The following is a 244,510-nucleotide window of genomic DNA, read 5'->3' on the forward strand; positions in this document are numbered from 1 at the left end:
TACAAACGCTGTGTTACACACCCACTTCGTCATATAATGACGAAACTCCCGGTGTATTGCCTTTGCCTCTTTTTTATCTTTTCCTTTTTTTTTTTTTTTGATGCTGGAGATTATATTCTGAGAAACAACAACAATTTTTCCCCGCACTCAGGAATCAGGAAAGGTGCTTTCTCTTTCTCTTTGTTTCTAAAGTTTAATTGTCATTGTAATCGCAGATATAGCTGAGATATGGATGAGCTTCGTGGAGTTATAAAACGATGCAATGGAACAAGTAATGAGCGCAGCCGCAGAAATATATTTTGGGTAAGTTTAGTTGCGAGTTGTGGGTAAACCAACTCGTACAAGTGCTCCCCCTGCCGGTAACATCAATACACTACAGACTCTACAGCCAGCCATAGATCATCTGTGAAACAGGCGCACATTTTACCCTTGCATCAGAGTTTTGCAGATTTGCATCTCCGAAAGAACATTGATTTTTATCAGAATCTATGCTGTGGAAGCAGGCTATTTTCCTTATACAGAAGGCAAACAATCACACTGGACAAAACTGTACGTTTAAGTGAGATCAGTTCTGATTGCTGAAATAGTTCTGTCCTACATGGGCAGAAGTGCTTGACTCTATCTCAATCACATTCAGTTTCTGTCACCCCATTAAATCGAAACGGAAGCATCTCTCTCTTTACTCATTCTCTCTGTCGTTTGCACTGGGCCAATGACACGTACAGTACTTTGACTCTCATTAGCTGCTTTGCCCTAGTTTGCTCTCTCTGAAGTTCTCTTCCTCAGCTCATTTACCCCTTCCATCTTTTCTCCATTTCAGTTTTCTTCATTTTTTATCTCTTTTCTTTAGACCCTTTCTCATTCTTTTGCTCAGAGGTGATTAGGAGCTGAGCTGGTAATGGGACTTGGAGGCGATGATAAGTCTGTTAACTTTAATTAAAGACATTTACAGGGATGTAAAGACATTTAGCCGGAAGCTGAAGACCATTTCTGATTACATCTTTAAATCCTTTTTCTTATGTTCTCACTCTCTTTTTCTTTCTTTTTACAAGCATATTCCCACACTCTATTCTGCTCATTTTATGACCAACCAACATTTTATACGGTTTACACCTCAAAAATTAGCATATTTGGTGTTATTTGTACTTATAATATGTTCCTTGTTATAGCCAGAAGGAGGACTATGTGACTGCAGATAAAAGCATGGCCTTATCTCATTATGATTGTTTAGCTGCATAAATTAATGTGTGTTCTGTTTTATCAGCCTCCGTATTTGTAATACTGCTTCCGTTTTTATATGTGTGATGACGTTTGTTGTGTTTATCAGCTTCTGTCACATGTTGTTCTCAGCTCTAAGTGTCGGGCCATTTTCCTGTCTTATGCTTGTGGTCAAATGCAAGAAAAGAAGACATACTCTTGCACTTTAGCTAGCTTACTAATATGTTGTTTCCTAGCAGCACCATGGGGAACTATTTTCATGCTTTCATACTTGTTTTTTCTGGTTCATGTTTTATCATCTCTCCGCTCTTGGCAGGTATGAAAATTTATCTAAACAAATTTAAAAGCTTGTTATAGCATAACGATAAAGAATATATGTACGTATAATATATACTTCTTTTTTTTTTTTGTTTTTTTTTTACATATATTTAATCAGTTATACTGAAAATGCAACTTTTCAAGTTTATATCAGGCAACCTAAAATGAAGAAAGAAATATTCCAGTCATGGCTGTAAAAGAGAACACATCATCTACACAAGGTCAAAATATATGATAAAAGCTTGTTATATAATATACTGTTGTTATATTATATAACAACAGTAAGACCTGAGAACATGTGAATATATATATATATAGAGAGAGAGAGAGAGAGAGAGAGAGAGAGAAAGTTAAACCTGAAAAGTTAAATTCCCAAGTATTACTAATTTAATACAATACTGGAAAAATCAAACATACATTAGGGATTAGAATCACTTGACGGGGATATATCTGTTATCTAAATGAACCACAGAGACATTAAATTGCATTGGGCTTATATTCATGGGCTGATTAGCATAGATAACTGCAGCATATACTGCACTACAGGGGTTTTCACACTGGGGTTTGGGGACCCGCAGGGGTCTGCAAGGGGATTTAAGGGGCTCCACAGAAAATTTAAGGGGAAAATTTATGTAAAAAGATTTACAGTCATTTTCAAATAATTAATTATTTAAAAAAAATATTTTTGCTTCAGTCCAGCATGAAAGTTTCTCAAGTTAATGTACTGAATTAATGAGATTACAGTTTTTTCCAATTGCTAACATACTTCTGTCCAATCTGTAGTCACATTTTCAAAACTCCAAACACAATAAGCACAACATCCGTCTGTTGTGACCATACCATTAACAAAATTCATGTCGTTTTCACGCAATATGCAGTGAATTAACACATTTCTAAAATGATTACATTTTCTTTTCATACCAAAATCATGGATCTTTCTGATTTACAAATGCTTAAACACAGCATGTCAGAAATGAAGACCTAATGTTCCAAACTTTAAATATAGTATAAAACCTCTAATTCTGAATGAACAGCAGCTCAAAAGTACTGATATATATATATATATATATACTGAATACTGAAAATAAATACTGAAACAAGCATTTTTAATTAGCAGATCACTGAAATATTGAGAAATAGCAGATTCCAATCTCAGTTGGAGGCATAGTCAGGTGTTGAAGTTTTTTTTTCATTACTTGGACATGCACAGTAAAAAAGGGACTCTTTGAATTGGTTTTGTTCAGTGTGGATGCAGAACAACTCAGAGGAGCAGAGTGAAAAAAAAATGTCTGGGTGAGGGAGAGGAATAGTTGAAAGAGGAGAGGAGTAGTTGGATCAGGACAAGGGAGAAGAAGAGTTAATGGAGAGGAGGAAGAATGTGTGCTGGATTGTGCCTCTCTGTGTTTTCACATGTACACATGTGGAACCTATAAAAGCTATTTCTGCCATGAATAGTAAATTAAAAAATGTAATTGTGACTTTCTTTCTCACAATTCTGACTTTTTTTCCCTCTCAATTTCTAGTTTATATCTCACAATTCTGAGAAAAAAGTCAGAATTGTGTGATGTAAACTCGCAATTGCAAGAAAAAAGTCAGAATTGTGAGATGTAAACTGTGAGATAAAGAGTCACAATTACCTTTTATACTTTTTTATTCTGTGGCAGAAAAAAAGCTTCCATAGTAACCAAAGGCCATGTATGTTGGATTTGTTGTTGATCAATGGCAGCAATTTCATGTTTTCATTTGAGTAAAAGCTTCATGTAAAGCTTTCACTACAACGATTCCACTACCGCTGTTCCATATATGCAGAATATGCGGTCTGCGTAGGGCACTAACTACCAAGGGGACACCATCCCACCCTCTATAGGGCACCATTAACACCCCATCCCACCCCTAGAAAGAGATTTCAACCAAGGGGGCAACTGAAGTTCTGCATAGGGGACCCATTTGACCAACGGCTGCTCTCAGCAATTTTGTTACTATTCACTTTTTATAGTATGTTGCGAAGAATGCACACATTCAACACTCAACCAAAAATGTAGAATGGCTTACATGTAAGCATTCTACTTTTACTGCAGTAAAAGAAAACTGAATTATAAAAACAATAGATTTCATATTTTCTGCAGGTAGAACTGAAACATAATGCAGTTTTCGTAATGCCATCAACTAATATTTTGACAGTCATTGCGCTATGATTAATTATGTTCTTGTTGGATAGAAAACTAGTGCTAGTGTTTTGACAGATATATTCAATTTTGAGTCAGGTATGCTGTGTTTTGTATATGTAGAAAAGGTATTTAGCATTTTGAAATGGAGAGTTTGTATTTATGTAACAAAATAAGTTTTAAAACTTTAAGTATTGGTAAACGCTTAGCAATTGTAAAAAAAAAAACGTAAATACTGATTTTTTTTCTATATTATGTTTTAAATGTTTGCTTTTCAGTAACTGTGTGTGTGTGTTTAAAAAATATGGTCTATAGGTAACGTATTAAATGATGTGGTCATGGTACGTGAGGACACATCTGTCACCCTATCCTGCTTTGATTCACCACCCACATCTTCTGTACTGGTCACCTGGAAAATGATGTCAGCAAAGGAGGATCGCTGGTCATATTTGTTATCAGCCAGCTGCATCGATGGACAAACAGATGGACGCAGTAGCAGAGTGTTTGGAGGCAGAACTTTTGAGATCTCTGCAGATGCTTCTCTCATCTTCAGGGCTGCAGCAGCTGTTCAAGGACAATACTCCTGTGTGATAGAACAGAATGACAAGAAACTACAGGAGAGGATCGTTCTACTCGCTCTGATTAAATGTAGACTACACAACCCCACCATGCACACCACATTCTTCATGTCTCAATGTGTCTGATATCTCCAGGCATTCTCTCGCTCTCTTTTGCAGTAACTGTCACTCCCACGCCCCCTGTCACAGTGGACAGTACTCTGAGACTGGCAGCTCAGGTGTCTCCCGCCTCCGTGGCTGCCTGGGGAACGTGGGTGTCTTCCTCGGGTGAACAGCTATACACTGAAATCTCCCATGACAAGGGCAGTCTGCTCAGCAAGCTGCCTCGCATCACCAGTAAAGACAAAGGAGTCTATACCTGCAGAATCCGTGTCCATGGTAACAATGCCACGTCTGTCTCGGAGCACAGGGTGAATGTGACAGTGAACGGTGAGATTTGGAGATATTTTGTGAAAGCACGCTAGTCAGATAATTTGCTTAGTCAATGTTATCTTTTAAACACGATTGAAGGGATATAATGTTCCATTTGTTTTCTAGAATGCAGAAAGTTAAATAAACCAAACCAAACCACTCTTTTATAAAAGAGAAATAAAATAACAGATATTTTATCTAGAAGTAGAAGACATATACACTTCGTATTACAGAGCCCCTAAAATGAGATGAAAGGAAAAATTATATTTCAACTTTTGAGTTCTCTTGCAATAGTATTGCGTTTCCCCGCCAAAAAAATATTGTGTTTGCTTGCAGAACTTTTACGTTCCCCTGAGAAACTTTGGGTATGCTCTCAAAAATTCCTTCCATCTCATATTTTTTTCCACCATCATGCCCTCTTATGGCTCCATATAAGGTTCAACAGTTTCCATTTTCTCCTTGAGAAATAGATTTTTAACGATAACTTATAAACGTTTAAAGACAGACCTCCTGTGAGTTCAGTGGTATATGCTTTTTCTAAAGCCATCAGTCCACATTATTTCAACTTTAAAAATAATTGTGTTTAACAGCAGAATACGTGGTAAAAGACTACATTACTCATGATGCTGTACAGAAAATTCCACCAATCAGAGAGTTCCGGGAAGCAAATCATCCCAAAATTCCCCTGTTTTTATTACTCCGCTTATGTTGAGTGACCCATTAGAATCATTCACTCAGCTGATTTGTTTAATGCACTAATTAAGTTAGAAACGAAACAAGTGACAGGCTGCTTCCGAATATTCATACTTAAGTAGGCAAAAGCATTATGTGAAAAGACTAGGCCTATGTCCAAATACACAGTATTCATAAAACAGTAGCCTACAAGTATTGGGATGACTTACTACTTCTGGTGAGATTCTGATGTGCATCGAATGTACATCACATGAGGCCACAGGATATGATTTGTGAATGACAGTTAAGTGACTCAACTGACGATAGGGAGCATGACAATGACGAATGTAGTAAGTCTGAATTGCATTCATACCACACACCTTTATACTATATCGAATGTACTTTTTTAATGGTCACGAAGTAATTACTTATTCAGCAGAGAGTATGTGATTTCAGACATAGCCACAGTCTTTATGAGTGAGTCACTGAATTATTCACTTAACCGATTCATTCAAAAAAAAAGATTAATTCAAGAATACACAGTTACTGTGTGTTTCTTGCAGAAGCAATGGTTTATTGTGCCTTGACCTTGTTTGGAACTATTTTCTTGACGAAACAAAAGTAGACAGTACTGTAACTGCCAATATTGTGTCTGAAATGTAAATTTTGTTTATTATTTAATGCAAACAATGTTACACATATGAGACTACACTGGAAATATCTCAACCTCATTATAAACAACATCTAACTTTCTCTCTCTCTCTCTCTCTCTCTCTCTCTCTCTCTCTCTCTCTCTCTCTCTCCCACTCTTTCTTTTTCTCTTTCAGAGAGTGCTGTGTTTTCTTTCAAAGACTTGACACATGGTAATAGGCTCTTTTGTTACTGGAATACTATTGTGAATAAAATGGGACCTTCCTTATGTGCCATTTACTCAGCAGCCTACACTAGTCAAACCTAAACATTCTCCTTCAGGCTCTTTTAAATAACTGAATAGTGACTTGCTTTCGGTTAACCTCAACATGCTTTAATTATTCATTGAATGTACAACAATTTAATAAACTATTTTTGTTTGTTCTTCTCAAATGTTGTGTCAGCACACAGTTAATCAGGGTTATAAAATCTGAGAGCAGAATGTTTCTGAAGAGCTTTTGCTGAGCTTAATAACATAATCCCCATTTTCATGCCTGTCTCGTTTCTGATATCTTCCCATATGACTTTGCTCTGGGACCCGTAATGTTCTATTCGCTTGACTGTGTCAAGAACAAAGAGGCTAAAGTGACTCGCAGCACAGTGGATGGGATCAGTCTAAATTGACAATATTGTTCTTGTATCGCAGTCCATTTTTCACTCTATTGGCTTCTTCAGTTTCTTTTTAATGCTCTTTTGCCTTGCACTTTGTATTTCGGACTTTCTCTTGTGTTGAATGAATCTCTTGTCTTCCCCTATGCCACTTTAACTTTCTTTGTAATCTTTCCTATTGTGTGTCCTCTACAGGGGTCTCAAGGTCTTTGGCAGCCCTCTCTCGTTCACCGGTCACTCTAACCTGTCCCCAAATACTGGGAGACTATGTGCTGCTCTACTGGGAGTATCCTGATTCAAAAAGAATGGAGCTCATATTCCAGTTTGACCGCTGGAGGAGGAGTTCCATCAGCCAGACCAAACTCAAACAACTCCATTTGATAGACCCCGCCTCCCTGGCTGCTGCTGGGAATTTCTCCTTCCTGTTACGCCCAGCTCTGAAGGATGGAGGACTCTATTTGTGCGAGGTCTTCCTGGATGACAAGGCTTTCAGCCAAGGCAACAGACTGAGTGTTTTACATGGTAATATTGTTTGTGTTAATCTATGATGGACTTTGGTGTGTGAATTAATAGCACTTTATCTCACATCTGATATTTTATGTAATAAAAAATCAGGCACCAGTATAGCTCTGAGTGTGAGATATTTAATGCTATTGTGTGATATTGTAAAGGAATCATTTATTTAAAAAAAAAAAAACATAAACGCGGGTCCAAAGGCGCTTGCCCAGTCATAAACCTTCATTCCAGTAATATTCTTTTGAGCTGTTTTGTATTGTGTCTCATCATCTCTCTTCCTGCAGTTTTTCTTCAAATCTCCCTCTTGCTCGTTCTGTCGTTTGGTTACATGTTTGTTGTTGGTGTCGGCCGACTAACTTCCAAACAGTGTTTTTAAAAATGTACTTACTCCACCTTTAATATAATATTAACGTCAGCATAAAACAGAAATTGCAATTATCTTTTCTTCCTAATTGTGATGTCTATCCAAGTGAAACAACTTCCTGAACGACAAAAATGTAAGGCGGGACTTGATTTTGTCCATTGGGAATTGGTTGGATAATTGTAGTTCTAACAGAATGGTGGTTGTAGTAAGCGCACGATGAATAGGGATATCCAAAAGAACAGTCTTTAATCACAAATCTCAGGAAACACAGAAAATATATTGATAACCAAGCAAACTGAAATGACATGGAACAATGAACTGAGGAAACTATAAGGGCTTAAATACACAGGGTAAATAAATGAACAACAGGTGAACATAATCAGTAACTAAGGGAACTAAGTAGCAAACAGAACTCAGGCAAAGCAGAACAGGAAACAGAATGAAAACAAAACAGAAATAGACTAGAACATAATCCTGACAGTCATTTGCTGATTATGATTAGGCATAGGCGTAATTTGTGGGTGGGACGTGTGGGACATGTCCCCGCCACTTTTTGCCAGGGTCGATATTGTCCCCACCACTTTTTGAAACATCTCGCAGCACGGATGTATCTAATACAAAAGAAACATCTCTAGTTGATTAGCAATTCATTCGTTTGTGTTAAATAATAGGCGATCTGGCGCTGGGATGTGTTGTTTTTCAAATCATGTTGAGTGCTCGTTGCTGCTGTTATCAGTGGTGCACCAGTGTTCTCTTGGCACTTCAATCTATCGCTTAATGCTGTTGCGGAGACTCTCTATTCGTTCCGGTCACAAAACAAAATGCACATAAACGTGTCCCTGCTCTTGATATGCAATCACTGATAAACATCTTTGGTTTTAATGAGAAAGAAATAAAATAAATTGTACGAGGGCGGATTAGAACCCAGAATCTCTGGCATGCTGAACAAAAGTTTTACCACTAGTCCATCAGGACAATATAACATCTAGTGCGGATCCACGTACTTATTGACTAATGTAAATACTCTCAAGACTAACAATATATTGTATTATAGTAAATGTAAGGATGAAAATATCATATTAAACATGAGGTCTATGTCAATAAATTTTGTGCATTTATTATTGTAATAATACATTTACAAACACACACCCCCAACCACATACATCCCTCCTGTCCCACCCACTTTTTAAAACAAAGTTACACCACTGTGATTAGGTGAGCACAAGAATTAAAAAAAAAATACTAATGTGCACAAATAAATCATTTATAATAAGCACTGCATGGTGACTTTAATTTTAATTATTTAAATTAAATATAGTTTTAAAAATGCATTTCTATCATTATTTATTCACCCCCAAAGATCCAAAAACAACATAAAATTATTGTAAAAATGCTCCATATGACTATATATACCTATAGTCATCTGAAGTCAATGATTCTTTGAGTGATGAAGAGACCAGAATGTAAGTTGTTATTTGTGTTTTGTTTTTATTTGAGTCAGTGAGTTATTCAGAACTGTGAACGAATCATTCAGACAGGATTCTTATGGATCAACTGATTCATTGAAAATACTGAAAAAAAGGGTGTGCAAAAATAATAATAGAATGTTTTCTATAGAAAATAGAAATGATAGAAAAAAGCAGAAAAAGTTTTCCTTTAAAACATTACAAATAAGTTTTCACATTTTGTGTCCATGATTAAACAGTCGTTATCAGTGAGTGCACATCAGAACACTCATTCACTGATTCTTAATGATGCATGTTCTTGCACCACTGGTCTTGGATTCATTTTATAATTGCACAAGCTGTTTTATCAATCACAGTAGTTCAGCATGCAAGAGTCAATCAGTCAGTGTCTTGGCTTTCATCTTTCGCTCCCGTTCTTAATCCGTACTCCCTCCGTTGTTACTTTAATCTCTTTTCCCCCTTATGTCCTCCCTGCTCTCCTTTTTCTCACTCAATTCTTTTACTTTTGTCTTGTCTTTCTATATATAACCCTCTCTCTAACTTAATGTTTTTTAGTAGGCCTCATTACAGATCTCATTATGTGTAATTACACCTGCCTGTTGCCGCTGACAACTCTGTGGGTTGCGGCATTACCGTTAACCACTGAGCTCAATTAGCTCAGGATTGATGCTGCTTTGTGTTTGAGGAGACACTGTACATCAGTCACAGTCAACCACAACTGACCGGCTACACCCGGCTGTTTAATGAATATATATCTTTTTAACCCTACACTGACCATCTTCTTCGTTCATTTCTCCTCTGTTTCACTCTCAGGAAATGCCAAGTCATCCCGCAGTGCTCTGGATCTGAGTTGTACGTACTCAGAACGATCTCAAGTCAAAGTTGTAAGATGGTCATATGTTCAGGATCCCAGTCGCCTTCTGCAATCAGCTGCTGTTTTGGGCCGGATCACAACCTCTGTAGCGCTTCCTGTGACCAATGAGACGGCTGGACTTTATGCCTGCACTCTGTGTCTGCAAAATGGAAACTATATACAATATATGCACACCGTCACAATGGCCAATATAGGTGAGAGAAAGATGTGTATGTGTTTCTCTCTCTCTTTGTCTGGCACTTTGCTTTTAAAGGTGTCAACTCTCTCATTTAAAAACCTGAAAATTAACAGAATGCAGGTGAATATTTATTCCAAGGAGTTATTTTTGTTGCGTGTGATAGGCCTTCTGTGTTTCATTGAATTTTCATAATGAATGAATGACAGGAACATTAGTTAGTGGAATCATGTAGGTCACCGGAGAGGTCACATTCCATAATGCAGCACAATCAAGTCCCTTGACCAATCAATTTTATGAAACCCAACTCCATCATAATGGATTATTTCAAACATGGCTAGTGAGTCTCTGGAGCAGCAGGGTGCAGAAAATAGACCTTGCCACAGTGATGTTGATTTAAAGGGATAATTTACTCAAAAATGAAAATTTTGTCATCATTTACTCATCAGCATATTGTTCCAAACCTGAACCTAACTTATGAAAAATACGGAATACGGAAGGCGTAGGACGTAGTGTAAGCGTTTTGAACTACGAGAGGTGTTACGCTTTCTTCGTAAGTTGAATACAGTAGGCGGTCTGGCGGAAGCTAGGTATTTTACTTTATAACTTGTTAAAATTGATATTTTTCTTACACAAATGCATCGCTTCATTTCAGAAGGCCTTTATTAACCCTCCGGAGCTGTGTGGAGTACGTTTATGATGGATTGTTGCACTTTCTTGAGCTTCATAAGCATTGGTCCTGTTCACTGCCATTATAAAGCTTGGATGCGTCAGGCTATTTATTAATATAACTACGATTGTTTTCATCAGAAAGAAGAAAGTCACACACACCTAGGATGGCTTGAGGGTGAGTAATTCTTGGGGTAATTTTCATTTTAAAGTGAACTAATCCTTTAAGTGGAACTGTGTTTTTAGAATGCTGTGTCATGCACTTGATGCTGTAAAAGAAGTGAGACACAAGCTCAGCAGTCAAACACATCCATCCAATGCATATTTGGCAGTGGAATAAAAAAACGCATAACACAGGGTAGTGGAATGGGGGAAAAAAAGTGCTCTTTTTTTTTAAAGGCCCCTAAAAGTGGTCAATAAAGGTCTTCTGAAGTCATATGATAGCTTTGTCTGAAGAACAATGTCAGACTTGTGAATGAATTGTTCTTTTGAGTCAACCATTTTGAATGATTTATTCATGAATCGGACATCCCTGCTTCTGCCATGAGGCGTGTTCTGTTTGTAATATCAAGTTTCGACTCAAGTTTCTTCTGTGTGTGAATGCATTGTAGGGAGTTCTGAATGAACATATTTTACCAAATAAAGTCAATTTCAACATATTTCCTGTCCTCCGGGTGAATAGAGAGCAGTAAACACTGCATAGAGGCCTTATCAATGGGAGCACAACTATGAACTATGAATTTGTCAAAGAGAGATTAGAAGATGTCAAGATTTTCAGTAAATAACGACTTATGCCAGGTCAGACTACACGATATCAGCCTAATTTTGGCACAGTCTGCTTGACGTATGGGTGTCGTGGTGATTCGTAAGGGACAATGGGCATTGGGACGCAAGAATCGATCAAGAATTCAAAGAATTTTATCTCGTATAGTGTATCATAGTGGACGACAACCGACGCCACGTCTGCGACACTTCACAATGTCACGACAGAAAGACTAGCATGTTTAATTTTTTTTCCCAGTCCTTCATGATGGGTTCCGTCGCATCTGTGACATTGGCCAGTAAGAGTACAGAAGCTCTTCCATACACAGCTTTTCAAATGAAAAAGAGACTATGGTATTGGTGCTGCTATAGGTGAAATTATGCAATGGAGGAAAGGTTTGTGGAGTTTATGATGTTTCCTTGAGTGAAAAAAGATAAATGCTGGCGAACTATAACGGAGGTGCTTCAGCAACCCAGTGAGTACTGGAATTAGCATTAAGTTAGTACACCCATTGGCTGCATCCGAAAACTGAAAAATGCTGCCTTTGGAGGACGCATTCCAAGGTGGGAAGGCATCAAGGCACGTCCGAATCCAGTGTTAGCTTCACTTCCTGTCTCATGAGATACCTTTATCTGATCGATTTTTGAAGGCAGAATAGATGTATCCTTCGCTGCCTTTGATATCCCACAATCCTGTGATTCCATTCTGTGACATTTGAGCTAAAAAATAAAGATGGCGTCTGAAAGTTGCGGTTAGTGGTTAGTTTGTGTGTAAATGTACATTTTTGACCATTGTTTTCCACTTTTGATGTCATTTCTAGTGAGAAATTACTACTGTAGTAATTAAATATTCGCTTAGATATCACCAAAGCTCTTCAAAGCTCACCAAAGCTCTCAACAGATCATTAAATCTTTACACTGCCTCAGAAGTCTGTACGAAATCAGTTTCGTGAGGTGCTTTGGGCGCAAACACTCCCTGAAGAGTCATTGCCTGATAGGGCAGCGAGGCAACAAGTCAGCTGCCTAAGTTTTCGGATGCAGCCATTGTTTGTTAACGCTCTGTTTCTGGAAGCCAGACGTTAGTTCCGCCTTCTCGATGACATCACACACATCGTTAAATACGGCGAGCAATGATTGGTCGGGAAGCAACATGTAGCCTCACATGTTTCTTGTCCACAACACGACAATTTAGCAGTCAAAATCGCATAATCTGACACAGTGACTATCGTGACAGACAAAAATATATGATATTGATCAAAGTGAATGATGACAGAATTAAAACATTTTCAGCTGGTTAAACTTAGAAATGTAAGTTCACCTGCTGCCTTAAAAATGCGAGTTAACTCAACTTGAAGATAAGCTTTGTTTCAACTCAAAAATAGTCAAGACAACGCATTACTTTAAGTTAAAATTTAAACTTAAAGTAATGCATTGTCTTGACTATTTGTGAGTTGAAACAGAGATTATCTTCAAATTGAGTTAACTTATGTTCAGTTGAGTTAACTCACATTTTTAAGGCAGCAGGTGAACTTTAATTTCTAAGTTTATCCAGCTGTAAATGTTTTACAGTGTATAGGTGAACTATTACTTTAAACATGGTTCAGATAAAAAAAAAAAAACCTAAAGATTCACAAATATTCAATACATTATTAATTTCCAAGTTTTAATTTCCAAGAGTTTCAGCTATGATTAGATAGCATTTCAACCACAGCAGTGTCATCAGATGTAGCATGCAGATAACAGTGAGACTCAGACTGGTACTGTAGATAAGAACGGCACCTGTTTGTTCGCTGTTTGCATGAATGATGTCACCTGACCATATGCAAAAACATTAAGTCAAAACCTTATTTTGTTCATTTCTCTTCCTCATCCTCCATATCTCTGCATCTTTCCAATACACGCACTCAGGGATATTTAAATACTCATTACATCATGTCTGCAGTTGGTATCATTGGTTTCTTCTGTCCTCTTGCTGTGTTTGCACTGCACTGTGGCTTCTTCATATCTAGGACAATATATATATATATATATATATATATATGGAAGTAATTAAACAATTTCTAACCATTCCTTTCTGCTCACATTGACATTCTCCTTCTCCTGAGCAGATCCAACAGTTTCTCCAAGCCCTGCACTGCCACCTGCAGGTGAGTGTTGCTGTACACACACACACACACACACACACACACACACACACACACACACACACACACACACACACACTTCTGCACACTGATGGGTAACCTAACTTAGCTTTTCTTTTTCTGTCTTTCTCACACTCCCCCCAGCAGGAGATGTTTCAGGACCCTCTTATCCTTCCACCTTCTCATTGCTCCTATTTCTGATACCCATGATTGCCGTAGCTGTTGGGGTGTTGCTATGGAGACAGGGTTATTGCGTCACCCGCCGAAGTAAGGCCCCGCATTTGTCTTTTCCCCCCTGAGTCTGTCCATCAAAGATCTGAAGGCTGTCAGTTCACCCTGGCAGAGGATGATGGACAGAGCAAACCACAGTGGATTTGGTGTGATGTGATGTGAAACCCCTGTGTGTCTGTGTTCATTCCTGTAGGTGTCGAGCAATCGCTGTCTCACCACTCCAAAGAGGTGGAGAACATCTATGAAAATCCTGACGATCTAAGACAGGTGATTGAAATGCGCAGTACCTCCTTCTCTGCCTCTACTTTGCTGTTTCTCCTTCTCCCCCTGCTGTATTATTAAATCTATTTTTACTACCCCTTCTTTCTTTCATTCTCTCTCTCTCCTTGTCTTTATCTCTCAATGTATATCTATCTGTGCTCTATTATTAAATCTATTTCTTCCTTTCTTCTTCCTCTTCCTCTCTTCTCCCAGCAGACACCTCCCCAAGGCGCAGTCTACATGGTGAGTTATTATAGTCCTTCTCAAGCAGAGCAATGAGTAATTGTGTGTGTGTGTTCCAAAAAACAGGTCCCAACATTTTACAATCTGTTTGACAGTGTGTGTGTGTGTGTGTGTGTGTGTGTGTGTGTGTGTGTGTGTGTGTTCCCTCCCAGTTCTGTCACGCCTGCATTAGTGATATTAGAAGATGAATCGAATCGAACCTCTGCCAAACTATAAATCTGAGATGTCTCTGCCTTTCTCATCCTTGTCCCTGTTTGTCTTTCTCTCTCTCTAGGATCTTAAGCCAACGCGTGAAATGGATGTATATGAAGAATTAGACAGGTGAGACATGATTGTCTCCGGGTCGTACGGGGGACACAGTGCAGACGTGTCATTGTTCATATGCTCTCTGTGCATTAATCATCCTGCTAATGTTTTCCTTGCTTGTGTGTGTGTGTGTTTTCTCATTTCAGACACAACCAGTGCTGTGGTTGAGTTTATTATACTTATACAGTGGATGTTGAGATAAAACAACTTTATTTGAAATAAAATTTTATATATATACATGTGTGAAATGGTGTAGCCTATATGTGTGACTTTTGTATTCACTTATGACAGTAAATTGTTCTTGTTGTTACTATAAAAATGACACTTCTTCAAAAAGTATCTGAAGTTTTTAGAATCTTTTTATTATATCAGCTTTTCTTTCTTATTGTTACCCCTTTTTGATAGTTTTATTGTAATGTAAATAATAGTGCACTGGAATGGTACAGGTAATCTTCTGCCAGGACATTTTCTATTAAGTTTATGGATATTTCTTATAACCCTAAAACACAACACAATATAATACATAATTCAAAATTCCTGGAAAACACCTGTGAGTAATCAATACGGAAAATTCATTTATATTAACACAGTACATTGGACTCTATTTTTATTGACTTTTTCTTTTTTTGTATTTTTTTTTTAGGTATTAAAATTATAGTTACCACTTGATGCATGTAATATGCATACATAAAGGCGCATTGTGTCTTGTAAAGTTACATAAAACTCATATATCAATTGATAATCGTCCCTGACTCAGTAATGAGATACCTATCCAAATTACAATTATGAAAATTTAATATGTAAAAATATATTTATTAAAAAAATAATTAATAAAAAAATTATAAAATAATAATTATTTTGTTATTAATAAAATGTATTTATTTTTTGTTGTATATTAAAATATTTTTGTTTAGAATAAAACTATTAGTAGATCATGAAAAAAATTCACGGGTTATTTATGATCACGTTTCATTTATTGACTGCAACATTTTATGATTTCTCTATTTATTCATGATACGTTTATTTTCTTTGATTAGTTTTGTCTGCTATAATTCTCTATAAAACTAATCTCTTTTTCAAGAAAAATGTTTTGAACACCACTGTATGTATTGAAATGTATCGAACTCTGACGTGGAAAATACGCGTTTTTGCATTCGCTATGTAGTACCTGTGATGATCCTCACAGGCCGCCGTAGTTCCTGACCGAGGTGAGAATGGCCGGCTGGATGTGGCTCCGGTGCCTTTTCGGGCCCAATCTGCAGCGGATCCACCGCTCCCCGGACCAGACACGAGCTGACGGCAGGACGCCCCGCAGGGTACGACTCTTCCTTCCCTTTCAAACAAAGCCTTAGCATTAAAACACTGCCAATATCAGTCTCGCATGAATGTGCGGAAGTGCATTATCGTTATTGGCCGAGTCCTAAATCCTAGTGAGCTGGCTATCTAGACAGCATTTTGGGCATCATATGCGAGTTGATTTGATACAAACGTTTGTATTATGCGCCAGTGATGTCCTAAACAGCTAGAACCCTAAATAGACAGCTCACTCGGTTTTGAGACACATCCATTGACAGAGCTGTTTGCTAACTGAACTGAGCTTAGCTCTAATGGTCGACTGTCAGGTCAGTCAACCGTCTGTCAAGAGGCGCACAACCATAACAAAACTATTACCGCACCCATGGGTTGATTGATTGCGTTTTATTGTGTTTCTGTTTAGTTTATCAGACATTTGCCATTGTCGTGACATCGTACTTAGACAGTTGCATTAATAATTGATTAATATTGTGCTCACCATCTCTTTTTCTTAACCACTCCTTGACAGAGTTTAAGTTAGTACTGTATGAAAACAATAAAGTCTACCTATTCAACATGACCCTGACTTTTAAAAATACGTTAGTAACTTCGTGTTGTTACTACTGTACAGGTCATTAATAGGCTCTCCTTCAAAAAAAAAAAAAAAAAATTAAGAAGCTTTCTCAATCTTTCTATTATTTTTCACAACTATGGTGGCTAAAACTAGTATAGATTGACTGATATCGTTTTTTGCAACTGATAATGTTTATTTAATGTTATTATGTCCATAATTGTTGATATACACGTGTATTTTTAATTATTATTATTATTTTTTATTACATTTTAACTATACACATGTACATATACATATCCATGTAACAGAGAAAACAACAACAAAAATAAAAACAACAGCAAAAAAGCTTCTCAGTATTTACATTGATATTCAATACCACCTCTTTACTTAGTCTTCTATTAACACCTTTCCAACTCCACCACGTTTTAAGAAGTCTAAAAGGTGGGGAACTCCATCAAAAACTGTTTATTTGTCCTTTAAAATATAAGTTATCTTTTCCATTGACATATTAGTTTCCATTTCTTTAAGCCAACATCCTATACTTGGTGAATTATTATTATTATTATTATATTAACTTACTGTTTTATTTCTGTTTTGTGGCACAATAAATAATAGCCTACATCATTAGACTACAACAATAAAACCAATATTCATAATGAATATTTTATAATAATAATAATAATTGTTGTTGTTTTGAAATATAAATGGTTTAAGTTTGTATAAGAATGACTGTAAGCTTAAAATACTTTCTCACTTCAGAATGAATAGCTTTTACATGAAAAAAGAATTAAAGCAAAGAATAAGCTATTTATAGGAAACATTATTTCCTCATGAAGGGTAGAAAATGAAAATATCAGTATATTATGAGTCAATCTCTTAATACCAAGTGACCACAGGTTTGTTGTTGTAAAATATCTGTGTTGTTTTATGTGCAGAACATTATGGTCTGTCACCACAGCAAACTTTTGTAAAGATACTCATAACTGACATGTCTTGATCTTCTGCAGGGGTGGAATTATCAGCCCAGGGGTTTGGAGAGGCACACAGACAGCATCCTCAGTTGGGTATGTGATCACAGTGATGTTTCACGTTTTAACTGCAGTTTGTGTAGTGACCAAGCAATGACACTGAATATTAAGCTTCTTTGCAATTTATCCCTGTCAAAAGCAAAAAAGAAAAAAGAAAGAAAAAAAGTTTTGTATCATGTGTTGTCCTTCAGGCCTCAGTGCTGTGGTCTCTGTCGTACTACAGTTCTCCACTGCTCCTCTGCTATCTCTACAGGAAAGGTAAAACACAAATACAGCATCATAGAACAGCAAACATATGGTTACACTTTATTTTGATGGTCCCCGTTAGATATTCTGTTTACTATGCATAACGTTACACCTATATGTCAACTAACTCTCATTAGAGTATTGGGTGAGTATTAGTAGACTTTTAGGGGTAGGATTAGGATTAGTAGTATAAGTTGATATGTACTTGCAATATTACTTATAGTAAGCAGTCAGTCTACTAATACTCTAATGAGAGCTAGTTGACATGTAGGTGCAAAGTTACTTGTAGTCAACAGAATGTCTAAAGGGGACCATCAAAATAAAGTGTTACCAACTTATTTATTTGTGTGCTAAAATTAAATATACAGTGCCTTGCAAAAGTATTCATACCCACTGAACTTTTCCACATTTTGTCACGTCACAACCACAAACAAAAATGTATTTTATTGGGATTTTATGTGCTAGACCAACACAAAGTGGCACATAATTGTGAAGTGGAAGGACAATGGTAAATGGTGTCCAAAATTTTTTACAAATAAATGTCTGAAAAGTGTGGCATGCATTTGTATTCAGTCAATACTTTGTAGAACCACCTTTCGCTGCAATTACAGCTGCAAGTCTTTTGGGGTATGTCTCTACCAGCTTTGCACATCTAGAGAGTGAAATTTTTGCCCATTCTTCTTTGCAAAATAGCTCAAGCTCAGTCAGATTGGATGGAGGGTGTCTGTCTCGCCACGGATTCTCAATTGAATTTAGGTCTGGACTTTGACTGGGCCGTTCTAACATGAATATGTTTGATCTAAACCATTCCATTGTAGCTCTGGCTGTATGTTTAGGGTCGTTGTCCTGCTGGAAGGGGAACCTCCGCCCCAGTCTCAAGTCTTTCGCAGACTCTAACAGGTTTTTATCTAAGATTGCCCTGTATTTGGCTCCATCCATCTTCCCATCAACTCTGACCAAGCTTCCCTGTCGCTGCTGAAGAAAAGCATCCCCACAACATGATGCTGCCACCACCATGTTTCACAGTGGGGATGGTGTGTTCAGGGTGATGTGCATTGTTAGGTTTCCGCCACACATAGTGTTTTGAATTCAGGCCAAAAGATTCAATTTTGGTCTCATCTGACCAGAACACCTTCTTCCACATGTTTGCTGTGTCCCCCACATGGCTTGTCGCAAACTGCAAACGGGACTTCTTGTGGCTTTATTTCAACAATGGCTTTCTTCTTGCCACTCTTCCATAAAGGCCAGATTTGTGGAGTGCACGACTAATAGTTGTCCTGTGGACAGATTCTCCCACCTGAGCTATGGATCTCTGCAGCTCCTCCAGAGTTAACATGGGCCTCTTGGCTGCTTCTCTGATTAATGCTTTCCTTGCCCGGCATGTCAGTTAAGGTGGACGGCCATGTCTTGGAAGGTTTGCAGCTATACTCTTTACATTTTCGGATGATGGATTGTACAGTGCTCCGTGAGATGTTCAAGGCTTGGGATATTGATTTATAACCTAAACTGTGTGTTCTTTGGTCTTCATGATGCTGTTTGTTCACTAATGTTCTCTAACAAACCTCTGAGGGCTTCACAGAACAGCTGTATTTATCCTGAGATTAAATTACACACAGGTGGACTCTATTTACTAATTAGGTGACTTCTGAAGGCAATTGATTCCACTGGATTTTAGTTAGGGGTATCAGAGTAAAGGGGGCTGAATACAAATGCACGCCACACTTTTCAGATATTTATTTGTAAAAAAATTTGGACACCATTTATCACTTTCCTTCCACTTCACAATTATGTGCCATTTTGTGTTGGTCTAGCACATAATATCCCTATAAAATACATTTTTGTTTGTGGTTATAACGTGTCAAAATGTGGAAAAGTTCAGTGGGTATGAATACTTTTGCAAGGCACTGTAATATAATATTATTAAATATAAATGTAATATTATCCAATATACCCAGTTATAAAAAGTTTTTATTCACTCACCAATATTTTTGTCTTCTCAAAGCTTTTCTCGGTTCTTGTTTCCCTTTTGTTAATATAAAAATAAATTCTACATGCAGATCTTACATGAGCAGGTGCTGATTGGTTCAGTCTTAATGTTATGTTCAGTCAGTGTAATCATATCAAATGAGTCACGGCTAATGCTCTGACAGCAGTGCTGAATGTATTTTTAGCCTGGTTCGTTCATAAGAGGTTTCAGTGATGTTCTTCTGCTAAGCAGACGTGAGGAGTACTGATGTTCAGGTTGTGAATGAGCTATGCTGTAGTTTATAAAATGAACGAGCTCTTTTATGAATCAGTAGCTGTATTTTACATCACGACTAAGCCAAGGTATGATCTTGTTTAGTTTGAATATTCAGATAGCTGAATCAAAGATGTTATGCTGCATTTATAGTATTAACTACTGAATAAGTTGTACAAAATTTATTTTAATGTAGAATCCAGTATGATTGATGTTGTTATTGTGGTTGTACTATAGTTCAATATCATTTTGATATTCTGCCTTTAAAAGAGTGTATTGTGGTTAGAGAACGTGTTGTTGTTTTGTTGTGTTTGGTAGTCTTTTGTAAAAGAGAGTCTGTGTCTTACAAAGATGTAGTTAATGGCATTTTGTAATAATTGTGTAATTAAATAACAAGGAAGTGCTACTAATTGTATATGATATATTTGAGATACATTGGTGGTACATTGTAATTTTATAAATGACAGATTATATCTGCAGATTAGAGTAATGTGTTATTGACCACAAATAAAAAAAATCAACAATTTCTGCTGTCTCCTGTGAGCTGTAGTTCAGCGTTTTATAAATTAATACTTTCATTCAGCAAAGGCTCATTAAATTGATCAAAAGTGACAGTGATGACATTTATAATGTTACATAAGATTTCTATTTCAAATAAATGCTCTTTTAAATTTTTTATTCAGCAAAGAAACCTGTATTTGACAGCACAACATTTAAACATAGAATCCTCTGTCCCATGAAACACATTTTGCTGGACTGTAATACTTCTACCACTTTGAGGAACTTGTTTTATTCTGTTGATACCAAGTAAATCCAAATTTAGTCTTAAAGGGTTAGTTCACCCAAAAATGTTTGTCATTAATTACTCACCCTCATGTCGTCCCAAACCCGTAAGACCTTTGTTCATCTTCGGAACACAAATTAAGATATTTTTGATGAAATTCGAGAGGTTTCTGAACCACACATAGGCAGCAATGTCATTGCACCTTTTAACGTCCAGAAAGACATTGTTAAAATAGTCCATGTGACTACAGTGCTTCAATCTTAATGTTATGAAGCGTCGAGAATACTTCTTGTGCGCAAAAATAACAACTTTATTTAACAATTTGAACTGTTGTCATACGCAGTTGACGCAGTGAACGCAGTGCAGCGCTTCCATGTTTACGTCAGAACGCCGGCTCATTATTGGCTGACGCTGAGCAGCATGACGCATGCGCGCCGTTCTGACGTAAGTACGAGGAAGCACTGCACTGCATTCACTACATCAACTGCGTATGATAACAGTTCAAATTGTTAAAGTCGTTATTTTTGTTTTGTTATTAATACATTAAGGTTGAACCACTGTAGTCACGTTGACTATTTTAACAATGTCTTTAATACCTTTCTGGACCTCAAAAGGTGCAATGACGTTGTGTATGTGTGGATCAGATTCATCAAAAATATCTTAATTTGTGTTCTGAAGATGAATGAAGGTCTTACGGGTTTGGGATGGCATGAATGTGAGTACTTAATGACAGAAATGTTTTTTTTTTTTTTTTGGGTAACCCTTTAAGGTTTTTAGAAAAAAATGAATCCTAAACATATATATATATTTTTTTTTTCATTAAACACTGCTGAATTCAACAGAACAACATTTAAAACATCACATCTGACCATCCTTGCTGTGCCATGAATAGTATTGTTTTCTAAATTGTGTCAGAATGAACAATTGTAATACCAAGCATTAATATTGTGGTGAGGTATTGTGGGCTGAGATCATTAATAATGATATCTCTTCTAGGGTACATCTGCAGCAGTAAACTGGTTCCTTTCAGTCAATATGTTGGCACAGCGCTGGTCTGTCTGCTGGGAGTGGCCTGTCTGAGAGGTAATATTTTATCTTGTGTATTAGTAATGTTTGTCTGTTTATTTACTTCATGTATGTTCACACTGTTGTAAAACAACATTTAATACATGGATAAGTTTAACATGATTTGTGTTTGTGTTTTTACCGCTGTGCTGTTGTTAGGGTGGGGGCGCTGGAGAAACCCAGAGTACCTTCAGTTCATCTCCATACTGGAGGAGACCAGGAAGAACCACACGCCTAGCAACAAGGTGACACAGTAGCAATGCCATAGGAACATTCCCATGGAGCTTTGCTTTAATGAGCCCATTAAATTGATGTTGATTATGTCCCCTACAGAAAAAACTGGCGTGCTTTGACTTTGACTTCAAACACTGGCCTGTAGATTTCAGCTGGAAAGAAGTTAGTAGTCCGTAAGTAAAGCCTGTCTCTCTCTTTCTTTCATGAAAAAAGAGGAATATCATCCACAACCGCAGCTCAGTGTTTACAGCAGTTCATCTTAGCATAGAGAAATGTATATTTATAACTTACTTATAATTACAGACTCAAACTCATGTCTTCAAGCAATGCCTCATCCCTTAAAAATGATCACGCAGCACTTGTTATTCAGCAGACCTTAAAAATGGCACAATACCTCTTATGGATCTAAAACCTAAAATAAATTCCTATTTTAATAACAAATGGCAAACAGAGTGGGATCTATACACAGTGCAAACTTCATGAAATCGGTCCCAATGTTGGGAGAAGAGAGTTTTTAAAGCTTTTATGTATAATGCATTATAAAAACATTTTTAATGCATTAATTATGACTTTTGATGCACCTTAAAATGCGTTGTATGCTCTCATGAATAATTGTAACCACAGTTATAATACATTTCATTACAATTACATTAATACATTTTTAATGCATAAAAACACATGACAAATAACCAATTTCAGACGTAACAAGGAATCTGCAAATATTATAATGCAGTTTAACTTTGGTTACAGTTTTTTATGAAAATATATAATACATTATAGCATACATTATGAATACCTTTATAATGCATTATACATAAAGGCTTTAAGTAAAGTGTTCCTGAGGGTTTTATCATTTTTTTTTAATCCATGGGACCAGATTGTTTATACCCATTGCCAAATAGGCCGTTCCAGTATGACACACAAGGAGAAGATCCACCAATATGATCTTTTTGTAAAAATCCTTTATCCCAAAAGTAAGTTTTATTAGATTGTGCTGGGTTTAACCCTGCGAGAAACCTTTTTTATTGCGTTAACACTTTGGAATACATTTTTAACAAGTTATACCAAATATAGAGTTTTTAAGCAAAAACAGATTTTAAAAACCTGATATCATTTACCATATTTTTTTCTTGCCATGAAAATAAGCCAGCATGGCATTAAAAAACAAACAAACAACCCAATTTTAGAGGATTTTGCTTTAATTGGGTGTCATTGGCTAACTGTGAGATCAGTGAATGCTTCTAATGTTTCTGCACTTCCTCTGTCTGCAGGAAGTTGTCTAAAGGTGGTGTGTCCCTGCTACGGCCAGAGCCGAAACACAGAGGAGCAGCGGACGGTGTGCTGAGTTCAGTTCGCACACTGCCATGCCACATCTTAAGGTAACAAGCGTGTGATAACACATTTACACACTTGCAGGGATACAGTACCTCGTTATTAGGGTTGTTCAAATACAAAGATTTAGCTGAGAGGTCTGGTAATTGCTGACCTCTATTACATATTCATCAGCAGTCATGCCACATGTTAGAGTCTCATTTATGTTTGTTTTGTGTAGTTATCTGATAGCTCACTCTTTCGGTCGGAGGATGCTGTACCCGGGGTCAGTGGGTCTACTGCAGAAGGCCATGAGGCCCATGTTACAGCAGGGACAGGCCAGACTCGTAGAAGAGGTAACGCCAAAAGACAATTACAAAACCACTGCTACAACACAGTTCATTTAAAAGCCATCTCAGGAAAACGTCTCACATTTTAAATTTTGTAACTCCTAGGGTCATGAAAAACCTAAAATAGTTTCTAAATTTGCGTATTGCTATTTTTTTTATAAAAAATGCTATAAAAAAAGAAGAAAAAAGTTAACATTGAAAAAAGTTAACAACAAAAGTTGATTTGTTGATTAAATTTGTGGGAACCCTATATAAAGGTCATAACCCCATCTCTGCTTTGTTGTGTTCAGTATGATGGTCAGCGGAACAAACTGGTGGCTTGTGATGGGAATGAGATTGACACCATGTTTGTGGATCGGAGGAGAGATGGAGGACCAGCTGGAAAAACTCTGGTAAGAATCTGAATAGTGCAACTAAAGTAAATGTGCTACTACGAGAGAGTAGAAGAAATCATAATAGAGAAGCTTCCGAGAAAAAAGTAGTATAATTAAATACGTTACATAATTACCTCCAGCCACTTTCCAATGCTGATATAATGAATATCACAGGTGATCTGCTGTGAGGGAAACGCAGGATTCTACGAGGTCGGCTGCATGAATACGCCACTGGAAGGTAAATGTGTTCACCTCAGTGTGTCTGTTTTGTATTTTCAACATTCATGCACTAGATGGATGTGAAACTGTTTTCTCTGTTGTGCTTCCAGGTGGATACTCAGTGTTGGGCTGGAATCACCCAGGGTTTGGCGGCAGTACAGTAAGTGAACATCACGCCATCTGTTCCTCACACTGACCTTGTCATAACAGCACACAGCTAATGTTGCGTACACTGAAAACACAAGATAGTATTTGTATGTTTTTATCTAAAATACAAAATGGATGAAAACTTCAGTGTACTTTTTTTTCTCTTCTGCTTTTTCAGGGAGTTCCATTTCCTCAAAACGAAGCCAACGCGATGGACGTCGTCATTCAGTTTGCCGTGCACAAACTGGGCTTCCAGTTGAGTGACATCATTGTGTACGCCTGGTCAATAGGGGGCTTCACAGGTAAACAATCGCAGATCAGACAAAATTATTCATTTGTTTTACTGTAATTCTTAATGTCTTGCTCTATTTTAGCCAGTTGGGCTGTGATGTCATACCCAGAGATCCGAGCACTGGTTCTAGATGCCTCATTTGATGATCTTTTACCCCTTGCGCTGAAGGTCATGCCAGAGAGCTGGAGTGAGTGTTGTACTCTCTTCATTTCTACTTAACTTTTGAAAGAGTTGACCCAAACAATTCACTGATGAATGTGTTTGTTTCCATTTCCGTAGGACCCTTGGTCACCCATACAGTGAGGCAGTACATGAACCTGAACAATGCTGAACAGCTTTGCAAGTTAGTCATCTTTGTTTTTTTATTATTAAAGTCAGCATGACACGGAAGTTGTGATGTATATTAGAGTGAAACAGCTTCTTGAATGAGAAAAAATGTAGGACGGGACTTGATTTTGTTCACCGGGAGTTGATTGGGTTGTTGGATGGTTGCGCCATTAAACACCTTTTTAAAGTTTACAGCTTGAGCTCCATCGAAATAATTTGGCTCTCATTTCAGGTACCAGGGTCCAGTGTTATTGATCAGAAGAACTAAAGATGAAATCATCACTACCACGTGAGTTATCCAGGACACAAATAAACACATTCATGCCTGTGGAGACAAACGTGAATTGCTCCTGATCTTGATGTGGCTGTATTGTGTTTTAATACAGGGGTCCAGAAGACATCATGTCCAACAGAGGGAATGACCTGTTACTCAAACTACTCCAGTACAGGTCAGACACCATTCACACAAACAGCTTAATCTGATTCTGCTCCTTCAGTTGCTTTCATCTCTGTCTCTCTGTCCCTCAGGTATCCTAAGGTCATGACAGATGATGCTATCAGAGCCGTCAGGCAGTGGCTCGCAGCAGGGACACAGATTGAAGGAGGTGTGTTTTTATAGTTAGAAATTCATTTTCATTCATATTATTATTATTTTTTTTATTATTGGCATAATGGCATAGGTTAATATTGGAAGATAATAATATTACATATTTTATTTATTTTTTATTAATGGTAATATAGATTTTTTCTTTTGGTCTATAAGAAGTTGATAATACTGATTTTATTTAAATTGTTTATTAATTTTTTTTTTTTTTTTTCTAAGATCAAATTTATTTCTCCTTTTCTGTGCTCTGTGAAATAAATGCCTGAACTATAGCATGTAAAACCCTGGTTTATGGTTTTATAGCTTACAACAGGTTTTCAAGCTGGTTTCCAAGGAGTGGAACACTTTAGAGAAAAAGTGTAGAAATTAATCATTTGAGTTAAAATGTACAAAATGATTACATTATGTTTCATTTTTCTTTGTAAAGACTGGTCAGAAATTATGGTAATAATCACAATTATTTTATTCAGTTGACAGTTCATTTGTTTTTCGTCATGTTTACATTTAACGGTAACAGTTAAAGGGTTAGTTCACCCAAAAATGAAATTTCTGTCATTAATTACTCACCATCATGTCATTCCACACCCGTAAGACACAAATTAAGATATTTTTGAACACATGAACTGTTTTAAATATGTCTTTAGTACCTTTCTAAGCGTTTGAAAGTGTAACTTGCTGTCTATGGAGGCCTCACTGGATATTTTATGAAAAATATCTTCATTTGTGTTCTGAAGATGAACAGAGGTTTTACGGGTGTGGAACGACATGATGGTGAGTAATTAATGACAGAATTTTCATTTTTGGGTGAACTAACCCTTTAATGGTGGATAGAAAACAGATAGTGTCTATTTAAAGGGATAGTTCACCCGAAAATGAAAATTCTGTCATCATTTACTCACCCTCAAGTTGTCCCAAACCTGTATGAATTTCTTTCTTCTGCTGAACACAAAAGAAGATATTTTGAAGAATGTCGGAAACCAAACAGTTGATGGATCCCATTGACTTCCATAGTAATTTTTTTCCCCATACTATGTAAATCAATAGTGTCTATAAACTGTTTGGTTCATAATATTCTTCAAAATATCTTCTTTTGTGTTCAAAAGAAAGAAATTCATACAGGTTTGGAACAATTTGAGGGTGAGTAAATGATGACAGAGTTTTAATTTTTGTGTGAACTATATCCCTTTAATAGAAACCAAATATTTTCCAGATAATATTTTCCATGTACTTATATGTATATATTTTTTATATTGTACAGTATAAATTTGGTCTTTATATATCAAGGGAAGGGAGTTCCTTGCAAGTGAATAATTGTTTGGGGGTCAGTGGCATCAGAAGGTTTGAAAACTCCCGGATTAGAATGCTGATCTTAACACCGGGTATGAAACCTAATATGTAAAGAATTGTCGGTATGAGACTGAATTTCTAGATGGGTTTATTCCATAATATCTGGGGGAGGTTTTCCACGTTTCCTCTGTTTGTTTTGGCTTTAAGCAGAATGTCACTTTTTCCCTGTTCCTCAGAGTCTGTGTACACCGGCTATGAGGTGGATGATGATTGGTGCTTGTCTGTGCTGCAGTCCTATCAGACAGACAGAGAGACACTGTTCCCCTGGAGCGTTGGTACGTGCTTCATACACAGTAGCCATGCTCACTTCCACAGCTTTAAATGGGTTGGTGTGGTACAAATGGGGACGTTCAGCAGTGATTTCTTTTACTATGGCTACAGTTTCTGCTTAAAACAATACAGACATTTGACTGTCGGCAATCTGATCCTCTATTTTAGGTGAAGACATGACGCTCGAGGGCAGAAGACAGCTTGCTCTATTCTTGGTATGTTACAAAAATATCAGAGTTTACACCTTGTTATACTGTAGTGTAGTATATTGTAGTTACCCACATTCTTGCATATCAGAGTGCAATAAGCTCTTATATGCTTTGTATCATACTTCATTATCACAGTTCAAACCATAATTCCCATCTTTATATATAGTATTTAAGCTATTAAGGGCTTTTGAGTAAGTATTTGTTATCATTAACCGGTCATTTCTCTCTCTCTCTCTCTCTCTCTCTCAGGCACGGAAGTATATGCGAAATTTTGATACTACACACTGCACTCCACTCCCCATTTCTGAGTTCAGGCCTCCCTGGAGACTCTAGAGAGCCAATGAGAAAGACAGGAAGAGAGCACTGGAGGTCAGAGGTCAAAGGGAATCACATACCGGTACATTTGAGTCAGTTCTGTGGGACGGCAGGAAGGCGTTTAGAATTAGTCCTTCATCTAAATGTGACAGGGTTACTCGTGGTTTTTTTTTTTTCTTTGTTTTTTTTCGCATGATTTGATAGAGGCGTTTTAAATTATTGGTTGTGCCATGCCTCCATCGCAGTGGAAATGAAATGTGCCGACGCTCAGGTTTGTCGTCACCGTCTGGACGTTTGTTTCTTTTGAGAGACTCTCATTGATGGGACTCAAAGATCTCTTGCCTCTTTCTCAGTCTGTTTTTATTTTTATCCTCTATTTTGTGGAGCACTGTAATTATGAACAAATCGTATCGTTAAATAATGTTCTGAATGTTATATTGTATATGAATATTAAATAAAAACAGGGGATACTCTTTTTTTTGTGGTTGGCATTCTCCAAGTCATTAACATTAACAATAACAAGTCATTATTTGTGTTTCACATAAAATAAAAGTTTGTTATTGTACTTGAAATGGTATTGTTGTATGTTTCTTGAAAATGTAAACAAGCATGAGATAATACATAGTTTGAGATTTTATATTCAAATATAAATTATACATTTTTATTGCATATATATATATATATATATATAATATACACACACACACATTAGTGTGTTTTGAATTTATATGAAAAATATATTAACACTTTCACACACAGAGGTCACTACAGTGGACAGCAAATAATAAGCTATTTTCTTGCTTATGCATCGGTTTTGATGGCATAGTTGTACATCAACCACTTCAGTGGACTCGAGCGTCATCTTATACACTGCCACAAAGTCACTAAGGAGTCATATTGTTAAATTTTCCAAATACTCATTTTAGATTGGGAGAAACTGGACATCATGAATTACTAGCTATATTTCAGCTACAATTCATACTACTATTGTTCTTAAAAATACTTCATCTGCAGTAACATTTTTGGCTGTAAATAAATTTATTTGATTGTAATGTGCAGTTACATCAAAAAAGTAATCCGATTACATAATGCATGTTACTTGTAATGCGTTAATTGGCTCATTACATTAAAAAAGTAATCTGATCATGTAATGTGTTACTGCTCATTTCAGATGAGATTTGAAAACTCCTGATCATTAGTTTTTCCAGTCTGAAAATCTCAATAGATCAATGTAGATTTCAGTCTGAGGTTTTCTCAGAGACAGGGGAGCTAAATTTGTCCATTTTGAACATAATCAGAATTATCAGCTAATAAGGGTAAATAAACACTCTGGTAGACATGAGCATTGTCTACAGTCTGAGTTGGTTTTCCACAGAGTTGTACCTTTACCGCTTGTAGAGATCTTTGATGGAATCACGTCCTCCTCATGTTCTGATGTCAAAGACATGCAAAGTTCAACTTGTTTGAAGTTCTTTGTTTGATGGTCAAACAGGAACAAACGCAATTGCGCAATTTTTTTTATTTTTATATCATTTTATTCATTGGTTTGTTAAATGTACACAGTATTGTTTAATACAGTACCTCTTGGGTTAGTTCACCCAAAAAATGAAATTTCTGTAATTAATTACTCACCCTCGTGTCATTCCACACCCATAAGACCTTCGTTCATCTTCAGAACACAAATTAAGATATTTTTGATGAAATACGAGGTTTTTTTAAATCCCCCATAGAAAGCAACATAATTACCACATTCAAGGTCCGGAAAAGTAGTATAAACATAGTTAAAATAGTTAACGTGACTACAGTGGTTAAACTTAAAGGGTTAGTTCACCCAAAAAAGAAAATTCTGTCATTAATTACTCACCCTCATGTCGTTCCACACCCGTAAGACCTTCGTTCATTTTCATAAAAAATATCTTAATTTGTGTTCTGAAATCTGATGGCTCAGTGAGGCCTGCATTGCCAGCAAGATCATTTCCTTTTTCAATGCCCAGAAAGCTACTAAAGACATATTTCAAACAGTTTGTGACAACAGTGGTTCAACCTTAATGTTATGAAGTGACGAGAATACTTTTTGTGCACCAAAAAAACAAAATAACGACTTTATTCAACAATATCTAGTGATGGGCGATTTCAAAACACTGCTTCATGAAGCTTCGAAGCTTTACAAATCTTTTGTTTCGAATCAGTGGTTTGGAGCATGTATCAAACTGCCAAAGTCACCTGATTTCAGTAAACGAGACTTCGTCACGTCATAAGTATTTCGAAATTTCTATGGTTCACCACTGGGGGGGTGTGACTTTGGCAGTTTGATCTGTTTTAAATACATCTTTAGTAGCTTTCTGGGCATTGAAAGTGTTAATTGTCTTGCTGGCAATGCAGGCCTCACTGAGCCATAGGATTTTATGAAAATTATCTTAATCTGTGTTCTGAAGATGAACGAAGGTCTTATGATGTGGAATGACATGAGGGTGAGTAATTAATGACAGAAATTTCATTTTTGCGTGAACTAACCCTTTAAGTTAAAAACAACGTACACTTACCACTCAAGTGGACATCTAAAAGTCTTTTTGTAATATGTTTAAAAAAAATTCAAATCTTGTTTTCCATGCCCTAAGAGCAGTAAAATCACATAAGAAAAAAAAAAAAACCTTGACTGTGGTTGTCGTAATTCATGCATGAAAGGGTTACATTACTCAAATGAGACAATTTTTGATATTTGACCTCAGGTTGATTTTTATTCAAGCTTCCCCACATTATTGTTCAGTAGACAGGACTGAGTGACAAACACAAAGGAAAGGATCTCAATGTTCATAAATGATAAAAAAAAAAAAACATGATAAAGGTGAGCTGTTACATCATCTTTCTGAAGTTCTCGATGGCTTCCTTCACTTTCTGCAGTTCTGCTTCATTCTGCCTCAGCTGGAAAGGGAAAAAAAACAAACAGATTTTTCTTTAAGACAAGAACCTGTAGAGAACTGTAATTTAAGACCATTTTCTCAGACAAATTGCTTCCCCTCCATCCTACTTACTTTCTCAGCATCTGCCTCCTGCACTTTAACAGGAACTTTCTCCTTGTAGTCATTCTTGGCCATCTTTTCCTTCAACTTTTCCATCTGTTTCTCCAGCTCCCCTTTCTTTGCTGTCAGTTTAGTGACCTCCTTTTCCAAGTCAATCAAACCCTGTGTCGGAGAAAAGGATTTCGAAACTGGCGTGTTTACAGACACAGAAAGCTCATTACACTCATTAAAATGTGATGCTGTAGGAGGGGGAAATGAATTCCTGATGCAAAGCCAAACCAGATTATTGGGTTTTAAGCATGTGCTGATGTTATTTTTGGAGAATCATATTTAAATTAACTTTATCTCCTCATTTCCGGCTGATTAATTTAATTATTGTATTTGGCAGCTGTGGTGGGGATTATGACAACTAGAACAAATTGCCTTCAGGTGTAAGTGCAAGTGAAAACACATTCTCGTCATGGAACAACATTTTTACCTTCAGCATGAGGTGAACAGTGCATTTATCTGAGGCGATGGCCACCGCACAGCCTTGTGGGATAGTGTTGTCTCCTCCAACCACTGGGTGAATGGTCTGAGAGTAAGACAGTGTCTGGATCTGCAGATTGTACATCTGGACCAGAGCCGAAGTATCAGAGTCTACGCACTGCAGGTAACCTGAGACAGAGAGATCAAACATAAGAGTTCCATTTGTGTATGCTAATAAAATTAAATCATACAAAGACTGTGAGATTCTCGACTGATGGTACCATTCATGGTCAGTAGGTTGTGTGTAAACCTCAGCCTGTGTGTGAGATTAGGGATGCACCAACATTTCCCTCTTGTGATTCTATAATGAAGCTCATGAACTGCACAATTGTTCTGCAACACGTTCAGAAACTCAAATACACTTCAGTCTCAGAAATGGCTTTACGCAGTAGAATTTTCGCATTCGGGTCCATTTTGACCCAGAAGAGATACATAATTTTTTTCCCTTTAAAATCTATAGTTTTTCACACAAAGATAAAACTTTGTAATTTTGTTAAGACTGTCAAAATTATTACATTATTTTTTTTATCAAACAATTTAAGAGAGAAAACCATTTAAACTAAAGAGAGAAAAATTGTTGAATAAAGTTATTTTTGTTTTGTTTTTGCACACAAAAAGTATTCTCGTCACGTCAAAACATTAAGGTTGAACCACTGTAGTCACATGAACTATTTTAACCATGTCTTTACTACCTTTCTGGGCCCTCAAAAGTGCAATGACATGTGTGGTTCAGAAACCTCTCGGATTTCATCAAAAATATCTTAATTTGTGTTACGAAGATGAATGAAGGTCTTACGGGTGTGGAGCGACATGAGGGTGAGTAATTAATGACAGAAATTTAATTCTTGGGTGAACTAACCCTTTAATATAGGTGCCAATATTGATCGAGGCCTTGGATTGGTGCATCCCTAGCTGAATCTAGTCAGTGTGAAATGAGTGTGCAGTGTACTGTGTGTGATGTCTCACAGTCGGCGCGGGTCTTGGTCAAGTTGTAATCGGCCCTGAGTGATCGGATGGTTCTGACCACAGACATGACAAACTCCATCTGACGGTCGACCTCCTCGCTGTGCCAGCAGAACTACAACCAAACAAAACACCATTTATACTGGAAACCACCATAGGATGCATTTGTTTCAGATGGTTTCCTCTCTCCACTCTTCATGCAATTTAAACTTTGTCATTGAATTTCCAAAGGTTATATTTATTCCAGTCACCTTCACATTAACTACATCCCCCCAATAAATGATGAAAAATGATCCATGATAAAACTCTCTAAAGAACTCATTATAGTGGGACATCAAAGACTATATCATGATTAATAAAGCATTTGTTATCTAAAACTTGATCTTTTTTATTCTTACTGGTTCTCTCTGGGAGTTTGACCAGAAAATACTTCTTATTAGATTCAGGTCTAATAATACTGGCTCATTGGCTGAAGTAAACCACACGGATTTCTTGCCAAAAGCATGATGACTGCATCCTGTGTCTTGACACATTCTTTATCAGAATAAATTTATATATTTTTACCAGACCAGATATGTGACTACTAGGGCACACTGCCTTGACCCCTGACATTTGACTAGAGCTGCACGATTTGTGGAAAAAAAATCAATTTCAAGTAAAAACCGCTGCACTCATTTGTAGAGCTGCACAATTTGAAACAAATTTTGTAATTGTATATAAATATGGCTATAAAATAAAATAATAATAATTATTAAATAAAAATATTAAAATTACTAAATTAAAGCAAAATAATAAATATTACTATTGTAATATTTTACTTAAAATTACGTATTTAAAGCTGCAGTCTGTTAGTTTTACCTCTTTGTCGCCATCTCTGTTTGAAACCTGCAATTGCAGTTATTTGTGGAATTATCATCTTTAAGTGGATTGTGCATCGGCTCAGCTCATCAGCGCGGATGAATCTAATGTTTGCTGTCAGTGACCACACCGGTGTGGATACTGTACTTCGGAATCACAGATTGTAGTCTTGGAAGTATGACCAAAATAAGAATTTTCACCGGAAAATGTCATCTGAACAAGTAACATGTCTGCCACTTTTGTTCTGACCAACTGAGAAAAAAAGCAATAAATCGCACTGCCAATGGTTATTAAATCTAACGATCGCTTAGCTCGGATCACGTCAAACCATGAAAACAATTATTGTTATACTTTTTCTCAAATTGTTAATATTAACAACATCAGCATTGTGTGACTATGTGTATTTAGTGTGTATTAGCATTACCTGTAGATTTCAATTTCTGTAGCCACTCCGCCATCAAAATGATAAGTTTAATTATTGCAGCTGCTGTGAGAAAAGGCTATAAATGATCCGACGCCTGCAACAACCTCTCATACCATATAGTCTACTATCTGTGACTCCTTCTTTATGTAAACAGAAGTGACGTAAAGACGCAAAGATGAACGGCTGCATGCTCGAATTTCCCGCGGAAACCCACCAGTACCATTTGAATTAGAACACATTATTACAAGCTTACCGTTGTGAATCGGGCTAAGGTAAGGAGATCGTTTTGAACACTGGCTAGTTATGTACTTGCTCAAAAATTGATTTTGGATGTTTCAACCAAAAAAAGTTACAGACTGCAGCTTTAATAAAGGCTTCTCATTACAAGTATAGGAAGATGGTTGGCACATGTTGCTTTCCCAAATTCTGTTAAGCGCACCAACTGCAAATCAAGCTGTTCTGAGATCCTATAAACATCAGCAGATAATGAGCTGCTCACATGTAAGAACACAGTGTCGTTCTTCACTCTGAAACATGCACTGCATATATTTATTTAATTTGAAGCTTTTCTTGTTTGATAATCGCACTAAGCCTTATCACAATTTCGGCTTCATCGTGCAGCCCTACATTTGACCCCTGCTCACCTCTGAAGTGTCTGGATAAGGTGTGACACAGATGCTGGCGGGGCTGTCCTGAGGCAGTCTCCTTGGCAACCGCTGGAAGAGCTCTTCAGAAACAAAAGGCATGATAGGGGACAGGAGGCGGAGTCCCACCTCCAGACAGGTGTAGAGAGTCTGTCTGCAGATGTCTGCCTGTTTTTGCCCTTCTGAATCTGTCCTGCTCAACACTGGCTTCACACTTTCCTACATGAGCAGAAAAAACAAGTCTCAAAGTTAAACTCCCCACAAAATTATAAAGCTTATTTATAAATGTGTGCGGAGACAAAATTTGATATACAAATGAAGGGGACAAAAAGCAAGTGTGTGTATGTATTCATTACCAGATAAACATCACAGAGCTCGTACAGCCAGAAATTGTAGATGGCAGTGGTGATTGTCGGAAAATCGTAGGCCTGGAATCCGTTATCACACAGCGCTACTGCTGCGCTCAGACGGGACAGAATCCAGCGATCAGACACACTTTCGCTGCCACACAGCTGAGAGACACACAATCATGTGTTTAGATTAACGGAGAGGGAAATTAACCCACAATACACCACAAAGTGTATGTTCGCATGTAGTGCACAATGTCCTGACACATCGTCCATCTATCCATCACCTCCGCCTGTCCATCTCTCTCTCTCACCTGAGCTTTTTCGCAGGGAACAAATCCCTCTCCCAGAGTCCTCATGGCAAACTTCACTGCGTTCCACAGCTTGTTACAGAAATGCCTGTATCCCAGAATCCTGTTCACGTCCAGATTAATGTCTCGGCCTGGGAGAAAGAAAAAATAAAATAAAATAAATAAAACACCAAGTAATACTTTATTAGAACATGTATTATTATTATTATTATTATCATCCACACAAATATTCAGAATACTGGTTTGTCAATGTAGGTTTTACATTTGGTCCCCCTCAATCTTATATATTTGGTTACATCCATGTAGCTTATCATACTTTCAACTAATCAGTCCAAAACAAAGTTTGTTTGGTGTTTTTTTGTTTTTCGGGAGTTAGAAACAGCTTGCCAAAGTGAACATTCTGGAAAAGTTCGCTCTGGATGGTAAACACCTTCGAACTACCATTGGTCAGTGGCAATTACATAATAGGTAGTTGTGGCTCTAAAGGCTCCGCCTTCTGTGAGATGAAAATCCGTCAAGGTCAGACGCATGAACACACCGGAGAGCTGCTTTTTAAAAGTAGAAATTGAAGTTATATTTCTAATCGAAAGTGACACTGGTGCTTGTTATCAAGCAATATATTGTATGAAGTGGTATATAAATAAACGTGACATAACTTGACTGGAGTGCTTAATTGCAGAGCCGGTGAAAACATCCACATCGCTATGATCACATGCTTTCTTAACTGCTGTTTTCTCACCGCTGTCATTTTTGTTGTGTGTGTATTTTGTTATTGAGAGGAAAGTGTGCAGCACATATTTACATATTATCTAAAAGTTACTCCCAGTGGCATCAGGAAGTTCAGTAACAGTATTTTCCTGCAAAGGTATTTCAAATTTAATTTTACCCCTAAGCAAATAATGAAAAAGAACTACGGCTGTGAGTATATCGGGGGCTTTATGATAATATTTCTACTTTATGTGTACTACAATAACTGACAAGACAATGTAGATATGCATTCAATTATTTATTCTTTTTTTTTTTTACCTTGACTGGTATAAGCACATAGAGCAAATCTGAGCGCGTCAGTCCCGCATTCTGGAATTCCACTGGGATAGTCAGATTTCTATAGAGCAGACACATACACAAACAGAAATTAACAGAAAGGCATAGCAGCAGCTAAAAAAAAAAAAAAAGGTACAATAGCAAGAGATTACAAGAGCTTATAGAAAACGGGTTATACCTGTCCCTGTTTGGCCTTCTCAATCTCCAGAAGGTCTAGATTACTGTCTGTTAGTTGAGTGTGAAGACCCTACACACACACACACACACAATCTTCAAATTCATCAAATTCATTTTGTGCAATGACACCTTATGTAGCCACGTGGTGTTAATGCAAGTCAGTAGTTTAGCTACCTCCAGTGAAATGCCAGTGATGACGTCCAGAGGGTCGATGACGTTACCGAGAGACTTGCTCATTTTCCTGCCATGGGCATCTCGTACCACTGCATGCAGGTACACCTGAAAGAACAAACCAGATTTACACCACATTATATGAAACACTAGCTTACACTAAGTTACACTAGTTTTGAATGAACGGACACACCTCAATACATCTGAGAGGAAGATTAACAGTCTATTAGACACACACTTTTAAATTTTGCAGCTCCAGAAGCTAAAAATAAAACATACAATATAGAAAATACATATTTAAAAAAAACAACAACAAAAACACGCCCACCTCTTTGAAAGGTAGTTTTCCAGTAAGTTTGAGACCCATCATGACCATACGAGCCACCCAGAAGAACAGGATATCGTGGCCCGTCTCTAACAGCGTTCCTGGGTAGAAGACTCTCAGGTCCTCTGACTAACACACAAATATTGCACAATTACATAATCACTGCAGTCTCTGTATATATTATTGACAATATGACATAATAGCACAAATACTAAATGTATAAGACCAGTTTTTTTTTTTTTTTGCAGAGACCCATGGACATGAACTTAGACTTTCTCTGTAGCACTTCATAATGACTTTCTTTGAAAACATTAACTGACATAATTGCATTATATAATGTGTATATTATCATAAAGAAATGTAATTAGAATATTTCATGTTTTATAAATGCAAATTTATAAAACATGATGAGCAAATTTAGACTAAGTTTAGACAAAATATTGCCACTACAGACTTGTCTTGCTGCCTACTGCGTGTGTATTCTGTATTAATATCTGACCTCATTGGGCCAACCAAAGATGGAGAAGGGGAAGATCCCTGAGGAGAACCAAGTGTCCAACACATCCTCATCTGAAACACAAACAGACAGAAAGAAAGATGCTTTAATGATGCCAGAGGGTAAAAACATACATAAACAAAACAGGAAGATAAAATGACTCAGTAGTAATGTGTGTGTTAGACTCGCACCCTGGCGTAGAGAGATTTTGTCTGCAGTGACATTGAAGCGCTTGGCAGCTTTTTCTCTGGCTTCCTCCTCTGATCTACCGCTGACCCAATAATGTCCGTCCATATCCTAAATGCATACAACAACATCTTAATTCCCATCATCTCTGTGAATCCAGAACACATACAGCAGGCTGCATTTTGCTGTGTCTCTGCTCACCTCGCCTGGTTTGACTGACGGATCATTCACAGTCACAAAATACGCTGGTATCCTGTGGCCCCACCACAACTGCCGTGAGATGCACCAGTCCCTGATACCCAAAAAGTGTTACTACACACACACAGTGACTCCAGCAGACAACATCTGAGCTGAAATAGAAGGGTCACCTGATGTTGTCCATCCAGTTGAACCAGGTTTTGAGGTGGTGGTCAGGGATGATCTTGAGCTCTCCATTTCTGACGACATCTGCAGCCTGCTTTCCCATCTCTCTGCAGTCCACGTACCACTGAGGCTTCAGCAGAGGCTCCACTATGTCCTTAGAACGGCTGAGAAACACACATATGCTCATCAATTGCTTTGTGCATGTTAACATAACAGCTGTAATGGAATTAAAGTCACCATTAAATCATAATTGTTTTTTTCCCTGTGTATTTTCAACTGTAGATCTTTCATTGGTAAGTTCTTTGTTATTCCACTTGGTGATCACATCTGGTGATAGACAACATGTTTGGTTGTCAATTTCTATGACACTGACTGTGAAAGTTAGCATATACTTCAAATATGCTGTTGATTTATTATAAACCATTGCAAATAAAGATCTGCAAGCTTTATGACACTTTCATGGAATGTAAAGGGCATTTAGCCAATTATTTCTAATTTTAGCACTGGTTTTTCCCTGCTGTCCACAACCTTATCAGACCAGACCAGCGATCTACCAGTTGAAAACAACTGAAAGTACTTGTAGTGAACAGCACATTCCAGGGCCCAGTTTATGGCCGGGCCCCTCTCTGTCCGTAACAGCGGACAAAGGTTTGCTACATTTTGATTGGATCTTGGTGGACTAACACAAACAAACTGTCCAACGCCATCAGATAAAGATGTAAGGACAACATCCAGACCTCAGACCTCTTGTACCAAGCCTGGGAAGGACAGGACTTCTCATTGGTCCACATGCAGTTTCTGCCCTTCACCCATCTAGAGACTACTTCCTAAGGTTGGCCAGAGACTGCCATAAAAATTCCTTGGGACCTCAGCAGCAATGGGTGAAGCAAAGAGAGATCACAAAGATCCATCCAAAGCCATTCAAAACTATGTTTGAAAACCTTAGAACTGATGCAAACTACACATCCATTTTATACTTATTCACAGGAATAAGTATTCTCAGTGACAGCTATTTGCAGTGCAACATCTGACATAGATTCAGCTGTTAATGTACAATTGAATGAAAGCATGACGGTTCAATCTTCTTCCATCATGTTTAGTCTCTATTTGTTTAGAATATTGCCAAAGGTATTCTGGTGGTGGTTTGGAAAGTGAGAAATGCATTGGTAAACTTTAAAGACACTGTAAAGACTTCCAACTTTGTGCTTTATGCAAATGAGTTCCACAGGGGAAAGAAGGGTGGGCCACACTATGTGTGTCCCCTCTGATGCCAGCAGCCAATCACAGCACTCGAATGGAGAAGCGCCAAATTGCAATCTCCTCCTCATCGGAAAGGGATAAAGGTACCCTTTCAACAGACATTCCTTGTTCTGAGTCTGCCCTTCAAAGGGGAAAGACATAACAGATATACCGTTCTGGGTCTCAACTCTGTAAGGAGTGAGACATTAACAGATACACCGTTCTGAGTCTGTCCTGCACGGGGATAGGCATTGACAGATACATTCTCGTTCTGAGCCTTCTGGTTCGTCCAGAGAGACAACAACAGATCCCATGATCTGAGTCTACAGCTGGCGAGGCAGCAACAGAGACGACCACGTTCTGAGCCTCCAGCCTGTGAGGAAAGAGACATTAACAAACACTACGTTCAGAGTTTCCGTCCAGCGAGACAGTAACGACATCTGCAACAAGGTTAAGCTCAGGAGAGCAAACCTTCACTCCAAGGTACCTTCGTCTGCGTGTTCCAGATTGTTAAGGACCTTCTGCACCTACACCAGGGCCTCATCTGCGTGTTCCAGATTTTAGGACCCTTTGGTGCTTCCGGAGATCAGCATCCCGCAGAGCTTCGTGTTCAAGACTGTTGAAACAGATTCTGACTCCTCTCCCCACTGCATTGTCACCCAGCACAACCAGTGGAAGACGTCACCGTCATCGGACTCAACCACGTGGAACGTAAATATCACTTAACCAAACCTCTTTCCAGAGACCTTGGCATTGTTGTATATTATCAGTATATAATTTCCTAATTCCCATTAGATGTAATATAGCTGATGTTAGTTAATAACAAATAATCTTTCGTTTATTTGTTTAGTGCATAATAAGGTTCTCCACCTTATTATTTTTCAGAGAAACAGTTTATCTTTCCATAAGATAACGTAACTCTTCCATAGCCACACCAACTTAATCACTTGTATTTTATGTATCTTATGCACTTTATTCCTTTATCATTCATGGTATTCATTTAGTAGTTGTGTTAGTTATTCTTGTTTATCTTTTGTTAATAACATTTATTTTATTACACTTGTGTCTTCCTTGTGCTGATAATACAGAAAAGGCTCTACAAGTTAGCAATCTCACCAATCTTTCAGATAAATCAGCTGACCACTTTACATTCATTCCAAATGAATGAAAGCCCCTGTTGGGAGTGTTCTCATACTGCCAAGGTAAAGACCTTGACTGGTGCCCTGAACTAGGAAAAGGGGGGAAGTGGTCATCTGATGTACTCATAACCACACCTTAAGAGACGTGTGATCCAAAAATTACAACGTCAGTGGTGACGTGAGTACCAATCCCTATTTTGCTTCGCATCCTTGGATGGGCGAAAGTAAAAATCACTACATACTTAAGTGGAAGTCAGTGTCTAACCTGCAGACGGGCACCACCATGGGATTGTCTTTGACCTCCTTAAACTGCCCTCTATCTTTCAGAGCCTGGAGCACAGTTTTCCTCGCCTCAAAGCGTTTCATCCCCTAAAACACCAAAGAACAATTTGTCACTCTTCCATCATATTTGTGAAGAGATGAAAATAATACCTGGTGTGAACAGGGTCAAAGATATCACAATAGGTGTGTGCCTACCAGGAATGGGGGAGGAACATTGATTAGGAGGCCATTTTCATCCAGGATGTTGATGAAGGGCAGTTTGTGTCTCTCTCCCACCTCATAATCATTATGGTCATGAGCAGGAGTGATCTTCACAGCACCTGTACAACAACAATGCACTGTAAACTGAACGCGGCCCCAGAAGACAGCAAACTTACAGAAAATAGACGTTTTTGTCCTTGTAACATTTATTACCTGTTCCAAAGTTCATATCAACAAAGTCATCAAACACGATGGGCATCTTTCTGTCACAGAACGGGTGAACGACCATCTTTCCTTTGAGATGCTGTACAGTAAAAAGTTAATTTAACTCAAACACATTCTCAAGAGCATTTCTCAAACGCAAGAGTTATAAAAAGGAAAGTTTGGCATCACCTGATATCTGGGGTCATTAGGGTGGACGGCTACAGCTGTGTCTCCAAGCATGGTCTCAATACGGGTGGTGGCCACTACCACCTCCTCATCTACAGGTGAATATTTCATTTTATAAACCTCAGTATGTCTTGTCAGTTCTTCTAACCTCATTTCTGCAGACACAACGCTCACCTGATCCTTCGATCTTGTAAGAGAAAGACACCAACACTCCAAACTCGACCTTCTCCTTATAACCAGGCACAGGAAGAAGGGTTCGCCCTGTCAGCTCCTTTTTATCGACCTAGAACAAAAAATACATCAGGTGATCTCAGAAAACAAAGACTCTGAGACTGTTAGTAAAGATGTAACTTCAGTCATCAGTTACTTTCTGACATAAACGTAGTTAAACTATCAAAAAAATTGACCCCATATATGATATGAATGTACCTCTATGTCAGAGATGGCGGAGTTGAGGGTGCAGGACCAGTTGACGAGTCTCTTGCTCCTGTAGATCACACCTTCCTCATGCATACGTATGAATGCCTCCTGGACTGCATATGACAGTTTCTGCAAGCAGACAGTATTTCGCATGAATACAAACAGATTATCCATTATTAAATACCGACACTTAGTAATGAGAAGCTTGTTAACAAGAATGTAACAATGGCTGTCATTTAACACCTGGGTGGTTTTATACTACGTCAATACTATGTTTGGGTTTTTGTGCATTGTACTCACAGTATCCATGGTAAAACAAGCTCTGTCCCAGTCCAGAGAAGAGCCCAGCTTCTTCAGCTGGTGATAGATGCGATCTCCCTTTCTGTTCAAAGCCAAAAGGAAGAAAAATTTGTTCATATAATTCGAGTTTAATTATTTAATGATCTTGGAATTATCTGTCCTCATTCCAGAATTCTCATTAACTTCACACACTCACTCGTTCTTCCATTTCCAGACCTCCTGGATGAATTTCTCTCTCCCGAGATCATGTCTGCTCATCTGCCGCTCTCTCATCAGTTTCTTCTCCACCACCACCTGTGTGGCGATACCAGCGTGATCACAGCCGGGATTCCACAGTGTGGTCTCTCCTCTCATCCTGTGCCTGCATTATCACATCAAAGCAAACCAATGATTAAACATATTATTCCTGACATTTCTGTCATAGGCTCCATATCGTATTACAGTTATTACAGTTACAAAGCTATCTGAAGTGATCCTAACATTAACAATCAGCCACAAAGTATCTTGTCTCGACTTTTATATGCTTGTCTAATTTTTATTACAGCTAATAAAGCATAGAATTAACATTTTGGCTTATGACAATTATGACAGGTTACCATCTTGTCAGGCAGTCCTGAATTGCATTGGTCAAAGCGTGACCAAGGTGGAGGGATCCGGTCACATTAGGTGGAGGAATACACATCATGAACACGCCACGTGGGTTTGGCTCACTTACATTCTTTCTCTGGTTAATAAACAGTAGAAATATCATTTCATGAATAAAGAATCGTTCAAAAGTTTGGGGTCGTTAAAAATTTATGTTTTTGAAAGAAGTCTCTTATGCTCACCAAGTCTGCATTTATCTGATCAAAAATACAGTAAATATAATATTAATATATAATATATACTAATATATTTTTAAAAAGGTGGCAAAGCTGAATTTTCAGCATCATTACTCCAGTCTTCAGTGTCACATGATCCTTCAGAAATCATTCTAATATGCTGATTTGCTGCTCAGGAACATTTATTATTATTATCAATGTTGAAAACAGCTGTGCTGCTTCATATTTTTGTGGAAACACGATACATTTTTTCAGGATTCTTCGATGAACAGAAAGTTCAAAAGAACCGCATTTATTTGAAATAGAGATCTTTTGACTGTACATGTCTTTACTGTCATTTTTGATAAATTGAATGCATCCTTGCTGAATAAAAGTATTAATTTCTTTAAAAAACTAAATGTATGTATAGTAATGTACAAACAGTGTTTATTGTATTAGAGTATAAGAATATATTATTATTATTATTTTCATGCCATACCCCATATTCAGGCTTGAAAAATCCTTGTTTTTCCCACCAGGAATACCAGGCCGCTTCCACATACTGAGGACTGTAAGAATCAGGCAGAGGACTCAAGACATCTAAAAAAAAAAAAAAAACACATGAGGAGAGACACATAAATGACTAAAAGGGTGCATGACAAATCTGAATAATACAAGTACTGCTAATGGAAGCAAAATCACACCTTTTTTCTCTCCAGAAGGCGTGGGTATGTTGTAGGTAATCACACCCAGTTCCTTCTTCTCAGGTTTGGCCTTTTTCTGTTGGAGGGAACGGAAGAATAAACAATATGGCAAGATCAGCTGTCTGTCTATCTCTGTTGGTGACAGTGTCAATAAGAGAATAACATGATGAGATCATCATTCTACCTCAGTCTGAGGCTGCATCTTCTTCTTCTCCTCCATCTCTTTCTTTTGTTGAAACTTCTCCATCTTTTCTCGCTTCTTGGCCTCCTTCTTCAGCTGAGCCTCTGTCTTAGGAGGACCTGAGAATAACAAGGACAAGAGGACAAACTAATTATTCAAGGCCAACATAGACTTCTAAAATGCTTTCAGACTCTGACAAGACTAAAGTCTATCTGATAGAACACATGAAAAAACCTTCCAAAAACACACATCCTTACCATTACCAGGTGTGCTGTCTGGTGTAGCAGCATCAGAAGCAGCAGTCGATGTGGCATTGGTGGCAGCGCTGGGATTGGTGGTCACAGGCACCATTTTCTCACACAGTGAGATTTTACCCAACACCTTCAGGAATTGTGGCTGGTTCACACAGGTATTAAACCATCTGGTCACATTCACCAGTGACTTCCTGTCTGCAGGCTCCAATGCCTTAAAAAAAAAAAAAAAAAATTTTTTTTGAAGCTGTTCAAGCAGTTCAACCAAAACTGAAAATTTGTTCATCATTTACTCTCACTTATATCATTCCAAACCTGTATCAGTGTTGTTAACTAAAACAAAAAAACTATTTAAAAATCGTTATTGAAATAAAGTAATATATAAATATTACATTAAAAAATTAAACTTAAAAAAACTTTTAAATCAAATTTTAGTTCAAATTGCCTTAATTGGCAACTAACTGAAATAAATAAGTTTAAACCGAAGTACTAAAACTTAAATAAAAATAAATTAATGCCATATCGAAATATATAAAAACAAATAACTAATAAAAATGACACAACCACATGACAAAATTACTAAAACTTAAACTAAATTAAAATAAAAACAGAAAACATAAAAATAAAAAAAGACTATTCATTTATAAATACTATAACAGTACATAAATAATATAATAACACCAATCTGTACAACTTTCTTTCTTCTGCGAAGCACGAAAGAAGTTATTTTGAAAATTTTCTGTGTTTTTTGCCCATACAATGAAAGTCAATGGCATGCAACATTGTTTTTAGACCCCATTGACTTTCATTGTATGGATAAAAACAGCTGAAACATTCTTTAAAATATCTTCTTTTATGTTCCACAGAAGAAAGTACGTCATACAGGTGTGGAACAACATGAAGGTGAATAAACTATAACAGAATTCCAATAGTTTTGCGCGAACTATCCTTTTTAATAATACAAGTCAACATGATAAAAGAGTTCAAATGGTTTAAGATGTGCACTCACATATTTGAATGGCAGCAGTACTGCCAAAGCAATGACCATATCCGCCAGAGTCAGGCCCTCTCCTACCAGGAATGTTCGCGGTGCTAGAGTCTCATCTAGAGTTTTTAGAATACGCAGCAGCTCTGCTCTGGAACTCTGCTGAAGCTAAAATTAAAGATCAGTTAATATTACATCAAAAATGTATAATCAAAGATAGTGCAGCTTCTCAACCAGGAACAGTTTAGAAAAATAAAAAGGTCTAAAAATAAGGAGTCAGAATGTGTCAATCAACACAGATAATCAGACCATCAAGGCACACACAAAGACATACCTTCTTATCAACACCCATGACACCCAGCAGGGGGAATGTAACAGCGCAAGCCACTGGCCTCAGCTCGTTCTCAGCAAAGCACAGCCATTGCCACACCTTACTTTCCTGCTTCTTATCGCTGCCTGTCCGTTTGCCCGCTGCTGCCAGGTACCAGCTCACAGCACTGGAACCGGTGATCACCGAGCCGCCCACACCCCCTAAGACCAGTGCAGGACGAGTTCTGGCCACCTCAGCCGGAGGGTCCTCATGGAGTATTCGTAAAGGAGATTGAAAGAATTCTGCAGCGATCAAGGGCAACAAACTCCTGAAGTCATCAGGGTGGGAAGAGATGTAAAGAGTGTCCATCTGACAAGGAGATATGAGTCATAAATTAATAATTCATTTTTCAGAAAATGAGTGAATAATGTGTAATGTGTGTCTCTTTAAGTTGAATTTAAAATGTATTTTAAATTATATTAAATTACTTTGAATATTAAATTATTTTAAATTACATTTATATTATAAATGTATTTAATTTCTACAGTTCTGCATAGGTCTTAATGACTATTATTATATCATTAAATTGTAAATGATAGAGGTCACTATAAACCTCATATCGTTTGACCACAGCCCTTCAATACATAAATGAAAGCAAAAGTATCAGATTCAGTTGTCAATATTGTCAATTAACAAAACTTTTAAGATATTAATATTTATAGTTATTGCATATCACACTTTTCCGCTTTTCTTGAATATATTTAATTTCTGTGTTCTGAGCCTCGTCACAAGTACTTTTGAGTAAACTGTCAAATGACAGCTGACAAATAAACTGGATTTGACAACATTACTGACCGATCATATTCAGAGTATGATCTCATTAAGATTTCCTTTATTACTTTTATTCATTTTTAAGACCACAATAAACTCTTTTACTCAGTAACCTTTTTGTATTAATATTATAATGTAATGCTTTAATAATAACTTGAGTTATTTGAAGTCTAAAGATAGACCGGCTAATTGGCTAACGCATGATCTGTTCATTTCAGCAGAGCTATGACTACTAAAGTCAAGAAATCATAAGCACACTTTTAGTTTTATTGATCAGCACAAATACGATAGTATCTGTATTTGTTAAAGTCTCACTGAAGAGCATTAATAACTCACCTGTAGGCAGCAGTGGGTAAACGTCAGCCTAAATCCAGCATGCACAGAATCCAGAGCTTCACAGGCGCTGCCGTAAAGTCATTATAACCGTCGTAAAGCGCATCCGTCTGACGCAATAAATGTGTAAAACAGACTAGTGCCCGATAGAGGCGCCAATAAACTGTAATAACATGAAACACTGAGCGTTATGATGCAAGACACTACTGAAAATGAAAACTGATAGGCAGTTTACGAATTAAATTATGGAAAAATCTTGAAAACGTAAGTGTAATGTTGCCTGTTAAGGACATTATTTGTTATTTTGAAAATAAAAATAAATGTATTGACAACATTTTAATTTTGATGTTCAAATTTTATATTCACAAATGTAGGATGGAAGGAAGTTTAAAAAAAAAAAAATCTCATAAGGCTTTATGTAACGATCTTGTCGCTTTAATTTAAATCAGGGGTTTTCAAACTACGTTTCAGACTACGTTAGCGGTCCGTGGAAAAGTTCAGAGAAAAACAGTGTAAAAATGTAAAAAAAAAAAAGATTAAAATATATAACAATAAAAAAGTAAATAAACAATAAAATGACATAAATAAAATGTTAAAATGAATGAGTAAATAAGTAAACGAGTAAATGGATAAATAAATAATACATTTAACGGTATAGTATTATGATTAGAGAAAGAGTAATAAAACTTCACAGAAACTAGCCTAAATATTTTCCAAATAATATTCTAGACATATTTACTATAATATTAATTTCACAGTAATACAGGAATTTATATAGATACCTTTAAATTTTAAGATGGAGGTCCCTCACACATATTTTTAATTGAAAAATTATGGCTATAGTCAAATGTTATAAATCAGTATTTGGCACTATGTTTTTGTACATTAAGATTATGTACTTTTTTTTCTTTTTTTTTACATCTCTTCATAAAGGTTCCACTTTATGATTTTGATTATGTACAGCCAGGTGCTGTTCTAATATTGGTACAATTGATGATGGTACATTAAAAATATGTTCCTTAACTATTTTCCTTTCTCTGCTGTTTAAAGTCTTATTGAGATTCCAGTATAGACACATGTACATAGATTTCCTTGAAGAAGGTATTTTACTATATATTAGGCTATAAATGACACAGAGAATAACTCACAGAGAAGAGGTTTTATTGCAGAATATAAACCATGACACAGCAAGGCCTTTGTATGTCAGATGAAATGACATACATCTCCCAACAATTACATCATCTGTTTGCCACTTAATAAACATTGCTCAGCACCTTGAAATGGGCTCAGAAAACCCTGCAGTGCACCATTCATTTCCTACTTTTAAGGCAGACTGTAAAATAGAGGTTTCATGATTCATATCCACATGCCATATGGTCAATATTCATTGTCCAGTCTACAAGACACTATATAGTGTGACAGTTGGGTTCTAGCAGTAAAAATCCCATTCAATTTCACCAGGGAATTGATTTTTAACTATAGCTAAGACACACTGTGAGCTACGAGGTTGTTAATTGATGGTATTTTGTAAAAGCCGCCAGTCAGCATTGTTCCATTATTTCACATTTTTTAAAGAATCATGTTTGACAGTGGAATTTCTGTTAAAACTACATTACCCATGATTCTGCACAGAAATCTCCACCAATCAGAGAATCGAAACAAGCAAATAAAAAAAATTAAAAAAACACACCAACTCTTTAGGAACAATAGTCAGTTTCCCTAAACTCTTACCCATTGTTTTGTCAATTTCAATTATGTTAAATTATGTCGCAATGCTTCTTGGGATTGTAGTTCTCTCATTAAAGCTGCTAAGTTGTCTTTTTGACTGATTATCAAATATTTTTGCTTTAAATCAAATTTTGTAATGTTGTGATTTACCTCATAGCTGGTTGGTTTAGTTTGCTTTTTACAAACCCCTATTGAAAAAATGAATGGGAAAAATACTTCCAGAACCAACTGAAAAAGTGGGTGGGATCTGTTGCACTTTATTTGTAGTGTAATATGCAAATAAGGTATCTAACACAGGCATATACACTCATCTAAATCTATTCACTGACGACTTCAGATTTCAGCAATTCAGGCATTTGTGATTCGGATGATTCCCCTGAGCTCTCTCCGAAAGCTTCCTGGACATTGGTTATTGTATTCTCCACCACTCCGCCTACAATGGATGCAACAATGTTTAGCAGGTGGCCCACCCCTCTTCCACTTCTCCAGGTAAGTTTTCCAATCCCACTACCTACTGTTGACACCTGGTAGCCCATTTCTGAAGATACGGCACACAGGTAATCTAACATCTGATCCCAGACTGACCCGAGAACCATCCTGATGATCCTAAAACCATTCCCCATTGTTCCCGTCACAATCCCTAAGGCATCCGATGCCAGAGTGCCCGTTCCTGTGAATCCCTCCTGGAATGCCAGGACCAGGCTGCTGGCTAATGGACTGAGGCAGGAGTAAATGGTGCACACGCTTGTTTCTCCTGTCTGGTACAAGGTTCCCAACACGCATGAAACCCCAGAACACACTCCTGAGCACAAGTTGTTTACCAAAGTGTAGCTGTCACCAGGCACTGAGGCCAGAACTGCCAGATCTTCCTGTAGAACGTAGGTGAGCTGGAAGGGAAAGTTAGTGACCTTGTTTACGATCGGAGAAAAAGGGGCATAAAGCAGAGAGATGGTCGAAGACAAAATGTAGATTAGCGCAGACCCTGAGCTCTCTGTCTCATTGGTGCTCTCCTCAACGTCCATGTCTGAGCTCAAGGAAGATGTGTAGCTTGAGGTTTCGCCATTAACATGCTCTGTCACTTCCTCATTTTCTGATTCTGATGTTCCTGCTTCCTGAGTGTTCTGTACGCCAACGTGTTCTTCACTTTGTGCATTAGAGTTGGGTGTTTTGATGTCATTCAGTTGCTTGTTCAAGAGCGACGTAAGTTCTTCTCCCTGACGTCCCATTTCACCACAACCTTCTGAAAACAGGCTTGTACCTCCTATCAGCTCCTCTAATGCCGTAATGCTGAGCACCCTTACATCCCCCTCCTTCACTAGCCCAACACTGAAACTAGCATCTCCATCTGAAGCAGCACAACACACTGCTGACCACAATAATTTTCCCCCACACTCATTAAACCCGCCCACACCAATCTGCACATAAATTTCCCCACTCGTCTCTGAACACATCGGTACGATGGAGCTCCATATCAGCTCTGCTGTCAGAACATCCCATTTCAGGAGAGGGGAGTTGGATGGTGATGGGGTCATATTGGTGGTTCCTCTGTAAAGAGCTGGGATGGCCACATGGGAATCTCCATTGATTTCTTCTTTGGAATCCTGCTGATGTGTTGAGAGAGAAGGGTACAATGTAATTTCTTGTTTAATTGCAAAAGTATACAGTGTATTTCTCCACACTATAAATAGACAAAAATGCACAATCATGATTTACATCATTTACAGTACTCGCCTTAATGTCATTCCAAACCTGCATTTTCTTCTGCAGAACATAACAGAAGATATTTTGAAGAATACTGGATCCCACTGACCTTGACATTTTTTCAAAATATCTTCTCTTTTTGTGTTTCAAGTAAAAAATGACACAATTTTCCCACCAAGAATTTGAAAATTGGGAGATTGTGGTTGACAAAGAAGAATGAGATGTTTGTTTTGAGGCGTGACTGAATGAAACCTGTTCTGAGTCAGTTTCATGAATAGCCCCATTAATTAAATGCAGACTGTTTTAAAGGATTACGCAACATATTGTAGTTTTACCTTCATTTTACTGTACATTGTATCACTCTATTGCAAAGGTCCATAAGAGTGACCATGATAAAGAAAAGAAAAATCTTAGAAATGTATATATTGATGCTGGTTTTATGAAAATCTTTTATAACATTATATATATATATATATATATATATATATATATATAAATATATACACATATAATATATATATATTCTCATTATTAATCCTTATTTTCCAAAAGGTTTTCAAGTAATTCATAGTTTTCATTAGGACTTAGGGGAGATGCACAACATTTTACAACTGGAATTATCCCTGCCTTGTCATAAAAAGGTCCAACTGGCCTTGGCATGCAAAGTCAGCAGGAAATCTTCTATGACATCACTTCCTGTTTGTTTTCTGCATGGTGGTCATATCACATTGCTGATTTTGCAATGTTTTTCAAATAAAGCAATTTTGTTATATATATAAAAAAATACAGTTTTATATTATAAATTATAAATGTTTTATGTATATACGTATATTTAAGTATAAAAATATTAAAAACACAATTCCTTCACAAAGTGACTTTAATACTACTCATCTATGATGAGTGTTTTTAATTTGTATATTAAAAAGAAAATCAAAAGTAACAAAAACTACTTTTAATACACAAAATAAAAACATGCTCATCATAGAAGTGCATTTTTAAAGTGTTGAATAAATTTACAGAAAGGACAAAAATAAGAATCATGTTTCTTATTTTCATATTGACCATATAAGTAGCCAAAGTTGCCTGCACACTGAATAAATGCAATCAGATCAAAAAAGGTCTATCAAAAATGTATCTTTAATTTTACTTATGCATGTGAAAAATGTGCAGTGTCTTAAAAACAGAGCAGAGAGCAGACATTTCAGTCCATGCTTTCTTCAGTGCTCATACTGACCATCCTAAAATCATCCCTAAAATGGATTTTTTTTTTCTCTTTCCACTTGACTTGACAGCCTAGTACATTTGCATGTCAGCAGAAACCGTAATGAACGCTGTTTAGCACGACTCTCTGGTCAAAAACTCAGACATCTATTACCGGTTCTTATACTCACTTAGTACAACAGCTGTGGCTGTAAGATAATAAGAGCCCACACCACTATCACAACGATGCCTTTTTAGCAGATAAACATGCTCAAGTCTATACAAAGCTCCAAGACAGTGACTATGCGAGAGAAAAACACAGTCTCACCATGCTCTGCTCTCCTCTGCCCCATCCATTATTCAGGCTGAGGTGAAGAGCCGTATAGACGGTGGTCTGGCAGTTGGTGTTATAGAGAGATGCAAAAGGCCGTCCGGTCAGATGTCTGTGACACCTCTGCTCCAAACCCAGCTCAGACAGTGATTGTGGAGGTGTGCCTCTGAAAAAACACTCTTGACACTGGAGGAACCCTGGATCAAGATCCGTATGTGTACTTGCCCAGACTACATCACCATTGAAGAGCACTGCAGAGATAAACACAGCGAGCCTGGGCAGAGCAAACAGCATGGCCAAAACCCTTGGTACAGCGAAGCAGAGACTGCAGCTAACAGTGCTGAACTAGCAGCTACACAAAACAAGATCCTGCTAGACTCTCTCTCTTTCTCTTCAGCAATGCAGAATGAGTCTGGGCACAATCTAACCTTCTTCATCCCTCCCCCTTTCACTCTCACTCTCTTTCATCCATCCCTCCCTTTCCAAATCACACTTTCTGACTACACCTCGTCTTAGTATTGTTATAATGCACACAAACCAGTACACACGCCTCTCACACGCCTTAATGACTACCTGTGTGTCAGCATTCCCCAACATCCACACTAGCAAAACATGATATTTTTGCAGCTAAAGTCATTTTTTTGGCCAAAAGAACATTCTGACATTGTCTACATGCCAAACAGGAAAAATGTTCAGTCATAAATTTGGAATTTCATTTGGTACCCACAAATCAGAGGTGCTGGTGTAGTGACTCAAAAACTGTATTCAGCATAAAGAAAGTACAGACAGAAACACAGGGGAATAGATTTTAAATATTTAATAAAAAAAAAAATTAGCAGAGGACATTAAAACAACATTAAACAAAAAATAATTTTGAAAAACTGAAATGTTTTGCTTGCAGTTTCCTTTGGCACCTGTGTGAAGAAAAAAGAGAGAATTTAATTGCATTGATATAATATCTTTTATTAAAGACATAAAAGAATTATGTTAAACTGTTAGAGATACTGTTGTGCCTAGTTCATGTTCAGCTGGTGTGTGTGCATGATTAATAATCCCATAGCAACTTGCCTGAACTAGTGTTGATGTGCTCCTGGGTAAAATAGGTGTGGCTCTCTCAATCTCAGTGTGTTTTTCCTCTCTCTTTGTTCTGCTCACTCTCTTTCCCTCCCTTATTTTCTAAATTCTGTCGCACAACTCTACATTTACTGCATGCTTTCAGGTAATGTATTGCAGCTCAGCAGTCTTTAAAGACTGAGCCTCTCCAGTATCCATGATGAGTCAGGGGTTTTTTAGTAACTCAATCTGTTACACAACCAAACGCCAACATTAACAACATAGATCAAGCATTCTTAATGACGTATCACAAAATCCAGGTAACTCGGTCAATCTCCACCCACATGGGATAAATAGAGTACCCATCAATCTGGAAAGATCTGAATGAACTCTAAAAATATAAGGTGTGCAAAACAGGTTCAGAAAACAGGGCTCAACAACATCAATAATGAATATTCTGGCTGTCAACTTTCATTTAAAAAAAAGATCAATTATCATTTTTAGCAATTAATTTTTATACACTCTAAAAAAGTCGGGTTATTTTTTCTACCCAAGTCCTGGGTTGAACCTTTTGGGTCATTTTTTTGGGGTTATTTTTCCAGTGTTTGGGTAGTTTTTGTGTTACCCAGATCCTGGGTCAGACAGAACAACCCAGGGGTTGAGTTATTTATCGCGAGCTTTTTGCGACCTCTTTAGGAGAGAGCAGTGCAGCTCCGTCAAATTGGTGCTTTTCTTCGGTAAAACACAGGTTTGTGTACATTTTATTTTATGTTAAAATTCGTTATTGTTCTGTATATCGTTTTTTTATGCAAAGCAAAAATAAAAGGGGCGCAATGTAAATCACCTAAACGAGTGGCACATTGGTCTTTTTGCATGATGGGAACGCCTGATACAGAATATAAATATTTAGTTAAATAACAAATAAATATTTGTTAAACAAGCTTAAATGCAGGCAATACGTATTAAAAACGATATAAAATAAGCTATACTATAAAATATGATAAAATAAAGGCATTATCATGCAAACCAGTGGTTGTGTGGAGTATTTCAAAAAAAGGATTCAAGTTAATACATAAACATATATTAAAATAGAAAAGTTATTTTATATTGCAATAATATTTCACAATGTTCCTGTTTTTACTATATTTTTGATAAAATAAATGCAGCCTTGGTGAGACTTTTAAGAACATTAAAAAATATTAATCAACCCCAAACTTTTAAACAGTAGCATATGTTAGCCAACTAGATAACATTATCATGCCATTCTTATTGTTGAGCCTAGTAAAAGCAACTTGGTTTTAGATTAAATTGGTTGCAAGATCTCTTCAACAGGTAATACCAGATTCAGCATGATACTGCCTGACAAAAAAGGTCTTAGTTTTAAGCTGGATTTAATAACATATAATCCAGAATGATGAAAAGTCAGAAAGATTTTTCAGTAATTGTAGCTGCTGCTAAATGCTGACAGAGGCCTGTATTTTTCTATTACCTTCACTCATTGGGTATGTCAATGACCAGCTCTGCCTCGTCACCCTCTCCTCTCTCCTCCTCTCCTTGGTCACTATCTCCCTCGCTGTCTCCCTCTTCCTCGGCTGCATCCTCACTCAGCATCTGCTGTGGGACCCAGCTGAACGGCCCACTCGCAGCCCCAGCTGCACCACCGCCTGCAGGGTAACTAGACGTGAGTGGGCCAACCACCTGAATAAGAGGGAGAAGCAGAGAAATGTTTGTTACTAGACTGCATATCAGAAACAGGTAACTAAAATGCATGGAGAAATATCTTACTGTAACTCCAAGATTATTAAAAGACAATGACAAACAGTGTAACAATAATGGCCACATGAATCTAGGCCATTGTGTTTCCAGCGTCAACCTCTCTGTCCCTCTCTCACCTTCCCTGAACCGTCTTTCCTCTGTTTGGCCAGTTTTGTTTTTCTCTCTTTCTTCACACGCTCAGCAGAGGGAGCCAAATACTCAGGAGGAAAGGGTAACTGCTCATCCACAATCACACACACACAATGCACCAAAGAATAACGGTCATTCCCACACACACACACACACACACACACACACACACACACACACACACCCAGAGTGCCCAGAGAGATGTGTGTGAAGTCCACATAAACCAGGTGAGGTGATAAAAGACAAAAAGAGAGAAAAAAAAAATGAATAAAATGACAAATTAACAGCTGACAAAAACAGAATGTAAAACAGTAGCTGAGTTTCCATCCACCTATTTTTATGTGAAATTTGAGATATTGCATAAAAAGATGCTGGATGGAAAAGCCAAGATGATCATAAATTAGGGCTATCATTTTAGCATTGTTATCGCGATGTGTGCATCTGCAACAGTCACAGTGCAGGATGTGCGAAAGGGATCGTAGTTGATCCGTATGGACCAGGCGCCACGGTTCGAAACGGATTTGATTCTTTGGATTAGTTGCAAAGTTTAACCATCATAAAGCGAAAGTTTATCATTTACACTTGTTTTAGTTCCTGTCAGTTTAAACATTCAAGCGATTTTAAACCATATGAGCGCAAGAAGACAAGAAAGAGAACTCAATTTGGACCTCACGTGCTGTTTTCTGAGCTCGCGCACACAGAGCTGTGCCGACAGCTCGCGAACACAGAATTTCGTTCTCATCCGCGTCTATTTGTGCTTGAACGGATACATACACGCAAAATTATGTCAAAATGCCCATTTCGGCAAGTATCCTCGTAAACACGGTCTCTTATGGCTTACGTGAAAGTAAAAAACAGATGCGTATCATTATATTGGATCCGTGCATTCGGTCTTAAAGTGACAGCAGCCTTATAAATACCTGCTGCTGTCTGTGTCATTAAAGTTCATCCAACAACAAAATACAAAGAGAAAATCACTTTTGTAGCTTTAACAAAGATTAATTATATTTAATTTATGCAGTGAAGACTATGCAGTGTTAATTTACATTTGATTATTCAATTTCTGTACCTGAATACTGTTAGACTTACCTAAAAAAACATAAAGCACTATTTATTTAATTTGTATCTTTGCTCTATTGTATTTATCTATGCTTGTAATTTGTTTATCTTTTATGCAGATTCACTCCCCTAAAAAATTATGCCAAACATTCTAGAATGATTATATAAATATATATATACATATATATATATATATATATATATATATATATATATATATATATATATATCACAGAAAAACAAAATATCACAATGTCAGTTTTTTCCAATATTTTGCAGCCCTAGCATAAATTCTAAAACTTATGTGCTCAATTGAGGCGTATCATTTTTTATCCTATAAGAAGTGATACGCATAAATTATAATGGAAAAGCATTTACCGAATAAATCCCTTGATGTGGGAAAACTCATGTGACTTTGGCGTGAGGATGTGATTAGATAATTGGACTAACCGGCAGACAAATTTAATTGCACACTATCTCAAATGATGTTTTGGTCATTCTGAAATGCCTGAGTCAAAGTCTGTTATCAAAATGGTTAGGTATAATTACCTCCCAGAACTGTCTGCAAGGCATCTGAATACAAGATAACATGACAGCATTTAATCTGTTTTATCTGTGCCCTCTGAGGCGCAAGTAAATTACGATGTACAAAAAAAGAGTCACAGTGGGTTCCCTGATTTCAGCAACTGTCGTTTTTATTACAGATATTTTGCACCAATTTCCCAGGAAGTGACGATTTTGTTCTCTTTGACAAATGGGATGGAAACGGTACTTTATTCGCAATTGTTTTGATATCCCACTTTTGTGCAATAGTTAGAAAATCGCAAACCTTTGATGGAAACATAGCTAATGTGAGTAACTGAAAAGCATGAGTGCAGTATGTATGAGACCTGTGGAGTGATTATGGAGGTGTGATGTACTCACTGTGTTGAGGTACTGTGCTGGAGCAGATGACTGGAGAGGAACCGCACCAGAACGGGACAGGAGTGAGAGATGAGGAGATGAGGCCGACGGGACGGGAGGAACTCCAGGACTTCTCCTCCTGAAAAAAAAAAAAAAAAAAAAAAAGATTAAAAACACAGAGCTACTGTATAAAGATTAAAAAAATATGCAATAGCAGTGACACGCATAACATGTTAGCTTGATAAAAGGAATAGCACAACAACAACAAAAAATCTGAAAAGTTGCCATACTTGTCTCAAATGTAATTTAATAACACCCCAAACATTTAAAACAAATGAGTTATTTCAGGCGAGTATGTGTATTTAATTTACATTTTTTTATTTAGTAGAATTATCTTTTTTCAAAATATATTTATTCAAAGCTATTCAAAAGCAAATTATCTGTCATTGCTTATGAGTTACTATAGATGTGCATATACATTCATGTGTTTTTACAAATCCTTACCAATTGGATGGTTATTTCTTATAAGTAGCATGTAACTGGCACATTTTAAAACCCTTGTTTTGTTTTAAAACCCTTGTAGTGTTTGCACAACAAATGCAATGTGCTCATGCAATTTTGATTATTGCAAAATTCAAAAGGCATACATCCATAAAATGTCAACAATCCATAAAGGGTATCTATTTATAGTTTTGGGGTCGGTAAGATATTTAAAATGTTTCTTATGCTCATCAAGGCTGCATTTTTTTGACCAAAAATACAGTGAAACTGTAATATGGTGAAATATTATTACAATTTAAAATGGTATTTTAAAATGTGAATTAATCCTGTGATGGCAAAGCTGAATTTTCAGCATGATTACTCCAGTCTTCAATGTCACATGATCCTTCAGAAATCATTCTAATATGACAATTTGGTGCTCAAGAAACATTTTTTTATTATTATCAATGTTGAAAACGGTTTGCTACTTAAAGTGTTTTTTTTAGCTGAATCCTTGTTGAATAAAAACATGAATTTCTTAAAAAAAAAAAATCTTGCTGAGCCTAAACTTGAACGGTAGTGTATACATTTTATTTAGGGGCAAAAATGAAAGTGTTACACTTTACCAGTTATTTTTCTAATGTTTTACATTAGTCAAATCCAAACATAAATCCACTTGCTGTAGACTCACTTTTTCCCTGCATCCCTGTCTCTCTCTCTGGCTCCCTCTCCATCGCTGTCTGAGGAAACTGTCGCATCAGAGTCTGAAAACAAAAACACTCTCAGCACACAGAATCCCTGAGGTTTCCTCGAGGTAATCAGATAAGCATTTTAGCATTCTATGATACTTATCTGATAAGCATCAGATAAGACCTACCAGAAGACTCTTCATCCACTCTTTCATACTGCAACAGCCTGTCCAACAGAAAACTGATACAAACAAAAGCGTTCAGTTCTGTGTATGAATCAGTGGGTCAAATAAATGTGAAGCATTTGATAACTTTGATAAGAAGACTACGGGTTTTACCTTTTGTCTCTAGAAACTTTTAATAGTTTCCTCTGAGCTCTTCTCAACTCCTCCTGAAAACACTCTTGCTCCTGAACAGAGAAATAAAGACAAGGGATTAACAAGCATTTTGAAATGACAAATAAAAAACGAACACTGAAGAAAAAGATACTCACATATACTAGAAACTTTAATTTGCGTTTGAGATTTTTGTATTTTCTCTTGTAATCCACCTCTACTTCAGCTTGTCCGTTCATTTTTGATACTTTAATGGAGATATGCCCTCGTTTTCAGATGATTTTGCTACTTTATATTGATTCGAAACCGAAACTGTCCATATGTTAATGTCTTTGTTTGTCCAAAAGGATTTAATAGACTCAAAAAGATTTAAAGAAACTACTACTGCTCTGTTAGCCACGCTAGCGCTACATAACAAACAAGATAAAGAATTAACAAATTATGCATTTGTCGAGTCTAACAAACAAGTATTGACGAAGACAGTGACTATGTAATAATCTAATATGCCAAACAAAATTACAGAACATTTAACAATGACAATAAGGACCAATCTCTCGCAAGTCAGATACAGCGCTTGACTGCGACGTGCTCTTTGTTTACTTCCGCTGTCAACGTACTACGTACAGGAAACGGGTAATGCAGGCAAATCTCATTAAATCTCACTGAAAAAAATGCTATGATTCGCCATATAGTATGAGTATCAATGTCCTTTCTCGACTATACTTTATTAGAGCACACCCCTAACAGTACAATAATAATATAATATAATATAATATAATATAATATAATATAATATAATATAATATAATATAGGACAAATAATAAAATTTACATTAACAAAATAAATGCATTCAAATTAAATTCATGCATCAGCGTGAATGTAACTAATTTTGTTGGTGTCCACTAGAGGGCCTCATTACGCATCCAAAAATGATTCAAAATAAGTTGTAATATAATAATGTAAAATAAAATGGTAAAATGCGATATTAAAAATGGTAAATGCAGTATATCAAGGGGTAACTGTCATTACATTTTTTTTTTCCTTTCCCAATAATATTGATTTTATTGAAGAACACACAATTATTTTATTACTTTTAAAAAAATATATAATTCTGAAATAAATTAATAATGTAAAAAATTAAAATGTAATTACATTTAACTGTTTTAAGCTATTGACACTCCTAGTTTCTGTTAGCCCAGTAAAAATGTATGACAACAAACAGCATCATTGCAGTAGAAGATGAGGAAATCTCTTGGTCTCAAAAGAATCTGAGAGCCACTGTCCAATAACATGATGTTCTAAAAACCCTGTGTAATTTGACCATTTTGAAGTGTCTTATGTTGACTGTGCATTTAAAATGATTGCACTCCTCTTTTACTGAGTCTGCTTCTTCGTCTCAGCAGTCACACTCAGGACAGATCCATGAATAATACATTGCCTTGGTTGAGCAGTGCTCACACACACACACACACACACAGAGAGAGAGAGAGAGAGAGAGAGAGAGAGAGAGAGAGAGATGACGTAAACCACAAAGGATTTTTTTCTTGTCATTCAGCTCTGCCCTCAACTATTTCACAGAAATATTTGAAAAATCTTTGTCAGACAGACTGCTCTTTATGAAACATAATCTTCCTCTGTTTGCACATACAACACAGGCACACACTCACATTTGTCTGCTGTTATATATCATTTGTGCATACACACACACAGACAAAATCTATGTGTCAGACCCCTTATAGCGTGAAACATAAGCCCCCCAATATCCATTCTCTCTGTCTTGCTGCCTGTAATAGTCTGCCTCTGTTCTCTGACGTTGGCTCTTGTTGCAGACAGAAATAGAAAATCTCTTCCCTCACTTCCATAAATTGCTCATGCAGTGCAGCGAGACAGCTGTGGACCCCACAATACCTCCCTCTGCTTTTCTTCTCATTGTTGATATTCTATAATGTGAAGTTAAATTATGTCTCAAGCCATTAAAGATATTATACTGTACTTATTTTTAACTTAAATCGTTCAGTGCAGACTTAAGTTGGTCGTGTGCTGGTAACATCCAGTCTCTGACCAAACAGTCTGTCACCCTCCTTTGATATATTACCCTCGTATTGCCTTTGTCCTTCCCCCTCTCTCTCCCTTCTCTCTTTAAACTCTATACACACCTATCACTCAGCTTGATTTAACCCCTCTCTCTCTCACATATGAGATCCCAGAGTTCTGTCTGCTTTGTTCTGACAAGGAAAACTGGAATGCACACAAATCACATGAAGGACACAAACAACAACTTTAACAACTCCCTCCTTTGCGCCCAAAAGGTAAGAATAAAATGTCACCTTCATATGTCATAGCAAGGTGAAATACACAGAGTAAATTGTTTTTATTTCTGGAATGTTCTAAGTGGGACGACAGCTTAAATGCGTTATTTGGACTTTCTGAGAAGAATAAATCTGTTGTATGGATTACATTTATGGTTATAAACTGTATCAGTTAGTGTATTTACCGAGTGAGCTTGTTACATTTTGTGTTTGTGTTTCAGGAGAAGCTTATTAAGGCGATTAAAAAAATTAAACATGAAATTGATGAATGTTATGAAGCTGAGAAAGACGCCTTTGTGGACGCACTGGAGGTTGAGGTACCGATTAATTACTTTTGTAATACTTGTATTGTGTGTGACTGAATGTGTATTAATAGTCTTTCCTTAAGACTGGCTTACATGGAAAGACAACTCACAAAATATATATGAGGAAAGTCATTATTCAATTTATATTTGTACAGAACTTTTCATAATTCATATCGTTTCAAAGTAGCTTTACAGAAAATGCATGTCAACATTACAAGTGATCTGTTATCAGAGGTGACTCTGTGCAAGTTATGTAATTTCAGGAATTTACATATACAAATCATGCAGGTAACAATCTATTAATTTAAACAATGTAAAAATTTACAATGAAAACAATGAGCTCATTGAAGTATTGAATACATTATCATAAAAATAAACTCTGGCAATATGATCACCCCTTCCAATAATAGAAGCTATATATATAAAGACCTGTTTACAATGTAAAAATGATAAATATGTGTAAAATATTATACATTATTTACTTTCTATTAATATGACACATTTTTAACCCACTATGAACTATTAATGTTAGATGTATAAACCTGAGGGAAAACATAACTCTGGCTGTCATGTGATTAATTTCATGATTTCTGACGAGTCTTTGAAACCACTTTATTTATGTATTCCTTTTTTGTACATTTTTTCTCTTAAATTTTCTGCAGACCCCCAGCATCTTTTCTGGTATTAAATTTGAGCACTAACTTCATTAGTAAGCTAATATCAGCCTGCTCATTTCTCCAGAGTTATTAGTCTTTTAAGTTATTAGTGTCTTTTCCGCTGTGTTTCTCATTATGTCATTAATGTCTCTCCTTTCCTCTCTCTCACAGACCAGATTTGAAGAGATAGAGCATGAAATCCGAGCAGAGTTCCAAAACCTCCATCGATTCTTAGATGAGGAGGAGGAGACGGACCTGGAACGACTGAAGAAGGAAAGGGACAGACGAATAAAGATCTTAAAAGACAGAGAGAAAAAGATTGCCATGCAGGGTAGAGATCTAGAGAGAGCCATCGAGACACTGAATTGCAAACTGCGAGAAGATGACAGTCCCAAACTTCTGAAGGTGGATTTCCATTTTAAATTGTATGAACTGACAGCCTAAGCAGTGAAAGCCTTTATCTTTAAGCTTTAAGTAGTTTGGTCGGTGTGACCTGCGCAGGCAAGGAAATGATTCCTTATCCTCTATGGATTGCCTAATTTAAAGTTTATTTTATTTAACTGTTATTGCATCATCTTCTTTTACCACATCATATATTTACTCTAAAATTACTTTCATAGTTCGTTCATGCAGTGCAATAGACACCCACAGAACATACTAGATGCCATTTGACACAGTTCAGATCAAGTGCCTAAACAATCACATGATTGAAGGAGTGAGGAATCTGAAGTGCTGACTGCTGTATTCAGGCAGTGAAACATGACTTTGAATCTGAAGGTTCATACTCTAAGCACTATATTTTTATCCATTTAGGAAATCAAAGAGCTTCTGAAAAGGTAAGTGTTTTTTCTATGTCTATTCTTTCTCTCTTGGTCTCTAATTCACATATTATCATAATCGTTGTAACTTTTCTCATTATTGCAAACTGATCATCATCTACCTCCTTTCTTGTTTATCTCTCATTATTTTTCTTCTATTAGATGTGAGGTGAATTTCATTCGCCCTGCCCCAATAGACACCGAAATCCTCTCTGGTCAGTTTGTGGGACCCATTCAGTACCGGATCTGGAAACACATGAAAACATCCCTCTACCCAAGTATTGAGACTAAATATTAAATAATATTACATTATTATATTACATATTAAATAACAATCTCAAATATTTTAATTTCCTTTACTTTAGAGCTAAACATCTCACTATAGTGGTGGGGATTTTGATTCATACCAGTAACTTGAATCTTTTTAATCCATTCACTAAAATGATTAGTTCAGTGACCATTTCTGCAGGCTACATCGCCAGTAGGTGGCGACAGATGAGTTTTTGTGTTATGATTGATATTGATATCATTTATTCAGGTGATTCATTAAAACATTGGCTGTGTATGAAATCGCATACTCTCTGAGTAGGTACTTATTTTGAATACATAATTAGTTTGTGATCGCTAAAAATGTGAGTTCTGTAAAATATGAATGCGTGTAGTCTAAACTTAAGCCGCAAATACTACAATCGCCATGTTGTCATGTGACCTACCAGCGTCAGTTGCGTCGCTTTACTGCCATTCACAGATCCTCTCTTGTGGCCTCATGGGATAGTAAAGTGTGCAACGTATGTACACTTCGGAATCTCATCGGAAGTAGTAGGGTACTTTTTTCCTACCCTTTTATAAGAATGGTGAATTCGAACATCCTACTCTTGTCACATACTGTTTTTAGCCAGCTGTATAGTAGGGAAGCATGCGAGGGTTCATTGAAGTCTTGTTCAGACTCAAATCATTGATTTGTTCAGTAGGTTCATCTAGTGAAATCCTCCTTCAGAATGCTCGAAAGCTATTTCATGCATATAAGATTATTTTAATCTCCGTTTATTGTCCCTTGTCGTGCCTCATTCTCAGTTTGTCTTTTTTACTCATTGAATGCATATAGGCCTATGGGAAAAGAATCATGAACATGAAGCCAATCCGTTCACAAAACCTTCTCCCAATCTTACTGCTGTACATGGCTTTTATACATGTTCAGAGGGTGGTGTAGCAACTGTCCAATGAGAATATACTTTCATGATATAGGAATGTGGTACATATAGAAAAACAAGTCTAAATATGGTCAACTTCCAGTCAAGTAACCATTCTTCCCAGAGCAGATTTATGGCCCTCTTTCCTAGCCTTGGCTGCTTTCCAAGTAACACACACATATACATAGCGTACATTAAAAACATATGTGTGATGAAACAATAACAACTCTTCTCCGTTCTACTTTTGCAGCCTTAAAGACCAGGAGAGAGAAAACAGGGAGAAACAGGGAAAGAAAAGTCTTGCTGATAAGATTATCTTACAATGCAATAGTCAGTCTTTGAAAATACAACCCGAATTTTTTAAATTTGAATAAAATGAAAACTAAAGGACTTTCAAATCACATGAGCCAGTATTTTATTCACAACAGAATATAGATAATATAATAAATGTTTAAACGGAGAAATTTTACAATTTTATGCACAAAATGAGCTCATTTCAAATTTGATGCCTGCTACAGTTCTCAAAATAGCTGGGACGAGGGCATGTTTACCATGGTGTAGCATCTTCTCTTCTTTTAAAAAAAAAATTGAAGACGTCTGGGCATCGAGGTTATGAGTTTCTGGAGTTTTGGTGTTGAAATTTGGTCCCATTCTTGCCTTATATAGTTTTCCACCTGCTGAAGAGTTCGTTGTCGTCTTTGACGTATTTTTCTCTATAGGTGAAAGATCTGGACTGCAGGAAGGCCAATTCAGCACCCGGACTCTTCTACGACGAAGCCATGCTGTTGTAATAGCTGCAGCATGTGGTTTTGCATTGTCCTGCTGAAATATACAAGGCATTCCCTAAAATAGACGTTGTCTGGAAGGGAGCATATGTTGCTTTAAAACCTTTATATACCTTTCAGCATTCATAGTGCCTTCCAAAATATGCAAGCTGCCCATACCGTATGCACCTATGTACCCTCATACCATCAGAGATGCTGGCTTTTGAACTGAACGCTGATAACACGCTGGAAGGTCTCCCTCCTCTTTAGCCTGGAGGACACAGCGTCCGTGATTTCCAACAAGAATATCAAATTTGGACTCGTCTGACCATTGAACACTTTTCCACTTTGAAACAGTCCATTTTAAATGAGCCTTGGCCCACAGGACACAACGGCGCTTCTGGACCATGTTCACATAAGGCTTCCTGTTTGCATGATAGAGTTTTAGTTGGCATCTGCAGATGGCACGACGGATTGTGTTTACCGACAGTGGTTTCTGGAAGTATTCCTGGGCCCATTAGTAATGTCATTGACACAATCATGCCGATGAGTGATGCAGTGTCGTCTGAGGGCCCAAAGACCACGGGCATCCAATAAAGGTCTCCGGCCTTGTCCCTTACGCACAGAGATTTCTCCAGTTTCTCTGAATCTTTTGATGATGTTATGCACTGTAGATGATAAGATTTGCAAAGCCTTTGCAATTTGACGTTGAGGAACATTGTTTTCCACAATCTTTTTACGCACTCTTTCACAGATTGGAGAGCCTCTGCCCATATTTACTTCTGAGAGACTCTGTCTCTCTAAGACATCCCTTTTATAGCTAATCATGTTACAGACCTGATATCAATTAACTTAATTAGTTGCTAGATGTTCACCCAGCTAAATCTTTTCAAAATTTCTTGCTTTTTCAGCAATTTATTGCCCCCGTGCCAACTTTTTTGAGACCTGTAGCAGGCATCAAATTTGAAATGAGCTCATTTAGTGGATAAAAGTGTAAAACATTTAAACATTTGTTATGTTATCTATGTTCAATTGTTAATTAAATATTGGCTCATGTGATTTGTAAGTCTTTTAGTTTTCATTTTATTCAAATTTAAAATTCGGGTTGTAGTAAAGCACTCACATGCTTCAAAAAGAAGAGACAAAAAGTATAAGTCCGTTCATGGAAATGGACATGAACGATTCTTTCAAAACATTGAATCACTCATGAACAAAACATCACCACTTTAGGCTAATAGATGTAATGTTTGTTACATTACAAACATTTATTGTACTACATATCACTGATTACTATTACTGAAGTTTGTACTTTACCTCATTTTTATACACAGACATATCCACGTTGACTTTTGACCCTGAAACGGCACATCCCCTCTTGACCTTATCTGCTGAGAGGACATCAGTTACTTTCAATGAGGACAATGTGCTGCCTAAGGAGAACCCAGATGAGAGGAACCCGAAGCGTTTCCACTACTACTACTGCGTGATGGGCTCAGAGGGCTTCACTCATGGCCGTCATTACTGGGAGGTGGAGGTGAAGGGCAAGTCCGCCTGGCGAGTGGGTGTGGCCAGAGCGGATGTGCATCGTGGGGAGATGGACTCTTCCTCCACATTAAATGGACTGTGGACGCTGTCCCTGAGAAATGGCTCGATCATGGCCTGCACCCACCCAAAGCCCACACAGGTGCTCTCATACGCCCTCCCCATCCGCATCGGCATCTTCCTGGACTGTGATAATGAGGAGGTGTCTTTCTACAACGCTGTCACCATGACACCACTCTTCTCCTTCTACATGGGGACTGTTCTAGTGCCGCTCTATCCATTCTACAACCCATGTGACGATGATGATGGAAAGAACTGCGCTCCTCTTTCCATCTTCCATCCATCACTCTGAGGGATTGACATAGGAAATAGATGTTTGGTTTTCCCACCTACTGCTGACACAGTTTGAAATACTGAAGCAGCTTGTATACCTATAAAGCTATAGAGCAGTTTTTGCTGTGTAGTTGTGTTTGGATTAACTGTTTAAGTAACAATAAATAGTGTCTGTATCTGAAATCGCCCCCCCATACACCCTCATTCACTATTCCCTACATTACTCTACTAATATAGTCCACTTAGTGAATGAAAATGAGTGAATTTGGACTCTGAATGCAATAATCTTCTGGCAAGACACAAGAATTAATTTGGCGCGATGCTCACAGTGCATGAATATTCTGTTGCAGCTAGCCACTGAGTGTACCTCGGTTGTACACTTGTTATTGAGGTGCATTATGGGATTGAATGATTGCACTTGTTAATTCTGTCATTATTTACTTGTTCCAAAACGGTATGCAAATATGGTTTGGCATCATGATGTTGATTATGAGACTCTCGAAAACCAATAAACTTTGATTTTATTGACGTCCAGCCTGCATCATAGGCACTTTATTTGGTTTGAGAGCCACAAACATATGGACAACATTTATAGGGCTTTTTTTTTTTTTTTAGCTTGACAAGCTGTTGTCACAATGAACTACTATATCAATGTATTACAACTATACAAGCATCTAATCTCAGAAGCTAACCAGGGTTTGACTTGGTTAGAACTTAGTACTTGAATTGGAGACTTCCTGGGAATATCCAATTATCTTTGGGTGGCTCAGTGGGAAGCACTGTTTTCTCACAGTAATAGAGTCCCGGGTTCAAGTCCCAGCTGAACCAGGAGGCCTTTCTGTGTGGCGTTTGCATGATCTTCTTGTCTTGCTGTGGCTTTCCTCTGTGTAACCTGGGTTTCCCTCAAAGACATACAGTAGGCCTCATAGGAGACAGTAAAATGCACATTTTGCATGGCACCTAACTTTTTCTGAAGCAGTTTATTTTTGCTACAGAAGAAGCGATATTGCAATTTACAGGGCATTGAAGGTACTATAACTTGTGCATTTTGCCTTTACTCACCCAAACATGTCAACAAGACTACTTGGTTGGTAGCAGGTAGTTGCTGAATCGCAGGTGTTTTATATACTAGATAAGGACATGGCTGCAGTAGGTGATGAGGCCAATGATGTCCAGTGCAAGTAGGCTTTGATTTTACTCAACATTATTTTAATAATTTGTGATGTTGAAGAGCATTTTTTTGAAGGATATTGGTTTACTTATGGCCTTTTTGAGCACTTGAACTTAACTGAGACTTGAGTGTTTGTAGACGTTCAAGAGGCTGTTGTGTCTTTGATTTATTGCAGTATTGAGGTGTTTTATTTTAATTTTAGAAAATAAACATGTGATTTCCCTCCTCACAAATCAGCTGTTTCTTGTTTTTCACTGGCATCTCTCTTAGGTGTTGTGGACTAGTGCATCTTTGAGCTTAAATTCAGTACGAATAAAAAACTTAAGTGCCGAGTCTTTTACTCAAGTTGTACTGGAATTGGTGACTTTTAACTTGTAATTGAGTCATTTTCGCTGTAAGGTATATCTAGTTTTTCTCAAGTATGGTTGGAATGGCCAGGGTGTTTCCCTACCTTTGGCCCAGGATGCTGAGTATACTCCAGTATCCCTATGACCCTACATAGGACAATCGGTTTGAAGAAGTTTGGAATTTCATTAGGGTGAATAATGACAGAATTTTTTATTTTTATGTGATGTTGATTTATTTGTATACACTTTATTAATAAAATATGTGTAATTTATCATGCAAACTGCATGCAACTCATTATTTGTGCATGCATTAATGAATGTTCTGGCACAATAAAATGGAAAGCAATGAAAAAATAATAAAAAAGGAATTATATTTCTGTGCCTGCTGACAGACTATAACCTATATATACAGAATAAGACTATAGTAACCTGTTTACCATTACCTGTCTATAAATAAGACACGTCTGTTGCATTCAGCCATGCCCAGGAACTACTTTGGAAACTATGTGCTGTTGGAGGGGCAGAAAAGAAAAAAGAAGAGGGAGGGCCCCACTGCACCCTGCCACCAACAGGCCAAGGGAGAAGGGAAGAGAAAGCTAGAGGGACAGTTGATTGACTTTGAATGTGGTTGACTACAAGGGCAGAAAGCACTATCTGTTTTTTTTTTGGAAATGTCTCGCAGTCACAGGAGCGCCATGTCAGGCCTGACAGCCGCAAGACCTGCCGAATGTGGTGAGTGCGTGTTAAAAATCATGAATGGTGAGAGAACATTGTGCTTAGTATGTTTTTCGTCCTCAAACCAAACTTGGGTCTTCAGCCGACAAAGTTTAAATCGGGTCTGGCTAGCGTGTTTTCCATAATGTAGGCGATCTTTAGCGGCTGTTCGAACACATTCGAGCACATGACCGTTTTCACTACGAAAGCAATCCGGTCAAAAGCGTTTTCGTCTACCTCTGGAAGTGGTCTAAAGTGGACAAAACATTTTACACCCCGTTTACACCTGTATTTAGCATCGTCCACTTGTGATTCGATCGACCAAAACACATCTTAATACCAGGTTGTGCTGTGTGCAGGGCTTTATAACTGCTGTATCACAGATGTGAGGAGGAAAAATAACACAATGACTCTGAGAAACATTTTAAAATCATTTATTATTATTTCTAGGCATGAAATAAAGGAAGTATATCTTCTTTACAAAATGTTTATGTGTTGTATTTGTGCAAAAAGGAAGAACGGGGACTGATAAAATGTAGAGCATCACTCAGGTGGAATAAGGAGAGGAAAAGAGAGGCAGAAACCTCTCATGCACCTGTGGGACACAAACTGCACTTTGAGTTTACTTGGTGAATGCACAACACCACAGGATACTTGGACTTCTCATGCTCTATACATTCTCACCACTTATTTTCCTCACTCTTAAGAGATAATTTCACACCCGTTGAATTCTGGGTATTTACTTAAAAGCATAGCTCATCCAAAAATTAAAATTCTTTAGTTTACTCACCTGCATGTCATTCCAAATCTGTATGACTTTATTCTGTGGGGCACAAAAGAAGATAGTCTGAAGAATACTGTTTTGTCCATATTATTAAATTCAATGGTTCAAAACACCTCTCGACTCCATTGATTAAAATGTATGGACAAAAAATATTTTGAAAGAAAGCCTAGACCAACATGAGGTGAGTAAACAATGAGAGAATTTTCTTTTTCAAGCGAACTATCCCTTTAATGCCCTTTAGAATGTCATCGACCAATCAGGTCTAACCAATGGAATGGAAAGATACAGGGTGAAACGTACAATGCAACAGTTTCAATGACATCCTAGTAAGCGATGTTTTACACAATGGAACTATCCAATTAGAGACCTGCAGAGCCGTGCAATACATGAAGATCAGAGTACTTCTTTTAGACGTCTACACACTACCTCCTAAATATGCATGACCACACTAGCACAGATAGACACTATGGGAGAGTAACTCTATAGCATGCAATGACAGACTGCAATGACGATGCATCGTTACTTTATTGTCTGTATTTTGTAAAGCGCCTTGAACAAGAGTAAAGCACTATATAAACTAAATTACTATTCTGTTGGCGTAGACTTGAGCATCAATTAAATCAAATTGACCTGTAGTACACGGCTATCTTGGTATCAAAACAGATATAGTCAGGTCCCGCTATACAGCATCGAGTCCATTCTGATATAAATCTCACACTGTGCACTTCTTTAAATTGCATCTGAATTTAATACCACTTAGAAGGGAACAGCAATTACCAGCCAGCCAGGGAGAAAAAGGACATTGCTAATTGCATTGAAATGACAGCTATCCAATGGAGATTGTTGCTAACACACTGAAACACACAAACATACTCACATGCACTTGTACAAACACATACAGGCCTCCCGATGTTGCCAATGGTGAATAACATCTATAATCTCTCATCATAAATACCATACATACAACACAAGCATCAACACACAAAATACAAAAACAGACAGTAATCATGTCATGATACAAGACTATTATCAGTGGCAGTGTCCTGAAGGGTATCGAATATCTTAAGTGTCATCTTCTGCTTTAGACACTGTGATGATTCAGTGAGTAACCAGAAGATTGATTTTGCCTGGAAACCTGTGTGATGTGTATTACCGGGATGCACGTAACTGTAACATCATTTGCTGGAGATCAGATGTGATGTTTAACAGCCAATGAGCTTAGCTGATGGGAGCTGTGCTATACTATGTTCATAAAATATGATAAAAAACCCTGTTATGGCTGTCTGTGAATGGTTGTGAGAAAGAATCTGGAAAGTGTAGACCAAACTACAGAACCTCACAATACACAATTGAAAACAAGTTATTATGCATGTGTACACGATTGTGTGTGTATCTGCACATTCTTTATATTGCTTAGATGTTCTTACTTCAATACCGGCTCTCTTTCTCTCTCCAAACAAAGTGAGGAGGTTAACTTTTAATGTGGACTAATATTGGCGCATTAAAAAGAATTAATAGTAGTTTTGAGTTTAATTTTACATGGAGTGGGTCGCCTCATGGGTGCTGCCATGTTAAAAATCGCATAACTAGCCAAATACTACTCATTTTATCTCAGACGCCCACCTATTAACAGACAAGTTTAATCATTGTATAAATTAATCAAGGCTGACTGCAAACAGAGCACTTCTGTTAGTGGTATGGGTAACCTAAAACTTTTGTTTTTTCATTACTCTGCCTCCACACCACCAGGTGTCAGTGTAAGTCCAAGAACACTGTCAGCTATTGCAACAAACAAAAATTACTGAGTGCATCTTTAACATCACAAAACATGGTTTAGATGTGCTCATAATCCATTCTAAATCAGATTCACTTACTATATATTCATTTTTGGTTGTTTTGTCAGGGTATATATCATTTTGAATACTACAGTGCACATAGGGTTATGATATCAAGGGTTTGTGATATTTACATTATGAGATGTGACACTAAGACTATATGGGTTTCAAGTGTCATTTTCTTGCACTGATATTAAAACAGCTGTTGACGGCTGAGAAGGAACAAGGCCATTTTCAGAGATTTGTGGAGAAGGCATTGCCAAATATCTGATTGAGATTTGTAAACCTTTGATTGTATTTCAAACCTTGTGCTTTGCCAAAATAACAACATCACTCTTTTTTTTTTTTTAATGTCGACATACGTTACAATGTTGTTTAGTTAGTGGTTTAGTAGATTAGTCAGGCTTAACTGTGAGGTAGTGATAATGTTACGTTAGAAAATCTACCCACAAACCTCCAGTCTGTCAAATCTGCCCATGCTTCAAGTTCTTAAAACACATATCGAGTTAGCTACCATCCGCTACTCACTGCGATTTAACATCAGCTCCCACAGATAGTGTGGTAGGAGCAGGTTCCTGGACGCATACAACATTAACAGGCAGTGGTGTTCAGGCTCCACCGGAGGCACCTGGAATATATGTAAACTGATACGTGAGATTTTCTTTCAACTATATATGACTATAAATCCCAAATTATTTGTGGAACATTGTAGATTAACCAGAAGCAACACACAGAAGTAACGATCCAAATCTTCCTATAAACCATGTCCACTTGCTCCTCAAGCAACCAAGAATCAGCAGATTTAACCATACCAGATGTTCTTGGGCTAATTCACTGCTTGCGCCACTTCTGCTCTTATTCACCAACCACCCGCAATCACCGTCATTCTTTCAGCACAAACAAGCCTCCTTTTTATGTAAATTAGGATCATTATAGATTCAGAGTCAGCGCTATTATCTTCTGTGGAAAGTGGGCGGTAAACAGAATTTAATTTAATGAGATGTTTGGGTACATTTTCAATACATTTTCGATCATGGGAGTAATTCATCAAACAATGATCATTAATGATCATGAATGGCGTGTTATCAAACACTTTTTAGCCAATTCAAGTGTTTGGATCACAGTGTGGGAGTAATGCTGTAAGGTGCCAGTAAAAGTATGGCATATTGCAGTAGTCTGCTGCATCCTCCACAACCGAGCACTCAGTTCCAGGCAGCAAGATGGGGATCTACGCTCAGTGCATATTTTTCAGGTGTGGAAACCACATGCTAAAATGGCACTATTAGTAGGGTCAATTCATTTTTAGCACAATACTCCAGAACACTTGCTAATGATGGAAACAGCGTCACTATTGAGATCTAACAATTACAACATGACTCACTCAAAGAACTTGTACCTGTTTGCATGTCCTGTTGCCTTCAACCATTGTCACAAGTGATATTTTTAACAGTTCTTGCTTATGGAAGTAACTGAGAGAGACTTCAACAGCAATTTTTTTGTTACTGGATGAATGGGAAATGTGCACTGTCACATCTCTGGACAAGAACATCTATGAGACTAGTGTCTTAGGTTAGACTGATAGAAGAAGATTCACAAAAATGTCCTCCAGGCACAGAGTCACAGATTAGTCTATGAAGGTTTGTGATTATTATTATAATTTTTTTTTTTTGGTCAAATGGTTTTTCTTTGTTTGGCTTTGCACTTCACTTCAGTAGTTTCCTCGTTCATCCCCTTTGTCAAAATGACATGTTGACTTGCATGCGTCGAAGTGACATGATTTTTCCATTTTTCCAGTCCTCAGACAGCAGAAGGTTGGCTTGCCGCTTTCTCAGTATCAATATTGCAATTTAGATTCTCCGACTTGTCAAAATGGAGCAGAAATGATCTTGTAAAGAATTAAAATGATTAATGTCCCATGCTCTTGTGTGCCTTTCTCCAAATTCAACCACGGTAATCTTGGATTACGGAACCGATAATAGAATTTATTTTCTCATTATCTTCATGCAGTGATGTATTATTTCTGTGATGGAAGATTTGTCTTTGTACACTTTCTTGGAATACCCCAGATGGCCTCCCTCATTCTGTGTCAAATCAGTCGAAGGTCTGAAGTGCTTCATCTCTGTATTCGAACCCTTTTATGGGCTGATTAAATATTAGTAAACTGAGTGAATTTACAGTGGATCTTTCCATTGATGCATGTTAATTGTATTAAAAGTGAGACTCAAAAGACTGAGGAACCCACCCCCTTAGGAAGTCACTTAGCTCTTCTTTGTTAAGTCAAGTGTCTAGATTGTCTGTGGTGGTTAATATAGGAGGAGGCAGGAACGAGGCTACGGTTTTAATCTCAGTTGGTGGCAGCTCCATCAGTGCTTGAAGGTGGTGCACTGTCATTGGGAGAAGCCGAGTCTAGACCTCCACTGGAGATGAGCTCAGGAGTTTTGACTGAGCTTTTCCCAGATTCGGGGGTTTTAGGAGGAGTAGTGCCCTTCGCATCCAGGCCAGGAGATAAAGGTGCACTTGGCTCCTTGGATTCAGGAGTACCATTTGTAGTTGGTTTCGAGTCGAGAATCGGTGAGACTGGTGGCTTAGGCTCAGAGATTGGAGAAACCGGTTTAGGATCCGGGGTCTTGAGATCAGGTGTGGGGCTTAAGGTGGGTTTCTGTTCAGGGGTGCCAACTTTAGCTGGTGTGGGTTCAGGAGTAGGTGAAACTGCTGGTTTGGCATCTGGAGTAACGGCTGGTTTCTCATCAGGAGTTGGCAATGAAGCTTTTGGAGATTCAGGGGTTGGACTTGGAATTGGTTTAACATCAGCCTCAGGTGCTGGACTTATTGGTTTCGGATCAGGTGTCACGGGTTGTTTGGGTTCTGGCGATGGGCTTAAGGTTGGTTTTGTTTCAGGTGGTGGTGAGATGGTCACTTTTGGTTCAGGTGTAGCAGCAGGTTTGGATTCAGGTGTTGGTGTTACTGGTGGTTTGGGTTCAGGAGAAGGTGGTGGAGGAGCCGTCGACTTGGTCACAGGTGCTGGTTTTAGATCTGAAGTTGGTGCTGGTTTTAGAGGTGAGGGGGCCGTCTTTGGCTCTGGAACTTGGTTGGGAATGGCTTTGACGTCAGGAGCAGCAGAGGTACTCAATACATCAGAATCTGCTAAGGCTATTGTTGGGGCATCAGTGTCACTGTCAAGTGGGAGCCCAGTGGTATTAAAGCCCACTCCAGAGTCACTGGTCTCCATGTTCCTCTCTTGTAGGCTTGGCTCTTTAGTAGACACCTCCAAACCCTGAGGAACATACTCAGAACTTAGAGCATTTCAACAACATTAAACATAATTCAGCATTTTATACTGAGCAAATGCTTGGGGTTTAGACATAAAGATAGATCTAATGATAAAATGTCTTTCAGCTTCCTGGTGCTCACCTTAATGCTGACCTCTGTGCTCTGTGATTTCTCAGTGATGTCTTCTTTCTGTGACAGGGCCGGGGCTTCCTCATTCTGACGGGTACAGGCTTCTTTCACAACCTGTAGAAATATGAGCAAAGGGCTTATAATATACAATGCAGAAAGACCAACCCTTTTTCTTATTACTTTTTAATGTTGTAGAAGACATGAAATGAGAATGTAAAACATAAAGCATATACATTTTTTCCCCCAAAGATTAGGTGTGTCCTTTTTTGTGACACTTGCAAATGGAATTGCAAAGTTTTCCCCAAACAATCTCTTTAAGCTTTTCATTGGTTGGTCAAAGCCTCATTTGTTTGGAATTGCCACTTGGTTTGATATTTTGCATCTAATGCAATAACATTACTATATCTGTGTGACCTAAGTCCAAATACTTATTTTTTACTTCTATATTTGATTGTTTTTATTTTTTGTCCTTGGTGCTTACATACAGTAGGTGGTAAATACCTTTCTGAAGGTATCACCCTCCACTTTCCCTGCATTCTGGGCTTTCTCCTCAATGGCTCTGGCTTTTGCTGCACGTTTGCGTATCTTCACCAAACATGACACCAAGCACACCAAAAGCAGCAACACCAATAATGCTACCAAAGCGATGATGGCAATGTAGAGTTTAGGAAGCTTGTATGCTGAGAGAGAAAGAGATATACCATTAAGTGCAAAGCATGAAAATTAAATGAACTGTTCTTTTGATTTCCCTTTGTCATCTTGCATCTCCTCACCTTCTATCTCCAGGTGAACATCAGACACCAGGAATCCCTGAAGGTCAGTCACACTGAAAACTCCAGCATCACTGGCCTTCACATCTGTCAGAAGACACATAGAATCCTCCAAAGAGAGGCGACCTTCCAGATCCAGGTTAGGAGGCAGGTTGATCTGTCCGCTCTCCATAATCAAATACTTGTGGTTATCAGACTTAGGGGTGTACAGCAGGCGAGCTAAGGAGCTATTTAAGTGCAGGTTTATTTTCAGAGTGCTACCGTATAAAAGGGTTACAAATATCTGATGTGCTGGAAGAAAGAAAAAAAGAAGAACAGAAAGAAAGAAAGCTGTTACTGAAGCTTAGGTGTTCAGCTATTTCCTAAGATGATGTCAGGAGAGTGAAGAAAGAAGAAAAAGAATCAGTAGGGAGCAGAAAGCATAAATTTTTTAGGGAATAAATGCTGCAGGCAGGGAATGACAGACTCTATTCCATCTGTCTCTCTTCCTGTCTTTGTGTTTTCCCTACTATGCTTTCCGTTTTGTTTTGTTTTATGACGTACCTGAAGAGTTCTCAACACTCTTAAACATAAAGGTTATTTATTGTCATCAATGGTTCCATGAAGAAAGGTTATTTATAGTGGAAAATATTCTTTAGATTATTAAAATGTTATTTACACAAAGAAACACTGTTTTTTAAGGGAAAAATGGTTCTTCTATAGCATCACTGTGAAAATTGCCTTTTGGAAGCTCTATTTATTAGCAGTGTATATTCCATAAAAACAACCTCCAGTCTTATATTTCACACCTTTTTATCTTTGCCTCTCAGGATACTTGATTCTGATTGGTCAGTTGCAGTTTTTGTATAATGACCGCTAAACTGTTTATTTGACCATTGTCCCCCGCAAACAATCTTCTGCACTAGTTTTATATATCTCATATCACTCTGTGGCCTCTTTCTTTTCTCATAATCAACTAGTTTTACCACAAATCAATATTTCCATTTATTTATAGCCATGTAATGTGCGGTAAAATGAACAGCTATTCGGGCATTAGTGCAAAATAAATCCCTTCAGGATGATACAAGGCCTTGTGGTCTTATTCACCTTCTCAGTGTTTATTTTAGGATTATTTATTTTAAGGACTGGCAGACTTTATTATCCTATTTCATTTCTCCCTCAAAATGTTTTCCATAGCTACTCATATATTATTATTTTATCTCAAATGCTGTACTTGCTTCATTTAGAAGGTCAGGATTGTTGTGTCATTAACCCTTGAAAATGTGCTTCCTGCTCTCACCTTTAACATTCAGGCAGATCTTCTTCTTGACTTTCCCACTGGAGTCGGTGAAGGTGTAACTGCCTTCATCAGCCCCTGTAACAGCACGCAGAGTGAACTTTTGAGGAGTGATCTCGATGCGCTCTTGGTAGTTCTCCATGGATGTTCCATCAACTTTCAGCAGTTCCACAGCCGGTAGTGAAGTCTGATTAGCCTCCACTGAGCTGTGACGAAAGCCCACACCCACCGACTCTGAGATATCATTGAGCGAAACGTGAAAATCTGAACCATACTTAACAATGAGCTCACTAGAGCAATCTGGAAAAGTAAGAGAGAAAGAAAAGACAGAAATCCATGAGATTTTGACAAATTATCTGAAGAAGCTGTGCTGGCCACGCATTAGAATTGCATGTTAAAAATGTGTGTTGTAAGAACTATTAGATAAGCTATTATCTGTCAAAATATTAAACTAGCATAAAAAATTACTAAACAGATCAAATGTCTGTTCCGTATAAAGTGCATATTATGTCCTTATATACACTTTATAGGGAACAGACAGTAGTAGACCATTAGATGTTCTCAACTGTATCCAACAAAATCATACATCATTTTGATATTGTCTAATTGAATCAACATTCAATTCATTGTAGTAATACACATTTTAATTATTAAATTTACAAATCCACAGTTGGTGCAATACGCTGTTAAAGGGTTAGTTCACCCAAAAATGAAAATTCTGTCATTAATTACTCACCTTCATATCGATCCACACCCGTAAGAGCTTCGTTCATCTTAGGAACACAATTTAAGATATTTTTGATAAAATCTGATGGCTCAGTGAGGCCTCCATTGACATCAAGATAATTAACACTTTCAGATGCCCAGAAAGCTACTAAAGACGTATTTAAAACGGTTCATGTGACTACAGTGGTTCAACCTTAATGTTATGAAGCAACGAGAATATTTTTTGTGCGCCAAAAAAACAAAATAACGACTTTATTCAACAATATCTAATGATGGGAGATTTCAAAATACTGCTTCATGAAGCTTCGTAGCTTTACGAATCTTTTGTTTCGAATCAGTGGTTCAGAGCGTGTATCAAACTGCCAAAGTCACGCCCCCCAGTGGTGAACCATTGAAATTTCGAAACACTTATGACGTAACGAAGCCTTGTTTACGTGACTTTGGCAGTTTGATACTCGCTCTGAACCACTGATTCGAAACAAAAGATTCGTAAATCTTTGAAGCTTCATGAAGCAGTGTTGTGAAATCGCCCATCACTAGATATTGTTGAATAAATTATTGTTTTTGGCGCACAAGAAGTATTCTTGTCGCTTTATAACATTAAGGTTGAACCACTGTAGTCACATGAACTGTTTTAAATATATCTTTAGTAGCTTTCTGGGCATTGAAAGTGTTCATTATCTTGATGTCAATGCAGGCCTCACTGAGCCATTGGATTTTATCAAAAATATCATAATTTGTGTTCTGAAGATGAACGAAGGTCTTACGGGTGTGGAACGAATAATTTCATTCCACTTTCTCAATTCCTGTTGACTGTATGTGTTGAACCTTCAGTCCTGTTACTCAAGTTATTGTAAGAAACAATTATACAATAAGCAGTAAGTGCAAACTTGCATTTTATTTATTTATTATTTAGCAGTATTTTCAGTACTGTTTTTATTTTTATGATTACATTTTTTGTTTATTTAATGTTCATTAGAAAATGTAGACGTGTTACATAATGAAAATGAATAGAAAATAAAACAGCTCACATTAACAGCTCAGTTTGACCTCCCTGAGCACTTTCTTACTCTGACTAATTGTTTAAAGAAAAAAAGGCCATATTTTGTACAGCATTCATGGAAAATGTCAGCCAGCACCACTAATAATGGGAGAAACAGATAGCTGGGTAGAGAGAAAGAAGGATCTTTAGGTAGCGAAGAACGGAAGGCAACCAGTGTGCCTTGACAGATCTACAATTACTGCAGGAGGTCATTAAACCTCCCTTACTGTTCACCACATGACTTGCTATAATAATGGAAGTCACTCAGAGCTATTCTAGTGTGAATGTGTGCATCCAATTTAGCGTACAAGCTGCTTTTCAAAGTGTGCGAACAATTTTTTGGTATTATGCGATGAAAATGATGCAGTACCTCTAACATAGAGTGTGATGCGTGTAATATCCTCTGCGCTTTGGTCAGATTTGATGGTGTAGACTCCTTCATCACTTTCTCCAACATTCTCCAAGATCAGGTGGGTCAAAGCAATGTTGAGTTTGGCACGAAGATCAACCACTTTCCCAGAACTCATCAGCGACTTCTCACGTCCTGGAACAATCGAAGGCCTGAACAACACTTCAGCATTACCTGCTGGCATGGGGATGTGGAAGTCTTCCCCAAAAAACAATGTCTGGGACAGTTCTTGGGCTACAAGGAACACAAAAGAGAGAGACATTTTATTGTGCTACACTGTTAAAACTGTTTTATTATTATTATTATTATTATTATTAATAAATCATTCAAATAATAAAAAAAGTGACTTGTTGTGTTTGCTTTACCTTTCAGAGTTGCAGAGAATGCTAAAAATTTTAAAAGAAAAGCACCAGTGTTTAGATTAACAAACACACTCATTAGCAGCATAACGTGACATCAACTAGTCAAATCCTACAGAAACTGAGAATGTACTTTCAATTTATGCAATATTCATTTTAATTACATTTTTTTTCTTTTGTATTTGGACGTCAAATAAAAGAATTAAGAAAACAACTATGGAATATTAAATATCTGCCATATAGCATGTCATACTGTCTGACATATTTTTAATTCATTAATATGACAATTCATATGAAAACACATTTTTTTAAGATTATTGGAAAATATTTAAATCATATTTTTTTTGTGGAGAAATGTCATTTAGGTAAAGTGCACATCTGATCATTTCATCATCAAAGCACAAGCGCTAATTTACTACTAGTTTTAGCTCTGAGTTTTGGATTGATATTCCATGTCATTTTATGTCAAATCAACCAAATTTCAGAAACTTCCCTGTCTCAAATTATTGATTTTGTTAATATTTTTCTGAAGAAAGACAAACATAAGTCAAAAGAAAAAAGTTTAAAAGAAAAAAGTATTAGCTGTATGCATAGTGACCCGCATTTGGTTTTTGACCACTAAAAATGTGTACAATTTAACAATTTTCTGATGGAGCCACATTGAAATCCTCATATCTCTGGAAATGTACCATATTGGGCCTTAAATATTAAGATACCAAAAGAAAAGTTTTTTGACTACCAGAATCTAAAAGCATATTATAATATATTTAATACTTCTTGAGTTACAGGCATGCAAACTGCGGGCAAAAACACTAGAACTGCTTTTTGAACTGTCACCATTGGCATATAATGCAACAAAGATTGCTAAAGTCAACATATTTTACTAACTGACTTACCAATCTCTGTGTAAAAATAAAATAATGATGCTGCCATCTTTCTAAAGTCATTTTTACACCCCTGTAAATTGGCTCCAAATCTCAGGTGAAAATGGTCATTTTGACCCCCCTCTACAAAATAGTGGATTACTCAGTAAATATACATCTGTGACATTTAATATTTTGCTTTCTTCTTTATTTATCTATTTCGAAATCAAAAATTTTAGCCAGGGACCTCTGGTTTAGTTGACGGAATGACCCAGTACATAGTAGTATGAAAACTACCCACTTTGTTATGGAAAATATGCTAATATACATCAATTATATAACACATTTAATATTACTGGTCATGTGGGGTCAGATATTCATTATATAACTAAAAGCTGTGTTTGTACAGTATACAGTCCTTGCAAGCTGGCACATTCGGTACTCCATCGCCATTTGTGAGAACATTACAGCACTTAGAGAAGATGCATTGTGGATCAGGACTGTAATTAAAGAACTACAATAGCTATTAGCATGTCAGAGCCACTGTCCTTAACATTTCCACACAAGAAACAACACTTGTGTGGTGATAATAATGATACAGAACATCAACCACTCAAAAGGACTCTTTCTTACCTGAGTGGAACAGCACGCTTAAGATGAGCAGTCTCAGATTCTGCATATTGGCTCTGAAAACATTTACAGATAAAAATACATTTACATTCAAAGAGGATTTAAATTACAAACAATGACGTTGTAATTGTATAAGTTTTATGGTACATTGCTCAATTGCTTTCACATTCCTGCTAGAGAACAGAACAACAGTGATCAAAATGGCAGTGTTGGCAAACGGACACAGGTCGATTGAGTGCTTCGATGTGTACTTGTAAATATAGGGTGTAACTATAAAACAAATCAGTTTATGTTAATGTTAGACAGACATTTATGTTTTTCAGCTTTTATGGGCTCTGACGTAGATCATCAGGCCATGGATCTAAAAGGGCTGTGTTGACAAATGAGCCTCTTTAAAGAATTATTTGGACGTGTCAGTAATTGTGGGTTTATTGGCTTGACTTTTCTAACTGACATTGATCTGGTATCTCAGAGGGGATTTATAATGAATAAAAAGAATAGTCAATTTATTGAGATTCACCAATAAATTACCTTGGTCAAGCACTTTCATGAGAAATGATGCTTTAGATACAGTGCTGTCTGTGAGTTTGTGTCTGTATAAATGCACATGGAACGAGAAACATGACATCATTTGGGTGGATCATTATCTCCATAATCAGGACATTTAATGACTGAAGACATTAAAAATGTGGGAGGAAATTAAATCAGACTGAATCTATCTGTTAGAATGGTTTGTTCTACAAAAATCTTGTTTTCCATGTTGGGATGTTTTGATTTGTTAGCATTTTTACATCCCAAAGAATTTCTATGATTTTTACACGACTTTTCTGCATTTTCTGTGCTGATTTAAGAGGATTTAAATATGGTAATATGTGTTAAACAAAGGAGTAGGCACTTATTGGACGCTAAAAACATAAGTAAAATATTTAATAAACCAGCACACAAGAGGTGATTGATGTTTAAAAGTGAATAACAGGTGTTTCAACTCTGCAGAAAAAAATCCAGAACTTTCTTTTCAGAGCAGATTCCATGCAGGCTTATATTATATATATTCTTAGATGTTTTTTCATTTCTTTGTCTGGTACCTATGCTTGGAATGAACAGATTCATATTCATTAAATATTTTTTAAGTAAAAGATAATTTTAAATAAACATGTTAAAGATAATTAATTAATGTATTTAATTTCCATGACATTTACAGGCCTGGATATCAAAATGTTAACATTCCCTGATATTTTCAGATTTTCCAATGACTGTGGAAATCCATATTTTTTTCACAAACTGTACTTTATTCTTAATATAATACTTAAATTATGTTTATTTTATGACAGGTGGTATCATATAGAAATTATACACGATGATCTGTGTTGTGGAAATATCAGGACAAACACATTCATTACAGTCTGAAATAAGCCAGCACTTCACACATAATGACATCGCAAGAATCCTAAGAAAACCTTTGCCAGGCCAGACATTAGACAGCAAGGCAAGCATCCACAACAGCAGACGTGCATTTAGGCCATTCAGTGATTTCGTAACAGACTTCTGCTCAGACGCTCAAATGTTGCATGTTAACATTTTATTGTCATTCAGCCGCAAAAATAGAAAAACAGCAGCAAATGAGTAAGTATTTTTCTTTTTCCATCTCTGGACAATGAGACACATGTGCTGATGTATAAATGCGTCAGCACTATTTTAGTTTTATATGGACAAAGTGCCATCTGGTCCACTTACATGCTTTCACATCTCTCTCTCTCTCTCTCTCTCACTCTCTCTCTCAGTATGACACCTCTTACATCAACCTCACAGTGCCTCTCCTATAAGACAGCATACATAAAACATGGGCAACATGGAGGCAGAAATGCAGACCGGGTGCTTATGTAGCTACAACATAAGATGCTGTTCTCCTGAGTGCAACGCAAATGATGAATAGATGCTCAAATCAACCTGCTGCAGATAGCCTATATTAACTACAATATTATAAATTGGTAAATTATACCAGAAGCAGGCCGTGCAAACCAGGGAAATAAAAGATGAATAGGAGCTCAGGGAAATCAAGCTAAACCTTTGGAAAGGTGCTGTATCTCTACTTGGAAGCAAATTCTGGTTATTGACGTTAGAAGCAGGTCATCTCCTAAGAGACCAGGACTGGGCATCTGGAAATTACTTCCAGACCATTCCATTCAGACTAATATGACTATACTACTGTATCTAAGGGATCATAATGTATTTTAAAGCCTTGAAGCAGACGATTAATTCAAAAGACTATACTGTAGTTAAAAGGGTCTGATGTATGACATGAAAGGCGATGAGATCATGGCTGTGTCTCACAACCTAGTAAGCTGCCTACCTAGGCACCATTTTGGGGCAGCATTATGGTTAAAAATATGTCGTGTAGATAAGCATCTGAATAGGTTTTGAGACACAGTCCGTATGTGTTAAGAGCAGCGGGGGCGGCGGTAGCTTTGACTTGCCCTGGAGCGCGCGCGCGCTCGCATCTCTCCTCTATTTCGGAGGAAAACCTTCAAATGATCTTTTCCCCTCCCAATCATAAAACTATTTGCCAGTCAAACAAATTTTCTCTCGGTCACACGATGAGAAAGATCGCCCACACATGTTCGGGTTATTACGGTGCACAGACGACGAAATGAACCGTAAATTGAGCCGCAGTAGTCAACCGGCAAAATTAGCATAAAATAAGACTGATATAAAATCTAGATTTTTAATGTTATTATAAAACTGACATTTTTCGAGCTAATCTTGACAAATAGGTCAAATTATCATATTTGCTTTCATCATCTTAATTTTCCTGTAATTTCATCTCAAAGCATATTTTAATGGAAACATTTGATTTGTTAATACAGGACGCTTAACCTGCGCTCGCGAGCTGACGGGGCATTTAATGTGATGCTATGCAGAACCGAGCGTAAATCTCTTCAACAAGCCTAAATGCTCTTCTAAACCTCTAAATAAACATCTGAAGTCTTATTGTATTCGCGTTTCAACAGCAACTTTATCCAATCGGAAAAGTACCAGACGAAGCAGAAACTGCAGAATTTAACCCTTCAATTCCTGCATCCCAAACCCAGTTGCCCGCTTATGACATCTCCGCCGCAAAATTTATATTCTCCCTTACCGTGTTCACCGCTCACCTCCAATATGCTCCTCAAATGACAGACTGTAAAGGTGTGAAATTCCGTTATTCGTCCCTTTCTGCTTCCTTTCCACCTCGAAAATCACTTAAGGACTAAGATGCACCTCAGGAATCCGTCCAGTATCTCGCCGCGTCTCGAGTGCGGTCGGTAAAGCCCGGCGCTTCAACCCCTTATGGGCGTGTCAACGGATCCGAACACACTCAGCCAACCTTTGCAGAACCGACGTGAAGGTCTTTAAGGTGTTCTTCAGATCGATCCATCACTGAGACCAACGCCCTTATGAATAAAAATGTCCACTACATCATTTTGAAGTTTTTTTTATCTGCATTTTGTTACAAACTATCAAGTTTTTAAATACCAAAAGGCAAAAATCCACAATATATCTTTATTTTGGCTCTGAAAGTGTTTATTGAAGTAATACGTTAAAAAATGAGAGGAGCTAATTCCCCCTTCACTAACACACTCATCATTCATTGACAGCCACCTCACACTCTCTCCATCTCTCACATTCACAGGAATCGGTGGGTGTGTGGTTACAAGCCTAGCAGCATCTCATCTAATTAATTTCTGTCTACATGAAACTGGGATGTTATGTGTCACATATTCATCTTATGCAATCTGAACTTAAACGTCCGTGCATAAATCAGATTCTGTCTTCGACTGGCACAAATGTATTACAAGGAAAGTCCTTTCCTATGTCATTGTCACTACTTCCTACGGCCCTTGGCAGCGGCTTTGGGGGCTGCAGGCTGATTGGATGTGTCGAGAGAGGAAGTGAGAGAATAGGCCTGCAGGTCAACTCTCTGCTGCAGAATGCCAGTCAATAGGAACTCTGTGCTGACCACGGGCAATGACATATTCACTGCCTTCTGACAAAGCGCCCTGTCCTGTTCACATGACACCACCACAGTGTGCTCCTGAGTAGAGAAGGAGAAACCGCAATAAAATATGGGAATATGTAATATGTGTATTAAAATAAGAGAATATATGCATTGGTTCTGGGTACCTTGTGAGCTGAGGGCATTTTAGGGAGGAAACGTGCACCACAGCAGGTGATGATTTCTTTCATTTGAGATGGTTCTGGCATCACAGATGGGGTTACGTGAATCTCATAACCCTATGAAAGCAAAATTAGAGCATATATGTGATGGAAATAGTATACTTTGGGATTGATACACAAAGGCGGAAGTGCTTGTGAGGGACTAATACCTTTAAAAGAGGTTGACTTTGAGCAGTTTGCAGTGCCTTCTGTAGGCTGAAACTAAACTTCTTCTCCTGCTCAACGTCTTTCAATATATATTCATCAGCAGAAAGAAAATGGCCAGCTTTTCCACACTGGGGGAGAAAGAGAGGATGTTATCATGCTAAAATTCAAATTTTACAAAGCTGGTATAATATTTCATAATATTACAGTGTTTTTGATGGAATAAATGCAGCCTTTGAAACACTGAGATAGTAGTGTATGTGTGTTGAATGGGTAGGGTTACTAAAGCATTACCAACAGAGATTGTCTATGGCACTGTTGTTGTTGTTCTTTGTATATCGTCACCCAAAATTCAAAACAGAACCATTTTCAATGTGTGTGCTGATAATGCATTTAAAAAGATAAATCAACCAAATATTTGCATTTTATAGAAGAAAAGTCAAATAAGGATTGTGGCTTTTAGGTTTGGCTTGGTTTGAATCAGGAACATTTTTGTAATAATCACTCCCTCACCTTCTTTAGCCAATCAGGAGTCACGATCGGCACCCCTCTGGCAACAGCGCACAAAAACTTCACAGTGCGTCTTGCCTTATCAGTCACCAGGTGAGTCATATCGTTCACCCCTCTTGCCAGACTTCCACCCAAACGGGAGACCGCTCTTTCTCCATCCTCATCCGTCAACCCAGTGAATAACACCTAAAAGAGAAAAGGACAGACTGGTGTCATCCACAAAGTGATAAAACTTGCTAGTAAATGTCTGTATCTTAGGGTGCGTGTGACCTTGTGCGCCTGACTGGACACAGAGCGCCTTGGAGTCTTGGGTGTGGGTGATGGAGCCTCTTCTGTGGATGTGCTAGTGTTGGCTGCTCTCTTGCGACCTCTGCTGTTGGTTTGGGGTACAGCAGTGTCATCTACTCTCTCTGCATCTTGTTCACGCTCATTGGTCATTCCGGCATTTACATTCTCCACACCAGAAAGCCTGCCTCCTCTTCCCCTGCCTTTTCCGGAAGTTTTAGCTTGGGAAACTTCCTGCGGTTCTGGTAGTTTAACACTCTTCCTGCCTCTGCCTCTTCCTCTCGTCCCTTGATTCGACGTTACAACACTATTAGCAGATCTCTCAGAACTTCTAGAACTGGAGCGGGATCGGGAACGGGTTGTTGAATTGGGGTCCTGCTCTGTGTCTTCGACTGCAATAGCTAGTCCTCTCCGGCTAGACTGTCTAGCACTGATTGGTTGCTCATTAGTTGTCTGTCTTCCTCTGCCCCGTCCCCTGCCTCGCCCTCGGCCCCTCTGAATGGATGGCTCCTGTTGAGAGGATACAGATTGATCCGAGTTCATAGATGAGCTTGAACAACGTCGTGTTCGCCTGGCTGGAGGAACAAGTGGAGTTTCCAATTCTGTTTTGTCCTTCTCCAATTGCTCATTCTTTTTGGTCTCTTTTTCTCCTTTTGCTCTCATCTGAAGCTCCTCATTTTCTTGTTTCTCCTTTTCTAACCTTTCTCTCTCTGCCGCCAATCTTTCCTTCTCTTTTTGTTCCTTCTCCATTTGAATTCTTTCCTCTTCTTTTTGTCTTTGTTCTTCTCGTTCTCTACTCTCTCTCTCCAACCTTTCTTTCTCTTCTCTTTCTAAACGATCTTTTTCCCTCTGTATTCTCTCATTTTCTTTTCTCATTTTTTCCTCTTCTTCCCTTTTCAGTCGTTCTTTTTCCTCTAATTCCTTCTGCTCTCTTTCCAGTTTTTGTCTCATTACGGTTTCAGCCCTCTCTCTCTCTTCTTGTTCCTTTCTCTCATGCTCCAGTCTCTTCTTTTCTATCCTCTCTCGCTCCTCCTGTTCTTGGAGCTCTTTCTCCATCCTCTCTTTCTCTGCTTGGGCATTCCTCTCCTCTTCTTCCTTTTCACTACACTTCTGTTTCATACCTGTTCTTCTGGCTCCTCTCCTCGTGGTTTTTTCCTCTTCACTCTCTCCCTCATCCTCAGACAATGCTTTCCCCCTCTTTCTTTTCCCTTCCTGCCCTTTTCTGGTTTTACCTTGGACTTTACCAGGTGCAGGTGTCTCACTTTCCACCTCTGTCTTGTCTTTCCTATGTCTCCTGCTACTTCTGCCACTAGGTTCTTCTTGAGCATTTTCCTCACACATGGGCTGTGCTTCAACAACAATGACATCAGAGTTTGGTCCAACAGACGGTGCAGGTTCACTTTCATCTTTTTTTCTTCCTCTGCGAGGTCTTTTGGATATGATGATATTCAGATCTTCATCCCTTCCAGTTCCATCCTCACAAACAGGCTGTGTTTCTGTGCTAGTGGAAAGGGAAGTGATGGCAGCTTCAGCAGGTTGTGGAATGCTGTCCTCTTTTATCGGTCTTCCTCTGCGGGATCTCCTGGATTTGACTCCACTGCTCAGATCTTCATCTCTTTCAATCACTTCCTCAGGAACTGGTTGGGTTTCTGTGATAGTGTGATGAACAGCAACCTCAGAAGTTTGTGGAACCTCGTCTTTCTTTGGTTTTCCCCTGCGTGATCTTCTGCTTGATGTTTTACTGCTGAGGTAATCCTCCTGTCCTTCATCTTCCTCATGCATAGGCTGTGTTTCAGCTATAATGAAATGGGAGCTGGAGGGTTTTGGGAGTTCTGTGGAGCTGTGTTCATCTATCTGGCTGGTGCTAACTGCATTAGTCAGATCATCACATGGTGCCTCCTCTGAAACACACTGCGTTTCAGCGATAGTGACACGGGATTTCAAGTCTGTTTCAGCAAGCTCTGGAGATCTGAATTCATCTGTTTGTTGCCCTGTACTTGGTACCCCTGTGTTGATCTCACTCTTCATATCTTCATCCAGTGCTTGTTCCTCCTCACACATTAGTTGCGTTTCTGTGATAGTGTGATGGACAACATCCTCAGCAGGTTGTGGGGCTTCCTTTTCTTTTTTTGGTCTACCCCGGCGTGATCTTCTGCTAGGCATCTTGCTGCTAAGCTCTTTCTCCTGTCCCTCATCATCTTCACCAACATGTGTTTCAGGGATGGCAAGATTGGAAGTGGAGGCTTTTTCAGTTTGTTGTATGGGGTCGCCTTTGTCGGTCTGTCTTCTGCTGACCTCGTTCAGATCATCCTCTGGTGCTTGGTCTTCCTCAAACATTGGTTGCGTTTCAGCGATGGTGATAATGGACCTGGTAGGTTTTTCTGTATGAATACTGCTGACCACATTGTCCTGATCTGGTGGTGCTTCATCACCACTCATTGGTTGTGTTTCAGCTATGATGACATGGGAGCTAGAGTTGTTTTCATCAAGATGCGCAGAATCATATTTTTCGGCCTGTTGTCTGGTACTTGGTTTCTGAAAGCTGTCCCTACTCAGATCGGCATCTGTTGCTTCTTCTTCCTCACACATGGGCTGAGTTTCTGCAATGACAAGATAAGAGCTGGAGTTTTTACCTTTGTGTACTTTTCCTCCACCATGGATTCTCCTACCTCGTTTCATGTTCTCCTCCTCACCTTCTTGCGTTTCATTGATGGTGTCTGCCTCCATGAGCTGGGTGGGCTCACTCTGATAAAACTCTTTGTCTTCTCCCTCCCAGATGTGTTGCATTTGGGCTGTGAAGAGAGAGAAGGGCTGTGTCTGCTCTTCTCGTCTTGGGGTGCTGGCGATGATTACAGTGTCTGCTGTGGAAAGGTGAGAGTCATTGGGTGGTTCTTCATCTTCCTCCTCATCATCATCATAATCATAAGTCTTTGCTACAGGAATGAGCTGAGTTTCAGCAGTGGAGAGGTTGGAGTAGGGTTGGGTATGGCTCAGTTGCTCCTCCGGTTCTTCCTCTCTGTCTGTCTCTGTTCCATATGCCTGCGTAGCCTCAAGATCAAGCTGCTTTGGCTTGAACTTAGCACTGGCCCCAACAGCTCCTGGATTTCACATTAAAGACAATGTATGGGTTTAATATAAGTTAACCTCAACTGATCACATTTGTGGTATAATATTAATTACCACAAAAAATATTTTGACTCATTCAACTGAAAAGAAAGCAAAAAAGCAAAAAGCTGGGTTACGTGAGGCACTTACAATGGAAGTGATTAAAGCCAATTTTTGTAGAATGTAAAATTGTTGAAATTGTAATGTAATTTTCATTCACTCTTCTGTTAAAACTTGTACTATGTTGTCTTGTGTTGTCATGATTTTTTAAAATGTTTTTTGACTGATGTCATGGGTGTTAATTAATATTGTGCTACAATTGCTGATGATTGAGTTTAACTCTACTACTAATATTCCTAATGACAGTCTCCAAGACATTAAGAAAATACAAAAAATACAAAAAAATGCACCATTAGTAGCAGTTTTACAGTTAACTTAAAAATTTGTCAATTTTATGCATTTACTGTTTTGTGAATACAATAATAAAAAAAAGAATGAGATTAATAGGCAAAAACTGAATGGGATGGTTACCGTATGCTTGTGTGGACGGCAGGTCCCAGTCTTCAAAGTGACCAAAAGCTTGGGTTGGTTCCTCAAGACAAGTCTTTGCTTGAGAATGATGGTCTTGTTTTTTATGGGTACTCTCTTTTGACTGCTCTGCTTTGCCACCCACAGAAGCCTTGGGACTCTCTGCAACCTTCACAGCTTTGTCTAGTACAGGTTTAAAAGGATCCTCATCGTCTGTTTCACTGTTTGACAGAAAATCTCTGGCCTTCACCTTCTCCTTGTCCTCATTTTCTTCATCTACATCTGTGTCGCTGTCCATGTGGAGCTCTGACCCTGGAGTTGATGTAGGTCTGACATCACTTCCCTCTCCAATGGGATGTGAAACCTCTGTCACCATGGAAACCTTTATGGGATTGTCATCTTCAACATCAGTGTCACTGTCCATGTTGAATTCTGTATGTGGTGGTGCGGATGAAGTGCTTTCAGTAACTGCTAAAACTTCTGCTTTCTTTTCGGAGATATTTTCAGTTATAGGAGCCTCATTCTCCTCCACATCAGTATCACTGTCCATTTGAAGATCGGCTGTAGGTACTGATTTCACCTTTGGAGCTTCTTCAGTATGAGCCTTTGCTTCAGTCTTGCTTTCCTCTTCCTTTTCTTCAACATCAGTATCACTGTCCATATGATGTCCAACTGAGGATACAGATTTATCAAGAGTTACCGCATTTTGAGCCTCTGGTTTAGCCTTAATTGCCACTGGCTCCTCTTCCTCAACATCAGTATCACTGTCCATATGAAATTCAGCTGAAGCTACTGGTCCCACCTTTGGAGCTTGTTCTATCTGCGCCTCTGGTTCAGTTTTGCTTTTTTCTTCCTCTTCTTCAACATCAGTATCACTGTCCATATGAAGACCAACTGAAGATATAGATTTCTCTAGAGTTACTGCTTCCTGAGCCTCTGGTTCAGCCTTACTTGTCTCCGGCTCCTCTCCCTCAACATCAGTATCACTGTCCATATTAAATTCAGCTGAAGGTACTGGTTCCACCTTTGCAGATAATTTAGGCTGGACCTCTGGTTCAGTCTTGCTTTTCTCCATGTCTGCTTCCTCAAAATCAGTGTCACTTTCCAAGTTGAGAGCTAGCAGGCCAGGCTTAGATGAGTTTGAACACGGTTCACCGGAGGTTTCCCTCAGTCTGAACCGGTCCATTGAGGCTGAAGATGGAGTGATGGAGCTCTCATCCTCACTGAGAGAAAAAAAGAAAAGAAAATGGGGTTTATTTTATTAAGTTTTAGTATTTATTGGTTTATTTTAAGCACAAGAAAACTAAGGGTATTTGTAGAGCTGTACACATCAACATTATGTAATCAAGTTAAGTAATTTTTTTAACTAGTTTGGAGAAAGTTTGGAGGGAAAAAAAATTCAAGAAACATTCAATCTACCTCTCTGGAATTACTTTTTTTGCAGGGGTCAGGAATGATGAATTTGTGGAACTACACAGATGAGAGGAGGATGCTGAGTCTGAAACTATAGCAAAAGAGAGAAAAAAAAGCATGAAAATAACGTCTTACCATATCTTTTCAGTAATATTTCTTTGTGTTTCAATGTACTTACCAAAATCTTTCCTCTCATCCGTAGCACTCTCTCCATCTGAGTCTGACTCAGGCACCAGGGTGATCTCAGGCTGTTTGTTAGCTGGCTGTGGTGAACACATTTTGGGTTCTTCATCCTCAGAGCTCCATAAAGGCACAGGGGGAAAGGCACTCCTCTCTTTCTCATTCAACCCATTCCGCACACCTTTCCTCAACTTTGAGTCACTGCTCGATAGTGGCGAACCTTCCTTTTTTTCCTTTTTGGACACTTCTTTCTCTGGAGTTTTGTGTGTATCTCTGTTTGAGATGTTCAGACCAATGTACTGACATGGCACGTCAGCGATCACCACACTCTCTCCCTCGGTCAAAGCATATCGTACCTGAGGCGTCAGCTTGAATCTGCCTTTTCTAGTTCCATTCAAACTGCCCATGTCCCATAAAAGTGCTTCCACAGCAGCACCGTTACCAGAGCAGCTGCTGCTTGAGCGGATCACTGAGATGGAGATGACAGCATGCCGACCGGACACAGATCGAGCCGGAAGCAGAACAGAACAGACAGCAGGATCACGACCCAAAACATTGTCTCCGACGTAGAGAGGGAATTCTGATTGAAAGTGTAAAGAGAGAAAAAGAAAAATTAATGTTAAAATTTCAATAACGTTCAGGAAATATTAGTTATACAATATCACATAAAGTAGTCAGCTTGATTGTCTCACCTGCCTCTGGTATGTGGTCATTTTTAAACACTTTCAGTGTTGCCAACTGTTCTCTTTCTGGTCCTCCTTCTTTCTTCTCCTCTTCCTGATCTTCTTCTTCAGAGAATGGATCCTCAATCTGCTGAGTGGCATCCATCTTCCTCTCTGGCTAAAAGATCAATAGTGATGTTACAACAGAAATATGGTTGTCACGGATACCATTCACAATGTAAATAAAGATGTTTTTAAGCCCGAATGTATGCATTACACACATAAACAACATTGCTAATATCATCATTCTCATTTTTCTGATAAGTGGCGATGTATATGTGTGACAAAAGTTTACTTAACACATTTGGCATGATATTAGGACACTTATCACTTTTCATTTCGTAATCGAATAAGTTTTCCTAAGCGCCACACTTGAAGCAGTGTTAATTGGCTAGAGAAATGTATGCACTACTTCTCAAGAAAATTTAATCAGAAATAATGCTTCCCTTCATAATGCAAAGGTAAACATGCAAGATATGAGCATTGTTTACGTTTGTGCTAGTATATCGTGCATGAGCTACTGCATTTAATAAAAATATGCGCTTACCTTACCATGCAGAACACTTGGAAACCATTTCCTGAAAACTAAGTCCCGCCCTTTAAACGAAGACTACTGATTCGCTAGTCAAGCTGTCAGTCAGAGACTGAGCCTACACTGATTGGGTGAAAATGCGTCACTGCGGCTTGATTGGCCATTTGAGAAATAGCTGTGGCCTTTGGCCAAAGTTTTCCGCGCTCTCTGCAGAGGGGGCGTGTTTGAAATTGTTTTCCTCCGTTAGGATTTTTTTAGAAGCAATAATTTAGATATTTCTTACTTTTTTTCTGTCTGAACCTCGCGAGTATTCAAGGTTAATTTATATAATTAAAATTAAGAATACATATTTTCCATGTAGTCAGGCACTATTGTTCAGTAGGCTACTAGCAGGCAGTATAATAGCCTTTATTCCTGTGTTTTAGGTTGATGTTAGTAAGTTTTATAGAAGACAGAGAGGAAATGCTGTACCTTTTCCAGAAAGTACTAATGATAGTGACAGCAATGTGTCAGAAAACAAAGGTCATAGTAAGAAAGGAATATTTTGAAGATCAAGAAGGATAGAAGCAGTGAGGGTGATGGCAGAGATGAAGAATAGACGTCATAGATTGTTGTGGAAGTCAGGCATTTTGGTACATTATCCTTTGCCAGGAAAATGTGATCCATACTACAACCAGAAGCCAGGAAAGACTGCTTATTGGCCTCACTACTGACAAGCAAAAGCTCCAAAAGTAATGACTAAACAGTCTTGTTGATTTTCACTTGTGCTACTTACTGATTTAGAATTCCAAGAAAGAAACAATGTTTTTAATGCTTTTTGAAACACTAAGACATGGATTCACTTCTTTCCAAGCAGTGAAGCTGCATCTGAATTTGTATCAACGTTACGACATTTTCACATGCGAGTTCCAAATGAAATATAGTGTGATTTCTTAATTGGTCCTATAGAGGGTTCAAATCTATTTCCAAATAATATATTAAAAACAACTGAATAATATTATTAAGATAATTTATCCATTTTTATTTAGGCTATTTTCTATTCTACATACATATAATGTATATAGGCCTCATATGCATATACTCTCATATGTATATTGTGCTGTACTTTACTGTATTATGAATCATGTGTTTAATGATGCAAGCAATTCACTAAGGCATAATTCTAAATGTGACTTTACTGGTTCGACCTAGCTTCTTCCAGGATGTGTACCATACCAAAAACCACAGCAAAGACTTGTTTCTTAACGAAATTGTTTTCATTTTTATTTTGGTTTTCTCCAGAGGCTCAGTTTTTTCCACACAGGGACAATCAAGGAACATCAAAAGACTTAAAATATGTAATTAACAATATGTAGTAACACTTAAATGTATGGGCTCAGAAATGAGACATAACAGAGTCCATGAATTTAAAAATTGCACCAACAATCAATTCAACATGCTAAAACTCCTGTCTTTCCTTCTGCATAATACTTTCCTGTATCGTCCATGTCATAAATCGATTTCTGTCCTCCTGTAGACGTTGGCTGGCGTCCAAGCGAGGTTATGAATAAATAACCCTGTTATTCTGAACCGGTTATTCTGTCTTTCTTTCAGTCCTTTTCTTTTCCTTCATCTTTCACACAACATACTTTTCTCTTCAAAACATTTCTTTAAATACTGCAATCAGACCCATTGAGGTCATGTTGAAGTGCCATTATCTCACAGAGTTGCCCTGTTCTAGTGCAATAGTAACAAAGAAAACACAAAAAAACACCATAATAATATTTTTACTTCAGTTATATGCAGACAAAAAGAAGCAAATGTTAAAATAAAGAATAATGAGATGTTACTGTCCTCCCTGACCCCACCATCTATCCATTTATAACATTGATTCTAACTGGATGTTTGCCATTTTTTCTTCCCTGTTCTGTACAGAGAGCAACTGACCATCAGAATAGTTAAGAAGTACACAAAAAGTGAGCAATTTGTAATTGTAAACACTGTCATCCACCTATTCTGTGTTTAAGAACATTCTTTCTGCCTTCCTCTGGTTATTTTTGGCCCCATTTTTCTAGTGCTAATTTCTACTTGAGACACTAAAAGTGTTTCCATGTACGTTTTGCTACATTTACTCAAACTTGAACACACTACCGCCTCCCCTTTCATTTCCTTCTTAAGCATCGTCTTCTGCCTCTTCCTCAAACTCGCCCTCTTCTTCGGCGGTGGCGTCCTGGTACTGCTGGTACTCGGACACCAGATCATTCATGTTGCTCTCCGCCTCTGTGAACTCCATCTCGTCCATCCCCTCTCCCGTGTACCAATGCAGGAAAGCCTTACGCCTGAACATGGCCGTGAACTGCTCGGAGATGCGCTTGAACAGCTCCTGGATGGCTGTGCTGTTGCCGATGAAGGTGACGGCCATTTTGAGACCTCTAGGTGGAATGTCGCACACTGCGGTTTTGACGTTGTTGGGGATCCATTCCACGAAGTAGCTGCTGTTCTTGTTCTGGACATTCAACATCTGCTCGTCAACTTCCTTCATGGACATGCGGCCACGGAACACAGCAGCGACGGTCAGGTAGCGTCCGTGTCTGGGATCGCAGGCTGCCATCATGTTCTTGGCATCGAACACTTGCTGCGTGAGCTCAGGCACGGTGAGGGCGCGGTACTGCTGGCTGCCTCGGCTGGTCAGAGGGGCGAAACCGGGCATGAAGAAGTGGAGACGGGGGAAGGGCACCATGTTGACTGCTAACTTCCGCAGATCAGCATTTAGCTGGCCGGGGAAGCGCAGGCAGGTGGTGACACCGCTCATAGTGGCAGAGACCAGATGGTTGAGGTCACCATATGTGGGAGTGGTGAGTTTGAGGGTGCGGAAACAGATATCATATAAGGCTTCATTGTCTATGCAATAGGTTTCGTCTGTGTTCTCCACCAGCTGATGGACTGACAGCGTGGCGTTGTAAGGCTCCACTACGGTGTCAGAGACTTTTGGGGAAGGCACCACGCTGAAGGTGTTCATGATGCGGTCAGGGTACTCTTCACGGATTTTGCTGATCAATAGGGTGCCCATGCCGGAGCCGGTTCCTCCGCCCAAGGAGTGAGTGAGCTGGAAGCCCTGTAGGCAGTCACAGCTCTCGGACTCCTTGCGGACCACATCCAGAACGGAATCCACAAGCTCCGCCCCCTCTGTGTAGTGGCCCTTAGCCCAGTTATTACCAGCACCGCTCTGGCCTGTGAGGTGGCATGAAGCACACACATCAGAATGTGCAAGCTGAGACATTTTACATCTGTTTTTATACTTATTTGCTTTTGCTACTTTCATTTGATATTTTTAACATATTTTTTTGCCAGTCACTCACCAAATACAAAGTTGTCTGGTCTGAAGATCTGTCCGAAGGGTCCTGAACGCACAGAGTCCATGGTGCCAGGCTCGAGATCCACTAGAATAGCTCTTGGCACATATTTACCTCCTCCACGAGACAGAGAGAGACACAGGGACATGGGAAAGAAGCAGACCAGCTCAGTACACATAAGAAATTAATTATATAAAATAAGGTATTTTAATACCTGTATTCATGTTTAGGGCTTGGATGGGTAAGATGAGGTAAGATGCCATTTTCTCTTGACCTCTAGATGTCAATTCAGTTCAAATGAGCATTATTGGCATGACATTTGTTACAGTGTATTGCCAAAGTATTTCTAACGTTTCCAGTGATTCTAGAACAGATGACAACAAATTATGTATATAAATCAACATTTTAGAATTTTATGAACAATTTAGAATTTAGTGTGCTGTATGTGTGTGTGTGTGTGTGTGTGTGTGTGTGTGTGTGTGTGTTTTTGAGGGCATCACTGATTGGTTGACTCCTCCCTCTTTTTGTGACAGGCATCCATGTATTGTGAAAAATAGTAACATACAATCTCTTTTTCAAATTTTGGATAGAATTTTAGATGTCACCAGTTCTCATCTCAAGACATTTACTGAATTGCTACGCTTTATAATTAATATTGAATTAATTACAGCAGTATACAGTAATTCTTTTAGATTTGTAGAGTAAAAACATTGTTTTAATATTTAATTGAAAAATTAAAAACAGACCCTCGGAACTGGGGCAGAAGTCAAGTTGTTGATGGTGTTAGTTAATATATAATAATTTATCTAAATATTAAATGTAATAATTAAAATAATTGTATTGTATTCTTTAACTAAATTGTCAAAATGCATAGATTTACATACAATATCCATTGCTTACAAAGTATTTCAAGTCAGCATGAAACGAAAATTATGAAAATGGTATTTTCTTCTTGATTGTGACATATTTCCAATTGAATGAGAAAAGAAAAAAGCTTGACTTTGTCCATTGGGAATTGATTGGATCGTTGTTTGCTAATTGCTGCGTTCGTTTCATGTGAGTGACAGGTTGAAAGAGGGGAGGGATTATTGTCCTGCCTTGCTAGCGAACACATCATCAGAGAAGAGATGTCGTAGTGAGGGGGAGGGGCATTACATTTTTTATGAAAGATTACGAGGGCATTTTTTTTATATAATGATGTGCACAGATAAATCATTTACAATAAACTTTACAATGAAATTTTGATGGGGACACACTGTTAATAAAGGGGGGTATCTTCCCCATCTTGCCCTGTCTAAGTAAAGTACCTGTAGCTTCATTGTAGTAGACACTAATTCTGTCCAGCTGCAGGTCACTGTCTCCATGATAGGTTCCTGTTGGGTCGATTCCATGTTCATCACTAATGACCTCCCAGAACTGCAAACAACACACAGCAATTAAAACATCTCCCTCATTGCTCTTACATGCAGTTTAGTAAATTCTACATCAACTCTATCTTATTAAACACTGAAATATTAAGAAACAGCATCAACTAATCACTAATCTGGAATTGGTTTCAAATGAGTTTTAGCTCAGAAAGAGGCTTTATTGATGTTTAAATCGTTAATTCTATGTTATTGTCCAAGTGACCTTAATCTGAGAGAGAAGCAGGGAAAGAGGGGTCGAGATGGACTTAACAAGGCAGCGAGAGAACACGAATGGAGAAAGAAAAGATTGTTCTTGGGATATATTGAAAATAATTGTTTTGAAAGAATGAGGCCAATAAACTAGAAGGCGCTGACTGACATGGCCCTCCTGTGACCCTGTTCTGACACTCTCGCCTATCAAAAACCTGTTACTCCAGGCATCCTACATTTCTGCTGTGTCATCACATAATATCATCATAAAATACCATGCTGACACATATAACATCATTCGGCATTAATTATACCATCACTAAATATAATTCCACCAATTATTCAATCTACCAAATCAAAGGTTTTGCATGAATATGCAATTTACTCATTAATTATTCATATTTCATTTATATCTGTACTGCAGAGGGGATGGGCAGCAGCTGTTAGAGCCATTAAGTCCATTTGTGGATGCCTCCTCGTCCCGCCCTGACCTCAGATGAGTTCCACAGACACTCACAATCTCATCATTTGAAAGACACGTCAAAGTCTTATAAAGGATGAGGACGATTTAACCCAATTTCTGATGCCACAGAAGACATGCAACATCTCATGGGCAATCTTTAAAAAATGTGCATCTTTAATGGGGTCATCATGGGTGTGAATATGTCCTTATTGGCAGCTTTAATGTCTGTGTTGATGTGGTACAAAATCGGATTTAATGGATTAATTGGATATTTTAAAAGCATAGACGTGGATAATCCTTTTCTGAGAACAATTACAGGAAAAAAAGAAGCTAATTTTAGGTTAAATTAAACAATGATTCATATAAAAAGCACTTGATTTAACTGATTAAGAGGTCATAATTTCACATTATTAACCTTCTTTAATTGTTACTGTTAAAATTATTCATTGCCGTTTTCCATCGCCCCACCCTTCCCATCATCCTCCGGTTGACCATTGATTCACAGCGGTCAATATCTGCACATAAAATTAAGAATTTAGTCAAAAGGCAGAAAATACTTATGTTTTTATAAAAAAATAAAAAAATTAAAAAAATTATGTTAAGGTATGCGTTAGTAATATTAGTGTCATGTGTCATGGCTCGCGAGCTGGTCCTGACAGCTGTTTAAAGGGCTCGTGACACTGATAACGGGTAGTATAATTACAGAGAGCGCTGCTGTTCACATCAGACCCGCCACACCCGGTGCATTGTAAAGAATGAAAGAAAGAAAGAGGACAGACCCCCCTTTCCCTCAGTGAATCCCTTCACCCACATCTCTGATTTACAGACAAAGAGATTTATGGTTAGAGTCTGCAGAATTTGAGCATCATTTATTTAGAGAAATAGCTATACAGACCGTGTTAAAGAAATAGTGGTAATGGATAAAGAGTGGGCTCCGCATATTTTGGGCGTGAATAAAGGGGGTTCACAAGGACAAAGCAGTGTAATGGAAAACATTCTTGAACATAATGTGGGTCTATAAAACTACATAACGTGTTGCTATAGTGTAATGCATTATTAATAACGTTTGGTAAGATGTGAAATGCAAAAAAATAGGTGTGTTCTGCAAAATAGTATGCCTTCTAATATGTTCAGAAACAAAATTAAGATCAAATCTTTCTGTTTTAGATGAGGTAAAAGCCTTGAACTAGAACAACACTGGGGTTCTTTACACATAGCGGCTTTTTGTTGCATTCTGAGAGCCTGTGGAGTATTTTTTGTCGTTGATTTAAAATATAAATGACTCGCTTTATACTTTGAAAAGCTGTTCTTACCTTGGCACCGATTTGGTTTCCGCACTGGCCGGCCTGGATGTGAACAATCTCCCTCATTGTTAGAAATTGTGCGAGAAGTTCTCAAATAAACCTCAAAAAGTAGCGGCGTGGCTCAGTAATAATTTGGAAAAGCCGGACAAAGGCTTTATATTCCTGGACTGTCTCCAGAACGAGGCTGGAATAGTAGTGGGCGGGGCGCTGCTGGATGCGGAGAAACCTGATTGGTGCAAGACACATTTTAGTGACGGGAATTGGAGCGAGGACCGGAAGTACTGGGAGTGCCAACGAGGATTGTGTGTAGAAAAAAAGAGAGAAAAGTCTGCTGGTTGTATCCAGTTGTGCTTTTCTTATTAAGATTTTTTAGTAACATTTTTTTAAACAAATCACCGACCTTATGTTTTTCATACAGTGTCGATACAATAGCCAAAATGTGCGCTTGAACTATTGCTCTTCTAAATATGAAAATGCCCTCATAGCCAGACTTATTGTTATCATGTTGTATAGCATAAATATATAGGCTATGTTGTACATTCCTGTTTAACTTATAATTGTTTAACTTTATTTCATAATGTTTACCCACTAATATTATTTTCATTGTGTATACAAACTGGGGACACAAGGAAAAATACAGTAACAATAAATCATATAAATAGTGTAGCCTAATTCTCACTAAGCTTTCTGCACTGACAAAGAAATATGGAGTTGATCGAAGAACCAGAGACAATAAAAAAGAATATCAGATTAATATATAAGACAAAATAGACCATGAAAAGAATAAAGAAACATACAGAAAAAAGGTTATACTCCCGTATAATAGGCTATAACCCACTTTAGACTTTACACATTTCTTCAATGATGATGATGATAATAATAATAATAATAGTCGAATTATGACATTACGAAGTATAACATTGTAACACCACAATTCTGACTTTTTATTTTATCTCATAATTTTTATGTCATAACTATGACTTTTCATGTCAAAATCTCAATTGTTTATGTCATAGTTATGATTTTTTTATGACTCAAGATCTCAAGTTCGACTTTTTATGTCATGCTTATGATTAAGCATTTTAAGCATTTTTTCTTATGTGGCGGAAATGGGCTTACATATAGGTACAGTTTTGCAAACAATTGGATATATATAAGATTAATCATTATTAGTATTATTTTAGTCATTTTAGGCCATTATTATTTTTAGTCATAAAAAATCATAACTATAACAAACGATTGAGATTTTGACAAAAAGTCATAGTTATGACATAAAAAGTCAAAATTATGATATAAAACAACAAGTCGTGTTACAATGTCATACTTCGTAATGTCATAATTCGAATTTTATGTTATAATGATGACCTTTTATCTCATAATTTTGACTTAATATGTCATGATATTTACTTTTATGTCATAAATTGACTTCATAATTTCGTTTTTTTATCTCATAATTTCGATATTTTGTCATAATTATGACTTTTTATGTTGACTAATAATATTATGTGGCTAATTATGATTTACCAAAGCATGATTTTGAAAGCTTCCATAATGTTCAAAAATCTACTACCAAGTAAATGAAGGTGTCTTTTTCCTCAGTTCACAGCAGAGAGCAGTCTAACCATGATCGTCGTAAAACCTAATGAACTGCCTACCTAGGCCGCATTTTGCGCATCTCGCACGCTCAAAACTGTAGTCACGGTAGGGAGCTGACTTAAGTTTTGAAACACAGCCTGAGTGTTTTGAATGGGCGTGGCCGAGACTGCGTGATTACGACGAGCTTTTGCCGTTGACACAAGAGTCAATCCGGACCACATCTACTTCGTTTTTACCGAAATATCAGCCATCGGTAAGAACATATGGTTTGTCTAAATATTACAAAGTGTCTGGACTTGCGATTCTCAACACCAAAGTAAACTTTAGTCGCGTGAAATGCAGCATAGCCGCTGCTAAGGAGTAGCCAAGCATTTCCTGTTCTGTTGCAAAATACATCAGCGCTTCTAAACGCGTAACGTTACAAGTTGTTGATTATATATTCGCACCTGTTTTGCTAGTGATTGTGCTTTCGGGTCTAGGTTTTATTATGAGAGATATACATTTATTTATCGTCGAGGGTTAGTGTTTATAATAACGACATTAAATTAATTTTGGTTTTAGGAGTTTAGCCTTTTACAGCGAGTTTTGGATTATTGATGTTTAGAAACAGATATAAGTGTATCGATTATATGAATTATATGAGATCTATTTTTACCTTATGGTATAATAAGTTTAAATGTTAATTCTAAAGTATATACTATTTTGGACATAAACTAACCTGTTGCATAGCGTTATTATGCAGATCTCTTCTGATGTAGCCTAATGTGATTTTTTTTTGTTTTAAGTTTATTGGTTGGTCAACAGGTCTGTGATTTTGAATAAAGTTTAAAGAGATGTAGATGGTTTACAGAAAAGGCAATGGGGCGAGTATACTCACATGAGAGACAAACTACTAGAGTCATCAATATATTCCATTGAGCTCGTGATGTGAGATAGTGCTGTCTGTTTACTCAGATGTCATATCTAAAATATTCCCAGCATGTGTTGATCTATTGGCTGCTTTCTTTCCTCAGATCTAATTCAAGATGTTTTACACCTGTGGTCCCAATGAGGCTATGGTGATCTCAGGTATGCTGCATCTGTTGGGCTTTATTACACAGGCATTTCAGTTATGTATATAAATAAGTGAACCTCCTTGAAGGTTAGAATAACGATACAACCCATAGAGTACTGTAGTGATTGTACGGATCAATGAGGTTGTGCAAACTGCATTCTTTTTTAAACAATGACCAATGCAGAACTGGTTTCAGCTATTCATGCGACTTTCATTCACAGGTCAAAAGAGACACAAAGTTCACTGTAATGGTTGTGATATTTTGTGTAGATAAATGTCAGTGGTTACACATTAAGATGATTTTAATGCTCAGGGGGAAAAACCCCAGCAGGCTCATTTACTACAACAAGGTTAATGTAGTTAAACCGCACTGTACAGAGGGGCAGAAAGTAAGTCACCAGCTCCATTATGGCTCTGTCGCCCTTGTTCTCTCTGTAAACAGTTGACAAGCTGCTGGAGACATGAAATGACAGGAAGTGTGCTAATGAGTATCTTTGCTAACATTGGAAATCATGCGAGGGATTGACATTCCTTTTTAAACGGGGAGACGTTTTGTGCCATGATTTGTTAAACTGGTGAATTTCCAGCAATGTAATGTTATGATGACGACATGCGTTTCTCGCTTGTTAAACTGGAAATGTGTTCTGATAGTAAAAGTGAATAATTCATACAGTGGTTGGGTGTTATTGTTTTAGTATTTGCATGTAATTTAAAACAGGAATTGTAATAGGAAATGTCTACAAAATATTTGTTCAAAAGTTTGATATTTCTTAAAAATGTATCTTATGTTAACCAGGATACATTTATTTGATCAACAATACAGTAAAACAGTCATACTGTAAAATATTAATACAATTTAAAATAACTGTTTTCTACTTTAATATATTTTAAAATGCAATTTATTCCTGTGATGGCAAAGCTGAATTCTAATATTTTGATTTAGATATCAAGTAGCATTCCTTACTGTAATCAATGTTGAAAACAGCTTTTGTGCTGCTTAATATTTTTGTGAAAACCTTGATGCATTTTTTCAGGATTTTTTGATGAATAGAAAGTTCAAAAGAACAGCATTTATTTTGAAATAATTAGTTTTGTAACAATGTAGAAGTCTTTACTGTCATTTTTTTTTATCATTTTAATGCATTCTTGCTGAATAAAAGCAATAATTTCTTTAAAAAAAAAAAAAAAAAAAACTTACTGACCCCAAACTTTCATGGCCAGATATATTGATGGCCTGTAGCTTATATAACTATATTGTGTATCTATTGACCTTATTCCTGACTAGCCTACTGCGTTTTGAATTATGGGTTCCACTTCCGGTTTGGGGAACTTCCATTCAAAAAGACTGAAACGAATCGTTTCAAATCATAAGGTTGCGCTACAAATAAAGCTTATCCGTCAGTTTGACTGAATGAGCTGTCAATGTTTCTTTCATGTTTTATTTTCAGACATCATAAGAATAACGTAACGCTTGGTATTTTAAGGTAACATGTTATAACAAGAATATCTATGGCAAGAGTTCTTTTCAGTCGCTGCTTTCTATCCTCGTGATTATTTTCTTTTGTCCCTGTGCATACCGCTGCAATAGTATGAAAAAGGACAACATACTGCACATTTGTGGTCTGTTCTCCCGATATAATTTACGATATATCCCATTAATAATTCACTGGAATGAACGAAGAATCTGTTTTTCTCCTCAAAGCCTCACGTCTCTTTCCAGGTTTGTTTTCACAGGTAAATACAATTTATTATCTGTCAAAATGACGGAAATTACTTTTATTAAGGCAACGTATATTACATAATACAGATATATATCACTATAGTTATATTTAACCCGTCCGTTATTGCTATGGAAAGAATCGCGCTTTTTCATGGCCTGTTGAAAGTACCTTGTTGATGCTTTTACACTTTTAAATGTCCTTTTAATGTTCGTTGGTGAAGGGTGAGTAGAATAATGTCATCTCATTGTACCATTTTAAAAATAAAACATATTATTGCATTAATAGAGCGAGCCTTTCACTGACCGTTTACAGCTTAACGGAAGTTACACCCATAATTCGCGCAAAGCGTCATGGGGCGTAGGAATAAGGTGGATAGGGATACACAATATCAGCAATGGTCAATACTGGTTATTTAATTGTGCATTTACCCCCATTTTTACCTTTAGATGATGCTTATTTATTTTTTAATAAAACTAAAAATGTAATTACACTGTTAAATGTAACTTTTCTGCAAAATCTGAAAATGAGTATTACATTTTCATACTTAACATTATGTTGTGATGCTTAACTTCACTTGGAGCATTTAAAAATGATTCATTTTATATTTTTAATGTTTTGTTTTTAATTTATTTTGACAAAATAGTATTAAATTTGGTAACACTTTATTTTACAGTGCCGTAGTTACACTTTACTACATGTACTTACTATAGTAATAACAGTAAATTATGCATAATTACAAGTAACTAACCCTAACTGTAACTCTATAGTAAGTACATGTAGTTAATTAATAGTACTCAGTACTTTTGAAGTAATTACAATGTAACTACGGCACTATAAAATAAAGTATAACCTTAAATTTTATTATTGACCATTTATCAGCTATCGGCCATAAGATGATAAAATGATTCTCGACTCATCTGTATTGGCCAGACTTTTAATATCAGAGCATCCCTGTTGTTGTGATATATACCGTTTCTGTGATATAAAATTACTCATATCATATGGACATGCCTCCCACACCTAGACAGTGGATTTTCAAAAGTATGTTTTTACTAGTCAAGTATTGACGCTATACCACCAAACAAAAATCTCATCTCTTTCAGGATGTGGTCGCTCTCCTCCTCTGATGATTGCTGGTGGAAGAGTGTTTGTTATTCCCTGCATTCAGCAAATCCAGCGGTATGTATTGAATTACAATAGAAGATGGATTATTAGAACGTGTTAGTGCAAGAACACATGTGCATTGGGACCATTCTGTTTAACCAGGTTCAAGATTCAAGAATAGACTGGCACTCACGGGCCTCATGAATGATGGGAATAAGATCAAGAGGCGGCTTTGTTTGCAGTAAAGACTCCACTTGTTTACATTCCTCTCCACATATACATGGCGAAAATGAATGAATCACTCATTCCTCAGAGAATACCTCCGTCCCATTTTGTAGATCGCTACAGATAACTGCCGTAGTTTGTAGACCACTGTGGATGAATTTGCGGTCCATAATCTGATTACTGTACATCAACATTCACATCTGTGAGGTTAAGCTCAGCCATCAGTCATGCTGGGTAGCCACGCCCACATTGAAATTACTAATCAGTGCAATTTTTTATTATAAAAAACTTCTTTCCTCTATGTTTGGGAAACCTATTGGAGAAATCAATTATTTTGTCTACGCCGATAGCCTCGTGGGCAGCGCGCCACCATATGGCGCAGTTGCGCTTCAGGCGATCCAAGTTCGAGTCCTGGCTTGTGTACCTTTCCCGATCCCGTCCCCCTCTCTCTTTCTTACCTCACTTCCTGTCCACTCTATACTATCCTTCACAATAAAGGCAAAAATCGCCTAAAATAAATCTTAAAAAAAAAAAAATCAATTATTTTATAACTGTTTTCTATTTTAATATATTGTCAAATGTAATTTCTTCCTATCATGTCAAAGCTGGCTTTTCAGCAGCCATTATTCCAGTGTCACATGATCCTTCAGAAATCATTCTAATATGCTGATTTGGTGCTCAAGAAACATTTCTTATTATTAATGTTGAAGACAATCATGCTGTTCAATATTTTTTATGATGAATGTTCTAGATGCTGTTTTACTTGGATATACATCACAATAGGGAAGAAAAACTATCGCAACTTCTGTTTCAAACCAACTTAAAAAAATACTTTACGACTGTTTTTCTTTTCTCCTAGGATCTCTCTCAATACTCTGACTCTGAATGTAAAGAGTGAAAAGGTCTACACCAGGCATGGAGTACCAATCTCAGTGACTGGCATTGCCCAGGTTAGAGGCGCACACACTTTACAGTCATCTGTTACATCAGTTTTACAGTCTGTGAGTGCTGATATTTATGTGTTCTGCAGGTGAAGATCCAGGGTCAGAATAAAGAAATGCTGGCTGCCGCCTGTCAGATGTTCATGGGGAAGTCTGAGACTGAGATTGCTGAGATTGCCCTGGAGACTCTTGAGGGACATCAGAGAGCCATTATCGCCCACCTGACTGTGGAGGTACTGTGAGATGCTTAAAGAGCTATTTGTATTCTGTATCAAACACACACAGAATGGAAGAAACAAGAACATTTATAAGAACATTTCAAAGAGGACTGGAGTGTTTTAGTGCTGAAATAAACAAGTAATCTTTGCTGACTGAGATATGTGGTGTGCTACTAACTGTGCTACTGCTGTTATCTGACTATTTGTTATTTATTGTACAATCTCTCATTCTTTCTCTCTGTAGGAGATCTATCAGGACCGTAAAAAGTTCTCAGAGCAGGTGTTTAAAGTGGCTTCCTCTGACCTGGTCAACATGGGCATCGGTGTTGTCAGCTACACGCTCAAAGATGTGCATGACGATCAGGTGATGTTATGCATCTCACAGCCTAACAAACACTATTGTTCAAAAGTTTGGGGTTTGTAAGATTTTTTTTAATGTTTTTGAAAAAAGTCTCTTATGCCCAAGGTTACATTTGTTGGATCAAAAATACAGTAAAACATACAGTAATATTGCTTTGATGAATAGAAGTTCAAAAAAAGAGCATTATTTGAAATCTTTTGTAACATTATAAATGTCTTTACTGTCACTTTTGATCAATTTAATGAGTCCTTGCTAAATAAAAGTATTCATTTCTTCCAAAAAAATCTTACTGACCCCAAACTTTTTAAAGAGAAGTGTATATTAGTAATAATACATACACCTTATTATGAAACTCACCCCGGACTCTCTCACAGGATTATCTAAGCTCGCTGGGTAAAGCTCGTACTGCTCAGGTGCAAAAAGACGCTCGTATCGGTGAAGCTCAGTTCAAGAGAGATGCCGTCATCAAGGTGAGATTTTTCGTATTCTTGTTGTCATTAAATGGTGTTGGATAAAACTAAATGTATGTGTTTGTGTGTGTAGGAGGCTCACGCCATGCAGGAGAAGGTCTCTGCTCAGTATATGAATGAAATTCAGATGGCTAAAGCACAAAGGGACTATGAGCTGAAGAAAGCATCCTATGACTATGAGGTCAACACCAAGAAGGCAGAGTCTGAAATGGCCTATCAGCTTCAGGTACCAAATGATATTCAACTTGGTTTCCAGCTGGTAAAATGAGGATTTGCCACTTAACATCAGTCAATATTTTTAGGAATTTCAAGAAAAACAGCAATTAAAGCCCTAGTCAGATGATAATTGTTTCTCATGGGGATGTACAGTAATTACAAGTGTTGGTTATTTTATTGCTGTCCAAATCCGAAATATCTCTGTTTTTCTCCTACAATGTGTGAAATTCCCAGCCGAATTAACTACTTTTTTTGACAAACTCTGTGATCATTTACTTGCTGTCTGAATCCACATCTTTAGGTTTACAAGAAGGGATCAAGCCAAAAAGTAATTTTGTAAATCCAGCGTTGGAGAAAGTCACTTTTAAAAGTAATGCATTACAATATTGCGTTACTCCCTAAAAAAGTAACTAATTGCTTTTTATTGATAGTAGTGCGTTACGTTATTTTTTCTAACCTGGGCTGGGCTTGCTTGTTTATTTTTTAATTACAAATATCAAAACAAAACTAAAGTTTTATTTTTGGCAAATGTACTAAAAGCCCTTTCGCACCAAAACTGAAATAAATAAGCCTAAGGAAATTAATAAAGAAATGCAAATTCACAGCTGTACAGTAAGAGGGCGCAGCTCAAACAAACTTTTCAAACATTGCCCACTCTGATTGGAATTAGGTGGCCAAGACAAAGCAGCGTATCGAGGAAGAGAAGATGCAGGTTCAGGTTGTGGAGCGTACGCAGCAGATCACTTTACAGGAGCAGGAGATCACCCGTAGGGAGAAGGAACTGGAGGCCAAGGTCCGGAAACCAGCTGAGGCTGAGAGATACCGTATTGAGAAGATTGCTGAGGCAGAACGGTGAGGAACTGAAGCGGTGATACACAAACATGGGGATCCACTGTTGTTTTGTGTTTTGTCTACTTCATGGGTGGGGAACGTTGATCCTGGAGGGCCATTGTCCTGCTGAGTTTAGCTCCAACCCTGAAAAAAACACTTAACTGCCTGTAACTTTAGTAATCCTGAAGACCTTGATTAGCTTCAGGTATGTTTAATTAGGGTTGGAGCTAAACTCTGCAGGACAATGACCCTCCAGGATCAACGTTCCCCACCCCTGGTCTACTTTAACACATATTTGTGCTTTGCAGCAAAGCAAATCTAAAAAATAAAACTGATAGCTTGGTATCATAATCTTGAAAAAACTTTCATCTCCTCTCATCTAACAGGCTTCAGATGATCATGGAGGCAGAAGCTGAGGCAGAGTCCATCAGAGTGAGTTTGTGAACCTCTCCACACACTTGTTTTTCGCCAGTGACAATGAGCGTTACTGTTTGCAAGCGACACACCCTACACGACATTCACCTTTAAGGCCCCGATGTACTTAAAGCGAAACTGAAAAACTTAACTGGTGTGATGTCATTTCAAACAAAATCAGGCCAAAGAAAAGTTCATTTTGGGAGTTCAAAACAGTTTGCCAACACCTTTGAACTACCATTGGTCCATGGCGATTACATAATAGGTAGGTGTGCTCTGGGGCTCCGCCTACTTTGACATGGAAATCTTCTCCAGTTATTTTCTTCTGTTCAGCCTGTTGAGGTCACGACACGAGTAAAAACAAACACACCGGAGAGCCGCTTTATAGTAGAAATTGAAGTTGTATTTTATTGAAAGCGACACTGACATTATTTTTCATGTGCTGTCAAACGATTAATCTCAGCCAAAATAAAAGTTTGTTTACATAGTGTAGTGTGTATAATTATTATGTATATTTAAATACACACACATGCATGTATATATTTAAGAAATATTTGCATGTATATACTGTATAAATTTTTATATATTTACAAATATAAATGTATATAAATAACATTTTTTTTCTTAAATATATACATGCATGTGTGTGTATTTATATATACATAATAATTATACACAGTACACACATATATTACGTAAACACAAACTTTTGGATGGAATCAATCGCGATTAATTGTTTGACAGCACTAAAATATACGTGACGCAACGACTGTAGTGCCGAATTGCAGAGCTTATGCAAACATCCACATCGCTATAATCGGATGCTTTTCTCATCTGTGCTATTTTTTATATATATATATATGTATATATATATTTGTTATTGAAAGGAAAGTGCGCAGCACATGCTCCCAGCAGCATGAGCAGTGTCAGGATGTTCTCTAACAGTATATCCCTGCAAAGGTATTTCAAACTTATTTTTACCCCTAAGCGAAGAACGAAAAAGAACTTTGCCGTGAGTATATCGGGGCCTTTAGACTCTTAAACACATCCCCATTCTATCATTCTTAATCTTTTTTTGTCTCTGTTTCAGATGAGGGGAGAAGCACAGGCTTTTGCCCTGGAGGCGAAGGGTCGGGCTGAAGCTGAGCAGATGGCCAAAAAGGCAGAAGCTTTTAAAGAGTACAAAGAGGGAGCCATGGTGGACATGCTGCTGGAGAAACTCCCACTGGTTAGTGCATCTGAACTTCTAAATGTCATCAAATGAGTTCAATGATAAGATCACTCAATAATGTTAAAATCCCATTTGTCCTCCACTCCTCTAGATGGCAGAAGAGATCAGCAGGCCACTCTGTGCAGCTCAGAAGATCACCATGGTGTCCAGCGGTGGGTCAGAAGTGGGCGTTGCTAAGCTGACAGGGGAAGTTCTGGATATCATGACTCGCCTGCCATTCACAGTGGAGAAACTGACTGGAGTGAACATCTCACAGGTGACCAGACGCATGTCTAGATAATGGGCTGTTCAGACTGACAGCGATTAAATCACCAGCAGGCATTCCTTTTTGTCTGTAGTATCAAAGTCTGCATTCCCATTGGTAGTTGCCATAATTTTCTGTTGCATCATCAACATTCTCTTTCACTTATGTCACCGCCAATGACCAACTCTCCTTAAAAGTGTAGTTAGGTAATATAGCTAAAAAAAAATAAATACATTTTTGAGTGATGACACAAGCCAATCCTTAAATCAAGAGTTTTAAATTTATTCTTTGATATTTACAAATGCAATTTGATCTGATTCAGTGAAATGTATCAGACTTAAGAACTCTCACAATGTTTTGGCCAAATCAGAGATGGCATTGAATAGGGGTGGGAATCTTTAGGCACCTCACGATCCGATCCGATTCCGATTCCGATTCTGGGAGTCACGATCTGATTCCAAAACGATTCTTGATCTACTTTTTTTTTCTTTTTAAATTAATTAGTTTACCGACTTAAAAACCTTAAAATTCTTACATTAACATATCCTTACATAAGTAATTATAAGTAGGCTAGGCCCACTTTTTAAAATAATTACAAATTGAATAAAAAATATTTAAAACAATTGTATATTAATATTAACTATATTAACTAATATAACTTCAAAACATACAAGCAAGTAGCAAATAATAAAGAGGAGCAACGAAACATATTACAAGCAATAAACAAAGAGTACTTTCAGTATTTAAGATTATCTGAACGTTTTCTTTCTCATCTTTACTGTTTGTCCTGTCCATTTAATCCCTTATGACAAAACTGGCTGTTTACATTAATTTTGCGTCATAAAACCATTTTGAGACTTAAGTACATTAAACCACTTACACAGAGTCGCGCACAGCCTCATGCGCGAGCAATCTTAACAAACAAAGCGTCAGCATTTGAAAATGAAAGCAGCCTTCTGTAAGAGAGTTTCATATTTTAAATATATAAGTCCACTGCATTCCAAACGACATAAATGATGACTTTGTAGTGCATTTGTAAGGAAAATACCGACGCGCGAGACCGCGCACAGCAACATCAAACAAAGCACGCGTCTCTTACAGCGCATCCTGTGCAGTGAGTCCGCGAATGGCGTTGTAATTCGCTTCAACCTTTCTGAACTCTATGAAAGATTATTTTACGGAAGGTTCGAGTTGTGTATGTGTGTAAGGAATTGGAAGCAAGCAGAATCTGGGTGTTTCTAAAGCACACTCAACGTTATCGCGCATCTGAATAAAAACTAAGCTCAGAATCGATTCTGAAATTCTCAGAATCGTTGGAGAGAGAATCGCGATGCATCGATGGATCGTTTTTTTTCCTCTCCCACCCCTAGTAATGAATGCCCATTAAGATCACATTAAATACTTTGGTAGTACATTGCTGTAAAACACACTTTTTTTTTTTGTGGCCAGGTTGGTTTAACCCGCATGGGCTAATGGAGTTCATGAAGAAGGAATCAAGTCTGATCAGCTCTGATTGCAGATCTCAGCGCTTCCTGTCTGTGTGCATGTGTGCATGCCAATGTGTGCTGAACATGGAACATTGAGGTCTTTTTTTTGTGTGCGTGTGTGTGTAATTCACCATTTGTAACTTCAGTTTTTATATTATATTTTGTGAATTCAATGTTTGTATCACAAGTTATTATAATTTTATACATTTATAAGCTGAACTACATCTACTCTAGAGCCTCTGTTAATAGTGCATATTCAGGGAAGCAGTGCTGATCTTTTAATTTCTTAATAGTTTCTGTGTTTCTGTCTATTAGAGCCACACGCCTGTTGATTCTGGTTCAGTTCCTTTCAAAACCAAAGTGCATTCCAGACCAATGCACATAAATTCACCTCAAGTGCATTACTGAAGCCATAGTCCACATGCATGATGCCTTCTGTATCCAGACACTGAAATGTGATGCTTTATTCTGACCATATTTTAAACCTCTTTGTGACTTATGTTCTGAGAATATATCGTCCGATGGTTTGTAAAGACTTTTTCTTTTAAACAGTGGTACTAGAGTTTGCAGACATATTAAAATTATTTAGAATGTAAGTTTTTGCTACTCTTCAGACAGGTCACTTTCCCTTAAACAGGTATGAGTGCTCAGGAAAGTGGTTTTTACAGCAAGTTGAAAGGTGAGAGGGGGTGGGAAATGAGTGAAGAAAAGAAACCTGATGATTTTTGAAGTTCATGAACAAACAGGAAAAAAGAAGAGGAAATAGATTGTTTTTAATGCAGGCCGCAAGCATGTCTTTGTGCCCACAGCAACTCAAATGAAGGCTTATGGTGGTTTCATTTCTCGTATCGTTTTCCAATGGTTGCAAAAACAAAAAAGTTAGTTTTGGTTTTACCATGCTGCTGTATACTTCACACTAAAATCAACTCAACATTACCAAAGGTAAACCTATGCATCTCTAGTTTACGCCTTCAAAGTGCCTCAAAGCGCCTTTTTACTTCCTCAATGAATCAATCTGACAGCAGCCTGCTCTGGTCTCTATCGTTCCAGCAACAGGAACATAACTGACGCGTCATGTGATTCTTCCTGGCCTTAATGACTAATTTCATTCAGAATATAACATTTTTTGCCATTATATTGTTTTCTTTGGGGTAAAGCCTTGTTGTTTATATATTCAACAGACTAACCCAATATTTGCCTTACTGTATGTTCAATGGTGATGTAGATATTTCACTTTAAACTGTAGATCTATATATCCAGGCTGAGATTTATACATAAGTATGTACTGTTTTATATATCAATAAACTATTAGCATGTGCTGTACTTATTAACTTGTGTGGAAGTGTTTTGAATCTAGTGTTTTGAATATGAATGCTGTGAAATCACATCCTACTCAAAATGGACAAATTGCAAATGAAAACGATCACATTTAACTTTCTTCGAAAAGGTTACTTTATTAAAACATCTACAAAAATAGACAACACAGGCAATGACACTGACTAACACAGGCAGGGAGTCTAAAACAGAGACAGACAGACCCTATTAATAACAGATAGCAATATTAATGAAGAAAATTATGTCCCATGAATTATTTACATTTTTCATTATTTAAGAAACATGAATAGCTGAGGACAGAACATGCCCAAAACTATATTTATAAAAATACAACAAAAGGCCTCAGTGTACCAAAAAAGGTTAAAGGTCATTCAGTAAGCATAATCGGGCATGGCAACATAACCATTTGGGAATCACATTCTTCTGTGTATATTACAGTAAATGTTACTTATGTTGCTCTCCACCCCACCTACACACACAGTCTTCCTCTTAAATGAGGATGAGGTGGCGTCACCACATGAGTTTCAAGTTAAATGTACAGTCTGCAGTCACTGAAACCACCGAGATTAAATGCAATTACGTACTGTAGCTTTAAGAGAGTTTCTCTGCAAGTGTCCCACAGGTTTACATGGTAAATTCAGGACAAATGCTTTGGTTATTTTTCTATTTTCTTAGTTTATTTCTATTTCTATTTCTGTTTATAAACGATACATTTCTTATTGGTATAAATTTACATTTCTGTGGCCACTCTGCTTGTTTTTTTCCTTTCTTTCGCTTACTATGTACTTTCCAGGCCCAATCGTTTCAATTTCTGGCAAGTCCAGGCTCATATTGAGTCCTTTCAAATAGTGCATTGGTAGTACATACATCCATACATCCCATCCAAAAGAGTCTTTGAATTCCAAAAGTCTACTTTAACCCAGCACATACTGGTACCAACAAGTTCATGATCTGTGTTCAGCTTAGTTCAAGTCAGTCCATGTATTGGCAGGTCAATTACAAAACTCTTTCTAGTCATTTTCTGTGCCATCAAAAATGACTACCAATAAATCACATTCACACGTAAGCCCCGTTTCACATCAAGAACTATAACGATAACTATATTGGCGTCCACACAAATGGATGACAACATCATGTTGAGTGCGATGCAGTTATGTCGTCTGCTGCTTTAAATGCTTGAGCTCTTTAAACTTGGGTGGATTCTTATTGGCCATCGATTATTTTTTTTTTTTTTTTTTAGTTGGCAAAAAAAATTCTGAAAGTGATTGTTATTGTTATACTTGTGGTGTGAACTACACATTCTCATAGAATTAGAATGAATATTAAAACTTTATAGTTACCCTTACTCCTGGGTGTGGATGGGCCATAAAGAATGATATTGTAGGAATCACTTACAAAATTATTTTTTCCAAGCTGATGAACGATACAAACATTGACAGCCAGTTGGAATCCTCTCAACTTAGGGTTAGTTCACCCAAAAGTGAAAATTCTGTCATTAATTACTCACCCTCATGTCGTTCCACACCCGTAAGACCTTCGTTCATCTTTGGAAAATTAAGATATTTTTTATGCTTTACGAATCTTTTGTTTCGAATCAGTGATTTGGAGCATGTATCAAACAGCCAAAATCACGCCCCCCCAGTGGTGAACTATTGAAATTTCGAAACACTTATGATGCAACGAAGCCATGTTTACTGAAATCACATGACTTTGGCAGTTTGATACACACTCTGAACCACTGATTCGAAACAAAAGATTCGTAAAGCTTCATGAAGCAGTGTTTTGAAATCGCCCATCACTAGATATTGTTGAATAAAGTTGTTATTTTGTTTTTTTGGCGCACAAAAAGTATTCTCGTCACTTCATAACATTAAGGTTGAACCACTGTAGTCACATGAACTGTTTTAAAAATGTCTTTAGTAGCTTTCTGGGCATCTGAAAGTGTTAATTATCTTGCTGGCAATGGAAGCCTCACTGAGCCATTGAATTTTATCAAAAATATCTTAATTTGTGTTCTGAAGATGAACGAAGGTCTTACGGGTGTGGAACGACATTATTTAATTAATGACAGAATTTTCATTTTTGGGTGAACTAACCCTTTAAAGAGCTTGTGCATTTAAAGCAGTAGACGACAAAACTGCTGTGCATGTTTAAAATAAGCAGAATGTTGTGGTCTGTTGGTGTGGACGCTCTTTATAGCCATCGTTCCTGGTGTGAACGGCGCTTTACAGTTAATGAAGGGAGAAGTGACCATAAACCTTGAGATAGCAGAGCAAAGGCCCGTTCACACCAAGAATGATAACTATAAAGATAACTATAATGTATTAGCTTCCACACCGATACACAATATGTATAGTTATTGTTCTTGGTGTGAATGAGCCTAAAGGGACCGTTTATGTGCAGACAAACAGGGGTGGAGTCACAAATATCAATCTTCTAATACAGCGCAATTTGACAATATTATGTCAAAAGCCTGTGTTTCACACATCAGCAATTGTTTTACATTATTATAGTACCTTGTGTCATATTTGAAATAACTGGAAGCTATTCAACGTTTGTTTTTGACATTCATCAAACTCCAAGAGGTCCAATGACTTGTGAATTTGCCCCTGTATGGGATTCCATCGTTACAATGATTCAGCAAAAACTCATTTCATATTATTGAAATGAAAACATCCCACTCAAATGTTAATGTTTAGTGATGATGAATTACCCTCCACCACAAAAAAGACACGAAAAACTGGCTGATACATCCTCTACATGACCACAAATGGTAGCAAAGTTAGACTGTTAAAATGTTACTCACTATTATTACTTAATATTTAAGTAGAAAAAACTATTTCTGTATTTCTTCTATAGTATGTTTTAATATGTATAATCAATCATTTGTCAAATGCTGCCTGTAGATAACTACGACTAAATGGACAGTTTGTAGAGCCGTGTGCTTTTGGTGCTGCCTGTCATCTAGCTACAAAAACCCTCCACCAGTTCATATGATTATGTTTTGAGATATATTCAGTGTTCAGGGAATGAAGAGACAGTTTTGATACAGATTACAGGACCAGGATTTAAGGTTCAGATGCCAAGCAACATTTTATGCCAAAATCAATTTCATATTATTCCCGTTAGCTCATTGTCAGAGCTTAGTCATCAGTACTGAACCTCACAGAACACAAAAGACTTTAGTTTCACAGCAAGACACATTTACACACAGATTTCATTCTCAGGTTTTTAAAGAAAATAAATAAGGCAAAGTAATGCCATTTCTGTGGTGCATTCTGGGAAATGTGAGCTCTGTGAAACCAAATACTGTGAAATAGAGATGTGACAAGTATGAATAGTGGGGGAACACTACGATTTGGGGATAAAATGTTGCTTGAAGAGTTCAGGATTTCAGGATAAGGGATGAGAAGTGGGTCATTTAGGGGCACCGAACCTGCGGCTTTTGTTCGCCCCAACCCACTGATCAAAAAATACACTAATTTACATAAGAGTGCTTAGCCGTGTCTGCTTAAAAAACACACCACCAGTCTGTGGTCCACACACTTTCTTACATTCTTCTTCTCTGTTACTCTCTAAACCATGTTCATGGCGTCTTCGGTGAGGAAGGAGTGAATGTACGCAAAGGAAGGCCGTAGTTTACAGTCTCTGTTCCAGCAGCTTAGCATCAGCTCATACAAACCCTGTGGGCAAACAGCCGGGCGAGACAGGTACACCTGATGATGAGAGAGAGAGAGAGAGAGAGAGAGAGAGAGAGAGAGAGTGAGGCTACATCTATTTTTTTTTCATAAGGGTTAATAAGTGTTCGGAAATACACATATACCTGTCTGCCCTGGTCTCTGAAAAACTCCCCTGCGTTGTCAATGACCTGTTCATCAGTCATGTGACTGTACGGTTGCTCCTGACACACACTCAACATCTCCCATAGCGTCACGCCAAATGCCCACACGTCACTTGCCGTAGTGAACTTCCCCTACACACACACACACACACATGTCAAAAAAATGTATTGAGATGAAGGGCATCAGTATTATGTACTGCATGAGTGACACGTTGCTTATGTGACTTTATTATATATAGTGGGGTCCAAAAACATGGTAAAATGATATTTAAGATTTGGGCTACTAAGAATGTGAGCTCCTTTGTACTGATAAAATAAATGTTAATACACATTTTGTATCAAATGTAATAAGTCTGATAATAAATGATAAAATATATAACTTGATAAAGATGAATTAAGTAATTAAATGTCTCTTCATTATGGTAATGCAAGAAAAAATGAAGCATTTTCACTAGAGGTCGTAGTCTGTTTGGACCCCATTATACACATTTTATTTTTATAATTTTTTTTTATAAGTTTTATAAATGTTATATATATATATATATATATATATATATATATATATATATATATATATATATATATATATACATACATATACACACACGCACACATTTTTTTGTTTACAAAATGTTATAATATAATATTGTATTTCTTTGTTATATGACAATAAATATTCAGTCTGGTAATAAATACTAATTAATAAATGACTAATTTAATAATTTAATTAATAACTAATTTAATAAATAAATATATCTTCATTATGGTAATTCAGAAAAAATGAACCATTTTCACTAGTGGTTGCAAACTTTTTGGACCCCATTTATTACATTATATTTTTATTTATTAATAATTGAAAAAAAAAAGATGTACAAAATGTTATAATATAATATTTCTTTATTATAAGATAATACATATTAAGTCTAAATATATATTAATGAATAAATACAAATTAAGTAAATATAAATATACATTATATACAGTAAAGCAAAAAAAATAAAGCATTTTCACTTGTGGTCGCAGACTTTTTGGACCCCATTATAAAATGTTGCAATTTTATTTATTAAATAATTAAGAAATGCTATATAAAATTGTATACATAAAATTATTATATTACATGTGTTTATGATAAGATATCAAATATTAAAGCTGATAATACATATTAATAATTAAATATAAATTAAGTAATTAAATATATTATCTTAATTAAATAATTAAATTAAATATAGAATTAAATATAGCTGTAAATGTGTTAGTATTAAATATATTATCATTATAGTAACATGAATGAGTCACATTAATAAATAAAAAAGTTTGTCAGTAATATTTCTGAATTTTTATATAACTAAGTTACAGTTGTGTGTGTTCTCACCATGAGGATGCACTCCCATGCCATCCAGCGAATAGGCAGCACAGCTCGTCCCTGTATCCTGTAATAATCTCCAGCATAGAGATTCCTGCTCATGCCAAAATCAGCTATCTTTATTGGACGCTCTCCACCGCTGTCCTCCCCCTCACCCCTCTCTCCACCCACCAGGCAGTTTCGTGTGGCCAGGTCTCGGTGCACAAAGTTCAGAGACGACAAGAACTTCATTCCTGATGCGATCTGACTCGCCATGGAGATCAAAGCTGGGTAGCTGAGACAGAGACGGAGATTTAACCTTTCACACTATGAGATATGATTTATATTACATGAATCATTACTTGATATTATCGTTGTAATGTTCTGTGTGTGTGTACCTGATGGTTGGTGTATTATGTGAAGGTCCAGTCTTGTCCAGCAACACTCTATGAGAGAGGTACTGATTGAGGTCTCCGCTCTCCATGTACTCTGTGACCATACACAATGGATCGCTGCTTACACACACACCCAGCAGGCGGATTATGTTCGGATCCTTCAGGCGAGATAAGATCTTCACCTCCTTCAGAAAATCATTCCTGTTGAAAGAAGAGCATGAAAAGAATAAGGGAGTAACAAGAGAAGGGGAAAGAACAGAACATTTTGAAATGAAGTGCAAAGAATTTGAGTTTATTACATTTTTACAAAATACACAAAAGCAGTTATTGTTTTACAGCTAAAGAACCATATTCCAACCATATCTGATTATTTGGCACAAAAATTGTCCTTATACAATAAGCCCAAACTATCAATGTAATTATCTTCTTTTTTTAATACATAGCCTAGGTCAAATTTTTAATCCCTCAAATGGCAGTTCATTCAGGTATCGGAAAATAACTCAAAAATGTTTTTTTTATTTGTTTTTTAATCTTTGAGCAAAAATTGCAATAGCATTCAAAATATAAAAATTAATAAAATATCATTTACAAAAGTTTTTATCTTATTATACATATATATATATATATATATATATAATATATGCAAGTGACAGTAGGATTTCAGTACAATAAACATTCAGATTTTAGTTTTTCTAAGAAAGTGTTTGTTTGTTTATTTATCCATGTCTTTTTAGATAATTGGTTTCAATCTCAGACGAAATAATTTGCCAGGTCTACTTAGGTAAATGGAAACCCTACTTAAAGAAGTTGTTCCATATTATTAAGCAAGTCACAGTTCTCTTGCAATGTGGGGAGGAAGAAAGATCTTTCTGAAGATGAAAAGCATGAAATGGTGCAATGTTGTGCAAAAGGCATGAAAAAAACTAATATTGTGTGAAAACTGAATGAAGATTATCGAATTATCATAAGATTTGTGAGTGATTTAGAGCACAGCAGAACTCGGTCAGATAAAGGCTTATTAAGGAAAGTTCCTGTCAAAAAAATTAACTGTATTAAAAGGGCAGCTATAAAAAAAAAGAAAAAAAAGTTGAGCAGAAAACAGGTATTTGAAGCTGCTGGTGTCTCTGGAGTCTTAAGAACCTCTCCATGCAGGCTGGCAGTTGTGCGTAAAGATGCATTTCAGCCACCACTAACCAAACCTCACAAAGAGAAACATTTACAGTGGGTTTAGAAATACATGAAGACTCATTTTTAAATAGTTTTATTCACTGACTAATGCCGTACTACAATGGATGGTCTAAATGGATGGATTTCTGGATGGTTGGTGAATGGCCACCACGTTCCAACAAGACTGCGACGTCAGCAGGAAGCTGGCGGGTGATGATTTGGGCTAAAATATTGGGAAGTGAGACGGAAGGTCCCTTTAAGGTTTCTGAGGGTGTCAAAATGACTTCATCAAGATATGTGGAGTTCATAACTGGCCATTTTCAGCTATGGTATAAAAAGAAGGATAGTGCCTTCTGAAATACAATGCACTATGCACTATCCCATGCTGCAAAAAAACACCACAGCAATAAAACTGTTTGAAAATGTATTTCTACACCCACTGTAAATGTTACTCTTTGTGAGGTTTGGTTAGTGGTGGCTGAAATGCAACTTTACCCACAACTGCCAGCCTGCATAGAGAGGTTCTTGAGACTCCAGAGACACCAGAAGCTTCAAATACCTGTTTGCTGCTCAACACTGGCTTTTTTATAGCTGCCCTTTTAATACAATTAACTTGTTTGACAGAAACTTTCCTTAACATCTGACCGAGTTCTGCTGTGCTCTAAATCACTCACAAATGAACTTCTTTAAGTAGGGTTTCCATTTACCTAAGTACCTGGAAACTATATTTGTCTGAGATACCAGTTATCTAAAAAGACATGGATAAATAAACAAACAAACAAACACTTTCTTAGAAAAACTAAAATCTGAATGTTTATTGTACTGAAATTCTACTGATATGTCACTTGCATAATAATTTGAAACACAGTGTGTGTGTGTGTATATATATATATATATATATATATATATATCAAATGTTAATGTAAAAAATGTAACATAAGAAATGTTAATGTAAAAAATGTTTTAAAAAATGGAAAATGGATTACTTTGTTAATGAAGTAACATTAAGAAATTCTAATTATTTATGATAAAAAAAATCATGATCTTGCATAATTATGTAAAATAAAAAAACCTACATTATATTTAATTTATTTAAAATATAATATAGTTTTAAAATATATTTTAAAATGTATTTATGTCTTGTAAATAATGATTAACAACGTGTACAGTTACCTGGCATTTTTAGAGGCATCTGGCCGTAAAATCTTCACAGCTACCAGAAGAGGGCGTCCTTTCCTGACATTAAATGGGAACTCAAGGTTTGCAAGGTCCTGGGGGTTTTCAATCTCACACAAATGAACCTAACAAGGAAACAGACAATAATTTGACTGGTATAAAGGGAACAATATTATTAAAAGTCTGCTTTCGGCCACACAATAAGGTTTATGAATAAAGAATTCCATAAAGCTAAGGAGTGGGAATTTGTAATGTTTATGTAATTCAAAGTTCTACCTCTCCAAATTGTCCTTCTCCCAGCTTTTCTTTGAATATAAGTCGTTCCCGTGGCAACTCAGGCAATGGTGGGCAATCAGTGGGCGTGGCTGAGAGGGCAGGAACTGCATATGTATTGTTACCACTAACGCCTTGCAGACTGATGATATCAGCTTCTGCATAATGAGGGACACTCCCCCCGCCTCCTGATGCTTCTCCATAATGAGCCCCTGATAAACCAGGGGGCGGAGCTCCAGGGTAAGGAGGCGGTCCCTCCTGAATGGGTAGGCCTTTATCAACCATGTCAATAGCACATGCTGAGAGAGAAAAAAAAAAAAAGGTACAAAAGAAAAACTTAGAGAGCTAAACTCAAAGTACAAGTATTACATTATATTAAGTAATTATGAACTGCACACATGCACTTAAACACTCACATACACTGGAGATGAGACATTACATGCATACTGTGATATGTATGGCTTTAGACTGCTGTCAGAAGACCGTAAGAAAACATTAACACACTTCCTACAGTACCTCATCCCTTACAAAACAATATCCTTTCTTCAACTATGGGCACTTTAAATTTCCGAGACAGTTTTAAATGTGACCTTCCTATAACAAAAGATGCATTTAAATCTTTTAGTTTTAATAAAAATCATCCCCTGAGACATAAAAGTCCCAGAAACACCCTTTTATGAATTTTTAATACCCTCTTGTGCTGTTCTGGGGCCATTATATCACTCTAACTGTTACCTTTAGGAGTTCAGGGGACTTTAAAACTGCTCCCTGGGGAGGACACCACCCCTTGCCCCTTTCTCAGGGCAACATGAACCCTCTCTCTCTTACCCTGGGACAGGTTTTGGGGCTTTTCTTGCTGGCTGTGGCAGTTTGTCAGCCTGTTGGGGCCATGTGTCAGGTCAGACAGGAGGAGATGATATGCTGGGTTGTTTAACAGCAGTGCTAGGAGGACACACACACACATCCCACGGACACACGAGTCCACGAAGGGTACGACAGTGTGAGCGGTCACCACATGACAAAAATGACACGAAACGGCACAACCAAACCACAACACAACACAGACGCATCACAACACGAGACGACACAACAACAAAACACAAACAACAAGGCCGTTAAGGGGTGACAGAGCAAACCAGTTACATGTGAGATGCACAAACACAGCAGGCAGTGTTATCATCCATAATGATGCAGGCTGTTAATTATCTTTTCATTGGTCAGTCTGTTCTGAGGCATTCATTTATGTTAATTAATATATAAAAACAATCACACAATGATTCAAAATTGAAGTATTCGTCATGAAAGCAACTATGGCAGGAAAAAAAAACAGGAACATTTGAGAGTGGAGTTTGAGTAAAATAAAATCTCCCTCCTCTCTGTCAGATAGGACAGTGGCTCTTTGTGTCTGGATTGTGGATTGTCCTAAAGTACTTTTTCTGATGTCGTTTTGGCTGTTCATTCTCCGTGGTGAACCGGGTTCCTGTGCACTTACTGACAGAGGTATATGAATGCTTCAGTGTGTTTTGTGTGTGTCACCTGTGCTGTCCCGCTGCTCTCGGGGCCGTAGTACAGTGCTGGGCTCCTGGTATTCTCCTTCTCGGTCCCTGTCGTCAGGGAAAGTGTGTATGCGCTGGTAGCGGCTGGAGTATGTGTGCGTGTTAGTGTTGTTGATCACCACGTTGTCCGATGGAACCGAAAGATGAACCCGCAGCTCATCGCTAGAGAGGCTGCCTTGGGCCTGGATGCATAAAGATACAAAATTAAAGAGCCATGAAATCAATTTTGGAGTTTTGCAGCATTTTGTCCAGTCGTCTGTATGCTAGTCTACTCCTAAATGTTTTAAACAGATAAATGCATATAAAAGGTATAGTTTTCTCTTGAGAAAATGAATCAGTTACAGAAATATTTTGCTTTTCTACAGCAGTCTAAAACACAAAAATGTTTATACTGAGTAATTTATATTTTATACACAATATTGTCAGTTAATTTGTCTATTTTTGCACCACCAGTGAAAATAGTTCCAAACGAAGCCAAAGCAGAATCAATCATTGCGGGTCTCAAAGCAACGCACAGTAGTGGCGATTTTTTTTAACAAATCTGTTATCTGAATGATTCAATGACTCATTTATAAAGTTACTTGATTCATTGATAAATTAGTCAGTGTTTTTGAATGAATCAACTAAGTGAATGATTCAATGACTCACTAATAAAGACAATGGCTGCGTCCAAAATCACATACTCTCTGACATACATACTTCTTGTAATTACTTTGCAGCCTTTAAAAAAGTATGTTCCAGTATAAACGTGTAGTGTGAATATAATCTATACGTGCTACATCAGTCATGTTGTCATTATCATGTGACCTATCAGAGTCAGTCGCATCCTTCCACCTCCATTCACAAATACTTTCTATATGGCCTCATAGGATAGTAAAGTGTCCATCAGATGTACACTTCAGAATCTCTCCAGAAGTAGTAAGTCATCTGGGTGCTTTTTGTGTGCTGTTTTATGAATACTGTGAATTTGGACATACTATTTTCACATACTGTTTTTCACCTATACTATATAGTAAGGAAGTATGTGATTTCAGATATAGCCACTCACTCATTTCATTCCTAAACAAATTAGAGCTTTTGAATTAATCAGTTGAACAAATGAGTTAATGACTCACTCAAAGACACTTGTCACCATGTGCAAACAGACAAGTGGGGCGATACAAACAGTGAAAAGTCCCAGTGCTATTGAATTGTATATCAGCGCTCCTGGAACACTGTGCAACTAATCAGATTCAAGGACTGGAACTAACTGATATATTATAGGAAACACATGAACATGGAAAATAAGAAATACACTGTAGAACAATGGTCTCAAATTCAGCTCCTGGAGGGCCACAGCCCTGCGGAGTTAAACCTAAACCAGCTCCAACTCACTGCTTAGAAGTTTCTAGTAATCCTGAAGACCTTGTTTAGCTGGATCAGGTATATTTAATTAAGGTTGGAGCTAAACTCTGCAGGGCTGTGGCCCTCCACAAATTGAATTTGAGACCCCTGCTGTAGAATATATAATGAAAAAACACCTTGCCAAGTAGCTTCTTCCAGTACTGCCTCCACAGTATGACGGCTATAATAGCCAATAGGAGCAGGATAATTCCAACAAGACAGCCAATCAGAATGGCCGTGTTGCTGCTGTCATCTTTGGCCACAGGTAACCCCGCCCTCAGAGTGATGGCAGAGAACTCTGTTAATAAGAAACACGGCAGATTTATAATTACATGTGTATGTTAATCTGACATTTAAATGATTACAAACACCATAAACAAGGCATTTATAAGCCTACAGAGTGTTTAGAGAGTAAAACCAAAGCTTATCTGTCCATTACAGCCACCTTTTAATCTCAGTGCTGTAAATGTCTTCATGGTCATTGACACACTTTTTGTGATTTGACTTGCTTTCTTATACACTGTGTTTGTGTGAGTGTGTGTGTGTTTGTGTGCTTATGTCGGTAAATTTAGGAGGCAGCTGTTGTTTTGGGAGGCAGTAATAAGCTTTGACGGGAGTAAATGAGCTGTGAGAGTGGGCACAGTCCTAAAGCTGAGGGAACTGAAGTTAATTCAAAGAGGGACAAAAGCAAGGACAGCTGGAGCAATTTCACAATAAAGATCCTTTATATGAAACACTAACTCAAAACAATAATGCATTGTCAACCAAATCATGCAAAAAACTTTCTCTCCAGGCTTCAAGATGGATACTCATGCACACACAAAGCCACCAACCAAACTCTCAAGGCATTTTACAGTATGAGGACAGGGTTTTTAAATGTAAAGGAAATTAGAGGGAAACATTATAAAAGGCCTATGTGCTAGAAAACATGCCATAAAAATCTGTGATGTAATAAGCATGGAGACAATACTCTTTTCTTCCCCTTGTCCTTCTCTCTTTCTCTCTCTCTCTCACCTGTTGGCATGCTGCTGGGCAGCAGTGAAGTAATGGTCATGAGGAGGTCTGGAAAAATGAGGATGACAGGTCAGAAGAGGGAGAACTAGAGAGGTGGGGTGGGTGATTGAGGGGCAGAGAGACATGGGAGTGCTGAAAGATGAGGAGGGCAGACTGTGAAGTCTGGGTGAAATTAGGATTTATAATTTATAATTTATAATTTTCCCAGTTCTCCCAATGAACCTCATGAATAAGCTTCCTGTATCTTGGTCCAGAGTATAACTGTAATAAATGGTACATGGGTGTGTGTGTATAAATGAATAATAAATGTAAATATATGACTAATAATAATAGCCTAAAAGTACCATTTAATACAATTATTACTCCAAAGACTAAAGTGTGTGTATATATATATATATATATATATATATATATATATATACACACACACACAAACACACACACACACACACATACACAAACACGAAAATATTAAAATATCTGAAATAGTATTGCTTATGTATTGTACTTTTACAATATATTTTGAACCAATTATTGGGGTGGGGTACATTGTTAAAAATAAAGGAATTGTTAGGAGAATCATTAAAGAACTAAAAACATTCATTCTGTTCCAATACTAACAATCAGCACTAATGCAAACGTCACACGGCAGTGCGTTGCATACACACTCATAATGCAGTGAGGTTGACATGCGTCCGACTCACCGGTGGTGCTGCTGGTTCCGTTTGCAGGGCTGGGGGTGTGAGGAGAAGTGGCATTGATAGGACGAGTGCTGGAGGAAGGGAGAGGAGGAAGGACAGATCCATCCTCAAACGGCTCTGGAGACAAGACAGAGAAATTATAATGGAGAAAGGATTAGATAAGTAGGCTTTATCTCTGATGAAGCATGAATATTCATCATTTAGGCTCTCTTATCTACAAACCCAACAAGTGTGAGCACAAAGTCTCACTTTCTCTCCAAATTGTTGTTGTTGAGGCTTACTGTAATGTTTATATTCTGCTCATATTTTGGAAGCTACTGACCAACCAATCAGAATTCAAAGTCAAACACTGAAGTGTCACTAAAGTTGTAAGTACTTTGGTATCTAGCACACTTGAGCTAAATTTCATTAACATGCAGGTAGGAATATTTGCTTTGTGGCAAAATATCATAAATTCCATCCATTTTCTGCTGAAAAAACACATCTTAAACCAGCCTAAGTTGTTTTTTGCTGGTCTGAGCTGGATTTTGAGTGGGAATTTGGGGATTTTTTTTAGCCTGCCAACTAGCTAAAACCAGCATAACACCAGCTTGACAAGGCCGGGAGGCAAACTAGACCTGCTTAGACCCCCACATTAGACTGGTTTAAAGGGTTAGTTCACCCAAAAATGAAAATTCTGTCATTTATTACTCACGCTCATGCTGTTCCAGACCCGTAAGACCTTCGTTAATCTTCGGAACGCAAATTGAGATATTTTTGTTTAAATCCGATGGCTCCGTGAGGCCTACATAGGGAGCAATGACATTTCCTCTCTCAAGATCCATAAAGGTACTAAAAACATATTTAAATCAGTTCATGTGAGTACAGTGGTTCAATATTAATATTATAAAGCGACGAGAATATTTTTGGTGCGCCAAAAAAAACAAAATAACGAATTATTTAGTGATGGCCGATTTCAAAACACTGCTTCAGGAAGCTTCGGAGCGTTATGAATCAGCGTGTCGAATCCGCAGTTCGGAGCGCCAAAGTCACGTGATTTCAGCAGTTTGGTGGTTTGACACACAATCCGAATCATGATTCGACACGCTGATTCGACACGCCAAATCTTCCTGAAGCAGTGTTTTGAAATCAGCCATCACTAAATAAGTCGTTATTTTGTTTTTTTTTGCGCACCAAAAATATTCTCGTCGCTTTATAATATTAATATTGAACCACTGTACTCACATGAACTGATTTAAATATGTTTTTAGTACCTTTATGGATCTTGAGAGAGGAAATGTCATTGCTCCCTATGTAGGCCTCACGGAGCCATCGGATTTAAACAAAAATATCTTAATTTGAGTTCCGAAGATGAACGAAGGTCTTACAGGTGTAAAACAGCATGAGGGTGAGTAATTAATGACAGAATTTTCATTTTTAGGTGAACTAACGCTTTAAGATGTTTTTTAGCACGGTTTTTACATGACTCTGAAAAACTGTCTGATTGATCAATTCCATCTCACCATGGTCAAATATTTATATATAATGACCACCAAACTATATAATAGAACGATTAAATACAAAGCTGTGCAAGACACTCTTTCTTCTCAACTAAAAAAAAAAAAATCAATATTTGATATCAATATTTATTTATCCATTTCATAAACAGCCATGTAATAAGTTCCATAGTAATACATAAATTACTATTAATATACATGGACGAAGCGGCTGTTTTTAAACTTTAATGGTAATGAGCCAGTGTTCGTTGCTGTGAGAGGTCAGGTGTGTGTGTTCATACCAGAGTAGAAGCTTATCTCGCTGATAAGGAGCCAACGGTCACTGAAAGAGAAGCGGCAGCGGAGAATCTGGGCCGGTTGTCCTCCAAGTGGCAGTGAGATGGTGCGGGATGAAGGGTCATGTAGGTCAGACAGTGGCACTTGAAGGCTCAGCGCAGGCTCCGCCCACGGGCTCAACAGACTGGCCTTAAACTCACACACCACCTCGCTGAACACCCGCACACTTTGAGTGTGTCTGTTATTACTGTGCACCTGAAACAGAGACATTTAAAAACAACAATCTGCAATAAGACACTGCAAGACTGCCGGGAACAAAAATAAGGAGCAGTGGAAATAGAAGAAGTAAACGGAAGTTATTACTCCACAAATGGGAGAAGAGGAGAAAAAGAAAAGAAACAGGGAGTGAATGAAAGGTGGAGGGCAAGAACATATATAATGTGACAGGTTAGACATTAATGGTGCTGTTAGGTCAACTTCTAACTGCGCACATGTGTGCAAATGCTCACTGATACATGAAACATGTTTCAAAACAAACCAGTACAACAGCGGAGGTTAAAGTGTAGTCGAAGCAATCATGATGACACCTCATACATCTCACACACACACACACACACACACACACACATTTCTACTATATAATTTCATGTTTGATTCAGTGTGTTTCTTCCCATTTCTTTGTAATTATGTGTGAAATTTACTGGCAAATTCTTAATGAAAACTGTTTTAAAGTAAATCCTACACCAATATTTTTTTTCAGTGTGTGGCAAACTTTGCACTGGAGTTCCTGAACTAATGGGGGATGGGGGAGATGATTTGTAGAGGAAAACTGCCGGTGAGGCTGGTGGTATTCTGAAACTGCAAGAATACAGCCGGAAATACTCTAAACAAAAGTCTGGGAGAGTGAGCAGAGAGAGGCGACATAAATCATTTCACAAAGGCACGTGAACAAGTGCTTGTTATTATGGGAAGTGTTTTAATGGAGCCTCTGGTCCTATTTCTCATGTCTCTTTTGGGAATCTGCTGCGAGATTTAAAGGAAGCGAGTATTAGAGGAAGTTTTCAAAACTGTTGGAAGCCGCAGGAAAAACAGGGAAACATGGGATGATGATGCCGTTTATGAAATGTGTTATATCAGAGATAAAGGAATGAAGATTATGTCCCCTCGAGACAGGAAGAAGACAGAAGTGGTACAAACAAGTCAGCATTCCTGGTCAGAAAGACCCTTAAAAAAATGGCAATACACAAATAATCAAATAACAGATATAATTGCGGTGCCGCAAATTGGAAAACGAAACACTCGGGTGCCTCTCAGAATCACATACAACCCCAAATGCAAAGCCACAGGCAAAAAGACAAATAAAAACAAATCAAATGTTCATTAAAGTGTTGAAGGATAATGACTCCTGAGGGTGATTTACTAGGCAGATTTACTGAGACAGAGCTTCATTAGTGCCTACTAACTGACTGAGATGAATTCTGGGATAGCTTTTGCCGTCTGGCATAGTGGGAAGTTCACTCGAGTTGAAGATGAACAGCAGATCATTTACTCACCCTCATGTCTTTCCAAATCTGTATGACTTTCTTTCTTCTGCGGAACACAAAAGAAGACATTTTGAAAAATGTTTGTTTTGTCCAGTGTCAGTGAGTGAGTCCAATGGTATTCTGGACCCCACTGACTTTCATCGTACGAACTAAAACCGTTCTTTTGTGTTCCGCAGAAGAAAGAAAGTCATACAGGTTTGGAAAGTATGAGAAAATTATGACAGAATTTTCATTTTGTGCATGAACTATTCCTGAAATGCATTTAAAACATTTTTTTTAAACACTTAAAAACATGTATGCACAAACATGTGAACGTCTTGAATAAAAATCACCTTGAGACCAGTTATTATTTAAAATGGCTCAGAAAAGTAAAATTACTTCTGAGAAAAAGGTCTAGTCTCATTAGTTTGCCACTTTCTGTGAATTTTTTGTATCTAAAGCAATGATATTAGAACATTTTAAGTGTGACCAAACATATTTTGGGCTATTTGCATACATACTAACCTGCATGGTGTGAAAGACCCGTGTTTTTTCAAAGTGAAACTCAATGTCAACAGTGGGCTGGTCCAGGGAATCTCGATTCCAGCCCACGTAATCATATCCTGGCCACACTCTCAGCTCTTTACTCTCCATGAAATCATTCCCACCTAAAACACCATCACACAACTGGCCCAATCCGCCGAACATCACCCTATGGAGAAGAGAGAGACATTACAGATGTGAAGTCATTAGGCATGTGCACACACATACACACAGATGCACGTACTCACATACATGTTGGAATTTCCCATATGCACACACACATCTGGCTAGTGTCAAACGTTAGCTTAGCTATTGCAAACATTTCTGCTCCATTAAAACACATCTGGGAATGTTTCTACACAATATTCGTCAACCCCACCTGACAGATACACATACATACATGAGAAAGGGGTCTGGACTTTAACATGCATCACAGAAAATAAAGTACGACAGGACCAGGTGAGATTTGAGAAGGTTAACTCAGCAAGTTCTCAATTGCTTGTTTCTGACACACAGCATGAAACTAGGGTTGGGAACAGAGAAAGAAGGGTTATGATCAGACAAGAGTTTTAGGACCCGCGTTAATATTAGAAAAAGTTTCCAGCACTTGAGAGACCTAAGAGGGAAGACCTGAAATCTGGTTTCACAGAACAAAGATATGCTGTTATTGTAATGTTAGCTTTAGTAACAGGACAGTTTTGAGTGTCATTGTTTGTCTGGAGCTGGTATGCTGCTGGTGACTAACAACAAACTCTTGCTTGTATTGTCTACTCTTGTGTACTATATGCTAATTATTTTGTTCTTACTTGTCGTTTGTTAATAATAATAACTATTTTAGAAAACTGTAGAAACAAGACATTCAATTCAAATATTGAAAAGAATATTATGCAAAAAGAACCATTTTTCCAGTGACATTCCTCTGACTTTTTCTCTTTTGTAATGTCTCAGCCATCTCTCTTTCTACAGTCTTTCTTCAAATCTCCCTCTTGCTTACTCTCTTTCCTCCCCCAGGGACACGCCCCCTACTGCTGATTAGCTACAAGTGTGTTGTGGAGCTCAGTCCGATCTACTTTCAACAGCGTTTCTCGGAAATCGCTTACTGCACCATTAAAATGCTATTTGATGGTTTCTACATCATTTCAGTTACCAATTTATGTAGCACATTTTCATGCAGAAATTGAAAACTAGTAGGGAGTATGAAATTAAAAGTTCAGTTCTTAAAAAAATGAAATTTGAAGAAAAAAAGTTGTGTGTATTACCCTGCCTCTTTACTGCCATCATAGACGGAGTCATTAAGGTAGACAGGCGAGCCTGAGAGGGTCATCACATGACCCACGGGAGCGGTGTACGCCTTCAGTCCATCTAACAGAGAAGAAGCACATCACTCAATGGTAAACACCATTCCTCTGTAGAAAGTGCCTGCAGTGAATGTAATGGAAATGAGTGTGTGTGATCAGGATGATGGATTGCTTGTCACGTGTGGGACTCACCTTTCCAGACACAACCATAGAGTTCAACTCTTAAACACACGCTCATTACACGGTCCGCCAGTGGGTAAAAGCGCACCATGCGTGCTATGATGGGTGGACCCAGGTCCTTCAGGACCACATCATATGTGTTCTCGTTCCCTGTCACCACCTGAAACAAAAACAACATGGAAGAACTGTAACATACAAAAGATCTAAATTCTGCTGACAGAAATTTATGATAGTTCACAAAAGGGTTAGAAACCTCCTGTCCCCAGCGGTCCTTCCAGGTCATCCAGTGTCGTCCATCACGAGAGTAACGCAGCCGATAACTACGTGCAAACTCCCTCCCCAGCCCGTCTGCGTGGCGACCCTGAGTGCCCACTAGAGACAGGAAATGAAGCTTATGCAGGTCCACCTGCAGGTACTCTGAGCCGCTGGGAAACACCGGACCAGCCGGACACCATGCCCCGTCCCCCTCTCCATTACTCAACCTAGGACAGGAGACAAACACAAGCATTATGTACATGCTTGACATGTTAGAGTCTTGGTGCTCATGTGAGTGGTGTAGGTTCGAGGCAAACGTGTGGCATGTCCTATTCCTACTCTATATCCTTAATTACTTCCTGGCACTTTAAAAAAAAATAAAAATACATATTGTATGTAGTGATGTACTGAGTATTTACAGAGAGCTAAAAAGCATTTTTTTTTTTTTACATTTAGAGATGTAACATAAATTAAAAATATACAAATACATTTCACATTTTTAAATTGGTAAATCTGATGAACGCGCACACACACACACACGCACACACACACACACACACACACACACACACACACAAACATACTTTGCATAAAGAAAATGTTATCTACTATTAACTTTTTTTTTTTTTGGCATTGTGACATTATGACAGTGATACTCTTTACTGATTTTTTTTCCCCACTCTATTACAATAATTACTTTTAAATTAAATTTGGTGCTTTAAATAATTTAAAATGTATATATAATTTTTTGAATAATGTTACAGTAATGAGAATTTGGCGGGTACAAATACCTGAAAATAAATCACAGGTTTTAATAGCAGATTTTTTCCCTCATTTGTTATTTTTCTCAAACAAATTTCAAAAACAAAAAACAAAACAAAACAAAACAAAACATTATAGCTGAAAGCAACCAGGGCCAAGCACAAAGCAGCAAGCAAGAAGTAAAATCATCAGTAAAATATAGCATTTAATTTCATATACTTTACTGTAGTTAGTGGCAAATTAATAATTTAAGTTATAGCGCCACCAAGAGGCGCAATCCCACCACTTTTTATGTGGTTCTATGGGTTGCCACAGAATTCCAGAGCGAAAGAAAAGCGGAACACTAACAATTACAATAGGTAAAAACAAAACAAAAAACACAAAACACAACAAAACAAAACAAAACAAAACAAAAAAAACAAAAAACAAAACAAAAAACAGAACAGAAAAAAAGAAAAAGAAAAATACTAATAAAAAAAACCACACAATTTGAAATTTCTTGGTAAAAACCCTGCAAGCAAATGAGGTGATATATGAGAGGCGAGGTCTGTGTGTGTAAACACCTTCACCTGGCTTCTCTCTCTCTCACTTCCTAGCATACTTTCTTCACTCACAGACACACGTAATAGCCTGAGCAATCCACTGGCTCAGTATCAGTACAGACTAACCTTCACTCACTCACAGAAGAAAGAACAACACTGAATGTCTCTGCATTCAGCTACTGTTATCACATAGGTGACGGGACACTGATGACAGACAGTTGAGACCACAAACACTCAAACACAAAGAAAAACGCACCTGAAATAAAATGTTCCAGTGAAGTGTGGGTATTGTCACCTCACCGAGACCTCATTGTGACACAGCTGAGATTGAGAAACTGAGACCAGTCTGAGACATTTCAGATTCACCCTTGAATCTTCACCATGACCTCAGAGCCATTAAGACACAGTCTCACAGACCCTTTCCAAAGCAAAATGAAGTCTAGTTCACCTTGAAATGTTCTTCTGGCCAAGTATAAGACACTTAAACGAGAAGAGAAAGTCAAACTACTGTAATAAAAAGATCAATGTTGGTCCAGACCCAATTTCAGAAATTGCAAGTACAACAAAACTGCAAAAAAGGTTTGTTCCTGCAGAACATTCCAGTTAACGGAGTTTGTTTTTCTGTAATATTGTTTATACTTTGGTAATTCAATCTGTGTTGCTGCTTTAAAACTGAAGAGTGTTGGGTTGTTTTTCACTTCATATACGAGTGCAACAGTCGGCCTCCAGAAATAAAAGTACTTATTTATTTATAAACTGTTGAAGCCTGTTAAAAACATTTACATGCTTTATATACCATTTCCACCAGATGTGGAATAATTTTTTTTTTTTAAATTGTGAACTTAATTAATTGAAGGAATAATGAACAGATTAATCAACTATCAAAATACTTGTTAGTTGCAGCCCCTCTTCATTCTGTCTTTCTCTCATTTCTTGGTCTTCAGCATGTTGTCACACAGCTGTTTCTCTGTGAGGTCATGTGTGTGAGAACCCTCTCAAATATATAAAACATCACACACACCCCTAAACGCTGTATCCCTATCATAAATCCCATCTTCAGCACCTCTCAGCACCCTATCATTCCTCTAAACCTCCACCCTCTTTCCCCTTTATTCCCCTTTTCTGTTTAAGGCTATATCCCCCTCTCCCTTGCTCCATTTTTCCTGTAAGCTCCTCTCCCCTCCGTTCAAAATCCCCCTGCTGTCTTAAACAGAATGTGGACTTAATAACAACCACATGATCTGTGTGTTGCCAAAAGACAGAAACCCCTCTCTCGCACACACACTTCTATTTTTTTCAGGATGGGATGGCGATGGTAACCTCAGAGCCTGTTTTTGTGTCTGCTTTTCTGTTTGTGTGTGTGTAAGGTTCAGGTAAACCCTACATTATGGGAATCTTTTTTTTTGGTCCCCACGTAGAAAAAAAGGCTTATAAAATCATATTAAGTGATGTTTTTTGAAAAATGCAGAATATTTTCTGTGATGGGTAGGTTTAGGGTTAGGGGAAAGAATATGCTTGCACAGTATAAAAATAATTTTGTCTATGGAATGTCCCCATAAAACATGGAAACCCAACATGTGTGTGGTGTGTGTGTTGCATCTGCTACTGTGTGTGTGTGTGTGTGTGTGTGGTACTGGCCTGTATTCAGCAGCATGTGAGTCTCGTCCAGACAGACAGTGCTGTAATGTCATTACCTAATGCTCTATATCAGGATACGCTCCATTACTGACATCTCATGTAACCTAATCACGTCCTCTCATGATCCTCACAGAGCCCACCAACACAAACAACCAACCACAAATCACACAAACACAAAACGAGAGTGAGAATATTTTATAATCCATGCAATGAGCAAAAGAAGAAGTGTTAAATGAAAGCATGTGCTCGTGCTCACCTGCCATGTTTGGCCTCGGTTGAGTCGGACCAGGCGCTGGATGCGGTGATGTCAGAGTCAGGTATGGTGCCGTCCTCCATCCCCAGAGCGTAGCGACACTTAGCTGTGTGATACACAGGAAACACTTCAGACAGGCTCTGACAACACCCTCCGAAATGAGCTTCAGAGTCAAACTCATCATGAAGAGTAAGGATTGTGACAGAACGCTTATTCTGTCAAGTGTTATTGCTAACTGAAACTTTTTGGTAATTGAAATAAAGCTGAAAAAAAAAAAAATCTAAATATTAGATGAAAAAAAAAAGAAATGTTTCCTACTAACTGAAATAAAATAAGTTTAAATTGAAGTACTAAAATACTAAAACTGACATAAAAATTCAAGCTAAATATAATTTAAAAAACAACAAAAAAATAGTCAAAATCACATAACAAAATTACTAAAATTAAAACAAAAAACAAAAAACATTTAAAAATATTAATAAATACTATAATAGTATAGTCATTTATTCATTAACCATTTCAGTCGTATCCGACTCTTGGTGATTCTCTTGCCATAAGCGAGAGACTGTCCATGAATTTTCTTGGCGATGATTTTTCCGGGGTAGATCGCCAGGTTTTTCCCCAACCCTCCCCATTACATGGCTTAGGACACACACACACACACACACACACACACACACACTTGTATGTGGTTTACGGGGACTTTCCACAGGCATAATGGTTTTTATAGTGTACAAACTGTATATTCTACCCCCCGACACTACCCCTACCCCTAAACCTGCCCATCACAGAAAACTGTCTGCTTTTTTTGAATTTCAAAAAAACACAGTTTAGTATGTTTTTTTAAGCCATTTGGTTTACGGGGACACAGGAAGTGTCCTCATAAACCATGTTTACGTTGTAATACCCATGTAACCCTAACCCTAAAGAAAAAAAGGCAATCAATCAATAAATCAATCAACCGATCAATCAAATCAATCAACCAATCAACCAATCAGTCAGTCAGTCAGTCAGTCAGTCAACCATGTCAGAGCTGAGAAGTTTTCAAACTGGGGATTCCAAAACGAAATGCTTGAGGGTCTAACTAGAAACTTGAAAGAAAACAGATTTTGCACAATGTTAATATTTTACACAAAGCTAACATGTTAACCTAAGACATAAATAAAATATAACAATATTTTTAAGACCAAATTTTCAAATTATTATTCTGACACGTAGTCACAGAGTATAATGGGATCCTTACATGATGAGTTCTATTATGTTTTGGGGTCCCTGTCATCAAAAAGTTTAAAAACTCCCCTAAATTAATGGATTAACATATTTAAATTAAATTAAAATAGCATTTTGTCGTTAACAATTCACTTCCTTTTTAAGGAAAGAAAAATTAATTATATATTGTTTAACATTTTTATGAATGACAGTGTCCTATATGTATGGGTTATCTGTCATGAGAAAGAATTTATTTTTGTTAAATGTTCCATCTAGGTTTGATTTTTAAATAAATTACCCATGAAGAGGGTCTTTCTGCAGCATTACAAATAAAATGGGGGGCTTCACTAGGAATTTTAGTGTGCTAACTTGTTTTAACATGCTAACTTTTTTATCAGATTTTTCTAAATCCTTGGGGCCTTAAAGTATAGGTAAATGAAGTCCCATACACGGTACAATGTCAAATTCTCACAAAAATACCAAAGCAGCATTGCTGCATTGTTAGAATTGCTTCAGAAATGCCTCACAGATGTAGTGCAGGGAGCAGAAAAAAAGAAATAAAGAGATGAAATAAGGACATTAGAGAAAAATTCTGGCACAAACACAGCGTTGAAATCATCCGCACGGATCACATGTCAGTCCTGCTTGTGTGTCAGTTCAGAGGGTGTGCCTGTCAGTGTGTGTGTGTTGAAGCTGGGGGTGATGGGTGAGGTTTTGGGGGGGACGTACTCAGTTGCTGTAAAGTGAGTCATGAGATAAGAATGCAATGGCTGGAAAACAAACCCTGCCCAGCCAGCGAGACCCTCACTCACACACACACATACACACACACACACACACACACACACACACACACATATATATACACACACACACACACACACACACACACACACACACACACACACACACACACACAGTGTACAGGTGCCTGTTTCATTACATCATCAACCTGCTGCCAATAAAATGCTTTCTCTTCTTAACTCTCTGTTTCTCTCTCCAGACTCTTAGTCTGTCTATCACACATCTTCAGCTAATACAGAGCAGATGAGAGCTGTGCATTACAGTCATTCAAGATTATAAGCAGATGTTCTCTAGATTCAGCAATGGTCTCAGTGACACGAATACAGTCATTTTCTGCTCCTGGTCTATTTGCACCTCCACTCCACCTCCATCTCTCTGTCCTGAGGAAACACACTGTTCTCACTAGTCTCACTAGTATCAGTAGTTGCACTGGGGCAAATTCACTAAAGCAGGGGTTTTCAAACCCTGGGGTCTGCAAGGGGACGTGTGTAAAATGTTAGAAAAAATGAATTCAAATGTTTGAAGTCAGGAAGTTTTTTTTTTTTTAAAGAAATTAATACTTTTATTTAGCAAGGATGCATTAAATCAAAAGTGACAGTAAAGACATCTATAAAATTACAAAAGATTTCAATTTCAAATAAATCCTCAATAAATCAAAGAACCCAAAGAATCAGTTTCCACAAAAATATTAAGCAGCACAACTGCTTTCAACATTAGAAATGTTTCTTGAGCATCAAATCAGCATATTAGAATGATTTCTGAATTATCATGTGACACTGAAGACTGGAGTAATGTTACTGAAAATTCAGCTTTGCCATCACAAGGAATAAATTACATTTTAAAATGTATTAAAAAACAAAAATAAATAAATAAATAGTAATAATACTTCAAAAAATTATTGTTTTACTATATTTTTGATCAAATAAGTGAAGCTTTGGTGAGCATAAGAGACTTTTTTTCAAAAATATATATATATAAAAAAAAAAACCTAAATGCTAAAAAAAAGTCCTTTTAAACATCCTTTTTTTAAAATTTAATAAAATTGGAATTTTACATTATTTTGCACTGAAATTATTTGCTTTGATTTCAACCAACAAGTTGGCATATAATATAATGCTTAATATTTTTCACAGACAATATGAAAGAGCCTTTTCCATGAAAATATATTATTGCCTTTATATTTTAATATAGGGATCACGATATCTGGGGGTTCATAAACAGAAAGTATGTTTACATGCACTTTAATCTGTCTTTTTAAATATAATTTTTAAATGCTTTAGCTTGACTGACATCATACCATTTTTTTTTTTTTTTTTTTTGTTTTTTTTTTTTTGTTAAATGAACAGACCTAAATAATACTGAACGATGCCGAGCTACACATACATGCCTATCAGGCTACAATTTGTTTCTTTACTGCGCTTTCTCCAAAACACAGAGGTGGTGTGTTATGTGAGCATTGTGCCACGTATATTCAGCCATAAATCCACTGTAGCTCTATTAGAACGGTGCATAAGCGTACATAGTGTGTGCAAAAAAACTACTCTATCAGTATTAATTACATTTTATTGAATTCCCCCCATTATCTCTCCTTGCCTCATGCCTCCTTCTCTCTCTTCTCGGTCTCTGGCAAGCTGTACATGCAGACGTTCCAGCTTATTACATGATTAACTATCAGTAACTGGCCATGGAGAAAAACACTGCAGCCCATACACATGGATCATAAGCCTTCATTTAGAGACTAGGCTTGAATATAATAGCTTTTAATGAGCACAGAACATTTCATAGGCATTAAAAACACATTAGAAACCCCAACAAACAGAAAAGAGGAAGACTGTGGACCAGAAGAGTATAAAGACACAAGAGAAGACTGATTAAAGGAAATCTGACTTTAGGACTTTGTGAGGATCCACACATCCTAAGGGTCTGACCACAAAACCACAGTTCAATAAACTCAGAATGGTTGTTCCTCACATTAGCTGATGTATGATAACTAAGAGAATTCTTACCAGAGTCAAAATGCCAATCCATGTCCTGGGCCGCTGTCCAGGAAACAAGGAGGACAGTGAGGAGGGCAGGCAACAACGGCAGCATCTGTGTTGCCATTGCAACAGTGACACCTGGTTACCTCTCCAGAGCTGAACTATCTTCAACAGACATACCTGAGGAAGAAAGAAAGAGATAAAAAATTATTACATTACATTTTTATTAATATTATTTATTAATAGCAATACCTGGCTGTAAAAATTATGTAACTCTGAGCAGTTTTTTTTTTTTTTTTAAGATGTTCTAGTTGGTTCTCTTTTAGTGGAAATGTTGGTGTCATGACCATTAAATGTTTGTCCACATTGTAAACCCGAATAAGTTGGGAAAACTAAAAAAAAAAAAAAAAAATGAGGCAATCAGTTGCCTCAAAATTTTTAAGTTAAGAAATTCAAAGTTTAAGTAAGCAGAAATGGCATACATTTAAAGGGTTAGTTCACCCAAAGATGAAAGACTGTCATTAATTACTCACCCTCATGTTGTTTCACATCCGTAAGACCTTTGTTCTTCTTCAGAACACAAATTAAGATATTTTTGATAAAATCCAATGGTTCAGTGAGGCCTGCATTGACAGCAAAATAATTAACACTTTCAAATGCACTTTCGCATCTTTTGTTTCGAATCAGTGGTTCGGAGCGTGTATCAAACTGCCAAAGTCACTTGAACCACTGAAATTTCGAAATGTTTCAAAACACTTATGACGTAACGAAGAAGTGTTTTGTAATCGCCCATCACTAGATATTGTGGAATAAAGTCGTTATTTTGTTTTTTTGGCGCACAAAAAGAATTCTCTTTGCTTCATAACATTAAGGTTGAACCACTGTAGTCACATGAACTGTTTTAAATATGTCTTTATTAGCTTTCTGGGCATCTGAGAGTGTTAATTATCTTGCTGTCAATGGAGGCATCACAGACATTGGATTTTATCAAAAATATCTTAATTTGTGTTCTGAAGATGAACGAAAGTTTTACAGATGTGAAACAACATGAGGGTGAGTAATTAATGACAGAATTTTAATTTTTGGGTGAACCCTTTAAATACTCATACATTTTAATTGTTCTTAATTTGAAATGTTTGAGTACACTAATTCATACGTTTAACTTCAAATTTTCATGTAACCTCAATGTGAACATTTTTATTAGTGTAAACTTAGCTAGCTATAACAAGCTAATTAAAAAAAAATTGCTAATTTGCTAACGTGTTAACAATTGCATGGTATAGCACTTGCTGAAAGAGTGCAGCAATATAAAGCGTTTAACATACCTGCACTCAAACAAAGCCGCATGCACCACTTGATACCATGATGGTAACTCTCCAAAAACCCACATTAAAAGAAACACTACTAAATTAGCATAACAAAACATTAATCACTACTAAGTCTCGCACTTAACATTAATCTTGCACAAAAACATTATATAACACTTAATTTTAGCATTTATTTTCCCTTTCGACTGCAATGGGCAAAGCATGCTGGGAAATAGAAATCCCAGCCCAGTTTCAGTTAAACTTAAATTTGTCTAAAATAAAAGAAGTTCATAAAACTCAAAACAATGAAACAGTTCAGTTTACTTAAAATATATCAGTTCTGTGAACTTGAAAGAAAAAGAAAGTGCTAAATATTCATAAAAGTTCATTTGACTGAACTAATTTGTTTAATTTATGTTTGTCCTACTCAAACCAATTAATTATTTTGAGCATTAAGGTTTACAGTGCATTTGATTTGGGGGTGAAATTTGATCTCAGTTATGATGTCATAGCGTGTGATGAGGGTAATCTCCACTATACTTGATGAAGTCAGTTGGATTGAAGGGGTATAAGCACTTATCACTTCATTTACACTGGTGGTCCATCAAGTCTTAGAAACTCTCCCAAACACAATATACTGTCATTCCAAAAGCCACATGTAGAAAAAGAAATTACACATCACACCATCTTTTGCATTAACATCACCCCTTCTCTGTGAATATGGGATTTGTGTTTGCATGTTAAAGTTCTTTTAGTACATTTAAAAACCACCACCACAAAAAAAGTTTTTAAACTGACAAATACAATATAGGAGAATTTTTTAACAGTAGTGTACAGTAGATGCGCATTTAGGTTAGTTTCTTCACACTTCACCCATGCTGTTATTCCAGCCTCATCTGGCATTACAGTTATTTCATCCCCATAACAACATGGTCTCTGTGAATGTGATTTGTGTTTGTATATGTGTTTTTCACAGCGGCACGTCCCACGAATCCATGGAATGAGGGGTCTCTGTGAGTGTGTGCGTGAGGTGGCAGCTGTCCCCGTGTGGAGTGACAGCGCTGCTTCTGGGGTCTGTGAGAGAGACAGACAGCTGATGCACAGCTGTGCAGACACAAGGACAAAGAGAGTAGAAGAGAGTAGGAGAATCTGAAAGGAGGTGTGGAAAAGAGGTGTAGACGAGGCATGCATGTAATAGACCCAGCTTAATGGACTATGTGTTAGTGTGTGCATGTCATATTCAACATATTGTGTGTGTGTGTGAGCGAGTGAGCGCAGCAGCCAGTGCAGCTGTCCTGAGCTCGAGACAGGCGGTGGCCAACACACACAGACTGCAAGTGTTTCCAAAACCCAGAGAAAACAGAAAGGAAGGGGGAAAGGGGGAGAGAGAAAGAAATATCAGTTTGTGTGCCAAATAATTTGCTATTGTAATGCAAGTTCGAGTTTATTACAGTTGGCATTGTGAATCCTCTCACGTCTGTTGACAATAAGTGCAATCGCTCTTGCGTAACCTTAGCAACCCATCAACAATTTTAATTTACTGAATCCTAAGGATTGAGAAAGAGAGAGAACAAAATACTGAGACTATTGTCCAAAATTAACACTCGCCAAGTGCCAATGCGAGTAAAATTGACTTTGGCAAGAAAACAAAATAGAGTTAGTTGCCAGTTGGCTGGTAACTTTATTATGAACTGCAACATTACGTCATTCAAGTCAAACTTTAAAAACAATAGTGTGACCTTATCAAATAAAATAAAATATTGACTATTATAAATGATTGACTACCCCTTGTGTAAAAGAGTACTTATATATATACACTATATATGTGCTTTAGTATGTTAGTCAACACATTAAAATAAGTGTGCACACCAAAAGACAATCAAAACATTATTTAAAACATACTCTAAAGGAAAACTTTTAATTTGACATTATTACAATGCACTTTTTAAAATGGTAATTAATTGTGTTAATTAATTTTATTAATTAATTTCATGCCTTGTGAAACAGTCATGAAACTGTACTATATTTAAGTACACTTATGTGGCCTTTTATTTCATCAACTGCAATGTTGCAGGTCGACTTACAGTTAAAGTGATAGTACACCCAAAAATGAAAATTATCCCATGATTTACTCACCCTCAAGCCATCCTAGGTGTATATGACTTTCTTCTTTCAGATGAACACAAGCAGAGATATATTTAAAAATATCCTTAGTCCTCCAAGGTTTATAATGGTTGTGAATGGGGGCCCAAAATTTGAAGACAAAAAATGCATTCATCAATATAAAAAAAAAAGAAAAAAAAAAAAAAAAAAGAAAGATTCCATACAACTCCTGGGGGTTAGTAAAGGCCTTCTGAAGCAAATCGATTTGTTTAAGACAAATATCCTTCTTTAAAACTTCATAAAATAAAATAATGAGCTTCCGGCGGGAGAGCCATACGCATTTGACGTACATCCAAAAAGTGAACTTCCGCGACGCAGTACACAATGACATGACGTTCTACATCATTGTGTACTACATCGGGGAAACGAACGCTTTTTGGACGTACGTCGAATGCATATAGCTGTCCCGCCGGAAGCTCATTATTTTACTTTATAAAGTTTTAAATAAGGATATTTGTCTTAAGCAAACGCATCGATTTGCTTAAGAAGGCCTTTATTTACCCCCTGGAGTCGTATGGATTCATCTTTTTTAATGGATGGATGCATTTTTTTTTTGTCTTCAAAATTTGGGCCCCCATTCACAACCATTATAAACCTTGGAGGACTAAGGATATTTTTAAATATATCTCTGATTGTATTCGTCTGAAAGAAGATAGTTATATACACCTAGGATGGTTTGAGGGTGAGTAAATCATGGGATAATTTTCATTTTTGGGTGAACTATCCCTTTAAGAGCTAATTGTGTGTTTGTTTACTCTAGAGTGCTCATGCAAATTACCTCTTTTTGCATTATTTGAGCTTCTGAAGCCAAATTTATGATTTAGTGTTGTTATATTTTGTTTCTGATTTGAAATTTATTTGAAAAGTTATGTACATTTATTTCCCTATGTACTGTACTTTCATGGCTAGAAATACTCGTTCCAGGGCCGTTATAAATACGATCACCGAATAAACTGACTTGCTTTTGATATGATGCAGAGACTGACATAATAACCTGTGCTGTTTGTCACTAATTTTAAAGTTTTTAAAAATGGCTAAATCATCCTATTTTCATTAGTACAGCAATGTGTAAAATATAATTTAATTGCCTGTAAGAAATATTTATAGCTTGCTATTGGCAGTTGTGACCAAAAAAAGGACCCTGAGTGCAAAGGAGAAGGGAAAAAACATTGGAATAATATAAAACTCAGGAAATGAGTGTAGCTGTAAATTCAAAGGTACTGCAAGTTTATATGTTCAGTTTGATCTGATCTTTCACTTCCCCTATAAACCCCCATGTCATGTTCTGCAAAGAAAAACACTTTTGATATAGCAGCATTAGCTTCACGTCTCCCTGCTGGAGTGAGTGAATGAGCTAAACCTCCTCAGCAGATCTGTTCCAGTGAGAGGCATATAGGAAACAGTCTGGAATGATGCCCCATGTACTGTGTTCAGTTTAAACAGATGAAGATCTTAAACACTCAAATGACTCATTGCATACATCAAAAGTCAATCAGAACCCCCTATACCTATACAGTAACAATGAGGCTCATAACTCAGGTTGACACAGCTGAGGTCACTCTGGGTGTGATTCTGCTTTGGGGAGTTTCACACAGCAAATTCGTCAGTTCAGCTCCATTTAACAAAACCCTTCGTGACAAAGTTTTAACTGACTGGCCTGAAGCAAGTTCACACACAAGCACATTAAGAACTGTCAGTATTAGACCTGCTGATAGAGCAAATCTCACAAATGCTTACAGAATGTGTTTTTGAGTCTATATCCCAAGGATATAACCACAGGGCAAACTCCTTAGAAGCATTTCTGTAAAAATCACATCATCAATACATGCAACACATGCTGACTTTCACCTTCATGACTCCATCTGCACTGTGTTTAACCCCCCAAGGGCTGGGACAGAGAAAAACTTAAAATAAAAGTGAAATACACTCTCAGAGTTCAAAATTAATGAATCTCACAAAGAAATGTCTGGTTCATATGTCAGGAAAAAGGTAAATTCACAGCTAAATTACTTTATTTATTTATTTATTAGAAAATTTCACTCTTTTTTTCTCCCTATTTTTTAATATATTGGGAAGTTTCTTTTCCTTTAAATTTTGTAGTAAAACATGACATTTCATTACACTTTTTGATAAAATTACCCTGTCAAATTTCAATATTGTAATCGCTAATGACATTTGCGGTTATAAGAATCATGAATTATGTCGATATGGAGAAAGTTACAGGATTGACATGACTCTTTGATAAGATTTTGCTATGTAGGTTGTGTTTGTATAGTCTTAAATGCAATTTTATAGGAATTATCCAAAAATACGGTGAAATGTTTTTGCTAGGTTGTATTTCATAATTTCTTTTTTAAAAAATAAATTAAAAAAGCAGATGAAAATCTATGTCAAAATTCATTCCAGTCCATGCAAGAATAATTTTACCACTTTATAATCATATTTTACTGAGAATTTACAGAAATCTCCAGTTTATTCCTTTGGGATGTTGCCTAAATTTTAAGTTAGCAACAGTAACCAAGAAGGGTGGGACTTAACTAAAGGTCACTTCTATTTTTTGTTGTTGTTGTTGTTGTTGTTGTTTGCCAAGTCGGATTCAAACCTGGGTCTCCTGCAGTTCACTCAGGTGAAAAAAAGTACATTTCTATAATGTACTTAAAGTGCTCTATTTTCGCGCACTAATTTTGTACTTAATATACTAAAAAGTCTTCTTTAGTACTTCTTAAGATAATCTTAAGAACATCTAAGTGTACTCAACTGTGCTATTTTGAGACACCATGAAATATGAACTAAAATGTGCTTTTAATATATTATCTCTGTATTTATAATATATTATATCTGTAAGAACACTTTAAGTACATTATAGAAGTGTACTTTTTTTTCACCTGGGCAACATGCCTTGAGTACTAACTGCTATGCCCCGTCTCTGACAAATCCCAGTTAAAATTTTCAGTAAAGTGTATCGGATGTCATTACCATTATTTCATCACCATAACAACCTCATAGTGTTGTTATATAACACTGATAACATCATAGTATTGTTATACAACACTGATAGAGTAAAACAGTGTTCAACTAGTTTTAAATGACAGTGCTGATTGTCCACTTCACTCCTTTGTGTATATGTGAGTCTGTTATGAGTCCCACTGACTCTTCCAGGAAGATGAAAAGTTTCCAACCACTCTGTCCAAATCTGTGGAGAATGACTTAATACGATGTGTGCGTTCATGCTGGCATGAGAAAGAATCGATGAGTAACACTTGAGCTGAGGAGACTTGGCGTCCTTGGCTCCATTGTTTTGATGTTTTCCTTTAAACATCAGATAGGGAATTTCCTCAGTGCACAAGTGACCTATGATTCTTTAACTCAAAGAGTCCGACCACACCACCTCTGAAGTTGGCTATCTGACAGCGACAGTGTTTTGAAAAACAAAGAGTCGTATTCACACTTGGACACACAATTTTCATGCTAAATCATGACTCAGGTGTGCGTCAGTCCCCGGACTGACTCAGTCGCACGGATGAGCTATTCCTTCGGCAGTCCAGCCAAGATGACCGTTAACTTATGAATTTTGTGGCTGACAGGAAGAGGAAATCAGAATTACTAACTAAATGAACAGGAAAAGAGTCAGATAAATGACAAATGAGACAGAGTGGGCAAGAGTGAAATGAGCAGGAGAGAGAACAAAGACGATTGAATAACAGCAAAAAGGTTTAGTCACTTTACAAGGAAAGAACATGTTACGGGAATTATCTGGGGTGGGCCAAATTATTAAAGCCTCTGTTATTTAAAGCCTCATCTACAACCTCACATTATATGCCCTTGACCTGCCAGGTACATTTCTGCACTTGCCTGATTCACCCCGTCACCCCATCAAACACTCACAGCTGACAGTTCCCACAATACACCCGGACCATTTGAACAGAAAGCCAAATCCATTTTCCCATGCACTGATATTCAGAGAACATCACCCTATTCAGTTTCCTCATCTTTGAGCTCATAAAATAAGAAATGTGTTTTCTCAGAAGTAACCATCTGTGTTGACCTACCAATTATCAGGAGAAGTCATCCGTGAGGTTAGATATTCCTTGGAATGGCAGAATGTGCTTTATAAAAAATGTTCTATGAACTGAGTCTGACCTCTTTTACATGACAAGATGACTTTTAAATGCAGATGTACATGAAAGATTGGGTGAAACTTGTTCATCTAATCCTGTCAATCATGATACATGGAAATGCTAGCAGCATTATCTCATTATCTCTTTTTCCACCGTCATCCCTCCACCACTGCAACTTCAGCTTTATTTCTAATACTGTGTAATACTAATAATGTGCAAATATAATTTACATAAAAAGGTGAGAAGAATGACAACGACTTAACTTTAATACTCACAGCTAGTGATGCACCAAAATTAATGCAGTAACACTGAAGTTTTCATGTTGCCGAAAACCAAGACAGAAAATAAAGTTTCAGTAATTAAATTTGGGTAATTGAACTGTTGACGGGTGATAAACCAAAAGTTCTTTGGCAATGAGCCAAACAAATTTTACATATAGAGTGGTGCAGGTATAACATAAATTTCACTTCCGGTTCCATCGTCCCGAAGTCAATGGGTTTTTTGAATAGGTTTTTGGTTATATGGCTGAAATAAGGTCTGTGGTTAACACAAGTTCAAGACTCTCTCACTTTTTATTCTATGACAAAATATGTCAGTAATACCCAACTTGTGATTTTGGCAACACTATGTAGTTACACGTTACTACATGTACTTACTACAGTAATAACAGTAAATTATGCATAATTACATGTAACTAACCCTAAACCAAACCCAAACCCTATCCGTAACACTACAGTAAGTACTTATTTGAGTAAGTACAATGTAACTACATCACCTTAAAATAAAGTGTAACTATGATTTTTTAAAACTGTTATGTGTCTTGAAAAAAGGCGGTTACTAATAAGTGGCTAAATGGGACTACAGGGGCTGTCGGCGACATTAAAGGTTTAGTTCACCCAAAAATGAAAATTCTGTCATTAATTACTCACCCTCATGTCGTTCTACACCCTAAGACCTTCGTTCATCTTCGGAACACAAATTAAGATATTTTTGATAAAATCCGATGGCTCAGTGAAGCCTGAAGCTTTAAAGCTTTACGAATCTTTTGTTTCGAATCAGTGGTTCGGAGCGCGTATCAAACTGCCAAACTGCCACTGATTCGAAACAAAAGATTCGTAATCCACTTTTACACCCCCGTAATGCTTATAATTGTGCTCTTATAAACTATTCTAATTCAAACTTACTGGGAAAAAGTTTTGTTTGAAAAAACTGAAACAGTTGTCAGGATCTTAGTGGTTTTGACGTTGAAGTCATGGGACCATATAGGGTAGTTTGTTTATAGCCTACCTTTAGCTTTTTACTTCTGGCGACTGCATTTAGGCTTCAAAATTCATAAAAGTTGTGTTCATCTGTGAAAACTATCTTGATGGACAAAACGTGTAAGTAATTAAGTAAGTAAGTAAACTTTTGTTGATCACAGAGTTTGTTTTTTTGTGATAATCCAAAAGCCTATGGAAAAATCCTATTGGGTTTTTGTCAAGGGGAACCAGTGTGATGCTAACTGCCGATTGGCCAACAAAGTGACATCATACCTGTACCACTCTATTTCTACTCTAGAATCAGTGGTGAAGCGCATCCACACTGATGACGTTTACCTGTTGTAGCTTATCAAAGTTGTGCCTATAAATAGACGCTGACGGTCAAAACATATCATAGGAGAATCACTGTTTCTGTCAATGATTTTGGCCCAAACTGAACTTTTTTTTTTTTTTTTTTTGGTGCTGCAGTCAAATATTTTCAGTTGCTGAAACTACTCACAGCATAGTGCTTATCAGCAAAGAATCTGGTTAAAGCTGGCATGAAACATAAGTTTTTTGATTAAAGATTGATGGCACATGAGTTTCAAAAACAATGGTAACACTTTACAATAAGGTTTCATTAGTTAACATTAGTTAATGTATTAACAATCATGAACTAACAATAAACAACTTTTTTTTACAGTATTTATTTATCTTTATTAATGTTATTTAATACAGTCGTTCATTATTTGTTCATTACTTCACAGTGCATTAACTAATGTTAACAAACACAACTTTTGCTTATACTTCAGTGAGTGCGAGACATCACTTCCGTTGTCAGAGCGTGTTCAGACCTCACCAACCGGATGCGCAAGGCAGTTGGACGTAGTGGTGCTTTAGAGGTGAAAAATGATAAAAATACTGTTCGGTTTCTCGCACAAACCGATCGTTTCGTGTCTTAGGACATCAATGTGTCGTCACGAGCCGCAGGGTTTAATTTGGATTTGTCTGTGCATGTTTTTTTGACTCTTATAGATGGTGTTACCATTGACAAGCATTATACGACTGACAAACCGCAACAGTTGGAGTTAAAAATCATCATTTGTGTTCTACTGAAGAAACAAAGTCACCTACATCTTGGATGCCCTGGGGGTAAGCAGATAAACATCAAATTTTCATTTTTGGGTGAACTATCACTTTAACTAATGAACCTTACTGTAAAGTGTTACCAAAACAATGATGTGCACAGATAAATCATTTACAATAAATACTGCAATATTCCATATAAAAAAAAAAAAAAAAAATAAAAAATAAAAAAAAATCAGAATTGTCAATTTTGATTTCATGATGAATTAAACTGTAGGGTATATGGTTAGTACATAGGATGCAGGTTTTTGATGTGCAGTACTGGCCCTAAATATCTTATTCAGGTATGCAGTACTATATGATAGTGAATAAACCCTGATAAAGACTAAAATATGCAATGTGACAGAACACAAACATGACAGTGTAGGCAGGTTCTGCAGTGACTGAAAGCAAAAAGAAAAAGTGTGACACTGTTCATTTGTTCAACTGAGTTAGTGTGCGTTGACTTTGGACCTTGAAGAAAAATGGAAAAAAAGAGAATGAAAGGTGAGCAGTCTTTAGATTGAGGGTTAATAATTCAAAATGGATGAAAGGACAAGAAAGGATGGCATTTTCAAAAACTAGAAAAGTGAGCGACCAGGTCAACCGGAAAGACGTAACGCAAAGCTCAGCAATGTGAACAGCACTAATTCATGCTGAAAACAACACCAACCTGAGTACTTGCACAAAACCTTCTTCTGGAGCTTAGCATCATATTGCATAAGACATATCTGGACTGTTGATTTGATTCGTTCAGATATCACAAATGCAGAAAACAAATGCAGATCTGCCTGATGTCTGGAGGATTACTAAAAACTGTTTAAATCAAGGAACTTTGCTGCCATACCATGGGTGCAGCAGGCGCAATGATATTACGCAGTGCCTGTGACCCCCTGCTTGCACAGGGAGCGTGCCTTGCAACCATGGAGACATTTGTGAGAGACGCCGCGTAATATCATTGCGCCTGCTGCAGCCATGGTACGGCAGCAAAGTTCTTTGATTATTACGCCGGAATAAGAGTATAGTTCCTAGCCATATCGGCCTAGAAAATCGCAACTTTTCATTTTCCGTTGGTCTTAGTACACAATGTAACTACAGAAGAGTCAAGTTTTAAATAGGAAAAATGTCAAAACTCTTTGCTCATTTTTGAGTGAGATGCTAACGGTCTAATCAGATTCAATGAACTATGCTAAGCTACGCTAAAAGTGGTACCGCCAGACCCGGAGATCGGCTGAATGGATTCGAAAACGGTAAAACTCAACTGTTTAACTCTATGGGGAGTTGGAAAATGGGCCTATTTTCAAAAAAAGTGGAGTGTTCCTACTATTTTTACTAAGCAGAAGTGAGAGATGTCATGGTTTTCCTCTAGAGTGTTTGGCAGTCAAGATTCAGGCAAAGGAAAAGAAAAAAACCTTTACAGAAGTTGCAGCTTTGATGGTGAATGTTCCCGTTTTCACAAACAACTTTCAAAAGCTTGTCTATGTTTGCTTGAAGCCATGAGTAATTACTAGAGAGATAAATGAGCCTGACAGCAGTTGTGAGAATGCATGTGTATGTTTGTTAGTTATTATGCAGATCCTCTATGTAAATCAAAAATGTCCAACCTACTTAAACATGTTTATATTACACTTAAGTTTATACACCTGCAAAATGTATCTAGAGGACATGCTAATGAGTTGTTTCCTCTCTATTAAAACTACATGATATAAGCAGAGTGTCCACTTTGTGTAGGATGATGTATTATTTCTTCCCGTATGAATGGATCTGAATAACACTTTGATTTGTTGCTCTCCCTGCGGTTCTGAGACAGCGAGTTGGTTTAAAATTGGCTGCTCTGCATGTGCAGATCCGGCTGTAATGTTTCACTTTGTGGTTAGCTCTTCAAGTAAGTCATTAATGAAGGCAGAACCCTTATGTAAGAGTGATTCATACACACAGGCCAAGGATCTATGAACATTGATTTCTTCAATGATCCAGACTTCAACAGAGGGGTTATGCGTGATTCATAAAACACATAAACAGCACATAATTGAGCATGATGAATCAATAAACCAGGCAGAAAATCCTTGAAAATGTACCTTTAAATCTTTAAGTTGAAATACTGAATAATAATAATAATAACTGAATAATAAATAATAAGTATATGTAAGTGGGAGAAGATCTGGAGAACATATACAGCATGTCTATTTGATTCCATCAGAATGATACAACGGTATTAGGATTCATATAAGCAAGTTCTATATTATTTCCAAAAAATGTTCACAAATATCATTAATTATTCATTCATAAATATTTCATATCATTAAGTTAATAATATTAATAATCTTAATATTAATGATAAAGTTTCTTTCTCAGAAATAATAAGAAACAATAATAAATGTTTGTGGAAATATGGAAGCCCACTTCACCAAATATGAAAAATCATAATTATGACATTAAGTGTCAAAATTCTGAGATAAAGTAGTAATTATGAGATCAAAAAGTCAAAATTATTAAGCAAGTCACATAAAAGTCACATTTTTGTTATAATTATGATTCACCAATGCATGCTTTTTTTTCTTTTGTAGCAGAAATGGGCTTCCATAAAAAACATGCTAAACTACTTTCTTTTCAAGAATTTTATCCATTTAATTAAGTTTTTTTATAATTATGATTAGGACAGTTGTATAACCCTGACATTTCTGACTTTATGTCTGCAAAAAACAAATGTCAAAATTAATTGTAATTCAGGCATTAAAGGATTAGCTCACTTTCAAATGAAACCGCCTTCCGTATTCTTCAAAAAGCTTACACTGTACATCCTACGCCTTCCCTATTTAACTTTTTTTCCCCGTAGTTTGAATAGGGAAGGCGTAGGATGTACAGCGTAAGCTTTCTGAAGAATACAGAAGGGGGTCTGGCGGAAGCTAGATGTTTTAATTCATAACTTGTTAAATATGGATTTTTTGTTTTTTGTTTTACACAAATGCATCGCTTCACTTCAGAAGGCCTTATTAACCCTCCGGAGCCGTGTGGAATATGTTTATGATGGATGGAGACACTTTCTTCAGCTCATACTTGTTTGGTAACGCATACTTCCATTATAAAGCTCGGATGCGTCAGGATATTTATTAATATTTCTATGATTGTGTTCATCAGAAAGAAGAAAGTCATATACACCTAGGATGGCTTGAGGGCGAGTAAAGCTTGGGGTAATTTTCATTTGAAAGTGAACTAATCCTTTAATTAATAAATCTTCCAAATATGAATTGTTTGTATTTTGACCTTTATGACCTTAAAAAATGTATGTAGACACAAACACCTACTGCACTGCAAAAGAGCTGACAAAGGAGACTGAATATAGAGACGGTGATGTGTAACTGATAGATGGAGAAATGGATGGATGGATGGATAAATGATTTACAGCCACTTCAACAGCAAGATGGGACAACATGGAGACAGTGATGGAAGACAGGAGATGAACAGAATGTGATATGAAGTAAGACAGATTGCTCAGGAGGATGAATTACAACATCGAAGGTATGTGGACTGAAGAGAGAAGAGAGAGAGAGAGAGAGAGAGAGAGAAGTATAGGGTGTGTCAAAAGACAATTTAATAGATGAAACAAGACGTCTGATGTTAGTTCCAACCGAGAGCACATTTCCACTCGGTATGCCACCCGTGTCTCTCCCTCTCTCTTTCAATTCTCCCTTAATCCCTCTATCATTACCCACAACACGCTAGTCAGAGATTACCCTGCTGTTTTCAGAAATATGGGTGTGAAGACAAAAAGGTTTAAAAGATGCATTAAAAACAGTTCATTGTGAGCCTCAACACACACTCATATAAAAAAAATGAGGAGAAATGCAAAGGAAACTATTTATAATTCTTTCTTTGTATTTAAATCGAGCCAGACATCCCTAGTATGATGCCCCAGCAAAAGTTCTTGGGTAATTTCTCCACAAACAAACTCATAATAAAACCCTCACTGCTCAGATCAATGCTTTCAACCTCCTCAGAGATGTTTGGGGAGTGTGTGTTTGCCTACACACACACACGCACACACACATTCCTCTGTACCCCTCTTGGCACTTGGTCCCCTCCTTTGGTGACACAGCACAATTCATTTCACTTTTCATTGTGTCTTTATTCACAAGTCCCAAAACCCCTTTTAAACAGAGAGAGAGAGAGGAGAAATAGAAGAAAGAATAGGGGGATGGGTGAATTTTCAGCTTCATGGTGCATTCATTAGCATCTCTTCATAGCTTTTGCGCATACACTGCATTTTCTTTTGCCTCTTCAGAGAGTGCAAAACCTCCTATTGAAACCGCCCATAAACCTCATAAAACACAATACTCACAATTTCTACTTTAATAAAGTAGATGGAAAAATGTTAACTTTTCTGAATGAAATCCCATAACAGTGGTACTAATTTTCCATCTCTGCTTCGTCACGAAATTAATTCTGCTTTTTGTAATGCAAAAGTCGATTTAAGTGGGTTTTTTTTTTTTTTTTTTCATATGGCTTGGTAATTTAGGGGTTTGAAAGGCAATTTAAATGTGCTTTATTGGTATGACAGGCATTGCAGTGTATTTCCAAGGCATTTGTAATGTTTACAATTAATCTAGAGCAAATATTAGCAGAATGTATATAGTTGCTCTCTTGACGTTGATCTGTCCAGGGTCTCACACTTGTCTGAGGTCACCTCTGTCACAGAAGGGTCGCAAATACCCAACCTGATCTCATGAGAAAACATAACTATTTTACAAAGTGCCGATTTTGTATGACTGTACGGAAATGTAAGATTTTTAGAAAAAAGGCGAAAATGTATAAATTAAATTGTACAAATTCATAAGATGTAGCCATCAAATCACCAAAATATATGAAACTGCCATCACAGTGCGTTTTAACTACCTCAAATACCGTCATGAACTAATAACAAATACCTGCATCACAACTCAGTGTAGGGCACTATTAGGATTTATTGCGCTCGAATGGCGGACTGTGGTGAGCGGATCTTTCAATATAGATCTGACTGTTAAAACTGGATGCCACATTCCCTTTCAAACATGCTATTCTCAAGTGGTTGTTACAGTGAGCTTAAAAACAAAACCACTTCAATACCCATTTGATCCCACTGTTAACATTGATGACAAAAACGTACCTTTGAATTTGAAAGGTCTAACCAAAGATGTGTTTACACGGAGCTATCAACTATAAACGAATGTGTAGACTAGCCTATTGATTTCATGTCAGCATTTTTACATGGCTGAATATAATACTAACATCACCAGAGCTATTAAATTCTATTTAACCCTTCTGAAAGATTGTGTGTCTCAAAAAGGCAAGCAGTTGTTCCATTTTGCTATCAAAGAAGTAAAACACATGTGCTCACTTAGCTGGAAAAAACATTTTGTGATTAAATCGGTTAATGTGGTAGACCGTTATTTACAAGCTGCAAATAGGTTCAAACACCAAAAGCAAACAAACATAAATCAGTGCATGGTAGGTCTGATAAGAACTTTGTATCAATTTGACTAGTTTAACACCATGTCTCGCCAGTTTGGAGTGTTTTCGAGACTGCTCTGCAATTACAGTTAAAAGCAAGATTGCGGTAGCCCATAAATACTAACTGACGCGTAATGCCGGGGCCACAGGTGGGTAAATATACCACCAGAATGACCCACAGTAGTTTTCAAGGGATTTCACAGTATTTGCTCTAATAAATGTTGGCATTAAACCCGGGTTCGAGGTAACTTATCATAACCAGGAACCATTTAAATAAGGCGAGGCGGTGTGAATAACAACTTCACAAACAAACAGCACGACTCCGCACCAGACCGAGCGCATTCCCGGTACAGTGGCAGACATCCAAACTCCTCACATACACACTCCGAGACTCTTGGCCGCCATGCACGAGACAGAGACGGTTAAGTTTACTCGCGCGACGACTTAACACATTTGAGCAGTCTAAAACAACTAGAGTTTAATGGAAAGCCAAATGTGTTTCCACTCAGCGGTCGAAACAACACTGGCAGTCTTAATCTGAGTATCGACAGTGCATTTACTAAAAACGATATAGTAAAAAGCAACGTCTGACAACTTGCAAACCATAAATAAACTACACTTACATGCAATTATCGGTGTTTGTCTGATCACTCACCTAGAAGTCTGACAGAACGCGAAATCGTGTCCAAATGTAGGCTATTGCCTGGTTCTTCTTATTAATCCGAGTTGTTCACTTTGGCAGGTTGTTTTTATACTAGTAGGTAAATATAGTCTGGCACAGTCTTATGACTTTGTGCTTAAAGCCACAAAAGTACCAATGAATGAACAGAATAAAAAAAAAGACAGGCAGAAAGTTTCTGAAAGAAAGCGCGCTGTACGTCCCACGTTTGAAAAGGTTTGTAAGGAATGTTTTGTTAAATCCGACGCCTCTACAGCGCAAGTGACACGGACGTCCTTATTTATTTCTCAATCAGAGCTTCTCTCCGCGCGCTCATAAGCGCTTAGCTTTTAGACCTCTTTCTCTTCCCCTCAGGGCTTGCAAACACGACCAGGTGCTCATTTACATAACTACACTAGCTGCATCCAATGGCCGCACTCAGTCAGGTGCTTCTTTAAATATTTCATGAGGCAATTGTCCAATCCGGAGCGAGTATAGCAGGGAACCCGTGACCTGGCAGCGCCGCTGTAAATGATACTCGACGCGTACCTCTGAGAGACTTTTTTTTAAAGTGTTACAGGAACGGAGAGATTTGGGGAATATGAAACTTAATATTGTTGGTAAGGAAACAACAGGATTTACCTTGTTAACCCTTTCTGGTGTCCACCGTAACTCTTGTATTGGCTAAATTTCTAATAACTAAACATCTTGTTGGCTTTTCTCCATAGAGTTTGATGTTAGCGCCTATAGAAAGTTAGCCTACACTTTTGTAGTGTTAAAAGATCGCATTATTACAGAGCAGAACTCCAGCTATATACCATTAGAATATGTCCTGAGGCAAGACAGTAAAGACTAGTGTGTTAACAGACTAAAGCCTGAGCTCAGAGGCAATGAGGTCAAATAAGAAGGAAGAGAAAGATAAAGAAATGTCATTAGCTTAAAAAGTTCAAACACTATATGCTAGATTCGGCACATTCACAAATACAGGAGAATGAAACGGGTGTGGTGCTTTAATGTCAGTGAAAAGCGATATTAAAGGTAAATAGGACAGGTAGACGAGGGTGGGTGAGTGAAAAAGCTATTCCACAGCTATGTGTTGATACTTGCCCCTCATTGGAAGGAGATGGGAATTGGAAACTTGTTGGCAGTCATTCAATAACACTGAGGTAAATAGTGGACAGAGAGAAACAGCAGTCTACCTAGTGAGTCAATATTGTTTCTCAAATCCTATTGACCGCAGGCATCGTGTATGAGCATGAGCATGTGTGAAGTTTTTGCTTTTTATGGCACGGAAAGAATTTGCACAGAGAAGTGAGGTGCATTTGAGAAAAACAGAGAGAGAGAGATCATTTAACATCAGGTCTGAAATTGTAACAAAGGTGTGTTGAAGGAGAGAATGTGTTTAAAGAGAAAAAAAAGAGAAGAACTGAAAGAGTTCCAGTTCAAACTTTGTTTGGAAAGCAGTTTGTTCTTTTTGTCCACTTTGCTTTGAATGAACAATTGTGCATGACCTGGTTTGACTTTGAATATTAACTTCAGCCCACACAGTTTAATAGTTAAAAACTCAAAGACCCAAATTCCTTGCTTGGTTCTTTCTTTCCCTTCACACTTTGTCAGCATGAAATTAAAAATCTGTTTTCTGAATTCATGTTATAGATGGGTCAATGACGTGACGGGTCTTTTTTTTGTCCAAAGGCCTTAATAATAATAAAAACAAAGATATGACATCGAAAGTATGAAAGGTAGTACAACTAGATCTCTTTTATTGAATCCAAAAGGTTTTAATTATATTTTGCTACATATAAAGGAATTTAAAGATTTTTGAAGTGTCAAAAGGTCATTCGGTTTAACCATCCAAAGGCCAATACAGCCATTTTATTTGTGATTAAAATATCTTAAAATGTAATAAATGTATATATTTTTTATATTGGTTTTATAACATCATATATCAACATAGTGCAAAATGGTATTAAAATTATGTGTACAAGTCGTCTCTTTGTTATGAGAAAGAATGTCCTGAAAAATAAATTTCATTGATGTCATTAGGAGTAACCAATATAAAGGGACCATTTTGGATCAAGTCATGCGGTCAATATCATGTGACAGGATGTGACATCATTCTGACACCTGCAAAGAACCACATGGTCGTGAAGCAAAGTAACGAACTCTCTCTTAACTATTTGAAAAATTCATGTTTTCACTTGCTCATATGCATGTCCCGAAACTTCAGGTCATTCACTACAACCGCTATAAAACAGAATATTTTGTAATATTTTAAAAACTTGTACTAAATAAAATAAAATGTTTGATTGTCGCATGTTTGCAATCGTCATTCGGTATAACCAAAAGTGTCATTTGGTAAAACCGAAATTTTGGTTAAACCGAATGACTTTTTGGTGACAAATTTTGTCCATCTCGTAAAAAATGACAAAAGCAGAGTTAATTGATTATAAAAACCACATAATCTCATTGTTTACACTTAATAAAACTTCAAAATTAATCATATCTCCATTATGGTTTTTTTTTTTTTACACTTTTAAAAACCTTATTCGTCAATGACCCAGATCTTAATGTTAACATTGTATCTTCATCCAATCAACAACCAATGGATAGAACGAAGTCCCGCCCTTACATCACAACTTTAAATGGTGACTGATTCAGACATTGCACTTCTGTGGTTAATAAAGTTAAACTCATATTTCACTATTCAATTTTATGTTCCAAGTAATGCAACTTATCTTTCATGTTTTCTAATGAAAATCAATACTGTGGAGGGCATTTCACCACAATGCAATAAAGCTGATGTCCTTGAACAGAACTCAGTTTACTGTGCCACAAGAAAAAACAGGAACTATAACTTTTGCACTGTTTGAAAATTGAATCCATCGTCCACAGGCTTAACTTGTGATATAGCCTGATCACTTTTTCTGCTCCTTCTCCTTTCTTCCCACTTACCTCCTTCTGTTTTTCACTCCCTCCCTTTTTTACCTCACTCCCGCTGGCCTAGCTTTGTGTGTTGCTCTGGCAACCTGCTATCCCCCTGTAATGTTTCAGTGACCTTTGCACATTGTTTCATTCGCTTCCACTACTTGCACTGGCTTTGTCTCACTCTCTTTCATTCGTTCTTTTCCTGAAGATAAGGCCCTCTGTTATGCTTGTTGAATGACTCTTTTTCAACAGATCTCTTCTACAGTTAAATTTCCATTCCTGTCTCTTGCACTCTCTCTCGCTCTCTCTTTTTTTTTTTTTTTTTTTTTTTTTGATTCAGCTAAGCATGAAAAGCAGGCCTGATCCTGTGTGGAATTCACTGTGAAGGATGGAGAGGGAAGAGAGAAGTGTGGCTGAAAGGAAAAGGAGGTAAATCTAATCTGAGTGAAAAGTGAAACTGGTTAGAACCAAAGAGAGAAATGCAAAGAAGGGAGAAGCACTTAAATGTGCCTGATAGTTACAGTTTTAACCCCCTGAGAGAACCAGCAATGAATTACATTTTAATACATTTTAATGAAATTAAAAACTGAGGATGTGTGATGCATGAAGATACAGCAGACAATAAGAGTTTTACAAAATATGAATTATTAATTTAATCAAGAATATTTGAAAGTATAGAGCTAAAATAGGAATATAAGAGGTTATAGGCCTAAAGCATTAGAAATGCATGATATAGGAATGTGCTCGAAGAATGAACAGAAAAAAAAAAAAAATTTGTTAGGCTGATTATCCAACATGGATAAAGTATTTTTTTTTTTCCACATTAAAACATGCATGTTTACCTTTAATTTACATAAAGATTGCAATAACAAAATAAATATTTTCTATAATTATAAACACATGTATGAATTATACAAGTTTGCTGATAGCCTATAAAACACCTACAAAAAAAAAAACTTTTAATTTAGTTTGAGCACTTCCAGTTTAAGCCCCGCCCATTTTCAGCTCTATCCGAATACTGATAATTACATCATTGCAACAGAGACACTTATAATGACTTCGCTGCACAAACATCCAGAATCCATAATGTGATGTTGTACCACAACTTACAACAAATAATTTGCATTTGTTCTAGACATATGCTCTGAAAAACAGGATGTTTTCTGCAGAGAGGTACAAATGCAGGGTATGTTGTTATGGTTTGAACACTGGATTAAAAGCTAGAAATTACTTTAAAACAGCTGCCAAGATGCATAAATGTGCAAGGTCACAGCTTAGACAGAGAGATAAATATGGCTTTGAATACCAATGTAATATTTTGCATACGCAAAGCATATTTTAATATTTCACTTTCACCAATGCCATCTAGGTAATTAAATGCTGATTTAAGTGAGGAAGCTCAGAACATATGTACACCCATGAGTCCACATGTATGCACCCCTCCCCACCAACACACACACACACAGCTGTTGAGGGGTAGAACGGCCTGATCACTCTCACAATGTCAGGCCTGCAGAATGCGGAGAAGCGACACAAACTGGCATTCCGCTCATTCCCTTACTAAAGCACATAATCTAGCCATCTCTCTCTCTCACTCACCATGGATCCCTCCCGCTACCTCAGCTACCAATGTCACACACATAAATCCTCCCCCACCTCAGCACACTTGAAGAATGGCAGGACACTCTCTATGCTGTCCTCTCGGGTGTCCTCTTTCAAAATGGCTGGTTGTCTCAGGGGCCCAGGGGTTACGAGAGCTTCTCTAAAGTGTCATAAGAGAGTAAAAAGACAGGGATGATTCAGGGAGGCAGTAAAGAGGGTGTGTGTATGTGTGTGAGTGTTTTGTGAAATGAGATCAGCCACATTTGGTGTCTGAGGCTCAAAGGAATTTAAGACTTTTGACTTTGTCCTTTGTGTGATGTCGAAAGACAATGACAATGACAGAGGGAGATTCCTCCTGGTGTTATGTTGTAATCACATCACATTACTGCAAAATATCAGGCATAGTATGAAAGTCAGACATGTTTTTAAATGTTTATAACTTTACCAGTGGTGGACGAAGTACACAGATCCTGAAATCGACCTAAAGTACAGACACCATGATAAAATATTAGTACAATAAAATATTGTCATGGTGCAGCAATAATGATGAAAGGAGAGTTGAGTAGAGGATCTTTTGCAGCAGTTTTAATAAATAAAGACAATTCAAATTGGCAAATTAAATCAAAATGCAGTGTAGCAGCTTTGCTTAAAGGCACAACATGTAAGATTTTTTGGATTAAAATATCCAAAAACCACTAGAACATTGTTATATATTTTGTTGACTTTGTACTTGCATTATCCCAAATGTTTCCAATAATGTTTAAATCCAGAGAAGTAAGCAGTTTTAACCAGGACACGGATCGCATCAATGACATCATACCCGTGTTACCCTTGATTTCCGGTTTTATTTTGTAGAAACCTTGGAAACACCAAATACGCTTTAATATATTATGTGTTTTATTAGACAGGTGAGCAACTGTTTGGATACATTCATCAACAGAAATCGAATGATTGTTATATAGTTCAACACAGTAAGTCTTATTGTTTAAATCTCTTTTTCTTGATTTACCGCGAGTTCCATGTTCTACCATGCCTAATATCGATCTAGTTTACTGCAGTGTGCAACAAGTGTCTCATCGTAGCTGCCGAGTGAGCGCACAGAGTAGCAATATAAAAAACTTTCAACACACAAATGTATCTAAAACAGCGCTACGTTATCCCACATGCGCATGACCAGAAGAAGCGAAAGTGATTGTCTGCGGCATAAAAGCTCCACTGCTCTCAAGCCGTGTTGCGCTTGTCAATCATTAGCAATCGCTAATGATTAGGCAATCTTTCAGCCACACCCTGCTTCATACTACAGTTATGTTAATAAATCTTTAATACATTAGCTCATCCATTAATATGATTTCTGCCTGAGCCCTGTCGGATTCTTTTCCACAAGACAACACCTCCCATGATTCCACGAAATCAAGGCATCAGTCAAGCTACGCCTTTGTTTTGAATAAGCAACCTCTAGCGGTCGAAAAACTACATATTGTGCCTTTAAATAAAGACAATAATCAACAGCTATATACCAGAGCAAACAAGCAACCAAACAAGATACAGGTGAAGAACATAATTAGTAAACATAGAAACAATCAGTAACTAAGGAAACTCAGGGAAACAGGAACTGAACACGTGCAAAACAAGGAAATACAAACTAAAAGTCCATGAAAGCAGAAACTAAACCAAAAGTACTGATATTAACCATACTGACTCAAATTAAAAGTACAATAATACTTACTTTTGATATGCTGTCCATCATTGAACTTCACACAGCATCTTAAAACACAGCAATCATGGTGTGAGATGCTAAAAAACAGCGAGGTGGATGACAACGGTTAAAGACATCCATCTAGTGCTTACAGACCAACAATTAAAAAAAACTTACCGATAGACCTGAGAACAGGTCATGTATGAACCGCCAACATTGGCATTGAGTTTCCTGAGGGTTTTTGTGATGGCTTTATGTTGTTGGTGATTACGGGAGCAGACTTTTTGTTTGTTAAACATATTAGTTTGAATATACCAACCATTTTAGGTTACTCCCTTGAAGCTTTTCCAAAAGGTGAAGGTGTCAGAGGTCACAGGGTCAGGTTGCAGCCGTGGGCGGATGTCTGGGTGGGGGTCAGAAGGGTGTCAGTCCTCTGATCTCTTTTTTGGGTACTGGAAAGTAAAAATGAACCAGTCACAACCTCTCCTGCTCCATCACTGATATCATGCACCTCACATAGCTGGAGGACGTTCGGTTTCAATCTTCTTCAATGCTGTCCTGGATCTGAAGTCTGTCGAATCATGATACCGGCCTCTGGATAAACTGGAAAAGAGGTTTTGCTTCAGTGAGATAAGTACATCAAGGTTATTCCCAGACCCTGAGTCATTTCCTGAGCAGTAATCCCACTTATTATTGTTGAGCCTGTCGTTCTTTGTTGTATAGGCCTGACATATTCATATAAGTATTTATCACATTAAGAGTCTGCATAACCTTCTTCTGTGCACCTGAATATTAATGCATTGATAAATATTTATGTTCTGTTTTAATTGAGATTTTTCTACATTGTTGTCGTTTGTTTTTGTCTTTCTAAGGAAAATCTCCTTGGAAGATTAAAACAGATGGGTGAGTGTGACCGCAGGTGTGCTTCAGCAGACGGTAATTGCGTTTGTGTCTGTCTGTGTTTTTGTGTCATGTGGTTAGATGTTTTTGCTCTGGTTGACCACTCACATTATACACTTCAAGACTCAGGATTTAAAGTAAAAACTTACCCAGAAATTAAAATGATGTCATTATTTACTCACCGTCAAGTCTTTCCAAACCTTTTCTTTCTGTATAATTTTTTTATCTTCTGTAGAAGATAAATGGAGAAAAAAATTGAAGAATGTCCTGGTCTCTCTTTGCCATAGTTACATGCATTAATGAGGACAAGTTTTCTAAAGTCATATTTTTGAGGAACAGATAAGAATGTTTTTGTTGTTGTTGTTGTAGTGCATGGTGCATTCATGAGAATTAATCTTTTGCATCTGATCTTTTTGATGAATCTATGGTTCAATTTGCAAAAAAAAAAAAAAAAAAAAAAAAGTCCAAATGAATCAATTACTTATTCAGTGATCTGATCGCAGCTCACCAAAGGGGAGAATTATCAGTGATTAATTGTTGTTATTGTTAACTAGAACTAAAACTTAAAAATAATTTTTGGTAATTAATAAGACTTAAAATAAAATATAAACTTAAAAATAGAAATGTTGCATATAGGCATCTAAAGGGCTTTTCACACTGCGCTTAAAGGGTTAGTTCACCCAAAAATGAAAATTCTGTCATTTATTACTCACGCTCATGCCGTTCCAGACCCGTAAGACCTTCGTTAATCTTCAGAACGCAAATTGAGATATTTTTGTTTAAATCCGATGGCTCCGTGAGGCCTACATAGGAAGCAATGACATTTCCTCTCTCAAGATCCAAAGGTACTAAAAACATATTTAAATCAGTTCATGTGAGTACAGTGGTTCAATATTAATATTATAAAGCGACGAGAATATTTTTGGTGCGCCAAAAAAACCCAAAATAACGAATTATTTAGTGATGGCCGATTTCAAAACACTGCTTCAGGAAGCTTCGGAGCGTTATGAATCAGCGTGTCGAATCCGCAGTTCGTAGCGCCAAAGTCACATGATTTCAGCAGTTTGGCGGTTTGACACGTGATCCGAATCATGATTCGATACGCTGATTCAGAACGCTCCGAATCTTCCTGAAGCAGTGTTTTGAAATCGGCCATCACTAATAAGTCGTTATTTTGTTTTTTTTGGCGCACCAAAAATATTCTCGTCGCTTTATAATATTAATATTGAACCACTGTACTCACATGAACTGATTTAAATATGTTTTTAGTACTTCTATGGATCTTGAGAGAGGAAATGTCATTGCTCCCTATGTAGGCCTCACAGATTTAAACAAAAATATCTTAATTTGTGTTCCGAAGATCAACGAAGTTCTAACGGGTGTAAAATGGCACGAGGGTGAGTAATTAATGACAGAATTTTCATTTTTGGGTGAACTAACCCTTTAACCCCGGGTTATCGACATTCTAAACACCACTTTTTTTTTTTTTACCCCAGGTAAAGGAACGTTTCACACTTGTAATTTAGATGCGGGGTTAGCACCACTTTTAACCCGGGGTTAAGAAACCCAGCTCCGGAGCAGGGTTAGCACCACTTTTGCGGTGTTAACTCTGCATTGCGGTGCCAAACTTGTACAGTGTGAAACGATGCAGTGTTAGAATGATACAACTATGCTTAGCAACCGACAACCAATCACGTGCCTTATGTTCACACGCTTTGGACAGTCACGGAAACACAACGCGCAATGCATATAAATTGTCGTTTCCACATATGATAGAAAAAAAATGTCAAAGGGCGATGGAAAACGCAACAATTAGAGTGAAGAAGAGACCATCATTCTTACCTTTATAGTTTGAAAAGTTCATTCAGAAAAAAACTTGATATTACAGTTAGCAATGAGGATGTGCAATGAGCCTTTATGTAAACGTCACGTGCTGCGTTTGTACAGTCAGTAACACTAGCTGCGTCTCATTTTGGAGGCTGCGTCCTCCAAAGGTCGCATTTGAAGGCTGCATACTCATCAGGATGTCTTATTTAAGAAAAGTAACCATAATAAAGTGTATTGTTATTCCCCGTGAGGTGTAAAATACTGTAATTTCTTTCTTTCTTTGCAATCTAACGGTTACTTTACTTAAATCAGACCACCTCGATGACGTATGCAGCCTTCAAATGCGACCTCCGGAGGACGCACCCTTTGAAATGAGATGCAGCTACTGACACCACAAATATGCAAATAAGGACTTTAACCCGGTGTTTAGGAATGTGCAGTGTGAAACGCGAATAAAGATAACCCAGGATTCCATTTACATGGGGTTTAGAATAACCCAGGGTTAACTATTTCAAGTGTGAAAAGTCCTTAACTAAAATAAATAGGTACTATGATTACTGAAAAGCAATAACTATATAGAAAAACTAATAAAAATGACAAAAACACATAAGCAAATTACTAAAAATAAAATGCTATCATGACTTCAGAAGACTTAGAATATATTAAATGAGTCATTTGGACCAGTTGCACGATACATTTATGATATCCCCATTTATTGTAATTAAAATAAAAAGAGCAACTCTTCAATTCTTTATAAAGTCATAGAGGTTTAAAGAACATGAAGCTGAATAAATGATGACTTTCATTTTTGGGTGAACTGTCCCTTTAAGGTCCCACCCACAGGATCCGCTATCAGTCTGCTACACTTCATTCCCACATCTCTGCAGAACCCTTCAGGGACTCAGATTCTCTCAACATGAAAAGAGAAAAGTGATGAGACCCTGAAGAGGGAGAGAGATCTGGTATTTAGGTTTCTCCTTTATAACTGTTGCTGGATTCATGCTGTCACTATTCAGCACAAGTTTCACTTCACTTCCTCTCCCTCTCCTCCACCGCCTCTCATTCTATTCCATCTGAGAATAAACAAGTTTGTTATTTATTTGTGCCATGCTAACATCGGAAGTCTGCGGCCTAATTCATTAGTTCCCTTGTTAGACACTCATTGTGTTTGCTAATTATGGGTTCTCTGTTTCCCTCCCTTTCTCCCTCCCGCTTTCTTCCACATCAGACAGAATTTGATCTCCCAAATTACTGTTATTTTCTGTCTCTGCTCTGAGCGTATGAGTGGTTAACAATGTAGCGCCTGACGGTAATAACGGTTGAATCAGGGTGTGGCGATCAGGTAGGTCTGCCTTTATAACAGCCCATCATAGGGTCTATTTCAAACTGTCTCCATGGAAACAGAGCAGGGAGGGTCTAAATCTGCATGGACTGTCTGTGTGACGACACAACTGTCCTGCTCGCTCTCTTCCTGTCCGTTCCTGCTCTATCTGGCTCCACAGTGAGAGTGAGTGAAGTGGGGGGTTGCTGGGATTTTGGGAATGAGTGCCATTGCAATGCAGTGAGAGCCCAAGCTAAAAATACCTATTGACACATAGACTCCAACAAACATGGTGAGCAGCAAACAGTCACACCTCCCAAAAAACACATTTGCACATGTAGAAAAAATGTTTCAGAACATGAAAAAAGTGATATAAGTCTAAAATATTGTCCATTGGATCTGTAAAATTGTGTTTAGGCTGTCTTGGCTAATTCTATTACAAATTAGGTGGCTCATGCTGGTCCTGTGGTGGGATTTATTCAAATGCCGTTTGATGTTAATATATTATGTCAGTACTATTGTGTGCCAGCATAGTTTGGCCTCTCTGACTTGTCGTACTGAAAGCAGAGTTTAGATTCGGGCAGAAGACAGGACACCTAATACACTCCACTGCCAACGCCAGCACCCAACTCGGAAGCAGACTAGAGACAACTGCCTGCTCATAAATTACAGCGGTCTGTGTGTGTGTGTGTGTGTGTGTGTGTGTGTGTGTGTGTGTGTGTTCTTGAAGCAGTGAGCGTACTGAAATAAATTGAAGGGAAACTCCTGTCTAAATATATACAGTAAACACTATAAATCATTTTAAAACTCAAAATCATGAAAAAATGTCAACATTTGTTTATATAGTTGTGCAGGTCCTCTCAGTAGAGCTCTTCAATCATGAGGTCAATTTGTAGGCTAACCTGGAGGGTTAATTCACTAATTGTATGACATGTAGAAGCCTGTTTCCACCAAAGAAATAAAATAAAAAGGTAATGCAAAGTTATTTTTTATGTAATTTTGACTTTATATCTATCAATGTGACTTTATATCTCGCAACTTTATTTCTCAATTGTGACTTTGTGATATTATTACTTGTAAATGCCACTTTTCGTATTTGTGATTTTATATTGCTCAGTGTGACTTTATATCATTCAGTCGTGAGTTTATTTCTCATAATTGTGATTTTTTTTTTTTGCAATTGACCTTTCGCAAAGACCTGCCTTCTGTAGTTACTGTTGCTCTTTCTGACAAGCCATGCCGCTCTCACGCAGTGAAAAATACATCACAGAGCAAAGTGGACACTGACAACGCGTCGACAGACAAGACACAGCAGGTTACTTTTAATATAAAACAGTCTCAAATTTCAAATTTTGTAATTTTTAAAGAAATGTAAACAATAAATACCGTTTGTGGCTCTTTTATGTGTCATGACATATCGCTGTAGCGCCTCAGATCAAGCGGCTCATGAACCGATCATCTCTTCTTAGTTAATTTATATCACCAAATAAACATGAATGAACCACATTTCAACCACAGAAACACGTCAGTACACATCATTTTTCAATTTCAAGTCCACCAACCTTAATCTATTAACTCCCCTGACTGCTTTGTCGGACAAAATGGCGGATTCGGCGTTATGATTGGTTAGATCGCCTGTCAATCAAACTCCGGTGAATGGTCAATTGTAACGCTTTTTCTTGTAAATGCGACTATTTTTTCAATTGTGACTTTATATCACGCAACTGCCAGTTCATTTCTTGTAACTGTAACTTATATTTTGCAATTGTGACATTATTTCTTGTCAATGTGACTTTCTATCATATAATAGTGAGTTTATTTCTCATAATTGTGACTTTTTCTTGTAAATGCGACTATTTTTTCAATTGTGACTTCATATTGCTCAATGTGACTTTATATCACGCAACTGCCAGTTTATTTCTTGTAATTGTAACTTATATTTTGCAATTGTGACATTATTTCTTGTCAAAGTGCCTATATTTCAGAATTGTGACTTTATATTGCTCAGTGTGACTTTATATCATGCAATTGTGAGTTTCTCATAATTGTGACTTTTTCTTGTAAATACGCAACTGCCAGTTTATTTCTTGTGATTGTAACTTATATTTTGCAATTGTGACATTATTTCTTGTCAAAGTGCCTATATTTCAGAATTGTGACTTTATCATGCAATTGTGAGTTTATTTCTCATAATTGTGACTTTTTCTTGTAAATGCGACTTTTTTTAATTGTGACTTTATATCACACAACTGCCAGTTTATTTCTTGTAATTGTAACTTATATTTTGCAATTGTGACATTATTTCTTGTAAATGTGACTTTTTTCAATTATGACTTTATATTGCTCAATGTTAATTTATATCACACAATTGCAAGTTTATTTCTCGTAATTGTGACTAATATGTCAAATATCTGTAATTGTGACTTTACTTCTTATTTTAAACTATCTCACAATGATCATTTTGATTTTATATAACAGAAACATAAACACATGACTGTGTTTATGTTGTAGAGCATGAAGTAATGTTAACAGACCTTATTTTATCCATAAACTGAAAACCAAATTTCTAAAAACCATTTCAACACTCCATTTCATAAGTGTAAAATAGTTTATCATGTGATCAAATATCCCTTGACTCATAAATATTGTGGAGCTACGACCAGTGACATTCCTAGGATTGCTGTGCCAGTGTTATCCGTTCCTTCTGCATTCCTAAGGAAGGTGATAGAGGCTGTGAAGTCAAGAAGTCCAAATGTCACCTCTGCACTTCTTTGCATTCAGGATTAAGCTGCATTTTTCATTTCACTGTGAGGGATATTTAATCAATCAGACATCCTAACAGGGGAACTTATCCTTTCCTGCGAGTGAGTGGTATGGCTAACAGCTTCCAGAGTCTGCCAAAATCACCAGATGTCTAAACTACATGCAAATGAACACCAATCAGATTAGAGATACAATACACGTCTGGTCTCTGATTAACCTCTGCGTGATCTATTGTGTTTACCATGATTCACATTGATAAGAAGTCAGACTCTGTCTCAGTCAATACCAGACCCTTGATTAAAGCCAGACTGGTTTAATAAGACTAATTAATTCACTCTTTGTTGATTAGTGGTTTAAAGGGTGTTGCAGACTGGTTATGTACGTCATGTGAAAAGCAGGCTGCGCTACACTAATGCAACACATATGGACAGCACAAGCATGACCAATGAGTCCTGTTAAAGACCACAGAATTTAATTTGGATAATTTATGAGGTCATGGTTGACTGAAATGTGAGAGTAGTGTAGAGCTGATGGTGGTTACAAACAGGCAAATAGTTTTACGCAATCTACAACACCCCAAACCGCAAGCCTGTTTTAATAGTTTTCCCAGTTTAATTAGAAAAGGATTATAATGTAATTCACATGCAGGATTTTACATGACTTGTTTTTGATTGTGGTGGAATAATCAAATTATATAGGAACGCTTTACTGTCTTCAGTGTTTACAGCTGGGAAATGATTTGTAATGTCTTAGTTGATCTGATCTGATGCAAGGCTGTGTGACCTGATGGCCAGCGATAGTCAAATGTTTTATTTCCTATGTGTGTTACTGTGAAGCTCATGATTAGGCCTAGTATCAGTCAGAAGTGTGGACACACCTACTCATTCTTTATGATTACTATTTTTCACATTTTACAATAATAGTAATTTATATGGAAAAACAGTAATTGAAAGCCAGGGGAGTTATGTAACGACCAGAAATTGTTATGCAAATCTTAAATTCTGCTTCTTCAAAGCAGCTGCTCTTACTTTGATAACAACTTTTTATTCTCTCAAACAAATGAGGTAACCACTTGCTTTTCCAACAGTTTTATATGGCGGGTTCACACAGCACACGTTTTTGCGTTCCACTCCGCAGAAATCGCTGTATTTGTATGTAAACATGCACTAGATGCCTGTATTTGACAGTTCCGTTGAGAATCGTTGCCTTTTCAGAGTCTCAAACAGGCCCGTCGGGTTTTTTTTAAGGGTTAGTTAATCCAAAAATGAAAATTCTGTCATTAATTACTCACACTTACTTCGTTCCAAACCCGTAAGACTTTCGTTCAGCTTCGGAACACAAATGAAGATCCGACTTTTTAATGAAATCTGAGATTTAAAGGATTAGTTCACTTCTGAATCAAAATTTCCTGATAATTTACTCACCCCATGTCATCCAAGATGTTCATGTCTTTCTTTCTTCAGTCGGAAAGAAATTAAGGTTTTTGAGGAAAACATTCCAGGATTTTTCTCCATATAGTGGACTTCAGTGAGGTTCGCCGGATGGGAGGTCCAAATTGCAGTTTCAGTGCAGCTTAAAAGGGCTCTACGCAATCCCAGACGAGGAATAAGGGTCTTATCTAGCGAAACGATTGGTCTTTTTTTTTTTTTTTTTTAAATAACCAATAATAATAGTTAAATAAATAATATATATATATTTTTTTAACCACAAATGCTGATCTTGCACTGCCCCACGCATTACATTGCAAGGTCACGCGTGAAGTAGGCGGAAGTACCGCTGTAGGGCGAAAAACAATCTACTTTTCTCCTTCAACTTTAAAAACGTCCGAAATCGTTGTTTTACCTTTTTTTGTAAAGGGCGTTTAGCTTAATCTTTGCATGTTCGCTTTGTAGATACTGGATCGGTACTTCCGCCAACGTCACGCATGACCTTTTTAACGTGATTACGTCATGCGTGTGAATCGCAGAGCAGTGCAAGATGAACATTTGTGGTTAAAAAAGTATATAAATTTGTAATTTTTTTTAGAAAATGACTGATCGTTTCGCTAGATAAGACACTTATTCCTCGGCTGGGATCACGTAGAGCGGTTTGAAGATGCACTGACACTGCAATTTGGACCTTCAACCCGGTGAACCCCACTGAAGTCCACTATATGGAGAAGAATCCTGGAATGTTTTCCTCAAAAATCTTTCTTTTCGACTGAAGAAAGACATGAACATCTTGGATGACATGGGGTGAGTAAATTATCAGGAAATTTTCATTCAGAAGTGAACTAGTCCTTTAATGAAATCCTTCCATTGACAGCCTATGCAACCACCACTTTCAAGCCGCAGACAGCGGTTTAACCTGTTTTATGAAGCGACACAGGTCCTGTTTGCGCAAAAAAAACAAAAAACAAAACATAAACAATTTACCACTTTATTTACAAAATATTAATCTCCATTCACGAGAGCACCAATGCATGAGTGTTGTGTTGACTGAGAGCAATGTTGCGAGCAACAGCTGATTGATTACATTAAGAATTGTTTTGTATTACAAGTTTTCTGAAATGTTATGTTTAAATATGTAAATGAGACATTGCCTAATTAAATATGCACTAATTTGCATATTTTCCAGAACAGATATCTGAACATTGGACATAGATTTAAAATTTGATTCATTTTGTTGACATATTAGAGTCTTTTATAGAGGGGATAATTGAAATCTCTTTTTATCACTGTCAACAGCCAGAAATGTTTTTTTTTTTTTTTTCCACCATGTAAAAAGGCAAGTGATATATGAACAACGTCTTCTGTAAAATCCTTCAGAATACAGATAGGAATAAAACTATTTTGGTATATGGAAGTGCTACTAAGGTAGAGATTTCTGGCTCGGTGCATGAGAAGCAATATGGAAAAATGGCCTTTAAAGATATCTATTGTAATTTAAATCTACAGACGTAAATAGATAAAGTGCAATAAAATAAACACTGTGTACTTTGGATATCTTCTTTCCACTAGTCTGAGGGGAAAAAACAGGTTATGAAAAGCCAAATAACCCAAAATCTTTTGTGAACAGTTTATAAAATGTTAATTTGTCATTCTAATATCCACACAATTTAAAGTATACATTTCACATAAAGATTTTTACCTTAAATTTATGTTCACCTACATTATACTTTCAATTACACTATATTGTCATTTACGTTCTTACACACTGTATGTAAAGACATAAGTAGCTGTGTCCTTTTGTGCAAACATAATGATAGCAAAGAGTCAGGGGAATGGTTTTATTGCAGAGGGCTGTTTCTGTCAGTATAATAACATTTCAATAAAGAAAGAATGATCCACACACTATCACACCCACACAAACAAAGACACACCCACATGAAATCCCTAAGCAAGGGCATGCAGGACTGGAGGCTGAAAAGCAGGAAACCAGCACACTTGTATCGGTAACTCCACACATCTGTGATGATGGTCTAACACCACATCATCACCATTACCTGAGTCCTATAGCAAAAGTGCACGAACTCTAGTTCTTCAAAATCAACCCACTCTCCACCAAATGCACTTTTTAGTCCAAAATAAATTGATCCCAAAAATTGTGGCTTGTGTCAGTGTGCATGTACAATGTGTGTTATACAGTCTAACTTTTATAACTGGAACGCTTGTATCAGGTTTTTTCTGATACCTCTTTAAACTTTGCATAGTCTAGAACATTTTGTGGCATAAAGTCACTCTCCACTGCAACCCTAAATGACACCCTAACGTCATTACCCGCATAATAAACGTGTATCTGCCTAGAAATTAAAGTATTCAACAGTAAAAGACTGCTGGTTGCTGCCTCTTGCTTTAAAAGTGCTTTGAGTGTCCATAACTTCTTTTTATTACAATAATCTTCAGCCTGTGCCTCTATTTCTTATCCTCATACATGACATGGTTCTGCCCTACATGCCAAGGTTTGCGGTACTGAGACAGAGGTTAAAATACATTCGCACGGGAGAAACTCACAGTTTGAGGTCAAAGTGTGACTTTTGACCTCACCTGACCTTTGGCATCACTGCTGTGAGATTGACAATAAATCAGTGATTGTATTCATCAATGCTTGTTTTAGTAACATTGATTGTACAATCACTGGTTGTACAGACATTCCCTCTGCCCTCTCAGAAAGGGAAAAGGCTGCATGCAGGAGGTACAAAAGTTTTCATAGTATTTTGATACTTTTCTGATGATGATAAATGAAAAGCAGAGAAGGTACAGAGGCACGGAGAGGTTGAAATAGAACACAAAAACCAGCTTTATACTGTCTATACAATGGGCTGTATAAGTATATCCTTTGATTGACACATTGCAGATTGAAATGAGATGGTCATAAAGAAATCAGTGATAAACAGAGAAACCGGAATGTATGAACATGGAATGAGATCTCATCCCTCACTCACACTCGTTCTCTCCTAGCACATTGAACATGTTGAGAGTGAGGCCCTTCTTGTCAGCCTTCACGGTATCATCTTCATCATCCCCATAAGCGTCCTCATCATCATCTGCGTCCCGATCGTTGTCCTCCTCCAGCTCTGAGCTGGATTCGCCATCGTCGTCTTCTACACATTCTTCCTCTTCGTCCTTTCTTCCTTGTAGAGCGATGATCTCAGTCAGGTCTGGGTGAGATTCCCATTCATCTGAAGAGATGGAGATTAAATGTCAAATCTGGGACACAAGTGGCAGATGACATGAACAAATCTGTAGTGGTATGATCTCTGACCTTTACTCTGAGAGTATCCAGGTGGCCGCAGACACAGACACAAGCGTCCGTCAATGGCTAATCGCAGTAGACTGTTGGCTGCTCGATAAACATCATTACGGGCCGCTTTAGCAGTCTTGTACCCTCTCTTTTCAGCCCAGGCTGGAAAAAACAAAACAAAAAGTCAACCAGTTCCTCCCTCTAATCGTATGTTAAATCCGAAATGAATGACGCCACATCAGAAGAGTACACACCTTCACACACGTCCCATGCTGTCCAGTCCTCTGTGTCGGGGTCACTTGGAGTTCCTGGACTGTGGTTGGGATGTTTCAGCTTTAATATAGACCGGAAGTCGGTCCGTTCACACAGGTATCCTACTGAACTGTAAGGCTCCTGTAGCTGGGACACTGGATATATACCACCCAGGATCTGTTTGAGAAGATGAATAACACACACACACACACACACACACACACATAAACAAAAACAAAGCCAGGATGATTTAACTTTTTAAAATTATACAGTATCATGCTGTTTTTACCTGTAGTTGCTTGTCCACTTGGGAAGGGAAGACCAGCCCAGGACAATCACACAGTTTCACAGTGGGAGTGAGGTAGTATGTTTGGAAATATTTTGTGTGACCTGGAGTTCGAGACACGCTCACGACCTTCCTGCCAACCAGACTGTTCAGCACTGAAGATTTGCCTACATTAGGAAAACCTGGAGAAAGTGCAAAAAGACTCTATATGAATTTTAAATTAATAAATGAATTTTAATTGACACATTGGGGAGAAGTACTTCATATAAAATATATGTAACTGATATTGATCTAGAACAACACAACTTTGATCTACTCACCCTCAAACCATACTGTGTACTGTGTACATCCTGTGTATATGACTTTCTTCTTTCAGACTAATACATATCAGAATTATATTAAATAATGCCCTGGCTCCTCCAAGCTTTATAATGGCAGTAAATAGAGGTTTTGAAGCCCAAAAAAGTGCAACCATTCATCATTAAAGATATCCACTTGACTCCAGGGGGTTAATTAAGGCCTTCTGAAGCGAAGCGATGCGTTTGTGTAAGAAAAATATACATATTTAAAACTTTAAAAACTAAAATAACTAGCTTCCAACAGACAGCTGTACACATCGATTTATGGCGAAAGAGTAGCTCCTGACCCGACGCATGACGTATTGACGACAAGGTAACGAAGAGGAGGGAGCAAAACAAAACACCAGTCATTAATTAGAAGTCTAAAATGAGAATATTTAAAGGGAGGCGTCAAAGCTTATGTTACTCCTACATCGCGTCAGGGGTTACTCTTTTGGCGCAAGTCTACGTGTGTACGGCCGTCTGCCGGAGGCTAGTTATTTTAGTTTTAAATATGGACATTTTTCTTAGACAAATGCATCTCTTCACTTCAGAAGGCCTTTATTAACCCCCCGGAGCCATGTGGATATCTTTTATGATGGATGGATGCACTTTTTTGGCCTTCAAAATCTCATCCTCTATTCACTGCCATTATAAAGCTAGGAAGAGCCAGGACATTATTTAATATTACTCCGATTGTATTCATCTGAAAGAAGAAAGTCAATTCACCTAGGATGGCTTGAGGGTGAGTAAATCATGGGGTAATTTTCATTTTTGGGTGAACTATCCCTTTAAAGTTGCCATGAAATGGAAATTGCGATCGTCCTTTTTATCCCTATTTTGGTGTATCTCCAAGTGAAACGGCTTCTTGAATGAGAAAAAAGCAGGACGGGACTTGACTGTCCATGATTAGCTCATTGAATTGTTGTCATTTGTTAATTACTGCAATCTCATGTGAGTGACAGGATGCTGGAAGGGAGGGATTATTGTCCCATGTCATCAAAAGATGTCCTTGTGTGGGGGAGGGCACATTCATTTTATTTATTTTTTTAAATAATGATATGCACAGATAAATAATTTAATAAAAACTGAAATGTTCCATCAAAAAAAATTGTCAATTTTGATTTCATGGTGACTTTAATCTAGGAGAAACAGGCCTTTACCTATGCAGCCCAAGGTTAGTACTCCATCTTTATAAAGTTCTTGCGTGGGGCTGTTCATTTCCATGGCAATGTCACTATGATGCTCCATCAGCACAGAGTCCGATCCATCATCAGCCTGATCCCCCTCTGTTCCCACGGCAACAGCATCCCTCTGGATCTTCTTCTCCCAGCTACTCAAATCCACTGAAAACATCATCATCATCATCATCATCACTTCCCTGTGTTCCAGTGCTCGTTTAGTTGTATGGGAGGAACTTGTCTTACCTCTTCCTGCTGTGATCTCCTGACACGCTTTCATGATTTGGAACGGCCCTCCTACCTGATTCCATCCTGCTTTCTTCCTCACCCTCTTCTTCTGTAGAACTGCAGTCAGTACAGAAGAAGGAAACATTTTTAATCTCATCTATTTTGCTCAGTCACATTATAGATAAAGCAGTGACAGTGGAAGGACTCTCTCACGGGTGCTGTAGGGTTGTCCTGGGTGCGAGGTGAAGCCGACACAGTGCAGGTGGGGGAACTGTTTAGTCAGATAGTGTTTCCATGCCAACACCAGTGGGGCAGGGCACAAGTCCACTTTATTGAGCACCAGGATGATGTACTTCTTTAACTCACCGGTGATGTAGTGATACAGAGCAGGAGAAAACTGCAGCACCTATAGACAGAGTGATATTGGCAATGACTACTCAGCTATGGATACTACAAACTATAGCTTCCACTCCATCCTTCCTTTGCTCACAAAGTGTAACGCAACACAAAAGTACTGTTTTCTGAGATTAAATGTAATACAATCTCTGGCCCCACCTAGTGGGGACTTTATTACTTCAGTTTGCATAATTTGAGACTTCTCACATTTAGTGTTACATCTATGCAATTTTGATGACCTTTTGAAAACTGCTAAAAGTTTCAACAGGAGTTACAGTCGCACACTTACTGGGTGTCTGATATCCACTATGAGCAGAATGACATCAGACATCTCAATTACTCTCCAAAGCTGCCTCCATGTCTGAGAGAGAAAGAGAGTCAGTCAGTAGTAAAGAAAACAAACAAAAAAAATGAACCAATTTTTAATAGCTGTTATTTGAAAGAGCACCATTCACGCTGTCTGAACTTCAGTAATGAATTCTTAATCTGTTATTCACATTCTTTCAGATTATCCAAACTGTTTGTCATTCTTTGGCTCACTTTAGGTAAAATAATGACTTGAGAGGTTTTTGGCTCAGGCATTTTATGGTCTCCTTGAATCCAAAACTATCAGAAAACTGGAAACTGTTAAAACAATGAATTCACTGTGATCCAATATTTGCTGAGTAACTGCTCAGCTAAGTGCTTGCAACATTTAGCTGCAAGTTTATAAATTCTTAGAAACAAAGTTTGTTTGTCTAAAAATTATCTGCACAATATTGTGGTGCTTCTGTTGTCTGTAGGCTATTAAAGACAAACAGGAATCATAAAAGCCTTTTTTAATATTAAGTTTAATATGCCTAATTTTTAGTATTATACATTTAAATTAACATTTAGGATAAGCGTTGCTCCTTTTTCACAACAGTTTTATGTATCACAAGGCTTGTGAAGGGCAGCAGCACATAAACAAGTGAATTTGAACACTTAACAGTGTTTGCCTCCAGCACTGTCTGGCCAAACAGATGCTCAAGCGCAATAAAAAAAACTATTTCATTATAGCTATTGACTCAGCAACAATCAATTTCTGGTTGCTGATAAAAATTATTTCTACCTCAAGGTTGTGCTCAAAGTGGCTGAGGGTACCGGGTGGGTTCTTGGAGTGAAGAGTGTTCAGATACTCCAGAAATGACTTCTCCTCTTTCCGCAGCAACTCCTCTCGCTGCATGCCGTAATGCCATGAGGGCCGCCGTGGGAAATTTAGGCCTGTGATTAGACAAAATGAAAATGAAATGAAAACATAAAGTGGACCTTGTTTACTCATCTATTTGACAGCAAAGTCAAATACACAGATGCTCCAGCAAATTTTTTGGCTTTGGCTCATTTTGTGAGATGTGTCCAGTTAGAGAACCACTATTTTATTTTACTCAGAAGCATAAATACCTTTCTCTTCAGGGTAGATCTGGTTTATATCCATCTCTAGTTCCTTTTCTGCCACCGGCTTCAGGATTTTCTCCATCGCTATTTTCTTCCTCTTCTCCACCTCTTCCTTGTTCTCCCTCTCAAAGTGCAGACGGAATCTGCAAAACAAGCCATTATAAGATTAACAAACAGGATGACACATGCCCCTGCTAAAACATCTCGTGTTGAATTAATAAGACGAGACTGGACTGACTGTTTCACCTGTCCCAACTCACCTGTTGGGGTCATATCTGCCGTCTCTAGTGCCAGGCTGATGGTTGATCCTCCTGATGTCTGTCGTCTCGCTGTCTGATGTATCGGACTGTCTGTCTCTGCCAGGTCCTCTCTCCACACTGGCATTTCGGCTACTGTGACTTGAACCTGTTTCTCCTGCATACACACATACAGAAACTTTTGTTTTCTGTCTGTCTTGAACATAACTCCAAAGCAAAGTTTATATATATATATATATATATATATATATATATATATATATATATATGTTTAATTCACTGTTAATTGCAATTTCTTTAACTATATGTTAAATTTACTAGCAATCTTCTAGTAAATCATATAAAGTTTTTTTTAATTATATGCTCTTTTCTGTGAAAAGCATCGTGCACTTCCAATAATCATGTCTCCCTCATAACAAATAATGTTGTCATTACAATTGTTATGACAATAGTGTGGAACTTCACAGTGATGGCATAAATAATTATCCCTTTAATGCTATTTCACTAGCTCTTCTGCAACTATTTTAGGTAGTTTTACGGTGTACTAGACCCGAATACTTGCAGAACTGCAGACGGACAGCAGTTAATTCGGCCTGCTTTAGTGTGCATTGATCGCTTTGTTGTTGTATTACGTAAGTTCACGCTGAGTCTGCGCACTTTTATACCGCATAACACAAGCGCCAACTACAGCAAAACACGAGCTGCTCAAAATGCGTGGCATAATCACCCCCTTTCAGCATCATTTCACTGTTGACAAGGCAGAATTGAAATTTGGTCTGTAAAGATAAATTACTGTTCGCTTTAAGTGACGTTCGACCTGTCAGGAGTCAGGAGTTGTTTACTGCAGACAACATCCATATCAAGCTCATTATGATACATTTATACTGTTGCTGGACGTTAAATTCAGCGTCCATGCAACCCACAAATAAAAATGACACCACGCGCAGTTTACTGCCTGTCAAGTTTGGTTACATACATCCACAGAAACTTAGCAAACAAAGTAGTTACACCAGCGTAGTAGCTCAATTAATGTTCTAATATGTGAAAACATGGTCACATTTCTGCACACTAAAATATAAATCATAAAACAGTGCGTCACGTGGCTATTGTAGAACGTCTGCGAGTGCGTTCAGCTTGTCGCGCGCTAACTCAGCTAAGCTAGTTACCCACCTCTCTTTTTCTCGCGTTTCACCTGGAGCTGCTTCTTTTTCTGTTTGTTACTAAAAGGCTTTTTGCGTGGCATGTTCGCATGAGTCAAAGAAGAAAAAGGAAAGAACACGCGAGGACGTAACCTCCGTTGTTAGCTCTGTATTTACATTCGTGAAGTTTCTCCGCTACTCGCATGGACTTTTCTGTGACACCGCCCACTCACGGGGTGGACGCTACCAATATGAACTTCAAAGATTCAACACTAGGCGTCACGAATACATATGGTCTCTGTTCAGTACAGTTATTCTCTGTTCTTTTACTGCATTTGTTCACTTTATGCGACTACTGTTTACAAAAGTAAAACGATAAAGCAATAAGTTATTTTGACCCCCATATTTTTGACAGGTGGTGCAATCTGTCATAGAAATGAAACTTACTGTTGTACGATAGAATGTTGGGCATCAGTAAGACTATATAAATCAAATGTAAGTGTACATAACTATACATATTTAAAAATATAAATTAAATAAGTTAATTTTATAAATAACTATATATCAGTTTTATAAATATCAATAACTATAAATAACTTGATGTTGCTGATGCTGAAAGGCCAATGTGAATGAAGTTAAAGGGTTAGTTCACCCAAAAATGAAATTTCTGTCATAAGGTACTCCCTTCATGTCGCTCCAAACCAATTAAGACCTTCGTTCATCTTTGGAACACAAATTAAGATATTTTTGATGAATTCCAAGGGTTTTTGAACCACATATAGGCAGCAATGTCATTGCACCTTTTGAGGTCCAGAAAGTTTTTAAAGACACCGATAAAATAGTCCATGAGACTGCAGTGGTTCAACCTTCAAATTGTTAAATAAAGTTGGTACTTTTGTTATTGCGCACAAAAAGTATTCTCGTCGCTTCATAAGATTAAGGTTGAACCACTGTAGTCACGTTGACTATTTAAACAACGTCTTTACTACCTTTCTGGACCTCAAAAAGTGAAATAATGTTGCCCTTTAACCACAAATAATTAATTCTGTCTTCCATATTCTGCTTATTGGATACTTGACAAGCAATTCAACTGTTTATGCATATGCATTTACAGTCTTAGGGAATTTAGATTAAAACGTTTAAAATCACAACCACAAAGAAGTATCTTAATTCTCTAAACTTAATTTTTGAGGGTCCTGGAGAGGGTCTATAGACAGAGGTATAAAAAAACAGAATTTCAATAAATAATAATATTTTATGTTCTCAAATGATTTCAAAATGTGAACAATTACATTAATGATCTAAGTATTATATAAAGCAATAATAACTGGTATTGTTGTAAATAAAAATCACTTAAAAACCCAGGTTGACAGTCTGTAAAGGTTGCAAACCCGTGCTATAAGAGAATCACAAGGAGGCACATCAGAAGCATTTTTTTTTTAATATCTTGTTTTAAAGGGTTAATGCACACTAATCTGATTTCGTTAATGTCTAGAGATTGACATTTGGGGTGCATGTTATTAGTTATTTTGATAGAATAACAGTAGTAACATAGTAATAATAGAATATTACATGTCATCTGCAGATCGGACTACTAAACAGGATTTTTTTTTTTTTTTAAGAAAAACACCATCTTAAGATATTTGCCATTGACATTAGTAGACACAAATTCTTTTTGTCCTATTTACTGTTGTCCTTTACTCATTCACACACAATACATTTGATAATCATATATATGTGATTTTCTGCTTTACATACATGGCTGCAAACAAATTTCCCTTTTAAAACGAAAAAAGACCAACAATACCCATACATACTGTGCAAGGGACAATATTTCTATTCTTGTTGACAGTAACAATATTAATGTTGACAGTGCAATGATCGTACCAACAACTAGACGCAGACAATCATACAAAATGCGATAAACCAGAAATTTGAAGGAAAGACTTGAGATATGAGCTGGGTACCCACTGAAACGGCTACAGTCTTCAAGGAAGCTTCTGTGAGGAAGATCAGGATTACAGCAATAAATGTTTAAAAAAATGGAAAGAAAAAAAAATAGACAAAAGTCTTTCTTCTTCACTTTTGTCCATTTAAGTCCACTTTCTCCTTCATACAAATAAGAAGGCATTGAGTAAGAAAATTCTTTCAGTATCCACAAATGTGTAGATCTCGTTAATAGCAACAGTTTTTTCTAACCTCCAACGTTTCATCCCTTGCTCCTCATGAGTTCAGGTGTTCCACCTGTATGGCAGAAGCCTCCACAGTGATGCAGAGGTCTTTGTGAGGCGAGATGTCAGACACACTGACAGTTTTATACTGCACATCTGCAGAAGTTACTGGTTTGTACTGGTTCAGGTCGAATACGCACGGCACACCGGCTGGCTGGCCGAAAATGTCGGTCCTCTCAGCTCGGCTCTGTATGTCTCCTTCTGATCCGCCTCCTCCAACACGACCTGGGCTGTGACTTTGTTGGGTTGATCCGGGTGGAGACGGCAGCATATCTGGGGCGTGTTTACGCATGTGTTTCATCAGATACGTCTCCTACAGGCAGAGAGAGATACATATTAGGATCATTTTGAGAACAGGAACTGGGAATGCTGCTCATTTATGGTGTGAGATTGGTTGTTAATGTTTGTACCGAGGTATATGTGCGGTTGCATAAACCGCAGGAGTACAGCTTGGCGTGCTTGACTGTGTGAGTGGACAGATGAACCTCCAGGCTGGCTGCATCTACATAACCACGGTTACAGTGGTGACACTTATACGGTTTGTCCTTGTTGTGTTGACGCCGATGGGACTGGAAAAGATTGAAAGAAACACTGAAATGACAGTTCACTAAAAAAAAATGAAAATTGTGTCATCATTTACTCCTCCCATTTTTTTCAAACCTGTCAAAAGCTGATTTGCTTTCATCCAAATAATGAAATTAAATGGGGAGCAGGGTTTGTCAGTCTCCACAGAACACCATAAGCATCATAAAACAACCCATGTGACTTAGGTGATTAATTCAAGTGTTCTGGAGCTGTACACAAGCTTAGTGTGAGGAACAGACTGAAATGTAAGTAATTATTTATGGAAAATGTGTGAATAACAAAACTTAAAACTGAAAACTGTTTCTCTTTCAATTTGATTGTGAGTTTAAACTGAATTGGCCACATCCTACTGGAAGCAAAACAGGAATCTGAATCGGAACGACAGAAAGATCCATCTATCTACTTATCTATATCTATATAGACACTACTGTACAAAAGTTTGGGGTCAGAAAGATCTTTAAATATCTTTGAAAGAAGTCTCTTATCCTCATCAAGGCTGCATTTACTTGACAAAAAAATGCAATAAAAACTGTAATATTATGAAATATTATTACAATTTAAAATAACTCTTTTATTTGAAATATAATTTAATCCTGTAACAGCAAAGCTGAATTTTCAGCATCATTACTCCAGTCTTCAGTGTCACAAGATCCTTCAGAAATCATTCAATATGCTGATTTGGTGCTCAAGAAACGTTTCTTATTACATTCTTATTATTCTCATTCAAAAAGACTTTCAATAAGCTAAAATTCAAAATTTGTGTTGATAAACTACTTCTCTAGTTCATTTACAGTTACAATGACATGATTTCTTTAAATTACAATTAATTATAATAATAATTTCTTTGCATCCTGTTTGCTACCTTAGGTAAAATTTAAAGGCTCTGTACAATTCTGGACAAACTGAGAATCACGATTTTTTGTTTAAAATGGAGATCATAATTCTCCCACAGTTCTGAATAGACAACTAAACAAAATAACATATAATTTACTTTTTAATTAATTGCTGCAGTCTATTTAAAAAATATTTAATTAATTTTAATGAATTATTTTTAAAAAATGGTTTGAATGATTGATTCAATGACTCACTCATAAAGACTTGTTTCATTATTGGATGAATCAGTGATTTTGAACAAATATCTTCAATAATATCAATGACAAATACATTTTTAACAGTAACAATGTAATCGATACAATGTTTATCGGAAGCATCAAGTTGCTTTCAAAAGGGTGATTTACTGATTTTTTGATTGCGCTTGTAGACATCAGTGTTTATATCCAAACTATAAACTTCATTATCATTTAGGAATAAGATCGCCTGACTCTGAATCAAGATTGCAATCTTTTAACAATTAATCGCACAGCTCTACTTTATAGATTTAAATGGAGAAACAGAGTACTTTCCTCACCTGCAGATTAGAGAGTTGAGTGAAAGACTTCTCACAACCCATGTGTGTACATTTGTATGGCCGGTCTCCTGTGTGGATTCTGAACAGGCACAAAATTTGTCAAGAGGTAAGAAATGAATGGAAATATAAACTGAGTATGTATGGTTAAGAATGAGGTGTAGAAAAAGCCATAAACACAAATGAAAAAAAAAAAAACATGTCCATTACCGCACCTGTGGTGTTGCTGTAAGTGACTAAGCTGTCTGAAGGACTTCTGGCAGTAGGTACAGGTGTAAGGTTTAACCCCTGTGTGGATTCGTATATGCTGAGCAAGGTAGCTTGAGTTGGCAAAGGATTTCGAGCAATGAGGACACTTATGAGGTTTGGATTCTGTGTGATTTCTGTAAAGAAGGAAAGACAAACATGTTTACCCATGGGCTCATTCAATAATTTATAGACTTACACAAATATTTGACATAACAATATTCTTCATTTCTACACTCACTCTGCTGACCTTTCTCAGGTGGTCCCTAAAGCGCGCAGTTTATTTCGAAGACACATTTGGATGTGGTGTGGTAGGTGTTTGAATGAGGTCACAGAAAGGGCAGATCCATTTCTCAAAAAAACATTTGCACTAAATCCTCAGAGGAACTGTGTGGGCCACAGAGCTCAATCCTATGTCCAAGTGCGATCAGGAGTGGACGAAACCTTTATGTGACCTCTATTTCAGAGCGAGACAGAACCTCATAAAACTTCTACACAGGTATGGGACCATAATGCAGAGTCAAAGAGAACTAGGCTTTCACTGACAGCTTCAATTTCAGTTCAATTCTTCAGTCGGTGTGTGTAAGACTCCACAGTGTGGTGTAAAAGTTTAAGTAGTCTGCGGTAATAAAAAGTGTGCCAGAGGAGAAATAAATTATACAAATAGAGAAAGGAAAATATTAAAAAAAATATATATAAAATGACATTTCTTTCATTTTCTTGAGATGAAAAAGAACTCTTCCTGACAATCTTTAGATTCTTTTAACAAATTTTCCTCCAGTACATCAGTGAGATATATTTAATGTGCAATCCACCCACATGGTGACATCATGCTATAGCTGACTTCACCATTATAAAAACTGTGGTATATATTTAAAGAGTCCATTAGACATAAACTTGCATATAAACAAACCACCACCAGAGAATGTTGCTATAGCAACAAGCAAAAGAGGATGAGGCCCTGTTGTCCACCTTTCCAACGTGACTGTGGAATGTCTCAGAGGGTGAACACCCAGGACACGTGTCTGCGTTCAAAAACTGTTAAATGAGCACGACGGAAAGCAGAATGCGGAGTTCACAAGAAGCAATTTATCCGCCCAGGTTTTGTCAGTTATTCATAAAGTAGGCAGGTTGAAAAGACTGTCAGCTACCACTTTTAAATAAATAAACATATATATATATATATATATATATATATATATATATATATATATCCTGAAACTAGCATTAGCCTTTATGAAAAGGTGCAGAGAAACATTTTTATTTTAGATTTCTCAAACACTTTTCACAATAAATATCATTACAAATCAATGTGTTAAACATATGTAGTTAACATATTAATTTTGACAGCCCTAAAAATACATGGCAAATAAAATATTTTTCACCACACTCACAATATTGAGATACATTACAATGGACTTAAGTACCAATAATTTTATGTGTTTATACTTTCATGCATTTATAATTTTCTACAGTACAACTAAATCAGAATCAGATGTTTTTAAACCAGGGTCGAGGAACCCTCCAGGGTTTGCTTTAGCGCAATAATAAAACAAAAAATGTACTTAATTTAGAAAATGTGTGGTCATTATAATACGAAATTTAATATTTTTCTCAGACTGTATAAATAAGTCTTTATAGATAAATATCTGCAGCAGCCTTTATATTTCAGAAAATACTCAAAAGAACTTTTAAAGCTGCAGTCTGTAACTTTTTTTTGTGTTCAAAATTTATAAAATGTATATTACTTTCAAGGTCCAGAAAGGTACTAAAGACATCCTTAAAACCGTTGACACGACTGCAGTAGTTCAACCTTAATTTTATGAAGCGACGAGAATACTTTTTGTGCGCAAAAACAATACAAAAATAAATCTTCTCTTCTGTGTCATTCTCATACGTTGTTACGTCCAGCGCTTCCAGATTCTACGTCAGAACGCCGACTCGTTGGCTGGCGCGTCAGCATCACAGGCATGCAACCTTGGCCAATACTGAGCCGGCATTCGGACGTAAACACGGAAGCCTTCGCTGTGCTTACTCCGTCAACTGTGTAAGGGTAATGACAGGGATAGGAAGAGATTGTTGAATAAAGTCCTTATTTTTGTTGGGTTTGCGCACAAAAAGTATTTTAGTCGCTTCATAAAATTAAGGTTGAACCACTGCAGTCACGTCGACTGTTTTAACGATGTCTTTAGTACCTTTCTGGACCTTGAAAGTGTTGATTATATTGCGGTCTCTGGACGAGTCATATACCTCACGGATTTCATCAAAAATATTTGTGTTCCGAAGATGAATGAAGGTCTTACGGATGTGGAACGACTAATTAATGAGTAATTAATGACAGAAATTTCATTTTTGTGTGAACTAACCCTTTAAAGTCTTTATATATAATGCAAAACTATTTGACGGCATTAATTATGCCTTAATTTTAGAACTGTAATATCAACATTTAATTGGTTTTTGGTCATATATGACAAACGTTCTCTGACCAACACACTGATTCGCTCTTTAACGTGTTTAATGCAGTTTGAATTACGATATCATATGTTTTGTAATGTGTATAATATCGTGAGGAAGTTGGCGAACACACACACGCGCTCCCGCAGTCCTCTCCCTAAACTAAGGTCCATCACACACACTCTCCACCACCCGCCTGCTTTGCCACAGACACCCACACACAAACACACACACGCTTGAGGTGCGGTGCTGAATACCGTGTGTGTTGCTGTAAGTGACTGAGCTGTCTGAAAGCCTTCTGGCAGTAGGAGCAGGTGTAGGGCTTGGCACCGCTGTGGATGCGGATGTGCTGGGCCAGGTAGCTGGTGTTAGCGAAGGATTTGGAGCAGTGCGGACACTGGTGAGCTTTCACCTCCGTGTGCGACTTGGAGTGCAGCTGCATGTCTGACTTACTGCAGAACGTCAAACCACACATCCGGCACCTACAGACAGAAAAACACACACACACACCAAAGGGTGGACAGAGGGATGAGAGAGGAGGAAAACATGGGAGAAGACAAAGTGCGGATGAAAACGGGGCAAAGAGAAAAGGAAGGTTACAAGCCTGTCCATCAATAGTGAAAGGAGAAACATGAGACACGACAAACAGGCAAGAAAGAGACACAACACAAGCGGGAGGGTGAGAGACGAGGAGGTCAGTGGAGAACGATCCAGAAGGAAATCGTAGACCCTGGCTCTAGAAAAGAAAAACGAGAGGGAGAGGCCAGAAACGCGAGTGCAGGTGGGTGACAGAAGTGTGTGTCTGTGTGTAGCTGAGGTTGCACATGCTGCTGAGCAGAATAACACACACTTCTACTAAAGCACAGCAGACAAACTCGTTGCGAAGCCTTCAAGCCGGCGAGAATGTGTGTCTGCCGGGAGGGCCATGCATTTCTGCAGTATGAAAATGAAGTGGCTTAGGAATCCCTGTCTCTGTCTTTGCCTCTTCTAATAGATTGCAAGAAACACACACTGAGTTCATGCTGAGCCGATGTCCCTTTGAAAAGCCATACCTGTATGTTTTACCGCCTTCTTTCCCAGCATGCCCTTCTTCTGGGGACAGACTGTAAGGGTTGGCAGAATGATGCTACAGAGAAAAGGAAAATCAGTCAAAAAAAAAATTTGTTTAAAACTTAATGGAAAAATTACTTGGCACATGTTTGGGTTTAGTAAGTTTTTTTTAATACTAATAAGATTTTTTAATAAGAAGAAATAAATACTTTTATTTAGCACGGACGCATTAAAATGATAAAATGTGACAATAAAGTTATTTATAATGCAACAAAAGATTTCTAATTTCAAATAAATTATGTTATTTTGAACTTTCTATTCATCAAAGAAACATATATACATATATATATATATATATATAGTGCACAGCATAAATGAGTACACCCCCTCTGAACAAATACAAAAGATGTATTTTCTTTATGATCACTAATACAATTCATGGAAAGATGGCAAAACTAAAATGTACTAAACATATACATAATAAAAACTGAGAAATATATGTCATTAATAACCATAAAATAAGTAAATTAGCCAATTTTGTTTAAATTAAGGATTGCAGAAATGAGTACACCTTAGATTTAAATCAACAAATGTATAATATTCTAGTATTTAGTATGCCCTCCATAATTTTGAATATACTGCTCTGACCCTTCTTGGCATGGAGTGTACAAGTTCATGACAAATTGTCACATCTGTCCTGTTTAACTCCTGGATGATGAGCTCCTAAAATGCCCTGATCTTTAATGGGGAGTGTTGCTCAACTCGTCTCTACAGAATCCCCCACAGGCGCTCAAGAGTGTTAAGACTGAGTGCAATACATGTCCACAGAAGGTTTTTCACCTTGGGAGAATGCATATCCTCATTGTCATGTTGAAAAAATGCCCAACAATGCAGGGAATGAGGAAAGGGTAACATCTTCTGTTTCAAATTTGTGTATTAAATTACACAGTGGTGTGGGAATTTATGACTGCACTGATAAAGCACAACTTCCTCACACCTTCAGCACTCATACATCCCTATATAACAGCTTTACTACCACTGAACTTTAATGTGGGAACCAGGCATTTCTCACTGTACTCCTCCTCTAGCAACACCATAACATTTTGGATGCTGTTAGATCCAAAATGACTGATTTGGTCTCATGAGACCAGAGTATTGATTCCCAGAATCTATATTTTGTAAATATGGGCTTTGGAAATAGCTAACTGACTTTATTGTACTTTGGTTACAGTAGGTAGTTCCAGTGAGAACAGTAATTGAGTAATTGCTGACTTTCAGAAGTTTCAGAGGGGGTGTACTCATTTATGCTGTGCACTGTATATATGTTTAACAATTGTACTGTTTTTACTGTATTTTGTTTTCAATAAACATTTTTTTTTTTTTTTTTTTTTTAAATCTTACCACCCCCAATTTTGACCAATTGTGTATCTGGGCTTATCACTTTTTTCTAAGGTCAGACAATGTAATTCAAAATGATTTCAATGTATGCATGGTCATTATACCTGTCCTGAAAGACCCAAAATCATGGGATCTGTCCCAGTAGGTGATCCAACCAAAGGGAGTGTGGCTTTCTTCTTTCTGCCCCGTTTCGACGGTAATGGGATGATGACCGGCGAGCAGGGCAAGGAGTCATTTCTCTTGTCTGGTGGAGTCATGCAAGAGTAAAATACTTTAATTAATTATGTGAAACAAGACTAATGAGACAATAAAAAGTATCTGTAACATTTAAGACATTTCAAACACTCAATAAACCAATAAACTGACACAACATAAGATATTCCCAAAATTAGCGTTTAATCATATTGCACCAAAAATCATACCACATGCATGTCTATAAAAAGGTGCATTACCCGTTTGGACTGTTATCATGGTGGTGGATGGGTGTCCAGGAATAAGGGACTGAGCAGATGATACTGGAGACACCAGAGTGACCAAACCCGCTAGAAAGAGTGATGGGAGTGATGGAAGATTTATCAAAGTGAACAAACGTGCAAATAGTGTAAACTAAGGAGAGAAGAACCTGTAGCAGTTTATCATAAACACACACATACGGTACCTGCCGTCATGATGCCCGTAGGCGGTACCGGCACCACTGTGATACTGTGTGAGGACTGGGATGGTTGTGCATGCTCTTGTTTTAGTGTCCTTGCTGTATCCATGGCACCCCCAGAAACCGCCACCACCGCTGTAGTGGGATAGTGGGCGGGGCCATGCGAGTAGGTGGGGCTTTTGTCCTGACCAAGCTGCTCCTTTACCTTATTGAGAAATACAGCATTCTCAATCTAAACCAAACAAACAAAATGGGTGAGTCAAATAAGATCAAATAAAAGTGTATTATTATTAAAATGAGTTACATTTTTTCATATGCTCAACAAGGCTGCATTTATTTGATTAAAAAAAAAAGTAAAAATGGTAATATTGTGAAATATTATTACAAGTTAAAATAACTGTTTTCTATTTTAATATACTTTAAAATCTAATTTATTTCTGTGATGGCAAAGCTGAATTCTTAGCAGTCATTACTCCAGTCTTTAACGTCCTTCAGAAATCATTCTAATATGCTGATTTGGTGCTTAAGAAACATTTCCCATTTGTTATCAACGTTGAAAAACAGTTGCGCTTCTTAATATTTTTGTGGCATTCATTTGAAATAGAACAGCATTTTTCATAATTTAAAAGTCTTTACTATCACCTCTGATCAATTTAATGCTTCCTTGCTGAATACAATTTCTTTAAATAGTCTTACTGAACACAAATTTCTGAAAGGTACTGCATACAATGTAAGCTGTAAAATACAATATAAAGCATGCAAATACATTAATTTGGTACTATATTAATGCTATTATAGGCCAGGCATAAAATGCAATACTCAATATTCAAACTTAGACAGCTGAAACGTATATCTATCGGTGTGCTTACCTGTCCCTGCACAGGAGACCAGAAATATGAAGAATTGAAATGGGAATCCTCCATCACCCCTGATAAAATAAAGTAAACATTTTGATAACATATTGTAATCTTTGACCTTACGGATAGGGACAAACAATTTTATTTTATACATTATAATAATAAAAAATTTACCTGTGGGGCAATATAATATGATAAAAGTTTCAGAAAGAAACTAATAATAATAATAATAGTAAATTCACATTTTACAAATAAACCGTTTTAATAACACAATTATATATAGAACTGGACAACATGAATTATGCAGGAAATATTATTCAGGAAGAGCTGATGTTTACCGTAAGTCTATTTATGGTCAACAACACTGCGACAAATAAATCATGCATTTCACATCAGCAAGTTGTTATAAACTCTTCATACGTGACTGTAATACACTCCTTATGACAGAAGCAATATCACTCGTGAGTCAGTGTTCAGGTTATATTGTTACAGAATGGCGGGTTTATACAGAAGCTCTTGCGGCTATCTGGGTGCAATTTATCATTTTGTTGCAGAGAAGAGAATGTGCTTTGCTTTAATCTTTATTAAAAGCGATGCATTGTAAAATCATGTTTTTGACCATATTATGAAATATTAAAATATTTATTTGTAAATAAATGCTTATATCTAAATATCTGAATATTACTGACAGGCTGGGGCGAATCTACTGTACGATAGTGGAGGCGGACCTGCAGCCCACAGCATGACGTGACCCGTGCATTCACTCTACGGTCGGCTAAAATAAAAAAGAAAAGGCGAAAAACGATAGAAAAAAACAGAACGAGTGGGAAAAAAAACGTCGACGCTGGAACCGAGGCGGTTTTACGCAGACTTCCGGCACATGAGTCTCGACGATCGGGCGACAGCCGCGCCAGCGGCTCACATCAACAGCCAAAAACAAGCTTCAAAGTGAAAAATAAAGACTGATTACCAGCTCTCAAGACTTTAGCTTCGCCCGCCGGGGATTTCCTCCGATCGGGGTAGTTTGTAAAGTCTTTCCGAACCCACCCGATTGAAGAATTTCAATGTTTTTTTTTCCTCCCTTGTGTTTTTTCTATTTTTTTCTTTTCTTACGGAGTTAGCCGAACTGTCTACACAGCACTTCCTCCCAAGCGGCGCGAATGATGCCCGTGCGTCAGGACGTCACTTCCGCCCAGTAAGGTCAAACGTGTCCAAGAACGTTGTTTTTAACACCGTGAATGTTCATTATGCCTTTACACTAAAATACATTATTTTGTCATATAAAAACAATGATTTAGACATTGTAATTATTGTTTCACATTGTTAATGAAGCATTTGCAAACATCCACAAGTTCCAGATTTTTCAGTTTAACAACTTTTTTTCAGTATTCTTTAAATAATAATACAAAATGTCACTACAATTAAATGCTTTCAAACGTACTTACGTTTGTATAGATGTATGCTACAAAGCAATGTTCAATTAATCTACTGGTAGGCCTGTGCCATGTTTGTTGTATTTTACAGCTGTATATATGTATGTATGTATGTGTTGCTTAAGAAATAAAAAAAATGTCAAAGAACAAGAGCTGTGTTGTAATACACAACTGCAGTTTCAACCGTGTGATTTCATTCAGACTTGCGGCTTTTAGACATCTACCTGGCTCCATGCAATGTGAATGAGAATATAAAAATCCAATGGCCATGGAAATATCAGGGAATTTTAATTTTAACCTTAATTAAGGGTTTAGGACTACGGACATCCACAGTCTTAAATGTCTTCTTTTCATTTAACTTTACATATATACCTTATTCTTTTCTTTTCCCCTTTATTTATGTATTTTCATTGTTTATTTTTATGACCTTACTTTGTTCATTATATGCTGTGTGATACCTTAGTTACTGTTAGCTACCGGGTCTCTTTGTAAAAAAAAAAAAAATCATTGTTTAAATTTCTTAATTTCACGTTTCCAAACTGACGTACAGCATCGTTGCTCAGAGATAATAAATGTAATTTATATTAATGATACTCTACACTAGCAGCAGGTAAGTGAAAGTAAATGTATTTCCTCAAATCCACGCGATGTCGCCAGAGAGATTCAGACATGTTTCCTTTAGATGAGGTCACATTTTAAAACTGTTGATTTCCGGCTGATGAGGTCTGTGTACACGTCTACATACAGTATCCGCGAGTGTAGTCTGGAGCAGAGCAATAACAATTCCGTTAACCCTTGAATACAGTATCAACCGTGGATTCAGTACATATAAAAACATCGATAAAAGCATGCACGTCTAACAAAGAGCTTACTGACAAGACGAGGAATCCCTGCAGTTTGAATTACATCGGCACTGGGTTTGTGTTTACACTCAATTCAGATGGGGGAGGTGAGGAAACTCCAAAAGAAGTTAAGGCAAATTGAGAACTTGGAAATCAAAATTTCCCTCACTCCCGAGGAAAAAATAAAGGTACAGAATTATCATAATTTTCTTCACTCACATGAAATATTTGTATGTTCCTACTGGACTCAAAACAGTATAGAATTTGTGCACATAGAATCTTAAATACAGATGGAGGTCTGAACTGCCATTTTCCCACATAAAAAGACCCACTCAGGAATGATTTACAGAATAGAAACACATAATTTCAAGGATAACTAATGCACTCAGCTAAACCATAATTTAGATTTTGTCTTTTATGATTATCACGCGCAAAAAATCTCTAATCTTTGACTCTGTAGGTCTCAAAGAAGGCGGAGCTTCGCTCCAGATTGGCTGAGCTTCTGCTGCAGCATTCTGGCCCCCAGCAAACTCAAGGGATTGTGGGAAAAGAGGAGGATAAAATGAAAAGACAAGTGTAAGAATGAGCAACTAGGTAGGGAAGGAGAGAGCGAGACAGTCTGGGCACGTGAGATTAAACTCTAGCTCTCTGCCGGTGGCTAGTCCTCCACTCTCTGGCATCTAGGCAGTATTGATTCATCATATTTCTTTAAAAAGTCTATGCCTGAACTCCCACACCCAGGCTTTCTGTCTCGCACATTGTTATTTAATAATATAGGTGTTACAACAAAGGTATAACAAGACAAGCATCATTTGTTTAACACCTTTGGACAAGCGTGAGAATATTTCACAGTGACATTGTTTTGTGCTTGTTAATGTTTTTTTTTTTTTATTTATGATAGCGAGGAGGTCACAGAGCAACATGTTGCCCGTCCCCCTGCGCTAAAGATTGCACGAGAGGAGAGACGAGAGAATGAAGGAAGCGATGGAAGCCAGACAGATGGCAGAGGAGAAACGCATCTCCCCGTCAGCCCCAGTGTAGAGGAACAAGAAGGTCAAATTAGTGCACTAATCACACACACAATTACAGTTACTCGCACAGATGTTGATTACAAGCCTGCTTGTCTTTCACAGGAAGTTCTGCCTTATGGCTGTCTCACATGATGATATAACAGATGGTTGGTTTATCTGCGTTCATGGGAGAGAAAAAAAATGACCTCAGCTTATACAAAACTGTTTGTCTACATACATTGCAGATGCCAAATTCAAAACATGCAAACAAACTTGGGAAAAGTCCAAGTTTCGCCTCAGAACTCTGGAGGGTCACAGTGACATCATCACCTGTGTGGTCGCCGTCGACAATCTCGTGATTTCTGGCAGGTACTGGAGCCGATAGTTAGGAAGATTAAAAAAAAAACAACAACAGTTTTTGACTAACTGACTGTGAAATTGCTGATGTATCCATTAATGCCTCTCTCCGCTTCTCTCTTCTCTTCTTTTCACATACCATTTTAAGTCGAGATACAACAGTTAAAGTGTGGCATGTTCCCACGGCAACAGAGCAGCGTAATTTGGGAGGTCACAGCGGTGGAGTCACCTGTCTCAGTGCACCACCTCCAGAGTACTGCAGGAGATTGGGTACACACAAACACACACACAGACTCACACTTTCTCAAGCCCGGGAAAGTAAAGAATAATCGATCCTGTTGTTGACGGGGCCAGCCGGTTGATACAGATGTACCCGTGATTGTTCACTCATCCTTTATGCTCTCTCTGCTTTCTCCCACCTCTTTTGTTCCAGCTACTTATGCCCTCCTTCCCATCTGTCCCTTTTGCTCTCCATCACTCCCTGTCTTGCTGTTTTGACAGTGCATTTGTTCTTCACGTCCTTTGTCCTTCGTTCTCGCTTTTCTCGTGTCCTGCAGTCACTCTTTTTTTCTCATTCGTTGTCCCGCTCTCTCATTCTCTTTATCTGTTTTTCTGCAGCACGTGCATTCGACTTGGCCGACAAAGAAAGATTTGTTCTAAGTGGTTCCACAGACTGTTGTGTGAAAATTTGGGCTTTGAGCTCGGGTGAGTCTCACACACACACACACACACGCACACGCACGCACGAACACTGCGTGTCCTCCCTCAGCAAACATTCTGAATGTACTATTTTTAATGATACTGATCTGTCATCATATACTTAAAATGAGGGTTGTGCAGCTTGAGAATTGAATTAAAAAAATGTCTTTAATATTCCAAGATAGTGAATTGAATTTTTAATAAATACAAGATAGTGAATTGAATTTAAGGAAGATATAGAATTTATAGGATTTATCACATAAGAATCTGAAATGATGCTTCAGAAATCATTCTAATATGCTGATTTGATGTTAAAGGAAAAAAAAAACACTAATATTGTGAAATATCATTACAATTTAAAATAACTGTTTTCTATTGGAATATATTTTACAAAAGCTTTCTATTTCAGATAAATGCTGTTCTTTTGAACTTTCTATTTATCAAAGAATCCTGGAAAAAATTGTACACAACAGTTTTCAACATTGATAATAATCAGAAATGTTTTAAATTACAGGAATAAATAACATTTTAAAATATATTCCAATAGAAAACAGTTATTTTAAATTGTAATGATATTTCACAATATTACTGTTTTTTTGTGTGTGTGTGTGTGTGTGTGTATTTTTTATCAAATAAATGCAGCCTTGGTGAGTGTAAGAGACTTCTTTCAAAAACATTAAAAATCTTACAGATCCCAAATTTTGAACGACAGTGTATATATATATATATATATATGTGTGTGTGTGTGTTACAAAATGTTACAAAAGATTTCCATTGCAAATAAATGCTCTTTTGAACTTTCTATTCATCAAAGAATTATGAAAAAACTTGGTTTCCACAAATTGTTTTTTTTTTTTTTTTTTAATTAAAAAGCAAAACAGGTTTTTAAGCAAATAAATGCAGTCTTTTCAAAAACATTAGAAAAATTAACTTCCATCTCACTGACTAGTACGGAGAATCCTAGTATGGAGACTATACATATGATCATCACAAGATAACCATGTTTAATATTACAGTAAAAACTACAACTGTGGTTATAGCTGAATGACATAATATATTCAGATTTTGAAGTGAGTTATTGTAACGGATGGGCAATGATGAGGCCAGGGCGAATCCAAGTGCACACACAGATTTAATAAAAGTCAAATAACAGATCATCCAGACTGTGAAACAGGCAAATAGTCTACATGAGGATAACAGCAGAAATCCAAAAGACAAAACGAAAACAAGGCTATCCAAAAACCCCTGACCAAACACATGAACACCATCAACGACTGACAAAGCAAAAGAGAAACACAAGGGCTATATATACACAGGGAAACAAGCTAAACAAGGTAACAAGGGGGAGTGGCCATTAGGAAACACCTGGAGAAACTAATCAACAAGAAAAACTACAAAGAACTACAAAACATGGCACAAGACAGGCACAAGACAAAAGTCCTCACACAAGACAGGGAAACACAGACTGGAAACATGACAGTTATATTTTCAGAAAACTTTTTGAAAAGAATGTGGTGTTTGATGTAAAATGACTAAACGGATGAGAAAAGAAATCTGTTCTATCAGGAAATGAAAAGTCATAATTAGTCTAAATTATTAATGTAATTCGTTCTGTTTTGGTACAAAACTTACAGGACTAATCAAATTCCTTTCTTGTATGAATGTGCTGAATGAATTGCAGTTCAGTAACTCTCACCTCCTCTTATTCCAAGTGAAATTCTAATTCAACAACCTGTGATGTGTGAGCAATGTGATCCAAATTCACACTCATGAATCAAAACAATGCCAGTTTTTAAAATTCAGAACTTTGCCAAACCATGCTTAAAATGTAGTGCGGCATTAGAAATATTCATTTTAAATGTTCGTTTTAAAATATTATTAAAATGTTAAAGGCTGGAGAGTGTACAGTAGATGTTCTGTTGTAATGGTTGCAGTGTGTTCAGAATGTCCATTATCTGAATCTCAAGAATCAAGTCATTATATAACTGGTGGAGAGGGTACTCAGTCTTTTTTTGGACACAGCAGTTTTTTTCAACCCCTGCCAAAGAGGATGAATTAAACTCAAGTGTGTTTTGCATCACATGTTGATTTTGTTACTCCTGCAGGTCAGTGTGTTAAATCCATCTACACCTTCAATGCAGTCACAAGCCTGTGCTTCATTCCTGAGGGACACGGCTTCATTGTTACTGGTTCAGGTAGGTGTGTGTGTGTGTGTGTGTGTGTGAGGGTGAGTTGACCATGCCTTGCATCAGTCTTGACATATCAGGCGCGTCTGAAGCTGTGTTATTGATCTTACACTAGATGCTGGGAAGCTGCAGGTGTGGAGCTGGAGCTCGCAGGAGAACTGTCTGTCAGCGAACGCACACCTGGACGCAGTCACCACACTACAGGTGGGCGAGCGCCATGGCAACAGAACTGTGCTGGCATCTAGAACTTTCTCCGTCTGCCCTTTAGAGCAGCACATGTTTAAAAAAAAAAAAAAAAGATTGTGCCTCCGCTCAGAGCTGAAGAGTTGCCTGTAGAGGAATCCCTTGAGAACACGTTTGCTTCTCTGGCGATCTTAAAGTTCACGGAAATGTACAAGCTATTAAATGCCAACATTTAAACACTTTTCTTCTGCAATCTCTGTCTTACTTAGTGATTCATGAATACAAAGAAGAGTATGAAATATAACTGGGCAGAACAATATATCATAAGGAAATCAGATACAGAATAGAAGTAAATAAATCACGTAGCAATTGTGAGGGTGAGATAAGAAACAGAATACTGTTGAATCAAACAGCGGTGACTCTTTTCCATATTTAATACTGTTAGTTGGCACGAGTTGTCATGGAAACACAGTGGCATTTACCCTCCATTCTCTCTCTCTCTCTCTCTCCACAGTCACAGGGTCCTCTGTTGTTCAGTGGCTCCGCCGAGGGATGTGTGTGTGTGTGGGAGGTGTCCGATGATGGGCCGGAGCCCCTCCGCAGGCTGCACCTCTGGGGGCCAGAAGTCACAGGGTGTGGAGGGGATGACGGGGTGAACGGGAGGCTGATTCTGAGCCCCCGCGGTGACCGTGTGTTTCTCTCGTGTGGGAGGGCCAGCATACGAATCCTAAATTGGAGAACGGGTATTATATTGATGCATCTATGGAACTTTAATATTAACATTAATTAGGATTATGGTAACACTTTACAATAAGGTTCATTAATTAACATTAGTTAACTACATTAGTTAACATGAACTAATAATGAACTGCACTTCTACAGCATTTATTAATCTTTGTTAAAGCTGCTGTCCATAACTGTTTTTGGTTAAAAATTATCCAAAATCAATTTTTGAGCATGTACATAACTAGCCAGTGTTTAAAACTACCTCCTTACCTTAGCCCGATTCACAACGGTAAGCTTGTGATAATGTTTTATAATTCCACCCGAATTATAAAACATTATGACATGCTTACCGTTGTGTACTGGTGGGTTTTCACAGGAAATTCGAGCATGTTGCCATCTGTCTTTGTGTCATTGCGTCACATCTGTATACATAAAGTAGTCCCAGCTAGTAGGCTATATCGCGTGTGAGGCGGATCACTTATAGCCTTTTCTCACAGCAGCTGCAATAATTAAACTTATCATTTTGATGGCGGATTGTATGGTATGACAAATTAACTTTAGTGATTAGACTGTACAGAAGCTGAAATCTACAAGTAACGCTACTACACACCAAATACACATAGTCACACAATGCTGATGTTGTTAACATTAACAATTTGAGAACAAAGTATAACAATAATAATTATTTGCACGGTTTGACGTGATCCGAGCTAAGCGATTGTTAGATTTAATCACCATTGGCAGCGCGATTTATTGTAATGCTTTATTTTCTCAGTTGGTCAGAACAAAAGTGGCAGACATGTTACTTTTTTGTTCAGATGACATTCTCCTGTGAAAATTCTTACTTTGGTCATACTTTCGAGACTACAATCTGTGATTCCGAAGTACAGTATCCACACCGGTGTGGTGATTGACAGCAAACATAAGATTCATCCGCGCTGAGGAGCTGTGCCGATGCACAACGCACATAAAGATAATAATTCCGCAAGCAACTGTCTCAAACAGAGATGGCAAAATTACGGACTGCAGCTTTAATGTTAATTTCAACACTTACTAATACATTACTAAAATCTTGTTAACATTAGTTAATACACTGTGAACATGAACAAACAATGAACAACTGTATTTTCATTAACGAAGATTAGTAAATACAGTAACAAATGTATTGCTTATGGTTAGTTCATGTTAGTTAATACATTAATGTTTAACTAATGAACCTTATTGTAAAGTGTTACCAGGATTATATTTATTAATTTAATCATTAATTATTATGTATGACTGTATGATCTTTATCAATCAAAAAAACAGTAAAAACCATAATATTGTGAAATATTATTACAATTTAAAATAACTGTTTTCTTTTGTAATATATTTTAAAATATTTATTTTAATTATTTTATTTCTGTGATCAAAGCTGAATTTTCAGCATCATTACTCCAGTCTTCAGTGTCACATGATCCTTCAGAAATCATTCTAATATGCTGATTACACATTTCTTATTATGATCAATGTTGAAAACAGTGCGCCTTAATATTTTTGTGGAAACTGTGACATTTTTTCAGGATTCTTTGAGAAGTAGAAATTATTTTTTCTTGAATTTATTACATTAAAATAAATCACAGTTAATCTCATATCAATATTTGATAAAAGCAGCCCTCAATTGAAGATATTTCAAGATTTTCAAGACATTACATAAAAGCGTGCAGATGAATAGACCCACATTTCTTTTTTAAATTAATCACACCAAATAAATATGTTAAATCGACAGCCTAATACGCCTATGTCAACATAATCCTATGATCTGCCGTCAACACCATTATTTAGTCAACATCTCATTTTATAAAGCACTTCTCATGGATATGCTGGATTCTGTAGCAATAAATATTTTACAACCCCCATTGGACCTTCATTTGTTCTTTGACTCAGGGCTATTTAACAGATTTATTAATGGAATACATCTTGACTGAGTCTATTCGCTCAGAGCTGCTAATATCATCTGTGTTAAAATCCCAGTGGCTCAGAGAACACAGGCAAGAGAGGGGGCTGTTCACCCCAGGGCAGAGGAAGACGTAAAAACATCCGGCGCTTTCTCGTTTTAATCCCATTTTCTTACAGGATATTTGTGCTGAAGGCCATAATCTCAAAAAAACCAACAACCTGTAAATAATTACATCAGATAAATCAGAGTTACTGGTAGGAGCACAATATGATGCGATACTCAAATCGAGAGTGCTGAGCTTCATAATGACACCAGTTCATCAAACAACTCATAGCTGGAGCTCTCAAATAAATAATGAGCTTCTTACAGACAGAAAAACATTTGTATTAACGGCATAAAACACAGCGAAGTCGGCAGCTATTGACAGAGTAGGAAAGGAGTCTATAAATAGACAGATTATGTGAGTTTAATTACTTTTTCTCTGGTTTATTTGTTTCAGTGAATAAATGTTATAAAGATGTAACTAATGATGTGTGTTTGCACTCTCCAATCGTTTGCAGGCGTGATGACTAGATTAACCAATCACAGCAGTACTGCGGGTGTCACAGATTGTGTAAATCAGATACCCGGCCTTTTGATTGGCTCTTGTTTTGACCTCGCTAATGGAGAGAGCAAGATTAACCGTGAGAAATTTTAACATTCATTTAAATTTAACATCCCTGAAAACTGCAAGACAGTTTAATCACTCACACTTTCTTTTTTCTTTCTCTCACGCACTTTCAGTGTTCTCACTTCCCCAGTGCAGGTACCTGGTTTCTCTCACCTCTTCAGATCTTCCCAGAATTCTTTGCTTTGCTGCGTGGCTAACAGCAAGCGGGGACCATCGTTGGGTCACAGGGGGTCGTGAACTCATTGTTTGGGAGCAGCTTCCGGGAAGTTTTAAAAAGAGGTGTGTTTTTTTTTTTTAGCTATAAGGGTGCCTTTTGAGTATCTCAAACCCACTTCGTATAACAGATGTACTTCACAACCCCATTTTCTAGCCCTTCATAAACTACTTAATGTAATTTATTACAGTATATATCAGTTCATAGACATTCATTGACACACAGTTACTAATATAAGACACTGCTCAATGTTTCATTTAGTCAGTGTATCAATATGTACATCAGTAATGAGATACCGGCTGGAATATAGTATCTTTGGGATGCTTATTAATGAGAAGTCTGCAGAAATGCTCCAGGCACTTGACAATGAGAACTGTAGCTCACATCGAGCACTGGATGCTGAGCTGATGATCACTTTGTGGAAAAAAATATTGATTTCTTTGTAACTACATTTCTAGAGTCTAGAGATATGGTTCTCAACTGTTGGGTTACAGGGAAAACGATGCTGAATGCAAATAATCAAATGCATCTAGCCATATAATTCTGCATATTTAGATCAGCAAAAATAGACTTCTCATGTTTTTAAAAGGAGGAGAAAATGCTTTGTTGTTGATGTCGAAGTCTTTGCGTCTAATAATTTGGCACTTAATCTTGTCACTTGGACGCTAGCCAAATTAAGCAGATGCCAACATTTCATGGCAATGTTAATATCAATGTTTAATTTCAAGGACATTTTTGTTTAGTCCTGTGCACACTGCTGGCAAAAACATCTTAAAGTGTCACGAAAGCGCCCTGTTTTAGCACTGGTTTGTCTGTCTTGGGCTGGTCTGAGAGGGGTTTTGGGCATTTTTCAGCTGGTCAGGCTGGGAGAATTACTGGGTGCCCAGCTAAACAACAGCTTGGTTAGGCTGAGAGACCAGATTAAATCTCCACACTGTAGAACTCAATAAGTTCAGAATACTCAAAACATTTGAGGAAACTTATTACCTCAAAACATTTAAGTAAACTAACTCATTTTTTAAGTTAGTAGAACCTAAAATTTTGTGACAAGTGGGGTGGGGCCAAAAGCTGTGGAAGCGGAGCAAGGTCAGTGTTCTGCACAGGTGTCTCTCATTAACAGTCACGTCACCGGCATCCCTTCGCACCCACAGTTCTCAGCCTCGCCCCACTCATCAGAATGTTAATTACATACAGTTCATTTACATAATCATCACATTCAGATCTTGTTAAATGTTAGACAGCAAATACAACATGCTATTATAACTATCAAAGAGACTGTCATTATATACTTGCATGTATATAATCAAACAACATATAGTATATGTGGTCTTAAAAGTTTTGTAGCCCATCCTCAACCTAACCACAGGCTCTACTCTTCACCACAATGGTAACCCTACAAAACTAACATAACAGAACCCCCTGTAAATCCCAACATAACACAACATTAAACACTAACTTATGTCTCCCTATGTTAATCTTGTGCAAAAACACACAAAATAACACTTAATTTCAACATTTATTTATACAGTCTGATGTAAAGCATGCTGGGAATTAGAAATCTGTTGCAACTTAAAGGTGCAGTATGTAGGATTTCTGTCCGCTAGAGGTCGCTAGAGGCCTATTCAAAACAAAGGCGTAGTTTGATGACGCCAAGTTTGAGCGTGGAATCTTGGGACTGTGGTCTTCACCGCAGCGGTTGGTGCAAAAGCATGGGGATAGGACTCGGGAAGAAATCATGTACATGGATGAGATTATTAACGTTAATGTAGTGTGAAGCAGAGCAGGACCAAGTGTTGTTGAAGCTGAACGAGGCCACTGGAGCGATTGCGAAACACACGCCTCACGAGCAGTGGAACTTTTATTATGCCGCAGTCGCCGGCACCGCTTCCGCTTTTCCGGTCATGAGTATGAGGTAACGCAGCTCTGTTTATCATATTAGATACATTTGAGAGTGTTTAAAACGATGTTATAACGTTACTCTGTGTGTTCGCTCGGCGGCTGCTGTGAGACACTTGTTTGAGACACACTGCAGTAAGCTAGATCGATTTTAGAATATTATAATAATAATAGCTGGATGGCTTGTGTTGATAAATGGCATTCAATTCATTTTAAAACGTATTGTATGATAGAGAAAATTCTGTATTACTGTTACTAAAAATAAAGCTGCATCTGATTATGCTATGTTAGCTACTTGACAAAATAGTGTTTTCTCTGAGGCATGGTAAAGCATGGTACTCGCAAAAAATCAAGAAAATTAGATTTAAACAATAAGACTAAACGTGTTGAGCTATATAACAATAATTAGTTTTCTGTCTATAAATATATCAAAACAGTTGTTCCCTTGTCTATTAAAACGTGTAATATATTAAAGCATCTTTGGTGTTTCTATGGTTTCTACAAAATAAAACCTGAAACCGAGGCAGACAGAGGGTTAACGCGGGTATGACACAATTGACAGGCGACTCCTCACACGTCCCGAAGCCTTGGTTAAAATTGCAATTTTTCATGATTTACAAATAGTTGGAAACATTTGAAGTATTGTAAGTACTCAAGTGAACAAAATATATAACACTGGTCTAGTGGTTTTTGGATATTTCACTGCAAACATCTTACATATTGCACCTTTGACTCAATCATATTAAGTTCAGCTTACTACAATGAAATTTTGAGTTCACACTACTTTTTTCTATGAAGTTCAATGGACTTTTAGTATTACTGGAGTGAAATAAACTCATTTCATTTGAATAATTACGCTGTTCAGTTTTACAGTGCATCTAAGACCAGCTTAGACTGGTTTAAGCTGTTTAAGGCGTTTTTTATTCCAACAGAGTGATAAACAATTTTGACATTGTGTTGGGTCACCACTCAGTGTCCAATTTAAAATCCAAAACCAAAGTCAAACACTGTGCGTCCAGTATTTTGGTGCTTAATCTGTCACTTGGAAGCTAGCCAAATTAAGCAGATGCTAATATTTCATGGCAATATTAATGTCAGTGTTTAATTTCAAGGACATGTGTGTTTACATTTGTACACACTGCTGACAAAAACATTTTAAATCAACCTAACTTGATTTTCTGGTCTTAGCTGGTCTCCCCACCTGGTCAGGCTGGGCTGTTTGCTGGTTTTAGAATGGTTTTGGGCACTTTTCAGCTGGTTAAGTTGGGATACCAGTTGTTTGGCAAAATTATATAGATGATATCCAGTCATTTAAATAGCAATTTCCACAACTGGGAGTATCATGTAAGGGCGAAAAGTTTCCGACATAGATTTCGCTCATACTCAAGTTGGTCTCATGAATTCACTATGTTGACCAACAGTTGCATAGACCCTTTTGTGGCCACAAAATTTCTTTGAAATGTTGCTAATGTGACACCTTAAGCCAGATATGAATAATATTTTTATGTTAAGCTGCCACTGCCTAACTCTTAATGATGTACTTGCTACTTCAAAAGCAGTTTGTATAATGAAGTCATTTCAAACCCATTGACAGCTCGCTGTTGCCAGCAGAGCTGCTTTGCTTTTTGCTTCGGGCTGAGTTAAACATCCTTCTGTCCTTGTAAACAGTGTGACCCAAGTGCCCTGCACTGACGGTCTTCTGTTGTTTTTCCTCTAGAGGCGATGTCACAGTGAGACGAGACAGCCGATTGGAAGATTGTCTTTTGGAATCTGACAGAGACTCAGAAGATGACAAAAGTGAGGGTAAGAGTTGAACCTGTGTTGAAAACCAAATATTTCAAAAATATTTTAACAATTTGTATGCATCATTTTTTTTATAGTCAAAAGTATTCCGTTCCAAAGGGAATCTGCAATAATTCAATAATAAAACTTTTTAAGCACTTTATGGACTTAGAATAGTTTGGAATAATTGAGTTAACAGCATTCAAAAAGTGATGCTATTAAACATATATAATTTATTTCGACAGCCCTAATGAAAATAACTTTTTTCTCCTGTAGACGATGACGAAGACTCCATAACCCAGGATGCATCTGAAACAGAGGAACCCACAAGTTCTTCATGGCTGCGTTGTGTACTTCAGTGAGAGAAAGGAGGGGTGAATGAAAAAAGAGAGTGACAAAGGGGAAGGAGATGGAAGGAGGGTTACAAAGAATAAACTGGAAAGGAAGAGCGAGAGAAGGCAAGGTCAAGGGATGACGGTGGAGTGCAAGAAATCATGCGAAGGGACTGAAGTGGAACAGATTGTCTGACTGGCAGAAGGGAAGAAACAGAAGGAAGAAAGAAACAACAGACTGTTTTCTATGTAAACGTTGATCCAATAAAACCTACCACGTTATGTCTGTGTGCATGTGAGAGTATTTATCATCGCAGGCACTTCTGTCTATAAATATATATAGCGTTGTTCATCATGTAGGGCTCCCGTCCAACGCTACATTAATGTATATTGATTTTCCTGCTGCTGCCTCTTTGCGTTTATCCTTTCTGAATAGTTTTTATTTACTTCAGCTGGTCTTCAGAATATTAATAAAGCGCTTCTTTTATTCCGTCCGGCTATTTTCGCCTTCAAAATTCATTTATTTTCTTCTCGCTGCCTATTTAATTTGAGCCAGTTAAGATGCGTAATTAGTATTTCAATCTTTCCTCCAATCCTCTCCTCCTCCCTCCCTCCTGTAGCTCTCTCTCTCTCTCTCTCTCTCTCTCCCTCTTCCGCACTCTATTTCTCACTCGCACAAATTCTACATGTCTCTGTCGCTACGGCAACCAATGCTTTTCCCCACTTCCAGGCGCTCAGCCTCTCTCCCACTCCCTTCTTCAGTGGCATGAGGTAGGCATGTGAGTCGATATCTGTCTTGAGAGTGTGAATCTGCATGTTTTCAAGTGTGTGTAGGTGCATTTATGAGTGTTGCCTGGAAGTGAGAGTGTGCCGTAAATCTGGATACAGATGTTGAGTTTTGTTTGATGGCTCGGGATGAGGCTTAACCTAGGGAACGCATCCACAGGTGTGTTTGCACGCGTTTGTGAGAGTGTTTTTCAGTTGATCTTGTGCTGCAGGTTGGTTCTTGATGAATGCGATCAGCTTTGTTCTGTATGTGTGTTTTTATTTGTGTTGTCTACAGCCATCTGTTTGTGGTCTTTTAGTCAGTGTCAAGACTGAAAGCTCCCCCTTCCAGCTCTTCTTCTCCTCTCATCCTTCTCTCTTTATGTCATTCTCATTTAAGAGATGATCGGAGAAGCGAGGAGCCAGTGAACAGGCAGAAGCGATGGAGCGATGGTAAGCGCCGAACAGACTGTTTTGGTTGCACTGTGCTCTCAGATCTGACCAATTAGTTTCCTGCAGCCCGTTGGGTTGCATCAGCTTCTGCTTTAAGTCTCTTTCCATCTGTGCACGGTTCACGCCTCTCAGTTCATGTGTTTTTTCCGATCTCTAGCTTTTCCTTTTCAATCCCTCCTTCCGTCTTTTCGTTGCTTTGTCTCTCCTTCCCCCCAGCTCCATCTCTCCCCACATTGGATTCATTCCCCTTTGGAGCTTCCTGCTGGTCACTGTAATTTTTTGCACTGCCACCGGTGACACAGATGACAGAAAGTGGGAGGAGTTGAGCGAAATGCAGATGCCAGTCACGGCGCAGGCCAGCACCACTCCGCTCTGGGCCGTGGACTGGGGTCCCACGCAGACCCTGGAGGACGAAACCCATCATGTCCTGTCCAGCCTGGAGACGGAGATTCTGAGGGTGACCACATCTGAGGACTGGACGAATCATCGGAGTGCGCCTACCAATCAAACACAACGCCCAACTATGGGAGAGAGGGATAAGATAGAGACAGAGGAGCCGGACACCAAGGAAGGTTGGTATCCGTGAAATTAGTTCTTTATCTGAGAGCTGCATCGCCAACAGGGATCTGGGCTCATGCTGGTTCCTCAAAGTAGCAAATCTGTGCTTGAGGAGAGCTTAGATTTCTCTCCCATTGAGCAGAAGGGAGGCATAAATCCAATCAATACAATTTTACCTGATTATGACACTCTGCCCACTCTTTTCGCCCCCACATTCCTCTCCTGTAATGGCTTCTTGTTGCTTTCACTCAAATGTCTTTGTTTTCTCGTTCTTCTACATCTCTGTTTATTTTTATAGGGTTGTGGGACATTTTGGAACTGAATTCAAAATGACTTTTGAAATTCTAGTTTAATTCTTGAATTTGAATTGAGGTAGCAAACAGGACAGAATTTAATTTTATGCATTTGGCGAATACTTTCATCAAGTGCGATTTACAATGTATTAAGGGTGTTTGTTATATTAGTTCATAGGAACTGAAACCATGACCTTGACCTTGCACTCACCATGCTTTACTCTTTGAGGAGTGTATTGTTAACTGTAATTCAAATTAGAATGTAATATATTTCAGTAATATAATTCATACAACAGCTATTAGGTGTTGTTTATAAGTTCATGATATCATGCACACACTTTCAGATTAGATGATATCAATATTCGATGCTTGAAATTCAACCAATATAAATTCCATCAATAGAAATTTGTATTTTATTTAATATTTAATTTATCTATGTATTTATACACATAATTTATATATAATTATAATAATATTAAATATATTTAATTAAATGACATATATAATATGATAATTGTATGTATGTATATGTTAAATGGTCCATTATGGAAAGGAGCTTTATTTGCCAGATTGGAAATTTATCCCAAAGTCTTCAAAATGGCTCCAAAGACTTGTCAAGAATATAACCAAATATTCAAATTTTGTGGGACCAAATGTAAATGTTTAGGAATCTGTCACTAAAAATCCACATTTGTTGGCCATGACTCTGAACATTGGAGAGGACATGTCCCTTTCCATGTCTATTTTCTTTTACCTATTTCTCAAGCTCATTTTGTGACTGTGTTGAATTTTTTTTGCATTGCAATTCAGCATGTCCTCTTCCATTCATTCCAATTCAAAGTATAATTCAGCATCGCATGGGTTCAATTCAACTGAAATCCACTCGAATTGAAAGGGAGCCAATTCTTTTGTTGTACTGCTCACTCCGTCTGATTATTCTTTTCCTTTGCCATTTCTTTCTTCAGTGGACCCACAGTTTTATGTGACGGTGACAATTTCATCTCTGCTGATTCTCTCTGCGGTCATCATCTCTGCTAAACTCTGGTGAGATGTTTCAACACTCCTCTGCTTGCACGATTCTGTCATACATCCCCTGAGACAGCTTGCTCCCCTGCGTGTGTGTGTGTGAGTGACAGAACAGTCAGTGTGTCATAATGGGTTCACACAACAGATTTCCACAAACTTTCAGTGAAGGGTTCTGCTGTTCAGTAAGTGTTCCCTGCAGAACTGTTAAAAAAATGTCATCTATGGATATTCAAACTCTGCAGATACTAACAGTGTGGACATCTTGCAGTGTTTTATTGTGCTGGTTTAATTAGAAATGTAGCCCGGAGCGTCGGGGGCCATCAGGCACAGGAATGCATTTGTACTTACTCGGACGGCAGCATTCAATCGCATAGATGATCATTAAAATGATATAGAGAGCTAAGGAATGGCCCATATCATCCTGAGAGTAACTATAAACACGGGGTGACAGGTTATGAGTGTGATTTATTACTACCTGCCTTAGTTTATGCTAGAATGTTCCCCTTGCTGAATTCACTTCCACTGAAACGTGTCAAAAACTTGTGAAGCCAAAACACTTGCACGGCAATCTGTAACAATTTTACGTTTTGACAAATTGGTGGCTAATTTGTATGAATTCATACATTTTCGTAATGTCTGCATAGGCCCAAAGTATACTTTGGTTTTTGCGTACGCTAGGGTATGTGTCTGTTGTGTGACGTAAATTTTGTCAAACAGCGTAGTATGCGTACTTGCTTACTGTATGTGTCCAGTTTTTCTAACTGCACAAAATCTACAGATATTATGGGACATTGTACACTGGAGAACTTCCTAGTGTGCATGCATGTGTCCATTGTCTGTGAACCCTAACAAATGGAGTACTTTGAAAGGCAGTGTGTTCCACTACACTACATTATATACAATAATAAATAAAAAGAAATGTGATAAAACATATCGGTTTGCAATATCAAACAGCATAAAGTACTGTTTTTGTACACTATCTGAGCGAAACGGCTTCTCAAACAAGAAAAAATGTAGGGCGGGACTTGATTTTGTCCATCTGAAATTGATTGGATTGTTGTTGTTTTGTCAATTTCATGTTCTGAGCATTAAAAAATGGTTAATATTTATTTATTTTAAAAAATACGTTTATGTACGAATCACAAATAATAGCGTAATCGCCACCTCTTGAAATTGTTACGTTTTCTCTTCAGGTTTCTTCAACCAGGCCCATACTTTCTTTACTCCGCGGTAAAGCAATGGTGCAGGCTACTACAAATCAGAAATTATGGGACTGTTTGAGAGCTTGTTTGTAAGATCAATAAAACGGTCACATCGCGAACTCCCGCTAGGTTATGTTAACGTGAAGCCGCCGCTCACGTATAAAACCGGCGTTCATCTGAGCTAGCCGAGGGCGATTTTATTGCATACAAAAGCTACATCTCCGCAATTAATCTCTGTATGCCGCACACTTGCCTTGACAGACACCCTCGCGCTCATTTAACAACCCCCAGCCCTCCGCCCGTCATCCCATCAGAGCAGAGGTGGAGTGAACTCACTCCTGAGTCACTGCAGATAAGTGCGTGTCGGTGTGGGGTATTAATATTACATGGGACGTCACACAGAGTCAGCAACACTTTGTCTTCCTCATGGTTGCTGGACAAATATGATTTTAACTGAATATTTCAGCGTATCTCTCTCATTCGCACGCTTTAATTTCTCCTGCTCTGTTATTTTCGCTGAAGGCAGTCTATTAAATTAAGCCAGTGAGTGAATGAACTTCCTGTCAGTGTTTGCCTTCTTTTCCTTTATACTCTTTAATCTCTCTTTTCACGCCTTTCTCAGTTTTTCCAGTGTCTACATTCTCGATTCGTTCACTGGCTGTCGTCCTAATCTCTCTCTCTCTCTCTCTCTCTCTCTCTCTCTCTCTGTCTTTAATTCAGTTACGACCGCAGTCTCTCCCAGCGTCCTCCACCTCTCTCCCTCGCCATCCCTCGTTCCATAGCTCAGGAGGACAGCAGGCAGACACTGCACAGCACTCCATCCTTCTCCGATAGAGAGAGGTAGTGTGCGTATGTCAGTAAGCCTGTGAGGCAGGGTGCCAAGACTGGCTTAGGTACTTAGTGTGTGTGAAAAAGGAAAAGCAAGATTGGTAAGCCAGACACTGTCAAAGGGAACATAAATAAAAATAGAACATGTTCCCAACAAACAAAGAACACAAGTAGTAGGGGCTATACTAAATTTGACTGATTTGTTCTTTTAAAATGATGTCAAGGTGTCTGTGGATCCTTAATAAAATGTCAAAGTTTTCAAAAAGTATTAGCACAGAAAAATCTTGTTGAGACAAAGAAGGATTATGATAAATGTGTATGTATATGGTGTATTATGAGTTAATATATTGTTACATAAAAAATAAATGATTAAGATTAATATATCATAACATAAAACGTATTAGATTACGTTTTTATTATTTCATGAACTTGTTTAATGGAAAATGTAAGTTGCCTATTTGAAATGTAGTTCCTGCATATTTTGCTGGAAATAAATAAATAGATAAATATATTTTAATTTTCATAAACTCCTTTGGTGAAAAACTAAGTGGAAATCAGGCCTAACTATTTGAAGTTGAAACTGTATTTTAGTTCCAACATATATTGTTATGTAAAATAAATAAACTCATATTTATTTTATACATTAAATCATTAATTAATATTAATATTACATTATTATTGTAATATTAATTAACTCATTTAGTGGAAAACATACCTGTTGATTTTTAAAATTTATATGTGACCCTGGACCACAAAACCAGTCATAAGCGTCAATTTTTTGAAATTATGGTTTGTTAGGATAGGACAATATTTGGTTGAGATACAACTATTTGAAAATCTGGAATCTGAGGGTGCAAAAAAATCAAAAATATTGAGAAAATCGCCTTTAAAGTTGTTCAAATGAAGTCCTTAGCAATGCATATCCACTCACAAAAATACATTTTTGATATATTTACGGTAAAAAAATTTACAAAATATCTTCATGGAACATGATCTTTACTTATAATATCCTAATGATTTTTGGCATAAAAGAAAAATCGATAATTTTGACCCATACAATGTATAGTTGGCTATTGCTACAAATATACCCGTGCGACTTATGACTGGTTTTGTGGTCCAGGGTCACGTTTAATTCTCACCATTCATTCAAACTGAACGCTGATGTGGTTTAAACCTCATTATTTAATGACTAAAATATATTTCTATCTTTGTTTTGTTACAAAAAAAATATTTAAAAAAAATGTGCGTTCAATGAAAATGTGTTCAATTAATTCAATTGACAGGCTCTCAGCCTTTTAATTAAAAAATGCAGATACCCTGTACGTATATGGATGATCGTGTGAAAATGAAGGTGTGTAAATAAGTGTGTGTTGTTAGATCAGTGGTAATGGCTTGCAATACAAAACAGCCAGTTAGGCATTGTTGTGGATGTTTTCTTCAATCGTTGTGAATATTTCAACAGGAGAGAAGCAGAGAGAGTAAGAGAGCGTGCCATCCATGAAATCACTCCCGCTCCTGCTGCTCTGTGCATTTCAGAATTAATCTCACTCTCGATAATAGAGTGAGACCCTTATTAATTTCATTTGCCGTCTCTTTCTTCATCTTTTTACCCCTCGCTGCAGGATACCAGTGGTCAATCTTTGAAGAGCTGACTGTTCTGAGCATGATAATCAAATCCCGTGGGCATGACACAGACTTTGGTGTGAAGTGAACTTGTGGGCACGCCATCCGAATGTACATAAAATGCAGATTGACACATGTGGATATATGGATGAATACATCTGTTTGGACACTCTGATGGAGACTGTGAGGTTTTGTGGTCCAATGGCTCTTCGTTTCTGGCTGTACCTCTTTCTTCCAGTGCCGTTTGTACAGTATTATACTCATTAGCTCAACGCAGCCATTCACAAGGGCTCCGGGAATGCTATGTCCTCTACCATGAAAACAATCATTAGCTTCTGATCTTGGAATAAGCTGTGATGTATGTAGTCATTAATTTAGTAACCGGCGTGACATGCTTGCAGTGGCCTATCTCTCATGCATACAAAGGTTACAGCTGCCTACCGCTGCCTTCATCATACTTTGTGTAGCATTTATTTGGGCTTAATGAATGACTGCAGTTATTTTGAAGAGTTAAATATAATTCACATCATCTGTTTATAGTGTTTTGTTTCATATGGCTCTGTGTCTCATGGCAACAGTGACTGCAGTGACGTCAGCTGATAAAAACAGATATCTGGAAACACCTCTGCAGTGTAACCTTATAATTTACACTAATTATCTGACGAACGATTTCGTCATTCTGGCTCAACATCTGTTGAGGTGTTCGTGAAACCTAAGTAATTCTTTTCCGAGTGTGTTGTTACATTTATTAGCATAATACTTCTAAATCATGGCCATATATCTCTTCTCGGGGTGTTTGAGACCTTGATAGAGAGGTAATAAAACAGTCTTTTTGGTTAGCAGAGCGCTAGCACACACCAAAATGACTGACGTGTGTGATATTTCCGTGTTGAGTTTATGGAAAGCACAATTAAGGACATGTATGAAGACAAACTGAAAAACAAGCTTGGCGCTTCCATGGCATATTCAGTTTGAAAAGCAATTAAAAAAACATGCCACACAAGTTTGTTTGATGTCTCGCTACGCCAACCCATGGCTAGCGAGGCAGCTTGGGGATTCTTATTTATATTTATGAACCGCAACTATCAAGAGGCTTTGGGTTTTCAGATGGTAGAAACCTTTTTAAATCTGTTCTGTAGTCTGTGTAAATTGCTACCGATTTTACTTACGTATTTTGACATATTTGATGTATGAAAGAGGATATTGGCTTTCTGTTCCAGAATGAAGCCAGACGAATTTGCCAAAGCTCTTTGCGAATAGCTATCTGGCTAATGGTTAACATTATCTAATAGAGAGCATCAGTGTCCGCCCACTTTTTCAGTGGCCTTGATTATTTGATTATTAAATGATTCATTTTTCCAATAGAGATTTGTGTTTAAGAATTATAAGCCATGAACCAAACCAACCAGCTATGAGGTGAATTACAGCATCACAAACTTTGATTTGAAGCAAAAAATAAAATAAAATATTTGAAAATTTGACAAAAAGACTATGAATTGGTACAAGACTGCATAATGGCTTTGAGGGAAAGAACTGCAATCCCATGAAGCATTGGAAGATTGCAAGATTTTCTTCTTGTGACTGATTCGTGAAATTTTCTTTACAGCATCATGGGTAATGTAGTTTTTCACCATGCATTCAAGTGTTAAACATGATTATTAAAAAAATGTAAAAAAGTTTAAAGGGATAGTTCACCCAAAAATAAAAAATTCTGTCATTAATTACTCACCCTCATGTCATTCCAAACCCATAAGACTTTCGTTCATCTTCAGAACACAAATTAAGATATTTTTGATGAAATCTGAGAGCTTTTGTCCCTCCATAGACATACCACAACTTTGACGCTTCAAAAAGTTCATAAACAGATTGTAAAACTAATCCATATGAATTAAGTTTTTTAGTCCATTATTTTATGAAGAGATGCCACCGATTTATATGATGAACAGATTTAATTTAGGCTTTTATTCACATTGATCAGCGAACATAAACAGAAGCTCAACCGAACCTGCTTGATGCGCGAGAACAAATCTCTTTCGGAAGCTCAAACGAGCTGTGTAACACACGAGAACGAACCTCATTGGTTCTCGCATGTCAAGCGAACATGCTTGAGCTTCTGTTTACCACAACTGATGTGTGAGTTGATGAATGTTTATATGTGAATAAAAGCCTAAATTAAATCTGTTCATCATATAAAGTGATCGAGTCTCTTCAGAAAATTTGGACTAAACCGCTCAATTCATATGGATTAGTTTTACGATCTCTTTATGAACTTTTTGAAGCGTCAAATTCATGTAGCTGTCTATGGGGGGACAGAAAGCTCTCAGATTTCATCAAAAATATCTTCATTTGTGTTCCGAAGATGAACAAAAGACTTACAGGTTTGGAACGACATGAGGGTGAGTAATTAATGACACATTTTTGGGAGAACTATACCTTTAAATAATGCGGACAGATGGCTTCAATCTCGATTAACAACCTCATAGCTCACATTAGGTTTGAATTTAACGGTTATCGTTAGTAATCAGTTCCCCTATGGAGAAACTGAATGGTATTTTTACTTCTGAAACCCTACTGTTGCTCTCTATAGCCTGTGCGGTCTATGTGATGTCATCGTAGAAAGAAAGTCGTTTCACAGGAATTTGTTAAAGATTCAAAGACATTTTTTTCTTTAAAAGTATGCACTGATGAATTGTTCAAAATATGATCAAGAACAAAAGATGATCAGTTTTGATTTATATTGATACATATCGACTTTAAACCAGAAGAAATTGTTCTTTAAGCTGTATTTTCCTAGGAAATCATTATCATCCTCAAATAACCATGTAACTCATGAAAAAAAGTGATAAAAAACTAAATGACAAAAGGGAGGGAATAAGAAACTAATGTGCCATTATAGTTTATGGGCACAGCAGATTGAAATTTTCACATCATGCACAAGTAGCTACACTATGTGAGATATGTTTGGAGGTTTCACACCATTTATGTAGCACTGCCTTAAATATGTGGTTCACTGTACTATGAAGTCAATAAAAAAGCCATCTCTGGTGTTTTAAAACATGTTTCTGTGCCATGGTTTTTTTTTTTAAAGGACTGCCTATATGACAGTGACTCATGCAATCACGCACGCCAAACAGTCAGGCCAAAGGGACACCGCGAGGATTCATTAGCCACTGCACAGCAACAAAACACCGGGACACAAAGACACTTCACACATTCACTTCAGACACACACACGCTGTATGTAAGCTGCAAGAGTTCACAGCTTCCATCTGCTCAGAGCTGAGAGACTGAGAAACAGTGAACCTCAGTTGCGCTGACTGAAATTAACACCACTATTTATAGAGAGAAAGAGAAAAGGGTGTGTGCGTACAAAAAGGATCATGGATTTTGAGGTGGATGGATTTTTACAGACAGAAAGAGAGAGGAGGCAGGGGTTAATGTAAAAGTAGATCATCACTCTCTGCTTTTTTATTGTTCTCCTCATTTCTGAGTGGACATTTCCACAAGTTAATCGCTACCATTACAGACCATTATGCAGGACAGAGAGAGAAACATTGCTTTAGTCAGGCTTTATGGCAGGATAAAGGGCATTTCGCATAACACACTGGTGGGAAGAGTGTATGTGCTGAGAAAGAGAGGAAACTAGGATGTTATTTCAGGGCTCCGACATTAAAGTGTGGCTAATTAATGTCATGACCTCTTAACAGACATGCCCCCATTGAGACGAAACATTTAGCAGCACTTAACATTAGAGGAAAGGAAACATGAAAGCCAGAGACTACACAGGGTGACAGATGGATATCATTTATTCATTGGCTTCATCAATTTACATCCAGATTTAATACCGAACAAAACAAACACGCAAAGGAAAAGGAGTATGAGTCAAATTAAATGACATTTACAGCACACATGCACATGAACATGCACCCAGCGTTGTGTAGCAGTTGTATTTGTGTTAAACTATGATGATGGTTTGTGTCTGAGAAGTGGCCATCGGTTGGTTTATTTGTCTATTCAAGCAAGCAGTCCACAATGTGTGCGGGTGACTGAAGATTGAGATCAATTAGACTTTGACCAAATCTTTCCGCTCCCACGAAGCCTGAAATATACAAAAAGAAAGAATTATTCAAGCGAGAATTTGACATTATAATGATACTTTATGATTTTTCCTTGTGGCTATAAATGGTGCATATTTGAATATTATTTATCTGGCCCCATTTACATCCATTTTGAATGCCTAAAAAAGGTACATTTTTTGACATTATGCCACAAATGTGATTGATCTTAACTTGTATAGAACCCAGGACATTACTTTCCTAATAATATTTTAATAATCACATAATTATTATTGGAAAGTTAGCAGCAGCACACGGACAAGGAATAGTCCTGAAATGTTAATGACGAGTCTCCACTGAGACGCCTTTAAAGCCTTGGACTCAGATTAATCTGTGTCAGACCGGCCCTGAATAAATTATACTTCTTCTTAAGTGACATTCTTCAGTGACAAAGAAAAAGCAGTGGTGATCAAAAGCCCCCCTCCCTTTCCAAAGCACATCCTGACATGAGATTTCCAAACCAGGACAGAGACAATTTTAAACTCATTTGGGCTTAATTAGGACTATAAGCCTGTGGGTGATTTCTTATACATCACACTTAACTGAAGGCAGGAAGCAGTACATAATCTCACTGAAACAGCACGTAAAAACATTCATAAATCATATTCTATGTGCTTAAAAATGCCATTAGTAAACACAAACTCCCTGAGTGTTGTGATTTATGTGAGGTCAGTAGTTATAATAGCAAAAAAACTGTACAGGGCTTCTTTGATATAAACCACTGTGATGTTTTATATTAGTCATGGTACGTTATAGAGTTATTTATAGAGTTGAAGACAACTAAGATGAAATGGAGGGAATTCTGAAGCACTAAACCCTAAAATACAATTAACTTACCCTTTGACCTTTGAACTCTTTTTTCCTGGTTGCCGTGGTTCCTGAGAGGAGGCAGGGTCTCTTGGCTCAGCTGGCTGGTCTGCATCCTGATTGGATGCTGCTCCAGCAGGGGCGGGGCCAGATGATGGGGAAGCAGAACTTGCCTTGAGGGTTTTCTGTAGGTTTGATACCTAATTAAAGAGGTGAGGAAAAAAAATTGTAACTGAATCCTGGAGTTGTCAAATTAGTATGCAGCTAATATACATGGTATATTAGCTTAATACTGCACAGCATATACCCTATACTGCCTATATATATATATATATATATATATATGAATGGTAATACAGTAAGCATTATGCCACAATAAACACTTTAAACTCTAGTATGCTATGTTACCACTACTGTAACCAATAAATATGGTTATTTAGCATATTTATCCAATGTTGTGTATTAATGTCCAATCATAAACTGATCACACTATCACACTTCAGCAACAGTATGAGTTATTTGGTATTCTGAATTTAGCCTTAATAAACTGTTTAATTTTACGTATCAAACAGGTAAACACATAAAACAGCCTTCATATGTGGGTCAGGGAAGATGCTTTTTTTTAATCTTTTAATTTGTTCAAAATATACTACAAATGGAAATCATACACACAATGACTTGAATACACCTCTTCTATGATAAACATGTTTTATATTCTTGATAAGACATTCATTTTAATAAAGTAAAAAATGTCTGGGTGATGCAACCGTCCTGAAATCATAATGAAGAAAAAAAGCCTCAAAAAAAAAAAAAAAAAAAAAAAAAAAAAAAGAAAAGAAAAGGAAAAAGAATTAAGTAGTTATTAGTTTGACATAATGTTTTATTATTTATATAAAGTATATATATTTTATTATATGTAGTATTTAAATAAAAAACTATGTACAAAACTGCTTCACTATCTTTTAAGAACTATAGTCTGCTAACATTTACCTTGTTATTAATATTTACCAAATTATCTTGAAAAATATATTTTAAAACCTTTTTAAAAATAATGATTAAATATGTACACTTACATTTATCTAAAGTACAAGAAAAATATGTTTACTTTTTACTTAATGTTTACATCACTTGAAATGTTAGCGTCATTAAATTGAAACTTGAAATTATATTTAAAAAATTACAAAACCACATGAAACCAACATGGATACATTTCTAAGATCTTGTCAAATAAAGAATAAAAGATTATTTTAAAAATTCTCTACTTTACCATAGACATTATCTTACAGTAGTGTCCAAAAGTGATGTCTGGAGGGGATATTTGTTTTTAATGACCCTACAAGTCTGATTAAACCATCAAAATATGAGGAAAATATTCTATTTATATATTTTTTAAATAATTTTAAATTACACTAAACTTGGTTAAGGTATTTATCTGACAAAATTATTTTGCAAAAAAGGCAAACTACAGCTACACGTTTTATTTTACTATGCCAAAAAAAAAAAATCCATAAAAACCAATAAGCTCACAGAAAAAAAGCATACATTAATATTTTGTTGATTCTCTCTTGTTTTTGCATGTGTTCATTATTTCTTTGTATTACAGCATGGCCAAATTATGTCTGCATAATTTCCCATGTTTTATTGTTTTATCACAAATAAAACAACTGACTCAAAGCACAACTATGTAATATGATTACAAAATCTTTAACAAATTTTTAATACTATTTGAATAAAGAATGTGAATTTTCCTAGGACGGACATAACTTTTGGCCACTACTGTTTATGTCACTTAAGGCGCCGATATACTTCAAACGAAATCGAAGAACAAACTGATGTGACGTCATTTCAAACAAAATCAGACCAAAACAAAGTTCGTTTTGGAAGTTCGAAACAGCTTGCCAAAGCAAACTCTCAGGAAAAGTTCGCTCAACCTGCAAAACACCTTCGTACTACCATTGGTCCGTGTTGATAACGTAATAGGAGGTGTGTGCTGAGGCTCCGCCTTCTTTCACGTTCTCTGACTCATTTCATCTGTTGAGATCGTTGAGCTAAGATCTCCACGGGTGAAAACATGGACACACTGGATAGCCGCTTTATAGTACAAAATGAAGTTGTGCTTCTGATGAAATGAGGCACTGACACTGTTTGATACTGTAAAGCTGCTTGCTTTTAAGCAATCTATTGAATAAAATACCATATAAATAACCGTGACGTGACTTTACTGTAGTGCTAATTTGCAGAGCTCGTGCTAACACACCCATGTTATTATGATCAGATGCTTTTCTTATGCATTCTATAAAAAAAATGCTGTTTTTGTTGTGTTTATTTTGTTACTGAGAGGAAAGCGCAGTGCAGCACATATTTACATATTCATCTAACCGTCGCTCTCAGCAGTGTGGGCGGCGTCAGATGTTCGATAACAGTATATCGCTGCTCGCGTATTTCGAACTTCGTTTTACCCCTAAACAAAGAACGAAAAAGAACTTTGTTTGAAGTATATCAGGGGCCTTTAGGGTGGGTGAAGATTCACACACAAACCTCTGTTTCCACTTGAACTTTGACCTTGAGCTGGCTTTCTCTGTACTGATTGGCTCTTGACACCTGCTCCTCAATGCCACACAGAACTGCTTCACAACCTGCACACCTGAGCGAGACATGCAGAATATTTAACACCAACACGCAAGGCATTTCCTTTTTTACATCAGCAACAGCATCCATCGCACCATACTGACACAAACACAAATGAACACTTACCACTCCTGCAGTGTGTTGGCAATGTTGGGTAATTCGTTGGGGCCCAGGTCTCGACCTATGCTGCAATCTACCTCGACCTGCTGGTTCCTCTGGTCCAGTTTCCCGTGGATAATGTCACTGTAAACAGCCTCGATCAGCAGGTCTTCCAGCTCACGCACATTCTTCAGCTCTAACTGCTGGAGCAGTAGTGAATACGGCAGACACTGTCGAGCGAAAAAAACAGCACAAAGAGGTTTGTTTGCTTTGTTTCCTATGAATAGTATACTGTGGGCTAAGTTAAAACTTTTAATTTGTCCTGGTGATATTACAGAGGCTTGATAAGACTGGTTTCATCAATCATTCAAGTCAATAACACTAATAGCCCATACTGTTAACATCTGTGTGCCATTCATAACAGAGCTCATTAAAAACAGCATTAAAGTCGACATGAAATGGAAGTTGCAACAGTCTTTTCTTCCCTATTGTGACATATTTAAAGGGTTAGTTCACCCAAAAATTAAAATAATGTAATTTATTACTCACCCTCATGTTGATCCACACGCGTAAGACCTTTGTTAGTCTTTGGAACACAAATTAAGATATTTTTGATGAAATCCGATGGCTCAGTGAGGCCTCGTTATTTTGGCGCACAAAAAGTATTCTCGTCAATTTATAATATTAAGGTTGAACCACTGTAGTGACATGAACTGTTTTAAATATGTTTTTAGTACCTTTCTGGATCTTGAGAAGTTCGGTGGCATTGCGGTCTATGCAGGCCTCTCTGAGCCATCGGATTTCACCAAAAATATCTTAATTTGTGTTCTGAAGATGAATAAAGGTCTTAGGGGTGTGGAACGATTAAGGGTGATTAATTAATGACAGAATTTTCATTTTTGGGTAAACTAACCCTTTAAGTTAAATGCTTTTCAAAATAGAAAAAAAAATATGGTGGGACAGTAGCACTTTATTTTACAGTCTTGTTTCGCATGTACATACTATATACTTATTGTAGTAATTACAATAACTGTGTAATAACTAGGCACTAGTCCTGAACCTACCCCTAAACCTCATCTTAACCCATGTACCTTATATTACTCATTATTTTCTTGGTAAGTACACTGTAAGTACATAAAAAGTACACGTACTGTAAAATAAAGTGCAACCGGTGGGATTTGATTTTGTCTATCAGGAATTGAGTAGATTATTGGAAGGTTGTGGTTTGCTATTGCTGTGATCTCATGTGATTGACAGGTTGTCCCACCCTCACATCTCTAAACACGTCATCAGAGAAGAGGTGTCGTTGCAACAGGGAGGTAAGTTATTTTGAAGATTACAAGGGCACATTCATTTTTTTGAAAAGAGATAAATCATGGTTTGTCTAATAAATGGATGAATCGCTACCTTCAGATTGGAGGCCAGGCTGATGATTGACAGGTGACGGAGTTTGTTCTTCTGGGCGGGTGTGAGTTCAGGAAGTGAGGCTGCCCTCTCTAAATAGCAGACGTACATTAAATTAACATACATTATAACCAAGCTCACAGCCAGGAGGAAAACAACTGATTACATTAAAGCCCTAGTAAAATCTGCAACAGAACATGGGCCAAAGACTCCCGTTTCCCCCTCACAGGAGTTAACTTATTTAGCAAGGCAAAGGGCAGCATATACAGTCTCATTCAGAGTCAGAGAAGGGAATAAACCCACTGCCTCAGGGGGCCAATATCTGGTCAGATCATTTGTTGTCATGGTTACCTTTATAGTCGCAGTAGGTTCCATACGCAAAAAGATTGAGAAGCTGGTACACTGGTGCATGGGGACCCGTCTCCAGCTAGAGAGAGGGAAAGTGAAGTACGGACAAAGATTGATATGACAAAGTGTTGAAGTATTTTGTGTTTAGCACTAGCAAATAAGCACTTTAGTTCAGCTCTGTAGGAATGATGGTGCAGTACATGAGTACTCTGGGATCTCGGTGCAATATGTGGCAGGGATGTTTGTGTGACATGTAATGCAATAATGATGACATCTGTTGACGTGATGGTTTGTTTTATTACAGCACTCTTAGCAAACATCAGCATGATATATATATATATATATATATAATAAGAAATATATAAATTACTAAATTACCGTTCGAATGTTCGGGGCCTTAACGTTTCAAAAGTTTGAAAAATTAATATTTTTATTCAGCAATTACATTAATTAAAAGTGACATTAAAGATGAATATATTAAAGATGAATATTTCTAATAAATGCTGTTTTTTAACTTTCTATTCATCAAAGAATTCTGAAAAAAATGTATCATAGTTTCCAGAAAAATATGAAAAAAAAGCAGCACAACTGTTTTTAACATTGATGATAATAATACAAAATGTTTCCTAAGCAGCAAATTAGAATGATTTCTGAAGGATCATGTGACACTGAAGACTGGAGTAATGCTGCTGAAAATACAGCTTTGATCACAGGAATAGATTACATTTTACAATATATGTGACCCTGGACCACAAAACTAGTCATAAGTCGCACGGGTATATTTGTAGCAACAGCAAACAATACATTGTATGGGTCAAAATTATTGATTTTTCTTTTATGCCAAAAATCATTAGGATGTTAAGTAAAGATCATATTCCCTGAAGATATTTTGTAAATTTCCTACTGTAAATATATCAAAAAATTATTTTTGTGAGTAGATATGCATTGCTAAGGACTTCATTTGGACAACTTTAAAGGCAATTTCCTCAATATTTTGATTTTTTTGCACCCTCAGATTCCAGATTTTCAAATAGTTGTATCTCGATCAAATGTTGTCTGTCCTAACAAACCATACATCAATGGAAAGCTTATTTATAAAGCTTTCAGATGATATATAAATTGAATGTAATAATTTTAAATGATTTTACTGTAAAAAAAAAAAATGCCTCTGTGAGCTTAAATTCTCATTCCGGATGAAATGAGAATATTTGTTAATATGGTTATCATTACTACTATTAGTCATTTCTTATTAATTGAATTTATCATTATTATTATTGTTATTATTATTATTATTATTAATATTGCTATTACTATTGCTATTGTCACCTCCTCATCCTCCACTCTCCAGTTTTTTTTGTGTGATACTACTATTATTATCATCATCATTATTATTATTGTCATTAATTTTTTTTTCTTTATTTCATTTCTTTCTTTTTTTTTTTTTTTTAACTCTGGTTATGTCTGTTGTACTTCCCTATATGCTCCTTTATTCATATATTTCCACTCCCACACCCAGTTACACACACACACACACACACAAATCTTATTTGCTGTTATGTACGTTTTGTTGGTCTTTGTATTTGTATTTTGCATTTAATTTCTCATCTATTCTCATCTGTAAATATTGTAATTGTCTGTTTGCATAAAAAAATAAATAAATAAATAAAAGTCTTCAAAAACCTTTCAAAAATCATACCAACCAACCCCAGGCATTTAAACGGTAGTGTATTCAATTATATATATTTAATATATAATGTAATATAAAAATCTATATAAATGCATACTGACATGAAATACGTGAGATGTTCGGTTTTCAGGTGAACGTGATTTTACCAAGTACAACATGTTCCTGGATCAACATTTCAATCAACCAATCAGATTTGAGGGATGGGTTTACACAGTTTATGTCAAGTTTAGTCTTACAACCAGGGTTATTAACCTATCATTTCCCTCTGATTTAAGGGATACAATATAGGCAGGGTTTAGGGGTAAGGCTCAGATTAGGACTATGTTTTCGGACAGGAATGTTGTTCCAGGATCAGGAACTTGTCTTACTTGGCAAAATCATGGTGACTGTGGTTTTCAAGACCATAATACGCAAATCTAATTTGAATGAGATATGCAAAAAAAAATGGATTTGGTTTTGACAGCATAGGAAAACACATCAAGACAGAAAACAAAATAGCTCAACGCTTGAACAGACGATTAATCACCATGACATTAAAGATGACACACAAGTGCTGCCATTTAAAATAATTATGTTTGACACAGAATTCATACAGTCATCAAGTCTAACTGAAATAGATTTTTCAGCACACACATTCCTCACCTCACGGACGTTGGGCAGTTCTAGTATGTCTGAGAAAACATAGAGGCCTGGGGTTTCCAGTAGAGAGCTGATGGCCTGAGCCAGAGCTGACCCTGAGAGAGACAACAGCTGATCCACCTCCATCTGACGGGACAGAAAGAGCGTTTAAACAACCCATTTCAAAGGATGAGGTAGATATTTAAAGCTAAAGAAAGTTTGCATTTCATAAAAAGAGAGGACTGTGTTCAGACTTCTAAACTGAAAGAGTTGTTCTTATTAAATCTGTACCAGCAAGCCTCAATAACTCATGTACAATAAACCTGTTTCATTGGGCTTGTTAAATGGCTGTTGATCCAAAGCAATATGCTTTCGACAACACTTTGATGCAGGGATTTAATAAGACAGGTGGCTCACGGTAAAAATAACTACATTATCAGGATGAAGTTATGCATGATGCACTTTCATGATGATTAAAACAAGGCTGCCAAGTGCACTAGGAGATTACAGCTCTGAGACAGCCAAGAAAAGATGCATTTAAACGCACTTGACACAATGAGATTATTTAGGAGACTACAAACAATAACGAAAACAATGCATGTAGATCTGCAACATGTTTGAAAACAAAAGTGTGAATTGTGTTCCTCGACAAAGTCACTAGGTTTCAGCACATGAAAACAATATCTAACCGCAGATATACTTTGTTAAATGAGGTCTAAACGCATTCTGTGTTGTTTAATACTCATTAACAGAATAAACATGTCAGCTCGTGCTCATTGTTGAGCACCCGGTATGAAGTAACGTTACATCAACACAGCACCAGCTAGGCCTTGTCGTTGTTAAACTGATGTCGTACATTAGCACGCAGCGTTGCATACTTTACCAAGCATGCTCAAATGTATAATATTAATGTGCGACCACATTCCGAGTGCTGAAACGTGCCGAAGAAGCGATATATTTACCTTATTGATAAAGACTGAGGTTGTTTGTGTCAACTGTGGTGCCGCTGCTACTTCCGTTAGCAAGCGTGCTACGACATGAAAACGTGCTCTCTGATTGGCGGAGAGGCAGAAGGGAGGGCGTGACCACAGAGCGATTACGAGAGTGAGTGGATACACACCGCCACCGTGTGGTCACGAGAATTATAGCTTCTTGAGAAGTCTTCTCAAGAAAGTCAAATCAATATATAATATAATATATAATAATATATATATATATATATATATATATATATATATATATATATATATATATATATATATAATAATAATAATAAGAAGAAGAAATTAACTAAAAATATAAAATAACATTAATATTACATATCCAATATAACATTTGTATTACATTTGTTCACAAAACCAATATGAAGCGTAAGCATTTAGATTAAAACATTTATTTAATTCATCCATCTCCACATTCACATAAATTCCATCAGATGTGTCCAAATGTTTGACTAGTAAAGGAGAGCTTTACTTGAGAGCTTTACTTGCTTTGTGAAACAGCTTCAGTACAGAACACAGAACAGCTTGAAAATATCCTAACTGTGGTGTACTGACATAACATGATCTTGTGTTGAATTATGTCTTGTATTGAATTCTGCTTATACAGTTCAACAGTGTGCTCAAATTGTTAAACAACCTTTACTGTTTGGTTTTCCCCAAACAAAACTAGCCTAAACCACCCTTAAGATGGTTTCCAAGCCTGACCAGCTGAGTGGCTGAAACCTTTCTTTAAACTTAGGCTATGTAATATCACTCACTTATGGTGTTTTTATAATGTGTTTGTAATGTGCATTTGTAATAATTTATTTCTAATTTAATTCCTTAATTTTGTTCATGGAGATGAACAAAATGACATGATGAACATTGACAATGTGTCATTAGTGGAAGATTGCTACCATACTGGAAATCAAACATTTAAAATTAAAATAACATGAAATTTCAAGAACAGCCACTAGATGGCTGCAGAGCATCACTCACTGGCTCATTTGCCATTTCCACGTAGGTATTTTTATAGATGTTTTCCTTTAGATTTGTGTTTAGACATTATTATAACATTAAAAATGTATCTTTGTCAAAGCTAAGCTTTTGTCGCCACGCAAACCACCACTCCCTGATATCGCTGATATTTAAATAAGAAATGTGTTATATTTAACTATAATTAGAGCTGCTGCGAAGCTTCGCTTCTAACTGTCACGATCACCAGTGAGAGTGCCCATCATTGCCACCAGAGGGCACTCCATCCTGGACTACACACATCATTTGGACTCCATTTCCCATCTACCCTCATACCGATCACCCTGCACCTGCTACCCATTATGCAATCACTCACTCACACCTAAAAAACACTTGCACCCACACCTCCACGCGAAGTCTTGGTTTTCCCCGGTGATTTATACTCAGCGTTATTGTGGATTGTTATTCTTGTGTTTGACTGGACTGTTCCTCGTGTTTGATTCTCTGCTGCCTGCCCTGACCTTTGCCTGTTCCTGGATTCTGTACGTTTGCTGCCTGCCCTGATCTCTGCCTGTCTTTGGACTCTGTTTGTTTGCCGCCTGCCCTGATCTCTGCCTGTCCCTGTTTATGCCTCTGCCTTGTCCTTGCCCTGTTGTGTTTGCTTATCAATAAAAACTGCAAATGGATCCTAACTCCGTGGACCCAATCCTTACAATAATGTGCAACACTTGAGAGATTACAAGTCATACAGTACGCTGACACGGAGTTTGGTGTTCCTAATATATATATACCATAATATGTCTGCCCTTTCCCACTCGTCTTTTAAGACGATCACTATTGTGTGTGTGTGTGTGTGTGTGAGAGAGAGAGAAGAGCTGAAGAGCTGAATAAATAACTGTGAAAACTGAAATTTAAAAGTATGACTGTAAGCGTTGTGTAGTCAGTTAACACGGAAAGAATGAGATTAAAAAAAAAAAAAAAAAAAAGATAATTGAATCTACTTTAAGATGTAAGGTGTTGATGAATCACATTCAATTAATGTGAAGAGCATGTCAGGTGTGTCCTGCTCCTGGAGGATAAATGTCCTGCAAAGTTCAGCTCCAACCAAACACATGTGAACCAGCTAAACAAGGTCTTTAGGATTACTAGAAATATCTATGCTATACTCTCAGGAAAAATGGTACAAAAGCTGTTGCTGGGATGTTTCCATTTAAAAGGGTTCTAATATGTACCATTTTGTACACTTTTGGTACCCAATATGTAACTAATATACACTCTAGGTGTACCTTTTGATAGGGCACCACTCCAGTGACAGCTTTTGTAGCTTTTTTCTGAGAGTGCAGGCATATGTGTGAGTCAGTCAATACAATGTCAAATGTAATGTGCAAAACATTATTTTATCGTAACAGTGCATGCAACCAAAACTGATCTTGATTTTAATGGGAGATTAAACAAATGCTCTCTGTTACTTATTTTGTCAAACAAATAATCAGCTACAATGCAGAACACACACAGAAGAGAAGGGGCGACACTATAACATTCACGATGGAGAACAAACACACACACACGCACATGTTTGTTTTTGTGAATTGTGGGGACATTCCATAGGCGTAATGTTTTTTATACTGTACAAACTGTATATTCTATCCCCCTACACTACCCCTACCCCTAAACCTACCCATCACAGGAAACTGTGCACATTTTTACTTTTACACAAAAACTCATTCTGTATGATTTATAAGCCTTTTGAAAAATGGGGACATGGGGTAATGTCCTCATAAGTCACCCTCTCCTTGTAATACCTATGTCATACCCATGTCATTATACAAATCTGTGTCTTGATATGTCACAAAAACATGCACACATACACACACACACACACACACACACACACACACACACACACACACACACACACACCATTTTCAGGTTTGACTGTATTGTGACATAATTGCAAAAAAAAAAAAAAAAAATTATACTTCAGTGATGATACTTTGACAAAGATAAATTTTTCATTATGGCAGCAATCTTCCACTAATGACACATTGTCAATGTTATCTCCATGAACAAAATTAAGAAATTAAATTAGAAATAAATTATTACAAATGCACATTACAAACACATTATAAAAACACCACAAGTGAGTGATATTAAGTAAGTTAAAAAAAATACATCATCATACATTCCCATTAGTTATGAGCTCTTCCGTTTGCAAAAATAATGTTGCACTTGCATTCAATTACGGAGAGCACACACACACACACACACACACACATTAAAAGGCGACGTGGGACATGTTATGGACATGTTCTCATGGTCATGACTCATGTTTATCATTGATTTTTACGTCCAATCATTGTTGCCCATACGTAATCATTTTACTTTTATTCATATTATATAAACTATTTTTATAGCCTAGCATTTATCAACCTATAAAAATAGAAATAATATAATACATCTAACTCCGTGTCAGCATACTGTATGACTTGTAATCTCTCAAGTGTTGTACATTTGAGGCAAAGCTTCGCAGCAGCACTAATTATAGTTAAATATAACACATTTCTGCTTTAAATATCAGCGAGTGGTGGTTCGCGTGGCGACAAAAGCTTATAAAGTGGGATGATTTGCCAATGCCGTACTGACTCTATTTCTCAATTCCAAGAACGCAGAGAGCGGACTTGCGTTCTCGTGGAGTCCGATCTTGCCAGGCGACCTTGAAAGAACGAAATCTGAAGGACGCGAGGACGCAGAACGCATCATTTGAGAATTGAGATGTGCTGCGATCTTGTTGCTCAACTGACCATCCCAGCAAATTATAAGTGGCTAATGCACAATAAATACACATAACATCACAAACAAATGTCATGACCTATTAAAAGATTTATTTCATATTATTATAGACATTGTTTTCATATAATTTTATATCTTTTTATTTCACCGCGTGTATTTATGAAAATGAGTAGCCTTTGTGTTACCTATGCTTTGTCAATGTTAAGATTATTTTTTTATATTCCAATAAAAATACTGCAGGCTTTCTTCAGGTTATCACTTTATTAAAATTAAGCAAAACAAACGCTTTACTTTCACGAGCTGTCACATATTTGCGAGCTTCTAGCGAGAATCTCATAAGTGAGAACGAGAACTTTAAAGCTTACAGGCTTCCGTACGTCGACCGCCCGCAGCGTCTTCTGGGATTTTTAACGGTTCGACTCTCTCAAGTTTGCATTCGATGCATCCTCGATATCAAGAACACATCCGGGTACTTTCATGCGTCCTCTGTTCTTGCGTTCTTGAGTATTGGAACTGAACTTCGACGGTTGATCGCAAGATCGCTTAAAGGGTTAGTTCACCCAAAAATGAAAATTCTGTCATTTATTACTCACGCTCATGCTGTTCCAGACCCGTAAGACCTTCGTTAATCTTCGGAACGCAAATTGAGATATTTTTGTTTAAATCCGACGGCTCCGTGGCCGCAGTTCGGAGCGCCAAATCACGTGATTTCAGCAGTTTGGCGGTTTGACATGCGATCCGAATCATGATTCGACACGCTGATTTATTATGCTCCGAATCTTCCTGAAGCAGTGTTTTGAAATCGGCCATCACTAAATAAGTCGTTATTTTGTTTTTTTTTGGCGCACCAAAAATATTCTCGTCGCTTTATAATATTAATATTGAACCACTGTACTCACATGAACTGATTTAAATATGTTTTAGTACCTTTATGGATCTTGAGAGAGGAAATGTCATTGCTCCCTATGTAGGCCTCACGGAGCCATCGGATTTAAACAAAAATATCTTAATTTGTGTTCCGAAGATCAACGAAGGTCTTACGGGTGTAAAATGGCACGAGGGTGAGTAATTAATGACAGAATTTTCATTTTTGGGTGAACTAACCCTTTAAGAACACATATTGAGAAATAGCTGGCAGAAATAAGGCCGTCCTGAAGACGGCGCGGTTTGACCAATCAGATGAAAGGGGTGTTTCAGCGCCGCCCACATGTGCGAATGAAATATCAAAGCCATAAACCGAAAAAAAAAGGGAAATCGGGCCAAAATCTAATTTTCCGTTTGTTAAACTAAATGAAAAAACAAATAAACAAGCTATCTATTCATTTCTCGTTATTCCATTCCAAATAGGAAATGAAATGATCAAAACGTACATGGACCTACACGGACCCTTGTCTCATTGCATTGTCTTTGATTGCATAATAGCCGAAAAAAAGCTTTTTTCCCTTTGGTGCTAGGGAAAGGGGGTGATGAAGAGTGGAAAAAAACATTATTGTGCAATGTTTTCATTTTTCAAATGTCAAGTCAAATTAAAGACACACAAACTACATTGAACCTTTGAACCTCTGAGAATTTCACCGTTTATTAAAAAAGGAGGGCAATAGAAAAATACATATAGGCTACATTTGTACACATTTCAACTTCAATTCAAATGTTAAGTGTGATAGGATCCATCTCACAGATACGTTTATAACTGAAATCACAGGGCACGTCAAACCAGGTTTTAGAGCGTGAGTCCAGCACTGCGCAGTCTTCTCCATGAATCCCACCTGACTCGTGATTATTGGGCTCTTCATGCCATTCATTCCAGTACCTAAAGAGAGCAGCGGTGAGTCCAGACGAAATACCACAAAAACATCATAATCCCACCCAGTGATGCCAATTCAGCAATTTTGTTGCTAGATTTAACACTTTCCAGACTACCCTGGCAACCTAGCAACAAATTTAGCTATTTTTAAGATGTATTTGGTGACTTTTAGCAATTTTTCAAAAGTTGGCAACTCAAACAAGTGTACATATTTTCCCTCTAAATGACACAAAAATTGCATACTGTATAGCAGGTACTACATTTGGTTTGAAACTTACTTTGTGACCTTTAAAAAAAGTATTTTCTATAAAGTATGAATGTGTGTGAATGAAATTTGGATGTACTACGCCATGTCGTGTGGCCTCATGGGATAGTGAAGTGTCCATCGAATGCGCACTTAAAGAATAAATCTCGCTGGAAGTAGTATGTCATCCGGGTACTTTTTGCCTACATTTTTTTGAATACTATGTATTTGGATATACTACTTCGTTGGCCTACTGTTTTTTGCATACTATTCGATTAGGGAGCGATTCTACATAATGATGAGGTTTTACGTCATTATGTAATGACGCCATCACACAATGGCATCACAACATAATTTAGCAACTTTTAGCTACAAATTGACCTGCCTCTAACAACTTCTCCTGAAAATTTGTTGGCAACAGTGAACCCCCCCCCGCCCAACTCCCCCTTGTGTGTGTGCGCGCGTGCACGTACGTCTTATTAACCACTGTGTTGTCCACCCATTTCCACACTCCCTCAGTCTCAGCGTCTGATAAACCAATCCAGAAATGATAGTCAAATCCACCACGATTGCGTGCGACACCCTCAAGGGTGTGCTGTATTAAAAATAAAAATATATCAATAGTATATCATATTGAATAAACATATATGCTGCAAGCATTAATTATTGAAACAAATGTTGTAATTTTCCATCTAAGAAGAAGTGCATATAAGTAATAAGAATAAGCCACACACTTACATGTTGTTCGTGGCTGTGCAGTATTGTCAGATAGCCGCCCATGGACGCACAGCTCTCTTTGCTGTGCTGCCAGTCAAGTTTATCATCACTAAAGTAATAACACCTCTCTTCTAAATGTATCCAGTTCTCTGGGCATGGACTACATCTGATCACTGCGGAAGAGAGATGTTAATGAATGGAAAGCCTTGGGCATCAAATACCATTTAGTAATACACTAATTTTTGTGTCTCAGTCCTTTTTTTCTCACCCGATTTTGAACAAGTCTGTCCAAGAGTTGTGTATTCTGAGCAGAGGTGGGAGAAACGCTCCTGCATGGCAGTAAGTTTGAGAGACAGAGACGCAGCTTCAGACTCATCACTCTTGTCTGGCTCTACAGTGACAGATGATCTGTGACTGTTTACCACTGCAGAGAGACAGAGACAGAGAGTTTCTACCATCATCAATATATTAACCCAGCAGTCTTGCAGACAGCTGGGGCCAATTGCATAAACATAGCCACTAAGTTTAGACTGTGTCTTCAACTAGCATTTAGTTAGGGCTAATCGTTCTTAATTTTCAGATTCAAAATAAACCAATCACCTTTTTATGTAACTGACTTAAAAAAGATTTGTCCAGTCTTGAAGAAAAACATTATCCCCCGGTTTCACAGACAAGGCTTAAGCTAGTTCTAGACTAAAATGCATGTTTGAGCTGTTCTATTCTATTCTATTCTATTCTATTCTATTCTATTCTATTCTATTCGTTATGAAGCCCACACGCACTTTGACTGCATCATGCTTACTTGCATAATGTGTACGTGTAGCAGAGTGTTTACTTACAGAGAACGCCAAGTACAATGTTTGCACAAACTGAGGTCAGCAGAGCAATGAGCAGGACCAGAGCTGCCTGCCCCCTCAAACACTTCGCCCCTTTTTGAACACCTGATGAAGCACAAAATCATTAATTATTACTCTGATTGTCCCACATGTCTCCGAACACATCTACGGGGTGTGATTTGCATTCCACTCCTCCCTCAAGTTCACATACAGTACTTGCATTAATAACACACATACATTACCTTGTTTGCTCTGTGATGTGAGTATAGGTCTGTTCCCACTATGAGCTGTATCTTCCGTGAACTCTTGTAAACTGGTGTAATTTTCAATATCTTCCATCTTAAGTTCAGTAAATCTGTCGACCACCCTCTTCTTTATTTAATAGCGAAGCGAAGTAGTCCGTCTGACTAAAGTTATGTCTTTATCTTGTAGTCCTATCCTCCAGATCACCAATAATGAAATAAAAGTCCATGAAGAGGAGAGCAATAAGCTTCCCTGGGAGAATTAACAAGAGAAAGTTTTTCTGCTCAGACTTGTACGAACTGCTTCTTTTTACAGCTCACTCGGCTCTAACTTTTATCCCCTTTTCTCTCCCTCCCCCGCATCTGTGATCATGTGAACATCAGGGCTGGAGAAGGAGAAAATCAGCAGGAGGAATTAGAAGAGAGATGGTTATGCAATACAGAACATTTTAGCATGCACAGAACTACACATATTTTCAATGAGTCAGCAGTAGATTGTTCTAGCCAATCAGAACAGGTTGTTCAAAATTGTGAAATGTTTTTTCAGATGTATTCCTGTAAAATGTTTGATACTGAAAAACTTGTGAAATCCAGATGTACAAAATACATCAAAACAAAGTTTGTATTTAATTTCAGATGAAAGATTTATTTAGTGTAGTGATGTACAATGGAGTCTTAAGGCTAAAAGCAACTTAATAAATTAGAAGTGAAACATATAATTAGGCTTTTAATTCCCTTTTTTGGGATATTATGCCCAATCTTATTATTAATTATTAAGTATAGTATAAAATATCTTATATTTAATTATTAATTACGGCCATACTTTTTAACTGGTCTGCACAAAGCATGGAGAAAAATAAGGGGGAAAAATGCAACTAAACCTGCAATTAAAGGATTAGTTCACCCAAAAATTAAAATTCTGTCATCATTTACTCACTCTTAAGTTGTTCCAAACCTGTATTAATATATTTCTTGCGCTGATGATATTTTGAAGAATGCGTTTGCTGGTGCCCATTGACTTCCATAGTATAGAAACACATATTATGGAAGTCATTGGGGTCCATCAGCTGTTTGGTTACCAACATTCTTTAAAATATCTTATGTTCAACAGAAGAAAGAAATTCATACAGAACAACTTGAGGGTGAGTAAATTATGACAGAATTTTCATTTTTGGGTGTACTATCCCTTTAATATAGCAAAATAGATAGTCTTATTAATTTTTAAAAAATGCTTCTTATATCTCGTGTTATCATTCCATCAGTCAGTATTTTGGAGGAAATGCTCAAAACCAAAAATCTGACCAAGACTAAATTACATATGGATTTTTGTGGTCAGGGTTAAACACTACTTATATATCATTAAAAGTTTTGGCAAACTCTCTTGTGCTACTCACAAAGACTGATGTGACATAAAACTATGTAGGAAAAAAACAAGCACAAGTCAAAAGCATGATTCAGCACTGTCAAAATCATGACTCAAGCTATTGGTCAATCTATGACTCAGAATTTATGTAAATTATTCTGGGCTGGTTTAATATTTAACTGACAAAGCTCTGTACTTTTAGGTTTTCCTGTCTGGATCAGAATACATAGACCTTTTAGTCCATACCTATGTGTGTGTGTTCTTGTATACATGGTTTATGAAGACACATATGTGTATAATGTCATGGGTATTACAACGTAAACATGGTTTATGAGGACACTTCCTGTGTCCTCGTAAACCAAATGGCTTAAAAAAAAACATACTAAACAGTGTTTTTTTGAAATTCAAAAAATGCAGACAGTTTTCTGTGATGAGTAGGTTTAGGGGTAGGGGGGATAGAATATACAGTTTGTACAGTATAAAAACCATTACGTCTATATATGGAGAGTCCCCGTAAACCACATATACAAGTATGTGTGTGTGTGTGTGTGTGTGTGTGTGTGTGTGTGTGTGTGTGTGTGTGTGCCTAGTCGACTTTGTCGCATCACACTATTTCTCCTGTGGAGATGAATTTCTTTTTGCTGTTCTGTCTCCATCTTTTAAAATTCCAGATAAACTCAGTTGATCTATTAAAACAAATTGTTTGATTTTCCTAATTTGCAAGCTGCTTCTGAGAAAAACTTATGATAAATGAATAAAGGTAAATATGAATGTAAAATTTTAATTGTATTAGTTTATTTTGACATTTCTTCCACTTAAAATATACCATCTGCATGACTTTATATAAAGTCTGATGGTATATTTTACTGTGTAAGACCAGTGAATGGATTTCATTTACATTTTACCTGTAAAGTGCTCAGATTGTCATTCTCAGATGTTTCTCTGTCTCTTGCAGCTGTTCGTTTTTCATAAAAAAGTTATTCTGCATGGCCTCAGCTGCATTCCTTTCCTATGTCTCCAGCTGTTTCTTCACTTCCTGTTCCTGCATTCTCAAAAACAGCTTCATCTCCTCTGAAAACACTAGAGATATTTTCTGAAAGCTATAAAATAATAATAATAATTAAAAAAACATACAAACATTAACTGATTTTAGTATCTAAAATGACTTTGTAACACTGTGTGCTCAGGCAGATGAGGACGAAGACGAATCAAGTTCAAACACAGTTTAATATAATAATCCAAACAGGAATAAGAACAGGCAACAACTAACTAACTACGTGACCGGACAAAGAACAACAGAAAGGCAGGAACGTAAGTAGTGCAGATAACAAGATACTAAATGATACAAGGCGGGAACACAAACAAAGGAACAAGTGACAAATGAAAACAAAACTGAAAGTCCATGAAAACGGAAACTAACGTGACAGACTTTAAGATACTTTACTTTTTTTTTGTATTGGTCTAGTTGACCCCCCCCCATCCTTCAGCACATCCTTTGAGATAAAGACTCCAGCAGACTTCCTTAAAAAGACATTAACTGCTGATGAGTTGAAAAAGTTCAATTCTACATGCTTTGTAATGTTTTAAAAAGCAGCAGGTTGAAACACTTGATTTTATTCCTCTTTCAAAAACGTTTAAAAGTTTTAAAAATGTGTCCTTGATGTTTCCCTCCATCCACGAAACACTCAGAATACCTAAAATACTCAAAATGTTAATACTGTTATTACTATAAGTTTGACTATAAATTGTTCGACGTATGATACTGTGTGACAAAAATAGTAAACATTTTTTTTCTTTTTTTTCTTTTTTCGTGACATTTTTTCTGTAGACCCCCACATCTCCTTGTGTTTCCCAGACTTAAATCACTGTCCTAGAGATTTATGCACTTTAGGTGTGGTCCGATGTATTGGGTTGTACTCTGTGTCACAGCTGGTTCCACAAAAGAAAGAGAGATGCGTAGATCTAATCGCAGCAGTTTTATTAAATTAATAAAACAAAAGCACTCTGTAGCACCACACAGGAAAATAAACAGACAACCGCAAAATCAACAGGGGGTATAAATATACAGGATAAAATGGAACTAAACAAGAAACAGGTGAACAACATAATCAGTAACCGCAGCAACAAACCAATACAAGAAAACAAAGGAAACAGGAACTAAACACAGGAAACAGGAACATACAAACTGGTAACGCTGCACTCACATGGGGTGTCGGCGTCAACGCTTGACGGAGGGCGTGTCTGAAGCTTGGTGCTGACATGAATGTCATAGTGACAACAGCCAATCACATTACATTCCGGCGTTGCATGAATGCAATTGTCTAGCGACTGCTCTAGGGTGTTTACCTAAAGTGATCTGATTGGCTGACGCCTGCATTGGCGCTTGAAAAGTTGGCAAATTTTCAACTTCTGCCTTGAGCATCGCGAACCCACAGTTCACATCGGCAATGTGTGACATGACCCATTCAAAGTAAATGAGAAGCGTTAACGCCGACGCCCCATGTGAATGCAGTGTAAGAGTCCCAGGAACAGAAAAATAAACCAGAACATGACACCCGAAATCGCGTACTCTCTTGACCACGACCGCTAAAAAAAGTATGTTCTAGTATATAGTATAAATGTGTGTAGTTTGAATGTAATTCGGATGTACTATTCGCCATGTTGTCATTATCATGTGACCTATCAGTGTCAGTTTCGTCACTTTACTTTTCATTTTTGAATATGCCAGTTAATATAGGAGCATTTGTTAGAGCAAAGTCTCTTTTACAGTAAATTTGTACATACATTTTATATATATATATATATATATATATATAAAAATCACACTCTCAAATACAGTTCAACTATGAAATACAACATCATATGGCATAATTTATGCTGGACAAATCCCTTATTCATAATCATATGCTTTAAGGCTTAACTGATATATACATGAAAGAAATAAAAATGTGAAAATACCACTTCAAATTATATTTATTCATTTAACAGACCCATTTTAATTTTTTTTTTTTAGAAATCAAAACATCATATTTATAACAATAATGATAATTCATACAAAAATGAATAGGATAACCAGACCATTTCTCAGATTCTCAGAAAGCCAAAGCAGGTGTACAAATAGAAGGTTTGATTTATAGGTAAATCTATTTATCTCCACAACACACTGTGTGAATGAGAGACATTTTGTCTGCATTGCAAAACACAATCTGACGTTTCTCACTGTCTACATAAACCCCAACTCTCCTGGGTATAATCTGGCTGACGATTAGAGGTTTCTTCACTGCCCCTTACAGCATAAACTCGGTCATTTTTCACTGAAAGAGATATGTTCTCAAAACATTTAGAAAATAATGTCTGCCAGAGAGAACCATTCTTCTCCTTTGGGTAATATCTAACTGTAAGTCCATGTTCCCATCCTGGTTCAACTCCTATGTCAACCTCCCAGTACACCTGACCAGGTTGTATGTTCTCCACATAATTGTCCTTATAACCGTTGTGAAAGTTCTGAAATTTAGCAAAGTAATCTTCCTCTTGAGACTGCAGATAGCTCTCTTTTCTGATCGCCAGTTTCAGGTCTTTGTCTATTGTAGATGTATCTGATAGGTCTAAAGAAAAAAATATTACAGGAAGCAAACATTCTCCAAACAAATGAAACTTAATGTTTACATTAATATGGTGACCTAGACATAAATATGGTTGTGTTTAATAACAGAAACAAAAAAATAAGAGTGCTAAATTTCATAAAACATTACCACAAGAGATGTTCATGAGGGCTCAACTCACCATGTTTCACAGGGCCTAGCATGTCTCTCCAAACAATTAATGGCAGGTCAGTTTCATAAGGGCCAAGGGTGAAGTGGTCAGAAATCACTTTAGCACCATCAAGTTTTGATTTAAATCTGTAGAAAATAATAGTTTTAAATTCATCCACTGCATATATATTTATATATAAATTAAAAATTCTGTCATCAGTTACTCAACCTCAAGTTGTTCCAAACCTGTATACATTTCTTTGTTCTGCTGTACACAAAGGAAGATATTTGGAAGAATGTTTGTAACCAAGCAGATATAAGTAAATGATGACAGAATTTTCATTTTTGGGTGAACTATCCCTTTAAGTCACACTGGATGGTTAAGAATAAAGAATAAATGTTTAACATGGTTAGGCTCCAGCATCCCCACAACCATACAGAGGACAAACAGTTTAGAAAATGGATGGATGGATGTTTAACAAGTTAACACATAACCCATGTTCTCCCCAAAAGTAATTTCAGTCATGTGTCATATATTCATTCATTCATCCCACCAATAAGTGCTCTTACAGTCACATTATGTTGCTTCTTGTTTCTTAAATTCTGTATCCTTGCTTCCTTTCCTCACATCTTAGCTATACCTACTCCGAACCCGAATGCTAGGAAAGTAAGCATGGACAGTAAATGAAGATGGAGGAATCGAAGGAAAACTTTGTACGCCTATATGAGATATTCTTGATCACTCAAGTGTCACTTCAAAGCATCATCATCTGCACTCAAGAGGTCTTGTTAAAGTTTGGTTATCTAAGAAATTCATAATAATAAAAGCATGATACCCTGTTGAAATATGTGAGATGTATGATTTATTTAAACTGCAAATGTAAAACCTAAATTAAAATTGTTGTGACAGATGTGAAGGGGGAGGAGAATTTATATGTGCATCAGGTTTTTCGACAAGAAAGACTTCCGCATAGGATACATCTGTGCATCCTCGCTCATAGCTCCTCTGGAAGCTTCCTCACTCCTTGTTCCTTCCCTCCTCATGGTGCAGTTAGAGAAATCCTCTTCTTTTGAATTTAATGGCGTTTGACAAACCAGCTTTGGTGCATTTCCACCATTTAGTGAATTGAGATGTCTTTTAAGATGGCTTTCTTTGTTTGGTTTCCGGGTCACAAGCTAGGCTAGAGGATGAAGGAATGAGGAAACGATGAAGCAATGAAGCATCAGTTTGAGTATTGGAAAGCACCCCTGTGCATCAGTTCAGCGCAAATCCAGGCCTAAAGCCACGGTGCCTTCCAAATGGGATATATCGTCCCCCAAAGGGCACTTCGGAGTGAAAACAATCATGGCCGCCATATTGAAGGGTCGTTCCAAACCGAAGTGCTCAAAACTGGCCACTCCAAAGGGCCCTTCGAAATGAAGGATTTCGAAGGGTACAACTGATGGACACTTCGGGCCCCCATGATCCTTTGCACAGGGAAGTTGTTTGGCATCACAGAATGGGAACAGGAGGCTCGGAGTTCGATTTTACCTAATGTATGTATAGTATTTTCTATACTACTGTAATATTTATATGAGTTAGATTTGGTACATTATTATGGTCATACTTCAGCAAAAATACTTTACAGCTCCCTTTATCAGTCCATTTAAATGGACAAAATACATAGGCACAATTGAGATAAACCAAAAATAAATAAACAAACTAATGTTAAAAAAAAGGCGCAGCTTGCACAATCTACTCATCGTGCAGAGCGTGTTTTTTTTTTTGTGGGGGGGGGGGGGGGGGGGGGGGTCAACTAGTGTACAAAATGTTCGACGAAGGCACGTCTTTGATTGTCTTGTTAATTTTTTTTTTGACCCCTACACCCTTCATTCCTTCTAAGCTCTCACTCTGGAGGGTAAACCCTTTGAAGGGATTAGGGCAGAGGTCTTCAACCCTGCTCCTAGGGACCCAATGTCCTGCAAAATTTATTTCCAACCTGCTTCAGTACACCTGCCTGTGATATTCAAGCGATCCTGTAGAGCTTGATTAGCTGGTTCAGGTGTGTTTGATTAGGGTTGGAGCTAAACTCTGCAGGACAGTGGGTCCCCAGGAGCAGGGGTGAAGACCTCTGGATTAGGGCATTAGGGATGAACTCTTCCGAATGGAACTCAGGGACAGTTTTATTGGAGGGTCTTGTATTTGTCAATCAGCACTACAATTGACATGACCAATGAAATCTTTTTTTTTATTTTATTTTATTTTTTTTTTTAATTTAGGCAAACAGGCAAAGTACATAAGACATAAGCAAAAAAACAAAACAAAAACAAATATGGACAAATATAGATATTGAAAAAAATAAAATGAAATCTTTAGAATCGGCTGAGGGGTGGAGTTTGCGCTGAACTGGTTTGGGGAGAGAGAAAAAAAAACACGCCACTCAAGATGCTTAGCTCCCTCATTCCTCATGGTTCAATTAGAGAATTGAAATGTGCTTTAAGATGGCTGAGTTTGCTCGGTTTACAGGTCACGGGCTGGAGGACGGAGGAGCGAGGAAATGAGGAAGGATGGTTTTGAAAACTGAGAAGCACCCCAAGTAAATGCAGCCAAACAGACACACAGCGGCTTCGTGAACAAAATAAAAGTTCATTACTACTGCCACTAGAGGGTGAATTGTGGTTGCAGGCAGCCAGTGAAAAGACGGCTTTCGAGTCTTGGCTAAGCATGTAAGTGTCAAAAGACGGACAAAAATGTTTGCAAAAATGCATTTTACATCTTACTTGGATGCCAAGGCAGACGTGATGCCTTTGTTCTCACTGAGTGTGATTTTATCAACCAAAGGGAAACCTTCTTCACTCCACCACTGAAAACAATTTCATGAAATCCAAAATTAAATATTAAATGATATATAATAAATTACAGCATAGAAAATGTTATATATGTATTATATTTGTGAACACAGAAGATTACCTGTAAAAACTTCTCAGGTTGGCATATTGTTAGTCCTGACTCCAAAACAGATACCTGATTATTTCCATTAATTTGCAAATTTGTCAACAATGATGCATTTTGCTGCATTGATTTCTCAGCACTGTTGGCTGCCTTCTGGAGCTGTCTCATAATTTCTTTCTCCTTTTCCCTCAAAAAGTCATGCATTTTGTTAAACTGAGCATGCATCTTTTCCTCAAGATGTTTGGCCCTTTCCTGTGCATTTACATTATATGAATAGTAGAAGAAATGTGATACACAAAGTTTAATAGAGTGGCAGACTGAAAAACATGAGAGAAAAACCCCCCCCAATAATTTCTTTAAATAACGTACCTTAGATTTTGTGATTTCAAGCATCTGGATCAAGATCATGTCATCCACTTGTTTATTGTCATCCACAATAAATCTCAATGCTTTTCTCACCACATTCTAAGTAAACAATAGCATCAACAAAAGCACATTATTACACAAAAAGTTGTCATTACGGTTTCATCCTGTCACATTCTTTTATTTGTTTATTTATACAGTATATTGCACATATATACAACCTCACTGATCTCCATAGCTTCTTTTACAGGCTTGAAATCATGTCCACGGTGTTTCTCTCCCTCCTTACAGATGAGGCAAACCAATCTCTGGTCATTCTCACAGAAAAGTTTGAGTTGTTCTTCATGCTCAGAACAACACTTCTTGTGCTGTCCTTGGAGTCTGCTGTTTTGTCTTGCGCTGTTGTTGTACGGCGTCCACAACATTTCTCAGAACTCGGTTAGCTTTGACATCCTGTCTGGTGAAGTTTTGTCTGCATTCCGGGCATTTGTAAGCACCTTCAATTGATTCCAAATAACTTGTAATACAATGTTTGCAGAAAACATGCTGACAGGGCAAACTTACTGGATCGTTGAAGTCACTCAAACACACCGGGCACATGAGGTGGAGAGACAGCGCTGAAGCCATGAAATTTCTCTGTTTAGAATCCTCTGATGTTCAGTGAAAAACAGAATGCTTCCCTTGTTGTAGTCAGACTAGTGTGAATACACATTCCTGTTTGTTCAGTCTTTTATTGAGTGAGATCACACCCTTCTGGCATTATGGAACAGAATGTTTTACATACTTCTGCACTGAATTCATGGGGGAAAAAAAAAAAAAAGAATCAAAAATCCTTTATAAAACAGCAGGGCTTGACAATAAGGACTGCCAGATGGCCCGGGGCCATTGTGAACAATAGAGACAGAGCGACACACATCATAATCTGAAAACCACGCCCACCGGGGGGGAAAACAATCCTACCATCTCCATTAACTTTGTATTGCGTGAGGCTGCCTCCTTGTCATTTCTGACTTATAACAAAAAACAGAACAATGTCTAAAAGCTGCTGTGTGACAAGGTGTACAGAAAACAAACTAAAAAAACCCAGAACCAAAAACCCAGAAGTTTTTAATAAGCTGTCGACCCAAAAAACGAGCGTTTAAGGACTAAAAAGTGGATACAGGCGGTTGAGACAGAGCGCGACATGTCATATTACTATGAGAACTATGCCCACTGGAGGGTACGACAGGAAATATAATATATAAAACTGAGATTTGGATATTTGACTTAACAGTGACAAAATGTTTACTACACACGTAGGCGTACTGAGGCATACTGAGTGCCAAGATCCCAAAATTTACCCATTCTTCCTGCTGATGCTTCACGTCTTATTGTCTGTATCCACTTTTGTCTCCTTAAAGGCTAGCCTTTATGGTTTGGTAGCTTATAAAAACTTAGTTCTGGGTTTTTTAGCTTGTTTGCTGTACACCTTGTCACACAGCAGCTTTAAGGCATTGTTCTGTTTTTTGTTATAAGTAAGAAATGACAAGAAGGCAGCCTCATGCAATACAAAGTCAATGGAGACGGTTTTTGTACACATCTAGCAAAGTGTACACATCTGGAAGGTCTGCTGAGACGTGACGAGGCTCTGGAAGGTCTGCGGAGACGTGACGAGGCTCTGGAAGGTCTGCGGAGACGTGACGAGGCTCTGGAAGGTCTGCGGAGACGTGACGAGGCTCTGGAAGGTCTTCTGTGACGTGACGAGGCTCTGGAAGGTCTGCTGAGACGTGACGTGGCTCTGGAAGGTCTGCTGAGACGTGACGAGGCTCTGGAAGGTCTGCTGAGACGTGACGAGGCTCTGGAAGGTCTTCTGAGACGTGACGAGGCTCTGGAAGATCTGCTGAGACGTGACAGGGCTCTGAATGATCTGCTGAAACGTGACGTGGCTCTGGAAGATCTGCTGAGATGTGACAGGGCTCTGGAAGATTTGCTGAGACGTGACAAGGCTCTGGAAGATCTGCTGAAACGTGACGAGGCTCTTGAAGATCTGCTGAAACGTGACAGGGCTCTGGAAGGTCTGCTGAGACGTGACGAGGCTCTGGAGAGTCAGATGAGACATGCCGTGGCTCTGACAGACCAGATGAAACATACACAGGTTCACATATGGAAACTGCGGAGTGAATGGACTTTAATGCATTAGCCGCAAAATGGTAAGACTCAGGAGCGACAGCAGTAACATGATTAAACCTTGTTGTCGTTGCCAATTCGTGAGTGCGCTCTGGTACGGCAGCCATTACATGATTAGACGAGGTGTCGCATTCTTCCGAGACACCCACAGTGAACGCAGAGCCGACAGACAATAACATAAAATCCAAGAAATTACTTAGGGATGAACGAGGTCCCTCACGAATTAGTCGTGATTTAAGTGGCTGATTAATTCCCTCACAGAAAAAGTCTATCAGCAAACAGTCCGGCAGATCTGAATAATACGCAATGCCTAAATATTCTTGAATATAATCCTCCAATGATCGTGTGCCTTGCTTGAGCACCAATAATGACCGTGCAATATCCAATCCTGACCAGTGACCTCCAGAAAAGCTGCTGGATCCTTGTGTGGCTGAGTATTCTGTTACGGGAGGGACTGCAACGGGAGGCGTGCGGATCCATATGCAAAGCTTTATTCCAAAACATGGTCAAAACAGGCAAGGGTCTGACAATGGCATACAGATATATAGAGGGCAAGACAGAGAGTAATCCAGGGAGAAGCGTGATCGTTCTGTGGCAAACAATATCCAGGAGGGCTAGGCTAAAGAATAATCCAGGGGAAACAGGCAATAGTCCAAGAGAGGTGCAAACAGAGTCCAAAGGGCAAGGCGAGAGAGAGTCCAAGACAGGCAGGTAATCAGGAAACAGGCAATCAGAAAACAAGACGAGACGAGACGAGACGAGACGAGACGAGACTAGACTAGACTAGACTAGACTAGAACTAGAAACTCAAAACAAGGACTGGGAACTGGCTCCGTAAAGTAGATACGCTAAACAGCATAAACACTAAACAATACTCAGCAGTGAGAGAGAGGAAGTCCAAGGCTAATGTAGGGTGAGCGATTGGCTGCAGCTGTGTGTGTAATCAGTGCAATGGATGATGGGAAATGTAGTCCGGGGTGAAGTGCAAAAGTTAGTGGTGCAAGAGTCCATACAAAACAGAACTGGGATTGTGACATTGAGGCTGTTTCATCTGATTTAAAACTAGTTTAATCATCAAGTGTTTTGTGGTTTGTAACCGAGAGGTGTGTGTCGAATTGAAACGTTTCCTACTGGATGTCACAACGCTGTTTAATAATGGTGACCGGGAATAAACGCAACTCCTTTAAGCTTTTGTTTCGTTATCCACTGGGCCTTGCTGCGTAGTTCAAAGTAAACTAGTGAAACACCTGAAAACAGCACTATTTGTTCTGTATGTTGCTACTGACCTGAGAAACAACTTCAGATGATTCAGTGACAGAGCAGTCTGAACGAATCCAAATCGTTTCAGATAGTTATGCAAGCACGTTTGGCCAATTCACAGAAAAGAAAGAATCGAGACAAAAGAGTGATTAATTCACAAATGATTGGTATCACTGGTTCAGTCAACAGAAATACGGGACACACATAACTGCTGAAATATTCGTACGGAAAACGTTTCTCAGGTCAGTCGGAGGAGCGTGCATGGTATGAACAGTACAGCTGCAGGCGCCACTGCGGCCACCCAACCCGATCACATGAGATCATATGAACCTGAACTCAGTGCATCTCTGGTCTTTGAGAAATAGATTGGGCAACGATAATTGTCTTCTGAGGCGAAGAGGTTGACCTCTGCCCTCCCAAAGACATCCCAAATTTTCTGAACCGTGTGGGGGTGGAACGACCATTCCTCCGAGGGAAGGTTGTTCCGGGACAACATGTCCACCCCTGTGTTCAGAACGCCCTGTATATGTGCTGCTCTCAGTGAGAGCAGGTTGTGATGGGCCCACTCTAAGATGGTTTTCGCTAGAGTGAAGAGGGGCTTTGAAGAGAGCCCTGCCCTGGTGATTTATGAAGGACACCACCGTCATACTGTCTGATCTGACTAAGACATGGTGTCCCACCATGAGAGGAAGGAAAGTTTGGAGAGCTTAATATACCGCCATCATCTCCAGACGGTTGATATGAAGCTCTCTTTCTGGGCCGTTCAAGTGCCTGAAGGCCGGACGGTCGTCGCACAGAGCTCCTCAACCCATTTTGGAAGCATTTGTGAAAACGACCTTCCTCTTGATCATCGTCCCAATAGCCACGCCCTGCACGACCCAGCAAGAGTTCGCACGCCTGGTTCACCTTGAGCGAGCAGCGACCATGCTGCAAGGCTTGAGGCTGGGACCCGCGGCTTCAGCCAGAACTGCAGTGGGCGCAAGTGAAGCAGACCCAGCTGCAGAGCTGGTGATGCTGAGCTCATGAGACCTAGCATCTTCTGAAACGTTCTGAGTGGCAGAGAAGTTTCGGGCGTAAAAGTTTCCACGAGCTGCTGAATGGCCAGAGATTGCTCTGGCGAGACAACGGCCCTCATGCGGGTCGAGTCTAAAATTATCCCCAGGAACGAGACACGTTGGCTGGGAGATAACGAGATCTTGGGAAAACTGACCTTGAGCTAAGTGGTTGAGGATGATGGATCTGCGAGAGATTAGCTCCTCCTCCGACTTGTCCAGAATGAGCCAGTCGTTGAGGTAGTTTAGTATGCGCACACCCATCTGTCTCAGAGGGGAGAAAGCCGCATCCATGCACTTCATAAAAGTGCGGGGAGCTAGAGATAGCCCGAACGGAAGGACCGTGTATTGATATGCCACCCCTTCGAAGGCATATCTCAAGAATTGCCTGTGATGGGTGGCTATCTGGATGTGAAAATAAGCATCTTTCAGATCCAGGGTAAAGAACCAGTCTCCCGGGCAGATTTGTGGGAAGATCTGCTTCAAAGTGATCATTCTGAATGAGCGCTTTATCAGGGCCCTGTTCAGATGTCTGAGATCGAGGATGGGTCTGAGGCCGCCATCCCTTTTTGGGAACGAGGAAGTATCTGCTGTAGAAGCCTGACTCGCTCAGTGCTGGGGGAACCACTTCTATGGCTCATTTTGCCAGCATGGTGTTCACCTCGGAACGCAGGATGTGCACGTCCTTGTTTTCCACAGAGGTTTGGACCACACCATTGAATAACGGGGCCCGTTAAGCGAATTGGAGTACATAACCTTGTTTTACTGTATTCAGCACCCAGCACTGTGAGGGACTGTGGTGCACACATGGGGTGGAAGAGGAATTTTGCTCTCTTCTTTGAGTATGTTTGTGTTTTCTTTGTCTGTTACCACAGCGGTTATACACTTGGGCGCTAGAACGGGCCCTTTGCGTGCAATAAACACATTTTCCCAGCACCTGGAATTTAACGTGGCGACTGGGAACACATACAAGGCTGTTTGGGTCAGTGAATGCGGCTTGCGGGGTGGGGTCAGCAAGCGAAGAGCTCAGTGATTCGGCATTTAACAACAACACCAGAGAAATCTGCTTTCTCAGAATTAATATATTTCATGAGTCTCACCTGAGTCAGGGGAGAGGGTCATGTCATATTCAGCTGAGCGCTGTCAGCATTGAGCTCATTTTCGTGCTCTTGTAGTGAGAGCACGCGCCCTCAATGAACGCGGCTTGCGGGGGTGTGGCAGGCAAACGACATGCTCAGAGATTGGGCATTTTAAACAACGCTGGAGAAATACGCTCTTTCAGAGTGAATATCTTCCATGAGTCTTTGAGCGCGGCTTCTGCGTGGGACTTGCCCAGCCATCGCACGCACTCACTGTGCTTGTCATTTAAAAAATTAGCTCTTATATTTATACCAATTGTGTTGCAGAAGGATACACTGTAATGCACATGCTCGACGCTGCAGGCGGCTCGGGAGCGAAGCGCTGACCAGGCTGCTTGAGAGCGGCATGGGAACAGAGCTGCTAGAGAGCGGTGGGCTACTTGAGAGTGGTGAGCAGAATAGAGAGCGGTGAGCAGGGAGAGCGAGCTGATCAAACTGCTGCAGAGTGGCGAGTTGATCAGCGGCGAATTCCAGCTGCTTGCAGGTGAAGGCGGCTTCAAGTATCATAGATCAAGCGAAGAGATGCATCGCTGAAGGAGAATGAATCAGTTTGCCAAGGTCAGATGGCCACTTATATAGCCTGATACCCCGCCCCTTTTGGCGTGCTCAAGCGGGCTCGCTCACCATTGGCTAGCGCCATCATTGGTTCGTTTACTTACAACTCCACGAACCAATGGCCATGCAGTTTCACTGCGTGATTGAAAAAGGCTTCAGAAATCGGAGAAAAGGAGTTGTCCCCATAGTGTCTTGTCTTATAATAATAAGACAAACGACGCAGTACGAGTGTAGTATCGAAAGGGAGCAAGGCTGCTGGAGAGATTGCTAATGAGAGATGAACGCAACACACGTCTCGCGAGCAGCGGAACTTTATTATGCTGCAGTCACCGGCGCCGCTTCTTCCGGTCAAGCGTATGAGGTGACACAGCGCTGTTTATTATATTAGATACATTTGACTGTGTTGAAAATGATGTTATGACATTACTCTGTGCATTCGCTCTGCGGCTGCTGTGAGACACTTGTTGCACACTGCTAAGCTAGATCGATTTTAGAATATCATATTAATAAATGCTGGGTGGCTTGTAGGCAAAATAGTCTTTCTCTGAGGCATGGTAAAAGCATTGGTACTCTCGGAAAATCAAGAAAACTAGATTTAAACAATAAGACTAAACGTGTTGAGCTATATAACAATAATTCGTTTTCTGTCTATAAATGTAACCAAACAGTTGTTCCCTTGTCTAAAAAAACATATAATATATTAAAGCGTCTTTGGTGTTTCCATGGTTTCTACAAAATAAAACTGGAAACCTAGGGTAACGCAGATATGACGTCATTGACAGGCGACTCCCGGACACATCCCATATCCTTGGTTAAAATCACGATTTTCTCACGATTTACAAATAGTTTGAAACATTTGGGATATTGTATTGGGATATTGTAAGTACTCAACTGAACAAAATATAACACTGGCCTAGTGGTTTTTGGATATTTTACTGCAAAAATCTTACATATTGTAGCTTTAATGTTATTATGTAAACATACCAAACAGTTGATGGGCCCCATTGACTTCCATACTATGAAAAAAAAGAAAAAGAAAGAAAAAAAATACTATGGAAGTCAATTGGGCCCATCAACTGTTTGGTTACCGACATTCTTCAAAATATCTTTTTTTGTGTTCAGCAGAAGAAAGAAATTCATACCGGTTTGGAACAACTTGAGGATGAGTAAATGATGACAGAATTTTCATTTTTGGGTGAAATAACCATATAATTTCTCCCTAATTACATCGGGTTATTTTTG

General features: G+C 37.6%; 18 protein-coding genes and 1 long non-coding RNA gene across 36 annotated transcripts; 6 read left to right on the plus strand and 13 right to left on the minus strand.

The window, feature by feature from the left end:
• Positions 1-1,328: 1,328 nt before the first annotated feature.
• On the plus strand, positions 1,329-15,011 carry g6fl (g6f-like). Of its 5 annotated transcripts, none has more exons than XM_051865019.1 (12): positions 1,329-1,534; positions 4,017-4,349; positions 4,439-4,708; positions 6,190-6,225; positions 6,857-7,183; positions 9,821-10,075; positions 13,596-13,634; positions 13,776-13,898; positions 14,056-14,129; positions 14,337-14,366; positions 14,641-14,687; positions 14,819-15,011. In XM_051865019.1, the coding sequence occupies exons 1-12, from the start codon at positions 1,441-1,443 to the stop codon at positions 14,838-14,840; spliced, it is 1,650 nt and encodes a 549-aa protein (XP_051720979.1). In that variant the 5' UTR covers positions 1,329-1,440; the 3' UTR covers positions 14,841-15,011. The 5 variants fall into 5 exon arrangements, with proteins under 5 accessions (XP_051720979.1, XP_051720980.1, XP_051720981.1 ...); XM_051865020.1 differs by having other exon boundaries at positions 14,340-14,366; XM_051865021.1 differs by having other exon boundaries at positions 13,779-13,898.
• A 771-nt stretch (positions 15,012-15,782) lies between these two features.
• On the plus strand, positions 15,783-28,377 carry abhd16a (abhydrolase domain containing 16A, phospholipase). Its single transcript, XM_051865024.1, has 20 exons — positions 15,783-15,988; positions 17,547-17,603; positions 17,759-17,825; positions 21,833-21,919; positions 22,061-22,146; positions 22,235-22,308; positions 23,407-23,514; positions 23,688-23,802; positions 24,087-24,188; positions 24,345-24,408; positions 24,500-24,549; positions 24,715-24,838; positions 24,911-25,015; positions 25,108-25,171; positions 25,388-25,444; positions 25,542-25,604; positions 25,684-25,760; positions 27,283-27,381; positions 27,545-27,591; positions 27,835-28,377. The coding sequence occupies exons 1-20, from the start codon at positions 15,887-15,889 to the stop codon at positions 27,916-27,918; spliced, it is 1,632 nt and encodes a 543-aa protein (XP_051720984.1). The 5' UTR covers positions 15,783-15,886; the 3' UTR covers positions 27,919-28,377.
• A 2,232-nt stretch (positions 28,378-30,609) lies between these two features.
• On the minus strand, positions 30,610-46,275 carry vars1 (valyl-tRNA synthetase 1). The gene is made up of 31 exons (XM_051865028.1): positions 46,127-46,275; positions 44,984-45,328; positions 44,674-44,817; positions 43,671-43,878; positions 43,417-43,532; positions 43,233-43,308; positions 43,028-43,128; positions 42,325-42,452; positions 41,925-42,089; positions 41,729-41,810; positions 41,438-41,557; positions 41,183-41,291; positions 41,012-41,100; positions 40,832-40,922; positions 40,613-40,737; positions 40,401-40,504; positions 37,763-37,921; positions 37,596-37,686; positions 37,400-37,505; positions 37,212-37,282; positions 36,716-36,841; positions 36,391-36,495; positions 36,218-36,286; positions 36,022-36,100; positions 34,999-35,126; positions 34,694-34,849; positions 34,338-34,556; positions 32,415-32,526; positions 31,399-31,577; positions 30,933-31,082; positions 30,610-30,822 (listed from the first exon to the last, which is right to left on the minus strand). Exons 2-31 carry the CDS (start codon positions 45,326-45,328, stop codon positions 30,754-30,756), a joined length of 3,822 nt encoding a protein of 1,273 aa, XP_051720988.1. The 5' UTR covers positions 46,127-46,275; the 3' UTR covers positions 30,610-30,753.
• Positions 46,276-47,267: 992 nt separating this feature from the next.
• LOC127496979 (uncharacterized) lies at positions 47,268-51,649 on the minus strand. 2 transcript variants are annotated; one of them, XM_051865030.1, is made up of 2 exons: positions 51,081-51,649; positions 47,268-49,452 (listed from the first exon to the last, which is right to left on the minus strand). In XM_051865030.1, the coding sequence occupies exons 1-2, from the start codon at positions 51,375-51,377 to the stop codon at positions 48,169-48,171; spliced, it is 1,581 nt and encodes a 526-aa protein (XP_051720990.1). In that variant the 5' UTR covers positions 51,378-51,649; the 3' UTR covers positions 47,268-48,168. The 2 variants fall into 2 exon arrangements, with proteins under 2 accessions (XP_051720990.1, XP_051720989.1); XM_051865029.1 differs by having other exon boundaries at positions 47,268-49,455.
• A 236-nt stretch (positions 51,650-51,885) lies between these two features.
• Positions 51,886-58,137, minus strand: ino80e (INO80 complex subunit E). Of its 2 annotated transcripts, XM_051865031.1 has the most exons (8): positions 57,666-58,137; positions 57,511-57,581; positions 57,361-57,413; positions 57,175-57,247; positions 56,025-56,142; positions 54,029-54,127; positions 53,626-53,834; positions 51,886-51,997 (listed from the first exon to the last, which is right to left on the minus strand). In XM_051865031.1, the coding sequence occupies exons 1-7, from the start codon at positions 57,744-57,746 to the stop codon at positions 53,628-53,630; spliced, it is 702 nt and encodes a 233-aa protein (XP_051720991.1). In that variant the 5' UTR covers positions 57,747-58,137; the 3' UTR covers positions 51,886-51,997; positions 53,626-53,627. The 2 variants fall into 2 exon arrangements, with proteins under 2 accessions (XP_051720991.1, XP_051720992.1); XM_051865032.1 differs by lacking the exon at positions 54,029-54,127.
• Positions 58,138-59,650: 1,513 nt separating this feature from the next.
• si:ch73-54f23.4 (zinc-binding protein A33) lies at positions 59,651-67,316 on the plus strand. The gene is made up of 6 exons (XM_051865040.1): positions 59,651-59,817; positions 60,039-60,134; positions 60,950-61,183; positions 61,592-61,614; positions 61,759-61,874; positions 64,882-67,316. The coding sequence occupies exons 1-6, from the start codon at positions 59,704-59,706 to the stop codon at positions 65,442-65,444; spliced, it is 1,146 nt and encodes a 381-aa protein (XP_051721000.1). The 5' UTR covers positions 59,651-59,703; the 3' UTR covers positions 65,445-67,316.
• Positions 67,317-68,075: 759 nt separating this feature from the next.
• Positions 68,076-83,152, minus strand: si:dkeyp-77h1.4 (protein diaphanous homolog 1). 2 transcript variants are annotated; one of them, XM_051865036.1, is made up of 9 exons: positions 82,903-83,152; positions 79,754-79,806; positions 78,264-78,284; positions 77,860-78,132; positions 75,725-76,021; positions 74,449-74,736; positions 74,177-74,355; positions 73,688-73,789; positions 68,076-73,550 (listed from the first exon to the last, which is right to left on the minus strand). In XM_051865036.1, exons 2-9 carry the CDS (start codon positions 79,797-79,799, stop codon positions 72,621-72,623), a joined length of 2,136 nt encoding a protein of 711 aa, XP_051720996.1. In that variant the 5' UTR covers positions 79,800-79,806; positions 82,903-83,152; the 3' UTR covers positions 68,076-72,620. The 2 variants fall into 2 exon arrangements, with proteins under 2 accessions (XP_051720996.1, XP_051720997.1); XM_051865037.1 differs by having other exon boundaries at positions 82,887-83,152.
• Positions 83,153-83,289: 137 nt separating this feature from the next.
• On the minus strand, positions 83,290-91,508 carry mdc1 (mediator of DNA damage checkpoint 1). 2 transcript variants are annotated; one of them, XM_051865033.1, is made up of 10 exons: positions 91,400-91,508; positions 90,823-90,970; positions 90,129-90,710; positions 89,957-90,041; positions 88,541-89,760; positions 84,890-88,002; positions 84,623-84,805; positions 84,115-84,240; positions 83,912-84,022; positions 83,290-83,822 (listed from the first exon to the last, which is right to left on the minus strand). In XM_051865033.1, exons 2-10 carry the CDS (start codon positions 90,956-90,958, stop codon positions 83,613-83,615), a joined length of 5,766 nt encoding a protein of 1,921 aa, XP_051720993.1. In that variant the 5' UTR covers positions 90,959-90,970; positions 91,400-91,508; the 3' UTR covers positions 83,290-83,612. The 2 variants fall into 2 exon arrangements, with proteins under 2 accessions (XP_051720993.1, XP_051720994.1); XM_051865034.1 differs by lacking the exon at positions 91,400-91,508 and having other exon boundaries at positions 84,890-87,504; positions 87,598-88,002.
• Positions 91,509-92,618: 1,110 nt separating this feature from the next.
• Positions 92,619-98,276, minus strand: tubb5 (tubulin, beta 5). 2 transcript variants are annotated; one of them, XM_051865039.1, is made up of 4 exons: positions 98,109-98,276; positions 96,024-96,132; positions 94,723-94,830; positions 92,619-94,594 (listed from the first exon to the last, which is right to left on the minus strand). In XM_051865039.1, the coding sequence occupies exons 1-4, from the start codon at positions 98,163-98,165 to the stop codon at positions 93,537-93,539; spliced, it is 1,332 nt and encodes a 443-aa protein (XP_051720999.1). In that variant the 5' UTR covers positions 98,166-98,276; the 3' UTR covers positions 92,619-93,536. The 2 variants fall into 2 exon arrangements, with proteins under 2 accessions (XP_051720999.1, XP_051720998.1); XM_051865038.1 differs by having other exon boundaries at positions 94,723-94,833.
• Positions 98,277-99,828: 1,552 nt separating this feature from the next.
• On the plus strand, positions 99,829-111,543 carry flot1b (flotillin 1b). The gene is made up of 13 exons (XM_051864614.1): positions 99,829-99,948; positions 100,709-100,763; positions 103,574-103,649; positions 104,659-104,749; positions 104,830-104,973; positions 105,203-105,322; positions 105,694-105,789; positions 105,863-106,015; positions 106,676-106,857; positions 107,223-107,268; positions 108,341-108,478; positions 108,573-108,737; positions 110,175-111,543. Exons 2-13 carry the CDS (start codon positions 100,721-100,723, stop codon positions 110,196-110,198), a joined length of 1,278 nt encoding a protein of 425 aa, XP_051720574.1. The 5' UTR covers positions 99,829-99,948; positions 100,709-100,720; the 3' UTR covers positions 110,199-111,543.
• A 103-nt stretch (positions 111,544-111,646) lies between these two features.
• Positions 111,647-153,624, minus strand: ddr1 (discoidin domain receptor tyrosine kinase 1). 4 transcript variants are annotated; one of them, XM_051864609.1, is made up of 19 exons: positions 153,247-153,624; positions 137,181-137,333; positions 133,165-133,267; positions 129,965-130,193; positions 129,724-129,871; positions 129,493-129,595; positions 128,216-128,402; positions 126,173-126,422; positions 124,399-124,512; positions 123,695-123,742; positions 122,818-122,978; positions 121,278-121,479; positions 120,570-120,683; positions 119,745-120,040; positions 119,466-119,593; positions 117,129-117,326; positions 116,761-117,025; positions 115,371-115,520; positions 111,647-115,263 (listed from the first exon to the last, which is right to left on the minus strand). In XM_051864609.1, the coding sequence occupies exons 2-19, from the start codon at positions 137,275-137,277 to the stop codon at positions 115,123-115,125; spliced, it is 2,934 nt and encodes a 977-aa protein (XP_051720569.1). In that variant the 5' UTR covers positions 137,278-137,333; positions 153,247-153,624; the 3' UTR covers positions 111,647-115,122. The 4 variants fall into 4 exon arrangements, with proteins under 4 accessions (XP_051720569.1, XP_051720570.1, XP_051720571.1 ...); XM_051864610.1 differs by lacking the exon at positions 123,695-123,742; XM_051864611.1 differs by lacking the exon at positions 120,570-120,683.
• A 2,192-nt stretch (positions 153,625-155,816) lies between these two features.
• On the minus strand, positions 155,817-168,325 carry LOC127497824 (uncharacterized). Of its 2 annotated transcripts, XR_007925661.1 has the most exons (4): positions 167,711-168,325; positions 159,653-160,078; positions 159,506-159,573; positions 155,817-158,260 (listed from the first exon to the last, which is right to left on the minus strand). It is a non-coding gene; the product is annotated as an uncharacterized LOC127497824 (long non-coding RNA). The 2 variants fall into 2 exon arrangements; XR_007925660.1 differs by having other exon boundaries at positions 159,506-160,078.
• A 1,215-nt stretch (positions 168,326-169,540) lies between these two features.
• gnl1 (guanine nucleotide binding protein-like 1) lies at positions 169,541-176,743 on the minus strand. Its single transcript, XM_051865884.1, has 12 exons — positions 176,530-176,743; positions 175,363-175,516; positions 175,109-175,245; positions 174,780-174,931; positions 173,979-174,050; positions 173,507-173,699; positions 173,312-173,410; positions 173,048-173,230; positions 171,550-171,728; positions 171,263-171,437; positions 171,030-171,170; positions 169,541-170,946 (listed from the first exon to the last, which is right to left on the minus strand). Exons 1-12 carry the CDS (start codon positions 176,600-176,602, stop codon positions 170,702-170,704), a joined length of 1,803 nt encoding a protein of 600 aa, XP_051721844.1. The 5' UTR covers positions 176,603-176,743; the 3' UTR covers positions 169,541-170,701.
• A 1,177-nt stretch (positions 176,744-177,920) lies between these two features.
• znf384b (zinc finger protein 384 b) lies at positions 177,921-188,888 on the minus strand. Of its 4 annotated transcripts, none has more exons than XM_051864503.1 (11): positions 188,347-188,888; positions 187,389-187,447; positions 186,517-186,751; positions 186,320-186,409; positions 185,972-186,111; positions 184,472-184,545; positions 183,677-183,901; positions 180,935-181,102; positions 180,723-180,801; positions 179,140-179,298; positions 177,921-179,042 (listed from the first exon to the last, which is right to left on the minus strand). In XM_051864503.1, the coding sequence occupies exons 2-11, from the start codon at positions 187,440-187,442 to the stop codon at positions 178,722-178,724; spliced, it is 1,545 nt and encodes a 514-aa protein (XP_051720463.1). In that variant the 5' UTR covers positions 187,443-187,447; positions 188,347-188,888; the 3' UTR covers positions 177,921-178,721. The 4 variants fall into 4 exon arrangements, with proteins under 4 accessions (XP_051720463.1, XP_051720465.1, XP_051720467.1 ...); XM_051864505.1 differs by having other exon boundaries at positions 186,526-186,751; positions 188,347-188,874; XM_051864507.1 differs by lacking the exon at positions 183,677-183,901 and having other exon boundaries at positions 186,526-186,751; positions 188,347-188,859.
• A 618-nt stretch (positions 188,889-189,506) lies between these two features.
• On the plus strand, positions 189,507-201,927 carry si:ch211-154o6.3 (uncharacterized protein LOC563854 homolog). The gene is made up of 13 exons (XM_051864502.1): positions 189,507-189,839; positions 190,112-190,227; positions 190,553-190,704; positions 190,907-191,030; positions 191,167-191,288; positions 191,637-191,723; positions 193,823-193,912; positions 194,019-194,107; positions 194,601-194,829; positions 197,312-197,434; positions 197,535-197,700; positions 201,249-201,334; positions 201,590-201,927. Exons 1-13 carry the CDS (start codon positions 189,750-189,752, stop codon positions 201,673-201,675), a joined length of 1,560 nt encoding a protein of 519 aa, XP_051720462.1. The 5' UTR covers positions 189,507-189,749; the 3' UTR covers positions 201,676-201,927.
• Positions 201,928-202,133: 206 nt separating this feature from the next.
• On the plus strand, positions 202,134-211,450 carry pianp (PILR alpha associated neural protein). 2 transcript variants are annotated; one of them, XM_051864511.1, is made up of 6 exons: positions 202,134-202,416; positions 202,811-202,863; positions 203,166-203,435; positions 204,680-204,758; positions 206,663-206,782; positions 208,393-211,450. In XM_051864511.1, the coding sequence occupies exons 1-6, from the start codon at positions 202,412-202,414 to the stop codon at positions 208,412-208,414; spliced, it is 549 nt and encodes a 182-aa protein (XP_051720471.1). In that variant the 5' UTR covers positions 202,134-202,411; the 3' UTR covers positions 208,415-211,450. The 2 variants fall into 2 exon arrangements, with proteins under 2 accessions (XP_051720471.1, XP_051720470.1); XM_051864510.1 differs by lacking the exon at positions 208,393-211,450 and having other exon boundaries at positions 203,080-203,435; positions 206,663-206,786.
• Positions 211,451-212,180: 730 nt separating this feature from the next.
• Positions 212,181-221,189, minus strand: cops7a (COP9 constitutive photomorphogenic homolog subunit 7A). Its single transcript, XM_051864508.1, has 8 exons — positions 221,061-221,189; positions 220,123-220,245; positions 217,797-217,872; positions 217,449-217,537; positions 216,069-216,271; positions 215,853-215,958; positions 213,345-213,514; positions 212,181-212,491 (listed from the first exon to the last, which is right to left on the minus strand). Exons 2-8 carry the CDS (start codon positions 220,243-220,245, stop codon positions 212,452-212,454), a joined length of 807 nt encoding a protein of 268 aa, XP_051720468.1. The 5' UTR covers positions 221,061-221,189; the 3' UTR covers positions 212,181-212,451.
• A 5,200-nt stretch (positions 221,190-226,389) lies between these two features.
• cldc1 (C-type lectin domain containing 1) lies at positions 226,390-229,061 on the minus strand. Its single transcript, XM_051864509.1, has 6 exons — positions 228,687-229,061; positions 228,448-228,549; positions 227,877-228,032; positions 227,630-227,781; positions 227,365-227,486; positions 226,390-226,653 (listed from the first exon to the last, which is right to left on the minus strand). Exons 1-6 carry the CDS (start codon positions 228,781-228,783, stop codon positions 226,488-226,490), a joined length of 795 nt encoding a protein of 264 aa, XP_051720469.1. The 5' UTR covers positions 228,784-229,061; the 3' UTR covers positions 226,390-226,487.
• A 2,949-nt stretch (positions 229,062-232,010) lies between these two features.
• LOC127497725 (zinc-binding protein A33) lies at positions 232,011-238,080 on the minus strand. Its single transcript, XM_051866414.1, is given in 8 exon segments — positions 232,011-233,318; positions 233,320-233,654; positions 233,833-233,948; positions 236,562-236,644; positions 236,752-236,985; positions 237,103-237,198; positions 237,318-237,453; positions 237,455-238,080. Coding segments are annotated over 8 exon segments (1,395 nt in total). The 5' UTR covers positions 237,724-238,080; the 3' UTR covers positions 232,011-233,192.
• Between the last annotated feature and the right edge of the window lie 6,430 nt (positions 238,081-244,510).

Source organism: Ctenopharyngodon idella, chromosome 16, assembly GCF_019924925.1.
Source record: "Ctenopharyngodon idella isolate HZGC_01 chromosome 16, HZGC01, whole genome shotgun sequence".
Lineage (NCBI taxonomy): Eukaryota > Metazoa > Chordata > Actinopteri > Cypriniformes > Xenocyprididae > Ctenopharyngodon > Ctenopharyngodon idella.

Coding starts and splice junctions, on each gene's coding strand:
- g6fl (XM_051865019.1), top strand. CDS start 1,441: ATGTTGTTTCCTAGCAGCACCATGGGGAACTATTTTCATGCTTTCATA. Junction 14,130..14,336: donor ATCCTGACGATCTAAGACAG/GTGATTGAAATG, acceptor CTCTTCTCCCAG/CAGACACCTCCCCAAGGCGC. Junction 14,367..14,640: donor CCCAAGGCGCAGTCTACATG/GTGAGTTATTAT, acceptor CTCTCTCTCTAG/GATCTTAAGCCAACGCGTGA.
- abhd16a (XM_051865024.1), top strand. CDS start 15,887: ATGGCCGGCTGGATGTGGCTCCGGTGCCTTTTCGGGCCCAATCTGCAG. Junction 23,803..24,086: donor AGGCCAGACTCGTAGAAGAG/GTAACGCCAAAA, acceptor TGTTGTGTTCAG/TATGATGGTCAGCGGAACAA. Junction 25,016..25,107: donor GGTCATGCCAGAGAGCTGGA/GTGAGTGTTGTA, acceptor CCATTTCCGTAG/GACCCTTGGTCACCCATACA.
- vars1 (XM_051865028.1), bottom strand. CDS start 45,328: ATGGACACTCTTTACATCTCTTCCCACCCTGATGACTTCAGGAGTTTG. Junction 43,533..43,670: donor AGACAGCACACCTGGTAATG/GTAAGGATGTGT, acceptor TGTTATTCTCAG/GTCCTCCTAAGACAGAGGCT. Junction 31,578..32,414: donor GACCAAGACCCGCGCCGACT/GTGAGACATCAC, acceptor TCTCTGTCTCAG/GTTACCTGCAGTGCGTAGAC.
- LOC127496979 (XM_051865029.1), bottom strand. CDS start 51,377: ATGCTGTTTGCTCTGCCCAGGCTCGCTGTGTTTATCTCTGCAGTGCTC. Junction 49,456..51,080: donor GCAGAGGAGAGCAGAGCATG/GTGAGACTGTGT, acceptor TCAACACATCAG/CAGGATTCCAAAGAAGAAAT.
- ino80e (XM_051865031.1), bottom strand. CDS start 57,746: ATGAACGGACAAGCTGAAGTAGAGGTGGATTACAAGAGAAAATACAAA. Junction 57,582..57,665: donor AATTAAAGTTTCTAGTATAT/GTGAGTATCTTT, acceptor TTCTCTGTTCAG/GAGCAAGAGTGTTTTCAGGA. Junction 56,143..57,174: donor GACAGGGATGCAGGGAAAAA/GTGAGTCTACAG, acceptor TTTTTTTTTCAG/GAGGAGAAGTCCTGGAGTTC.
- si:ch73-54f23.4 (XM_051865040.1), top strand. CDS start 59,704: ATGAGATCCCAGAGTTCTGTCTGCTTTGTTCTGACAAGGAAAACTGGA. Junction 61,615..61,758: donor ATCAAAGAGCTTCTGAAAAG/GTAAGTGTTTTT, acceptor TTCTTCTATTAG/ATGTGAGGTGAATTTCATTC. Junction 61,875..64,881: donor GAAAACATCCCTCTACCCAA/GTATTGAGACTA, acceptor TTTTATACACAG/ACATATCCACGTTGACTTTT.
- si:dkeyp-77h1.4 (XM_051865036.1), bottom strand. CDS start 79,799: ATGCAGAATCTGAGACTGCTCATCTTAAGCGTGCTGTTCCACTCAG. Junction 78,285..79,753: donor AAGCGTGCTGTTCCACTCAG/GTAAGAAAGAGT, acceptor TAAAATTTTTAG/CATTCTCTGCAACTCTGAAA. Junction 74,356..74,448: donor TGTTCACCTGGAGATAGAAG/GTGAGGAGATGC, acceptor TTTCTCTCTCAG/CATACAAGCTTCCTAAACTC.
- mdc1 (XM_051865033.1), bottom strand. CDS start 90,958: ATGGATGCCACTCAGCAGATTGAGGATCCATTCTCTGAAGAAGAAGAT. Junction 84,241..84,622: donor CTCCTGATTGGCTAAAGAAG/GTGAGGGAGTGA, acceptor TTTCTCCCCCAG/TGTGGAAAAGCTGGCCATTT. Junction 83,823..83,911: donor AAATGCCCTCAGCTCACAAG/GTACCCAGAACC, acceptor TTCTCTACTCAG/GAGCACACTGTGGTGGTGTC.
- tubb5 (XM_051865038.1), bottom strand. CDS start 98,165: ATGAGGGAGATTGTTCACATCCAGGCCGGCCAGTGCGGAAACCAAATC. Junction 94,834..96,023: donor CTACTACAATGAAGCTACAG/GTACTTTACTTA, acceptor TGTCTCGTGGAG/GAGGTAAATATGTGCCAAGA. Junction 94,595..94,722: donor ACCAGACAACTTTGTATTTG/GTGAGTGACTGG, acceptor GCCACCTCACAG/GCCAGAGCGGTGCTGGTAAT.
- flot1b (XM_051864614.1), top strand. CDS start 100,721: ATGTTTTACACCTGTGGTCCCAATGAGGCTATGGTGATCTCAG. Junction 100,764..103,573: donor TGAGGCTATGGTGATCTCAG/GTATGCTGCATC, acceptor CATCTCTTTCAG/GATGTGGTCGCTCTCCTCCT. Junction 106,858..107,222: donor AAGATTGCTGAGGCAGAACG/GTGAGGAACTGA, acceptor CTCATCTAACAG/GCTTCAGATGATCATGGAGG.
- ddr1 (XM_051864609.1), bottom strand. CDS start 137,277: ATGGCAACACAGATGCTGCCGTTGTTGCCTGCCCTCCTCACTGTCCTC. Junction 128,403..129,492: donor GATGGCAGTAAAGAGGCAGG/GTAATACACACA, acceptor TCTTCTCCATAG/GGTGATGTTCGGCGGATTGG. Junction 122,979..123,694: donor GCCCAGCAGCATGCCAACAG/GTGAGAGAGAGA, acceptor TCTTATTAACAG/AGTTCTCTGCCATCACTCTG.
- gnl1 (XM_051865884.1), bottom strand. CDS start 176,602: ATGCCACGCAAAAAGCCTTTTAGTAACAAACAGAAAAAGAAGCAGCTC. Junction 174,932..175,108: donor GATCTACCCTGAAGAGAAAG/GTATTTATGCTT, acceptor GTCTAATCACAG/GCCTAAATTTCCCACGGCGG. Junction 171,171..171,262: donor AGCATGGGACGTGTGTGAAG/GTGTGTACTCTT, acceptor TGTTTTTTCCAG/CCTGGGCTGAAAAGAGAGGG.
- znf384b (XM_051864503.1), bottom strand. CDS start 187,442: ATGGAGGATTCCCATTTCAATTCTTCATATTTCTGGTCTCCTGTGCAG. Junction 184,546..185,971: donor TTTTGGGTCTTTCAGGACAG/GTATAATGACCA, acceptor TTTTCTCTGTAG/CATCATTCTGCCAACCCTTA. Junction 179,299..180,722: donor CTCAACTCTCTAATCTGCAG/GTGAGGAAAGTA, acceptor AATCTTTTCCAG/TCCCATCGGCGTCAACACAA.
- si:ch211-154o6.3 (XM_051864502.1), top strand. CDS start 189,750: ATGGGGGAGGTGAGGAAACTCCAAAAGAAGTTAAGGCAAATTGAGAAC. Junction 191,031..191,166: donor AATCTCGTGATTTCTGGCAG/GTACTGGAGCCG, acceptor TACCATTTTAAG/TCGAGATACAACAGTTAAAG. Junction 201,335..201,589: donor AGAAGATGACAAAAGTGAGG/GTAAGAGTTGAA, acceptor TTTCTCCTGTAG/ACGATGACGAAGACTCCATA.
- pianp (XM_051864510.1), top strand. Junction 203,436..204,679: donor GGAGCCGGACACCAAGGAAG/GTTGGTATCCGT, acceptor TTCTTTCTTCAG/TGGACCCACAGTTTTATGTG. Junction 204,759..206,662: donor ATCATCTCTGCTAAACTCTG/GTGAGATGTTTC, acceptor TCTTTAATTCAG/TTACGACCGCAGTCTCTCCC.
- cops7a (XM_051864508.1), bottom strand. CDS start 220,245: ATGGAGGTGGATCAGCTGTTGTCTCTCTCAGGGTCAGCTCTGGCTCAG. Junction 217,538..217,796: donor AACCTACTGCGACTATAAAG/GTAACCATGACA, acceptor TCTGCTATTTAG/AGAGGGCAGCCTCACTTCCT. Junction 212,492..213,344: donor AAGAGTTCAAAGGTCAAAGG/GTAAGTTAATTG, acceptor TGTATATTTCAG/GCTTCGTGGGAGCGGAAAGA.
- cldc1 (XM_051864509.1), bottom strand. CDS start 228,783: ATGGAAGATATTGAAAATTACACCAGTTTACAAGAGTTCACGGAAGAT. Junction 227,782..227,876: donor ACAGACTTGTTCAAAATCGG/GTGAGAAAAAAA, acceptor TCTCTTCCGCAG/TGATCAGATGTAGTCCATGC. Junction 226,654..227,364: donor AACACAGTGGTTAATAAGAC/GTACGTGCACGC, acceptor TGCTCTCTTTAG/GTACTGGAATGAATGGCATG.